Source organism: Globicephala melas, chromosome 4 (genome assembly GCF_963455315.2).
Source record: "Globicephala melas chromosome 4, mGloMel1.2, whole genome shotgun sequence".
In the NCBI taxonomy this organism is placed as follows: Eukaryota; Metazoa; Chordata; class Mammalia; order Artiodactyla; family Delphinidae; genus Globicephala; species Globicephala melas.
In genome coordinates, this window is record NC_083317.1 from 74,620,642 (window position 1) to 74,908,999 (window position 288,358).

The 288,358-nt window shown below is 40.2% G+C and overlaps 3 protein-coding genes across 9 annotated transcripts in view; all 3 read left to right on the forward strand.

Moving 5' to 3' along the window:
* Positions 1 to 22,406: 22,406 nt before the first annotated feature.
* ATP13A4 (ATPase 13A4) lies at positions 22,407 to 178,572 on the forward strand. Of its 7 annotated transcripts, XM_060298280.2 has the most exons (32): positions 22,407 to 22,713; positions 68,173 to 68,346; positions 92,240 to 92,386; positions 101,455 to 101,525; positions 101,616 to 101,696; positions 103,172 to 103,241; positions 104,746 to 104,880; positions 108,678 to 108,747; positions 115,864 to 115,998; positions 118,347 to 118,517; positions 119,372 to 119,529; positions 120,139 to 120,327; positions 123,341 to 123,402; positions 128,235 to 128,385; positions 129,948 to 130,034; positions 130,263 to 130,416; positions 131,556 to 131,667; positions 138,431 to 138,555; positions 143,031 to 143,194; positions 144,010 to 144,132; positions 145,392 to 145,471; positions 146,893 to 146,935; positions 147,323 to 147,432; positions 149,310 to 149,406; positions 151,134 to 151,206; positions 158,335 to 158,506; positions 159,221 to 159,414; positions 160,850 to 160,938; positions 162,996 to 163,076; positions 167,597 to 176,468; positions 176,597 to 176,716; positions 178,133 to 178,571. In XM_060298280.2, exons 1-30 carry the CDS (start codon positions 22,651 to 22,653, stop codon positions 167,807 to 167,809), a joined length of 3,594 nt encoding a protein of 1,197 aa, XP_060154263.1. In that variant the 5' UTR covers positions 22,407 to 22,650; the 3' UTR covers positions 167,810 to 176,468; positions 176,597 to 176,716; positions 178,133 to 178,571. The 7 variants fall into 7 exon arrangements, with proteins under 7 accessions (XP_060154263.1, XP_060154261.1, XP_060154262.1 ...); XM_060298278.1 differs by having other exon boundaries at positions 167,597 to 176,859; positions 178,133 to 178,572; XM_060298279.1 differs by having other exon boundaries at positions 167,597 to 176,795; positions 178,133 to 178,572.
* On the forward strand, positions 88,989 to 89,483 carry LOC115855386 (developmental pluripotency-associated protein 3). Its single transcript, XM_030860597.2, has one exon. The coding sequence runs from the start codon at positions 88,989 to 88,991 to the stop codon at positions 89,481 to 89,483; it is 495 nt and encodes a 164-aa protein (XP_030716457.2).
* An 18,004-nt stretch (positions 178,573 to 196,576) lies between the features above and the next one.
* The window catches only part of LOC115857451 (probable cation-transporting ATPase 13A5), a 101,502-nt gene continuing 9,720 nt past the window's right edge, over positions 196,577 to 288,358 (forward strand). The window contains 30 exon segments of the mRNA XM_030864412.2: positions 196,577 to 196,639; positions 212,147 to 212,320; positions 212,998 to 213,149; positions 213,354 to 213,419; positions 213,524 to 213,604; positions 219,235 to 219,304; positions 221,876 to 221,964; positions 221,966 to 222,005; positions 231,226 to 231,299; positions 232,259 to 232,386; positions 237,365 to 237,432; positions 238,752 to 238,943; positions 243,417 to 243,478; positions 245,154 to 245,304; positions 248,120 to 248,201; positions 249,037 to 249,057; positions 255,928 to 255,993; positions 255,996 to 256,070; positions 259,986 to 260,105; positions 260,108 to 260,131; positions 260,933 to 261,093; positions 262,681 to 262,806; positions 263,918 to 263,997; positions 266,606 to 266,648; positions 268,538 to 268,647; positions 273,595 to 273,629; positions 273,632 to 273,681; positions 275,694 to 275,766; positions 286,869 to 286,898; positions 286,901 to 287,042. Coding sequence (XP_030720272.2) covers positions 196,577 to 196,639; positions 212,147 to 212,320; positions 212,998 to 213,149; positions 213,354 to 213,419; positions 213,524 to 213,604; positions 219,235 to 219,304; positions 221,876 to 221,964; positions 221,966 to 222,005; positions 231,226 to 231,299; positions 232,259 to 232,386; positions 237,365 to 237,432; positions 238,752 to 238,943; positions 243,417 to 243,478; positions 245,154 to 245,304; positions 248,120 to 248,201; positions 249,037 to 249,057; positions 255,928 to 255,993; positions 255,996 to 256,070; positions 259,986 to 260,105; positions 260,108 to 260,131; positions 260,933 to 261,093; positions 262,681 to 262,806; positions 263,918 to 263,997; positions 266,606 to 266,648; positions 268,538 to 268,647; positions 273,595 to 273,629; positions 273,632 to 273,681; positions 275,694 to 275,766; positions 286,869 to 286,898; positions 286,901 to 287,042 — 2,648 coding nt within the window.

Sequence of the window (288,358 nt, forward strand, 5' to 3'; positions counted from 1 at the left end):
CCCGTCTCTGTGGTCCGCGCTTTTAGCCGCGGCTCGCGCCCGTCGCTGGAGCTCCTTTAAGCAGTGCTGTTAATCCGCTCTCCTCGCGCACCAGGAAACAAAGAGGGAAGAAAAAGTCTCTTGCCTCTTTGGCAGGTCCAGACTTTTCCCCGACTCCCTCCCGACTAGCCGTGGTGCACTAACCCCCTGCAGGCTGTGTTCACACCGCCAACCCCAGTCCTCTCCCGGCGCTCCGACCGAAGCTCGAGCCTCAGCTCCCAGCCCCGCCCGCCCTGGCGGGTGAGCAGACAAGCCTCTTGGCCTGGTGAGTGTCGGTCGGCCGTGATCCTCTGTGCGGGAATCTCTCCGCTTTGCCCTCCGCACCCTTGTTGCTATGCTCTCCTCGCGGCCCCGAAGCTTTCACCCCTCCGCCACCCGCAGTCTCTGCTGGCGAAGGGTCTTCCTAGTGTGTGGAAACTTTCCTCCTTCACAGCTCCCTCCCACTGGTGCAGGTCCTGTCCCTTTCCTTTTGTCTCTGTTTATTTTTTCTTTTGCCCTACCCAGGTACGTGGGGGGTTTCTTGCCTTTTGGGAGGTCTGAGGTCTTCTGCCAGCGTTCAGTAGGTGTTCTGTAGGGGTTGTTCCTCGTGTAGATGTATTTCTGGTGTATCTGTGGGGAGGAAGGTGATCTCCGCGTCTTACTCTTCTGCCATCTTCCCGGAAGCCCCTGAAACATTTTTTTTTTTAACAGTTTAAATCTTTTCCTATAACTTTAATTACTTTTGGGGGAACAATTTCCAAAAGTGAAATTACTGGGTAAAGGTATATAAATATTTTTAATCTTCCTATTCACATCGTCCAACAGCCCTCCCGCCTAGCCATACCATTTACATTCCCATCAGCTGAATCGTTCATGTGGATGTCCCTTTTTTCAGAGACCACTCAGGAGGGTAAAGTTCTATGTATATGAACAAAGTGGGGTACGGTCCAACAGGTTAAGGGCTCTGAGTATAGTGTGACTCTTATCTAGGCTTTGAAACGTCAAACTTGGAGAGTGAAGGCTTTCCTTTGACACAAAATATAGATTAAATATTAATCCACTAGAGGGCAGAGCTATCCCACTAAACCAGGGTTTTTCGGGAAAATCCAAGCCAGTTTACACCATCAATTTAGATCTAAATCCTGACATTGTCATCAAGGTGGCTTCAATTATTTTAACGAGGTGATAAAGGCTGGGCTGATATATATTTAAAATAAGCAGCCTCCAGTTAGTCTAACAAACACATTGTATTCACACTGCTTTTTTAAGAATGAACTTTTAATTTTAGAATAGTTTTAGATTTGCAGGAAAACTGTGAAAATCCTATAGAGTTCCCATATGTCCCAAACCTAGCTTCCCCTATTGTTAACATCTGGCATTAGTATGGTACATTTGTCACAACTAATGAACCAGTATTGACACATTATTAGTAACTAAAGTCTGTAATTTATTCAAGTTTTCTTAGTTTTAACCAAATGTTCTTTATTTGCTCCAGGAATACCACATTACACATAGTTGTCATGTCTCCTTAGGCTCCTCTTGGCTGTGACAGTTTCTCAAACTTTCTTTGTTTTGATGACCTGGGTAGTTTTGAGGAGTACCGGTCAGGTATTTCGTACATTATCCGTCTATGGGGATCTGGCTAACTTTTTTTTCCTCATTATTAGACTGGTATTATGAGTTTGAGAGAAGAATATCACAGAGGTAACGTGCCATTCTTATCTCATCATTAAGGGTACGTACTAGCACCATGATTTAGGACTGTTGATGTTGACCTTGATCCCCCGGCCGGGCTTCTCCAGTGTTGGTCAGGCTTCTCCAGTGCGAAGTTACTCTTTCGACCCCTTCCCATGCGGTGCTTTGTGGAAGGCAGTCCCTGTGAGCAGCCCACCCTTAAGGAGTGGGGAGTTATGTAACCCTCCTGGAGGGGGCAGTATCTACATACATTATTTGGATTCTTCTGCTTAGGACGTTTGTCTCTTCTCCCCCAGTTATTTATTGACTCGATCCTTTGTTTATATCAGTGTGGACTCATGGATAGTTATTTTATACTTTGGGTTATAATCCAAATCCCATTTTAAAATTTTGTTGCTCAGACTTTTTTGGCCCTTGAGAACTCTTTCATTTTCTCCAGTGCCCTTTTGATATACCCCCATGACTGTTCTTTTTGTCTTTGTTTTTGTGAACACTTCCTACCTTTCTGGCTCTAAAAGAGGCTCCAAGCTCATCTTTCATATTTGCTGCCCTAGTCCTGGAATCAGCCTTTTTTTTTTTTTTTTTAATTTCCCAAGGAGCCCTGGTCCCTTTTGTCGGAGAATGGTATTAGAAACCAAGATCAGGGTGCTAGCTCTGTGTTCACTTAGCTGTACATTTTGTATAATTTTATTCTTCCAACTGCCCTGTAAAGTTATTAGTCCTATTTTGTGGATGAGCTTTCTTCAGAGCCATGAAAAATCTCCCCCAGCTGGTAGTAGACCCTGGCCTCACGTCCAGATTTGATGTCACTACAGGTTCACGTTCCTTTCAATATGCCCAGAGATCAAGGCTAAAGTGGAAGAGGAGTATACATTATTCCCTGCAATTGGATGAAAGAGTTTGCCTTTACTTTTGCTTCCCCCCAGAGAAAGAATTTGTCTTGGAGTCAATTGTTTGCTGAAGCTCTCTGGCAGTCAAAGGAAAGTGGTGATCCTTCTGGCGCCCCTAATTTACTGAGGGAGCACCATGGACCCAGAACCCCAGATGGGCTGTCCTGACCTGGCTCACAAGATTAGAGGGAGGGGAGCCTTCCTGGAGGACCCTGGGCAGGCTTTGAACAGGACCGGAGAGGCAGGGGCTGGTGGGGAGGAAAGAAACAAAGAACATCACTGAGATGAAAAATACTGGAAGAAGGAAATATTCTGGCGGGAAAGAGAAGGCCTAATGCATGGTAGCTAAATTTCCATTTCTCTGGGCAGTTCAGGAGCTTCGGTAGCTCCTTAATGAGGATAAATTTCCTGCCACCACGTGAGGCGCACAGGTTTTTTATTTGGATATCTTCTGTGTAAATGGAATAAACTTGCATTACATTTCCAGTTCCTTATCTTTGGTAATATGAACTGCTAGCAGATGGGCCCCATCAAAGAGGTTGACACTGTAAAGTTCTCACTGGGGGCAAGCAGGAGACTTGGACTCTAGTAGCAGTTAACTAGAACTTGAAGAAATTATGCTATAGCCAAAAATATTTTTAATAACATTGACTTTTTCTGATTATGACATTAAAGCATGTTTACTGTGGAAAATTAGACGATACAGACAAGCAAATAAAGGAACGAATTCTCCAACTTAGAGATATTTACTCTTAGATTTTTGTTGTATTTCTCCTTTATTTTCTCTTGTCTCCGCATCCATGGATAACATCAGGCTCATGTTGCGTGTAAAAATTTACATCTTGTTTTTCACTTAATATTTGATTACCTGTTTCATCTTATTAAGTATTCCTGAAAAATCTGATAGCTCATGGATATATAATATTACCTCGTATTAGATATATTCAGTTTGAAATATACTGTGATAAATTTTTGTATATGTACATTTTGAATATAGGCAAGATTATTCTCTTAGAAAAAATTTCTGGAATTGGAATAAAGTGGTGATAATAAAAGTATGTGTTCCTTAGAGCTGATGTCAGGAAAATGAGATCGGATGAATGAAACCACTCACAACGGTGTTTGGTACATGGCAAGCATTCAATGAATGTTGTATGATTGTTGAAAATATATTCTACTCGATAAATATGAACAAATAATCTTCCAGAAGACTGCTTTCCATTCTTAACATAAGCAGGTCATTAAATATTTTAATAGTAATTGAAAATATTGTGAACCACAACTCTAAGCTTTGTGATGACATCTGGGGTAAGAGATGGGGTTTTGGCATAAGGGACTTGAAAAAATTAGCAATAGGCCTTCCAAAGAGTGGGTTAAAGGCGTGAGAAATACCATGGAAAGAAATGGTGAGGCAGATGTCACCATTGCATCTGATGGAAGTGTGGCCAGGGCTCACGCTGCGATAGTGTGTGTGTGTGCGTGCATGTGTGTGTATATGCGTGTGTGACATTGTGGGGCTAGAGAGAAAGAGATGCAAGGCTCTTGTGATGCCTAATGTCTTCCTGGGGCTGGGGTCCCCAGCAGATCAAGTGTGGGGCTGTGGACCCAGGAGCAGTCACAGATTATTGAGGGCAGAATACAGGCTGAGTGGGGTCACCAGTGCCTTGAGGAAGGAGGCAGGCCAGCTGCTGTCCAGATTGGGATGGAATATTCTGTTGTGGAGAAGGTATAAACTGGAGACCATCTATTCTATCACAGGGGTTAAAAAGATCAAACCAAAGAAAATCCTGGCAAGATCATCTGACTCTGAATTCCGTTCATTTAAAAAGCTGGGGTTGGGACTTCCCTGGTGGTCCAGGGGTTGACTCTGCACTCCCAAAGCAGGAGGTGCAGGTTTGATCCCTGGCCAGGAAACTAGATCCCACATGCCATATGGCCAAAAAAAAAAAAAAAAAGCTGGGGTTGCCCACTTTATGCAGTGAGGCTGACAAAAGTCAGTTGGGCTTTCCCCTCTCTGCAGTGCTCTCTGATGGCCTTTCCAAAGTCCCTGAAAACCCACCACCCTGAATCTGCCCTCCTAGGCCTGGCAGAAGGCCTTCTGTGAAGTCACTAGGGGGTTCCTACGCAAATTTTTGCCACATTGACTCTGTGTTAAGCACTTTATATGCATTATCTCACCTGACTTCTTATCAACTACAAGAGATTTATTAGAGGTTAAGGAATTTTTTTTTAACATCTTTATTGGAGTATAATTGCTTTACATGGTGTGTTAGTTTCTGCTGTATAGCAAAGTGAATCAGCTATATGTATACATATATCCCCATATCCTCTCCTTCTTGCATCTCCGTCCACCCTCTCTATCCCAACCCTCTAAGGTGGACACAAAGCACCGAGCTGATCTCCCTGTGCTATGTGGCTGCTTCCCACTAGCTATCTATTTTACGTTTGGTAGTATATATATGTCCATGCCACTCTCTCACTTCGTCCCAGCTTACCCTTCCCCCTCCTCTTGTCCTCAAGTCCATTCACTACGACTGTGTCTTTATTCCTGTCCTGCCCCTAGGTTCTTCAGAACAATTTTTTTTTGTTTTTCTAGATTCCATATATATGTGTTAGCATACAGTATTTGTCTTTCTCTTTCTGACTTACTTCACCCTATATGACAGACCCTAGGTCCATCCACCTCACTACAAATAACTCAATTTCATTTCCTTTAATGGCTGAGTAATATTCCATTATATGTATGTGCCACATCTTAAACCATTCATCTGTCGATGGACATTTAGGTTGCTTCCATGTCCTGGCTATTGTAAATAGAGCTGCAATGAACATTGTGGTACATGACTCTTTTTGAATTATGGTTTTCTCAGGGTATATGCCCAGTAGTGGGATTGCTGGGTCATATGGTAGTTCTATTTTTAGTTTTTTAAGGAACCTCCATACTGTTCTCCAGAGTGGCTGTATCAATTTACATTCTCACCAACAGTGCAAGAGGGTTCCCTTTTCTCCACACCCTCTCCAACATTTATTGTTTGTAGATTTTTTGATGATGGCCATTCTGACTGGTGTGAGGTGATACCTCATTGTAGTTTTGATTTGCATTTCTCAAATGATTAGTGATGTTGAGCATCCTTTCACGTGTTTGTTGGCAATCTGTATATCTTCTTTTGAGAAATGTCTATTTAGGTCTTCTGGCCATTTTTGGATTGGGTTTTTTTTTTTTTTTGATATTGAGCTGCATGAGCTGCTTGTATATTTTGGAGATTAACCCTTTGTCAGTTGCTTTGTTTGCAAATATTTTCTCCCATTCTGAAGGTTGTCTTTTCGTCTTGTTTATGGTTTCCTTTGCTCTGCAAAAGCTTTTAAGTTTCATTAGGTCCCATTTGTTTATTTTTGTTTTTATTTCCATTTCTCTAGGAGGTGGGTCAAAAAGGATTTTGCTGTGATTTGTGTCATAGAGTGTTCTGCCTATGTTTTCCTCTAAGAGTTTTATAGCGTCTGGCCTTATGTTTAGGTCTTTAATCCATTTTGAGTTTATTTTTGTGTATGGTGTTAGGGAGTGTTCTAATTTCATTCTTTTACATGTAGCTGTCCAGCTTTTCCAGCACTACTTACTGAAGAGGCTGTCTTTTCTCCATTGTATATTCTTGCCTCCTTTATCAAAGATAAGGTAACCATATATGCGTAGGTTTATCTCTGGGCTTTCTATCCTGTTCCATTGATCTATATTTCTGTTTCTGTGCCAGTACCATACTATCTTGCTTACTGTAGCTTTGTAGTATAGTCTGAAGCCAGGGAGCCTGATTGCTCCAGCTCCCTTTTTCTTTCTCAAGATTGCTTTGGCTATTTGGGGTCTTTTGTATTTCCATACAATTTGTGAAATTTTTTGTTCTAGTTCTGTGAAAAATGCCATTGATAATTTGATAGGGATTGCATTGAATCTGTAGATTGCTTTGGGTAGTATAGTCATTTTCACAATGTTGATTCTTCCAATCCAAGAACATGGTATTTCTCTACATCTGTTTGTATAACCTTAATTTCTTTCATGAGTGTCTCTCAGTTTTCTGAGTACAGGTCTTTTGTCTCCTTAGGTAGGTTTATTCCTACCTATTTTATTCTTTTTGTTGCAATGGTAAATGGGTAAATGGGAGTGTTTCCTTAATTTCTCTTTCTGATCTTTCGTTTTTAGTGTATAGGAATGCAAGAGATTTATGTGCAGTAATTTTGTATCCTGATACATTATCAAATTCGTTGATTAGCTCTAGTAGTTTTCTGGTAGCATTTTTAGGATTCTCTATGTATAGTATCATGTCATCTGCAAACAGTGACAGTTTTACTTCTTTTCCGATTTAGATCCCTTTTATTTCTTTTTCTTCTCTGATTGCAGTGGCTAAGATTTCCAAAACTATGTGGAATAATAGTGGTGAGAGTGGACAACCTTGTCTTGTTCCTGATCTTAAAGGAAATGACTTCAGTTTTTCACCATTGAGAATGATGTTGGCTGTGGGTTTTCCTTTATTATGTTGAGGTAAGTTCCCTCTATGCCTACTTTCTGGAGGGTTTTTTTTTATCATAAATGGCTGTTGAATTTTGTTGAAAGCTTTTTCTGCATCTATTGAGATTATCATATGGTTTTTCTCCTTCAATTTGTTAATATGGCATAACACATTGATTGATTTATGTATATTGAAGAATCCTTGCATTCCTGGGATAAACCCCACTTGATCATGGTGTATGATCCTTTTATTGTGCTGTTGGATTCTTTTTGCTAGTATTTTGTTGAGGATTTTTGCATTTATGTTCATCAGTGACATTGGCCTGTAGTTTTCTTTTTTTGTGACATCTTTGTCTGGTTTTGGTATCAGGGTGATGGTGGCCTTGTAGAATGAGGTTGGGAGTGTTCCTCCCTCTGCTATATTTTGGAAGAGTTTGAGAAGGATAGGTGTTAGCTCTTCTCTAAATGTTTTGATAGAATTCACCTGTGAAGCCATCTGGTCCTGGGCTTTTGTTTGTTGGAAAATTTCTTTTTTTTTAAGTCAGATTTATTGAAGTATAATTTATATACAGTAAATTCACCTTTTTATTTTTTTGGCTGTGTTGAGTTTTTGTTGCTGTGTGTGGAGTTTCTCCTGTTGCAGCTAGTGGGGGCTACTCTTCCTTGTGGTGCTCAGGCTTCACATTCTGGTGGCCTCTCTTGTTGCGGTGCATGGGCTCTAGGCACGTGGGTTTCAGTAGTTGTGGCTTGTGGACTCTAGAGCACAGGCTCAGTAGTTGTGGTGCATGGGCTCAGTTGCTCCATGGCATGTGGGGTCCTCCCGGACCATGGCTTGAACCCGTGTCCCCTGCATTGGCAGGCGTGTTCTTAACAACTGAGCCACCAGAGAAGCCCATGTTGGAAGATTTTTAATCACAGTTCTATTTCAGTGCTGTGATTGGTCGCTTATATTTTCTATTTCTTCCTGGTTCAGTCTCAGAAGGTTGTGCTTTTCTAAGAATTTGTTTCTTCCAAGTTGTCCATTTTATTGGCATATAGTTTCTTGTAGTAATCTCTCATGATCCTTTGTATTTTGCAGTGCCAGTTGTTACTTCTCCTTTTTTATTTCTTATTCTGTTGATTTGAGTCTTATCCCTTTTTTTCTTGATGAGTCTGGCTAATGATTTATCAATTTTGTTTATCTTCTCAAATAACCAGCTTTTTATTTTATTAATCTTTGCTACTGTTTCCTCCATTTCTTTTTCATTTATTTCTGATCTGATCTTTATGATTTCTTTCCTTCTGCTAACTCTGGGGTTTTTTGGTTCTTCTTTCTCTAATTGCTTTAGGTGTAAAGTTAGGTTGTTTATTTGAGCTGTTTCTTGTTTCTTGAGGTAGGATTGTATTGCTATAAACTTCCCTCTTGGAATTGCTCTTGCTGCATCCCATAGGTTTTGGGTCGTTGTGTTTTCATTGTCATTTGTTTCTCAGTATTTTTTATTTCTTCTTTGATTTCTTCAGTGATCTCTTGGTTATTTAGTAGTGTATTGTTTAGCCTCCATTTGTTTGTAATTTTTACACTTTTTTCCCTGTCATTGATATCTAGTCTCATAGCATTGTGGTCAGAAAAGATACTTGATGTGATTTCACTTTTCTTAAATTTACCAAGGCTTGATTTGTGACCCAAGATGTGATCTATCCTGGAGAAAGTTCCATGAGCACTTGAGAAGAAAGCGTATTCTGTTGTTTTTGGATGGAATGTCCTATAAATATCAATTAAGTCCATCTTGTCTAATGTGTCATTTAAAGCTTGTGTTTCCTTGCTTATTTTCATTTTGGATGATCTGTCCATTGGTGAAAGTGGGGTGTTTAAGTCCCGTACTATTATTTTGTTCCTGTCGATTTCCCCTTTTATGGCTGTTAGCGTTTGCCTTATGTATTGAAGTACTCTATGTTGGGTGCATAAATATTTACAATTGTTATAGCTTCTCCTTGGATTGATCCCATGATCATTATGTAGTGTCCTTCTTTGCCTGCTGTAAAAGTCCTTATTTTAAAGTCTATTTTGTCAGATATGAGAATTGCTACTCCAGCTTTCTTTCTTTTTTTTTTTTGCGGTACCTGGGCCTCTCACTGTTGTGGCCTCTCCCGTTGTGGAGCACAGGCTCTGGACGCACAGGCTCAGCGGCCATGGCTCACGGGCCCAGCCGCTCCACGGCGTGTGGGATTTTCCCGGACCGGGGCACGAACCTGCGTCTGCTGCGTCGGGAGGCAGACTCTCAACCACTGCACCACCAGGGAAGCCCCCCCATCCTCTTTTAACCATAACTTTGTTTTCTTTGTCTGTGAGTCTATTTCTATATTGTAAATAAATTCATTTGTATCATTTTACAGATTCCACATACAAGTGATATCTTGATATTTGTCTTTCTCTGACTTCACTTAGTATGATAATCTCTAGGTCCATCCATGTTGCTGCAAATGGCATTATTTCATTCTTTTAATGGCTGAGTAATATTCCATCGTATATATGTACCATCTCTTAATCCATTCATCTGTCGATGAACAATTAGCACTTTCATATCTTGGTTATTGTAAATAGTGTTGCCATGAACATTGGGGTGCAGGTATCTTTTGAGTTAGAGTTTTCTCTGGGTATATGCCCAGAGGTGGGATTGCTGGATCATATGGTACCTCTATGTTTAGTGTTTTTTTTTTTTTTTTTGTGGTACGTGGGCCTCTCACTGTTGTGGCCTCTCCTGTTGTGGAGCACAGGCTCCAGATGCGCAGACTCAGCGGCCATGGCTCACAGGCCCAGCCACTCCGCGGCATGTGGGATCTTCCCGGACCGGGGCACAAACCCATGTCCCCTGCATTGGCAGGTGGACTCTCAACCACTGCGCCACCAGGGAAGCCCTCCAGCTTTCTTTTGATTTCCATTTGCATGGAATATCTTTTTCCATCCCCTCAGTTTCAGTCTGTACGTGTCCCTAGCTCTGAAGTGGGTCTCTTGTAGACAGCATATATACGGGTCTTGTTTTTGTATCCATTCAGTCAGTCTATGTCTTTTAGTTGGAGCATTTAATCCATTTAAGGTAATTGTCGATATGTATGTTCCTATTATCATTTTCTTAATTGTTTTTGGTTTGTGTTTGTAGGTCTTTTCCTTCTCTTGTGTTTCCTGCTTAGAGAAGTTGCTTTAGCATTTGTTGTAAAGCTGGTTTGGTGGTGCTGAATTCTCTTAGCTTTTGCTTGTCTTGTGAAGGTTTTAATTTCTCTGTCAAATATGAATGAGATCCTTGTTTGGTAGAGTAATCTTGGTTGTAGGTTTTCCCCTTTCATCACTTTAAATATGTCCTGCCACTCCCTTCTGGCTTTCAGAGTTTCTGTTGAAAGATCAGCTGTTAACCTTGCGGATTCCCTTGTATGTTAATTGTTGCTTTTGCCTTGCTGCTTTTAATATTTTTTCTTTGCATTTAATTTTTGATAGTTTGATTAATATGAGTCTTGGTGTGTTTCTCCTTGGATTTATCCTGTATTGGACTCTTTGTCCTTCCTGGACTTGACTATTTCCCTTCCCGTGTTAGGGTAGTTTTCAACTGTAATCTCTTCAAAGATCTTCTCAGAGCCTTTCTTTTTCTTTTATTCTTCTGGGACCCCTATAATTCAAATGTTGGTGCGTTTAGTGCTGTCCTAGAGGTGTCTGAGACTGGTTTGGTCTGGTGGGTGTTTACTTTGTTCATTCATCAGCTGCATATTTCTCTGTCTTCTTGTTTTGTTTAAGTTACTGTGTTTGGGGTCTCCTTTTTGCAGGCTGCAGGTTTGTAGTTCCCGTTGTTTTTGGTGTCTGCCCCCAGTGGCTGAGGTTGGTTCAGTGGCTTGTGTCGGCTTCCTGGTGGAGGGGACTGGTGCCTGTGTTCTGGTGGGTGGGGCTGGATCTTGTTTTTCTGGTGGGCAGTGCTGCGTCTTGTGGTGTGTTTTGGGGTGTCTGTGGACTTAGTAGGATTTTAGGCAGCTTCTCTGCTAATGGGTGGGGTTGTGTTCCTGTCTTGCTAGTTGTTTGGCATCGGGCGTCCAGCACCAGAGCTTGCTGGCCATTGGGTTGAGCTGGGTTTTAGCGCTGAGACAGAGATCTTTGGGAGAGCTCTTGTCGACTGTTATTATGTGGGGCTGGGAGGTTTCTGGTGGTCCAATGTCCTGAATTCAGCTCTCCAACCTCAGACTTTCAGGCCTGAACCAGGCCAGAGCACCAAGACCCTGTCAGCGACATGGCTCAGAAGAAAACGGAGGAAAAAAGAAAGGAAAAAAAATTACAAAAATAATGAATAAAAAAATTATTAAAATAATAAGTTAAAAAATAATAATAATAAAAAAAGAAGAGAGCAACCAAACCAATAAACAAATCCACCAATGATAACAAGCGCTGAAAATGAAACTAAGATAAACATAAAAATCAGAAACAAATCAGTCGCAGGCAAAAAAATCCCAAGTCTACAGTTGCTCTCAAAGTCCACTGCCTAAATTTTGGGATGACTCGTTGTCTATTCAGGTATTCCACAGATGCAGGGTACCTGAAGTTGTTTGTGAAGATTTAATCCGCTGCTCCTGAGGCTGCACAAATAAATTTCCCTTTCTTTTCTTTGTTCTCACAGCTCCTGGGGTTCAGCTTTGGATTTGGCCCCGCCTCTGCGTGTAGGTCTCCCTCAGGCATCTGTTCCTGCCCAGACAGGAGGGGGTTACAGCAGTGGCTGACCATGGGGCTCTTGCTCACTCAGGTCACAGGAAGGGAGGGGTATGGTAGTCATAATTGGAATGCAGGGTGAGCCTGTGGCAGCAGAGGCTGGTGTGAGGTTGCAACAGCCTGAGGCGTGCCGTGTGTTCTTCCGGGGAAGTTGTCCCTGGATCACGGGACCCTGGCAGTGGCGGGCTGCACAGGCTCACAGGGAGGGGGTGGTGTAGATAGTGACCTGTGCTCGCACACAGGATTCTTGGTGGCTGCAGCAGCAGTGTTAGCGTTTCACGCCCGTCTCTGAGGTCTGAGCTGATAGCCATGGCTTGCGCCCGTCTTTGGAGCTGGTTTAGGCAGTGCTCTGCCTTCTGTGGGCAAATGGGGAAGGAATCCCCTCTCCTCACATACTCCAAAACAATGGTCTCTTGCCTCTTCAGCAGCTCCAGACTTTTTCCCAGACTCCCTCCCGGCTAGCCGTGTCACACTAGCCCCCTTCAGGCTGTGTTCACGCTGCCAACTCCAGTCCTCTCCCTGGGATCCGACCTCCAAAGCCTGAGCCTCAGCTCCCGGCCCCCACCTGCCCTGGTGGATGAGCAGACAAGCCTCTTAGGCTGGTGAGTGCTGGTTGGCACCGATCCGCTGTGCAGGAATCTCTCCGCTTTGCCTTCTGCACCCCTGTTGCTGTGCTCTCCTCCGCGGCTCCGAAGCTTCCTCCTGCCCACCCCCTGTCCCCGCCAGTGAAGGGGCTTCCTAGTGTGTGGAAACCTTTCCTCCTTCACAGCTCCCTCCCAGAGATTCAGGTCCTGTCCCTAGTCTTTCGTCTCTGTTTTTTCTTTTGCCCTACCCACGTATGTGGGGATTTTCTTGCCTTTTGGGAAGTTTGAGGTCTTCTGCCAGCATTCAGTAGGTGTTCTGTAGGAGTTGTTTCACATGTAGATGTATTTTTGTTGTATTTGTGGGGAGGAAGGTGATCCCCACGTCTTACTCCTCTGCCATCTTGAAGGTCCTGAGGTTAAGGAATTTGTTTTAGATCACACTGATAGTAAGTGGCAAGGCAATAATTGGAGCCGAGCCACTGGACGTAAAGGATCATATGCTTTTTACTTTATTGATGTATAATTGGATTACGATAAACTGAGCACATATAAATTATAAAATATGTCAAGTGTATACCTGTGAAACCATCACCACAATCAAGGGGACTGAAGCCCTAACTCGTAACCACTAGGCAGCAGCTTCTCCCTGTTAATACTAGTCCTTCCCTTGGCTTCACTAGATCAGTGTCATTCTCATCCTGTATGCCAAGCAGTCAGATATTTGAAGATGACCCACTTGTGCTTCCTCAAGCACCGCTATGAGTTTCTGCAAATGCATTTCATGGGACATAGCTGAGTTTCTCTTATCAGCTTGTTAACCCTCCCATATGTATTTTGCCCAGGTAATTGGATATTTGGATGATTCTTCAATCTGCCAAAAGCCATGCAGCTATTGTCACAGAGTACACAGTCTGGGACCAGGCCTGTAGGTGACAGGTAGCAGTGCCCACAGCAAGGCCCAGGTAGGCAGGTCCAGTGGCCAGGGTTCAGATGTCTCTGTCTTAGCCTGGCCTGCTCTGAATGCTCTCGTCCTAATAGACTGATAGCCTTCAACCAACCAATTTGTTTGTGTTTATTTTAGAAAGATTAATAAAATTATTTTATTTTATTATTTTTTTATCCTTATTGAAGTATGGTTGATTTACAATATTATATTAGTTTCAGCTGTCTAGCATAGTGGTTCTGTATTTTTATAGATTATATTCCACTTAAAGTTATTACAGAATAATGGCTGTATTTTCCTCTGCTGTGCAACATATCCTTGTTGCTTATCTACTTTATACATTGCAGTTTGTATCTCTTAATCCTGTACCCCGTCTTGCCCTTCCCCGCTAAAATAAAATTATTCAATTGTCTTTTTTTCAATTTTATGTATGTATATGGAATAAATATACAAGTACTATTTATAAATATGTTTTGTATTTATATATACATGTATTCCATATAAAAATTGTTTTAGGGAAGAAAAATTTCCCAAGTACAGTTATCTTCAACTTCCACTAATTTTTCCTTTAAAAATATTCTTATAATTTGTCTGACACTAGACTGGGCATGTATACTTTATCTTATTTATCCTTACAAGCACCCTGTAGAACAGAGTAGTAGTAGCATTCTATTTCACAGATGAAAAACTGAAGCTTAAGGTCATTCAGTAACTTGTCAAATTTTCCATCGCTATTACAGGGTAGACTCATGATATAAGTTGTCTGATTCTATGGCTGGAACTAATTTCGGTGCATTAAGGATTTGGCAGGTGAGTGGCTGAGGAGAACAGGAAACAGTGGCTAAAATCCCAGGTGCAAGGATTTCTTTGACTAAATACCTTCGAATACGTCACATCACACACACAAATATATATATTTTCTGCTTTTACAAAAACAGGATTAAGTTCCACATAGTGTTCTATAACTTAACTTGGCAGTTTATGTATCATAGACAGCTTGCCATGACAATAGGTCTACCTTATTTTTTATTTTCCGTTTTTAAAAAAACTAGTACAAGCCCAACATAACCCTACTTGCCAAAAGTGTAGATGCTTCCACTCCCAGAGACTCTGATTCAGTAGGTCTGGGCTGGGAGGCTGCAGGGAGTCTAGAAGAGTTCCCAGGTAAACAACAGGCACCCCTGGTAAAGAACTTCTGCTCTTGTAGGTGCCCCCTGTAGGATGAATGGGATATAAACAAACATAGCAACAACAAAGCAGGCAGCCAATGACAAGTGTCCTGGGGCCAGAGAAAGACTAAAGGGAGAAAAAGCCACTCAGTTCCCTTTGTGAGGAGAGGTTCAGGGACGTTCCTGTGGCAGACGTGGGAAGAAAGTGGTGTTTCACGGGGCATTGCACAGGAGGGCAGCGACAAGACAGTGACAGCCCCCAAACACCTGTATTAGAACAGAGATCGAGCTGGAAGCTGGGCGACTTATTTTAAAGTTGCATTTGCATAGAAAACTCACTTTTTCCTCAGATAGTTAATTTGAGATGCTTGGGCGGTGTTAGTGGAGGGTTTGGGAGAGATAAAGACCTCAGCGAGCCTCCTTTGATGCCATGCTATGGAGGGGCGGGTCTGAGTACTGGGAGTGCATCCATTCCAATTTCCGCTCATGTTCCCATCAGGAAATAACACTTTCCATCACCGATTTGCTTAGTGCATTGGAAGACATATGTAAGATGAACAAATAAAAGCTCTGAACTTCATGAGGCATTCATTTCAGTCTCTTCTCCCTCCCCACATATCACTGGTTGATCCACTTGAGAGTGTCCTCCCGTCTGTGCAGGGTCTTTGTTGCTGATGAATGACGAAAGTGATAACTAGCACAAGTCATCCTAAAGTGGACATAAGGGAGGATGGTAAACAGGGAGCCCTAATAGCCAGTCCCAGTTTTGCCTCTCTGTCTCCATCTCCAGCAAGGACCTCTTCTTGATTCCCACTAGGAGGCTCAGCCCTGTTCCTGGGTCATCCCATGGCAGGGGTACCAAACCCAGCCCAGCCTCACTCTCCACCACTCAGCCCGAAGTCACACTCCCCACCAGCCTGACTGGAGGCAGTGTCCTGATTCTGCAAATTGGGCTTCTGCCTAATTCCCAAACATAAGATCCCCTGTGGGTACTACTGTTCCCAAGTTCCTGTCTGGCAGCCTGCCTCGACCCCCAGGTCCTTCCTAGTAGTAAGGACTAGCCTTTCTCTTGCCAGGCTCCTACCCGGAATTGGAACACTGCCCCAGGCCCAAAGTCTCTGGCTGGGCTTGGCCACTAGAGGACAGACTCCAGAGCCAGGTTCCTGTTTGGATTTCCAAATATCACCTGCCCCATATTCCTCAAGGCTGGACTTAACTGCTTGTTGGAAATGTTTCCACTTCTGTCTTTTCTTCTTTTTTTTTTTTGGCAGTGCCACGCGGCATGTGGGATCTTAGTTCCCTGACCAGAGATCGAACCCAAGCCCCCTGCATTGGAAGCACAGAGTCCCTTCCACTTCTGTCTTATGGCCTCCCTTCTCTTGGCCAATTGCTCTCCTGAGCTGTAAGCAAAGATTGTCATAAACTTCAACTGCTAGATTGAACTTACTTTGTTAGCACCTGTAATTCCATCAGTTCCCCAAGTACAGATATTTACTCCATTGGGTGTGTCCACATCCTCTCTATTTTGCCTAAGTAGTTGGATACACCCTACAATTCAGTGATATGGCTATGACTTTATGCAATTAGTGGATTCTGCAAACATTCTATTTAAATCGAACATTCCAAATGAAATCCTCTTTTAAATATGCTAGAGAGACTGTTCAAAGAATCCTATTCTGATTCCTTTACAAAAAGTGGGTAGAAATATGGTGTAGTGTAAAGTACCTTATATAAGACAAGTTCTGTATTTGAGGCCCACCTCTCATAGACTGTGACCTCGGAAAATCATTATACAGTCTTCCTGGAACTTCTTCTTCACCTGAGAAACAGTGAAGGTAATTTAGTAATTTCTTAGGTCCAGTCTAGCTGTAACAGTCTGTGATTCGTAATAGTTATACCTTAACATGCATCGTTTTGTACATTCAAAATTTCAGGTTAGGGGACTCCCTGGCAGTCCAGTGGCTAAGACTCCACACTTCCAATGCAGGGGATGTGTGTTCGATCCCTGGTCAGGGAGCTAAGATCCCACATGTACTGCGGTGCTGCAAAAAAAAAAAAAAAAAAAAATCAGGTTAGAAGTTCTCAAAATTAAGTACACTGGCATGAAGTTTCTGCCTCAGAATTTACTCTTTGGCTTTTGTTTTTGTAGACTGTCCTTAGTGATCTGGGATTGTCATAATAGTTGCTGAATAAAATACGCTTCACAGAAGGGAAGCTGCTTTACCTCCAGAAAGGAGCTTTTTAATTTTTATTTTTGTAAATAACAGAAAGCTATTTACAAAAAGCTTTTTTTTTTTTTACAAAAGGGGGGCTCTTCTGAAGGTGGACCAATGGGCCCCCCAAAGCCACCCTAAAGAAGGTCAGAACCCAGTGCCAAGCAGGGATAGTTGAGAGCAATGCTTCTGAGCAATAGAGACAGTGTTAACCTGCTCTTTTCTTCTGTAATTAATGGGGAGGCCCTGTATCTTTATATTAGACCCTTTCATCCAGGGGTTGCTGAATGTTTCACACATGTTAATTAATTCAATGAAACTTCACATCGCCACCCTGAGGCAGGTAATTCCTCTTCCACACAACACACCTTTGCTTGCTCCAGTGTCATCCACAGATTATGCATTAATGCAGATTAGGATAATTAATAATAAAACCTTGAGTTTAGATAAAGCTCTGGAACTAAAGATCTCAAGCACTTGGCAAATAGCCAGATTTGAGGAAGGAGGACTGAAGAGGAAGTTTGAGGCAGCTCATTGCCCATGATGACAAGCAGAAACATTGTGCTCATTTCGGGTTCCACTCCATGTTGAGGACACATGACCTTGAACAGGTCTTTGTGACCCCTTTGTGACTCAGTTCCTACAGCTCTCAAGTGGGGGCAATAATACTACTCATCTTCATACTTCATAGAAATGTTTCAAGGAATAGTATTTGTCATATGCTGTGGAGTTCTCAGATGAAAGGTGGAAATTAACATATGATGAAACATTATCACCACTTATCTTCACACTATCTAAATGGGTTAGGTATGTGAAGTAACCACATCCCCACAGTCCCAGCAGAAACCAGAAATGCCATTATTTCCATTTAGCACTTATTATATACACCCAAAGAGGTTGAGAGGTGCTCAGGGCAGGAGAGATGCTCCTGGGATAAATGAAAGCAAGTTGAGATACCAGATCAGAAAAGAGGTAGCTAATTTTTAGTTTTCTTCTTTCTTTTTCTTTTCCATTCTTATTTGAGATGGAATGTTTGAGAGGGAGTGGCTGAAGCAACATTTCCTCTTGGGCATTCCTCTCAATTCTAAGTTATCAATATAGGTATATTATTCAGATTCCCAAGAATGGGCTCACTTGCAGGTACTCCCCTGGGCCTTTGTTTTCAGTCTTCTTTGTTAGTAACATTTCCTCTATCCATCTCCATTTATCTAGGCTGGTATAGAACTCCCCACATCCATAGAGTCTTCCTGGCCTAACTTCCTACCTGAACTTCCTCTGCCACTCCTTTGTGATTAGCACGTGTTTTGGAATTCATATTTTGGTGTTTGTCTTGCTTCTTAATAGACTTAGCTCTTCCAGGGTATATTTTATTAATTTACATTCTTCATCTAGTACAAGTCTTGGCACACTGAAGTTAATTAAATAAGTGTTAAATAAATGAATGAATGGTCTCTCTCAGCAAAATGTCAAGGTTCGAATTTATACCACACCAAATCCACATCTGCTACTCTCACCATGTCGTATCACACCCTGTGAGGCACACATAGGGTAGAATAGAAATTTTGGACAGGCAAAATTAAGGGAACGAGAGACTGATTTAAATAATAAACTTTCAACTCCTTTGGGTAAATTCCAAGGAATTTCAACTCCTTTGGGTAAATTCCAAGGATCACTGAATCATATGGTAAGAGGTTTAATCTTGTGAAATATTCCCAACCTGTCTTTCAAAGTGACTGTACCATTTTGCATTCTTATCAGTAATGAGAATTCCTGTTGCTCCACACCCTTGCTGGTATTTGGTGTTGTCAGTGTTCCAGATTTTGATCATTTTAATACGTGTGTAGTGATTGCTCATTGTTATTTTAATTTGCAATTCCCTGATGACATAATCAAATGAGTTGATTATAAATAACAAACCCGAAAGATATTTACCTAAATTGTTTTCTTGGTTAATTGCTTTAGCCCTGACTATTAAATGTTGTTCCTAAACATTTGTCCACACAAAAACCTGCACGTGAATGTTTATAGCAGCCTTTTTCATAGTGCCCAAAACTTGGAAGCAACCAACATGTCTTTCAGTAGGTGAATGGATAAATAAACTGTGGTGCATCTAGACAATGGAGAATTATTCAACTCTAAAAAGAAATGAGCTATTAAACAAGGAAAAGACAAGAAGAAACTTAAGTGCATATTACTAAGCGAAAGAAGTCAATCTGAAAAGGCAACATACTGTATGACTCCAACTACATGACATTCTAAAAGCCAACAATATATGGAGACAGTAAAAGAATCAGTGACTGCCATGGGTCATGGGAGAGTTAGGGATGGATGGGGGAGCAGAGAGAATTTTTAGGGCAGTGAAACTGCCCTATACGATACTACAGTGGTTGAAACCCACAGAATGGACAGCACGAACAGTGAACTCCAATGTAAACTGTGGACTTTGAGTAAAAATGACGTGTCAATCAATGTAGGTTCAATTGTTAACAAATATACCATTCTGGCGGGGGATGCCGATGGGGTAGGAAGGATGTGTGTTTTTAAAGAGTATATGGAAAATCTCTGTACCTTCTGCTCAATTTTGGTGTGAACCTAAAAGTGCTCTAAAAAAAAGTCTATTGAAATTTATTTAATATTAACATTTACTTAATAAATAATAATTAACTTTCAAACAATGCTCTAAAGGGAAGTAGAAGATTTAACTTAGAGGGTTCAAAGAAACCGTCTATATACACATAATATTGTTTAGAAAGACTGGGTTACTTTAGAACTTGTTTGTGCAATGATCTGTATAATATTTAAGCACATCCTGATCCGTAAAAAGATGCACATTTATATCAGTTTGTCTTCACTGACATCATCGCTTATTGTATTAAGCCCAGACTCAGGCCTCAAATTCAAGACTTCCGTGTAATGATCTTGATCTCTATTTCCTGCCATATCTCACTCCCTTATTTCTTCACACACACCCTGGCTGCAGCAAAGGTGATGGACTTATTCTGGACCAGCCCGTGTGTTCCTCCTTCTGATGGCTCCCTTGCTTTAGATGCTCTTTCCTATGGCCCACTTCCAGTGTAGGCCCCAGCACTCCACCTACTGAAGTCTTCTCTGTCTGTTTTCAAGGCCCTTCTCAAATGCTCCCTTCACAAAGAGGCTCTCCTGGTCATATAGATGTAACATCCCTCACAGCACTTTGATTATGCCAAATGAACCTACAGTAGCCGTGTTAGCCTAGTAACTAGGATCACGGACTGGGAGAGATGCATTGCCATGGCCAAATGCTCACTCTTCACTAATTATTTTCTGTGCTGGTGTTTCCATGTCTGCTAAGTGGGGAGGATAATAATACTACTGACTACAGAAGCCATTGTAAGGATTGTGAATGTGTGTGTAAAATGCTCAGAATAGTGCCTGGTATATGCACATGTTCTGTAAATGTTTCCTTTTCCGTGGAATCTAGCTCTGTTTCTGGGTACACTCATGCTTGCGGACTCACAGTGCTGAACGAGGAAGGAGACTGCCCAGAAGCCGTGTGGCTGTAGAGGCACTTGGACATTTTACCATTAGAACTTTTGGAGAGAGGTGAGGAAACACTGTTCCAAAGTCCTCATTCTCCTGGACCATGCTGTTGAAATGATTTTCTATTGGTTCCTAGTTTTCATAAACATTTTTTACGTTCCTGGGGACTGATTTTGCTATTCAAGTTTGGCTTAAATACTGTTATGGCGTAACCAGATCTGTTTAATGAGGTGAGTTCATGTGCGGTTTTCCCTGAGATTCTTAATAAATTACACACTCATCTTAACCCCACAGTGGTGCAGGAATTGCCAAGTTTATTCAGGAACCCAGCCAGAAGGAAACAATGCGGGAATTACCAGTTATAGACAATAGAATGAAACGCTTCTTTCTCACTTGCCGACTAGCACTGGTATAGTTTTACCACTTCACATACGAACATTCCTCAATCCCCATAAGTTGAGATAAAGTTTAAAATCTTCTTATTTCGCTATTTTCTCTGCTAAATATTTAAATGATTCTTGTTAGAGCTCTAAAATGTTACTTTTTTTGAGACATAATTTTTTATTGAGATATAATTCACATTCATAAAATCTACCCTTTTAAAAAGTATACAATTCAGTGAGTTTTAGTATATTCACAAAGTTTGGCTGCCATAACCACTATCTAATTCCAGAACATTTTCATCCCCCTAAAAAGAGACCTCATACTCCTCATATTTTGATCTTGTGATAAAATGGTTATTTACGTGGCTAAGTGTGCTGATAAGTTTTAGAAATTCAGAGAACCGCATGTATGTATAATATAGTAATTAATATTACAGTAGGTTACTTTTTAATGTTTATCTTAGTTATACTTTACCATTTGCTCAATGTTTTACACACACACACACACACACACACACACACACACACTTACTTTAGTCTTGGTCTTGTTAGGGTTTTTCATATCAGGTTGGGAATATCAGTGCCAACATTTGTGCATAGCTTGAAGGAGAGGGAGTGGACACAGTGAAGGTATAACTCTCCTTTATTGAATACACGCTGTTTCCCGGGCACTATCCCTCATATAACAGTTTTAGGAGGTAAGTTCTATTATCATCTTTATTTTACATGTGAGCAGATGGAGACTTCTAGAGCTTATGAAACTTGTTATCACCAGGTGGCATAACTAGGAAAGTCCAAATCTGAACCCAGTCCCTCCAAATTCAGAGCACATGCCCTTAAAAACTGTGCTCCACTGACTGCTGTTAAATTGGATGCTTAGTTTAATTATAACAACAGCCCTTGATCAGAGCTGTACGATACATTTCCCCAAGCCCTCATTCAATTCCTCCAATTACTGGATGAGAAGAGCCAGTTCTTGCAGGTTAAATGATCACATGGCGAGGCCAGCGCAGATAAGCAGCTGGATTTTTTTTTTTTTTCCCAGAGCGGATATGGATGTGTGTTCCCCTCCACCATTCTGGGACTTCTGACAGTTATCTTAGACGTCTGTTCCAGCTCTCATAATAACTAACCGCATTTTATCACACTTGTTTGCATATCTGAATCTCTACATCAGTCTGAGGGTGGCAAATATGACTTGATTTATATATGTAGTCCCTGTGCTCAAATAATGTGACTTGAATGAATGTGTGAAAAAATTAAAAAATGAGTCTAGACTCCTTAAGAGTTTAACCACCAGTATTTAGTGAGAGGAGACTACACAGAATAGCTTGGTTACACTTTTGTCTTTTTTCTGCAAGTTTCTCAAAAAAATAAACAATTCCACATACACATTAAGTGGAATGTGTTTTGCACACAGAGGAATGCGATTTCAAATACCTTTTGAAGAGGATTAGTCACAATTTGTACCTTTGGTAAGCAAAATGAATGAGGATCCTATTAAAAGCCGATGGATTAGGGCTTTCATTAATCAAATAAATTCTGCAGCTCTGTTAGCCTCCTTCCCACCCCAGTTCCTTGTGAATAAATCTGGGAGTCCTTGTGCCTGCTCCCCACTCCTCGGAGAGGTCCTGCCAACTCTGCATTGTCCTGCTGGATTTGCAGTCAGATGTCTTCTGCTGGCAGGCACTGTGCAGGCAATGAGTTCTTTCCCTGTATGTTGGGCACAAAGAGATCAGCATGGGAGCAGCAGCCTCCTTTGGGACAGCTGCTCAGAGAGAATGCAGTTAGCCAGGAGCCTGCAGAAATTCCTCCAAGCAGAGGGTGGCTCGTAGGAGGAGTTCAGTTTGCTAAGTAAGTACTGTCATTTGCTGAAAGAAGGTGTGTGCTCCAGAGGGAGTTTTAACCTGGAGGATCATTAAGTCTTTCAGTCAGCTGGTGAGCGGCAGTGGCTGGGCAAGTTCAGTTCGTCCTGGACGCATCTGCTCCAGAAGGTCAGGGAGGAGTGGAATCACTTTTCCATGGGGGACCACTTTGAGAAGGGCCAGCAAGCTTTGCTCAATGAAGGAGAAGAGAATGAGATGGTAAGATTCTAGCCACATTCCCCCTCTTTCCATTCCCACTCCCCAGCCTCCAATACTCACACGCACACACACACACACACTCATACACACGCACACGCGCACACTCATACATACACACACTCATACACACACTTTTCTCTGCGATTTGATTCTGGCATTATGTGAGAAAAGGTAATGTTCAAGAAATCTTTCTTTCTCATAAATGTAACCTCTGACAGCAGAAATTTGCTAGGATGGAAAATATTGTATTCGTTTTATCAAGAATGTTTTGAAGTAAAATTGAAAGGGAGAGAAGTACAATGCCCCTTCATGATATGTTTTTGAGACTTATCAGTATAGCAAGTTCTGTTCAAAACGTCTAATAATTTCAGCAAATCCCTAATGTTGGGAGCAGCGTATTCCCTGATAGGAAGAAGTAGCAAATCTACAGCGAAGTAGGAGGGGAGCTGGGGTTCTGACCTTCTTCTCTGCTCACATATCTGTGTTCACAAAGACTGTTGGACAGGGAAAACATATACAATATTAACAGTTATCAGCCTACATGCATTTCTCTTTACTTCTAGAATTTTACTTGTAGCTCCCTACATACAGATTGGTTTCAGAAAAATTTCTGGAGTTCACTGTCTCTTTTAATTTAGATGTGTTCCCATCTGAGAAACTGTCGGAAAAATCAAAGATGATTCTTATGCTCTTGCTGAAATTAAAGCTGTATTTCTCAATTACAATATAATCAAGAGAGAGTTAGGAATGTGTACTTCTGTTAATAAGACTGTTCTGCTAATTGTGTAAGCGTAGACTTTTATGCCAGTAATGGTGTAATTAAAATGTTAAAATGTGAAGCTCTCATTCTACAGTAACATTTTTATCTTCCTGGAATTAATATATAAATAACAAACCCAAAAGATATTTACTTAAAATGTTTTCTTGGTTAGTTGCTTTAGCCCTGGCTATTAAATTCTTTGTTTCTGAACTGGTCTTTCAAGTCTAATCTGCTTACCTGTTCCTATAGCAACAACATTTTTTTGGACCTTCAAGAGTAGATGCCTTCTGCTATCAAAGCTGAAAAAATTATAAAGGAATCAAAGTCACCCAAGTTTATGTGACTTTCTTAACCATCTCCTTACTTCTTTTGGGTTTGACCACCAAATGACAGTTGCCTTTAGGCCCTACACAGATGTCACCAGAAATGACCTTCTGACCCACGTTGGATATCATCCTTATTTCTCCAGAGTGTTTTCTCTATATGAAGAGAATTAAGAGAATTCTCTATATTAAGTTGAAAATTTGATCCTCATCTTGAATATTCTTCACCAGAAGGCAGAGTCTCCTTCTCTCTACTGGTTTTTTAAATTCTCCCTCAAATCCTCAGATGGAAACACACCTACTCTTTTCCTCCACACTCATTTCTTCTCTTCCACAATTTGTCATTCAAGAGTCATGAAGAATCATCTACTTTCTGTCAAGGCTTTCCTAGTTCAAGGGAAACTACTACCCCTGCTTTAGCCTACGTATCCTAGTGAAGCAGTGGTTAATAATTCATCTTCATAATAGCATCACCCAGTCAATGCATCAGAGTGTCAGCTTAGTATTGCATGCAGCTGAAAGCCCAGTTAGGAGAGGGCCTTTGACAAGGAAAGGACGCTGTGTTTTCTGGAGATGAGTCATCTGGCCGGTAGTCTCGGTTGAGGTGCAGCAATTAGTATGCACTCTTGAGCTCTCCATCCTGCTCTGCCTGGAGAAACCTGGCCACCTGCCTGTTGCTGTGTCTGACACTTTGTCCCTTTTAAACTCGTTACTCCATTCCCTTCTCCCAGAGCAGTAACCTTCAAAAATTAGCAGGATATCTTAAATGTATGCCACGTATATTTAGAAATTTTTAGTTTACCGATAGTTTCTTGCCTACTAGCTAACTTGGTTTTCACTACACCCTGTGAGGCAGGTGATATGCTTCCCACCTGAAAGAGGAGAAAACTGATACACTGAGAATTTGCTCATCTAAGGTTACATCAACCATGAAGACCAGGAGCCGAGACGCCACATAGGTTAAGTTGGTAGACCTGAACATAGCCTCCTGTTGCCTTCTTCAGCTTTTGCAGAGGATATAGCACTCTTAATAGGAGAACACACTTCCTCCCTGATAAAACAAAGCTTAGATCCATCTCATCCGCTTAGATTTCCCAGGATCTCTTGTTGTACATGATTTGTATTTCCTGAGTCAGTCTATCTTGTTTGGCCTCAACGTTAATCCCTTTTAGCAAATCAAGATTGTCTAGAAATGTGTCACACCAAAGTGTTTACAGTTTCTTGCTTTCTAATATATACTCTTTGGACCTTTGCAGAAGTCATTCCTCCGATGATAGAAATGACTGCAAGTTTCAAGAGAAAACAGCATTCTAGGGTTTAGCCCTCATGTCAAATAAAGAACAGAATATTTCCGTGCCTAATGATGCCTGGGACTATCTTCCACTCTAAAACTAATAAAACAGGAACGAAAGAGACACTCTAGGTGACCTGAAAGTAATATCCTTAAGTGCAAAATGAGATAGGAGCCAATGGAAGAAAGAACTTGTTAGGAGGACAAGGCAGGAAAGAGGAGAAAGTGACCGTCTGAGAAGGTTCACCCAGATGACTGCCTCTGAAAGGCCTCAAAGAGGAGACCGTCTCCCAGACAGCACCATAATGGGACCAGAGAGCAGGCTCTCACTAGCTTTAGGCTAGCCACTTGCCTGCTCTAGCCTCAGTTTTTGTAGCTGTAAAATGGGAGTTGTCCTCCTTACTTTACCTGTCTCACAGGGCTCTTATGAGGATCAACTAAGACAGTCTATGTGCAATTGTCTGAAGAAGTATAAAATTCTGGAGAAGCATAAGCTGAGGTCTATGCAAAGATAGGAGTGAGGGCTTCAGCAATTACAAATGAACGAATACTACGCTGCCCACCCATCCCCCATGAGGTTATCTCTTCTCATTAAATAACGATAAGTGAGGAATATATACTTTTATTCACAAGCTATAGAGACCATTTATAAATGGAGAGGAGCTGAGTTACTTTATAACCTGCTTTGTAGTGCTTACTGTGGAAAACACCTACCAGTCATAGGACTCAGTGTCCTTATTTGTAGAGGGAGAGTGTAAGATGGGCTGGGAGCGCAAATTCCTTTGTATTCAGATGTTGCATATTTATATTTTGAAAGGCCTTAGAAACACTGAGTGCTCATCTCCTTATACCATGACTGAATAAAGGTATGATTTAATTGATTCAAATTTTACTCACCATTATCTTTAGTTATACTCTAATGAAATCAGACTCCTTTTCGGGGAAGTGTTTTGTTACAGCCAGACTTATTTTAAAAGTTGTGTTCTCTGATTTCTTTCTTTCCTAGATTTTAGCAAATAAGAAAGAAAAAAAAAAACCTTGAAAATTTTTTCTGATTATAAAGGTAACATATGTTTACTATAAAAATATTGAAATGACATATAAAGGTCTAAAGAATGAAGTAAATATGATTCATGAACTTTCCACCCAGACATGATCAATATCATTAGATTGGTGACTCTCCTTCCAGACTTATAAAAAATGCATATACAAAACATCACCTTCTAATATTTTACTGCATTTTAATATTATCTATACTCACGATTATTTGTATCTGTTGTATCCATATCATGGAAATACTACATAATGGTATGTTACTGTACATCTCTTCCCAACTCTGCATTCAGTGATGTCACATTAGTAGCTTGAAATGAATAATGTTGGGAGTATTTATGCCACAGAAATCGGTAAGTGCTACAGAGAACTTCTACCTGCCCCACCTGAAGGCTTGCTGTTAAATACCTACCAGCACACCACAGCACATATTATTTCTTCAAGACTTCCCTTTTTACCCCCATCCATGTCTGAATAGAAGAAGAATATTGTGTTTGGGTATCACCCATTTATTTGCGCTATGCACCAGGCCAAAACAAAAGACAGTCAATCACAATCTATTCTTAAAAGAATGTGCATTCTTAAAAGAATGTGTACGTATTTTTTTTTAAACAAAAAATGGAGTCATTCCATTTATACTCTTTTTTAAAGCTGGCTTTTCATTACACTTAAAATATATTAGGGACATATTTTCCTTTTGACATTTACAGCTCCACATAACCATTTTAATATTTAAATTGTGTTTGGATGGACTGTGCTATCCTAAGCAAATCTCTCATGTTACTCACTTACGTCATTTCTAAATTTTTTTGGCCGTGATGGACAACTTTGTGCATGTGTTTTAAAATATTTATCAGATCATTTCCTTAGGATAGAGTCCTAGAAAAAGCACTGCTGCAGTAAAGGGGATGTGTGTTTTAAATTTTGATTGATACATTGCCCTACATTGCCCAACTTGCCCTCCCTAAGATTGCGGTTGTACAAAAATATACTCTGACTGGCAGTCTGTTTTTGAGAATACTTGATTTCTCTACCATACTTGCCCATGTTGAGCATTATCAGTATTTTTGACTTTGGCTCATCTGGAATGTGAAAATGATATTTTACGGCGGAATTATTTTTCATTTCCTTAATTTGAAATTGATCACATCGCTATATGTTTCTTAACATTTTTTCTTTACTAGAATATATGAATGCTACCACTGATGTTATATCAACCAGTAGACTGGGTAACTAAAAACTAGTGAATGTGGAAAAGCAAGAGAAACTCTTTTTGAACTTCCAAGTCATTTGTGGGAACAGCAAGAAGTTAGTGCCACGGGCACATAATATAGCAGCAGGGTGGTGTGTGGCCTTTGCCACATGGGAAGTCCTGTTGCGCCTTCAGCGTGAGCTAGGGGCATCTGTCCCCTGAAATTATTTGGCTCACTTTGATAGCTGGTGTTGGCCTTTTCTTCCCTAACACCAGGGAGCGAAAGCACCTCCCCCACCTCAATAGCTACTTATTTATTATGCTCCATGAGCACCTCCGAGTTGGTTGCCAATGTTAACTAGTGAACCCACAGATCTCATAGTGGAGGAATTGTGTTCGGACTGAGACATTTTGTCAGTTGAAATGTTCAGGAAGCTGGGCCACTGGCCAAGTCTAGGGTCTTTATTCTTGATTCATTGCTGCAGAACTCCCATGAAGTCAACTCATCTTTGATTGAAACTCTTGAAAAGTACGATTTAATGGCTTCTTGAGAAGAGGGACCCTGCTTGTTTCACCTTTCTATGGCCTCCTTCTCCCCTTTCCCGCTCCCCCCCAGAATTTAGCACAGTTCTTGGCACAGACACTCAGGGCATATCCGATGGCACAACTGCAAGCCCCATTAACCTGCAATTTTGCATTCTGAGAAGAACAAGGAGGTAGCAAGGCTCAAAGGCTGCAACAGTTTGAGAAATTTAAAGAGAAACCTAGGAAATTTTATGTTATTTATTGGGGATTGTCAGTCATCTTATGAATTTATCAATTGACTGCTCTCTCCCTCAGGCATAAACAAAGCTTATTCTTCAGAGTTAATTAGCCATGCTACACTATTTTTCTGTGAGATACCTTATTCTACCTTTTCATCTGTTAACGTATAAACTCAACAAATATTTACCAAACCCTTTCTCTGTGCCAGGAGTCCTCTGTGCTAACCAAAGAGGGTTTCGAGTGAATAGCAAACAGTTTCTGTTTTCAAGGATTTCACAGTAGAGTCGGCAGGACCGAGTATGTAATTTGTGGGGTCCAGTGCAAAATGAAAATGAGGTGTCCCTGGTTCAAGAATTATTAAGAACTTCAAGATCACTATAGCAGAGCATCCTTCCAAAAGCAGGGCCTTGTGTGACTGCACAAGCCACACGCTCATGAAGCTGTCCTACAATTGGGGGGACCAGGGATGCAAATGTAATGAAAGTGTGCTGAAATAGGTATCATTGTGGGACTTATGCATACAGAGCTGTGGGAGCACAGAAGAAGTAGCAACTCTGTCAAAGAACACTCCAAGGGGGAAGATGACATTTAATTTCCCTGGAGGGGTAGGTGAAGGCCAGCCTTTGAAGGACTGTGTGAGACATCCTAATGAGTACACATTTTATCTTTTCCAATGATTCCCAAGCATTGGTCCATGAAAAAACCGTACCAGAATCAAGTTGGGGAGTACAATAAAATAGATTCCTAGGCCCCCATTCCAGGCCTACTAAATTAGAATCTTTGACTGTTGAGTTGGACTTGGTCAGAAAGATGTAATGCCAACCTGATGGACGCAATGGGGAAGCTACTGAAAAATTTGAAACAGGGAATGATATGGTAGGATTTGCCTTTCCAAAGGATGTTACATCAGGGGATGAGGAAGTTTGGTTGGAGGAGGCAAGACAAGGAAGGAGTGTTTGAAAGAGTCCAGGTGAGAGATTCAGGATGCTGAGTGGAGACTGGATATAAGAGATATTTAAAAATTAGAATTAAAAAGACTTCATGATCCGTAGACTGTGGTATAAGAGAGAAGGGGTGAGCAGGATGAGTAATTATTAAGGAAGTCTTTAAGGTTCCTACTTTGTCCGATGGGAGAGGATGATGCTACCACTTAATCCCATAGGGAAAAGTAGGAACAGGTTGGGAGCGGGGATGGCAATAGTCACAGCAAATACTCATATGGCGGTTGATCTGGACTAAGAACTTTACATATAGTAACTTTTTTAACCCTCTCAACAATTCTAGGAGGGATGAGCATCTCTCTTCTACAAATGAGGCAACTGAGGCACAGAGAGATTAAATGACATGCACAGGTTCATCTGGCTAAGTAAATGGAAGGCTGTAGCCTAAGTTTGTGCTTTAAACATGATAACTTACTGCCTCTTGGTTTTGCTTAATTTTGGATGCACTACTTTAGTTGTTGATGGTTGCAAAACAGCAGGGCATAATCGAAAAAACCACAGCATTAAGAGTCTGGAGACCAGCACTGTGGTGTTGACTCTGCCATTATTAAAGTAGATCGTGGTCACCTCTCTTTGATTTCACCTCATTTACAAGATGGAGATAATAATACCTTACTGGTTTGAGCCAGAGACCAATGCAGATGGTTTCTTGGTGTACTCTCCAGTACATATACAAAATATGGTTTAAAAAGTTTTAAAACAGGTGGATACAATCTCTGTGAAACATCTTACGAAATTTAAGTGATACTCTTGATTTTTTCAAAGTGCTGTGAGATTTTTTTAGTCATGGAAAGGCGAACATATCTGGAGACATTACGTTAAGTGGGAGATGGAAATTGATGGCAGTTGCTGTATGAATTACTCAATGAATAAAGGAATAAGGAGTAAATCTATTCATAAATAATTAACCGTGCTAAACCCTACAGCTCCCTCAGGCCCACAGAAGACACAGAGCACAGGAACTTAGCCTTCAAAAGAATTGGTGATTTGGTGATATGTCCAGAGGAAATTCATTCCTGGGCACCAGTTTCAAGACTCTGTGACTACGTCAAAGCCTCTTGAAGACTAGCCAGAGTGAGACCATCTATCTAAATGGGCTACAGCTATTTCTAGATGCCCATCATGTAAACCTTGGTGAGTTGCCTGAAACCACAGCTGGGTAGAGTTGGAAGGCAGCTCAGAACATCGCCTCCTCAAATCCGTCCTCAACCTGAGGCTACTTTTATGTACAATGAGCACAGTTATGCCCTAGATGCCCCCTCAGAAAAAGAACAGGAGGAGGCCCAAATGTATTGGGTGATTTCCAGAGAAATATTATGTCCCTCAGGCCAGAACACTTTCTGATTTTAGTGGTTGCACACACAGGGCTCTGGCTGAGACTATAATCACCTTAGCATTTCCAGAATCTTCTTGGGGGAACCATGGCTGCAGGATTTTGAATCTCTGGTACTCCAGTCTCAGGATCAGTACAAAGAAAGGTGAGGAAAGGTCAATTTTTGAGGCCAGGTCAAAAACAAAAGCATCCAAGAATGCAGTTTGGGTAGATAAGTGGTTCCTTCTACTTGCTTTTAATGAAAGAATAAGGTTGAATTTTATGGCATACATTTACCTTCAAGTTTTCTCTCCTTCAGCTTGGAATCACCAAGCATGGTAAGGATCTTTCAGCTTGGAGGCCACGTCACCCTGTGCAGGTCGTTCCTTTAGTCAATTCCAAGAGACAATTTTTTACTTTCCATTTTCTTTTATCACCAAAATGTGGTCTTCTTGCTCTTCCCAGAATATATTATATACTTTCTCTGTCAGGGTGGTATCTTCACCCTAATATCTGGCCATCAGAGCCCTGCCCCTCCATCAGAACTCATCTCAAATCTGACTTCCTTCTTTAAGCCATCTGGGAGCCCCTGGGTCACACTTGGTCCCTTCCTTGTCTAGAGTGGATTTGAATGCCTACTATAGCAATTTTCACTGGGTTCTGTAGTAGAGTCATGTGTTCATCTTTCTCCCCCAACAGATTGCGAGTTGGTAGGGGCGGGTACTGCATCTTATTTCATGTCTATATCTCACACATAACACTGAAGTTACTTAATATATTTCTGATAAGATAGATTGAAGATTTTATGCAAATATTACAAGAGTTTTCCTCTTCTTTCCTGACTCAATTGAGTTGTTAATCTGAATTTTACAAAAACAAGTACTGAGAAATTATATAATCTGTCCAGATCTGAAAGCTAAGAAGCAGCAAAAACAGATCTTGAACCTTGGCAGGTTGATTCCAAATCTCCTGCTCTAACTCCAATAGTTTCCTGGCTACTATTACTGCTACCACCCCTACTAATACCACTATCTCTACTACTACTATCATTACCCACGACTATCACCACTACTACCACCACCACTACTACAGCTACAAAATAAGCCCAACACAGTGTGTATTAGTTTAGCAGCTATGTTATACTTAGGGCTCATTTTGAGTTTGTGAGAAGCAAAACCTCTGGGTCTCTTTTGTAAAAGTCATAGCTTTCTGATCTTTGGGGCATTAAAGTGAACAAGGGCACAGGTACTGGAATCAGGTCACCCGGATTCCCCTTCAGTTTTCAGCCATCCGTGCCTGCCTGCATTACAGAAGTGGCCTCTCTTCATGTTCTTGTCCCTCCACCAGTGTGTCCTCCTTGGCTTGTTACTCAGTGCTAGGCTTCTAGTAGGGGCAGAGAAGGTAATCCTAGCCAGTCCTTTTGTGTTTGGACTTCAGGGAGTGGTGCCTTGTCAATACTCCTGTTCATCCTCTCCGTGGTAGCCACCTCTGTCTTCTATCTGTCAGTGGTCTGAGATGGGAGTTTCCTGCCCCTCCGATCACAGTTTCTTGAGCATGATTTTGTAGAATCCTGGTTTCAGGATGGTAAGTGGTAGAGGATTTTTGCTTCCGTTCTTCATCCAGCACCAATGGAGTTTTGCTTGCATCAGAGAGGATTTCCTACTTGGAAGTAACTGAGCAGTGTCAAATTGGTCATATGGTACTGGTTTTAGTCCCAAACTTCACATGCAGCCTTCTGATAACTCCAGGATTACATATCCCCAGATACTAAGCCAGTGGAAGAAACAATTTGTCTTTCTTTCAATAGTCTCAGTAAAATAGATGAGCAAAACAGACTCATCTTTTCTCACTGGCTCTGATTGGATCATCTCCCGTTTTCAAATTTATTAGTGTGGACAGGAGAATGCCATGGTCTTAGTCACATGCCCGGTCCTAGAGGTGGGGTCAGAGTCAACTCTGCATAAAGCACATCAGCAGAGGGTGGTGAAGGGAGTGGTTTGACAGAAGAAAATTGGGGTATTGGATGCTATTACCTGGAGTGAAATAAATGGGGATTTGGTGGTCTAGACAAAAAAATACAAACGGACAAACAGAATTTCCAATCTGATAGTCAATAAATAATAGGTTAGCTGAACGGAACAAATAATGTTTAAAGTGGTTGGGTACCCCTGTGATTTTTTTTGCCTCAGAGAATATAAAATATAGAGCTTTGCTGAAGGTATTTTAGATATCTGTGAAGAGGTAGAAAAGAGCTTTTAAAAATACATGTTCATTTTCATTTTTAAAAATTATTTAAATTGAAGTATAGTTGATTTACAATACAGTATTAGTCTCAGGTGTACAGCAAATTAATTCGGTTCTCTCTCTCTCTCTCTCTCTCTCTCTCTGTATATATATCTTTTTTCCCCAATTCTTTCCTTTATAGGTTGTTACAATATATTGAATACAGTTCCCTGTACTATACAGTAAATCCTTGCTGTTTATTTTATATATGGTAGTGTGTATCTGTTAATCCCATACTCCTGATTTATCTCCCTTTCCCCTTTGGTAATTATGTTTGTTTTCTATGTCCGTGATTCTGTTTCTGTTTTGTAAATAAGTTCATTTTTATTATTTTTTAGATTCCACGTATGAGTGATATCATATAATATTTGTCTTTGTTTGACTTACTTCAATTAGTATGATAATCTCTAGGTCCATCCATGTTGCTGTTTTTCTGATTTTAAAAGTTCATTGAATCGTATTTACTTATTACAAAACAGAAACAGACTCACAGACGTAGAGAACGAACTTATGGTTCCCAGGGGGAAGGGTGAGGGGAAGAGAGAGATTGGGAGTTTGGGATTGACATGTACACACTGCTATATTTAAAAGAGATAACTAGCATGGACCTACTGTATAGCGCACGGAACTGTGCTCAATATTTTGTAATAACCTACATGGGAAAAGAATTTGAAAAAGAATAGGTACATGTATATGTATAACTGAATCACTTTGCTGTACACCTGAAACTAACAACATTGTTAATCAACTATGCCCCAGTGTAAAATAAAAAATAAAATAATTTTGGTTATTAAAAAAGTTCATTTAATCATATTCAATGATTAAAATATGCACAATATAGAAGTAAAAGAAGAATCACAATGATGTCATCACCCAAGGCAAATACCATGAGTATTTTATTTTATACATTTATATTTCAGTCACTTATGGTTTGTGCTTCACCTTTTTTTCAATTAAATTTGAAATCATACTGCATAATTTTATGTTGTTTCCCTTCACTTAATATTAGTACATACACATTTTCCCCATGTTATTAAAAATACTTAAACATTAATTTAATGGCTATATAATATTATTTAATGATTACCAGATTCTTATATACATAGGTAGCTTTCTATTACTACTAGTAATATTGTAGTGAATATCTACAATATTAATATAAACCTTGCATATAAATGCATACAAATCTTGTCTGTGTTTTGTATAAGTTAGAGGGATATTTTTAAAGACAGTCTTTCCTAGTTGCTAAAATCATACCCTTCAGGGGGGTCTGTGCATTTGTAAAGCCAGACTGGCTTTCAAAACACCTCTCAGGAGGAGAGATCTAGACTCATGTGGAACTGCAAGAAGGGATATGATTTTGATGCTCAGAAATGCCATGTTTCCCATTCTCCATCCCAGAAAACTATGAAGAGGAAGTGTGTAATAGAAAGTTGTGAAGCTTCTATTTATTTAAAGGCTTTTCAGGCAAAAGGCATCATGTGCATATAAAGGATCAGTTCTGACCACAGCAGTCCCATGTTGCAGAGGTGAATGGGGCTATAGCAATAGACTAGGGAGGCTTCATATTTCATTTCAGGAAAGTTTTCTATGTAGCTTCCCCCTGCTGTTTCTACCCTAGGAGTAATAAATAAAAGATAGAATTCCTATTATTTTGGTATCAAATTCTATCCCCTGTGGTCACAGCTATAGTATCTGTTCTTTAATAAAGGCCTGATTATGGGGCTTTCACACTATAGGGAGAAAAGCCCAATCATCTTCTTTCTGAACTTTTACACAAGATCACAGAGCAGGAAAAAAATTATTTTTGAGTTTTACATCATTGAAATAATTGCCTACAAAGGGTTCCTATATAAATTAATTGACCAATTGAAAATAGCAAAAGATATGCAAATAGAGGTAGAATATTTTATTATCCCAAGGAAGATATACTTTTCTACTTAATATTTCATAGCTTATTGATCAACTATTCACTGCTATATCTCCAATGCTTAGAAAAATGCCTGGCACAAAGTAAGTGCACAATATATATTTTTGGACTAAATAAATGAATGAATGATGGATGAATGTAGCTAGTTACAGTTACATTCCAAAATTATATGAAACAGCATACAAATTGAAAGGTAAATAAGGATTAGAATTGAGAGAAATAGATGCCTAGTTTACGACACTTCATTTCACCTCAGATTCATTCCATAGAATCAGAGTCTCAGGCCAAAAGCTTCTTCAAAGTTTATCTGACCTTCTCCTGCCCCTTACCTCACCCATCTAACCTTTCCTTAAATGCCCTCAGAGAAGGAAACTCAGCATAAGATAAATCATTTCCTTGTAAGACAGAGCAGACAATTTAAAAAATTCTACTTTATGTTGAACTGAAATATAGTTCTATTAACCTGAATTCATTAGTCTTACTTCTTTTGCCTTTTGGGGCTACCTGTCAAAAATCAGCTTCCAGTTCTACAAGTCAGGCATTTAAAAATTGTTCTTGTATGTCCTTCAACCCTACCCCTCCAGGTATCTCTTCTCCAATCTAAAGAGTTCCTTCAGTCACTCTTCATGTGTCATAGTTCTTTGAGATTTACTTTAGAAAATCTTGGAATGATAATTTAAAGAAGCTACCTTCTCTTAGTGTAATTCTCACTTTGAAATCCACAGAGATTCTGGGATAAAGGGGCATCTACCAGGAGGAACACAGAAGTGCCACTTACTGTGTCACCAAGGTTGTTGACAATAGGAGCTCAGACCTTTCTGTTCAGAGCCAGAAGGTATTAGATCAGTCTGATTCTGTTACCAAACTCAGGTTTGGCCGCTCACCGTTTGAAAAATCAACACTCAAGAGACAATTGTTGGTTGGAAAGGAAAGGTTGCTTTAATCAGGACTGGCAACCAGGGGAGAAGGTGGACTCATGCCCCAAAACCAACTCTGAAGATTCTGCTAGGCCATGAAAAGCGTTAAAGGGAAAAGGGGGAAATAATCTCAGTTAACCATTAATGGAGGGGGTGAGATTCTTTGTCATGTTTCCATTCCATGCAGATTTGCTGACCTCTCCTGATCTTCCTTTGGATGCTATCTTGCCCGCTTAGTCCACCTGCAAATTTGCTAAGGGGTATGCTGGGGGTAAAGAGTCAGTCATTCTTTAACTACTTAATTCTTCATTCTTCCTCCTTTTAATCCGGGAAAGAAATCAACAAGTTAGACAAGACATTGTGTACATTCAGTAGAGCATAAGCCAGGAGTTAGGTTAAATGTTACCTAGTGATCTCATAATAAGGTCTGAGGGAAACAGAGATGGACAAACAGAAAAGGGGCAAAAGAGCTGCTTACAATTCTTGCCTAATAATTGTAATAGTCTTAGTTATTGACTACTTACTAGGACCTATGTCCTTTGATAAGCACTTTTCATGTGCTTCTTCATTTTAAATTTATAATAACCCCATTAGGTAGGTACTGTCACTACAGGTGCAAACATTAAATGCTTCTGTTGTTCTTCTGTGGCGGATGTCTGCATACTACAGATTGTGGGTGAAATCTGGCCCACTGATTGCTTTGTAAATAAAGTTTTGTTGGAAAACACATCCTTCATTTGTTTACAGATTGTCTCTGGTTGCTTCTGCACTACAACAGCAGAACTGAATAGTTGTGAGAGAGGCTGTATAGCCTACAAAGCTGAAAATGTTTTCTATCTGGTACTTTACAGAAAACATCGACTTGTTCTTTTCTTTTCCTTTCTGGCCTCATTCTTTTTAAAAAAACTTTTGCTTTATTGCCATAGTAAAATGTTACTTGTTAAGATTGTCCACATTTTCTTTATCCACCAGTGCTCATTTAGTAGAGCTCTGAAAGGACTGGGGCTGGGTGGTGTTTAACAGTTTGGACAGGCTGTCAGTGAGGGCAGTAGATATTTACAAACTGCCGTGGTGGAAAGGGCCTGTTTAGAAGCCTGGGCTCTTTCGAGCATGAATTATTCCATTAACCATTCATTTTGTGTGAGGAATTTCCTTTGTCAGGCCTCTGTTTCTTCCATCTCTAAATAGATATAGATCTGTAGGATCTGTCCGATTTAGTTTCATCCCTGTCCTCATTTTGAGGTTGCCCAGATCTGTAAGAAGCTTTGCCTGCTAGACATAGTACAGCCATTTATCACCAAGAGCCAGATGGATCCTTAGACCCCTCAAATCATGGAATTTCAGGTATAGAAAGTCACTCAGAAATAATCTAGTCCAACACATTCATTTTTTTGTCTTTTTTTGTTTTTGTAAAGATAATTGTAGATTCACATGCAGTTGTAAGAAATAATACAGATTCTGTGTCCCCATTGGTAACATCTTGTAAAACTCTAGTACAATCTCACAATCAGGAAATTGACATGGATACGATCAAGGTACAGAACATTTCCATTACCACAAGGATACTTCATTTGCCTTTTCATAGCCACATCCATTTCCTTCTTATCTGCACTCCCTCCTTAAGTTCTGGCAATCGCTACTCTGTTCTCTATTTCAATGATTTCATCATTTCAAGACTGTTATATAAATGTAGTCATACAGTATGTAAACTTTGAGATTGACTTTTTTATTCAGTGTAATTTCCTGAGATTGATCCAGGTTGTTGTGTGTATCAAGAATTCATTCTTTTTTATTGCTGAGTAGTGTTCCATGGTATTCCATGACACCATGTTTTATTTAACCATTCATCCATGAAAGGTCATCTGAGTTGTTTCCAGTATTTAGCTATCATGAATAAAGCTGCTATAAACATTTGTGTATAGGTTTTTGTGTGAATGTAACTTTTCATTTCTTGGGAGTAAATGTTCAGGAGAGCAATCACTGGGTTGTATGGAAGTTACATGTTTAGTTTTTAAAGAAAGTACCAAATTGTTCTCCAGAGTGGCTGCACCATTTTACATTCCCATCAGCAATGTCTGAATGATTCAGTTTCTTTACATTGTCACCAGCATTTACCATTGTCACTATTTTTAATTTTAACCATTCTGATAGGTATGTAGTGATATTTCACTCTGGTTTTAGTTTGCATTTCCCTAATGGCTATTGATTTTGAACATCTTTTTGTGTGCTTGTTAGCCATCTGCATCTTCATGTCTTTTGTCAATTGTCTAGTTGAATTGTTTTTTTTTTTTACTGTTGAGTTTTGAAAGTTCTTTATACATTCCGGCTACCAGTTCTTTGTCAGATGTGTGGCTTGCAAATATTTTCTCTCAGTCAATAGATTTTCTTTCCTCCTCTTAAAAGGCAAAAATTTTCACAAAGCGAATGTTTAAAGAATTCCAATTTATCATTTTTTCCTTTTACGGACTGTGCTTTTGAAGTCAAGTCTAAGAACTCTTTGTGCAGCCATAGGCCCCAATATTTTTTCCTGCTTTTGGTCTTAAAGTTTTATGTTTTATATTTAAGTGTGCAATCCATTGAGAGTTAATTTTTGTATAAGGTATGAGACTTAGATTGAGGGTCATTTTTTGCCTATGGATGTGCAACTGCTCCTGTACCATTTGTTTAAAAGGCTATTTTTTTCTCCATTAAATCACTTGTGCACATTTGTCAGAAATCAGCTGGGCCTATTTTTATAGGTCTATTTCTTGGTTTCTATTCTGTTCTGCTGAGCTATGTGTCAACGCTACACAGTCTTGATTAAGGCAGCTATATAATAAGTCTTGAAATCAGGTAGACTTGTTGCCTCCTTCATTTGTATTTTTCAAAATTGTTTTAGCTATTATAGTTCATTTGCTTTTCCATATTCCAAATTTTATAATAATCTTGTTTATATCTACAAAAAAATCTTACTGACATTTTCATAGGAATTATATTAAACCCATATATTAATTTGTAGAGAATTAAAATTTTCACTCTGTTGAGTTTTCCAAACCATCAACATGGTGTGTCTCTCCATCTATTTAGATCTTCTTTAGTTTATTTCGTTAGCATTTTGTAGCTTTCAATATATGAGTCCTGTACATATTTTGTTATATTTACATCTAAGTATTTCATTTTTTGAGTGACGGTAAATCATCTTGTATTATTAGTTTTGGTATTCACATGTTCATTATTGGGATACAGAAATACAATTGATTTCTGTATGTTTATCTTGTACATTGTGACTGCGGTGAACTCAGTTATTAGTTCCAAGAGTCTAAGAGGTTTTCTGTTTGTAGATTTCTTGGAATTTTCTGTAATAGAAATCATGCCATATGCAAGTAGAAACAATTTTATTTCTGTATGCTGTTTGTTTATTTTTTCTTGTCTAGCTACAACTCCAGTAATGTGTTTGAATAAGAGTCGTGAGAATAGACACCTTGTCTTGTTCCTGATCTTATGGGGAAAACATTCAGTCTGTCATCATTAAATATAATGTTAACTGTATGTTTTTAAAGATGTTCTTTGTCAAGTTGAGGAAGTTCCCTTTTATTCCTATTTCTCTAAGAATTTTCAACATGAATAGCTGTGAAATTTTGTCAGATGTATTTTCTGTATTGATTGATATGATTGTGTTTTTGTTTTGTTTTGTTTTTTTGGTTTTTTTACTCTGCTAACATGATGGATTACACTGATCAATTTATGAACGTTGAAGTAGTCTGGTATCCCTTGAATACACCACTTGATAATGGTGCATAATTCTTTTAGCATATTGCAGAATTCTCTTTGTTAGTATTTCATTTAGGACTTCTGCTTCTATACTCCTAAGGGATATTGGTCTACAGTTTGATTGCTTTCTTTTTCCTTTCTTCCTTTCTTTTTTTAATACTGTCTAGTTTTGTGTCAGGGTAAAATTAACTTCATAAAATGAATTAGGGAATGTTTCATCCTTTTTTATTTTCTGGAAGCAATGGTGAAGAATTGATATTAATTCTTCTTTAAATGTTTAGTGAATTTTTCAGTGAAACCACCTGGACTTAAGGATTTCTTTCTTTGGCTGCACCATGAGACTTGCTGGATCTTCCCCAACCAGGGACTGAACCCAGGCCAGGGCAGTGAAAGCCCAGAATTCTAATGATTAGGCAACCAGGGAACTCCCAGGGATTTCTTTTTAGAAATTTCAACAGTATAGATTCAATTTTCTTGATAGTTCCAGGGTTATTCAAGTTATCTATTATCCTTCTAATGAAATGAATAATAAGATCTTTTTTAATAGTTTCACTGGTTTTATTTTTTAAAGACTATTTTCTCTTTGTAGTTCAGTTTGGGCAATTTTTATTATTCTATCTTTCATTTCACTGATTATTTCTTTTCCCTTCATTCTACCGTTGAGTCCATTCATTGAAGGTTTTTTTTTTTTTTTTAATTTCAGGCACTGTATTATTCAGTTCTAAAGTTTCCACTTGGTTCTACTTTGATCTTCTATTTCTTGTTGAGATATTCTCTTTTTTTCATTTTTTTGGTGTGACTGTAGTTGCTCCTCCAAGTATTTTTACAATGGCTGATTTAAAATCTTTATGAGATCATTCTAACATGTCTGTTATCTTGGCATTGTCATCTGTTGATTCTGTTTCTTCATTCAGTTTGAGATCTTCTTTTTGGTATGACTTTAAGAAAATTAAACACTGGACATTTCAGGTATTATGCTACGAGACTCTGGATCTTATTTAAAACTTATATCTTAGTCGGCTTCTGTTGCCACTGCTCCAGCAGAGGAAGAGTAGGGCACCACCTCATTACTGCCAGTTGGTGGGGAAAGACCGGGTAACCTACTCAATCGACATTGATACTTGAGGAGGGGGAAGCTCCTCATTATTGTTGGTTGAGGGTGGAAGTTTCAGCACCACTAGGCTTCCAGTGATAACTCTCTGGCTTGGAGAATTAGAAGTGCCTCACTGCTCCTCCTCACATGACCTCCACTGATGCCGCGGGAGGGGGTTTACTACTGCTAGGTGGTAGTAAAAAAATCGTGCTCTCCTTGGGCTTCCTCTGGCAACACCCTAGCATGGAGGAGGAGGAGGAGGAGAGGAGCTTTGTTACTGCTGGTTGGGAGTGGTGGTCTAGGCTCCACATAGTTTCCACTGATACCACAGGGAAAAGGGTGCTTGCTATTACTTGATGGGAATGAAAGTCTTGGCTCCTTATGCAGCCTTATCTAACATCATTCCCGCCGGGGTTGAGGTTCCTCTTTACAGTATGTGGAGAAGAGCAGTCTAGACTCCCCACTTGGCCTTTGCTGGTGTAGGTGGGGTGGGGCCACAGTTTTTTTGTGTGTGAACTTTGGATCCTTTCCTGGTCATTTGGCTAGAGAGATCAGGCTTTTGGTGTGTGCATGTGTGTGCATGTGTGTGCGTGTGTGTGTGTGTGTGTGTGTCTTCTCCCATTGCCAGCTTCTTTTGCTCCAAGTCATAGAAGAGGCAAAGAGAAAACCCAGGGAACTCACTACTGTCTCATTGGTTCCTTGGTTCCCAAGTTCTGTAGTCAATCTGCCTTCTCTCCACCATTCAACCTTCTTATGTTTGTTTTCTATATAACGTTCATGGATTTTAGTTGAACTTATTGGGAGGAATAGGAAAAAGTAAGTCTACTCCATGTTTCCAGAAGTAAAAGTCTCAGTTACTTTTCAAGATAATATTACTTTCTGACTTTACTTTAAAATATATTTTATTCTACTTTATAAAATTTTGAAAGCACAGAAAAATATAAGGAAATACGACAAACATCACCATGGTTCTATCATTGTTAATATTTGATATATTTTCGGCTAGCTTTTTTTTCTATAAATTTTCTTCAACATTATTGGACTCAACCCATAAATGCTTTTGTTCAGTTAACACATGATAGATTTTCCCTATGTCATGAAAAATTTATTGTAAATTTCAATTTGATGACTGAATAACATTCTATTTTGTGGAGGTGTCATACTTACGTAACTGTTCTCCAAATGTCAGACAGTTAAGTTCTTTCTACTGCATGTGCATGTTTTACTCTTGTGTATAAAAATGTAGAATTTTACCTTTTCATTTCAGATTATTTCCTTATGATGAATTCCTAGAAATAATAATTATATTATTGCAACAAAAATTAGGAACACTTTTAAGACTCGATAAATTTGCTGAATCGCTTTTTAGAAAGGTTGTGCCACTTTATGAAGGATCCTACCAACTTTATAAAAAAATGCCCTTGTAACTCTCTTGGGTCAGTTTTCAGCACTTGCCAAAGATCTTGGCCAATTATAGTAAAGATGGCATTTTGTTTTAAATTTTCCCTCCAACCTTATTCAAGACCAAAGTTCAATGTAACTCAATTTGTTGGGGGCCGATTATCTGTAGGTTCATATGTTGGATGCCAAAATGTCAAGGTCAGTACAAGGATGAAAAAGGCATGTTCTTTCACCAAGGAACTCAAAGTCTAGGAGCAGTACTGGCTAATACATACTGAGCACTTGCCTTGTGTTAGGCATTGTGTAAATACTTTATAGGCAACATATTTTTTAATTGTCACATCAACCCTATTAGGTAGTTACCATTATAATAGTCATTTGAGAGAAGAAATGTTACTTGGTCTAAATGGCAGAGTCTCCTTCACTGTATCGATCAGCTTTTCCCAGATGCCATGTGCATAAGAATCAGCGGAGATACTGAGCTGGAAATGCCCTGGTCCTCTGGCCCTACCCTACGAAATTTAGGGTCGTGGTCCAGGAATTTGCATTTTTAAAAAACGTCCATGTGATTCTGATGCATATGGTTGGCAGTCCCACATTTAGACACTCTGGTATAAATATTTACTTATGGCTTTGAAATAGGGGCTATATGAAAACTGAGCAAGGAATCATTTTCTCTCAATAGGCAGAGAAGCTAGTTAAGGGTAGAGCTGTTTCAGCTGTTTCCAGTGCCTGGTTTAGTTGGGAGATTCCAATTCTCCACTCTCCTATCTGTTTAGCAATAAAGAGATTTCCCCTTAAGAGAAATGGTTGTTGCAAATGTAAATCCATGGCAGTCACATACAGGGAAGGGATAGCACTCAATTTATACCTTTAGACTACATGTATACATCCCTGCAGTTCCTCTTGACATGTCCCCCAGCAAAGACCTTCATGTCACCATCTTTTCTCAGCCTTAGACTATAGATAAACCATATCAGTTGAACAAATGTAATGAGTCTCTGCAGTGTGGATACTGTGGAGATAGATATAGCCCTCAATGACCTAATGCTTTAATGGAAGAAGCAAACATTTTATTCAACTAACCCAAATATAAGTTCTACACGGAAGGCAAAGTGATCTAAGGACATACCTTTCCTTCTTTCCTTCCTTCCTTCCTTCCTTCCTCTCTCCCTCCTTCCCTCCCTCCCTCTCTTCCTTCCTTCCTTCCTTTCTTCCTTCTTGAGCACTTTCTGTGTATGAGTCCCTGTGCTTGGTATTAGGGATACAAAGAAAAGTCCTAGGGCCAAATATCTGGTGGAGGATAGAGTTCAGTGGGCTAGTGTTATGACAGCAGTATATCCAAGGTGCTGTGGGGACAGAGAGGAAGCTACAGCCCATTCCTGGATGACCTCAGTGAAAAAGTGCCAACTGAAAATAATCTAGATGGACGAATAGGAGTTAACCAGCAAGCCCAGATAAGACAAAGAACATTCTGAATCAAGGAGACACAATGTACAAAGGAACTGAGATGTAAAGAGACAGAGCACATTCCATTCGGAGAACTGAATGTAGCTTGGCAAAGTTGGTATGCAGGGTGTATGTGTGTGTGGTGGAGTGGGACGGGAAGAACAGAGAGAAGAGGCTCAGAAGATAGTGTGGAGAAGGTTAGGAAGAGCTTTGCCTGCCATTGTATAAAGTGATTGAAGGGTGTATCTAAGGAAACCATCCTGGTTTACCTGGACCTTCTGGCCTTTAGCACTGAAAGCCCACATCCCAAAAAATCCCTCAATCCTAGACAAATCGGGTTGGTTGGTTACTCTAGTAAGGAACTGAAAGCAGGTGTTTGGGAAGGTAACTCTGTAGCAGTATGGACAACAGTGCAGGTGCTCGTGGAACTGAAACGGGGGCTCTTGCAGTGATTCTAGTAAGCCTAGAGGTTGAACTAATAGGAGAGAAGTATCAATGATGAAGCAGAGGAGACCAATTTGAGAAAAATCTAGGAGATACAATCCATAGACCTTGGGCTTCCCTGGTGTTGCAGTGGTTGAGAGTCCGCCTGCCAATGCAGGGGACGCGGGTTCGTGCCCTGGTCCGGGAAGATCCCACATGCCGCAGAGCGGCTGGGCCCGTGAGCCATGGCCGCTGAGCCTGCGCGTCTGGACGCTGTGCTCTGCAATGGGAGAGGCCACAACAGTGAGAGGCCCGCGTACCGCAAAAAACAAAACAATCCATAGACCTTGAGCTAATTAGATGCTGAGGGAGGAGGGGGAGAATATTAAAGGGAATCCCTAGATTTCTGAGTCACATAACTGGCTGTGTGGTGGTAGTGGTGATTCAGAGAGAGAAGAGGGTGTGGGTAATGAGTTTAGTTTTAAACTTGTGATGAATTCTGACTGAGGAAGATTCATAGAGCAAGTTTAATTTGAATAAAAGTAAAGATTGCTAGGATTTTTTTTTCCTAGGTGAAGGAACAACAAGGTAGGGACAGACATTTGCAAAATAGAAACAAACAAAAACCTGCTTGAATAAACACATATTGGTAGGTAAGAGGGTATTTCTAAGAATGATGTGTAGTTATAGGACATACTCATTTTAAGTACAACTTTGCCTGTTACGACTCTGATTAGACTGAGGGAAGTAAGAGAAAAGAAGGTGTTCTTTTACTATAAATATAGGGTAAGACAAGGCTACCCAGTTGGTATATCATGGGTGGCGCTGGGGGTGCTACAGATGGATTATAGGGGTTCGTATAGGAATGTTGAGATATTGATCCCCTCCAGCTTCAAGCAGCCTCATCTACTTATCTGATCTGCACTGTGTATAAAAAAGATTTGGAAGCACTGTGCTAAGGAAATCCCTTTTTTGTTTTTTAAACGTCTTTATTGGAGTATAATTGCTTTACAATGGTGTGTTACTTTCTGCTTTATAACAAAGTGAATCAGTTATACATATACATATGTTCCCATATCTCTTCCCGCTTGCGTCTCGCAAGAGGAAATCCCTTTTTTGGTTTGGTTTATAGTCATACTTAAATTGGCATAAAATCACACCTCTATTTTTATTAGAATGCAAAATAACAAAACAAAAATTAAGTTCTTTTTCTTCTTTCTTGCTCATAGACTTTTTATTTTTTCCCCCAGCATTATCGGTACATAATTACATATAACATTGTATAAGTTTAAGGTGTACAATATGATGATTTGGTATACATATATATTTTGAAATGATTAAATTCTTTATAAACAAAAACTTCGGATTTTTTTTAACTATTGCTTTGTGGGATAGATGTTATTATTTCTAAAATAAAACCCATTAAAGTAAAAGCAGCTGAAGATTAGGTCATTTATTTGTTGTCTTTGTGCAAAATCTGAAATCATTGGGAACGTAGCTATTAACATTTGAACTCTTGCAGAAGTACTGGCTGTTCCATAAGTCATTATCATGAAATAGGGAAAGATCTAGATTAAAAGAACCAGGAAAATTACGATGTTAATCACATAGGAGTGTGTGACATTTCCCCTTTTTTTTTAATTGTGAAATATTATATAATACCTATATTAAAGCACAAGAAACATTTTTGTACAACTTAATAGATAATTATAAGGTGAAAATTTATTAATTATCTTCGAGGTTAAGAAATAGAGTAGTGCCACACCAGTTTGGAAAAACCAGTTGTAGTGGAACTTAGTGTGTCCATTGAAAAATTTGAATATAATTTGGGTTTTAGTTGAGATAAAATCTCACTGACATGGACAAATGGAGGCCAGTGAATGAAAAAGCAGATCAGAAAAGAGCATTTATAGTATGGTTTCATTTTGGTGAAAGAAACAACATATATGCAGCATGTTGTTAACTGCGGGAATCTCTGAGTTGTGGGAATGTAAAGTTTTTTGTTGTATGTTCCTTTTCTAATCTTTAAAATGTGCATGTATTGCTTCTGTAATAATAAAAGCATAAAAGGAATACCTGAGATTATATCATAACTATCTGGCCCAGCACTGTGTCTTGAATTATCCTCTAGTTGGGTGTGACATCCCAGAATATTTTGAAAAGAGAGAAATTCTGGTCTCCCTTTTGCCCCACTACTCTCCCAAACAATTTTCCATTTTTATTGGGTCTTTCATTTCCTTATCACCTATCCTAACTTCATCATCTACCACTTAGATCCATTTGCTTGAAATTCTCCAGCAGATTCTGAGGCCTCTTTTCTGTCAGTTAAAACCAGAATCAAGCATCATGGCTTGGTGGTGCCGTCTTACAGAATTGCAAGAAACCTTCCCCAAGGCGGTGCTTAGGTCTTAATACCAGTTGTGGAAATGAATCATGTAGTCTTTTCACGTTGGGGAATTCCGATGCTCAGTTGATGAATATGGCCAGGAAGTCACACAATTTCACAATGGGAGTGGCATGCCAGCTCCCATCCTCAGGGCCCGGGAAGGGGCTCCCTGCATGTGGCATGCTCCCTCTTCTGGAGGGCTGTCTGATGGTCTCAAGCAGGTTGTCTGCACAATACGTTGGCAACAATTTGTACAAATGGTGCAATAGAGACCACCCTCTATTTTTCCTTAAAGGAATGTTAAAGCTTGAGTGAAGGCCACATGGGCAGCTTTGAAGTGGAGGCAGGCATCTCCATGGAAGGGATTTATGACCTTTGATGTGCACCTATGAGGGGACTGCAAGCTGGTCACATAGGTGATATTCGTGAGGTTCCTATTGTTATAAGAACTACAGACATCAAAATTTAGAGGGACTCAAGAGATCATATAATTCCACCCTCTCTGTTACAGAGGGTGAAATTGAGGCCCAGAGAGGGGAAAGGGATTATTTAATAAAACCAAAGTTCAGACTAGAGCCCAGCCTTGCCCATCTCCAACCCAATGCTCTTTCCCCTCTACATCAGTGTTTGCAAACCTGTCGGCTACGACTCTCAAGAGTTATCGCTACGGGTCCAAGGACCTGTATGTCCAACATGTATTGACAGCCTCCAAGCATTGACAGTTCTCCAGAAGTAGAACTCAATCATTTGAGAGTGTGCAGCATTTTAAAAACTGTCAAGTAAATGTGCAAAAAATATATACAACCAATTTAATAATAAATCGAAACTCATATGGTCATTGCCTGGATCAGAAGGTAGAACACTGCAAGCATTCAAGATGTTTTCCTGGGTCCCTCCTTAATCATAACCCATCTCTGTCTCCCTCCCCCAATGGAGAAGTAACCTCTTACTTGTCTTCTGTAATTCTTATTTTCTTGCCTTAAAAAATATTTTTTCGGGCTTCCCTGGTGGCACAGTGGTTGAGTCCACCTGCCGATGCAGGGGACATGGGTTCGTGCCCCGGTCCGGGAAGATCCCACATGCCGCGGAGCGGCTGGGCCCGTGAGCCATGGCCGCTGAGCCTGTGCGTCCAGAGCCTGTGCTCCGCAACGGGAGAGGCCACAACAGTGAGAGGCCCGCGTACCAAAAAAAAAAAAAAAAAAAAATTTCTAACCATTCCATAACAATATTTTTGAAGCTTATACAATTCAAATCACATCGATTATATTCTTTTGTGTTTTGCTTCTTCTGTGATGTATCCATATTATTGCATAAAATTAGAGCTTATTCATTTTCATTGTGTCAGAATAGATCATGGTAGGACTATACTAAAAAAATATCAGTTTCGTTGTTGATGGACTTTTGGATTGTTTCAACCTTCGAGTTTTTCTTGTTCATGTCCCCTGGTACACATGTGCATACATTTCTGTAGAGGAGACACTTACCAGTGGAATTGCTGGATCACACAGCATGCATATCTTTAGCCTTGCTATAGAATGCCAAACTACTTTCCAAAGCAGTTTTAACAATTTCTCTCTCACCAGCAATGTTAAGAAAGGGCTTCTCCTTCTAAAAAGGTGGTAACAGTTGTTCTAGGCATACTTTCCACCCACTTCTACTATATGGAAAAGATTTCAGGCCATCTCAGCAAGAGAGCTTGGTAATAAATACAATGATTTTCAAAATGATTTTTATATACAGAAGCCCTTGTTTAGGCATAAATTTGTAATGGAAGATCAATATATTTATACTGACTTTATACTGTTTGGACAGATAGAAATGGAGTTGTTCTGGTTGAGAGGGAATTGTTTGAGCTCAGAGTACCACCTTCTGGGCGTCAGCCCAGTGTCTGGTACATGGTGTAGTTATTAGTAAGGTTGTCTGAAAATGAAACAGACTTCCCCAGGAAGTAGAGTTTGCGTCACTGGAGGTGTGGGTGTTTCATATTGTGAAAGAAATGTAGGATCGGATCTCTGACCCTTCCCTCTTTCAGAGTTCAGATAGCATACTTCCCCCTCTTTCACTTTCTAAAATCCTAAGGTAAGTGACAAATAATCATACCTGGGGATAAAGGCCAATAAGAATCCTTGAGGATACAGTCAATTGTCAAGATAAATGCTCCGTTGATCAAAGAGTGGAAGTCTGACTTTGGAAGGAGATCACTGCTTTTTCCTATGCTTTCTCTCTTTCTGTGTGCCCTTGTTTGAGAATTCTCCTAAGATCTCAGACTTCTCCTCTTGAAAAATGATGTTTGACTGGATATTTGCTAAGATTCGTCACATGCTAACAGTGTGGAATTGTCATTCTTGGCCTCCCTGTTTAGGAGTCTAGTAATATTCAGCAATGTAATTGGAGTCATTTGTTCAATCAAAAAATATGAGTGGGCCTCCTGTGTCCCAGGAAGTGTTCTGCTATGTGCAGGGATCCAGCAGTGAACAAGACAGACTGAAGCTCTGCGCTTGTGAAACTTACATTCTAGGAACCAATCATAAAAAAATAAACAAATAAGAAAAATATCAGATAAAGATAAGGGCTTGTAGAGATTTAAAAAGGATGATGGGAAGAGAGTGATTGGGTATCTTCTTTAGGCTGTGTGGTCAGGGAAGCTGAGATCTGAGAAGGGGGTGGAAGCAGCCATGTCAGGGCATCCATGAGGGTTTATCAATTAACTTTAACTGTCTTCATAATAAGAACAACTTCTATTTGAATCATGCTTTCACCACTGTTGTCCCATTTTATTGTCAATAACAGCTTTGTGAGGTAGGCATTAGTGCAATTATTATTTTCTAGGTGGAGTAGGGACTTCCAGATGCTATAATTAGTAAGTGGCAGAAACAGGTCTTGAACGTTTCCCCTTTCTCTGCCTTGTCTTGGGTCTTTCTCCTGTGCACTGAGGAGGCTGCCCAGACCAGATGGTGTCCCAGATACCGATCTGAGTTCTACCTGTCTTACACTACTCAGACATCACCAGCAAGAGAAGTTTTCATTTCAGCATCACATGGGAATCTGGAAAATGTATCTTGCCCAAGATTACCAGACCAGAAAATTAAGATGTTGCTTGCAGAAACCACCTTCTGGTTGCTGGGTGGAGTCCTTTTCTCCTATTTCCTCTCTCTCTGCAGTTTGAAGCTTATGAAAACCTCTTTAAGGGGAACCTAAGAACCTGTCTGTGCAATGCATCCATTAGCTCAAATGTGAACAATCAGCAAGAGTTCAAGCACTGTCCCTGGTGACACCTGCCAAATGACACTATCAGAGAGCAGGGGAGGGAGTGTCTGCACGAGAGGCAGCCCTATTGGTGGAAAGAGTTTTCTCTGTGACCTACTAGCTGGGTGACTCTGAGGGCCTTCCTTAACCTCCTTGAAACTTACCTTTCTCAGTCTCACCCCCAGGTGATATTACCTTCCTTGTAGGGTTATGAGGATTAAAACAGAATATGGAAAAAAGATATTTAGGGTGACTGGGACATAATAACAAGTTATTATTCACAAACTGTGTGTTTCATGAGCTTCTGCCAAGTTTGGGTGCACAGTTATCCACAGGGCAGGGGAGCACCACCCTGCCTGCCACTGACGGGTGGGACATGTTGCTTTTCTGCCAGCCCACTGATGTGACAAGGAGAAGTTTCCATAGCCCAGGCTGGGAGCCTCCTGGGCTGAGAAGGGTAACCCTGATTAGGTCAAAGGACACTGAAGCCCCAAACGCATCTTCCTGCTTCCATAACCAGACTGCTGCCCAGCTGGAATAGGCAGAGGCCATAGGCAGAGGCCTCTCTGTCCCTGACTTTGCCCAAGGACCCCAGCTTTATGAAAGTTGCAAGAGGTCTGCTTGCTGGTTGTGGAGGGGGAGAGATGTAGGTGTAGTTTTTTGTTTTTTGTTTTTGCGGTGCGCAGGCCTCTCACTGTTGTGGCCTCTCCCGTTGCGGAGCACAGGCTCCAGACGCGCAGGCTCCGCGGCCATGGCTCACGGGCCCAGCTGCTCCGCGGCATGTGGTATCTTCCCGGACCGGGGCACGAACCTGTGTCCCCTGCATTGGCAGGTGGACTCTCAACCACTGCGCCACCAGGGAAGCCCAGGTGTAGTTTTTAAGGGTTCGGCAAGCTCTCTTTTGATCAATGGCTAGCTGGAGTACAGGACATGTCTTAGAATCCCAGAGTCTCACCCAAAGTTGCATTCTCTGGCCATATAGGATGGGGTTAATTGGAACACCACCATATACGGACCTGTGCTACCTGAAATCACATTTTGTTCTTTGGTACACTCTGTTTCCAGATGCTGTCCCTTTGCTCGAGGCTTGTTCCTCCTACCCTCCTTTCCCAACTACTGAAGTTCTAACAATTCTCCCCAAGTTCACCTCAAGTCACAATCCTCCTGGCAAGCTTTTTCTAATTATCATCTCAGTTGGGTATCATCATCATTTTAAACTAATAGCATTTTTCTGTCTGTGCTTTTCACATGACACTTCATATTTTCTGCCCTGAATTGTATTTTTTAATCCATCACCTCTCCTGTCAGCTCTTTGAGGGTGGGAAATTTATCTCTAACAGACCTACCTTACCCATGGCCTTAGACACAGTAGACAATATAAATTGAACAGAAGCAAAAATGCCTTGAAGACTTTACACTGGGGATGCAGCACCTAAACATTTTCATGTGGAGTTCCTTTGTTCTGGGGCCGGACAGAGTCATTCCACTCTTTCCCATAGCAATCTCGGGAGGTAACACTGAACAAGCAAACTGGGAGTCAATGGCCGGAGAGGGGGCACTCCAAAGCTAGGAATAAGAGAGAAGTGAAATCCCAGACCTGAGAATGAAATTGAGCTTAATGATATTCTAACTTTCTGCCACAGGACAGTGAATGGCAGCCAGGTCGCTAGACTCCCAAGGATCCCCTCCCTCAAGGCTCACACTTGCACCATTCAATGGATGACAACACTGTTAATGGAAAATGGGACTCAGTGGTTAAGTAGTTATTGTTGCAGAGTATTTCTTTATATATTTTATTTTTATTTTTATTTTTTTTGCGGTACGCGGGCCTCTCACTGTTGCGGCCTCTCCAGTGTTGCAGAGCACAGGTTCCGGACGTGCAGGCTCAGCGGCCATGGCTCACGGGCCCAGCCGCTCAGCAGCATGTGGGATCTTCCCGGACCGGGGCACGAACCTGGCAGGCGGACTCTCAACCACTGCGCCACCAGGGAAGCCCTCTTTATATATTTTAAAAATCATTTTACTGTAAAGTAATTTCCAAGACCAGGAAATTAGCACAGCTCACCCAAAGGTAATTGTGAACTCACCTTTGGTCCAGAGCAGGAGCCTGGGTGGCAGATGTCTGAATCAGTTTGCCCCTTCCAGCCCAGGCACTTGGCTTGTCTCTGTTGAAGGTGAGGAGCTTGGGAAACTCAGCCTTACCTTTGGCATCTTTTCAACTCCTGGAGACAGATAAGGAGGAAGAAAAAGAAAAATTAAAGCACTTGTTCAAGAAACCTAGCCTTAGAGATTAAGTGTGATGTAAATGATGAGACTAGTTAACATTTCCTAATGGCCCAAGGCACAGAACAGTGTCTGGGGATTGCTTATGCCTCCTTTTTTCTTTGACCTCCAGTACATTGATTTAATTTTTAGAATGCCCCAAAATAGGATATAGTTAAACTTCTTGGGATAGAACAAGGAAAGTAGGGTTTATTAATTTTCATTTCCTCTTTCTCTTAATCCTTCCCTCCTTCTTCCTTCCTTCCCTCTTTCCCTCAGTACAATAACTCATTTATTTATTCATTCATTCAGTGCCGACCACGTGCAGATCATATACTAGGTGCCGGGTAAACAGTATTGGAGGAAACAAACTTGACTGGATCCCAAACTGACAGAACTTAAAGCCTTGTGGGGACAGAAAGGAAGAACAGTTAGAAAAGCAAGCAAAAAAAATACAAATTTCCAGTTGGGAAAATGCCAGAAAAGTATTATAAAGGGTGTATGAGATCAGGGGCTTATAATTATATAGGAGATTGGCTAAGGCTTCTCTGAGAAGGAAACATTTGAAGGAGACTTAAAAGGATGAGAAGTCTGAGTAATATTCCATTGTATATATGTGCCACATCTTCTTTATCCATTCATCCGATGATGGGCACTTAGGTTGTTTCCATCTCCGGGCTATTGTAAATAGAGCTGCAATGAACATTTTGGTACATGACTCTTTTTGAATTATGGTTTTCTCAGGGTATATTACTCAGCCATAAAATGAAATGAAATTGAGCTATTTGTAATGAGGTGGATAGGCCTAGAGTCTGTCATACAGAGTGAAGTACGTCAGAAAGAGAAAGACAAATACCGTATGCTAACACATATATATGGAATTTAAGGAAAAAAATGTCATGAAGAACCTAGGGGTAAGACAGGAATAAAGACACAGACCTTCTTGAGAATGGACTTGAGGATATGGGGAGGGGGAAGGGTGAGCTGTGACAAAGCGAGAGAGCGAGGCATGGACATATATACACTACCAAATGTAAGGTGGATAGCTAGTGGGAAGCAGCCGCATAGCACAGGGAGATCAGCTCGGTGCTTTGTGACCGCCTGGAGGGGTGGGATAGGGAGGGTGGGAGGGAGGGAGACGCAAGAGGGAAGAGATATGGGAACATATGTATATGTATAACTGATCCACTTTGTTATAAAGCAGAAACTAACACACCATTGTAAAGCAATTATACAATAAAGATGTTTAAAAAAAAAAAAGGATGAGAAGTCGCCAGGCAATGGAAGATCCTGAGGCAGGATAGGGCTCCATGAGTTTAAGGAAACGTCCTTGTGGCTGGGGCAGAGTGAGATAGAGGGGTAGTTCTTTTCGGGGAGGGAAGCGGGTGTAGTCCATAGGGGCAGCTGGCTTTCTCTCTTAGGTCCTGTTTCCTCGTCTGCAAAATGACTTCCTATGACCACTACTGACCTTAGGGTCATTTGGCATTAAGTGCTTATCCTTGTTTACTGTAGATTTCAAACTCAAAAATGTCTAGTTCTCCTCCGGGTGCTGAGGATGACGTTCTAGGCACTAGGACCTAGAGGCCTGCCTCGGTGGGGCAAATGCCTATAGCAGGCTTCTCAAGCTCTACAGTTTTGGGCCACATAATGTGTTTTTTTTTTTTTTGTGGAGCTTTGGGGGCAGCTGTCCTCTGCATTGTAGGATGTTTAACAGCATTCCTGGCCTCTACCCATCAGATGTCTGTAGCACCTCTTACCCAGGTGAGAGTGACTTCCAGCCATTGCCAAATGTCCTCAGGGGGACAAGATAACTCCTGGTTGAGAACCACTGGCCTACAGAGAGAAGTTGTATCTCCAGTGAACAGGCCCAGGATGAGATGAGAAACAGAAGCTGACATGGAGCCTCAGTGTTGGGGAAAAGAGAAAGCATGGCAGAGACCATGGGAAATGGGGAGCACCTGCTCGTTTAAAGGGGGGCATCTCTCACTTGCTCTGGCTGATTCTTCCTTTTTTCCTTAAGGCTTCAGGTGCTCACAATTAGTTGTCCATAATCTTTGGTGCATGACACACTCGTTCTTTGCCCATGCTGTATTGCATTAATTTAGTCATTTAATTAACTCCTTATAATAATGTGATGATCCCACCACTCAAACAAAATCTAGAATTTTGACAATGACCTACATTTGACGATGTGTCCCTTCTCTCCCTGCCTCATCCCGATATAAGTAACCATTGTCCTGTACCATGCGGTCATCATTCCCTTGCCTTCCTTTCTATATAGTTTTATTTAAGCGTATCCTTAAAATATTCTTAAAATTTTAGTCGTTTTTAACTTTATAAAAAGATTATCATGGGCCTCCCTGGTGGCGCAGTGGTTGAGAGTCCGCCTGCCAATGCAGGGGACACGGGTTCGTGCCCCGGTCTGGGAAGATCCCACATGCCGAGGAGCGGCTGGGCCCATGAGCCATGGCCGCTGAGCCTGTGCGTCCGGAGCCTGTGCTCAGCAACGGGAGAGGCCACAACAGTGAGAGGCCCACGTACCGCAAAAAAAAAAAAAAAAAAAAAGATTGTCATGCTGACCTAAGCCTTTGCACTGACTGTTTTCACTTACTATTGTATTACTAAGAGTCATCCCTACTCTTGGGTGTTGCTGGGAGCTGATTTGTTTGAAGTGTTGTATCAGATCTTGTAGTGTGAACACATCACAGTGCATCATCCCCTGTCTCATTGGGTGGTGGTGGGTTAGTTCCTGGGCTATTTTGTACATGTCTCTTGGTGCTCCCCAGAGGATTATTTTTAAAATTTTTTATTTATTTATTTTTATTGAAGTATAGTTGATTTACTGTTGTGTTATTTTCAGGTGTCCAGCAAAGAGACTCAGTTATTCATGTATATATCTATACTTTTTCAGATTCTTTTCCCATATAGGTTATTACAAAATATTGAGTATAGTTCTCTGTGCTATAGAGTAGGTCCTTGTTGTTTATTTTATATATAGTAGTGTGTATATGTTCCTCCCAAATTCGTAATTTATCCTCCCCCCACCTTTCCCCTTTGGTAACCATAAGGTTGTTTTCTGTGTCTGTTTCTGTTTTGTAAATAAGTTCATTTGTATCATTTTTTTAGTCCCCAGTTGATTCTTACAGTGCAAGAATGTGAATACAGTAAGGTCACAATTTCTGATTAATTTTAAAGAAAAGGTAGAGCTTTTATGTGAAAATAATTGGGCCAATTTAAAGTTTTAAGAAATACTTATCAGGCCAACAAGAAACCTGTCTGCAGGCCATTCTTTCTGAGCCTCCAGTTTAAGATTAGATCATTCAGGTTGAGAATTTCTCAGCTGGATGGAGAAGTTAACTTAGGACACTTAGGAAATGTTCTTTAGCACAAAAGAGTGGGAAACAGGAAATGATCCAGACAGAAATTTAAATAGAGTGTGTGGTGAAGATCGGCAGTAACATAAACTGCATTCCAGTAGCACAACTTGTTGTACCGCGTGGAAATTGTAGCAAAACATTCTCTTCACTCCCAACATTTGGAAATAAGGGAAAAGAGCTTATCTTTAGGGAAGTAAACTTTTAAAAAATGAATCACTTAAACTTTTCAATGTTTAATGAAGCCAGTAGAGAAATGCAAAATTGTCTTAAAGAGAATAAATGGCTCTCAGGCCAACAGGATCTGACTGTAATTGATTGAATATATTAAAAGAAGACATGTCAGTCAGGGTGAGAGAATTCGTCAGAGAAGATTCCAGAGCCCAGTTTAGGCACTGTGCTTGATTACAGCTCCATCGGCAGGACAATCACAACTGTGGAAATGGTGCCGCTGGGAAGAGAACAAACTCTTAATACCTGAGCATGTATTTATCTGGTCCGTGTGACAGGCACATACATCTCCCTCTCTCATGACACCCCGGTTTCTGAGACCTGGCTGATGTGAGTATTCTCTGGGAGAGGTGTTCTCCTGGCAGCCTCTGGGACTAGAAGGCCGGGAACCATTCTCAGGACTTGGTGGCTCCCAGGTGATAATACCACCGATGGAGCTTTTTGGAGTCAGTCACTGCTCTGCTTTTGTTGTCACCCTCTCACTCTCCCCTGCATTTCCGTGAGTTCCTGTCTTCACACTTCTGCATTCACTAAGTGCTTACCTAGTGCCAGACCCCAGGTTCACATAAAGAGTGTAAACTCTGAAAGATCAGCCTTGATTTAGCCTTATGAACCCTCTAGGGCAGGGTCTTTTCTAGATTCTGGGAACCCCCTGAATCTCTATGGAGAACTTTATGTGTGTGTGTTTCTAGGGAGAGGATCTGTAGACTCTTAAGAGGTTCTGTTGGCTGAGGTAGTTTAGATCATTGCTCCGGGGAGCCTAGTTTGACTTCTTGAGGGTAGGGAAGAAGGGAGAAGGCCTGTACACCTGGAAGACAGACTTTAAGCCCTTAGGGGTGCAAAGGATGTAGATGCCCTGGGACAGAGGGAGGAGGAGAATCTGTGGGTTGGAGGGGATGATGAAAGTGATAGCACGCTATTCCGTAATGCATGTAGACTGTCATGAGGGTAATATTCTTTGGACATTTCCCCAACATGTTTTTTTTTTTTTTTTTCTTGACTGATTGACTCCTTTTTGTGGGAGGAAGGGTGGGTGGAGTGCACGGTAGCAGGGACAGTTCTCCCAAGCATTTTTGGAGACATGGAAGGTACTTTGTAATGCGGGAAGGAAATTGCTATGGGGTGATAAGAAACAGCACTGGGCTAAGTTTTGCAATTTTAAACCCAGTATCTATGAATAGTCCCTGCAATGTAATTCACTTCAAGTCAGTACAGTTCAGCTCATTTCAACAAGCAATAACTGAACACTCCTTGTCCACATTATTCCAGCTTTTCTACTGAAAATTTGGCAATGGGTTATGGGTCATGAGCTACTAACTGGTGTTGTGTCCACAGGCTGACAGCAAGCAGGCTTTTAGGGTACCACTCTGGTATGACTAGGGGGTGTTCATCTGGCTTTCCTGGGATACTTCTGGTCTACCTGTGTTGTTATTAATAGCACCCAATTCAGACGACAATTTATATAGTCACCTCTCTCTATAACACTTGTATTGCTCTAAACTTGTTTAATCTGTTTATGTGCCTCTGGAGCTTCCCATTAAACTAAATGAGCTTCTTGATGCTGGAAGCACTGTCTCATTTATCTCTGTGTCTAGCACATGCCTGCTATTCTCTGGACACTTAAAAAAAATATTTCTTCAATTGAACTGACATTAAAAACAGAATGAAGAACGGCCTTAGAGTAGAAATGGTCAGCTCACATTGTCTTCCGTGTGCTGCCGAGGCCTGGACTGGAGGCCCAGCTCTGAGTCACTTACGAGCATCGTACATTGGGAAACTTTAGTCTTTTTCAACAAAAGGGAAGTGTGTATAAAGTGCTTGGTGAAAGGCGTTTCAGTGCTCCACCAATGTTAGCTGCCGTCATTGTTTTCAAATTATTAGTTGTTAATAATAACTATTACTATAATCACTTTAAGTTTATTTTTAGTTGTGTTGGGTCTTCGTTGCTGTGCATGGGCTTTCTCTAGTTGCGGCGAACCGGGATTACTCTTCGTTGCGGTGCGCGGGCCTCTCATTGCGGTGGCTTCTCTTGTTGCGGAGCACGGGCTCTAGGCGCAGGGGCTTTAGTAGTTGCGGCACGTGAGCTCAGTAGGTGTGGCTCACGGGCTCTAGAGTGCAGGCTCAGTAGTTGTGGTGCACGGGTTAGTTGCTCTGTGGCATGTAGGATCTTCCTGGACGCGCGCTCAAACCCGTGTCCGCTGCATTGGCAGGAGGATTCTTTTTTTTTTTTAATGTAAATATGTTCTTTTTTTTACTCTTTTCCATTATAGTTTATTACAAGGTATTGAATATAGTTCCCTATATATATTCATATATTTCATATATGGTAGTGTGCATCTGTTAATCCCATACTCCCAATTTATCCCTCCCCCGGCTTCTGCTTTGGTAACCATAACTTTGTTTTCTATGTCTGTGAGTCTGTTTCTGTTTTGTAAATAAGTTAATTTGTACTGTTTTTTAGATTCCACATAGAAGTGATATTATATTTGTCTTTCTCTGTCTGACTTTGCTTAGTATAATAATCTCTAGATCCATGCATGTTGCTGCAAATGGCATTATTTCACTCTTTTTTATGGCTGAGTAATATTTCTCTTACTCATTTAAATATTGAAATACTTATTTTTATATTATAAGCCTGATATTTTCCATTCTGGAGTCTTGTTTTTTGTGTGGCTCTCTTTTTGTACCTTCTTTTCTTGTGAGTTTTGAGATTTTTCCATTTGAGCTACTGTTTAGTGGAACTCTATCTAAATTGCTGCTATGGGGTGTTCTTGAAGGTATGTTCATCTAGAGGATTTGCTTCTGCCAAAAGCCCAGAGCTAACAATAATTCAGGACAAATTTAACATATATCTTGATTTAAGGTCTTTGGGATTATCCTGAAAATATGGCTGGCTCATGATTAAGAATTCACAAAGAAAACTTTCATTTCACCCAGAGCCAAGGCTGAAAATGAAAATATTTCTTGTCTTTTTCCCTATAAGGACCTTAATTTATTTCTGGTCTACTGCTACACCGTGGGTATAGCCCTTTGGGATAACTCCTTCTGTGTAGCTATGTCTTACTAGAACTCCCATCTTGAGCTGGTCCTACAGTTTGTCTCTTGTTCCCAGCACTCAACTTACACATTCATCAAAACAGACTCTCAATGTGCTCAGGATTGAGTATATGTCCTCAGTGTGTAAATTGCTTTGATTTCTTTTTTATTTTATTTTATTTTTTTGTTAGTTTCTGCTTTATAATAAAGTGAATCAGTTATACATATACATATGTTCCCATCTCTCTTCCCTCTTGCGTCTCCCTCCCTCCCACCCTCCCTATCCCACCCCTCCAGGCGGTCACAAAGCACCGAGCTGATCTCCCTGTGCCATGCGGCTGCTTCCCACTAGCTATCTACCTTACGTTTGGTAGTGTATATATGTCCATGCCTCTCTCTCGCTTTGTCACAGCTTCCCCTTCCCCTTCCCCATATCCTAAAGTCCATTCTCTAGTAGTTCTGTGTCATTATTCCTGTCTTAACCCTAGGTTCTTCATGACATTTTTGTTTTTCTTAAATTCCATATATATGTGTTAGCATACGGTATTTGTCTTTTCTCTTTCTGACTTACTTCACTGTGTATGACAGACTCTAGGTCTATCCACCTGATTACAAATAGCTCAATTTTGTTTCTTTTTATGGCTGAGTAATATTCCATTGTATATATGTGCCACATCTTCTTTATCCATTCATCCGATGATGGACACTTAGGATGTTTCCATCTCTGGGCGATTGTAAATAGAGCTGCAATGAACATTTTGGTACATGACTCTTTTTGAATTATGGTTTTCTCAGGGAATATGCCCAGTAGTGGGATTGCTGGGTCATATGGTAGTTCTATTTGTAGTTTTTTAAGGAACCTCCATACCATACTCCACAGTGGCTGTATCAATTTACATTCCCACCAACAGTGCAAGAGGGTTCCCTTTTCTCCACACCCTCTCCAGCATTTATTGTTTCTAGATTTTTTGATGATGGCCATTCTGACTGCTGTGAGATGATATCTCATTGTAGTTTTGATTTTCATTTCTCTAATGATTAATGAAGTTGAGCATTCTTTCATGTGTTTGTTGGCAGTCTGTATACCTTCTTTGGAGAAATGTCTATTTAGGTCTTCTGCCCATTTTTGGATTAGGTTGTTTGTTTTTTTGTTATTGAGCTGCATGAGCTGCGTATAAATTTTGGAGATTAATCCTTTGTCAGTTGCTTCATTTGCAAATATTTTCTCCCATTCTGAGGGTTGTCTTTTGGTCTTGTTTATGGTTTCCTTTGCTGTGCAAAAGCTTTGATGTTTCATTAGGTCCCATTTGTTTATTTTTGTTTTTATTTCCATTTCTCTAGGAGGTGGGTCAAAAAGGATCTTGCTGTGATTTATGTCATAGAGTGTTCTGCCTATGTTTTCCTCTAAGGGATTGATAGTTTCTGGCCTTACACTTAGGTCTTTAACCCATTTTGAGCTTATTTTTGTGTATGGTGTTAGGGAGTGATCTAATCTCATACTTTTATATGTAGCTGTCCAGTTTCCCCAGCACCACTTATTGAAGAGGTTGTCCTTTCTCCACTGTACTTCCTGTCTCCTTTATCAAAGATAAGGTGACCATATGTGCGTGGGTTTATCTCTGGGCTTTCTATCCTGTTCCATTGATCTATATTTCTGTTTTTGTGCCAGTACCATACTGCCTTGATTACTGTAGCTTTGTAGTATAGTTTGAAGTCAGGGATCCTGATTCCTACACCTCCGTTTCTCGTTCTTAAGATTGCTTTGGCTATTCGGGGTCTTTTGTGTTTCCGTACAAACTGTGAATTTTTTTGTTCTACTTCTGTGAAGAATGTCATTGGTAGTTGGATAGGGATTGCATTGAATCTGTAGATTGTTTTGGGGAGTAAGAGTCATTTTCACAATGTTGATTCTTCCAATCCAAGAACATGGTATATCTCTCCATCTATTTGTATCATCTTTAATTTCTTTCATCAGTGTCTTATAATTTTCTGCACACAGGTCTTTCGTCTCCTTAGGTAGGTTTATTCCTAGATATTTTATTCTTTTTGTTGCAATGGTAAATGGGAGTGTTTTCTTGGTTTCACTTTCAGATTTTTCATCATTAGTGTATAGGAATGCCAGAGATTTCTGTGCATTAATTTTGTACCCTGCTACTTTACCAAATTCATTGATTAGCTCTAGTAGTTTTCTGGTAGCATCTTTAGGATTCTCTATGTATAGTATCATGTCATCTGCAGTCAGTGACAGCTTTACTTCTTCTTTTCCGATTTGAATTCCTTTTATTTCCTTTTCTTCTCTGATTGCTGTGGCTAAAACTTCCAAAACTATGTTGAATAAGAGTGGTGAGAGTGGGCAACCTTGTCTTGTTCCTGATCTTAGTGGAAATGTTTTCAGTTTTTCACCATTGAGGATGATGCTTGCTGTGGGTTTGTCATATATGGCCTTTATTATGTTGAGGAAAGTTCCCCCTATGCCTACTTTCTGCAGGATTTTTATCATAAATGGGTGTTGAATTTTGTTGAAAACTTTCTCTGCATCTGTTGAGATGATCATATGGTTTTTCTCCTTCAATTTCTTAATATGGTTTATCACATTGATTGTTTTGCGTATACTGAAGAATCCTTGCATTCCTGGGATAAACCCCACTTGATCATGGTGTATGATCCTTTTAATGTGCTGTTGGATTCTGTTTGCTAGTATTTTGTTGCGGATTTTTGCATCTATGTTCATCAGTGATATTGGCCTGTAGTTTTCTTTCTTTGTGACATCCTTGTCTGGTTTTGGTATCAGGGTGATGGTGGCCTCGTAGAATGAGTTTGGGAGTGTTCCTCCCTCTGCTATATTTTGGAAGAGTTTGAGAAGGATAGGTGTTAGCTCTTCCCTAAATGTTTGATAGAATTCGCCTGTGAAGCCATCTGGTCCTCGGCTTTTGTTTGTTGGACGATTTTTAATCACAGTTTCAATTTCAGTGCTTGTGATTGGTCTGTTCATATTTTCTATTTCTTCCTCATTCAGTCTTGGCAGGTTGTGCATTTCTAAGAATTTGTCCATTTCTTCTGGGTTGTCCATTTTATTGGCATAGAGTTGCTTGTAGTAATCTCTCATGATCTTTTGTATTTCTGCAGTGTCAGTTGTTACTTCTCCTTTTGCATTTCTAATTCTATTGATTTGAGTCTTCTCCCTTATTTTCTTGATGATTCTGGCAAATGGTTTATCAATTTTGTTTATCTTCTCAAAGAACCAGCTTTTAGTTTTATTGATCTCTGCTATCATTTGCTTCATTTCTTTTTCATTTATTTCTGATCTGATTTTTATGATTTCTTTCCTTCTGCTAACTTTGGGGTTTGTTTGTTCTTCTTTCTCTAATTGCTTTATGTGCAAGGTTATGTTGTTTATTCGAGATGTTTCCTGTTTCTTAAGGTAGGATTGTATTGCTATAAACTTCCCTCTTAGAACTGCTTTTTCTGCATTCCATAGATTTTGGGTCATCGTGTCTCCATTGTCATTTGTTTCTAGGTATTTTTTTTATTTTCTCTTCGATTTCTTCAGTGATCACTTCGTTATTAAGTAATGTATTGTTTAGCCTCCATGTGTTTGTATTTTTTACAGATCTTTTCCTGTAATTGATATCTAGTCTCATAGCATTGTGATCGGAAAAGATACTTGAAACAGTTTCAGTTTTCTTAAATTTACCAAGGCTTGACTTGTGACCCAAGATATGATCTATCCTGGAGAATGTTCCATGAGCACTTGAGAAGAATGTGTATTCTGTTGTTTTTGGATGGAATGTCCTATAAATATCAATTAAGTCCATCTTGTTTAATGTATCATTTCAAGCTTGTGTTTCCTTGTTTATTTTCATTTTGGGTGATCTGTCCATTGGTGCAAGTGGGGTGTTAAAGTTCCCTACTATGAATGTGTTACTGTCGATTTCTCCTTTTATGGCTGTTAGTATTTGCCTTATGTATTGAGGTGCTCCTATGTTGGGTGCATCAATATTTACAATTGTTATATCTTCTTCTTGGATCGATCCCTTGATCATTATGTAGTGTCCTTCTTTGTCTCTTCTAATAGTCTTTACTTTAAAGTCTATTTTGTCTGACATGAGAATTGTTACTCCAGCTTTCTTTTGATTTCCATTTGCATGAAATATCTTTTTCCATCCCCTAACTTTCAGTCTGTATGTGTCTCTAGGTCTGAAGTGGGTCTCTTGTAGACAGCAAATATATGGGTCTTGTTTTTGTATCCATTCAGCCAATCTGTGTCTTTTGGTGGGAGCATTTAGTCCATTTATGTTTAAGGTAATTATCGATATGTATATTCCTATTCCCATTTTCCTAATTGTTTTGGGTTCGTTATTGTAGGTCTTTTCCTTCTCTTGTGTTTCTTGCCTAGAGAAGTTCCTTTAGCAGTTGTTGTAAAGCTGGTTTGGTGGTGCTGAACTCTCTCAGCTTTTGCTTGTCTGTAAAGGTTTTAATTTCTCCATCAAATCTGAATGAGATCCTTGCTGGGTAGAGTAATCTTGGTTGCAGGGTTTTCTCCTTTATCACTTCAAATACGTCCTGCCAGTCCCTTGTGGCTTGCAGTTTCTGCTGAAATATCAGCTGTTAACCTTATGGGGAGTCCCTTGTGTGTTATTTGTTGTTTTTCCCTTGCTGCTTTTAATATGTTTTCTTTGTATTTAATTTTTGACAGTTTGATTCATATGTGTCTTTGTGTATTTATCCTTGGATTTATCCTGTATGGGACTCACTGTGCTTCCTGGACTTGATTAACTATTTCCTTTCCCGTATTAGGGAAGTTTTCAACTCTAATCTCTTCAGATATTTTCTCAGTCACTTTATTTTTCTCTTCTTCTTCTGGAACGCCTATAATTTGAATGTTGGTGCATTTAATGTTGTCCCAGAGGTCTCTGAGAGTGTCCTCAGTTCTTTTCATTCTTTTTTCTTTATTCTGCTCTGCAGTAGTTATTTCCACTATTTTATCTTCCAGGTCACTTACCCGTTCTTCTGCCTCAGTTATTCTGCTATTGATCCCATCTAGAGTATTTTTTTTTTTTTTTTTTTTTTTTTTTTGCGGTACGCAGGCCTCTCACCGCTGTGGCCTCTCCCGTTTGGGAGCACAGGCTCCAGACGCGCAGGCTCAGCGGCCATGGCTCACGGGCCCAGCCACTCCGCGGCATGTGGGATCTTCCCGGACCGGGACACGAACCCGTGTCCCCTGCATTGGCAGGCGGACTCTCAACCACTGCGCCACCAGGGAAGCCCCCATCTAGAGTATTTTTAATTTCATTTATTGTGTTGTTCATCGTTGTTTGTTTCATCTTTCGTTCTTCTAGGTCCTTGTTAAATGTTTCTTGCATTTTGTCCATTCTATTTCCAAGATTTTAGATCATCTTTACTATCATTATTCTGAATTCTTTTTCAGGTAGACTGCCTATTTGCTCTTCATTTGTTAGGTCTGGTGAGTTTTTATCTTGCTCCTTCATCTGCTGTGTGTTTTTCTGTCTTCTCATTTTGCTTATCTTATTGTGTTTGGGGTCTCCTTTTTGCAGGCTGCAGGTTTGTAGTTCCCATTGTTTTTGGTGTCTGTCCCCAGTGGCTAAGGTTGGTTCAGTGGGTTGTGTAGGCTTCATAGAGGAGGGGACTAGTGCCTGTGTTCTGGTGGATGAGGCTGGATCTTGTCTTTTTGGTGGGCAGTTCCACGTCTGGAGGTGTGTTTTGGGGTGTCTGTGGACTTATTATGATTTTAGGCAGCCTGTCTGCTAATGGGTGGGGTTGTGTTCCTGTCTTGTTAGTTGTTTGGCATAGGGTGTCCAGCAATGTAGCTTGCTGGTTGTTGAGTGAAGCTGGCTGCTGGTGTTGAGGTGGAGATCTCTGGGAGATTTTTGCCGTTTGATATTATGTGGAGCTGGGAGGTCTCTTGTGGACCAGTGTCCTGAAGTTGGCTCTTCCACCTCAGAGGCACAGCACTGACTCCTGGCTGCAGCACCAAGAGCCTTTCATTCACACGGCTCAGAATAAAAGGGAGAAAAAGTAGAAAGAAAGAATTAGTAGAAGTAGAAAGAAAGAAAGGAGGGAAGGAAGGGAGGGAGGGATGGAGGAAGGAAGGAGGGAAGGAAGGAATAAAAGGAAGAAAGATAGAAGATAAAGTAAAATAAAGATAAAATATAATAAAGTTATTAAAATAAAAAAATAATTATTAAAAAAATTTAAAAAAACAACAACAAGAAAAAGGACAGATAGAACCCTAGGACAAATGGTGGAAGCAAAGCTATACAGAGAAAATCTCACACAGAAGCAGACACATACAAACTCACAAAAAGAGGAAAAGGGGAAAAATCATAAATCTTGCTCTCAAAGTCCACCTCCTCAATTTGGGATGATTCGTTGTCTAAATCAGGGAAGGAAGGAAAGAAAGAAAGAAGATAAAGTAAAATAAAGTTATTAATATACAATTAATTGTTAAGAAAAAAAATTAAAAAAAAAAAGGAAGGATAGAACCCTAGGACAAATGGTGGAAGCAAAGCTATACAGACAAAAATCTCACACAGAAGCATATACATACACACTCACAAAAAGAGGAAAAGGGGAAAAAAATCATAAATCTTGCTCTCAAAGTCCACCTCCTCAATTTGGGATGGTTCGTTGTCTATTCAGGTATTCCACAGATGCAGCGTACATCAGGTTGATTGTGGAGCTTTAATCCGCTGCTTCTGAGCCTGCTGGGAGAGATTTCCCTTTCTCTTCTTTGTTCTCACAGCTCCCGGGGCTCAGCTTTGGATTTGGCCCCGTCTCTGTGTGTAGGTCGCTGGAGGGCGTCTGTTCTTCGCTCAGACAGGACGGGGTTAAAGGAGCCGCTGATTCGGCGGCTCTGGCGCACTCAGGCGGGGCGGAGGGAGGGGCACGGAGTGCGGGGCGGGCCTGCGGCGGCAGAGGCCGGCGTGACGTTGCACCAGCCTGAGGCGCGCCGTGCATTTTCCTGGGGAAGTTGTTCCTGGATCCCGGGACCCTGGCAGTGGCGGGCTGCACAGGCTCCCCGGGAGAGGGGTGTGAATAGTGACCTGTGCTCGCACACAGGCTTGTTGGTGGCGGCAGCAGCAGCCTTAGCGTCTCCCGCCCGTCTCTGGGGTCCGCGCTTTTAGCCGCGGCTCGCGCCCGTCTCTGGAGCTCCTTTAAGCAGCGCTCTTAATTCCCTCTCCTCGCGCACCAGGAAACAAAGAGGGAAGAAAAAGTCTCCTGCCTCTTCGGTAGGTCCAGACTTTTCCCGGACTCCCTCCCGGCTAGCCGTGGCGCACTAACCCCCTGCAGGCTGTGTTCACACCACCAACCCCAGTCCTCTCCCTGCGCTCCGACCGAAGCCCGAGCCTCAACTCGCAGCCCCGCCCGCCCCGGCGGGTGAGCAGACAAGGCTCTCGGCCTGGTGAGTGCCAGTCGGCCCTGAACCTCTGTGCGGGAATCTCTCCGCTTTTCCCTCCGCACCCCTGTTGCTGCGCTCTCCTCCGCGGCTCCGAAGCTTTGCCCCTCCGCCACCCGCAGCCTCCGCCCGCGAATAGTGTGTGGAAAAGTGTCCTTCCTAGTGTGTGGAAAGCTTTCCTCCTTCACAGCTCCTTCCCACTGGTGCAGGTCCCGTCCCTATCCTTTTGTCTCTGTTTATTCTTTTTTCTTTTGCCCTACCCAGGTACGTGTGGAGGGGTGGGTTTCTTGTCTTTTGGGAGGTCTGAGGTCTTCTGCCCGCGTTCAGTAGGTGTTCTGTAGGAGTTGTTCCATGTGTAGATGTATTTCTGGTGTATCTGTGGGGAGGAAGGTGATCTCCACGTCTTACTCTTCCGCCATCTTCCCGGAAGCCCCCCGGCAGGAGGATTCTTAACCACTGCGCCACCAGGGAAGTCCTATAATTACTTTAAATTTTTCAGTTTTCCAGTTTTCTTAGCTGGAAATGGAAGGTCATCATTCCTGCTTTACTTTGATAATGAACATGAAGACACTTTGGAAACTACACAGAGCTCTCATTGCATAGCCTGTAAAAGAATGCACATTGACAGGGAGGTTTGTGCTTATAGAACTGGCATAACTTCGTTATATTGTATGAGGAGCTAGATTGAATGGCAAGATAAGCAACCTTTTAAATATAATATTTTAAAAAGATGAAAAAATGGACAGATGGGGAGGGCGGATAGAAGTTGATCTGTTCCAAAGTGTAGGAATATAATAAAAGCATGTGGGAAAAGACAGTGGGATGGACTCAGACAGGTGTCTGGAATTTAGAATTGGGACCCTGCTTGGTATGAAACCAACAAAGCATTGTTTCTAGCGTGGTGAGGGGACAGAGCATCTCAGGCTTGGCATCTGGGGAGCAATAGCTTGAGTGTGGGACAGAAGAATATTTATGTCAGGATAGACATTCTACTTTGCAAAATGAGTCAAGAGCTTGTATTTCTGAGGCGAGGTAAGCGTTTTATCAAAGGCATGCCAGATGTGGACACTACCTAAGGAAGCCGTTTGGCACCTGCGTGCACTGCTAATAAGAGAAAGGGACCTAGTAACTACACATGAAAGCAGCTTTCCGTCAAGGATCACAGAAACTTTTCTGATAATATATCTTTACCAAGTGAGACAGAGAAGTCGGTGGATTTAAAGATGCATGTTCCAGCTCCCTTATTATCCTAACAGGCAATTCTAACAAAAGCAGAACTATTGATACTAATTCTTAGCTCTAAATGCCAGTAAACTCAGGGGTCGAATTTCAGGTCTATGTTAGGGGAAATAGTAAAATCGTAGCAGCAGCAGTAAATGTTTACATAGCACTTATACACAGTAACACACAGCAGCCCTGGGACGGGGGTACTATCAGCACCCCCATTTTATAGATGACAAACTGAGGAATAAAGAGGTTAACTAACTTGTTCAAGGTCACAGCCAGTAAGGGGCACACTAGGCTTTGAACTCAAAGTGTTTTGGTCCAGAGAATGTGCTTTTAACTCGGACCCTCTCCTTCCTCTCAACTGTAGCCATTATAACCTGTATAAAGTACACCTATGACTTTGTGGGATATAGCTGTGGGACCTAGGCCATAAGCTTCAGGTGTGGTTTTCCATTCTGTCCCAGGCTTTCCTTGGAAGGAAGAAGTTTGTCCAGATTATACATTTATTAGAGGTCGGTCTCTTATCTTTTTGTTATTTGTACCCTCATGGCACATAGCAGCTGCTCAATAGTTGAAATAAACTAAATTGTCTCTGCGGTGTTTTCCCCTTGATGTAAAATTCTTTTTGTTATTAAACAAGAGAGGAGGCTAGGAAGGCATAGCTCCCTGTACTGCAAACCCTTAAAGGCAAGCTGGGATTTAGTTGTTCATCCTCTTTTGGTCAAACACTTTCACCAAATCCTGACTCCAAACTCAAGGCCTTTTCTAGCCCCTCTTGCCCATGGTGGTTCCCTGGTTCCAGCCAAGGGAATCATTCATTGCTGCCGTCACCCAGTCCTTCTGTCACATGGCTCATGATCACGTCTGTGGGTTGAGTTCAAGACCTGAAGGCTGACAGATCTGGGTTTGAATCAGGGCAGCAGAACTTGCCAGCTGTGTGGCCTTGGACAAGTCATTACATTCAGCCTTTCTGAGCTAAGCCTCATCATTTATGGAGTGAGGGTCATATTACCCTATTCAGGAGATGCTTGAGAGACTGAAACCATATAGCATATCATGTAGTATAGTGTTTGGCATGGGGTAGCCACGTGCTGAAATTGTAGAAACTGAATTTCCCAGTTAGATTACAACTTCTTGGAGGGCTGGGATCATGTTTAAGGAAGGATCTTTGTCAGGGATTCTTCACTTCCTCAACCCCTCACTCTGTCCTCCCCTTACCTTCCTCAGCTTCTTCACTCTCTGCCCCTCCCACCAGTTTCATCACCAAAATTCCAATTTGTTCATTTGTTGTTTGTTGTGCTTAATCAATGTTTGGGGTCATTTTGGTTCTGTCCCAGGAGATATTTGGCTACCGGACTCAGAGCTGCCGGAAAACCCTCTGCCTTGCTGGATCTATCTTCTCCTTTGGGATCCTCCCCTTGGTGTTTTACTGGAGACCCGCTTGGCACGTGTGGGCAAATTGCATCCCGTGTTCCTTGCAAGAAGCAGACGTCGTGTTGCTGAGGACAACAGTAAGTGTGTACCTGGTTCTGTACCTGGTGGCCCTTTTTCCTGGACACCTTGTTATGGGATGGTTGTGGGGAGATGAACACAAGGCAGGCGGCAGCTGGATGTCCAGCCGCAGGCTCCATCACAGCCTTACATTTACTTACCAAGAATTCAATAATTTGTGTATGATTGGATTTCATTAAGAAGACCTAATTCATAGGGTATTCCTTTTAAATTGTGATTTTTAGTGAATGTCGGAATAGGGAATAACCATGTTAACAGTTAAAAATAATAGTGTGAAGTAGTTATGTCAGGCTATAGGTTATAACGTTCATACTCATCCTTCTCCCCACCCCCATCCTGACATATCAATGCCTATCCCAGCTCCCCTCCACTGGGGTATCCCTGGGGGAAGGGAAGGTGGGGAGGAGGTGGGAAGTACCCCTCTGAGGAGGATCCTGTCTTCCCCTGCTCCTCTGAGAGAGCCATGGTTATTGATAGGAGTCTGTTGCATCCTGTAGATATGCTAGGGTTTAAAAGTGTGGCCATCTTGTCCCTGAGTAGATTGCCGCTTTCTGCTAATACAAGGTCCTGGTGTTAGGGGAGTTCCCCTGTATTGGCTCTGATAACACTTCCTTCTAGCACTCATTACACTTAGGTGAAGTGCCTTGTTCCTGCTGGACTGTTAGCTCCACAGAAGAAGGGACTATCTCTAACTTGTTAACTGCATCCCTAGTTCCGGCACATGGTAGGGATTCCATACATATGTGGTGGCTGACAGGCTAAAGTGGACATTCCTCTTGATAGAAGTCAAAGTGCAGTCTCACAGAGGACCCTTTTCGGGCTAACTTTTACTGAGTGTGTCTAACAATGTGTCAGCCCAAATGACCCAGAATGACAACCAAATTCTTGATAAATCAAACTCTACTAGGCTGTTAGCTTCTTTTTTTATGTAGCGACCTCTCTAGATAAACATTCTATTCATTTCAGTGAGAGAAGAGGATAGCAGCAAGTCTTATAACTGGCCCCCAATTTTTTTTACATATTTCACTCTGAGTTGGAGCTAGACCTCAATGAAACTGGCAGTTGGATGAAGTTTGTCTTTGTTGACCTGCCCTCCCTGGGCTCAGCCCCATCCCTTATTTCTGGCTCCTGGTCACTTCAAGAGCCACCCGTCCTATGTCCCGGCTTAGCTGACACGTGGACCATATTACAGATGAGAGCTGAGGCAGCTCCACCCAAGTTCAACTATAATTTAACTCAAGATTCTTGGAGAATAGCCTTCAAGACATTAAGAAGGCAAGATGATAGTGGAGTCAGAGCATCTCATGCTGATGATGTTGGGCTGGGAGCCCTGCTCCACTGCTGCCTCAAACCATACTTCATGAAGGCTCACAGAATATGCATGAGAGAAGAGTGCCTGGCGCTCACCAAGGAAGATCTCGTCATTTGATTGGGGGAGGAAATGGGGTCTGGAGAGGGTGCAGATTTTAGCCACACTCCTTGATGAGTTAGGGGCCTCACCAGGAAGAAGTACCATATATCCCAGTTCCTAGTTCAGGGTTGTCCCCACACAACTGCACGTAGATTCCAAACACCAACCAGCATTAGAATCATCTGGAGGGCTATGAACAGATTGCTGGGCCCCCCTCCCAGGGCTTCTAATTCTTTAGATTTGCATTGGGGCTCCAGAGTTTGCATTTTTAACAAGTTCTCAGATGATGCTAATGCTTCTGGTAAGGGACCATACTTTGAGCAAAACTGCTGCAGATAGTCACCACTCCCACTGGCGAGCTTACTTGGTCCTTGGGAGAGGAACAGGGGCCTGGACATTTGCTTTATGGCTCAGCCAATATATATTTATATGGTCTCAAAGGGACTTATCCAGATTTAGCAAAGTATTGTAAGTGGTCCTGCTGTATACAGCCCTAGTGTCTTGCTGGAGCAGGGGTAGAGAGAGGTTTATTTTCAGGGGCTCAGGGTAGGGATGTAAGGACTTATGGAAGACCACATCTTTGGGATACTTTCATAGTTCAACCTGTTCCATGTGAACTTAAGGACCTATGAGATTCTTCTTTTTTGTCATGAAAGGAGGATTTGGAAAAGTACTTCACTCTACCCTGCAGGTGCTTTCATTTCGCGCAGCTAGTTCTCAGGGGGCAATGCTTTTGTTGCAGCAGAAACAACCTCAGAAACAGAAAAGCTTTCTGTCTTTCAGAATGTATCACCAGACTCTTCAGATCTGAGAGCATGTGGTTGGCTGAGCTATAAGTTCCGAGGTTGCTGGCAGAGTCAAGGCACAGAGAGGAGCAAGAGGAAATGAACAAGGAAATGGCAAGGAAGGGAGCAAAATGAAAGAAAAGGAGAGGGAAATAGGTAACAGAAAAATAAAGAGGGAGAAAAGAGAAAGATCTAGTAAGATACAAGCTACTATGCATGACATAAACTACTATGATATACAACAAGAATGTATTATACAGCACAGGGAATTATAGCCATTATCTTGTGATGACTTTTAATGGAGTATAATCTGTAAAAATACTGAATCACTATGCTGTACATCTGAAGCTAATATAATATTGTAAATGGACTATACTTCAATAATAGAACCTAAAATTTACAAAGAAAGAAAAGAAGATCTGGTAAGAGTGAAAGAAATAAAAAAAATATCAACCAACACGGAGCTGGTCCATTATGGGATTCGGAGTCAAAAGTTTTGACTTCTAGTCCCAGCACCTTAGGTACACGACACCTTAGGTTTGTTACTTAATGTTTCAGGACCTCAGTTTCTCTATCTGTAAAATGGGCCTAGTAAAAGCACTTGTTCTTTCTTGGGTTGGTGTGAGGATGAAGTGAGATTACATATGTAAAAACCATTTACAAACTGTAAAGTGCATCATCAAAGACAATTTTGATCGTGTATGTGTTTTTGATATAGCAACTTCACAAGCTTGCTGTACGAAAGCGCTTGCTATAGCCTCGATGCACCCATGTATAATGGCCCTGCTCATCTGGACGCTGTGTCCTTCCCTTATTATCCAGGAGGCCTGGCACTTCCTTCCAGGACAGGAGACATGGGGAAGATGCCCTATAACTAGAAATCCCCAACACTCATATGTGCTCAAGCAGGTCACCTCTCCTAGTTGCCTGTGATCAGCTTTGAACTGGACATACAGCAGAAAGATTCAAAAAGGCATCAGTGCCTCAGGGAGCTGCATTCCATCACCCTGCCCCTTTCTTTGGCTCTTTGAAAGTGTATTAAGCCTTTCTCCCATTACACTGCCCTCTGCAACTCATCAGAGCTATTGAAACCAGCTTCAATCTTGTCTTTTTCATCTTGATTTCAACCTTAATTTTTAATTACCTGCTCTTGTGCCTCATTTTAAATGGATTTGCTATGCCAGAGACTCTCCAAATAAATGAGGTGCTAAATTAGTCTTTATGTAATTAGATAACCCGATTATTTCAAACACTTTTACTATGTGAGCCTTAGATAAAAATAAGCTTTGAGAATCAATAGATTAAAAGTCTGCTGTAAGGTTATTTGCATTAAAATGATACCTTAAGAAAGATATTATTTGAATTATATTATAATAGCTGTTCAGTAAAGATTTCCCAGTAAGAAAGACTGGATGACTCTTACCTGAAAATATGTTGCATATCTGTTTTTCATGTTATTAAAAAATCAGTACTTGATATTTATCATCAGTCTTACACTGGTAAGATTACAGATCATTATCCCAGATACTGATTAGGTAGTCATTTTTTAACATTAAAAAAATAGTAACGTGATGTGTACTGACTGAAAATCTTCAGCACCTAGTTTATTTTCTGTTCCCCTCCTCTTATTAAGCACCTCTAAGAGTGAGATTTTTCCAAAAGATAAGAGTAATTACATTTCTATTTTATAATTTAAAAGTGGCATTTTATTCATTATTCATCTACTTCTGACTTTTAACCAATATCTGTGGCGATGCCACATTTCTATGCAAATAACGTGATTTATATTCATTGGTGTTTTGAATTCAGATGCTCCTGATGATTTTCATAGTTTTTATCTTTATTATAATTACATATACATTTTTCCTTCGCTGTCACTGTATGTCACATGTTGCCAAAGACTCACAATGTTCAGAGAAGAACTTTGTGTTGATTGGCTATTAGGCCTGACTCTGGGCATTTCACTTCAATGTTTTAGTGGGGAACATTTCCCCTTCAGTTTCACCGAAAGATGTCAGTGGTAGGGGCTTTAGTTTAAAAACTTAGAAATCCCCCAAATCAGCCATGCAAATGGCATCTTGGGTCCACCAGCCCACCAGGATGCTCATCAGATACCAGCATTTGTGTTCATGTTTCCTGGATCCCTTACTTCCTCCCCTCCCTCCTCTTCTGCAGCCTGGTCTCTCCAAGCCCAGGCTCCACACATTGGCACCACTTTCTAAGGGAATCAGACAGTTTGTTTTGTCTATGCTTTTACTCATAAAATTTCTTCTGATATTCCCTATCTCCCCCATCCATTCATTCACTTATTCATTCAACAAGTATTTATTGAGTACCAGTCAAGTACCAGACATTGTTATAGGCACTGGGAATACAGCTATGAACAAAACAGACGGAAATCCTTGCAGAGGGACATTCTGGAGAGGACTCAACTGATAGACACTTGTACACACTCATACACACATTCTCTATACAGTAAATATAGACAGTAGGTGTTCTATCTCTACTTATTAAAACCTACTCATTCTTCAGCCATATACCACCTTTTCTATTAAATCTTAGTTGATCCATTCTCTGTCCCAATACCAGAGGGAATTAATTGCCTGTCCTTCCTTCTCTCCTAGCTCTGTATTTGTTAGCTCTGACTGCTGTAGTGCTTTCTGCAGTCTGCCTTCAATTAAAATGCTATTTGCTCTACATTTTATAAAACAGCATCTCATTGATTATATTATTTAATTCTCATAACAACCATAGGAAATGGCATTATCATTTTTATTTTACTGATGAGGATACAGAGAGGACAATAACTTTGCAACCTGGTAAATGTCAGCCAGGATTTCCCTCTCCCTTCCTCCTTCCTTCATAAATTTGATGAGCACAGGTTGTATGCCAGCCACAGTGCTATCTCATGGACAGCGCAGGGGGCAGGGAGTATAACAGTAAAATCAGGGTTCTTGACTCCATGGAGTTCGTCAAATCAACTACACAAATAAATGCAAAAATCCAACTGTTATAAGTGGTACTTAGGAAAGCTTCGTGGTTATTGTAAGATTATAGACCAGGGATTTGATCAAGTCAAGAAAACCAGGAAAGGCTTTCCTGAGCCATCAGGATGATTAGAGAACAGATGTGTGGACACAGCAGGGAGGTGGGGGGAGTTGGGGGGTGTGGGCAGGGAGGGGGTGTGGGATGAATTGGGAAATTGGGATTGACGTATGTGCACTGCCATGTGTAAAAGAGATAGCTAGTGGGAACCTGCTGTATAGCCCAGGGAGTTCAGCTTGGTGCTCTGTGGTGACCTAGATGGGTGGAATGGGGGGGAGTGGGGTGGGAGGGAGGTCCAAGAGGGAGGGGATATATGTATACACATAGCTGATTCACTTTATTGTACAGCAGAAAGTAATGCAACATTATAAAGCAACTAGACCCCAATATAAAAAAAAAAAAGGTGATGGTGGCTGGTGGGGAGGAGCGTATGGGGAATGGTCCAGGTAAAGGGGGTAGTGTGGACAAAGAACTTGAACCTGTCTTTTGAGTCTCTAAGCCCAGCGCTTTCCCCCACTATACTACATTCCTTTTTTTTTTTTTTTTTTTTTGCCGTACGCGGGCCTCTCACTGTTGTGGCCTCTCCCGTTGCGGAGCACAGGCTCCGGAAGCGCAGGCTCAGCGGCCATGGCTCACGGGCCCAGCCGCTCCGCGGCATGTGGGATCTTCCCGGACCGGGGCACGAACCCATGTCCCCTGCATCGGCAGGAGGACTCTCAACCACTGCGCCACCAGGGAAGCCCTATGCTGCATTCCTTTTTATAGCTTTTTCTCCTATTACACTAGAAGCTTTTTGGAGACAGTTGTCGTGGCTTTTCATTCCCCACAACACTTAGCACGTGTCCACAGTGGGTGTTCAATAATTATTTAATTCAATTACATAAATGAATTAAATCTGTAATAAATGGTCTCATGGTTTCTACCAACACTTTATCACAAAGACCCTAAGGTGAAAAGTCACGGATGAGAATGTAAGAGAAGATGGTATGATTCTTTTAGGTACTCATTCCTTCTTCTGAATCCTATTCCCCCATCCCCCCATTTTTTTTAAATACGTTTATTTATTTATGTATTTATTTATTTTTGGCTGTGTTGCGTCTTCGTTGCTGTGCATGGGCTTTCTGTAGTTGTGGTGAGCCGGGGTTACTCTTGGTTGGGCTCTGCGGGCTTCTCACTGCGGTGGCTTCTTTTGTTGGGGAGCACGGGCTCTAGGCCCGTTGGCTTCAGTAGTTGTGGCACATGAGCTCAGTAGTTGTGGCTCGTGGGCTCTAGAGTGAAGGCTCAGTAGTTGTGGTGCACAGGCTTAGTTGCTCCGCGACATGTGGGATCTTCCTAGACCAGGGATTGAACCCATGTCCCCTGCATTGGCAGGCGGATTCTTATCCACTGCACCAACACAGAAGTCCCCCCCATCCCCTATTTTAAACCATTTTTTTGTTAGGCATTCAGTCAGAAATCCCTGAGATTCTATGGGCTGGCTTCTCACAGATGATTTTTTTTTTAAAGACAAATAGTTCTGAGGCCGTTATCTATTATAAAACAGGGCTATTTCTATTGTGATTTATAGCTTGCAAAGCTTTTGCATATATGTTGTCTCATTTGGTCCTTACTAGTAGAGATTATTTCTTAGCTATTTTACATTGGAGACATAAAGAAGTGAAAAGAAATGCTCGTGGTGTTACAGCTGTAAGCAGTGAAAACAAAATTTATGCTGAATTGTTCAGCATTTTTTTTCTTTTTTTTTTAAACATCTTTATTGGAGTATAATTGCTTTACAATGTTGTGTTAGTTTCTGCTGTATAACAAAGCAAGTCAGGTACATGTATCCCCATATCAGCTCCCTCTTGCTTCTCCCTCCCACCCTCCCTATCCCACCACTCTAGGTGGTCACAAAGCACCGAGCTCTTCTCCCTGTGCTATGCGGCTGCTTCCCACTAGTTATCTATTTTACATTTGGTAGTGTATATATGTACATGCCACTCTCTCACTTTGTCCCAGCTTACCCTTCCCCCTCACCGTGTCCTCAAGTCCATTCTCTACCTCTGCGTCTTTATTCCTGTCCTGCCCCTAGGTTCTTCAGAACCATTTTTTTTTCTTGTTTTAGATTCCATGTATATGTGTTAGCATATGGTATTTGTCTTTCTCTTTCTGACTTACTTCACTATGTATGACAGACCCTAGGTCCATCCATCTCACTACAAATAACTCAATTTCGTTTCTTTTTATGGCTGAGTAATATTCCATTGTATATATGTGCCACATATTCTTTATCCATTCATCTGTCGATGGACACTAAGGTTGCTTCCATGTCCTGGCTATTGTAAATAGAGCTGCAATGAACATTTTGGTACATGACTCTTTTTGAATTATGGTTTTTTCAGGGCATATGCCCAGTAATGGGATTACTGGGTTGTATGGTAGTTCTATTTTTAGTTTTTTGACGAACCTCCATACTTTTTTCCATAGTGGTTGTATCAATTTACATTCCCACCAACAGTGCAAGAGGGTTCCCTTTTCTCCACACCCTCTCTAGCATTTATTGTTTGTAGATTTTTTGATGATGGCCATTCTGACTGGTGTGAGATGATACCTCATTGTAGTTTTGATTTGCATTTCTCTAATGATTAGTAGCATCCTTTCATGTGTTTTTTAACAATCTGTGTATCTTCTTTAGAGAAATGTCTATTTACGTCTTCTGGCCAATTTTGGATTGGGTTATTTTGTTATTTGTTATTGAGCTGCATGAGCTGCTTGTATATTTTGGAGATTAGTCCTTTGTCAGTTGCTTCGTTTGAAAATATTTTCTCCCATTCTGAGGGTTGTCTTTTTGTCTTGTTTATGGTTTCCTTTGCTGTGAAAAAGCTTTAAAGTTTCATTAGGGCCCATTTGTTTATTTTTGTTTTATTTCCATTTCTCTAGGAGGTGGGTCAAAAAGGATCTTGCTGTGATTTGTATCATGAAGTGTTCTGCCTATGTTTTCCTCTAAGAGTTTTATAGTGTCTGACCTTACATTTAAGTCTTTAATTCATTTTGACTTTATTTTTTGTGTATGGCATTAGGAAATGTTCTAATTTCATTCTTTTACATGTAGCTGTCCAATTTTCCCAGTGCCACTTATTGAAGAGGCTGTCTTTTCTCCATTGTATATTCTTGTCTCCTTTATCAAAGATAAGGTGACCAAATGTGCATGGGTTTACCTCTGGGCTTTCTATCCTGTTCCATTGATCTTTATTTCTATTTTTGTGCCAGTACCATATTGTCTTGATTACTGTAGCTTGTAGTATAGTCTGAAGCCAGGGAGCCTGATTCCTCAACCTCCATTTTTCTTTCTCAAGATAACTTTGGCTATTCGGGGTCTTTTGTGTTTCCATACAATTTGTGAAATTTTTTGTTATAGTTCTGTGAAAAATGCCATTGGTAGTTTGATAGGGGTTGCATTGAATCTGTAGATTGCTTTGGGTAGTATAGTCATTTTCATGATGTTGATCCTTCCAATCCAAGAACATGGCATGTCTCTTCATCTGTTTGTATAGTCTTTAATTTCTTTCATCAGTGTCTTATAGTTTTCTGCATACAGGTCTTTTGTCTCCTTAGGTAGGTTTATTCCTAAGTATTCTATTCTTTTTGTTACAATGGTAAATGGGAGTGTTTCCTTAATTTCTCTTTCAGATTTTTCATCATTAGTGTATAGGAATGCCAGAGATTTCTGTGCATTAATTTTGTATCCTGCTACTTTACCAAATTCATTGATTAGCTCTAGTAGTTTTCTGGTAGCATCTTTAGGATTCTCTATATATAGTATCATGTCATCGGCAAACAGTGACAGCTTTACTTCTTTTTCGATTTGGATTCCTTTTATTTCTTTTTCTTCTCTGATTTCTGTGGCTAAAACTTCCCAAACTATGTGGAATAATAGTGGCAAGAGTGGACATCCTTGTCTTGTTCCTGATCTTAGAGGAAATGATTTCAGTTTTTCACCATTGAGAATGATGTTGGCTGTGGGTTTGTCATATGTGGCCTTTATTATGTTGAGGTAGGTCCCCTCTCTGCCTACTCTCTGGAGGGTTTTTATCATTAATGGGTGTTGAATTTTGTCAAATGCTTTTTCTGCATCTAGTGAGATTATCATATGGTTTTTATCCTTCAGTTCTTTAATAGGGTTTATCACATTGATTGATTTGCATATACTGAAGAATCCTTGCATTCCTGGGATAAACCCCACTTGATCATGGTGTATGATCCTTTTAATGTGCTGTTGGATTCTGTTTTCTAGTATTTTGTTGAGGATTTTTCCATCTGATATTGGTCTGTAGTTTTCTTTTTTTGTGACATCTTTGTCTGGTTTTGTTATCAGGGTGATGGTGGGCTCATAGAATGAGTTTGGGAGTGTTCCTACCTCTGCTATATATTGGAAGAGTTTGAGAAGGATAGGTGTTAGCTCTTCTCTAAATGTTTGATAGAATTCGCCTGTGAAGCCATCTAGTCCTGGGCTTTTGTTTGTTAGAAGATTTTAAATCACAGTTTCAATTTCAGTGCTTGTGATTAGGCTGTTTATATTTTGTATTTCTTCCTGGTTTAGTCTCAGAACATTGTGCTTTTCTAAGAATTTGTCCATTTCTTCTAGATTGTCCATTTTATTGGCGTATAGTTGCTTGTAGTAATCCCTCATGATCCTTTGTATTTCTGCAGTGTCAGTTGTTACTTCTCCTTTTTCATTTCTAATTCTGTTGATTTGAGTCTTCTCCTTTTTTTCTTGATGAGTCTGGCTAATGGTTTATCAATTTTGTTTATCTTCTCAAAGAACCAGCTTTTAGTTTTATTGATCTTTGCTCTCATTTCCTTCATTTCTTTTTCATTTAGTTCAGATCTGATCTTTATTGTTTCTCTCCTTCTGCCAACTTTGGTTTTTTTTTTTTTTCTGTACTTCTTTCTCTAATTGCTTTAGGTGTAAGGTTAGGTTGTTTAATTGAGATGTTTCTTATTTCTTGAGGTAGGATTGTATTGCTATAAACTTCCCTCTTAGAACTGCTTTTGCTGCATCCCATAGGTTTTGGGTGGTCGTGTTTTCATTGTCATTTATTTTTAGGTATTGTTTGATTTTCTCTTTGATTTCTTCAGTGATCTCTTGGTTATTTAGTAGTGTATTGTTTAGCCTCCATGTGTTTGTATTTTTTACAGATTTTTTCCTGTAATTGATATCTAGGCTCATACCTGTGTGGCTGGAAAAGATACTTGATACTATTTCAATTTCCTTAAATTTACCAGGGCTTGATTTGTGACGCAAGATACGATCTATCCTGGACAATGTTCCATGAGCATTTGAGAAGAATGTGTATTCTGTTGTTTTTGGATGGAATGTCCTATAAATATCAATTAAGTCCATCTTGTTGAATGTGTCATTTAAAGCTTGTGTTTCCTTATTTATTTTCATTTTGGATGATCTGTCCATTGGTGAAAGGAGTGTTAAAGTCCCCTACTATTATTGTGTTACTGTCAAGTTCCCCTTTTTTGGCTGTTAGCATTTGCCTTATGTATTGAGGTGCTCCTATGTTGGGTGCATAAATATTTACAATTGTTATAGCTTCTTCTTGGATTGGTCCCTTGATCATTATGTAGTGTCCTTCTTTGTCTCTTGTAATAGTCCTTATTTTAAAGTCTATTTTGTCTGATATGAGAACTGCTACTCCAGACTTCTTTTGATTTCCATTTGCATGGAATATGTTTTTCCATCCCCTCACTTTCAGTCTGTATCTGTCCCTAGGTCTGAACTGGGCCTCTTGTAGACAGAATATATACAGTTCCTGTTTTTGTATCCATTCAGCCAGTGTATGTCTTTTGGTTGGAGCATTTAATTCATTTACATTTAAGGTAATTATTGATATGTATGTTCTTATTACCATTTTCTTAATTTTTTTGGGTTTGTACTCTGTAATGGCCTATATGGGAAAAGAATCTACCAAAGAGTGGATATATGTTTACATATAACTGATTCACTTTGCTCTACACCTGAAACTTACACAACATTGTAATCAACTATACTGCAATAAAAATTTAAAAGAAAAGAATAACAACTGATCATAGAGGCTTTTCAATCTGCTTTTCTGGAACTTTTTAAAAGGAATATCAGATTGAACTTTTCAAAGGCCTCTCAAGCCAGGAAAGTCAAATAAGGACTTGCCATCAGACTCTGACTGCAGTATGTACAGATTTGGGTAAATTCCTCTCTTCTTGAGGTCTCCAAACTATCTTGAGGTTCCTGCACTTGCCAGGGACTGACCTTCCTTACTCACCTGGTAAGACTTCTGGAAACCCTGTATGCATGGTACTAGGTAAATATTTCCAAGAGTCATTATTGGCTCCATAAAGTCAATCTTAGTACTTTAAAGCTGTCTTGTCATATCTGAGTCAATGATGCCTCTGTCAAATATGACATTTCAGTCAGTGCCTTGATAATATAACCAATGTTTCCAATTGTGTCCTGTTATAAGGAGAACAGATTCTTATTGAACTTACGCAAGTAACTATATTGCCATGAAAATAAGAATACTCACTAAGAGTTTCCAAATTCTGGAGGGATCAGGTAGGGAGAAAAAGAGAAATGTTCTATCTTTGTTTACAAAGTTATCATTTATCAAATTGCTGCAAGTCATAGATAGCTTGAGAGAAAAGTTTTCCTTAAATCTGGAAAAGCAAAACATAAAAGAACCAGCAATGTTTTAAACAAAAATTATAATCATCCTGTACAGTTCATTCAGTCCTGTGGAATTAATTCTTGATCTTTTCTTAGCACTTTTTTGAAGCCATCTGTTTCTTCATTAGAGTTCTGTAAATTCTTACCCAATTCAGTAGTATGATCTGAGAATTTATCAGAAAACTGTACTCTAGACAAAGTATCAGAGGCCTTTCTGAATCTCTGTAAGGATGAAACATATTTGTAAAAGCATCACAGTAAAACAATAACTGTCTATAAATGACAAAAGAATTAAAATGTAAAATAGATAGCTAGTGGGAAGCAGACACATAGCACAGGGAGATCAGCTCGGTGATTTATGACCACCTAGAGGGGTGGGATATGGAGGGTGGGAGGGAGACACAAGAGGGAGGGGATATGAGGGTATATGTATACATATAGCTGATTCACTTTGTTATACAGCAGAAACTAACACACCATTGTAAAGCAATTATACTCCAATAAAGATGTTAAAAAGAAAAATGCATGGTTAAAGTGCTGATTACAGTGCAATTGACAAGGAAATTAAGTTATCTCTGTGACATACACCATTTTAAGATAATAACTAGGATTATGATTGATAACATTATGCCAGGACAATCAGAATTCCAGAAATTTCATAGTTTCTATAACACTTATATACCTATACAGACACAACATAAAGCAGGCTTAGTATTACTTCTTTTTTTGACAATGCCTCCCATGTGATTTAACATGTCAAATAAGCGTAATTAGTTTAACATCTCCCTTTTTATAAGGAGAAAGTACAAATGTCTGAGATATTTCAGGGGCCTTCTGAAACATCTCATATCTCAAAGTTAGATCTAAGTTAAAAGACTTCGTTTAGAATTTGATTTTGGGAAGTTTGTCAAAAATATCAAATTTTTGTTTTTAAACACTTGGTCAAATAGGATCATAAGTCACTGTGAAATAATGCTTAGTTATTCATTTAAACAAAATAAGAATTAAATACTTCATAGGTAAATATAAATGTTATATAGTTGTAAATCGTCTTAGCTACAAAGTATAGAATCTTTGTTTTTCTAGACAGATTACATTAAGGTAAAGAAATCTTTGTTTACAATTTTTCATTAAGACCAGACCATTAATCTCAAAACACTTTGTCCTTTTAACAGAAAACCAAATTTTGTACCAGCTTACTTTTGAAATTGAAATTTATTCATTCTAACCTTAGCCAGTCCTGATGGCACATAAAATTCCTCTCTAAAGACTCTTCTTTTTTTTTTCTTTTTTGCGGTACGCGGGCCTCTCACTGCTGCGGCCTCTCCCGTTGCGGAGCACAGGCTCTAGATGCACAGGCTTAGCGGCCATGGCTCACGGGCCCAGCCGCTCCGCGGCATGTGGGATCTTCCCGGACCGGGGCACGAAACCGTGTCCCCTGCATCGGCAGGCGGACTCTCAACCACTGTGCCACCAGGGAAGCCCCTAAAGACTCTTTTTTCCCACAAATTTTCTACAGCTTTCTATGTCTGTTTTAATTTCCCCCTTTTTTTCTTTCTCATTTAGAACTAACCAGCTTTAGGACAAAATTACTTTCTTTTCCCTTAACAAAATGTATTTCAGTTTTCTGTACCTTTAAAATTTTTTTTCCTTGAATATGAAAATGTTTTCCTTATTAATGTTAATAGTTTAAATTACGTATATTAATTAGAATTTTTAAGCTTTAGAAACCTTAATTTTTAGTAAAAACTAAGAAATAAGCAATTATGAACTGTCTTTTCCAGTAGTATTCTGTAGACTGGCAAATTTATAATTACTTTTTATAATTTTTAAAAACTTGTGCTTTCTTATAGAAAATATTTCAGTGTGGCACCAAAAGTATTTGCTAATAGTCCCAAATATCTTATGTTTCTCTGTAAAAGGAAGCCTATATTCAGTAATTAATGTTTCAGTACCTTATTTTGTTTGGAAATGATTTAGATATTTAATAAATTTCCATCATTTAACTTAATCTAGCAAAACTTTAAAGTTTCCAAAAAGGTTTGGGGGAACTATTTTGAGATAGACACATCATAAAACATAACTATTCTTAAAGAGTTTACCTAAAAACTCTTACTCATTTACATTTATTTAATGTATGTATGAAAATATCATACTGAATTATTTTTATTGCTGACAAATTTTGTAACAGAGATAACAAACTTATTTGACTTTTAGTAAACTTAGGTACAATAAAAGTATTATACTTAATGTTGATGACTAAAGGCATGTCTGCATTAATTAAATCAATGAACTTTAACTTTAATACTGAATATTTCCCAGCTCTCTTGAACCTGCAATTCATTTGGGTTACTACTATATTTCTGAGAATTTATTTTATTTAAGAGCTTAATTTTTTTAAGGCAATTAAATAGAGCTCTTTTACAAATTAATTTTGACAATACCATTCAAAAGTAGAAGCATACTACATCTGTAAGGTACATACATGGACATACATACATCCAGATAGGCACAGACAGAGCCTCATAGTTTTAGTTTTAAAGCTTTAGTCATGAATCAGGTACAGTAAAAAAACTCACGGGCTTCCGTGGTGGCGCAGTGGTTGAGAGTCCGCCTTCCGATGCAGGGGACACGGGTTCGTGCCCCGGTCCGGGAAGATCCCACATGCCGCGGAGCGGCTAAGCCCGTGAGCCGTGGCCGCTGAGCCTGCGCGTCCGGAGCCTGTGGTCCGCAGTGGGAGAGGCCGCAACAGTGAGAGGCCCGCGTACCGCAAAAAAAACACAAAAACTCACTAGTTTATAAATAACAGTTGGAATGAATTACATCTGCCAGCTCAGATGGCTAAAGTCTTTTATTATGTGTGGAGAAGATATCAGCTTTGCATTTGCCCTTGACAAGTAATTTTAAGGAGGTTATTTGGGCAAGAGAGTCCTTCTAGCAATTTGAATTAAAAGGCCTCTTCTTTTTTGTTTTTTCTTTTTCAGTCTTAGGAATTGGAGATGGTCTAGATAAGGGTTCCCTGAGAAGATGAGGTAAAACATTGATATTTCAAAGGTAGAGGGAGAGAAATGCAAGCTCCTCCTAGAAGGACTTTTGTCCCCTTAGGGTCAGAATTTTTTTTCAAAAAAAATTTTTTTTTCAAAAAATTTTTTTTCAAAATGGTCATAATAATCATAGACATTTTCATCAGGCCCTTGGAATTGTTGTTGCCTTCTGTGGGGATCAATCTTGCTGTTATAAAAAGAAAGCTCAGGGCTTCCCTGGTGGCGCAGCAGTTGAGAGTCCGCCTGCTAATGCAGGGGACACGGGTTCGTGCCCCGGTCCGGGAAGATCCCACATGCCGCGGAGCGGCTGGGCCCGTGAGCCATGGCCGCTGAGCCTGCGTGTCCGGAACCTGTGCTCCGCAACGGGAGAGACCACAACAGTGAGAGGCCCATGTACCGCAAAAAAAAAAAAAAAAAAAAAAGAAAGCTCAGAAAGAGATGGATAGCAAGGAGGAGAACATTCAGAGGAGAAGGAAGGAGCAGAGGGAGAGAGAGAGAGAGTGAGAGGGTGTAAGAGTAAAAGAGACAGAGGGAGAGAACTCTCAGAAGCCTCAGAGGAATTTCCAGTTCTGAAATCCTTTGAGATAATTGTGAGTTAGTTTCTCTGAGGGAAGCAATAGTGGATTCATTGTTATGTTTTTCTGAGTCCTCAAAAATACCAGTTGAGATATGCTTCTATTCTTGCCTTACATCCTTTTCTTAATTGACTGCCCAAACTAATTTAGGAGTTTCAAAGGAGCCCCATGTTGGCCAATTTTATTGTAAGTCATCCCAGGTAATTTTAGTCCAGCAAGACAAATACTTGCAGGACTACGGCCCATAGTTCTTTTTTTTCTTTTTTTTGTTTTGCTGTACGCAGGCCTCTCACTGTTGTGGCCTCTCCCGTTGCGGAGCACAGGCTCCGGACATGCAGGCTCAGTGGCCATGGCTCAAGGGCCCAGCCGCTCCGCGGCATGTGGGATCTTCCCAGACCGGGGCACGAACCCGTGTCCCCTGCATCGGCAGGCAGACTCTCAACCACTGCGCCACCAGGGAAGCCCAGGCCCATAGTTCTTATACATAAAACCAGGAGAAGTTTAACGAAGAAAGAGGCTGCCCTTAGAGAGTGAACTTCTCATATTCCAAAAGTAATTATTTACCAGGAAGAAAAAGAAAAAAGGAAAACAAAATCCCAAGAACAGAAGCTGGCAGCCCAAACAAAAGAGGAAGTGAAATCCTGAAGGCCACTTGAACAAAGCAGAGAAGATGGGGAGTGAGATCCTGGAGGACAGTAGCTGGTAACAGAGGACACCCTGTCTCCTACCAAGGTGGGAGGTTTCAGTACAGAGGACTTCCAACCAAATTCTGGGACCACTAAGGAGACAATAGAGCTCGACTCTTGCAGGTACCTTACTCAGATCCAAGACAATGTATCCATCCGCAATGTATCCATCACCCAAAAAGGAAATTTCTTTTTTCTTTTTCCTAATCAGTGTTAGGAAAATACTGATTTCCTAATACCTCTTTGGAACTTCACAATGGGTTACATTTTCTTTTTAAGGCAAGCTCAGAAGTACTACATGTTGTGGAATGAACTCCTACATAAGAGTCAGTGACTTCCCTGGAGGTCCAGTGGTTAAGACTCCTTGCTTCCACTGAAGGAGGCACGGGTTTGATTTCTACAGGGAACTAAGATCCTGCTGGTAGTGTGGCAAAAAGGATAAAAAGGGGTAGAGGATAAGTCATAGAATTGGCCTCAGACTGCTTTTAAATTTCAAGAGATGAGGCGCTTATAGCAAGGTTGGAAGAAGATAAGCAAGGTCACTCACTTCATTCAATATAAGAGTTAGTCTGGCATTTTCAGGTTCAGAAAGTCCAAGTCCACAGGAAATAAAAAATGCCCAGGTTTGCTTCTTTATTTTTCTGTCCAGGTCAAACCTAAGTCTTCTGTATACATTCCATTCTTTGAAATCCACTCTTGAGTTATTTTAAATCCTACTCTTTTAGAGTTCAAGGACTGGTCTGGTTAATTCTCTTGGTAAAGAGGAGGTAAAGAGGAGACTTGAGGTGTTAAAGTGTCTAGATTTGCTGGGCAAACAATTTGGACTATCTGCATGACAAAGCAGTTATTTAACATGGTAGGTTTTCTGGTGCATTTAAGTATTTTATAGATCATTAACTGCTTGAGAGAGCTGGGAAACAGACTGAAGTGGAAATAGCTGTTTCTAGGTAAATATACTTCTTTCCCAGAAAGGAAAAATAGACTCCTAGAGATTCTAAAGTTTCCTTAAAGAGAAAAGAAGTTCCTAGTTATAGAAAAATCTCAGGAGAAACATACTGTGGAAATGAGGTACAGAGCTACACCCAACCAATATTTGTCACACCCAGCTACGGGCCAGACCTCGGACCAGGTCACGCACATTATGCATTTAATTCTTCAAGCATCCATGAAACGTGTAGCATCATCCCCACTTCCTGGATAAAGAAAATTAGGTTCAGAGAGTTGCAGTGATTTTTCAATTTGGTTTGGAGCTGAGATTTGAACTCACAAAGGAGCCCATGTTCTTTCCATACTGGACAACACCAAGCTGCAAATGGAGAGAAGTTGATGAGGTCACCCACAGTGACCACTTCACAGTGACACATTTTCCCTCCCTTTCTTTTTTTTAAAAAATTTATTTATTGGTTTATTTATTTATTTTTGACTGCATTGGGTCTTCGCTGCTGCACGCAGGCTTCTCATTGCGGTGGCTTCTCTTGTTGCAGAGTACAGGGTCTAGGCACGTGGGCTTCAGTAGTTGTGGCACATGGGCTCAGTAGTTGTGGCTTACAGGCTTAGTTGCTCCACGGCAACTAATGTGGGATCTTCCCAGACCAGGGATCAAACCCACGTCCCCTGTATTGGCAGGCGTATTCTTAACCATTGCCCCACCAGGGAAGTCCCTCCTTCCCTCTCTTTGCCTTCTTTTCCCCCTTAAAAAGTTGGATGAATTTCTTTTTTTTAATTAAAAAAATTTTAAATTATATAATTTTTAAAGGTTACTTTTCATTTATAGTTATTAAAATATGCATGATTTTACAGAGTCCTTAACAGAGTAGTAAACAAGAGAAAAGCCAGTGATACTACCTTATTCTAAGAAAAATGTCTCACTGTGGCATATTTATTTAACCTATACATTATACAGTATAAGTATAAATAAATGTATAAGTAAAATGTATAAGTAAATAAATGTATAAGTATAAATAAATGTATAAGTAGGTTATACATTAACCTACTTTACATTATACAGAATTACGAGTTAAAAGACCCCAGAGGTAAAAGTGATGACAGGAATGGAGCTTACAGGCGAATATATCCAAGCACCTTCAATTTAGCGATGCTACAGACTGTGATAAGATGAATTCCAGTCTCGCCTAGACTAAAGCATGCAGTTGGTGCATTGGATTAACACTGGTCTGTGGGAGCTGGGAAGTTTCAATGGTCCAATTTGCTTTTCTCTTTTTAGGGATTACAGTCTAGAGGTCTGTTTGCTTTCACACTGGGCTAAAGGGTGACAGCTTGATTTGGGGAATCAGATGTTCTGTTGCTAAGAGATAGAAATTCTGAGCAACTGGACGCTATTTGTTACAGAGTGTAGAATTCAAGGTGATATTTATCTATTTATTAACATTTTATTTATTTATTTATTTAATTTTATTTTTGGCTGTGCTGTGTGTTAGTTGCAGCATGCAGGACCTTCGTTGAGGCATGCAGCATCTTTCCTTGCAGTGTGCGGCTCTGTGCTGCAGAGCACAGGCTTCTCTCTAGTTGTGGCATGCGGGTTTTCTCTCTCTAGTTGTGGCTCGTGCACTCCAGGGCATGTGGGCTCTGTAGTTTTGCAGCACGTGGCTCTCTCGTTGAGGTGTGCAAGCTCAGTATTTGTGGCGTGGGCTTAGTTGCCCCGTGGCATGCGGGATCTTAGTTCCCCAACCAGGGATTGAACCCGTGTCCCCTGTATTGGAAGGCAGATTCTTTACCACTGGACCACCAGGGAAGTCCCTCAAAGTGATTTTTATACATGAGTCACAAACACCGTGGGGACGACTTGTTGAAACAAAGAGGAAGGAGCCAAGGTATAGCGTGGGAAAACCTGACCTCAGGTCTCTGTTCCCTCCTGCTCCCCATACCAGACTGGCTTGGGCAATTCTAAGCCTTGTTGATGAAGAGTTTCTCATCTGCAAAATGGATACCATAGTTTTGCCTTTGGAGAATTGTGAGCCTAAAATAGGAAAACTGACACAAAAAGTGTTTATAAACTGCAAAGCGATCATTTGAAAATTAGTAGTTGGTATTATTTTGCTTCATTTAAGAGGACCAAGAGGAGCTTATCTTCCTTATTGTTCTCACTTGGTGGCCTGAGGTCTCTGGTCCTGATGCCATTTTTATAATTGTGTTCCTATTTACCTACAAATTATGTGTTTTCTTATGAAGTTTTTCATTGAAACTTTGTTCTTTGGCAATCCTAGTTCAGGCTGGATATAAAAGTGTCAGTCCAGTCAAATTGTATTGTTGAACAATGAATGTAGAATAGAGCAGACGGTAAGATGGGACTCTGGAAGGGCTGGGGGATGAGGGCGTCAAACCCCTGCTCTAATGTTTACCAACCGCGACTTAGTTTCCTCACTTGTAGAATGGGGTTGGTAATGAACAGTAACTACCTCATAGGGTTTTTAAACTTTAAATGAAAGAACACACATGTGGCATTATGTGCCTAGAACATAGTAAGTGCTAAACAAATATTGTTTTTATTAATGTTATTATTAGAAACTCAAAATTGTTCTCAGAACAGAGACCACATGATCTTTTGATGTGGTCAAAGGCAAAGCTGTATAATGCTGAGCTATGTCAAGGTGTGATCTAGGGAGTTGTTGGCACATTCCACAGTATCTAGAACATGTCCACAAGTTCAGTGGCTTAGTCATTGGAAATGTAGCCATCTTTGGTCATTCTTAGGCTTTGAAGGTAACTCCATACAAATTTGATTTGATTTAATTTAGTCATCTTTTCAAAAAATGCGGTAATAGCCAATTTTACTGGTTTTTAAAATTAACTTCCAAATTTCTACTAAGGTTTTTTTCCCCTCCCCTCCTCGCTCTCCCACCCCTCTTTTCCTCTCTTTTTCTTTTCTTTCCATAACCTCCTTCACTTTCCCTCCTTTCCTCTCCTTTTCCCTCCCCTCCCTACTTCCTTTGCTTTGCTTTTCCCTCTCCTCTCCCTTTTCTCACTGCACTCTCCCTCTCCCTCTCTCTCTCTCAGAATCTGTGCCAGGCCTGGCTGGAGCACAGGCATCCAACAAACATGATCCCTACCCACAGTCCAAGAGGAGTGATAAGGTGAGGGGGCAAAGGGCAATGCCATGAGGTAGAATGTGGTGAGAATCTCAAATACCCTGATGGTTTAGAGGACAGATCACCCAGAGAAATTAGGGAGGTTCCCATGACATGAACTTTGAGCCAGACCCTGAAGGATGGTTAAGATCTAGCCCCATGAGGTTGGATTTCCACGGTGTGTCAGCTTGGATTTTTCTCCCTCTTTCTTAGCTCTATAGTTCTTCCAGGCTACTTTGTAGCAATTTGAGTCTAAAGCATCACCTGCCAGTGGAACCCAAAGGTCTAGGAGGAGCTTCAAGCTGTGACAAGACTCCCAATGGATTCATCTGAGGTTAACCCAGCCTGGACCCTGGAGTCTCCTCAAACATCCATCGATGAAAATTCCCAGGCAATTCCAGTTGCCTCTCAGCCTATGTCTGAAGTGTTAATAAAGAACCTCAGTAACCTGACGCCCAACCCTAGTATCAAATTGCCATTCGTTCTACCAGAATGTCTACGTCAACCAACTGGTCGGTTACTTGGTGAAACCATACCCTATAGGAGAGGGGTGAGGACCATGTTAACTGATCGGAGAGATAAGATAGAACGTCTGATTCAATCTGTTAAAAAATGCTACAGCAAAGGAGTTCCTCGGTCTGACTCTCAAAGAGAACCATGGCAGAATGATGTTGAGACTCAGTCAAGAGGGCGAAGGTTTAGAAGTAGCTGTCGTTTTTGCTGGTTTCATAGAGATCCTTCTGAGGATAATTATGAGAATTATTACAACAATAAGTATTACAGTAATTATGACATGGAGTCGAAGGAGCCATAAACCTTATTCTTGTACTATTTTTTATTCCTGGTAATTTTAGGATCATTATGAACCTTGGGAAAGATTGTGCACCAATATTTTGATAACCTATATTACAAGTTCCGTGATGTCCATTTTTCTTGCATCTCTTTACTACCTTAATACAATAACTTATAAGGAATCTATGTAGCTTGCATTTGAATGACTTGAATATATTTTAGTTCCACTTTGTGAAACAAATTAACTTGTGTGGAAGGAAAGTGAAGAAAACGTTGGGTGGCTTGACCACAGCATTGTTAGAACAGCATGTTGAATTGTAATAAAAATTTTTGACGTGCTGTTTCAATTTTCAGTAGCAAATAAATGTGTTTATAGGGGATCTTATTAAAATTTGAGACTTATTTGAGTACCTTAAAAAAAATTCTTGTTATTTTAGACTTGTTTTTTCTTTTTTTTTTCCTATGGTACGTGGGCCTCTCACTGCTGTGGCCTCTCCCGTTGCGGAGCACAGGCTCCGGACGCGCAGGCTCAGCGGTCATGGCTCATGAGCCCAGCCGCTCTGCAGCATGTGGGATCTTCCCAGACCGGGGCATGAACCCGTGTCCCCTGCATCGGCAGGCGGACTCTCAACCACTGCGCCACCAGGGAAGCCCTAGACTTGTTTTTGCTGGCTATGTATTAACTGAATAATACTTATCCCCATCATATTCCCAGGATGTAAATATCCAGCATTCTAATATTTTGTGATATTGTCCTGTTGGGAAGGAAGTTTATACATTTGGGTAAGGTTAGAAAACAAGGTCACAGACATTTGCACATATTAACCTCTTGGAAGAAGTTATCAGTTGATCTTGGTTGGAGGGAATTGAAAGAATGATAGTGGTATATAATACTAAGGGAAGATGCAGCGCCAATGGTGTTTTAGTTCAGTTATTTTCTTTCATAACCTAAGTGTACACAGACCTGGATTTCTTTGTGGGATAAAAGAGATACATAAAACTCATCTTCTGCCGTCCAACTATCTTTTGTTCACTTTAAAAATATATTAAAGAATTGGGTACATGGGACTTCCCTGGCGGTCCAGTGGTTAGGACTCCTGCTCTTTCACTGCCCAGGGCCTGGGTTCGATCCCTGATTGGGGAACTAAGATCCCACAAGCTGTGTGGTGTGGCCAAAAAAAAGAAGATCCAAAAAAAAAGAAGATCCAGTTGCAAAGCAACTAGAGACCTGGTGGTATTCAGAATGAAGCAGAAATAGCCCAAACCTGGACGACTGTGCAAACAAATGGCAAAGAAGTTCAACAGTGATGTTAAAAAGGGATATTAAATATTAATACCCATCAAAGTAGGTCTTCAGAGGTTGTCCTACTTAGAACTACTCAAACCATCATGGTCTACAGCATGGGTGAATGTGGGTGGTCTTGAGGTTTTGTTAAACTTGCAAGCTGTTCCTAGAGGCAAGGCCGTCTTGACTGCTGTATGCATTTGAAAATCATTGACTAGTGAAAAAACTTATTTGTTGTAATCATGTTAAATTTATTAAAAAAAAAAAGATCTAGCCCCATGAAGACTTAAAGAGAGGAGAGAAGGATGCGCATTCCAGGCTGAGGAAGCAGCAGGAGCAAAGGCATGGAGGTGGGCCTCTCCTGAGGAAAATCAATGTAAGAGATTAGCTACAACTACTAACCCTTCTCCCTGCCTTTTGCAGAGTCAGCTCAGACACTCTTCATGGCAAAAGTGGGTGTGGTGGAGACAATCCCTTGTTCTGACCTACATTCCCACGCATCAAATTGTTTCCCAGGCTTGACTTCCCTGGCCATTCTTCCTAGCTCCCAAGGTTTACCAGACATCCAAGTGGAAGTTATGTGTGGCATTTACCCATTCAGATAGTAAACTGTTATCACATCAGTCTCTAAGGGACCATTGTGGTACCTGTTACTCAATCCTGCACTGCTCCCTCTAGTTTTATTCTGTGTTGGAGTCATCAGTGAACTGCAAAGGGAAGCAGCTTCAATTAGGGTCACACATGAAGATACCTTCCTCAATGCTACCTGTGCTAACATCTTAACAATTATCCTTGGGCATGCTCAGTTCATATTTTCAGTATTTTTCCCATCCATTCATCAAACTTTCACTGAGCAGATCAAAATTCCCCACGTGGATGGGATATAAGGGACGGTAAAACATGGTCCTTACCTTCAAGATAGTCTAGAAGAACTAAGAGAATGCAAGGCAGAAGGTAATTGGGAGCACAAGAGAAGGACAGTGAAAATCTTTTAGAATTACTATAGTGACAGTCCCCCAAACCACACCCCCGCAACCGAAGAACGTGTTAAAGAGGTTGTTCTGGAAGAGGTGGAATTGTTAAGCCTCAAAACATGGGAATGGTTCTGTTGACCTGGCCTCCTAAACCTTGAGACATACAGAAACACTTTGGAATGCTTGCTTGTTTTTTTTTTCCCCTGTGAAATTTGTATCTGGCCGTAGCCCCATGGTTGGAGGGTAATAGGGAAAACTAGCTCTTACCTGAGCATCTGCCTCATGACTCTTGAGCGTTGTTGTGTGTGCCAGTATTCACATCCTGATTCCTCAGTAAGTGATGGCAAGACTTTTCCCCTCAAGGCTCTAGATCTACCAGATTTCAAAGGCATAGGACCCTGTCAAGAATGTTTAACTCTGTAAACATACAGAATTATATTCAAATAATGTTTTTCAGGTTGAATTCTAGACTGATGACCTCTCTTAACTTCACGGAGGTTTTGGTGTTTATTTCCTCAGGATGAATTCCAAACTTACTCTTGGAAAAAGGTAGTGTGGATCTGCCTGTCAGCATTGAACAGTGCATTTCGGCTCATTCCTGATCACCCTCTCATCACAGATGAGGAATATATCATAAATAGAGCCATAAGAAAGCCAGACCTAAAGGTAAGTACACTTATGGCTCCTGCAGGTGCTAAAGAAATTTAATCATTTTTCCCTCCAAGTGCAAGATTAAATTTATATATAGCCAAAACTTTAGAATAACAATAAATAGAATATAACCTTTAAAAATTGTGAATCACTATATTGTATACCTGTAATTATATAATATTGTACAGCTACTATACTTCAATACAAAAATATTAAATTCAGATCCTCCACTGTGCCAATCTTCTTTTTTTCTACTTGTAAGCTCTTTTTTAAATTTGAATTTTATTTATTTACTTTTTATATAGCAGGTTCTTATTAGTTATCTATTTTATACATATTAGTGTATATATGTCAATCCCAATCTCCCAATTCATCCCCCCCCCACAACTTTCCCCCCTTGGTGTCCATACATTTGTTCTCTACATCTGTGTCTCTATTTCTGCCTTGCAAACTGGTTCATCTGTACCATTTTTCTAGATTCCACATATATGAGTTAATATACAGTATTTGTTTTTCTCTTTCTGACTTACTTCATTCTGTATGACAGTCTCTAGATCCATCCACATCTCTACAAACGACCCAATTTCATTCCTTTTTAGGCCTGAGTAATATTCCACTGTATATATGTACCACATCTTTATCCATTCTGTCGATGGGCATTTAGGTTGCTTCCATGACCTGGCTATTGTAAATAGTGCTGCAATAAACATTGGGCTGCATATGACTTTTTGAATTATGGCTTTCTCTGGGTATATGCCCAGTAGTGGGATTGCTGGATCATATGGTAATTTTACTTTTAGTTTTTTAAGGAACCTCCATACTGTTCTCCATAGTAGCTGTATCAATTTACATTTCCACCAACAGTGCAAGAGGGTTCCCTTTTCTCTACAGCCTCTGCAGCGTTTGTTGTTTGTAGATTTTCTGATGATGCCCATTCTAACTGCTGTGAGGTGATTCCTCATTGTAGTTTTGATTTGCATTTCTCTCATAATTAGTGATGTTGAGCAGCTTTTCATGTGCCTCTTGGCCATCTGTATGTCTTCTTTGGAGAGATGTCTCTTTAGATCATCTGCCCATTTTTTGATTGGGTTGTTTGTTTTTTTAATATTGAGCTGCATGAACTGTTTATATATTTTGGAGATTAATCCTTTGTCCATTGATTCATTTGCAAATATTTTCTCCCTTTCTGAGGGTTGTCTTTTTGTCTTGTTTACAGTTTCCTTTGTTGTGCAAAACCTTTTAAATTTCATTAGGTCCAATTTGTTTATTTTTGTTTTTGTTTCCATTACTCTAGGAGGGGGGTCAAAAAAGATCTTGCTGGGCTTCCCTGGTGGCACAGTGGTTGAGTCCGCCTGCCGATGCAGGGGACATAGGTTCGTGCCCCGGTCCGGGAAGATCCCACATGCTGCGGAGTGGCTGGGCCCGTGAGCCATGGCCACTGAACCTGCACATCCGGAGCCTGTGCTCCCCAGTGGGAGAGGCCACAACAGTGAGAGGCCCATGTACCACAAAAAAAAAAAAAAAAAAAAGATCTTGCTGTGATTTATGTCAAAGAGTGTTCTTCTTATGTTTTCCTGTAAGAGTTTTATAGTGCCTGGCCTTACATTTAGGTCTTCAATCCATTTTCAGTTTATTTTTGTGTATGATGTTAGGGAGTGTTCTAATTTCATTCTTTTACATGTAACTGTCCAGTTTTCCCAGCACCACTTACTGAAGAGAATGTCTTTTCTCTATTGTATATCCTTGACTCCTTTATCATAGATTAGTTGACCATATATACGTGGGTTTATCTCTGGGCTTTCTGTCCTGTTCCATTGATCTATATTTCTGTTTTTGTGCCAGTACCATATTGTCTTGCTCACTGTAGCTTTGGAGTATAGTCTGAAGTCAGGGAGTCTGATTCCTCCAGCTCTGTTTTTTTCCCTTAAGATTGCTTTGGCTATTCGGGGTCTTTTGTGTCTCCATATAAATTTTAAGATATTTTGTTCTAGTTCTGTAAAAAATACCATTGGTAATTTGATAGGGATTGCATAGAATCTGTAGATTGCTTTGGGTAGTATAGTCATTTTCACAATATTGATTCTTCCATTCTGAGAACATGGTATATCTCTCCATCTGTTTCTGTCATCTTTGATTGCTTTCATCATTGTCTTATAGTTTTCTGAGTACAGGTCTTTTACCTCCTTAGGTAGGTTTATTCCCAGGTATTTTATTCTTTTTGTTGCAGTGGTGAATGGGATTATTTCCTTAATTTCTCTTTCTTATCATTCGTTGTTAGCGTATAGAAATGCAAGGGATTTCTGTGCATTAACTTTGTATCCTGCAACTTTACCAAATTCATTGATTAGCTCTAGTAGTTTTCTGGTGACATCTTTAGGATTATCTATGTATAGTATCATGTCATCTGCGAACAGTGACAGTTTTACTTCTTCTTTTCCATATGTATTCCTTTTATTTCTTTTTCTTCTCTGATTGCCACGGCTAGGACTTCCAAAACTATGTGAATATGAGTGGTGAGAATGGACATCCTTGTCTTGTTCCTGATCTTAGAGGAAATGCTTTCAGTTTTTCACCACTGAGAATGACGTTTGCTGTGGGTTTGTTGTATATGGCCTTTATTATGTTGAGGCAGGTTCCCTCTATGACTACTTTCTGGAGAGTTTTTATCATAAATGGGTGTTAAATTTTGTCAAAAGCTTTTTCTGCATCTATTGAGATGATCATATGGTTTTTATTCTTCAATTTGTTAATATGGTGTATCACATTGATTGATTTGCATATATTGAAGAATCCTTGCATCCCTGGGGTAAATCCCACTTGATCATGTTGTATGATCCTTTTAATGTGTTGTTGGATTCTGATTGCTAGTATTTTGTTGAGGATTTTTGTATCTATATTCATCAGTGATATTGGTCTGTAATTTTCTTTTTTTGTAGTATCTTTGTCTGTTTTGGTATCAGGGTGATGGTGGCCTCATAGAATGAGTTTGGGAGTGTTCCTTCCTCTGCAATTTTTTGCAAGAGTTTTGAGAAGGATGGGTTTTAGCTCTTCTCTAAATGTTTGATAGAATTCAACTGTGGAGCCATCTGGTCCTGGGCTTTTGTTTGGTGGAAGATTTTTAATCACAGTTTCAATTTCATTACTTGTGATTGGTCTGTTCATATTTTCTATTTCTTCTAGGTTCAGTCTTGGAAGCTTATACCTTTCTAAGATTTGTCCATTTCTTCCAGGTTGTCCATTTTATTGGCATAAAGTTGCTTGTAGTAGTCTCTTAGGATGCTTTGTATTTCTGCGGTGTCTGTTGTAACTTCTCCTTTTTCATTTTTAATTTTACTGATTTGAGTCCTCTCCCTCTTTTTCTTGATGCATCTGGATAAAGGTTTATCAATTTTGTTTATCTTCTCAAAGAACCAGCTTTAGTTTTAATGATCTTTGCTCTTGTTTTCTTGTTTTTATTTCATTTATTTCTACTCTCATGTTTACTATTTCTTTCCTTCTACTAACTTTGGGTTTTGTTTGTTCTTCTTTCTCTAGTTCCTTTAGGTGTGACTTTAGGATGTTTGTTTGAGATTTTTCTTGTTTCTTGAGGTAAGATTGTATTGCTATAAACTTCCCTCTTAGAACTGCTTTTGCTCCATTGCATAGGTTTTGGTTTGTCATGTTTTCATTGTCATTTGTCTCTAGGTATTGTTTGATTTTCCCTTTGATTTCTTCAGTGATCTCTTGGTTGTTTAGTAACATATTTTTTAGCCTCCATGTATTTGTGTTTTTTACATTTTTTTCCCTGTAATTTATTTCTAATCTCTTAGCATTGTGGTCAGAAAAAATGCTTGATATAATTTCAATTTTCTTAAATTTACCGAGGCTTGATTTGTGACCTAAGGTGTGATCTATCCTGGAGAATGTGCCTTGTGCACTTGAGAAGAAAGTATAATCTGCTGTTTTTGGATGGAATGTCCTGTAAATATCAATGAAATCTATCTGGTCTATTGTGTCATTTAAAGCTTTTGTTTCCTTATTAATTTTCTGTCTGGATGATCTGTCCATTGGTGTAAGTGAAGTGTTGAAGTCCCCCACTATTTTTGTGTCACTATCAATTTCCTCTTTTATAGCTGTTAACCTTTTCCTTATGTATTGAGGTGCTCCTATGTTGGGTGCATATATATTTATAATTGTTATATCTTCTTCTTCGATTGATCCTCCACTGTGACAATATTTAACTGACAGTATAGGACATTATAAAGAACATGGATTTTGGAGCCAGACAGAGCTCAATTCAGATATCAGCTTCATCCCTCAAAACTGTGCAGCCTTGGGTCAGTTACTAAACTCTGCTGAGCCTCAATTTTCTCATGTATAAAATGATGATATTGCCTACCTCTAATATTAGTTGATAAAATTCAGTAAATTAAGAAATACAAAAATCAGTATGGTGGCAGGTATATAGTAGATGCTCAGTGCATATTAACTGTTAGTAGCGTCATGCCCTATATTATAATCTATGCAGCAGGGCTTGTCTTACGGTAAAAGTAACCCCCCCCCAAATGTTCTAGGTAGTTTATGTTTGTAAAATGATATTATCATTCAAATGTATTTGGTTTACTCCTTTCCCATCATATTAAATTAGTATTACTTGGATTATGACTAGTTAACATTCATATTAAAAACATATTTTATAACACAGACTGCTTTCTCTTCAATCTATATATGTGTAGACAACTGTTTAAATTGGTTTTATGAGCTCAAGGTCAATTATTATTTTTTTTTTGGCGGTACGCGGGCCTCTCACTGTTGTGGCCTCTCCCGTTGCGGAGCACAGGCTCCGGACGCGCAGGCTCAGTGGCCATGGCTCATGGGCCTAGCTGCTCCATGGCATGTGGGATCCTCCCGGACCGGGTCACAAACCCGTGTCCCCTGCATCGGCAGGTGGACTCTCAACCACTGTGCCACCAGGGAAGCTCAAGGTCAACTTTTTAAAATAATAAAAGTCAATTGCTGAGCAGTTTCTTTTCTGTCCATTGTTATCACCCAGTTGTCTTAACTGCCAAAATAAACAAAATCAAAAGAGATGAAGCACCCAACCAACAGATTGCTTAATTTTTTTAGACGGCATTCACCTGAGGATAGACAACGCAAATCAGCCTATGGACATGGCCTCAGAATATTATTGACCTCCACCATCTTTAATTGCATCAAACAAATAAGTGGACAGACAAATGGAGAAATGTTCAAATAAACAAACAAAATGTGAGGAAAGGGCAGAGGTCTTGAAATGGAAAGTTCTGGCACCCAGGCTTGATATCTTTGTTTACCAGCATACAGCATAGGGAGTTTGGTTGGTTACTGCCTCCCTGGGCCTTGAGTTTCTTATTTATAAAACAAGAGTAGTAATGCCTTCTCTGCCTGTTTCTCAGGGCTGTCATGAAACTAAAATGAAAAGCAGAATAATAAGGTGATTTGTGAGTGATAATGAGCTGTATTCATATAAAGGACTGAAACTTTTATTAAAATTGGAAGATATGTCACAGGCTTAGCCACAGCAACAATGATGACAATGACAGCAATAACACAATACCAAAATGATAACCGTTCAGGACCACATAGGGGGAGTTTGGAGACTGCAGCAAATGTAGGCTAAGAGGAGACTCCAAGGGCTATTTTGTAGGATTACATGCAAAAGTGAAATCCATGGCTTAACCTGTTAAACAGAAGTGAAGAGTGGGATGCCTGAGGATTGGAACAATTTCTGGTTCTGAGCAGAAAGATGAAAATCACCCCACAGCTGATCCCTGATTTCCTAATTACTGTTTCCTGGTCTGAAGTTCCAGGCAATGGGCAAATAAACTTCACCCTTTGCAAATATTATGCTTAACATCTTCTTATCAGCTTTCAGAGCCTCTGGACATGACGAGGGAAGCTGAGAAACTCCAGGCAGAGGTGTTTCCTGTTTGGGGAATCTCAAAGATATTTAAAAGGCGTATGATGGAGTCATTCTTCTCACTCTGTGAAGAATAGCTTCAGAAATTGTCAGGAGATAATGGGATTTTCCATTTTCTGGCCTGACATAAAACTTATCAGTAACCTCTTTATTCCTCATTATTGCTGCCTTCATCTGCTGTTTGTATCTATTATGTTATATAACTTTCTCACAGCCTATTGATCTAGGTTCTCTAACTGAGCAGGGGTCTCACATTCTACCATCGTTTGTCTTTTACATTTTTTCTAACTTGAATTTCTGAACTTACAGAATTAATAAAGTAAGCAACCCTCACTTTATACAATTTGAATACTGGAAGTTATGGGATTTTCAGACCGTCTTCTGAGACTAGCTTGACTATTAGATCCTTCAGAGACTAGACTTGGGGGCTAGAGGGGCTCAAGTTCAATTTCCAGCCCTGTTTCTTTTTTTTTTTTAATTAATTTATTTTATTTTTTGGCTGTGTTGGGTTTTCGTTGCTGCGCATGTGCTTTCTCTAGTTGCGGTGAGCAGGGGCTACTCTTTGTTTTGATGAGTGGGCTTCTTATTGCAGGGGCTTCTCTTGTTGCGGAGCACGGGCTGTAGGTTTGTGGGCTTCAGTAGTTGCAGCACACAGGCTCAGTAGTAGTGGGGCATGGGCTTAGTTGCTCCGCGGCACACGGGATCTTTCTGGACCAGGGCTCGAACCTGTGTCCCCTGCATTGGAAGGCAGATTCTTAACCACTGTACCAGCAGGGAAGTCCCAGCCCTGTTTCTTAATAGATGTGGTCTTGGGCAAGTTACTTAATCAAAATGAACTTAAGCGGCAAAGTAGAAATGAAGATAATATCTGTCCTACCACAGGGTGATTAAAAAGACAAGAACCCCACCCCCCAAGTACTCAGTAAACAGTAGCTGTGATCACAGTCTAGCTCTGTTTGTAAAATTGTAGAGACTACTGGAAAGGAAAGGAAAATGTGAGGCAAAAAACTCGAGACTCCAAGATGGGCCATGACAGCTAACACACCCCAAGCTGGTCATGTTTCCTCACCTTAACTTGTAACTTGTGAAGGAAGAATTGTTCCCAGTGGCAATTCACTCCAATTTTATACTGAAAGTCAATTGGAAGATAGGATTTCTTTTAATATTATTTTGAAGCCAACACACTGAAGTAAATCCATTCTGTAAAATAAAAAATACAGTATTTAATACGCTCACTCGGTAACTATGAATGTGTGCACACATACACATATATTTTTTTTCTTCTAGTTTTATTGAGATATAATTGACACACAGCACTGAGCACTGTATGAGTTTAAGATGTACAGTATAATGATTTGATTTACATACATCATTAAATGACTACCACAGTAAGTTTACATACATATATTTATTGGACAAGGTTAAAAGTCATTTGAAGTAACCCAGGTCTTGGAGCTTAGGGATTTAAACTCTATTTCTATTGTGGTTGCCAAGGGGTCAGGGATGGAGTCAGAGTTTGGGGTTAACAGATGCAAACTAGCATATATAGAATGGATAAACAACAAGGTCCTACGGTATAGTACAGGGAACTAAATTCAATATCCTGTGATAAACCATAATGGAAAAGAATATTAAAAAGAAAGTATATACAGTATAATTGAATCAATTTGCTGTACAGCAGAAATTAACACAACATTGTAAATTAACTATACTTCAATTTATAAAAAAGAAAAATAATTCTATTTCTAGTTGACATGTGGTTGTGAAAAGCACTCATTTATTTATTTAATAAAAAATGTGTTGAGCACTTGTTATGTACCAACTATATGCTCTTCCAAGTTTTAGATTTTATCTAATGTTTATACTGACTATAATACTTATAGGTATAGAACATATTCAGAGGAGTTGCAGTGGAACTTAGAAATAATCTGGCCAATTGCCTTAATTTATTCATGGGAAAATTGAGGTGCAGAGAAATTTCATTGAATTTCTCAAGGACACAATGATAAGAGTAGCTATAGAAGGAAGTCTTGGACACTGTTTCTCAACTTTGGCTGCACATTAGAATCACCTGAGGAAGTTTAAAACTATTTATGCCCAGGCTGTACCCCAGACAAAGGAAATCAGAATCTCTCTGGGAGTGGGACCCAGTCATCAGTATTCTTTAAAACTCCCCAGTTGATTCCAATGGGCAAAATGAGGTTATAACCATTGCTCCATAACAATATGACAGTCTTACCATTTCTCTTTGTACTTAATTAGGTCACCTGTTAATGGAAATTCAGATTTATATGTAAAGTTGCTTAAAGAAATCAAAAACAAGAAGGCATTACGTCATAAGCATTAACCTTTCTTTCCATTGCCAACACCCTCAGATGTTGTAGAGTTCATTTTCTTGCAATAGCCATCTCACTGTCTTCTAGAACCTGCTGCCAGTCTAATCTTTTAGACTGTGTCTTCGGTGTCTCTTCCATAGGTTACTTTGCAAATCCATTGCTTCCAAAAGAAAAGTTCTAAATACTCACGCTAGCATTTAAGGATGCATCATCTGGTCGTTATTTATCCTTCCAGCCTCATTCTCCATTCTGCTCTCAAATAGGCTCCCTTCACTTACCCCTCCCTCACAACTAAATTGTGTATAATCTCTTGGAAATGCCACCTTCCCTTCTCACCTGAGCAAAATTCTTCCAATCCTTTAAGGATGCAGCTCAGATTCTTCTTCTCCATGATACCTTCTGTCATCTACCCTCTCTGTATTTCTACGGCATTTCAATACTATAATTTTTTCTTTATTATGTTTTCATTTCTTTGACACATGCATAATTTGACTGTATGGTATAGTTTTCCCTTTCATAACCTATTTTCTTCCCTTGTTTGGTTATCAAGTAGTGGAACACAGAGGGTGAGTTTTACTTATATACTTATCCGTGTAGTAGGCCCATGATACACGTTGCTTGCATGATGATTTCTAATAAAGAATGCCATTTGTGTAGTAGCCAAGGATAGGATTCGTTAGGAAAGGATAAATCTTAAATAAGTATACTAGGGCTCTATCTTTGCTTCTTCCACGAATGCTTCTTTAGTCACTGAAGTTTGTATTTGCTGATCCTTAAACTGGAGATTTCTTAGTACTTTTCCTTTGCAGGTGAGATGCATAAAAGTGCAGAAAATAAGATATGTTTGGAACAACTTAGAAGGACAGTTCCAGAAAATTGGGTAAGTTGTTTGAGCAATTGCATCTGAAAAGAAAAATATTATTTCAAAAATATTTTGCTCAGTATGTCTTTCTCATTGTTATTATTTTAGCTCTTTGGAAGACTGGCTCAGTTCTGCCAAGATACATGTAAAGTTTGGATCAGGTCTAACAACAGAAGAACAAGAGATTAGGTACCACGTATACTTTTATCTACACCAGCTCAGAACGACTGTCACCAGTTAGTGAAAAAGAGAGCCCAGGAAACGGTTATCTTAACTGGTCAACATCAAAATATGTTGTAATGCTCTATTTAGTATTATTAAATTAAATGGTTTTGTATGCATTATCTCACTTCAACAGAGCAACCTTGTGGGGAAGTTAGAACAGACATCCTCATCATCTCAGTATAACAGATGAGAAATCTGAGACTCAGAGAGGTTTAGTGGCCTGAACTAGGTCACACAGATGGAAGTGATAGAGGAAGAAGTACATCTCTGACTATAGGCTTAGTTGTCTTTCTACTCTGCATAATGTTCCTCAAGGTTACTATAATAATAAGGTTGAACCAGTTTTGACTGTGATCAGGAAATATGTGTTATACTATGACAGCGTAGTTAAATAATAATTGTAGAGCAGCAGAAGAATATCATGCAAGACTTGTAGCTCCACAATTCTAAATAAGCTACTGGGCAGAGGAGCGAGGTTTGGGAAGGGCATTGGGTTGAATGCCAAGAGTCTGTCACTAATTCACTGTGTGGCTTTGAGCAAATGGCTTCTCCTTTATGGGCTTCAGTTTCCTAACTGTTAAAAAGGGGAGGAGAACTCTATAAACACCTTGCTAGTTCTAAGTTTCTATGATTACTGCATTCCCCTCCACCCCATTTTGGGGTGGAGCTTTGGTGGTACTTTGAATGGACTCAGAGTGCACCATCACCATGGGTGCTTGTTAGAAATGCAGAATCTCAGGTCACATCTCATCCTTATTGAATCAGAACCTTCCCATTCGCAAGACCACAAGGCTGTCTGTATAAACATTAAAGTTTGAGAAGCACTGCTGTAGTATTTACATTCTGTTAAGCTCCTTGGTCTGAGCATCTACGTAGAAGGCACAGAGAAAGTGTTTAGCATTCCCAACAGCAAAATAACTCATAGAGTGTCGTTGCTCTGTGTAATCAAAGAAACACATCTCTGAGTTTTCAGTTAAAGGGCGTTATAACTGTGGAGCTATTTTTGAGAGTTCAGCACCTTTTCACTCACATTAAAACAAATTCTGCAGCTTCCCAGCACTGAATAGGAGGAGGAAAAGTAGGCCCAGTATTCCTTATCAGTAAAACTGTTCCCCTGTAATGAGCCCTCCGTCTCACATCCATGGAGCCAAGAGTTGGGGAGAGACAGAGTTGAGAGAGTGCTAATCCTGAAACTACTGGAATGGAAAAATGACTAAAATTAAATACCCAAATTACCATCAGGGAAATATTTAATTCAATAAATGATCATGCTTATTGGTTTTGCACTTGAAAACCCTCCCCCTCTCCAGTTATTTTGAGAAAGATGGTGATGTTGTGTAATAAGGGAGGCATATGTTGATCCCACAAGTGAGAAAGTGAACATGGAATAGTCTTTTTTTTGAATGGGTAACCGAGTAGGCTGTGATCTCTCCCTATAGGAGGTTAATATGTGGGCCAAATACGATCGATGTTGAAATCACACCCATCTGGAAACTGCTCATCAAGGAGGTAATCAGTATTTTCTCTTGATGCTGGCTAGAAAATAAAAAGGTTAGATTTTAGTCAAATGATCAAGAATGCTACTTGTTAATAGTAACTGTAATTTGGGCTATTTTAAAGGAATGCAAAGCATATTCACATCTCTGTTGTTTCTTGTGGTCCATTTTTGCACACACATTTCCTGTTACAGCATAAGATGTGATGTTCGTTTGTCTATTTATCCTTTAATGACTAGATGAACACAGGGTTTCCTTTCTTTCTTTCGTTCTTAATCCTATACTTTTTATCCCGTCTCATCTTTGTGAACCTAAAATAATAATTAAAACTTAAACAACTCAATCCCTTTCTTATGGGCAACATATACAATTGCCTTAGCATCCAAAACTGTAGGAAGAAAACATCTGTTCAGCCTTATTAGTTCTACTGATCTCAGTGTGTGTGTGGGAGGGAAAGAAAGATTTGACCATAATTTACTACACTGAATTTTTTCTGTTTGACTCTCTCACTGGGCTCATTTTTCATTTTACCGTGATTATTATGATACCTACAACCTTACAGCTGTACTCTGGGTCCTCTCCTGCATGGTACCTCCACTCCTCCTTGACTTAAAAAAGACTTACTAAACTCCAGCTACTTTCTCAATATTTCTAGCAAGTTTTAAGTCACGAAACAGAGCAGAAGAAGCTGATAAGAAAAGTTTCTGTGGGCTTGTTCCCTAACCAGAGGCAAAGATAACTGTTCCTATTTTAGAAAGATGGGAATCAACTAGAGGGAATTTGAGTAAGGGCACAAAATGTTTTTATCCCAGGCAGGATTACAACTGTTGGAGTTAATCTCTGCTTTCTCCCCTAGTGTTCTAGATGCTCAATTATCTAGATTATTCCTTTCAGCTTGGCTCTCTATTTATGAGAAAATTTAGTCTTCAACTCGTACATTAATCTAAAGTACTTTAATGGCTTCAGATATAGCAATGTTGTGTCATAGAGAAGAACAACTAGAAAGCATTTTAACTTTGTAAACCTGACCAGTAGGTCAGGTTCCGAAGGCCACTCAATGTAAACTGGACGTGATAATATCTACTCCTCACACAACTGTTGTGATGGTCAACATGGTGATACCTGAGACAATACTTTGTAAATTATAAGGTGCAGTGGTGATTAAAAGTAAGGGCACTGGGGCCAGATTGCCTGGGTTCAAGTCCTGGTCAGTAACAGTTGTGGCTCTGTGACCTTGGGCAAGTTTCTCAAGATATAAGGCCCAGTTTCTTCATCTTTACAATGGAGATAACTAATAACTTCTGGATAATAAGATAATTATGGGAATTAAATGAGTAAATTCAGGTAAAGTTGCTTAGTGCAGTATCTGGTACATGGTAATTGCTGCATAAATATAATAAGAATATTGGGTGGGACGATTTGTCATGGAGACGATTATGATAACAAACAAGTCAATGAATAGCTAAGTATAAAACCTAAATATCTCCCTTGTCTTCCTGTTTTTATGCTGCCAACAGGTTTTAAATCCATTTTACATATTTCAGCTCTTCAGTGTCTGTCTGTGGTTTAGTGAAGACTATAAGGAGTATGCTTTTGCTATCGTAATCATGTCTATCATTTCCATCGCTTTGACCGTATATGATCTCAGAGAGGTGAGTTTTTCCACCAGTCGTATGGTCTGAGAAAGAAAGAGGTGTGACTTTGTTGAAATTTTGTTTGAAAAGCATATAATCGGAAAATAGTCATTGCCCAGTCCATAACAAATGAGACCACGTTTGTAAATATCTAGCACAATAGCTGATGCTCAACAAATTCTAGTTCTTTCCTTTCCTTTCCATCCCAATCCCTAACCTTTCAAGTTATTTTTTTCCCTCTCTTTAGCTTACTAAGGCTGATTATTGAGAAGAAAATGCAAATATTTATGAATTGTGAATAAGTGAAAAAATATGTGTAGAGACTACTGATGGGTCTTGAAGATGGTGGAAAAGGGGTGAAGGTGGAGGAGTCTTTAATATTTAATAAGGAGTGTTTAATATCTTTGTCCTTTATGTTTGGTTGGTAATCATTTGTCAAAACCCCAGTCCAACTCTTGGCTTTCTTTATGCCTACACAAGGGGATCTAGGCGCTGCCAGGAAAAAAATCACACGGTACACGTTGGTTGATTGTGCTATAAATCCATGAATACCGACCTCATCTGCACAAGCTTTCTATATGTCTCTGGTCAATGTGCTCTCCCATTCTCTGGAATTAAGTTCTCAAACCAAATCTTCCTTCAAGTTTCTGAGATGCCTAACTGCCCACATTCCACTTTTCCTCTAATTCAGCTGATAATCTATCTCATTGCTTTTTTTTTTCCCACAAAGATAGAAATCATAAGATAGGAATTTGCTCAGTTCCGCACCCTCCTACTGCCAGATGACTTTTGTCTCCACCTCCCTCCTGACCTGATCTCTCATTACAGAGGAGACGGTACCCTCTGCTTGTGCTTTTGATAGCATCCTTTTCACCGTCTCAGCATGCTTATGGGGTCGGTGAATGACTCTTTTCCTCATTCCCTCTCCCTGACAGCCTTCCTATCAGCATTTAAACATGCTCAAGTTTCTCCCAACTTAAAAACAAAACAAAACAAAACAGAAACAAATGAAAAAAATCCCTTCTTTTGACCATGCTTCAAACTTCAGCTACTATTCTACCTCTTTTCTCCCTTTGACGGCAGAACTTCTCAAGCTCATTATGCATCTCTCTTCATTTACTCCTCTCCCTCTCATTTCTCATCTATATGGAGCTGGCTTCCTCTCTTATGACTCCATTCAAAGAGCTCTTGCTAAGGTCACCACTATAATCCTAAGGCTCATAGATAGTTGTTGTTTTTTTTTGCGGTACTTGGGCCTCTCACTGTTGTGGCCTCTCCCATCGCGGAGCACAGGCTCTGGAGGCGCAGGCTCAGCGACCATGGCTCACGGGCCCAGGCGCTCCGCGGCATGTGGGATCCTCCCGGACCGGGGCACAAACCCGTGTCCCCTGCATCGGCAGGCAGACTCCCAACCACTGCGCCACCAGGGAAGCCCTCATAGATAGTTTTAAAATAAAAAAACAGTACTTTTTAAAACTAGCTAGTCTTTTTTCTTAATAGAAGGAGTAATATATGGACATAATAAAAAAAGTTCACAAGAACAAAATAGTGTAAATGAGTAGTAAATACTCCTCCCACCTTAGTTCTTTCAGTGTCTGGGTCTCCTTTTAAGAGGCATCCACTGGGACCAGATGTTCTGTATACTTTTAGCACTGTTAAACACATATGCGTTTATTTGTTTTATACAAATGGAAGTATACTATTATATACACTGTTACGCACTTGCATTTTTCACCTATGTATCTTAAATATCTTTCTGTATCTGCACAAATATATTTTCTCTAAATGTACCATGATTTTAAAACCAGTCTTATACTGATGGATATTTAGGCTGTTTCTAGTCTTTTGCTATTAAAACAATGCTGCATTGAGGATATTTGCGTATATATCTTTTCATACATCCACATATATGTGTTTGCAAATATGTATAAATCACAAGTATATATAATTTATATTACATGTAAATGTGTGTATAACATATCTGTATTGATAAAGAGATATAAATTTTCTGTATTTGAAATTGCTTAATCATAAGCTAAATATATTTTTTTACTAGACATTGTCAAATGCCTCTTAAACAAGTAATGCCAATATACACTCCTCCCAAGAGTGTTTATTTATTTTCCTTATTTTTGCCAATATAAATGAAAATAGAATTTCATAACTATAATAGCATGTTTTCCATTGTGAGTTGAGCACTTGCTCGTGTTTTAAGCTATTTGTATTTCTTTTACTGTGAACCGTATTCATGTCCCTCATTAATTTTTATTGAGTGGTTGGTCTTTTGCTTGCTGATTTCATGATTCCCCTCCCACAGTGTATACTTTCTTCCACAGCGTAGATTTCACTAAACCTCTCAGTTGCATTTGGCATTGTTAACTCCTCCGGAGCTTTCCCTTTGGCTTCAGTGACAACACACTCTCCACCTCTCTAGCTGCTCTTCCATTCTCTTTTTATAGTTCATCCTCCTCTACCTGGCTTTTTAAAAAATGGATGTCTCATATCAAAACAATATGAAAATGTTCACCACATAAAGGCTCCCTCTTCCTCCACCCCTCCACTTATGCAACCAGTTTTTAGTTTCTTGGGCATTCTTCCAAAAATGTTTTTGGAATATACATCTTTCCTTTCTTATGTAAGAGGGAGCATAATCACACTATTTCCTACCTAGCTTTACTATTATTATTAATAATACTGTCTTGATGGTCTTTTCATGTGAGTACATTGAGTCTTCATTATTCTTATACTGCATATACTAATGACTTCTAAAGGCATATGCTAATGACTTTCAAATTTATATATGTATTTTAAGTCCAAATATCTCTTTTGAGTTGAGACACATAGATTCAACAACCTATTTGATTCAATGTCACTTCTTCAGGGAAGATTTCTATTGGTTCATTAGCTATATATGCTCCCAAAACACCTTATTGTTTTCATTTTATTGTTGATTGCAGTGATATATTTATGTGTGTGATTATTTGATTAAATGTATTTACCCAGTAGGTTGTAAATTCCTGATGCTAAGAATCATATCTGTTTTGTTGACCATTCCACCCCAACCTCTCAGCATAAAGGTTGTTCAATAAATGTTGAGTGAATGTATGAATGAATAAAAGAATAAGTTAATAGCAGAACACTCTTTTGCCTTATATGATTCTGTTCATCATTCTTAGGACATATTAATCAGATTTGTAAATGATTTGAAGCTAGGAGATTAAGGGAGAGTCTTAAATGACAAAATCAGAATAAAAAAATGAAAACACTAAATGATTGGGAATTTGTAATCCCCAGGACCATGTAAAAGGTCTTTCACACAATAATTTCTTAATAAATGTGAAATCAAATATAATTGTATTATTATTTTTGTCTCCTCTTATTTATTCACTCTCAATGTCCCGTATATTTCACATATTAAAGCAGCAAATACTATGAGGGAATAACAGGAACAATCAAACTCCTTATGAAGTTAGGTTAGGAACTCTGATATGGGATAACCCCAAACTGAAATAATGCTTGGTTCTTGAAACTATTTAGGTATAAACGTAAATGTTGAATGATCAAAGTTCTTTTGAGTGGACAGAGCATGCTGGGAACTTCCTTTCTATTAAACAACACGTACTTCTTATCACTGGCTGAAGAGCACCACAAGTTGGATGCTTTTTCAATTGAGTAGGAGGCTACTCAGTCTTGTTTTTAAACAGTACATTCAGTTGGCTCCATCTTTAAAGAAGGCTAACACTTTACTGAATAATATCTGGGACCTATCCTCAAATAGAAAAGGCTTTTTAAAATTTTCTATTCTTCTTTTTCAGCAATCTGTAAAGCTCCACCATTTAGTTGAATCACATAATAGCATTACAGTCTCTGTATGTGAGAAAAAGGGTAAGTCACTTCATTTTAGATCTGTGTGTTGTCCATATGAAATGAGAAAAGGATTTAAATTTGTATTCCTGATTGTTCCTACTACTCTCATCTTCATATGTATCTTTTCCTGTGCATTTACTTAAAGGGGTGGGGAAGTGGAGATGTTTTTCACCTTTTAAAAAAACGTTGAGGTAAAACTGACATACAATAAGCTGAATTCAAGTGTACAATTTGATAGGTTTTGACATGTGTACCTACTTATGAAACTATCACCACAATAAAGGTGATTGTCCATCCCCCCTAAAAGTTGCCTTGTGCCTGTTTGTAATCTTCCCTTTCAATTTCTCACAATTTCATCCCCATCCTCAGGCAACCACTTTGCATGTTTAGAATATTTTATAAATGGTATTGTATAGTATGCATTTTTTTGTCTTTTATAGTATATTTTGGGTTAAGTTTTTGGGGATCGAAGTTCATAATAATTTTGAAGTTCATCCATTTTGTTAAGAACATCAATAGTTTATTTCTTTTTATTTCTGAGTGAATTCCATTGTCCAGATAGACCAGTTTGTTCATTCATTCATTTGTTGATGGAAATTTGGGTTATTTCCAGTTAGGGGCTATTACAAATAATGCCACTTGAACATTTGGGTTCAAGTCTTTCTACGGACATACACTTTCATTTCTTATTTTCTAGGGAAAATACCTAACTGTGGAATGGCTGGATCATATGATAAGTAAATATTTAACTTCTAAAGAAACTGTTTTCCAAAGTGGTTGTGCTCTCTTACATTCCCACCAGCAGTGTGTAAGAGCTCCAGTTGCTCCACATTCTTGCCACTGCGTGGTATGGTCAGTCTTTTTAATTTTAGCCATTTTAATAGCTGAGGGGTAGTATCTCATTGTTGTTTTAATTTGCATTTTCCTGATGACTAATGGCATTGAGCATCTTTTCAAGTGCTTCTTTGCTACTTGTATATCTTCTTTGGTGAGGTATCTGTTTAAATCTTTTCCATATTAGACTGTTTGCTTATTATTAAATTTTGAGTGTTCTTTCTACATTCTGGATACAAGTCCTTTTTCCAATATGATTTGCAAATATTTTATCCCAGTCTGTAACTTATAATGTCTTTTCATTCCCTTCATAGTGTCTTTAAAAGGGCCGGTGTTTTTACTTTTGTTAAAGTCCAGTTTATCAGTTTTTTCTTTTGTGGATCATGTTTTTTGTCATATCTAAGACATCTTTGCCTAATCCAAGGTCATCAAGATTTTCTACGTTGTCTTCTAGAGGTGTTATAGTTTTAAGTTTTACATTTTCGTCTCTGTTGTATTTTGAAGTTTTTTTTCTTTTTCTTTTTTTTGGATTGAAGTTCATTTTTTGCAAGCAGATATCCAAATGTCCCAATACCATATGTTGAAAAGACTGTCCTCTCTCCACTAAATTGTCTTCGCATCTTTGCCAAAAATCAGTTTCCTGTACATGGGTGGATCTATTTCTGGACTCCTTATCCTATTCATCCTATTCTACTGTTCTATTTGCCTGTCTTTATATCAATGCCACATAATGTAGCTTTATAATAAGTCTTGAACTAGAATAATGTTAGTCCTCCAGCTTTGTTCTCTTTCAGAATTATTTTAGCAATATTGGGCTCTTTGCATTTCCATATGACTTTCAGAATCAGCCTGTCAATTTCTAGCAAAAGAACATGCTGAAATTTTGATTGGGATTGTGTTGAATCTATAGATCAATTTGTGGAAAACTGACCTGTTAACAATTTTGGGTCTTGTGACCTGCAGACATGGTGTATCTGTATTTATTTGTCTTTGATTTCTCTCAGCAGTGTTTTGTAGTTTTCACTGTACAGTTTTTCACTCTTTCTCAGATTTATTTTTAAATATTTCATATTTTGATGCTATTTAAATGATATTTTAAATGTAAATGTCCCATTGTTCATTTGCTAGTAGTTCCCTCATATGCATGTGCTGATTACTAGTCTGCTGAATACTAAAAGGGGACCTCGGTGGGCCTTTGGGGCTCTCCCTCCGGGCAATTACTTTCTCTCCAGTATTCTGTTCTGTGAACTCAAGATGCCTTAATCTCCATAGACTTTTATCTCTGTTCCAAACTAAGAGTCTTCTGGACTTTGTCTGGGTTCCGCCTCCTTCATAGTGGCCTGGAAACCCTCTACAGGCAGTAAGCTGCAGGTCATCTTCATTTGTTTCCCATTTCTTTTGTTGCTTATATTTAGTGTCTAAAACCATTGTTTCATACATTTTGTATGACTTTTGGTTGTTTCATGTGGGAAGATAAATTTGCTCCTTTTTGCTATATCTTTGCTAGAAGTGAATTTTTACCTTTTAAAAATGTCCTGAAATGTAAAGTTACATAAAAATGTAACTTTTTATGATGAAACATTTTACATATAATATTGGAGAGAATACAATAATGAAACCCTATGTACCTATCACCCAGACTCAATTATTATCAAGTCACTGAATGTGTTTTCATCAGTTCTACTTCCTCCCTCACCCTGGATTATTTTTAAACTATTTCAGATATCATATAATTTCATTTGAAAACATTTCAGTATAGGTCTAAAATATAAGGACTCCTTTTTAATTCCTTTATCACAGCTTTAAAAAAAACATAAGAGTGAGGGCAGTGAAGTAGGAGGAACAAGAGAGATTTCTGAAATGGTGTTTAAAAAAAACAAAAACATAATTTAAAAAATCATCAGTTCTACAGGCAGTATTCAAATTTCCACCAATTGAATCACAAGTGTGTGTATATACTTATGATATATATGATATACAATATATATTTATTATATATAATATATATTTTCAAATCAGGATCCAAATAAAGTCCATATACTGCAATTGGTTAAGTTTCAAGTTTATTTTAATCCACACTTTCCCTCCTCCACATCCTATTTTTTTCCTTGAAAATTTTTTGTTGAAGAAAGTAAGTGGCTCATCCTCTGGTTTCCACGGTTTTGAGTGTATTGATTGCATACTCATGGAATAATTTAACATGATTTTCTACTCCTTGTACTTCCTATAAATTGGTGGTTAGATCTGAGGCTTGAGTTTTTGGCAAGAGTACTTCATAATTGGTATTGTGTATTTCTAATAGGAGGTACATAATATTTGTCTTTTTCTTGTGATATTAACAGACATAAATCTTCATGACCCAGATTTATTATTTCATTGAGTTTAGAATATATTCCATCTTCATACATTAAGTGGAATATTTCCATAAAGAGAGACACGCTTCTTCAACCATTTCATTGCCCTGAGATTCAGTTTGTTTCAGGATAAATATATGACTATTTCTCCTTATTTACCAGCTTTCAAAATAATGGGTTGATCTTTTAGCATTTTCCAAAGGCTTTAAAAAAAATTTTAGTGTCATTATACATGTATAATTTTAACATGGTTGGGATATTTTCATCCGCTGCAGGTTTTATTCTTGTTGTTCAAGATGCCCATCTTTGGCCTTTCAGACTTTTTCATGCTGACTCTCGAATTCATTTGACATGACCCCAGTAATCTTTGAAAATTGTATTGCTTTCTGGTATGATAAGCTATTCCAAGTTCATCTTGGACAATTCCTGCTCCAAACCTGGACACATCCAATTTTCCAAAGACCTCTTACATATGGTACTTAGAGACATCAGTCAGAGTGTTAGGAATGCTCATTTCTGTGGTGTTAGTCATTGTTTCCAGGCCTTTTCAGAAGACATACCTAGAAAATAATATTCTAAAGATAAATGTGAATTGTGAGCTCATACTGACATTTCCAGATTAAGTTTAGAACTAAGGGTTTTTAACTTAACTTTGTTGATTGTCCTTCTAGTTCTCCTTTCTCCATACCAAAAGTCCTGATTCTCAATTACAGCAACAAATTACTCATTTGCTTTATCCCATTACACATAGTAATCTCAGAGTAACAAACCAACACACCCAGCAACAATATGATTCCTAAAAACAATTTAAGAATTTTCTTAAAGTTCTTTTTTTCTCCTGTTTGTGATACACCATGAGGAAGGTACAAATTATACTTGAAAATATATGTTTTAAAGTCACTCAAAATAATTCTTCTCTGTATGGTTATGCCAACAACAGTTATGTTCACAACTAGGTGAACAGCAGGTTCACCTCATTTATTCTGTTTTAGCCTTTTAATGTTAGCTTTTCAAATTTATTTTTGTGTTAGTTTGTGTAGTTACTATATAAAATATCTATATGATTTGAAAGTTAAATCCATAAAACAAAAGACATTCAGGGGAGTCAATTTCCTAACCTTCCTTCTGCACCTGTGTACTCATACTCTCAATAGTAATCATTTAAAAAATTTTTACATTCAAAAATACAAATTATAGATAATATTCATAGTGACATAGTATATATGCAGAATAGGATATGTACATATACTGCTGCTTTTTAGCTTGCAGGGGTGTATCCTACACATTTAACTTATATTTCCTGGTGTGTAGGCTACATACTTAATGATGTTTCCCAGGGACCCTTTCAGAGCAGTATATATAGATATTCTTCATTCATGTTTCAGCTGCGTAATACTCTCTTGTATGGAGGAACCATTGTTTATTCAGTAAGTTCTCTGTTGAAGGATTCTTTCCCAGCCTTTTACTATAACGAATAATGCTGTAATAAAAAGCCTTGTGCCTTTATCTTTCCATATTTTTCCAGTCTACCTCTGACATAGATTTTGAGAAGTAAAATTGCTGAGTTAAATAATAAATGCATATGTATTTTTGATGGAGAGATATTGCCAAATTTCTTTCCATAGACAAGGTACCAGTTTTCATTCGTACCAGAAATGTGTGAAAGTACCTGTTTCCTCATAATCTTGCCAACAGAATATACTGACAAACGTTTAGATTTTTCTAATCAGATAGGTGAGCAATGCTATTTCATGTATGGTTCTCTCTGTCTTTTTCTTTCTTTCTTTTCTTTTTCCCTATGAAGTAATTTACAACATACAGAAAAGCCACAAGAGTAGATCAAATAACTTTTTTCTTGAACCATTTGAGAATAAGTGGCTCCATGACTCCCACATGCTTTAGTGTATATTTCTCAAAGATACGAGCATTCTTCTATGTAACAACAATTCAAACATTAATATCAGATGATTAATATTGATATTAGTACCAAAGAATGCTCAGTCCCATTCCAATTTTGTAATTGTCTTAATAATGTTCTTTATAAGAAAGGACCCAAGATCACTGAATACTGTTGTTTGCCATATCTCTTTAATCTTTCCTTGACTTTCACGACCTTGACTCTTCCCACTTTGTTATTTTGTAGAATGTCCCTCAACGTGGATTTGCCTGATATTTCCTTACAGTTAAATTCAGCTTACGCTATTTTGGCTGGAATATTACAAAAGTGATGCCATGTTCTCTTAGGTGGTACATAATTTAAACTTGTCCTATTACTGGTGATGTTAACTTGGACTACTTAATTAAATGGTGTCTGTCAGGTTTCTCTATTGTACAGTTACTTTTTTCTCTTTCTAATTAATAGTTATTTTGTTGACATATACTTTGAGACTTTATAAATAAACAACCCTCATCAAATTTTCACCCCCTAGTTTTAGTATCCATTGATGTTTCTTGGCTAGATTAATTATTGCCTTGGTAATGGCCAAATGGTGATTTTCTTTCCTTCTATGATAATTAATTGTCAATTTACTGTAAGAAAAAGCTATCTTTTCTCCTCACTTATTTATTCATTTACTTATGTCATTATGGACTAATGAACTCCTGTTTTATTTGATGGGTTATTGTTCATTATTATTATTCATTACTTTGATGCTCAAATTATTACAGATTTAGGCAGCGAAAGCTCTGTAAGTTGGCTTTGATATCTTCTTGATCTGACCCCATTGCTCTCTGAGCAATTCCGTACTTAGTGGCATAGCGGGACATTCTACCTTATATTATTTGTACTTTTCTTGGCCCAGCGTTGTAATCAGCCATTTCTTTAAAGAACCCTAGTTCTTTTTTGAAGGGAAATGAAATTTAGACACCAAAATTTGGGCACTAGGTGTGCACATCATTAGTGGGTTTTCACTGCTCTCAGCCCTCTCAGAGAACAGAATTAGAGCATGTACATATAAAAAAAGACAAGCAAATACATATGCATGTATTCTTATATACATACACATTCACATCTATATTATTTCTCTATTGAAAACCATCAGTTTACAGTCTTGTCTCCAATTCTAGTCCAATACCACAGAGTTCATTCTGCTTTTATTTCTATTTCTATTTGTAACTTCCTTTCTTCAGTGAGAAACCTGGCTCTCATTAGCCTCATTATATCTAGTTATTGTATCAATCCTGCCTTTCTCACCCTGCTTGGACTCCAATATCTCACACCAGGCCACTGCCACCATGGGGGTCCTGTCTCCCTCTGACACTCTGCACCAGGCCATGTAATCACCCATTCATCCATTTTAGGCTCCACCATGTGGTAGGTGCTGTCACCCCCATCCCCACTTCACCCAGCCCCCTGCATGGATGTCTGTCTTGCTTAACCCCCTATAGCTTTGGGCTTTGGGAATGAATAAGGAAGATAAGAAGTGAAGGAAGACTGGAAAGAAGGACAGAAGGCAGAAAGGAAGGACAGATTTTTCAATTTTCTTATTATGAGTAAGAATGAATATCTTTTCAAATGTTTAACACCTGTCACTTGTAGTGTGTGTGTGTGTGTGTGTGTGTGTGTGTGTGTGTGAACTATATGTTAACATCTCCAGCAATTTTGCTATACAGTCATTTGCTATAGTCTCTTTTTTCTCAAACTCTTTGTTTATTAGGAATATTAATCTTTTGTCTGTAAAGTAAGTTTCAAACATGTTCTCTGAATTTGTCATTAGTTTTTTCTCTGCCTATTTATTTTTTTTGCCACACAAAGGTTTTTATTTTATGTAATATAATGTATTACTCTTTTTTCTTACAGTTTGCAAATTTCCAATCAATGTTGAGGAATGGCTTCCTTTTTATATATGCCCTGGTTGCTTTTTCATTGATTTCCAATTTAGGTAGATGTTGAACTGTGTTTTTGTGGGAAAAAACCTGACTCAACTCTGTCTCCTCACACTTTCAGCTGGAGTCCAGGAGCTGGAATCACGCTTCCTGGTACCTGGAGATCTATTAATTTTGACGGGGAACAAAGTGCAAATGCCGTGTGATGCCATCCTGATAGATGGAAGCTGTGTGGTAGATGAAGGCATGCTGACAGGTATGGTTCTACCTCCTAGCTTACAGCCTCTGCTGGTTCTCCCAGGTTTTTGCTGAATGATAATGGCAAAGCATGGAGTTGCTATGGGACCTTCCTATCCCCACAAATCTTATTAACAGTCCTGCACTGGATGGATCTGAGAGTTCAAATTAAAGCTGCTTTCTAGTACTAGGTTAGATATTACAACCCTGTCATTTTACCTTTAAAGACTTTAGAGGTCATTAGCTGTTTCAGAATCATCTGTGACTTTTATGTTTAGTATTTTTCTATAAAATACATCTTCAGAAAAACACGGAGGGTTTGAAAACCATTAATGAAATCCTGAAACACCTCCCCCACAACCCTGCCCCACCCTGGTCAAGGCCAGGCTCTTCCTAGCTTGGTTTGAAAATGTTGAAAAGTGGTTGAGGCAGGATTTGCCAAATCTGCTAACTTCAGAATACACACTGGATATTTTGGACTAACTGTGTTTCATTTTTAAATCGCATGCTGGAGCTGGGAGGGACGTCGTATCATGGGTATGGAAGCTGAGGTTCAGAGAGAAGTGACTTCTCAAGGTCACGGTGCTTTGAGTTCTTACTCACATATGCACTTATGAGAAGATGCTGTGCCTACCTTTCTGTAAGCTAAAGAATCATAAAGCCTTTTTCAGAGATGGAACTGGAGGCTATAAATACATATTGATGTACAGTACTGTGGTTCCCATTAAAGTCCAAATCGAGTCTATTTCTCCTGGCAGACCAGGAAGGCATTAAATGCAGACAAGAGCACACAGCTCCCTCCTATGTGAACTTACAAAACAAAACAAAACAAAACATGTGTGACAGGTCAGGTTCCTTTCTCTAGGGAATCCATAGACTGATAAAAATCCTTTCGTGCTGGGACTTTTACAAAGCCAAGTGCAATTTTCCTGATGAAAGTGGCCCTAGTATACTGGAACATATCCCTGATCTTATACTGTCCTTTCTACAAATGGAGGTGGAGGGCTTCAATAAGCTTTATTCTCTAAGCTTTATTCTGTATTTGGTTACTTTCACAACTCATTCACCACCTTGTGTTGCCACTTAACCCACTGAAATCTGCCCCTCCCAGTGTGCTGGCAAGGGTCACAAATGTCCCAATTGGCAAATCCAATGGATTCTTTAAATTTCACATCTTATTGGCCTATCTGCTGCATTTAACCATTCTGACCATCTCTTCCTTCTGAAAACACTCTTCTAACTTTCCAAGTCAGTGCTGACTCTCCAAGTTCTTCTACCACTGACAATACCATTCAGCTTCCTACACTTCTCCTCTTCCTCCACCTCTTTGATTTTTGATGTTGTTCAGGGGTCCTGGACCTTTCCTTTTCTAACCTTTCACTCGAACCCTAAGTAATCTTGTCTTTTCCTGTGGCTTTAATTATTGTTTATAAGGTGATGACCTGTGACTAAATATCTCTGGTCAAGGCCTCTCCCCTGAGCTCCAGACCCAAATAAATATCTAACTGCCTACAAAGCGTCTCGACATGGTCATTCCACAAGGCATCTCCAAATCAGGGACCGAAAGGCAATTCCTTCCTCCTTCCTCCTATAATCCCTGTGTTGATGATTAATGCTACCCTCTGCTCTTTCTTCCAAGTCAAAAACCAGGAAGCCATTTAGAATTCCTCTGTCCCTATGATCTGCCAATATAAAAATCTCCCCAAGTTTTGTAGCTGCTCAATTTCTTATTTCTCAAAACCAGTGCCACTTTTCTACTCCTACTGCCAGTTGCCATAGTTCAGACCTTGTCCTCTTTAAGCAGGACTCTTGTGATTTTTTTCTCAACTGGATATCCAGCCTCCAGTCTCATCAGACTTCAATTCATTCCCGTACTGCAGACAGAGTACACTCTCTTTGTACGTAAATGTCATAGTACTCTCCTGAATCAAACAGCTAAATATCTCCCTATTTCCCTCCTGCCACCAATGCCTATAGAAAAACATTTAAACACTTAAGTATGTGCATGCAGGGCCTTCCACGCTTTGGCTCCTACATAGCTCTCATGGCCTCTCATTCCCTAGACCCCACAACTTGCTATTCCCTAAATCTTTATTTCCAGTCTATTTCAGCATCTCTGTTTCATTTTACAATACTCACAGTATTTATAATATGACATTATACTTATTTGTTTCCATGGCTGTCTCCCCCTCTGGACTACAAACCTCTTAACAAGAACTATGCTTCTCCTTGTATCCCCTATACCAAGGGTTGTTCCTGCCACGTGGCAGCCTCCAAAAAATGCCTGCTGTGTGATGAGTTAGTATTTGCATGTTTAAGTGACTGAAGGCCTCCCACCTCACAAAATGAGATGCTTGTTTTCTGTAGGAGAAAGTATTCCGGTCACTAAAACTCCATTACCTAAGATGGATAGCTCTGTGCCCTGGAAAACGCAGAGTGAAGCGGATTACAAACGGCATGTCCTCTTCTGTGGAACAGAGGTTATCCAGGCCAGGGGGGCTTGCTCTGGCGCCGTGAAAGCAGTAGTCCTGCAGACAGGTTAGTTAGCATCTCCTTCATTTTATTATTTTGATGAAATATTTTTGCTCAGTTTGTCTAGTGCCTTAAATGAATTAGGTAAGGAGCAGTCTTTAGATGACAAACCCCATATATGTAAATATAGATATTTAAAATGTGAATTGAGCTATGGCCTATACCTTTTAGTAAAAATAATAACATTGATGACAGCAATTATTATTCATATGCTTTGTAATTTATAAACTATTTCCACATATCAAATTATCAGAACAAAGATGCCTGTCCTCATTTTGTACATGAATAGGCTGGGGCCTGCACAGTTCAAGTGAAGTTTAAAAAGAATCACACAGCCACTCACTGACAGAGCTGGACCTAGAGCTTAGGTATTCTAACCCAGAGAACGAATCTCAACTTCTTTCCAGGCAGGACTAGAAACTGAAAACTTGATGATGAAAAGTATTAGAAATTGAATCCATCTGTATTTACTGGGCCATTTAATTTAAATTTGGGTGTTCTGTGCGTGTGTGTGTGTGTGTGTGTGTGTGCACGTCCATGCACACTTACAAATCCTTTCCTTAAAATGAAGCTGTATTTGGAAAAGCTGTGCTCTGCCCCCATACGGTGCTTTCCTATCTCTGGGATGCATTGAAATTAAAAGTATAAGGAAGGAAAGCCGGAGAGGAATAGGCTCTGAAAGAGCTAAGGTATATCCATTCTAGCACTTAGGTATTTGGCCAATTATCCTTGAATTGCATTTGGGCTTAAGCACTGTTTAAGTATCTCTAGAGAAAACAAAAGCTGTGTTGAGGATTAGAAGAGCACTAACAGTAGTATTTGTCATCCTGAGAGTATGAGGTGTGTGTTTGCTGCTTCAGGATTCAACACTGCAAAGGGGGACCTCGTGAGATCTATTCTGTACCCGAAGCCGATGAATTTTAAGCTCTACAGGGATGCCATCAGGTTCCTCCTGTGCCTCGTAGGGACAGCCACCATCGGGATGATCTATACTTTGTGCGTCTATGTGCTCAGTGGGGTAAACAGCTTTTGTTCTTTTACTACATGCACACGTACACTCATCTATAATTTACACTCTCCATGTTGACCTTAATATAAGTCGCAGTTTTCAAACCTGGGAAAGCGAAGCCAAACACTGAAACCTGCTTATATACTCCCAGATGCCCAATATAAGCAATTGATCACCAAGTTCCGTAATAGCCATCAGATCTAGTGCGATAAAACAGTTTGTTTATTGAGATATCAACATGCCTCTACTCTTGGACTTCTCCTTACACTATTTTTTCATCTTCAATCTGAGGATGTTTATTCCAATAGTGTAGTATTTTATAGCTGTTAAACGAGGAATTTAAAATAAAACCCAGTGTTGGTGAGATCATGGCAAACTGGTACATTGTTCTCCGCTGGTAGTAGTATGAACTGTTACAAGCTTTTTCATTGCACTTTGGCAAAATCTATTGAGAGCCCTAAACATGTTCATACCCTTTAAACCACGTTTGGCCCACTCACATCATTTCTAGGAATTTGACCTAAAGAAGTAAACAAAAAGGAAGAAAAAAGTCATATGTATAAAAGTGTTCACGGTTGATTTATCTGTAATAGCTAAAGAGGGACTTTATCTTCCCAGGAACCTCCGGAGGAGGTGGTGAAGAAAGCCCTTGATGTCATCACAATTGCGGTTCCTCCCGCTCTACCTGCTGCCCTGACCACAGGCATTATCTATGCCCAGCGGAGGCTGAAGAAGAGAGGCATCTTTTGTATTAGCCCCCAGAGGATTAATGTATGTGGACAATTAAACCTTGTCTGCTTTGACAAGGTATGTGTGTTTCATTCTTATCCTCAGTGACATTTTTATTATCATTGTCATCATGCACAGGTACTTTACACTCTTGTGAGGCAGGAAACATTAGATGTGGGTACTGGGTACCTGACTTCCTTTTGTCTCTGGTTGGATGTGTGATCTAGGACAGATACATCTCTTGAGCTCTCAGATTCTAGGGTTTAGAGAAGGAAGAGTAGAGACGGAATAGGTGAATATTTTAAGGTTCTTCCACCTCTAATATTCTATGAAACACAATGAATTAAAATAGCATTCCGTCCCTCTGTAGTCAATACCCTCATGCAAAGAACAAAATTTAAGACTTTTATTACCGTTACTACTGTATCCCTAATGCTAGGACTGTTACCTGGCACACAGTCAGTGCTCAGTAAATATTCATTGAATTAATGAATGAATAAAAAAGGAAGAGTTTATTTAGCTGTGTCTTACTATGAGACTTGGTTAAAATAAATCCCCAGTCAATCCCTTACTGTATTTTCCCATCTGCAGTGTATTGCTTAAAATAATCCTTGATCCCATGCCAGTTACTCCCAATCAGCCTCTTATTCTACCTTCTCCTGAATATATTCTTTTTGTCTATATACACGTGTGCTGGCGTGAAGGTGAGAGCTGTAAGAGGGTAAGATGGAAATGAAGGGCTGTTTTGTGCCTGGGTCTTAATTTATAAAGGTGACTAAGTGACCACAGGCAGAGGTCGATGCCATTGAAAGAAAAGTTTAATGTTACTCACAGTTCCCCCAGACAGAAGAGTCTCACCAGGCAAGGCCCCAGGAGGAATGCCAGATTTTGATCAGGAAGCAAAGCAGGAGTGAGGGGAGTGCTTGGGTTATGGCCTTTATAGGAGTTTCTGCAGGAAGGGCAAGACAGAGCAGGGTACACCGCTGGCAATTGGCTAGTGTGAATGATTTTGGTGGGCTTTGGGCTACAGGAATGGTCTTCAGTTGTCTTGCAGCTGGCGCTGGGTTGATTAAGTCAGAGAGACTGTTTCCTGGGGAATCTGGGCAGATGGAGAAGGTATGACTCCTTTACTGGTTAGTTTGCATATCAAAGACATGCCGTTGGCCGAGACCCTGGTTATCTCTAAGAACTGGCTAGCCCCAAGGAGGCAGTCTGTCCGTCAGAAAGGTTTCTCAAGTTAAACTTTTGGTGGTGGGCACACTGTATGGCATACAGAAGTAGAACTCTAAGGCTGTGCACACAGGACTTATATAATTTTAGTTATAACATAATGTAAACCACCGTTTTCACAATTAAAAATAGATTTAAAAGAGAGAGAGATTTTGTAACATGTCAAATATCATAATATACAGAAAATTCCAAAAGATATAAAACCCGAGGACATTGTAGGCAGGCGAATGTGGGCAAGGAGTCAGGAGAGCAATAGAGTGTGATTTTGATCAGAGCAGAACATTAGTAACAGGAGAGGGTGTTGTAGACTTCAAATGTATGGCTAAGAAATTTTTACATACTCTTTAGGCAGTGGGGAGCCATTGAAGGTGTTTTCTCTTCTTTTTTTTATTGTTGCCTTCCATTTTCTTAATTTATTTTTTATTGTGGCAAAAGATGCGTAACATAAAATTTACCGTTTTAACCATTTTTCTGTGGCTTTAAGTGTTTTCACATTTCTGTGCAACCATCACCACTATCCATCTCCAGAGCTTCTTCCCTCTTCCCAAACGGAAACTCAGTACCCATTAAACGGTACAGTGAAGGTTTTTGAAAGCAGAGAATTAATGGGATCAGAGCTGTATTTTATAATTACTTGTAATTACTTTATAATTACTTGTATTTTGTAATTACTTGAATATCAGAGAGATCTACCAAGAACAGAAGGTTAATATGGCTGTTGCCACCATCTCAGTGTTATTTCGTGATCAAACTAGCATCATAAGAAAAGATGTTCTGGTTCTAGGATCACGTTATCCTTGGACTTGGAAAACGAAACAGGGGGTGGGAAAGATAATTGTGATATGAATTTGAATAAAAAATTAAGTAATAATTATGAGCAATTATCATTATTCTCAGCTCTTACTCTATGCCAGACATTAAGTTAGGCACTTTGTAGTATCTCATTTAATTTTTAAAACAACCCTATATGATTATGACCATGTTACTGATAAGGGCTCTGATGTTTAGGGGGATTAAATAATTGGCCCAGGTCACACAGCTGGTGTTTTAGCCCAGTCCAAGCTCTTCATCACCGCGCTGAGAGAAATACCAACAAACCCCTTTTTACCAAATAGATGTCAAATAGCAAACTATCATATTTCTTTAGAACAGTGAAAAATTCTACTTCCATTACTTGTTTCTGATGACATACTTTTAACTTTTGCTATAAGTGCTGGGACTCACCCATTTTTAAAAAATTGTATTGAAGTATAGTTGTGTTTAGTTTCTGCTGCACAGCAAAGTGACTCAGCTATACATATATACATTCTTTTCCTTATTCTTTTCCATTATGGTTTATCACAGGATACTGAATATATTTCCCTGTGCTATACAGTAGGACCCTGTTTTTTATCCATCCTATATATAATAGTTTGCATCTGTTAATCCCAAACTCCCAATCCATCCCTCCGTCACTGCCCCCATCCTTGGCAACCACGAGGCTGTTCTCTTTATCTGTGGAGACTCACCCATTTTATAGCTCTTAAAAGCAGGCTTACCAAGGACTCTCCCATCCATTCAGTCTTCTGTTAAGTTCTCGAAACAAGCCTCTGAAATATGTAAGGCAGGTACCGTTTTCTTCCCTTTATTGCTGAGAACACTAAAGTTCAAAGAGATTAAGTGCCAGCTTGTCACACAACTGCTGTGAGTTCATCAAATCTTCCACCCAGGACTCCAGATACCCACCTTATTGTGTCCTTCCTTGAAGAGCTGATCTTAATCATGTGTTGTGACATATATTTTCCTGTTAAAACATAGCTTATCAGTGTCACTGTGGGGCTGCTGCATCTTCAGAGTCAACCGAGCTCTTGTTTCTGTTTAGACAGGTACCTTAACAAGGGATGGCTTGGATCTCTGGGGAGTCGTGCCCTGTGATAGGAGTGGGTGAGTACTTGGGACCAAATGCATTGTCATTTCTCTTTTCCCAGAACTCTTTGTTTTTCTTCCTGAATACTAATAATGGAAAGATTTTGGCACTGGCTTTGGTGAGCAGTAGTTGCCAGAGTATCTTCATTTAATTTCTCTTCTTGACTACTTCCAAAGCTCACTAAAACGTGCTATTTCCTCCACCCCAGTCCCAGCCCCGGGACACTCACAGAACCAAGGAGATGAAGGGCAAGTTTTGACACTGCATTTAAATCTTTGCTAAAATGTGATTTGCTGTCAGCATATTAGTTCAGGGCCAGTGTGTGTCATTTGGACAGTACCAAGACACTGTCCTTCAAGGAGGTAACATTTCTTGTACAAAATGAAGCTTTTCCATGTGCTAGGAGGAACACTGCCCTGACTTGTAGACACTGAATTTCAGAACGAGGAACATCTGTGGAACCACAGCTAGTGTACTTCATTTTCCTTGGTATTCTAGTTCTGGCAACACTACTTTCTGGCTGCCAGAAGCTCCTCTTTTCTGGCCAGAATGGACTCCGTTTTGGCAGTTTACAACTTAACGTGGTAAAGATTTCCATGTCCCTCTGCTGGGGCTCTCTTGTTTGAGTTTGCTTCTCTGCCTGCTTTTTCTCCCCACTGCAACTTCCAGCCTTATCAGAACACGAACATATGACAAGTTCAGGTTTTGAGGGTTTTTTTTTTTAAATTGAGGTATAGGTGATTTCAGGTTTTTTTAAATCAATTTTTTTGTCTTTTTTTTTTTGCTTTTGAATTTCATTTTATTTATTTTTTTATACAGCAGGTCCTTATTAGTCATCCATTTTATACACATCAGTATATGCATGTCAATCCCAATCGCCCAATTCATCACGCCACCACCCCACCCCCTGCCACTTTCCCCCCTTGGTGTCCATAACGTTTGTTCTCTGCATCTGTGTCTCAATTTCTGCCTTGCAAACCAGTTCATCTGTACCATATTTCTAGGTTCCACATATATGCGTTAACATACAATATTTGTTTTTTTCTTTCTGACTTACTTCACTCTGTATGACAGTCTCTAGATCCATCCACATCCCTACAAATGACCCAATTTTGTTCCTTTTTATGGCTGAATAATATTCCATTGTATATATGTACCACTTCTTCTTTATCCATTCATCTGTCGATGGGCATTTAGGTTGCTTCCATGACCTGGCTATTGCAAATAGTGCTGCAATGAACATTGGGGTGCATGTGTCTTTTCGAATTATGGTTTTCTCCAGATATATGCCCAGGAATGGGATTGCTGGATTATATGGTAGCTCTATTTTTAGTTTTTTAAGGAATCTCCAGACTGTTCTCCGTAGTGACTGTATCAATTTACATCCCCAGCAACAGGGTAGGAGAGTTCCATTTTCTCCACACCTTCTCCAGCATTTATTGTCTGTAGATTTTTTGATGATGGCCATTCTAACCGGTGTGAGGTGATACCTCATTGTAGCTTTGATTTGCATTTCTCTAATAATTAGTGATGTTGAGCGTCTTTTCATGTGCCACTTAGCCATCTGTACGTCTTTTTTGGAGAAATGTCTGCTTAGATCTTCCTCCCATTTTTTGGTGGGGTTGTTTGTTTTTTAGATATTGAGCTGCATGAGCTCAGGTTTTGTTTTTTGTTTTTTTTGAGGCAAAGGAATACGACTTTATTCGGAAAGCCAGCAGGTTTTGTTTTTTTAATGAAAATATTTCCCTCTCATACTTGCAACCTAAATCACAAAGCATCTTATACATAAAAGGTACCTCATGATTCTTCTGCATTATGCAAATGACATATGATTTATCCATAAAATGTTTTAATTATATATGTTTAACACATTTTCATATTAATGTATTATTTATAAACAAGTCCATTTCTGGAGTTGAAAAATTAATCCTGGTGCTTCTAACCATTTTAGTCTATAGAAGGAGGCTGTTACAAGTGGTAACTTTCTAAAGTTCTTTTCATTTTCTCTTGAAAATAGATTTGGATATATACCTGGTCTTCTTGTTTTTAGTATTTTCCTGTTTCAGTGTCTATAAAAAATATATGCATTTATTCAAATATGTGAGCATTCAGAGAGCAGTCTTTTTCTTATTTATATTTGTGTCCCTAATGCCATATAGCACTATAGGAGGCACACATAGTAGATTCACAATAAATGTTTGTTTATTTAAAGTGAACTTAATATGTTCCATCTTTTGAATGCTCTTCTCCTTATTGAATTGACATCCTCTTATTCACAAAACTTTTAAAACTTTCTGTTTCTAAAAGTGACTTGTCAAATTTAAATAAAAATAATTGATATACTATTTAGATTATTGATAGATTAATCCAAGCTGTCACTCTCCTACCCCCTCCCTCCTTTCCCTCCTTCAAAAAGGTTAAAGTTGGCTCTAAATGACTAAAAGAGCAATTAAACCTTTTTAAAAAATTTTTTTTAAGTATTTATTTATTTATTTGGCTGCATCAGGTCTAGTCACGGCACATGGGCTCTTCATTGTGATGTGCAGGCTTCTCTCTAACTGTGGTGCGCAGGCTCAGTAGTTCCAGCATGTGGGCTCTCTAGTTGTGGCACATGGGCTCTAGCGCTCACGGGCTCAGTAGTTGCGGCACTCAGTCTTAGCTGCCCCACGGCATGTGGGATCTTAGTTCCCTGACCAGGGATTGAACCCACGTCCCTTGCATTGGAAGGCGGATTTTTAACCACTGGACCACCAGGGAATTCCCCCAAAGTTTTTTTAATTGACAAATTTAACTGATAGAATAAGAGAAAACAGATTAAATTCTAAACAAGAAGTCAGCACCTGACTTAGTCGCTGTTAAATATCTTATTGTAAACTGTAAGCTCATTTCTAATAATTCTTATCTTTTCCAAAGAGGGCCTGCCTAATGTGCCAGGTACTTCAAAGTCATTGGAAGTCTACCTGAGCTACCTGGTCTTGATAAGTCATAAACATTCAAATAATAGTTCAAGGTCAGGGATGACAGAGGGTTCTATTTATTTTTGTGCAAACCAGGGTCTGGCCCGATCCTCCCAAACTCAGAACTGTGTATTCAGAATTACATACGGAAGACAGTTTGTGTGCCATCTTAAAGATAAGATTCTTTTTTCCTGATCTGTGTTTGCTTTACAGCGTGAGCTTGAGAATCTGTGTTCATCACTGATGGTGACTGCTTCCTTTTAGATGTTTACTAAAATACCAGAGACATATTGTAACCACTGAGATAACTTGATCTTTCAATATATAATGATATGATCAACAGGCTCCGTGGAGAGGTTTTTGAGCTCTTAAGGAAGCTTGAATGGGGAAACCAGGAAGAAATGTGGCTGAATTACGAGTTAACATTCTGATGTACATGCTTTCAGGAACAAAACGCTAGAGCAACCGAAGGAAAGGCAGGGTCCATATCATGAGAGATAATAGTCTGATCCTGGAGACTGTGTTTTAAGACAAACTATGGTAAATAGTAAAAATTACAAACAGTAACTAGGAAGGTCAGAGGTCTGGAAACTGCACATTGGAAGCACAGCTAGAGGTTCCTGTGTAATCCCAGAGGAAGGGAGTATTAAAGGGGGTACAGCCAAGCTGGCCACAGATCTGAAGGAAGTTGACATGTGGAGGAGGAGGAACAAGTAGATTCTGACTGGCTCCAAGAATCAGATTTGGCCTTAATCCAGGAAGCACCTTCAGCCGCTCAGGGTCCACCAAATAGTATGGCCTGCCTTGTGAACCACTTACTGTGCTAAACATGTAAGAAGGGACTGACCAATAAGGTCCAGAGGACATCCTTTTGTAGGCCCAGTGCCAAACTTGATGACTTCAACTCTGAGTTAGTAAAAGAACCCTGCATATGATGTTTGAGTTGTATCTCGGTAGATTTTAGATTTTAGATACAACTCTCGGTTAGAGTTGTATCTCGGGACTTTCTACAGAAAGCAATGGTGATGATGGCTGCAATATAGATCCTAGATGCCGGGGTGGAAGAGGAGAATGCCGTGTCCTTTTCAAAATGTCTTTTAAAAATTTCATTTCTTGGGGCTTCCCTGGTGGCTCAGCGGTTGAGAGTCCGCCTGCCAATGCAGGGGACATGGGTTCGTGCCCCAGTCCGGGAAGATCCCACATGCCGCAGAGCGGCTGGGCCCGTGAGCCATGGCCACTGAGCCTGCACGTCCGGAGCCTGTGCTCAGCAACGGGAGAGGCCACGACAGTGAGAGGCCTGCGTACCGCAAAAAAAAAAAAAAAAAAAAAATTCATTTCTTTACCATTATGGTCTTTCAGATTTCCAGTAACCAACTCATTCATTTATTTGCTCTTAAATTTGTTGACTGTCTGCTGTGGGCCAAACATCAGATATGTTGGAGAGAGAGATATGGAAGAGACAGCCCTGCCCTGAAGAATAGATTGAAGGAGATACACAGATATACACAAGTAGCTATAGTATGAGCTAGCCTGTTCTGTCTCACAGCATAAGAGATAAAGTGGTCTGGAAGCTCAGGTGGGAGTGGACGCACTTAGAACTAAGGGTGATACTGCTAGCTCTTTCTATACCTCTGGATTTAAATCAGTGCCAGAGAGACGTTAAGGAAAAGAGGGAAGAAAGAGCTTGAGAGAACCTCAGGACTTTTTCTCATACTCATTGAACTTATGTAAGGATGATGGATGAATGAAGCAGTATTCATTTGGGGAGATTAGAGTGTAGATATGTAATGTAACAAAGTATATCAACTTATTTTTTAAAAGGATGGTCACCTCCAGAAGCTCCATTCTGGCCTGCAGGAATAGACTAAAGCCCTTTCCCTTTTCTCCTTTAGCTTCCAGGAAGTCCACAGCTTTGCCTCGGGCAAGGCTCTGCCATGGAGCCCACTGTACGCAGCCATGGCCAGCTGCCATTCTCTGATCCTCCTGGATGGGACCATCCATGGAGACCCACTGGACCTCAAAATGTTTGAAGCTACTACCTGGGTAAGCTTCTGTTCTGCAAAGATTCTAAGAAGCTTCTTCAATGCCAGACCAAGCCAGGTGTTATCATAGCTATTCAATACTCATAAAAATGTGAGGTCTCCAATATGGAGTACATATGGCAGTGAGGGGCAAACTCATCCGAGCCCCAGTTTTCTCCTCTGTACAGTGTATTTCCATATTAGGGTTATTGCGAGGATTAAGTGGAAGGACGCATTAAAAAAATCCCTGGTGCTGTGCCTGGAATACATTACCAGCTCAATAGTATTAGTATAATTATTATATAATTATTTTCTAACCCTTTCCAGCTGTAGTATGAGCCATGTCTGGTTTCAGAGTTATCTAGAACATGGGGATTAGGAAACATCACTATCCCCAGTGCTTAGGATAATTTGTTGTTACCAGGAGTTTTATTCCTACTACTTTAGTATTAATTTTGTCTCTAAGACTAGACAATGAAAAGGAAAACCAGGAGGGATTTTGTTGAGACTCTGAAGTAGATTTCAGATCAAATGGCCTTGTTCAGGAGGAGGAATCCGGCTCTCCCGGTTCTAGTCTTGACTCTGTTCTGATTGACTCCTTCACCTCGTGAGGTCATCTCTCCTGTTGGGGTTTGCCATAACTTTAAAATGAGGGGATTGAATTAGACCAGCAGTGTTCACCTAAAAGAAAACAAAAAAGCGGGAATCTTTTCTTAAAAGGAAATTTTATTCAAAAGCATCCTACACGAAACAAATCGTTGGAGTTACTCTGGTTGAGATAGCAAAATGGGGAGTAAAAGCACAGCTTAGGGAACACACATCCCCACCTACTTAGCTACAAGCCCGCCTCCACCCCGTATAGCCTGGTTCAGCTCCAGGCCCCTGTGATACATGTGTGAGCCCCACTGAAGGAGACAATCTTTAGGGTCCCTTCCATCGCTAATAGGGCATGGTTCTGTAGCAGTCTGATGTAACTTTCTCCATCCTTCTTGGGTTACTGTTTCTGTACCTTTAAGTAGGGATTATAATTTCTTCTCTGAGATTTTTTTCTGCCACTCAGTGAGATGATTATAAAGCATTTTGGCATCTTTGAGTAAAAGGTTCCTCTGACTATAATTTAGGGTCTTTATTATAGCAATTCCCGAGTGTTTACTGAACATTAACCACATACATCACAGTCCCTGCCCTGCTGTACCGTGGGCATCATCAATCCAAATTAGACAGAGAGCGAAGAGCAGGAGAGTGAACCAGGAGAAAAAAGGCAGAAAGGTGCGAGCTATTCACGCTCAGTGTTTTCAAGTTAAGCCCTTCAGAAATGGAGAATGAGCCTTTATGCAGCACCTTCCAGCAGAGAAAGCAGGAGAAATTGCATGAATAATTCAGAAGTGTCTGCCCTTCAAGTTCCTAGCATTTCCAATGCATTATTTTTGTGTGTGGCGAATTAAGTCTGGTTCACCTCCGTGTAGCTGAGGGAGGAGAAAATATTGAGACGGCTTGAGATTTTCTCAAGGGAAGGGTTTGAGCACAGTATTAGTGGATGAACAAGAAAGAAATCTCTACAATGAAACATCCTGTTTGAAATAGGAAATGGTGGTTTCCGGGCATGATTTCCACATCAAGGGAGCGCCAGCATGCGCCATGGTTGTTAAGCCCTGCAAAACAGCCAGCCAGGTAAGCCTTGCCTGCTCTCCACTCCACAAAACCCAACTCAGAAGGAAAGTCCTGGCAGGCCCACAATTTTGAAAGCTCAGAGATGTGTCTCTTTGAATTCCACATGTGAAAATTGGTGAGACCTTGTTTCCCTTATTTGCTAAGCTAAGGATTGGAAAAGGAGTAATTAATTTCCAATAGCTAGAAGCCATGTGGTGTGTCCCTCTCCATTCCCCATCCCTCACCCAGGTCCCAGTGGAAGGAATCGCAATCCTGCATCAGTTCCCATTCTCATCAGCGCTGCAGAGGATGACAGTCATTGTCCAAGAGATGGGGGGTGACTGGCTGGCGTTCATGAAAGGTGCACCAGAGAGGGTGGCCAGCTTTTGCCAACCTGAGACAGGTAAGTGGACAGACTTATATTACAATGGGCAAATCTGTATTTCCAACCCACATATGTCCCCTCAGCATTTGATCAATGAATCCAGTTGCCTACTGGCCATCACCAATTGGATGACTCACTGGCATCTCAAACTCGGTACCAAAACCAAGCTTATCTTTCTCACTCTCTCTATTTCCCATCTTAGTGAATGAAGGTACTACTCCCCCATCCCAGTTTAGGATTCTTCCTGGATTTCTCTCTCTCCCTCAGTGCCTCTGTCTTGTCAATTGCTAATCCATGGCCCTGTCACTCCATCACCTCAGGCCCTCATCATCCCTCCACTGGATCACTTCATAATTGGTGAATTTGTTCCCTGCCCCACAGTGTCCCCTACTCTTCACACTGTGACCGGATTGTTTTTTCTGTCACACAGTATAATTATGTTAGCACATTCCTGCTTTCATTCTTGGATTGCTTCTCATAGACTCCAGGATAATCTCCTTTAGGATCATATCTAAGGCCTTCATAATCTGACTCCTATCAAACTTCCCAGAGTTTCCTTACCACTCCTATCTTCACATCCTGTGCTCCGCCTGAGATGAACTATCAAGGTTTGCTGTCTCATGGCCCTGTGCCTGAGCACATGATGCTCCCTCAGCCAAAATGCCCTTTCCCTTCTCCATCTAATCGCATCCTCGCTGTCTGATAGATGCACCAACTGTTTCCATAGCGTGCTGTAACTGCCTGGGTCATAGCAAGGATCTCATTCGATTGTATTGTTAGTCTACTGGCTGTTACCCTACTAGACAAAGATCCTCAGAGTGGCAATTGCAGTGCAATCTCTGCATAGCTAATTCCTGACCCATAGTAGACTCAATAAATATTTGATGGTTAAACTGGAGAAAAAAAGAATCATACACTTTTCCCATTCTTCTTCTTCTTTTTGTTTTTTGAGTGCTTCCTTTTCATTTCTGCTTCACTGGATCCCAAGAGGTCAATCGTGACAATGTAGTAATATTTAACATTCCCACTGACTTGTTTGTGTACATTTTTAGAGGTGTGTTTTCTTGGGCAAGAGTTGGATCTCTTTGTAAAGAATTTCTCTCCCAGTTCTAGCTGAGTTCATATTGCATACTAATCTTGTGTTATTTTCTGAACAGTACCAACTAGTTTTGTTAGTGAACTTCAGATTTACACGACACAGGGCTTCCGGGTCATAGGACTGGCCTACAAAAAGCTGGAAATGGACCATCATACCACTGCCTTGATGAGGTAAATGGGGTGGGGGGAATTTTGATAAAGCAGAATGGTTTCATGGGAAGACGCAGCAGACTGGGCAGTGGACCCAGCAACACAGCTTACTGAATTTGTGTGCCTGAAATGCCTCTGAACTTAGTAAATGGGGATATAGTCATCCCTGCCCTGCCTAAATCACAAAGCTGATGTGAACACTGACTGGGAGAACTGATGAGAAATAGCTGTATAAATGGTAAAGTATGATGTGATTGTACAGCTTTGTGAAGACAGATATACGAATACAGCCCATGTTTCAGAGGGTTTGAAATTGTGGTCATGCCCCCATTTTGAACCAAATATAAGTTTGGTTTTAAATTATTTTTGATAATTAATTAGCTATTTTGGGATTTTATTATTTTTTATTTTTTTTTAACATCTTTATTGGGGTATAATTGCTTTACAATGGTGTGTTAATTTCTGCTTTATAACAAAGTGAATCAGTTACACATATACATATGTTCCCATATCTCTTCCCTCTTGCATCTCCCTCCCTCCCACCCTCCCCATCCCACCCCTCCAGGCGGTCACAAAGCACCGAGCTGATCTCCCTGTGCTATGCGGCTGCTTCCCACTAGCTATCTACCTTACGTTTGGGAGCGTATATGTGTCCATGCCTCTCTCTTGCTTTGTCACAGCTCACCCTTCCCCCTCCCCATATCCACAAGTCCATTCTCTAGTAGGTCTGTGTCTTTATTCCTGTCTTACCCCTAGGTTCTTCATGACATTTTTTTTTCTTAAATTCCATATATATGTGTTAGCATACGGTATTTGCCTTTCTCTTTCTGACTTACTTCACTCTGTATGACAGACTCTAGGTCTGTCCACCTCATTACAAATGGCTCAATTTCGTTTCTTTTTATGGCTGAGTAATATTCCATTGTATATATGTGCCACATCTTCTTTATCCATTCATCTGTCGATGGACACTTAGGTTGCTTCCATGTCCTGGCTATCGTAAATAGTGCTGCAATGAACTTTGTGGTACATGACTCTTTTTGAATTATGGTTTTCTCAGGGTATATGCCCAGTAATGGGATTACTGGGTCATATGGTAGTTCTATTTTTAGTTTTTTGACGAACCTCCATACTGTTCTCCATAGTGGCTGTATCAATTTACATTCCCACCAAGAGTGCAAGAGGGTTTCCTTTTCTCCACACCCTCTCCAGCATTTATTGTTTGTAGATTTTTTGATGATGGCCATTCTGACCAGTGTGAGGTGATACCTCATTGTAGTTTTGATTTGCATTTCTCTAATGATTAGCGATGTTGAGCATCCTTTTGTGTGTTTGCTGGCAATCTCTATATATTCTTTGGAGAAAAGTCTATTTAGGTCTTCTGCCCATTTTTGGATTGGGTTGTTTTTTTTTTTTTTTTGATATTGAGCTGCATGAGCTGCTTGTATATTTTGGAGATTAATCCTTTGTCAGTTGCATCATTTGAAAATATTTTCTCTGATTCTGACGGTTGTCTTTTCATCTAGTTTATGGTTTCCTTTGCTGTGCAAAAGCTTTTAAGTTTCACTATGTCCCTTTGTTTATTTTTGTTTTTATTTCCATTTCTCTAGGAGGTGGGTCCAAAAGGATCTTGCTGTGTTTTATGTCATGGAGTGTTCTGCCTCTAAGTGTTCTCCTCTAGAGTGTTTTCCTCTAATTATAGAGTCTGGCCTTACGTTTAGGCCTTTAATCCATTTTCAGTTTATTTTTGTGTATGGTGTTAGGAAGTGTTCTAATTTCATTCTTTTACATGTAGCTGTCCAGTTTTCCCAGCACCACTTATTGAAGAGGCTGTCATTTCTCCATGTATATTCTTGCCTCCTTTATCAAAGATAAGGTGACCAAATGTGCATGGATTTATCTCTGAGCTTTCTATCCTGTTCCATTGATCTATATTTCTGTTTTTGTGCCAGTACCATACTGCCTTGATTATTGTAGCTTTGTAGTACAGTGTGAAATCAGGGAGCCTGATTCCTCCAGCTCCTTTTTTCTTTCTCAAGATTGCTTTGGCTATTCGGGGTCTGTTGTGATTCCATACAAATTGTGAAATGTTTTGTTCTAGTTCTGTGAAAAATGCTATTGGTAGTTTGATAGGGATTGCATTGATTCTGTAGATTGCTTTGGGTAGTATAGTCATTTTCACAATGTTCATTCTTCCAATCCAAGAACATGGTATATCTCGCCATCTGTTTGTGTCATCTTTAATTTCTTTCATCAGTGTCTTATAGTTTTCGGCATACAGGTCTTTTGTCTCTTTAGGTAGGTTTATACCTAGGTATTTTTTTCTTTTTGTTGCAGGGGTAAATGGGAGTGTTTCCTTAATTTCTCTTTCAGATATTTCATCATTAGTGTATAGGAATGCAAGAGATTTCTGTGCATTAGTTTTTTGTTTGTTTTTTTTTTGCGGTACATGGGCCTCTCACTGTCGTGGCCTCTCCCGTTGCGGAGCACAGGCTCTGGACGCGCAGGCTCAGCAGCCATGGCTCACGGGCCCAGCCGCTCTGCGACACGTGGGATCTTCCCAGACCGAGGCATGAACCCGTTTCCCCTGCATTGGCAGGCAGACTCTCAACCACTGCGCCACCAGGGAAGTCTGTGCGTCAGTTTTGTATCCTGCTACTTTACCAGATTCATTGATTAGCTCTAGTAGTTTTCTGGTAGCATCTTTCGGATTCTCTATGTATAGTATCATGTCACCTGAAAACAGTCACAGTTTTACTTCTTTTCTGATTTGGATTCCTTTTATTTCTTTTTCTTCTCTAACTGCTGTGCCTAAAACTTCCAAAACTATGTTGAATAATAGTGGTGAGAATGAGCAACCTTGTCTTGTTCCTGATCTTAGTGGAAATGGTTTCAATTTTTCACCATCGAGAACGACGTTGGCTGTGGTTTGTCATATATGGCCTTTATTATTTTGAGGTAAGTTCCCTCTGTGCCTACTTTCTGAGGGGTTTTATCATAAATTGGTTTTGAAATTTTTCAAAAGTTTTTCTGTATCTATTGAGATGATCAAGGTTTTCCTCCTTCAATTTGTTAATATGGTGTATCACATTGATTGATTTGTATATTTTGAAGTATCCTTGCATTCCTGTGATAAACCCCACTTGATCATGGTGTATGATCCTTTTAGTGTGCTGTTGGATTCTGTTTGCTAGTATTTTGTTGATGATTTTTGCATGTATGTTCATCAGTGATATTAGCCTGTAGTTTTCTTTCTTTGTGACATCTTTGGTTTTGGTATCTGGGTGATGGTGCCCTCGTTGAATGAGTTTGGGAGTGTTCCTCCTTCTGATATATTTTGGAAGAGTTTGAGAAGGATAGGTGTTAGCTCTTCTCTAAATGTTTGATAGAATTCGCCTGTGATGCCATCTGGTCCTGGCCTTTTGTTTGTTAGAAGATTTTTAATCACAGTCTCAATTTCAGTGTTTGTGATTGGTCTGTTTATATTTTCTCTTTCTGCCTGATTCAGTCTTGGAAGGTTGTGCTTTTCTAAGAATTTGTACATTTCTTCCAAGCTGTGCATTTTATTGGCATACAGTTGCTTGTAGTAATCTCTCATGAGCCTTTGTATTTCTGCATGTCAGTTGTTACTTCTCCTTTTTAATTTCTAATTCTGTTGATTAGAGTCTTGTCCCTTTTTTTCTTGATGAGTCTGGCTCATGGTTTATCAATTTTGTTTATCTTCTCAAAGAACCAGCTTTTAGTTTTATTGATCTTTGCTACTGTTTCCTTCATTTCTTTTTCATTTATTTCTGATCTGATCTTTATGATTTCTTTCCTTCTGCTAACTTTGGGGTTTTTTTGTTTTTCTTTCTCTAATTGCTTTAGCTGTAGGGTTAGGTTGTTTAGTTGAGATGTTTCTTGTTTCTTTAGGTAGGATTGTATTGCCATAAACTTCCCTCTTACAACTGTTTTTGCTGCATCCCATAGGTTTTGAGTCATCCTGTCTTAATTGTCATTTGCTTCTAGGTATTTTTTGATTTCCTCTTTGATTTCTTCAGTGATCTCTTGGTTATTTAGTAGTGTATTGTTTAACCTCCATGTGTTTGTATTTTTTACAGATTTTTTTCCTGTACTTGGTATCTAGTCTCATAGCGTTGTGGTCAGAAAAGATACTTGATATGATTTCAATTTCCTTAAATTTACCAAGGCTTGATTTGTGACTGAAGATAGGATCTATCCTGGAGAATGTTCCATGAGCACTTGAGAAGAAAGTGTATTCTGTTGTTTTTGCATGGAATGTCCTATAAATATCAATTTGTCCACCTCATCTAATGTGTCGTTTAAAGCTTGTGTTTCCTTATTTATTTTAATTTTGGATGATCTGTCCAATGGTGAAAGTGGGGTGTTTAAGTCCCCTACTATGATTTTGTTACTGTCGATTTCCCCTTTTATGGCTGTTAGCATTTGTGTTATGTATTGAGGTTCTCCTATGTTGGGTGCATACATATTTACAATTGTTATATCTTCTTCTTGGATCGATCCCTTGATCATTATATAGTGTCCTTCTTTGTCTCTTGTAATAGTCTTTATTTTAAAGCCTATTTGTCTGATATGAGAATTGCTACTCCAGCTTTCTTTTGATTTCCATTTGCATGGAATACCTTTTTCCATCTCCTCACTTTCAGTCTGTATGTGTCGCTAGGTCTGAAGCCAGTCTCTTGTAGACAGCATATGTACGGGTCTTGTTTTTGTATCCATTCAGCCAGTCTATGTCTTTTGGTTGGAGCATTTAATCCATTTACATTTAAAGTAGTTATCGATATGTATTTTCCTGTTACCACTTTCTTAATTGTTTTGGGTTTGTTATTTTAAGTCTTTTCCTTATTTTGTGTTTCTGCCTAGAGAAGTTTTTTAGCACTTGTTGTAAAGCTGGTTTGGTGGTGCTGAATTCTCAGCTTTTGATTATCTGTAAAGATTTTATTTTCTCCCTCAAATCTGAATGATATCATTGCTGTGTAGAATAATCTTGTCTGTAGGTTTTTCCCTTTCATCACTTTAAATATGTCCTGCCACCCCCTTCTGGCTTGCAGAGTTTCTGCTAAAAGATCAGCTGTTAACCTTATGGGGATTTTCTTGTATGTTAATTGTTGCCTTTCTCTTGCTGCTTTTAATATTTTTTCTTTGTATTTAATTTTTGATAGTCTGATTAATATGTATCATGGCATGTTTCTCCTTGGATTTATCCTGTATGGGACTCCCTGCCCTTCCTGGACTTGATTGACTATTTCCTTACCCATATTGGGGAAGTTTTCAACTATAATCTCTTCAAATATTTTCTCCATCCCTTTCTTTTTCTCTTCTTCTTCTGGGACCCCTATAATTAGAATGTTGGTGTGTTTAATGTTGTCGAAGTGGTCTCTGAGATTGTCCTCAATTCTTTTCATTCTTTTTTCTTTATTCTGCTCTGTGTTATTTCCACTATTTTATCTTCCAGGTCACTTATCGTTCTTCTGCCTCAGTTATTCTGCTATCCATTCCTTCTAGATAATTTTTTATTTCATTTATTGTGTTGTTCATCATTGTTTATTTGCTCTTTAGTTCTAGGTCCTTGTTAAACGTTTCTTGTATTTTCTCCATTCTATTTCTAAGATTTGGAATCAACTTTACTATCATTACTCTGAATTATTTTTCAGGTAGACTGCCTATTTCCTCTTCATTTGTTTTGTCTGGTGGGTTTTTGCCTTGCTCCTCCATCTGCTGTGTGTTTCTCTGTCTTCTCATTTTGCTTAACTGACTGTGTTTGGGGTCTCCTTCTTTCAGGCTGTAGGTTCATAGTTCCCGTTGTTTTTGGTGTCTGCCCCCAGTGGCTAAGGTTGGTTCAGTGGGTTGTGTAGGCTTTATGGTGGAGGGGACTAGTGCCTGTGTTCTGGTGGATGAGGCTGGATCTTGTCATTCTGGTGGGCAGGACCATGTCTGGTGGTGTGTTTTGTGGTGTCTGTGAACTTATTATGATTTTAGGCAGCTTCTCTGCTAATGGGTGGGGTTGTGTTCCTGTCTTGCTAGTTGTTTGGCTTAGGGTGTCCATCACTGTACCTTGCTGGTCGTTGAGATGGAGATCTCTGGGAGAGCTTTCACCGTTTGATATTACATGGGGCCAGGAGGTCTCTGGTGGACCAATGTCCTGAACTCGGCTCTCCAACCTTAGAGGCCTGATACCCGGCCAGAGCACCAAGACCCTGTCAGCCACATGGCCATGTACGTGGGGAGTTTCTTGCTTTTGGGATGTCTGAGGTCTTCTGCCAGCGTTCAGTAGGTGTTCTGTAGTAGATGTTCTACATGTAGATGTATTTCTGATTTATTTGTGGGGTGGAAGTTGTTCTCCACATCTTACTCCTCCGCCATCTTGAAGGCGCCTCACCTCACTTATTTTTAATGGTGTTTTCTACCAGAGCTAGAACTCTCTGGTGGCTGTTAACAGGTATGGTGATGAAAATCACCACAGAAGATGGAAGACAGCTTTGTGGTCATTTAATTCATTCTCTACAAAGATTAAAGTTAATCTCATCCTTAATAAGCATCCTCTCTTCATTTCAGTTCTGTCAGAACAGAAGTCTATATCCTTGTGCCCCCTCCTGTTTTCTTTCTGGATAGTTTCTGCACACATTCAGTGTCCCAGGAATGGTGCGTGAACGAGTGAGTGGGGACCACTCTGAGAGGAAGATATCTGACTTTGTTTTTGTTTTGCTTCCTGTAAGAAAGACTGTAATGTGTGATTTCTGTTCCATCATCCATATACTTCCAGGGACCAGGTAGAATCAGACCTGATATTTCTGGGATTGCTGATCTTGGAGAATCGACTGAAGGAAGAGACAAAACCTGCCCTGGAAGAGCTCATCTCAGCCCGGATAAGGACTGTAATGATCACAGGTATAGAACAAAGTGTGTGTGAAAACAGGAAGAATTTGATGTGGAAATAGACAGAGATTCACTCATTTAGCCAATCTTGTTGACTTGCTACTATGGGCCAGACACTGTTCTAGACACTGGACGTGGACAACAAAATAGGCAAAGTTATTACTCTGAGCATCCTTTTACATGGGTTAAGATAGAAAATCAATCATTCAATTGAATAAACAGCTACCAATAAGTGTTATGAGATACATAAAACGGGTGATGTGGTAAAGTGTGTCTGACCAGCTACTTTAGATGAGGTGTCCTTTCTGAGAGGGAACGTTTGAAATAACACCTGAATAAGAAGACATAAGCCATGCAAAGATGTTGATATTTATTATTAAATGTTCGGAGAAGAAGAATGCTTAGTCAGCATGGTCTGTAAAATACACTGAAGGCCCATCAATGAGAGCTACAATTCTGGAGATTAAAAAATGCTGTCCCTTCTACTCCCACTCCCAAACTCCAAATCACAAACAAGGGAGCAGTGAGAAAAGATTGTGCAAGAGAAATGTGAGAAATTTCTTAATGAATGCTTCCGAGTAGAGAGTCAGTGATTTCCTAATGCATTCATGATTTTTGAGTGTGTATTGCCTTCCCTTTCTCTGCTCTCGAAGTCAGATGCATTTAACTCTATGAATTCTGGCATCAGGATACAGTCTTGCCCCACCAAAGCAGTCTCTCCCTATCCCACTGTCCTTGAACCCAATTTGATGTTGGAAACTCGAGAATACATTCACCTCCCCTTTGGAGCTTCTCCACCCCCCTCCACTACCACACCCTCCAGTCCAAGAGACTTTTGGATCACTTTTTCCCTCTCCCTTCTTAGCCCCTCTGCCCAACTTCTAGGTGCTGCTGAGTTAGTTTACTACTTATTAGAATTCCCCTTACATTATGACCCTTCTGTTTCAAAATTTTTATTTAGCACTTATTTTACACAGTCTCAGAATCTATCCTTTACCAGTTAGATTTATGTAGAAGTAAGAGCTCATCGCTCACAACACTCCCTCTTCACTTCTTTCATATTGAAATTTCTGTTCTGTTTCTTTCCTTGCTTGGTTGTAATTTTTCTGAAGAATTGTCCTTGGATGGGTTGGAAGGGTGATATGCTCTCTGATCTTTTATATACCCTGAATTATCTTTCTTTGCTCTGATAGGTGAATGATGTCTTGCCTGGGTATAGTATGTTTGGGTTAGAGTACTTTTTAAAAAAAATTTTATTGGAGTATAGTTGATTTATAATGTTATGTTAGTTTCAGCAAAGTGAATCAGTTATCATATATCCACTCTTCTTTAGGTTCTTTTCCCACATAGGTCATTACAGAGACCTATATTACACTACTAATGTAGAGAACTCTACATTACAGAGTAGAGTTCCCTGTGCTATACAGTAGGTCCTTATTAGTTATCTATTTTATATATAGAGTCCTTTTTTATTAATGGTCTGTAGGTTTTATTCTTTTGTCTTCCAGTTTTTGGTATTGCATATCACAAGGCCAGTGGAGTCCACTGTAGGTAACTTGTTCTGTTTACATATAATCCTTTTCCTTTAACTTTGGAGTTTAGAAATGTTACCAATGTGTGCCTATATGTTTGTCTTTTTTCATTAATTTAGTCTGGAACATTGTGAGCATTTTTAATCTGTCTTCTTCTTCTCAGGAAAATTTCTTCTATTGTTAATTAGGGCTTTTGTTCTCTCTCTTTCCTTCTTCCCTTCTGGAATTTCCATTATTCACATGACAGGCTTCTTGGATCTATCCTCTCAGTCTCTTATGTTTTTTTCTTGTAACTCATATTTTAAAATTTTTCATATAATTTTTAAAGGCTATATTCCATTTACAGTTGCTACAAAATATTGGCTATATTTCCCATGTTGTACATAGATCCTTTTAGTCTATCTTATGTAACTCTCATATTTTTATAATTTTTCTCTGAGCTTTAAGGGTTCTTTTTTTGCACCGAATTTTTTCAAACTGCAAACTCGGGTATCAAAAATGAGGATGATCTCCTTCAAATCACCTCTTGAATTGTGAAGTTCTTAAATTGTGTTTTGGAGTAGGAGTGACTTTAGAAAACCATGTTTTACCTGTGCTCCATTTGAGTTTCCTAAGTGCTCTCATTATTTTTAATGCAGTTTTCTTCTGTCTCCAGCAGCTAGCCTGCTTTACCAGTCATGTTCTGGTTGTTCTGCCTTATATTTCCTTATCTAGCTTCCAGAATTTCTTAAGTAGGTTTTTATCTTTTTTTGTCAGATGGTTGAGGATCAGGCCTGGGCTGCATGTCCTAAACAACAGACCTCTCACAGGTGACAGATGGCAAAACGGTCTGTGTTGCAAAGCAGATGGCTGTTGTCGCCCTGCTGAGGCATGTGGAAGAGCCTCTCACTCTCAGGGCTCCCTGTACTCTTCTGATCTCAGGCTAGAGCATCTCCCTCCCCACAGTTAGCTCTTCTGAGGATTCTCAAAGTATTTTGGTAGAAACCTGGGAGAAACCATGTTAGGGATAGCCAGCCGGTTGTTACATTATTTATTTTTAGTGGTTGCTCTACGAATCACTATATCTGTACCTACCCTTTCAAGAAGGCTTATCATCATAAACATCCCCTATTTTCTCTCCTCTGTTATTGTTGTGTATATATGTGTATGACATACAATGAAACCCCACCAGACAACGTTAGAGTTCTAAATTTCAACAGGCAAGAGTTGGAGAACATAAGTGAAGAAAAATCGACTTTATATTTATACAGCTCTTTATTATTTCTGTTCCTAAATGTTTGTGTCTTATGTTGCAAGTTTCCCTCTGGTATCATTTCCCTTCAGCCTAAAGAACTTCTTTAAGCATTTCTTTTTGAGCATATCTGCTGGCACAAATTATCTTAGATTCCCTTATCTAAGAATGTCTTCATTCCCGAGAATATTTTCATTAGCTATAGGAGTCTGAGTTGACAATTTTTTTCTTTCAGCACTTTAAAGATGTTCCACTGTTATCTTGCCTTCATGGTTTTTGATGAGAAATCTGTGATAATTTGAATTGTTTCCCTATATGTAATTTATTGTTTTCCCTAGCTGCTCCTAAGATATTTGATTTATCTTCGGTTTTTTAGCAGCTTGATTATGTGTCTGGGTATGGTTTTCACTGAATTTATCTTGTTTGGGATTCACTGAGCTTCTTGAATCTGTACATTTAAATCTTTTACCATATTTGGGAAGTTTTCTGCTATTATGTCTTCAAAACATTTTTTTCCTGTTCCAATCTTTCTCCTCTCCTTCTTGGGCTCTAATGACATGAATGTGAGTTCTTTTGATATTCTTCAATCTTTGTTCTTTGTTTTTTCAGTTGAGAACTTCTATCTTGTCATTTATTTCAAGAGTATTAACCTTCACCACATGGAGGAGGATTACAATAGCTGCTTTAAAAGCATTGTCTGATAATTCCAACATCTGGGTCATCTTGAGACAGGCAACTATTGAATTGTTTTTTCTTGAGAATTGGCCAGATTTTCCAGGTTTTTCACATGTTGAGAATCCTGAACATTTTGAATATTATGTTGGGATACTTTGGATCCTGTTAAAATCCTCTAGAGAAGGTTGAGTTTGTTGTTTTAGCAAGCAAAACTCTGGAATATGGGAGGTGACTAATATCATAGTTCAATTCTTGAAGCTTTTGCTATCCTTCTTCAGGTTTGCTCCGCACGTGCACAGCTCTGGGTTGAGCTTGGGGCTTACATAGTTCATACACTGAATTACTCTCCTTGTCTAGCTCTCTTCTTTCTAGGATTTCCCTCACAACTCTTCAGGCCTCCAGTGCCCCTTTCCTGGTTCCTTTGGCCAGAAAAAAGTAGGTTTTTCTTGGAGTTTTAGCTATCTGCATAGCTCTGGGACTGGGGCTCACACTCAGGTCAAATTACATGAGAGGAAAGAGAAAAAAAGCTGAGAATCTCTCCACCTTGTAGATTATTTCTCCAAATTTGACTCCCTTTCACATTATGCCATTTGTGTTTACTTTTCAAAGTCCTCAGGTAGGTTTTTTTAATGGTATTTTTTCCAGAGTTTTCCATTGTAATCAGTGGGAGAGATAGATTCTAGTGAGCTTACTCCATATTAGCTGGAAGTGGAACCATGAGATGTCATATTAAACCAGTAGAGTTTTGCTAAACATTTACTAAGCTGTTGACAAATAACAGAAATATATTTGAACTTTTCCTTTTTAATTTTACTTCCCAATCCCTGGCAAAAATATACTAGTAGGTCATAAAGTAACCAGATGAAAAGCAGCAATAATAAGAAAAGGGATCACAGAATCATGGAAGGTCAGGGCTGAGAGAGAACTTAGAGACTAGTTCTTCTCGCACCAAAAATAAGGTCTGAACTCCTTACCCTAGCTTTCTAGGTTCTACGTGAATTGGTTCTGTCTCTTCAATCTCATCTTGGGATACTTTTCCTTTCTTCTAGGTGACAATCTTCAGACTGCAATAACAGTGGCCAGAAAGTCTGGAATGGTTTCTGAAAGCCAGAAAGTCATTCTCATTGAAGCAAATGAAACTACTGAGTCCTCATCAGCATCTATATCTTGGCAGTTAGTCGAAGAGAAGAAACATATTGCTTATAGGAATCAGGTATACCCAAAAGCAGACCTTCTGCCATATTATCTGACTCATCACACAGTGTTGACTACTGAGCAGCTTTGACTGGCAGAGGTGTACAGGTGACCTAGGGTCAACATACTTCTCCAAATGTCTAACATGTATACAGTTCAGAGAACTCAATTATATCATTTTCCCATACCATTCCTACTGAGCTTTAAGGTATGGTGCTTTCCTGGGTGCTGGAAATAATCCATTCTTTTAAACTTAAAAAAGTCTTTAGAAAGAATATAGTAAGTGGGGCTGCAAGTCTAATTTTCCATTTTTTCCCTTGCTTGCCAGCCATCCCACTGGGTTCAAAGGGGATTTAGTCCCTAAGAGAGACACTGCTGTGTGCATTGGAAAATCAGACTATATCTTCAGGGTGGGAAGAAGTTTTATTCATTTATCTCCAATCTTGTCAGTATCCTATGTCTATTATGTCCTTGTGAAACAATATTAATTCTGTAAAAAAAAAAAAAGGAAAGTTCTCACCTCAGGGAGGGATTTGTTAAGCTGCAATGCTTTTGTATTTTACACTTGAAATGTGTGAAATGTGCTTTTTTCTGGGACTCACTGAGATCAAATCAGGATGAGAACAGGACGAGAGTAAGTGTTACCCCCCTGTTCACTAGAGGCTGTTGATGTGCAAAGATGATCCAGCAAAGAGAAAGTGCTTCTCTGAGGAATCAGGGCCGGAGTGTGACTTTTATAGAGAGATCCCAGACTGTCATTGTTGCCTTCGCTCAGATATGCTTGTGGTCCTAACCACTCTATCAAGTCTAAAATTACTGCGTCTTGCCTTGCAGGACAATTACATTAACATCAGGGAAGAAGTCTCTGATAACAGCAGAGAGGGAAGTTACCATTTTGCCCTAAGTGGAAAATCCTTCCAGGTTATAAGTCAGCATTTCAGCAGCCTACTGCCAAAGGTAAGTTCTAAGAGGGTACCAGTCTCCTAGTAAAGATGCTAACAATGTCACGGAGCATGATCGTAAGTAATTTCAAACCTCTAACTAGGTTAGACATACCTATTGAATGTATCATAAGGGAAGCAGATAGTTTTGCAGAGGTCACTGCTGTTTCATTTCCTGCTAGATTTAAAATAAGTAAATTTGATTAACTAATTATCCATCATCTATAGGATTAAAATATTAGTGACTTCTCAAGTGATAAGGTTGCTTTGGGGGAGCTGTCACTATATTGCCATGGTTAGGGGGTCTCACAGTATAGTGTAAATCCAGCAATTATACAGGAAGGCAGGCCCAAAATAGAGGAATTCCATTAGGTTTTTGATAGAGGACATCTGTACAAAAGAGGGTCAAACTTAAAACTTTTCTGATGAAGAACAAACCCACAATGAGGGCAGGTAAGGTATATACATAAGAAAACATGTGAACAAACTAGAAAAAGATTGTGTCCAGTGTAAAGCAAAGATAATTTATTTGTATTCAATTGCTCATTATCTTAAGTACTGTCTAAGAAAAAAAGAATGAAGACTTTAAAGCTGAGTGAACAATAAGCTGAGTTTACAGCCAAGAAGAGCAGGGAGCACACAGCTGTAACACAGAAGAATTTAGACTCTGTAGGATGGGGTTCAGGTGGATGGAGCTGGTACAGGTTTTTATACAACAATCCATTAATGTGACAATCCATTAATGTTTCAGAGCCCAAATTAGGCTGGAGATATCAACTGAGTTTCACAGTTGGTCAAGCCCAGATGGTATGGTTAAGTCAAAGACCACAGATAGTCACCCTCTCATCTCTAGGCTATTTTTCTGCTAGATCTGAACAATTTTCTGAGAAGCAGTTGCCTCCTTTCCTTCTCCTGGGATCCTGACCTCTTGTTATCTTGCAATTTCTCATACTTTACTGGTTTAAGGTTCCATCAAGCTCAGGGTTTTTCAGGACGACCTCCTTCATGGCCCCTGAGCTAAATGCCTGTAGGTCATCATTTTCATCAATTATGTCTATTAAGTAGTCATTTTTACTGATTTTGGTCTTCCTGATCACTTATCTGATGACCAAAGTCTCAACATCTGTCTTAAAATCCAAAGAAGGACTTCTTGGAAACAAATATTTTTCTCACTCATGGATATCATTACCCAGTCAGTGTTCTGAATGTTATCAATTACTTCATGTATGACCAGCTGACATAATAAAAAAATTTTCCCTTTTGCGTTCTTTACAGATATTGATCAATGGGACCATCTTTGCAAGAATGTCTCCAGGGCAGAAATCCAGTCTGGTGGAAGAATTTCAGAAACTAGAGTAGGTCTTTACCAATTCAGATGGTGTGAAGTGCATGGAGGCATGACAGGGGGAGAGTAAGGAAGTCACTCAGTTTGGTTAGGGCAGTGGTTCTTAACGTAGCTACACATGACAGTCACCTTGGGAGCTTTGAAAAATTAGCAATACCAGGACACCACCATTCAGAGATTCTGATTCAATTGCTCGTGTGGGCACTTGGACATCAGTATTTTTTAAAAGTTCCTTTCATAAGTCAATTATGCATCCAGAATTGAGAACCCCGCTGAACTAGAACATAAGGGGGACAAGAAATAACTCTGGAAAGGTCATCTGAACTTGGCTTCTAAAGGTACAATGAAAATTTAGACTTCACTTTTACAAATTATTTTCACGGTTATGATACAGGGAGGTCCCTATGACAAGAGATTCACATAACCCTAAAAATATTAAAACATTCTTATGCCAAAGCATCCTCTCCATCCTAAATCAGAAAACTATTCTTAACACAAAGGGTCTCCATTGTCAGAATCCCATCATTGGGGATCCTTTATTTCCTGTTAATGGAAGCCCATGGAGTCTCAGAGGCACCTCTGGTGCTGGACCACACTCACACAGCTCCAACTCCTACCCATCCCTCCCTAGTCCACCCTCATCCTCATTGACTCAGTCACTAGGCAAAAGATCTATATTCAAAAAGCCCTATCTTCTCAATATGGCTAAAAACCTCCACAGTAAACTCGTTGCCTTAGGTAGCAGTGTGGAAGAGAAGTACAGCAAATTCTGCAAACACTGTCAGAGTGCTCCTACCTTAAAAAGCAGACTGTCTTCGTCAACAATTCAAGAGAGCGGTATTCATCCGGCCTCAGAAAGCTATCCTGAAATGGGGGTATATTTTCTTTCTTCAACTTCTGGTCCTGGCACCACATTTTTGAGTTGAGTGACAGCTGACACGGTGGATTTCCTCTCCAGTTACTATTAATGTCACCAACAATAATTCTTATTTATCATTTTAGAATACATCACTTCACTGAATACTCATAATGCTTGTAGGGGAGAAAAATGATAGTCAAAATGGGGAAGTGATCAGGTCAGAGATCCAGATCTTCTGGCTTCAAATTCTGTGCCTTCCCCACCATGCCATGCTGTCATATAATCGTGAGCATCCTGTTTTACAGCTGACAGAGCTGCCTCCTAGACAGAGAAGTGCGGGGTCTCCTTGAATCGCTTGGAGTCAGGAAGCCTGTATGGGATTTCTTAATCCATTGTAGGAACTGCTGAGTCATACTTTATTTTAGTCAAACCAGACTGTTAGGGAAACTACCTTAAAATAAATAATAAGTTTGAGCCTTAAGTAATGAAGCTCATTTTATCTTTTTAATTAGAGCAATTAGAAGGTAAGATTGCTTTGATCTCCTCTGCAATTGACACGGTTCCCCTTTTAGTTACTTTGTAGGTATGTGTGGTGACGGAGCCAATGACTGTGGGGTAAGTAGCTGTCAGTGTGTCAATTGTACTTGCTTCAAGCCCTGTAAGAGATAGTATCCCCTGGGATATATACCACCTCCATTCCTCTTGAAGGAGAAGCTGATGTGGGCGGTTTGGAAAGGTTTTAACCAAAGCCACACAATGACTCAGTGGTCAGTACAGACTAAATGGGGAAGAACTTGGTTCTGCATTCCCCACTTCTTTAGCTAGGTGTCCCAGTGCCATCTCATTCTTATGTGGCAGGCAGAGCAAAATTTGATCATCTCCTGGCCACTGCTTGGGCCCACAAGCCACTTCGTGGGCAGCTTAACTAGCCTTTCTCGTGTGGCCTCAGGAGAGATGTGTGTGACTGTGCATCTATACAGTAAGCTGACTCTTTGCTTTCAGGCTTTGAAAATGGCTCACGTGGGCATCTCTTTATCAGAGCAGGAGGCATCTGTGGCCTCACCTTTCACTTCCAAAACTCCAAACATTGAATGTGTACCTCACCTTATCAAGTAAGTAGGTACTTTTCCCCAGCATTGTTTTAATGTCTCTTGACTTTTAGGTGCAGACCCCTTTGTTTTGCCAGGCAAAGACCAGTGGAAATGTGTGTGCCTGGGCAGGGAGGGTGCTTTGTGGGAGAAAGCAGTCAAACATTCTACTCTGGAGTGGACTTACCTCCTGGGAAAACAGTGGCATTTCTAATGAAAATCACTGAATAGATTATTTTTAGAAGATTAGAATCTGGAACTTGTTGCTGCTTTGAAAATGTCAATCATACTCTTCTTCTTATTATTTTAAATGAATCTCCTTAGATACTTTCTTAATGGAGAATTGACAGAAACTTTCTCTTCCCTACTTGCTTTCCTTTCCTCTTGCCTCTTTATGCTTCCTTGGAATATCCTTCCTATCCCCAGTTTTCAGAATATTTATTCATCTTTGCTGCTTCTGCTACAATTTCCCTTGGTGCTTTGTTCCCCTCCCCCAACCCCAGAATATGTACTTCTGCTGCATTTTGTTTGAATGATGGTGATGGTTAGCATTGTGGCTGCTTTTGGTTATTATAACTAGTATGTGTTTACAGTTTATAAAGTGCTTTAATGCCTAGTATCTTATACATCAAAACAGCCTGGAATTGTAGGGATGGTCACTATTTCTTTTACAAAGAAATTGAGGCTCAGAGAACTTGATGTATCGAAGCTCACAGCCATATAGGATTGAAGATTGCATTCGAATTAATTTTGTTTCAATGTGTTTTATATACAAATATCATATTCCTTCCACCACATTAAAATAATGATTTGACTAGGTGCTCCCCATTTAAAAAATGTATTCATGCATCTGACAAATATTTATAAAGTAGGGACTTAGGGCCAGGAACAGTTGGAGGCACTGGGGACCCAGAAGCAAATAAATCGAGCGTCCCTTGATCTCACGAAGCTTTCTTCCCGTGGAGAAGCTGGGCAATAAACACACACAGAAAAATCAGGGGTAGCGTGAAAAGTTGGAAGATGGCTTGGGCAGTAGAATCGGCTGCTTCAGATGCGGTGGTGTGGGGAAGCCTTTCTAAGGAGGTGTGGAGGAGAAACCACCTTCTAGGCGGAATAAACAGCAGCAGCAAAGCCCTGATACAGGAAAAAGTCTAGTTTGAGGATCAGGTTTTGGAATCCCAGGAAACCATTCTGACCAGAATTAAATTTAAACTCTATTTTTTCCCAAATGAATGAGATAAAAGTGGCATTTCATAAGTACTCTATTTTACACTCTAAATATATACTATTCATTCAAAGTCAATCAACAGTAATACAAATGAACAGGCTTATTGATTCCAGTCTCTTTAAATTTGATGTGTGCCTAATTTGAGCGTGCCTATTGACTTAGTTCCGTTTTAGAAAAAGTTGGGACTGCCAAATGAAATTTGAATGAGATGTTTGCAAACTCCTGAAGCACCTGAAGCATGAAAATAGCCCCCAAAACCTGCAATCTTATTTAAATTCCTCAGTTCACAGATGAAGAAACTGTGACCAAGAGAGGGAAAATGACCTTTCAAATCACATTAGTGAGTAGATCGGAGATCTGGGACCAGTTCCCAGGTCTCCTGACTCAGAGCTGAAATAATGCCTGCAGACAGGACAAGAGTAACTCTACATTCGGGCTCCAAAGCTCCATTAAAGGCCTGTGGACCTTGGCCTGGATTTAGTCTTCCTTGAACATCTAGCACACTGACTGCCGGCTCCCACTGGCTCAAGACTGTCCAGTCTGTCAGACAAACAATCGAATTATCAGGCTTTGATTTTTTTCTTCTGAGCTCAGCTGAACAGCACAGAATAACGGACCTCGTTTCTTTTTGTGACTTTCATTTCATTACTCTTTCATTTCTTTTCTCACACAGGGAAGGACGTGCAGCTCTCGTTACCTCATTTTGCATGTTTAAGTACATGGCTCTGTACAGCATGATTCAGTATGTTGGTGTTCTGCTGCTCTACTGGGTATGACTTGAGACCTAGCCTCTTGATTAGTGAGAGCTAAAACAAATAGCAGTCACTGGCAATTTGCAAAGCCTCTTAAAGAAAGAGTGCACATGGGATATGTCGAGTACCAACAGCCTCTCTAAAACTATCTTTAACGTTTTTGAAAGTAAATCAGAAATAGACAAGGATACAAAGGAAAAGTCGTTGGTGTCAGTTCTCTGACTCTCTGACAGAAGTTTCTCATCTGGTTGTAGCTGAGGTTCAGAACTGAAGGTAAACTTTCTCTCTCACTGTCGTTTTGGCTTGCCTGGACCAGGTCTCTTACCTTCCCAGTTCCAGTGTGGCTCCACCCTAGCATAACATTCGCTAGAGAGGTGCTTCTCTAATTGGGGTTCTGGTAAATGTTTCATAACTGGCTCTCCCTGGAAACACAAGCCCCGATTATTAATGTTTACCAATTTCAGTGGCATAACTACTCCCACCATGGCTGATTTCAAGCTATCTACCTGACGTCACTGAACATGGAGTTGGGAAGAGATGTATTATACAGTAGCATACCATTCTATAGTACTTGCACCATATAGATACAAGAGTTGTAAATAACCTTAAGACCATTGATAATATTTAAATGTAGGAAAATGATTAGAGAGTGATGAGTTTGGGCTATTACCTGTGTTTTTAGTGTAATTTATTTAATGGTAAATTTGTATAATTTAAGTTTTTATATTGGCTGTGTTTAAAAACCAGCTCACAGAATTCCTGAAGCTTTAGCAGTTGACTTTCATGAGTTAGTACAAAGCAGCATATCACTGATTCCCTGAATACAGGGACTTGAAAATTGGCATATCATGCCCCCCAAAGCACATAGGTCTTGTGATGGTTTTTACTATTTAACAAAATATGAAAGGAGAAAAGACATATCTAGTATTTGTGAGCTCAACACTTGGGCTTATTCTGTTAAGTAACACTGAGAAAGTGAATTCCATTTGTGCTGAAGGTATCTAGATTCATCTCTATGTCTTGCCCCCTTGCTCCTGGTATGAGGGTTTTTACTTCTGTTATTTTCAGATTATATAAGTCCTTTTCCTCTCACTGATGAATGGGCTGGAAAAGGAGAGGCTGTTTATAGAAATCTGTCCCTAGTTTGGAATTCCAATAACTCATTATGCTCAAAAGTAGAGTTAAACATGGGTCATCATTATCTCCTTTCCACGAAGGGGGTGGGGGGGGGAAGGAAGCGAGTTTCTTGAAATCAGTAAGACATGAACTTTTTTTTCAAGAATATCAAGTTGCTTTATCAGGACTTTCTAACAACACCCAAGAATGCAATTAGTGGGTTTAGTTATTCTCATTTTCCATTGGTGAAATTTAGGTAAGATCACCACACATTTGTCACTGACCATTGGGAATGTGTCATTTTGTTGTGTCAGACCAAACCCCAAACTTTCTGCTAACAAGTAGAAAAGAGACTAGAGATGAATCAGAGTGAGATGTTCCCCTCAACAGGGGTGACACTGATGCTCAAAGGAGCAGCCCAGAAAGCACACTGCAGTGGCCCTCCTGGCTAGAAAGGAGTTTGCAGGCTTGTCTTTGGTACCCCTGCCGACATGACCAGGCCCCTGATACCATCTCCTTGGTAATTGACTTGAAAATCCTATGTTGCAGTGAGAAAATGAGTGCAATTGATGTCACATTTCTTCCAGAAGGTTATAACTTTTTTGAGCCACTTTCCTTTTTATTTTCAGGAGACAAACAGCCTTTCAAATTACCAGTTTCTGTTCCAGGATCTGGCCATTACAACTCTTATTGGTGTAACAAGTAAGATGTCTTTTAAATTTTCTTCTCAGAGATACTCCCCTCCACTTGCTTCCCTCTGCCCCTGCAGGGTTAGTTCACCATTGAGGGGTAGCAGCTATAGCCGCAGTGATGAGTGACTTATTCCCAAAGGGCTATGGTATGCAGAGAGAGAAAGAGGAAATAGAATCTTCATTTTTAAGTGTTGAAAGTGTTAGCAGAGGAAAAGCTGGCTCGTTGTTTTGCTGTTTTCCACAAAATATAGAGCTTCTATAAATGGTCACTAAACCTTTAAAATGAAAAAAAGCACCTTGAAAACTGACTTCAGTGTGCTTTTAGGTATAGTTATGGTCCAAATGTGCCCAATTTATAGAAGTTAAATGGCTTTTATGTTTCCCACTTCCAATCCTAACCTCTGAGGATTTAGAACAGAGATTAAATGTAATCTTGCCGTTATGCCACTCTCACCCACCACCTCCTAACTGATACATGAATTGTCTCCCCAGTTTCCCCGCTATGGGATTTTTCCCCAGCCTGACCACTATCCATCATCTTTACCATATTCTCTGCTTTTCTCTCTTATATATGAATGCCACCAGCTTCACTTGTACTTTAGATCCTACCTGCTCCTACCGCCTCAAGGATTTTGTTCCTGGAATGATCTTTTTCTCTATCACCAACTTTTCTCTGGTCTACTGGATCATTCCAATCAGCAGATAAATATATTTTTGTATCTTCTTTCTTTAAAACCTCTTCTATGACCCCAAATCTACCATTAGCTACTGTCCCCTTTATTCTCAAACTTTCCAACCTACCATTAGCTATTGTCCCCTTTATTCTCAAACTTCCCAAACAGTTGAGTAGACCCACTTTGTCCACTTGCCATCTCTAATTCTATTGTCATTTCATTTCAATCAGCCGGATTCTAACGTTCACGGGCATGAATTTGGATTCTGGGCCTGTGCAGTTGTTTGGTGGAAGGCAGTGGTTTCCTGGCACATATGTAACAGCCAGCTCTCCAAACAATTGTAGATATGCGTGTATATGCATATGCATAGAAGCTTATTATAAGTTTTACTAAAAAGAAAAATGTGTAGTGAGCAATTATCAAATAACAATAAAGTATACATTACTCTTTCTTGCAATTTCCATTTAGCCAGTGGATTCTCACAGAATGCTTTAATTGAGTTTCATCAAAGTCTTGTATACGTAGTCAATATATTGTTGTGATTGATGACTGAAATAGTTCTGATGTGAATGAATGTTTGTTGACGTTTTTCTTTACCTGAGTGAGCAAAACAACACAGGCTTATGCTGAAACTTTAATCATTCATCAGTCATGTGAGCAACTTATTTGCTAATTTGGATAATAGTTCTTGAAATCTGGAAGAATATTTCCTCAGTTAAAAAACAATTGTTCATGATGTAATGGCTACAGACGTGACACACGTTTAAGTTCAATCTCCATTATTAACTTTAAGAACAGAGATAATGCTAAACTGTAGTAAAATCATTAGGACGTGATCAGTTCTGAGTATTCATTATCTTGGTTTTTTTTTGCGGTACGCGGGCCTCTCACTGTTGTGGCCTCTCCCATTGCGGAGCACAGGCTCCGGACGCGCAGGCTCAGCGGCCATGGCTCACGGGCCCAGCCACTCCGCGGCATGTGGGATCCTCCCGGACCGGGTCACGAACCCGCGTCCCCTGCATCGGCAGGCGGACCCTCAACCACTGCGCCACCAGGGAAGCCCCCATTATCTTTGTTTTTAAGATAATATTTATTTAATTGCAACTTTATATAGTATTCTTCTAATAATGGCCATATTTAATAATTGGCTTACAAACTTAGTGGCAGTTGGCTCTTGTGAGCTCGTATGAGCCAACTCCAGACACCGCTGGCTGGGAGGGTCCACATTACTGATACATTCAAAAATACCAGCATATACACACTACTGTATATAAAGTAGGAAAACAACAAAGACCTACTGTGTAAAACAGGGAACTATACTCAATATCTTGTAATAATCTGTAACGGAAAAGAATCTGAAAAAGAATATATGTGTGTGTGTGTGTGTGTGTGTGTGTGTGTGTGTGTATAACTGAATCACTTTGTTGTACTAACACAACATTGTAAATTAACTATACTTCGATACAAAAAAAAAGTACCAATCTTAGATTGCCTCTTCCACATGCCTCCTGGTCTTGCTTTCACACTGTTTCCACTGTTTCATCTTATACCTTGTCGTCATAATCTTAACAGCTATCACGCCAACTTATGGTTTAAAAAACTTGCTCAAAAGCTTTGCTTTCAGAGAACATATGCAAGGAGAGTAAGTACTATGCACACTTCGCTGTCTCTTCCCCCACACTGCTCTTGTCAAGTCCACCAATGACTTCCTTGCGGTCAACAGTACTGATCACTTCTCTTTCCTCATTGTACTTGGATCTCTCAACAGCACTCTTATCCTTCAAAAGGTTTCTTCTCTTGACTTTTGTGATGCCACACCCTGCTGAATTATCTATTGCCTTAATGAATACAGCTTCCTCATGTCTTTTGCTGGTCTCTGCTCCTTTACCTGTGCTCTAACTTTTAGAATGTTCCAAGGCTTGCTTGTTCTTAGGTTCTCTTGTCTTTTCAGTCTACACAATCTCCCTAAGTGATTTCAACCAATGCTATGGCTTTAATGTTATCTGTATACTGATGAATCCCAAATTTATGTCTCTAGGCTTGATGTCTATCCTAAATTCTGGAAATGCAGCTGCTAAGCATCTAATCTTGGATATTTAACAGGACGGAGAATTAATGTGCCCAAACAAAATGCTTTATTCTATCAGATCTGATATTCAACAAAATTATTAAATATTTACTGAGTGTCTGGTTTGTTCTACTTACTGTAATAGGCACTTGATATACATCAGTAGAAAAAACCATAGAAATTCGTTTCCTCATGGAGCTTGTATTCTATTGAAATAGTACCACAATCTACCAAGTTGTTCACATCGAAGACCCGGAGTCATCCTTAATTCCCCTCTTTTCTTCACCTTTACATATAATATCTATATATATATATATACAATTCCTATTGGCTCTACCTCCGAAACACATCCTACATAGCTTCTCTCCATCCCTATTGTAGCCACTGTCACAAAGCCATGTCACCTCCCCTGTGGATTACTGAGATACCTTCACAACTGACCTTGCTTCTGCTCTTGCTGACTTCTCCTCACCCCAATTTACCTTTCACACGGTAGTAAGACTGTTGTTTTTTAAATGTAAATTTTATCGTCATCCTTCCCGTTTCCACTAAATCCAAAGTCTTGCATGATCCAGCTCTGGCCTACTTCTCCAGCGTCACCTCTAACCATATTGCTACCCACTTACTTGTTCCAGGCACCCTGGTCTTTCTGTCTTGTGAGCATTGCCAAGCTTGTGGGCACCTCAGCACCTTTGTTTTTGCTATTTTCTTTGCCTAAAATACTCTCCCTGTAGATCTTCCTATGGTTCTAGTCAGAAAAATGTCACCACTTCAGAAAGGTCACTTTAAATAGTGACCAAACCAGTTATTCTCTATCACCACACGTTCTGCTTTGTTTTTTTCACACTACTTTTCACAATCCAAAATTATGATATTTACCTAAGCTTTTATTTGTTTTTGCCTGCCTTCCCTCACTCAGTGTGTGTACTTCGTGAGAACAGCACCTTGTCTATCCTGATCACTGCTGTATTCCCAATACTTCTAACAGTGCCGGACATATCAAAGGAGCTCATTAAATATTTGTTAAATCTACTGTAAGAACATCCTTGGGCAGTCCTTACTGTTAACAGAGTAATCCTTTACATCAAGCCAGATCTACCTCTGTGTAACTTTCACGCATCTCAGACTTCAGTTCTGCCATTTGGGGTGGCAGAGAATAGTCTGATTTTTCTCTCCAGAACAGTTCTTCAGATATTTGAAAACAGCTCTCATTTCTTCTGTGATTATTCTCTTTCCCATAACAAGCATCTCCAGATTTTTCTCTATTTTTTAATATAATTCATTGTGAAAAGAAGATGGAAAACATTGCAAGAGATAACAAAGAGAAAAACCACCTATATCCTCCTGTATCCTGCTATCCAGAGATGACAAATTAAAGCATTTTGATGTATTCCCTTCCATTATACACACACACATACACACACACACACACACACACACACGTATAGATAAAGAAATTTGAATTATGTTTTCTATATAATAGTTGTGCATCCTGGTTTTTTTAGTTTAACTTTATGACCACTTCTTTATGTGTACATATTTTCATTCTTTTTTTATTGTGGTAAATTATGCATAACATAATATTTGCCATTTTCACCATTTTTAAGTGTACAATTCAGGGGCATTAATTACATTCACAACATTGTGCAACCATCACCACTGTCTATTTCTAATTTTTTTCATCACCCCAAACAGAAACTCTTTACCTATTAAGGAATAACTCCCATTGCCCCTCCACCTAGCCTCTGATAACCGCTAAACTATTTTTTGTCTCTATGAATTTGCCAGTTCAAGATGTTTCAAATAAGTTGAACCATACAATGTTTGTCCCTTTATTTCTGGCATATCTTATTAGCATAATACTTTCATGATACATCTATGTTGTAGCATGTGTCAGAACTTCATTCTTTTTTATGGGTGAATAATATTCCATTATATATATATACCACATTTTAATGTTGATGTGTTGAAACTCAACTGATTCTTATGTGTTGATCTTGTATCCTGCAACATAGCTGAATTCATTTATCAACTCTAGCAGTTTTCTTGAGGATTCTTTGGGATTTCCAATATTTGGTATCATGTCACTTGTGAATAGAGATAGTTTTACTTCTTTCCTCCAACTTGAATGACTTTTATTTCTTTTTCTTCTCTAATTGCTCTAGATAAAACTTCCAATGCAATGCTGAATAACAGTGGTGAAAGTAGGCATCCTTGTTTTGTTCCTGATTTTAGGGGGGAAAGCTTTCAATCTTTCACCCTTGAGTGTGATGTTAACTGTAGGTTTTTTATTACATAATATATAATTATGAGGATTACATGTAATATGCTAAATGTGTAACAATCTAGTTTGAATAGGTACCTTAACTTTAGTAGCATATAAAAACTCTGCTACTTTACAGGTCTGTCTCCTCCTTTTATGCTATTGTTGTCAAATTACGTCTTTATCCACTCTGTGCCCAGTAACATACATATATAATTGTTTTTTTATGCATTTGTCTTTTAAATCATGTCGGAATAAAAAGCTGAGTTAAAAAACACAAATACAATAATATAGGATTTTATATTTGCCCAAATAATTACCTTTACTGGGAAAAATGAGTACGCCAGTAAAGAGATAGACATTATAAAAGAGGATTCTTTAAAAAGAATGTCTTTGGGCTTCATTTTAAAATTTCTATCTCTTTAATACTCTCCTTTTGTTCACATTATTTCCCTGGTTTCCTTCAGTTCTTTGAGCATGTTAAAAACAGTTGTATTAAAGTCTTTTCCCAGTAAGTCCAACGTCTGGGCTTCCTCAGAAATAATTTCTGTCAATTTATTTTATTCCATTAAATATTATAATGTTGTAACTCTGGAAATCAGATTCTTTCCCCTCCCCAGGGCTTGATGTTTTTTGTTTTGCTGCTTTTTGAATACTGTAGTAGTCCATTTATTTAGTGACTTTTCTAAACTATTTTTGGAAAGATTAGATCAGTTGTCATGTGTGGTCACTAAAATCTCTATTGCTTTAGCTTTTGTTCAGCTAGTGTTTTGACAGAGATATCCATAAGTTGAATTCCATGAGTTTAACAACATGAACAAAGAAATACCTCTCCCAGTCTTTGCAGACTAGTTCTGTGCTGGGGCACTTCAACACTTAACTAAGCTTGTGCTGAGTCTAGTGATTATTCAGGGCTGAAAGCTTAGGGTCTTTTCTGGTCTTTTCTGAGCATACATCTTTGGCAGGCACATGGCTTTCTATATTCCCCAACTTGCACAGGTACTTTTGAATACCATAATTTTCCAAATAAATGCTCCTTAACTTTTCTTTCTAGGCTTCAGGTTGTTATTTTATGTCTCAACTGTAATCCTTTGCTCCCCATGACTATGGGTAGCTTGTTAGCCTTACAGTGTTTTTAAGGAGTGTATGCTGCTTTTCCGCCCTGACTGAGTTTTTTATTAGGCAAAACAGAGATGAACACCTTGCATCAGTTCTCCAGGTAGCTTCCAGACAGGTTAGAACAGACATACACAATAATTTGTGGATAAAGTCTGCTTTTCCCCTTTTGTAACCAGGATCCCCCGCTGGGAATGCAGACAACCATGTTCAAGACTGCCATTGAGCTAAGGAGGGAGGGGGGCAAGGGAAAGTAAAAATGGGCAAGGGCAAGTAAAAAAAAGCTTTCTTCCCATTTTTAAGTTGTCTTTTTCTTGACTCAGCATTTGCTTGTTTGCTGTAACTTCCATCTGTTTTTCAGAGTTCTGACAAAGTTACTTCTGACAGTTTCCTTTTGTTTTTCAATGTTTCTGTAGAGGGATGGGATGTTGGAGTTGCTAATCTGCCATTTGGTTGATGTCACTCCTCATTTTGTTATTAAATATTTGAAAACATTACTTCTTAGTGACTGTATGTTGTTTCATTATAGAGATGTACCATAATTTATTGTAAATGATGCTGTGATGAACATCTTCCTACATCTCTGATTTTTTAGCTTAGGATAAACTTCCAGAAATGGAATAGCTATGTCAAAGGTTATGAACATTTTTCAATCTCTTCATATTTATTGCCAGATTGCCCTGCAGAAGGTATTTTTGTGTCAATATACGTTTCCACAAGCAGTGTATGAGAGTGCTCACTTCATCACTTCCTCATCTATAATGTAATAGTCTTTGCTTATTTAATAGGGGGGAAAAGGGCATCTTGTTGTTATTCTGTCTTCTCTTTCAAGAATTCCTCATATGACTTGAGTTTGAATTCATTCACTGTTTTATTCCCTTACTTTGTGATGTATCAATATTTCAATTTGTCAATTTCCTCAGCTATATGGGCCCAAGAAGTTACACCATTCTTCTGATGAAGAATACAAAATTTTCCTGCTCTCATATACATATAAAACTTGAATTTATTTTGTAGTGAATTTGAATGGTGCCTATCCCAAGCTGGTGCCTTTCAGACCTGCAGGACGGCTGATCTCCCCGCCTCTGCTGCTCTCTGTGATTCTCAACATTCTTCTCAGCCTGGCCATGCACATTGTGGGCTTCATTCTGGTTCAGAGGCAGCCTTGGTATTCCGTGGGGATGCACAGGTATGATCACAGCCTTAGATTGTCACATTCTAATTTCTGTCAAACATCATCTGGCCCATATGTTGGGAGGCAGATGGGTCTTCATTCTACTAAAGCTTTGGCTTCCTTAAGGCCCTTGGCAGTTTTCCAGTGATCTCTTCTTTGTAGCACAGTTTGGTGGCATCATTCATTAGCACTTATCTTTGCTCATCTTGAATGATAGTGAACTCTGACCATCTTTTATATCTAGGGTGACCATGCATTATAGTTTGGCTAGGCAGCCCTATTTTAAGCCTGATATCCCAAAGAAATGATTATATTTTTTCCTTTCACATTCAAATCTGTGCCTGTTGGATGATAAATTGTATACTCACACTACTTGTAAATGTTCAGAAATCTGAAGCAAATAGAGGGAAGTGTCATGACTTACTCATATCTTTTTCTCTCACATAGTCTTACTACATTATTGGTGCCCAACTTATTGAATAAATAACTTGTTGGATCTGTTATCTATCTATCTATCTATTTATATCTATCATCTATCTATCAATCGTCTATCCATCTACCCAAAATATAGATCTATACATGCTGGTTTCTTTCTCCTTACTTTTCAGTATATTCTTTCCCAAAGTGTAGGCAATTATAGAAGCATTGAGGACATGTAGTTGTGTAGATACATATGCTTCGTAAGGACTTGTCATCTCACTTCATTAGCTTCTTTGGTTTCCTTTTTAGTACCTGCACAGTGCAAAATGAGACCATCTCAAAGTTAACCATTTCTCCAACTGCTCCAGATAAGATCGGAAGTAATGGTGTCTTCACAAGTTTTGAGAACACTACTGTATGGTTCTTGGGAACAATCAACTGTATCATTGTGGCTCTTGTCTTCTCTAAAGGAAAACCATTTAGGCAGCCCACATACACAAACTGTGAGTAGAACTGTACCATATCAGAGGTGAGAGGTCATCAGAGAGGAGAACAGATACTCCTGGGTCACTCAAGGAGCAATTGCAGAGTTGGCACTCATCTAGGGTCTTCTGACTTCCACTCCAGGGCTCTGTAAACACATGCAGCCTTATTTCCTGGTCCTTTGCTACCTCCCTCAAAGCTGTGTTAAATACTAGAGTTTCTTAATCCACCACTTCCTTTCCCTATAAATTTGTCTCTAGGTATCTTTTCATGGGTTCATTCCAAATTGGGAAGACACGTTTAATTCTCTGCTTGTCAGTACTTGTCAGAATTCATCTCAGAGGAGGTGGGGAGAAGGGTCACAGCGCTCAGTTGGAAGTGTCTCCTGCCATGAATACAATGGTCGGGATGACACTGTGTGATTGGCAGTTCTGGGAGCGGGTCCAGCCTGGAGGAGCCTGACTATAGAAAGTTGTTGAGATTCTTGGCCAAAGTACCTCTCACCTCCTTACAGTCCGGGCTGAGGGTGGGGGTGAGTGTTAGGAGAAGTAGGTGACCTGTTTAGCTTTTGGGACATGTATTTGCATAGCATCACTACCCCTCTAACTGGGAAAATTTAGAAGCACAAGTTGAAGAATCAATATCCTCAGAAAAATCTGTTCGGAGAAAGTTATTTTGCTCTTCTTCTTGGGATGAGGAAGCAATCGAATGCTGACCTCCGCATGATTGCAATTCAAACATTTGTTTATTTACAGTCCTCCTTTTTCCCAGAAAAGGATTTGAGGCAGATGATTTTTTTTGGGGTTTTTTTTTTTTTTTTGAGGTACGGGGGCCTCTCACTGCTGTGGCCTCTCCCGTTGTGTAGCACAGGCTCCGGACGCGCAGGCTCAGCGGCCATGGCTCACGGGCCCAGCCGCTCCGCGGCATGTGGGATCTTCCCGGACCGGGGCACGAACCCGTGTCCCCTGCATTGGCAGGCGGACTCTCAACCACTGCACCACCAGGGAAGCCCAGATGATTTTTTTTAACATCTTTATTGGAGTATAATTGCTTTACAACGGTGTATTAGTTTCTGCTTTATAACAAAGTGAATCAGCTGTACACATACATGTGAGGTGGATGATTTGCATTAAAGAGACTCAGATACTTGGATATCTCCAAGGCATTTATTGAAAACGTTATTTTATCAGTATTACCCTATATGTATGTCCCATTTTTATTAATTGAAACATATAACATGCATGTGAAATTTTCCACTTACCTCAAGGACATACATAGAAATCGTAGAGGTGAGACCCATTGCATAGAAGTGAGTACTTTTCATCTATTTTGCTGAGTTTGGATGTAGAAATCAAGTAAATCTAATCGGTGTTAATCTAGAATATGTGGATCAATGGATGTGATACTCTGGACTCAGATTTCTCTAAACGATAGCTTGTGTTCTTATTTCCTCAGATATATTTGTCCTTGTGCTGGTCATACAGCTGAGTGTGTGTCTATTCATTCTATTTGCCGATATTCCAGAATTATATAGGCGTCTGGATGTAAGTCTTACCTCTGGGATATGATGATATTTTATAGTTATATAACACCCCGACTTCAAAAAGCAGGCCACAATTGCAGTTGACATGGATTCTTGACACATATATTATTCTTTTGAGATGGTAGGGTTAAAATGAATGCTGAATTTATTCATATTTTTTATTTAAGCTGGTCGGGAAATAAAATTCTGTCTAGCCTTGATTTCAAGTATTTCAAAAGCATTGAACATTTTTCCTTTAAAAGATCTCTGTAAGATTGGAAATTCTATTTATACATTTTCTCTTAAAGAGAATTTTCTCGTAAATGGTTTTGCTTTGAAGCTGTTTAAAACAGTTTTGCCTATAACACTTTTGGGGTTAATTCTCAAATCTGTATTTACATTTTTTTTAAAACTCTTTAAAAACTTGTTTTTCTGTATTACATACTTAATGTCTGCAAAACCTACGTTCGAAGATCTATATCTTACCTCAAGTACTCTCTTACAGTTTTGTAATTTTGAGACAACTGTGAAACTCTAGAAGAGACAGAAATTTTACATATTCAAGCAAGGGAAAATGTATATTTTGATTCCTCTAATCTATTCTTCTTTTGAATTAGAAGTTAATCATTAATAAAAGTCCTTTAGACCAATAAATAGGATACAGAAGAGATGATAAAAGAACCTGAGCTTTTAGTTCTTTGTAAAATTGCCTGTCTGCTTCTCCCTCTCAAAGATAAGTTTCATGAGGGCCAAGATCCTATCTTATTCATTCTTGTATTACCAGTGCCTGGCATAGTGAATGGCACATAATGGCAATGACTGACTGACTGATCATTGCAGATCAGGTTCCTAAATGTAGACAAGCATTTGGAGTACATAGTGCATTCCAAACCAGCAACACCGTCACAAACCCATGGTGACATTTGACATATAAACTAATATCTACATTCAGCTTTTCATTTTTATAATTGTATTACTGTGGTTAACAGTATAATTGTATTCATGAATTAGATTAGGTACTCATGGAGATAAATAGTCCTTGCCTACTAGTCTTCTAAATGAGTTAAAATTCCTTAATCCTGCCGAAGTTAAGGTTAAAACATGTTGGATTTAGTTACACTCTTAAGTTAGTGAAGACTGTTTCAGAGGGGCTGGGACCTCTTGTAACAAAATAAGGAATGTATTTGGTTTGGAGGGAACCTGTGCAGAGTCATTGCCAGCATGACTTCAAAAGATTCTGCAAAGGATTATTGCTCACCTTAAAAATAATTATTTTTCTTATTACATAAAATTATGGGTGCATTTTAAAAAATGTAACTATGCAGGTAAGGAAAATTATAACATTATTAACTATAGCCTTCCATCTTTAAAATTCATATGTTATAAATGTGTGTTTGATTTATGAAGTTTATTTTATTTTAAATGGAATCGTGCTGCTTTGTAACCTAATTATTGCTCATTTTTTTTTAATTCATATTTTTTTAAAATAGAGAAAACATTCCCATGGTTTAAAATTCAAAAGTTTAGAGAAGTTATGTGGTGAAAGCCTCCCTCCCATCCTTGTTCCCCGACTACCAGTTCCTCTCTCTGGAGACAACTGATAGCACCAGTTTATTTTACATACTTTCAGATATGTATTATACACGTGTACATATACATTTCTTATATGTATATTCTACCACGTTTACACAAATAGTAACAAACTGTTACATTTGTCCAAGTCTTCTGAGATGGAGATATCCAGGTGAGGTGAGATGTGTAAGAAAGTTATTGGAAGAATTACCTATGAAGGAAAAAAAAAAAAAAAGATTAGGAAGCCAGTGGAGGTGGGGAGGATGCCACACAATGATGTGGGTCTGACCCCTGCGAAGGACAGAGGGAAGGAACGCGAGCTGGATGAGTTGAGTTTCAGACTGCAGCGAGATTCCAAGGAAGTCAAGCCAAAGTTGCCCATCAGAGGTGTCTAGCGTCTCACAAAAATGAGTGTGGTTAGAAGCCTGCATGTACACTGTGAACAGCATGAAGTTTTTGCAGCATAATTAGTCCTCAGACTGACTTTGCTTTTTCATCTCCCACCAGCTGCTCTGCACTCCTGTCCTGTGGAGGGTCTACATTGTCATTATGCTCGGCTCCAATTTCATCGTGTCCCTTGCCGTGGAGGTAAGTGGCCTCAGGCTGCTCATTGCTAGTTGGAGTGGCGGAGGCATCTCTGGGAGTCTGAAAAAGGAACAGCTTTAGCTGACAGGGCTCAACAGTGCAAGGGTCTCCCTTCCTTGCCAACATGAGCAATGATGCTTCCCTCTGATGAATTCCAAACAAGGTATTCATTTGCCTATCTGTAAAGTGGCGCTGGGGAGGATGAGAGAAGGTCCTATCCATTTCTAAAATTCACAAATAGAGACCCAACTCAATTCATTCAAATTTCTTCAAAAGAAACTGATATATGAGTCACATACTATAAGATTTACCTTTTTAAGTGTACGATTCAGTGGTTTTTAATATGTTCACTGAGTTGTGCAACCTCCAACACTGTCTAATTCTAGAACATTCTCATCACCCTGAAAGAAATCCCACACCCATTAGCAATCACTCCTTATTTCCCCTTCTTCTTCCTTCACCCCCTGGCAACCACTAAACTACCTTCTGTCTCTGTGGATTTGCCTGTTCTGGACGTTTCATATAAAGGGGATCATACAGTATGTGGCCTTTTGTGTCTGGCTTCTTTCACTAAACAACTTCTATCATTTTTACTTTACAGATGGGAAATGAGATTCAGAGTGAGCTTTTCCCAGCTTTTATTCTTTATGCTCCATTTCCCCAGGAAAATGAGCTTCCGCTCCCCCTTCGCCTTGCTACGCGCTTTACTCTCTCCTCCTTCAGTGCTGTTAGACACAATCCCCATTTCTTAAAGCCCACCCTTGGAGGGGGCGCCCCAGAAAAGGCATCCATTCTGTAGGAGGGATGAGCTTTAAGACTCCATCTGTCCCCATTCCTGCTTTCACTTACAAACCCAGACTGGTTCCAGTGAGGGGGGATTCGTGGTGGGCTGGCGCACCTGGGGCCTGATGGCCCTGCAGTATTTTGTATGCAGGAGCTCCGGAGCCTTCATTGCTAAGCAGGGTAAAGGCTGCGCAGGAGCTGGTGGCAGAACAGGACATAGAATTAGGATAAGGAGCATCTATCTCTTTGCTAAACTAGGACTTCTCAAACTTGAGTGGGCATCAGAATTCCCTGGAGGGCTTGTTAAAACACAGATTGTCCGGCACTGCCCCAGCATTTCTGATTTGGTAGGTCTGAAGTAGGTACAAGCTTTTGTTTCTAATAAGTTGATGCAGCTGACTCAGGAATCACACTGAGGAGTACTGTGCTAAACCATATGGTCCCCAAAGCCACTGAATTAATAAAAGAGCATTGCCATGAGAGTCCTCTTATGGAGTTGCAGAAAGATGGTCCTTGTCCTTTAAGGGATAATCTTATGTGTATATCGTATTCCTGTCCATGATTGTGTTATTTCTTCTGTCTAGTACATCTTTCCCCACTTCTGCATATTGAAATAACATTCCGTCCTCTGTGGCGCAGCTAGAGTATTAGCCTGTTCATGAATTTTTCCTGATTCCTGGATCAGTTAGGCAAGTAACAAGGCTCAGCAGCACTGGCTTAAACAATAAAGATATTTATTGACTCGCTTAACAAGAAGATTGGAAGCCAGTGGCTTCAGGGCTAGTTTAGTGTCTCTGTGGCATCACTGGGGCTCTGCATTCTTCCACCTTTCTGTCTCACCATCCTTAGATGTTGGCCTTCATGGTTGTGCTTGTTGCTTACGGGGCCCAGCTAGCTCCCATGTAGCTAGGCTTTATGTCTTTTTTCAGTGCAGGAAAAAAATGGAAGAAGAGGTACCAGCAAGCTTTTATTCCCACAAGTATGAACCTTTTATCAGGAAGCAAAAAATGTCCTGCAGCCCACCAGAAGGCTTCCTCTTATGCCTCATTGCTTAGAACTCTGTCTCATAGTCAGCTTTAGTAGAAAAGGACTCTGGGAAAGTGGATCTATGCCAAAAAGTTAGACAAATTGGCTTAGACTAGTTGTGATTTTTTTTAAGGTGGGCAGGGAAGAGCCAGGAGGAATGGGCTGTAGGGTAATCAAGCAACAAAGTCTGCCATAATCCCCCAGCAGGAAGCCGTTCTCCTTCAGTATATTTGCAGCTAAGAATATAGCTGCAGAGTAGTCTACCTGGGTTTGAATCCTGGCTCCACCCTTTCTTGTTGTCTGACTTTGGTCAAGTCACTACACTTCTCTGTGTCTCTGTTTCCTCATCTGCAAAATGATGATAATAATGGTACCTTATCTCATAGGGTTACTGTGAGCATGAAATGTAAACAGTGAAAAGCACACAGTAAGCGCTTAGTAAATATAAGCTCTTATTATTATGCTATCTCTTGTGGTACTTACCATTCCTTACTTTGTGTCTAGCAATCATTTATTCATTCACTCTTTCCACAAGCATTTGTTGAACCTGTGCCATGTACTAGGGCATGATGTGAAAGGGGTAATAATAGCAGAGGGGTAGAGCTCACAGTCTACAGGGAGAAAGAAGACAAGCGTTATGGTTATCTGGGTATAAATTTCTTTTTTTGCTTGCCATTAAACTATGGCAAGAAGTCATCTTACTAGCTATAACAACTGCTTTATTCTATTAGGAGCTGGGTAAAGGTTTATTCAATTCTTAAATGTAAGAAGTAAGCCTGCCCACCCCCAGCAGATGGAGACAGTAATTTGATACTCACGAAACAAGTTTGAGTGAGACCTTATCCTTACTTGCTGGGTCTCATGATCTAACCTCCTGCTAACAGGCAGAGGAGCTAATGTGGATAGGTTTAACACACTCCCTTTTATTACTTATGCATTGTGTGAATGCGTGTGTGTGTGTATATGTATGTGTGTGTGTATATATATATATATATATATATGAATTATTTGAATGTCTGTCAGAAGAGCTCATGTGATGAAGTTTTGTTTTTTTCTTTAAGAAATGGTATATCATCAAGGCTTTCCTTTTGTTTCCCATTCTACATCTAATTTACAATGTACAGTGACAGGACGGATTATTTCTCTGCTTTCTTTGATTCCCTTTTCAGGGCATCAAAGTAATACAAGTCATCACATTTGTAGAATTGTAACAAAGCTCAAGATATTGTGTAGAGCACTAATGTGTGTGTGTGTGTGTGTGTGTGTGTGTGTGTGTGTGTGTGTTCATTTGTTTTGTACGAAGCCTGCTAAGATGTCCTGGACATAAGTTAGATTTTGAAACCTTTAATTGAATACCTATGATCCCGCCTTATCTCAACTCTAAGGAGAACTACTGTTCTCTTGTTAATTAAAGAGGACAAAAAACCTTGGTCTGGGAAAGTAAAGGAACAGGTTTGGCTAGGTGATCCCTGAGGTTTGCAAGATGCTGATAAGATGGCTGTGTGGGTGTTTAACAGCCTGTCGGCCGATGATCAGTTTTTGGAGGAATGTTCAGACTAGCTGTTCTCTATGATTTCCCTGGGCAGTGGACTCAGATGCCAAAGATGGGTGGATTTTAGGAAACCACTATCTCTAGCAAAGTTCCTCGTAGAATCCTACAGAATTAACTCTTTCAGTTTCGCAAAGATACCACTGACAGACACCAAAACCAGTTCTAATTCTGTGGGACAGCTTGGGTCCTCATATTTTCCTCTTTGTTTCTTTCATGGTAACTTATAAGATGGTCAATCTTTGTGACCACATAGGATGAAAAAAATGAATTTAACATAATCCCTCATGTGCTATGTATTATAAGTTATAACTTGGGCTCTGTTCAAGGCTCAGTCTAACTCATGAAGTAAAATGCCAGTCCAAAATGTTTTCAAAGGACATATCTTTTGTCATCTTATAGAACGCATTGCAATGAAATATTTGTAGGTGAAGTTTGGAGGCTTATGTGAATAAGGCTGCAATGCACAGCCGTTTGTTAGATGAATAGTTCAGGAGAATGGTAAAGGGAAGTAGCTGTGCCATGCCATGCTCTGCATTGTAAGGGGAGTTATATAATCCTAATGACAGATATAAGAGGAAGGAATTATTATTTCTAATCACTGAGGCTCAGATGCGGTAATTAACTTGCCCATAGTAGGCGTCAGAGCTGGGATTCAAATCCAGATCTGTCCAGCTCCAAAACTGTGGCCCACATCCCAAATTTTACCTGTGTTCGTGACTATGCAGTGACGTGCCAGGGTACACCCAAGTCACATCATAAGCATGGCCTATCTTTCTATAAGGTCAGTACCGTTTGGTAGTAGATAATTTTAAGTGTCATTTGTAGTAAATCACATACGGATGTGATATGGAGTGAACTGCAGAATTTGGATGCTTTTACATTTAATTTACGTATGAAATCCTTGAGGTGAACTACTTCAAGCTATGTTTCTGGATTCTTGAAACTGTCTCTCTCTCTTCTTCCAGAAGAGTTTCTTAAGTGGAAAAGTTTGAGAGACCATGACCTATCACATGAAATCACCTTGGATTTGTCAGAAGCTCAAGTTGTTTGTCAAACTAGATTGAAGCAGTCAGTGCGCTAGTGCCTTATGAGGGTCTATGGAAGGCTGTATTCTGGAAACACCTAACCTCTGATTGTAAACAGTAACTCTTTTATTTTGCAGGAGGCCATCATTGAAAATAGAGCCCTGTGGATGATAATCAAAAGATGTTTTGGCTATCAATCAAAAAGCCAGTATCGGATATGGCAGAGGGCCTTGGCAAATGACCCCAGTTGGCCCCCCATAAACCAGACCTCCTACTCTGACATGCCGGCGTGTGGCAGGGGAGTGTCTTATAGCAACCCGGTGTTTGAGAGCAACGAGGAGCAACTTTGAAGGCAATGTGATATCCGAGTTTATATAACATAGTAACGATGACAAAAGGGGCCAGTTTCAGTGATTTGTTTTTAAGCAGTGAGACTCTTACAATATCAGCTAGAGTTTTTGGAATCAAAAACCCCCTGCCCAATCATGGTGACAAATTAAAGTCTTTTTGATAAAATACTTTCTACAGAGCAGAACACTGCCCTAGGAGAGTGTTTTTCTCTTGGCTTCTGAAAGTATTAGAGATGTTCAGTGATTCAAGAATGGTCCACGGATGGCCATGGGCCAAGAGATTGAGAGGCTAAAGGAGAAGGAGAGTACGTAGTCTTTCTTCTTAGATAATATATTTTTTAAATAAGTTGAGGGAAGGTAGCATAGAATTGTAAACATGTTAAAGATCATTTTTGAATTCTTATTTCATTGATGGAAAAACAAATGCATGAGAACCATCACACCACTCTTCACTGTCTGGTTTCCTTTCCTTTCTGGTACTTTTCAGATTTGAGATGTTTCCTTCCATTTCTGGCCTTCCCCTAAGTATTAGTAAGGATAGGCTTAGCCGAGGCTGCAATAACAAACAGCTCCGGTATCTCAGTGTCTTAACACTCAAGAGCTTCTGTCTTGAGCCGGGTGGCCCTTTAGAATAGCCCTCCTCGGAGTGGCGACTGCTCCAATCTGATGGCTCCACCGACTCAACACAAGGACGCCAGGTATATTGCAATGGGGAAGGAGGATGGGAGCTCTTCACTGTGTCAAAGTGGTACACATCTCTCCCATCACTCACACCACACTAACCAGGGATTTGGCAAAGAAACTGGGAAGCACAGTCTCCTGTATTTAGGGCTGGCTTCATGGGCATACAATCTGGCAGTCGCATAGGGCCTCATGCTCAGAAAGGTCCCATTGTTGGTTTAATACTCTGCTATTGGCATCTTGAAAGTGCTTATTTTTAATAAGCGTCCCCCAAATTACATAGTTGGTCTGGCTTATGTTCCTGGAAAAGAAAGGAAAGTAGCACAAATCAAAGAGCACTAGAACTGTCCCCTAACCTCTGGCTCCTGACTCTGTGGACGTCTGTGTTTTAGGAACCCCGCGTCTCGTGTGCCCAATTCCAGGAATTTTTCCTCCTCTGCTCCATTATTTTTGAGAAAAGTTAATCTTGTGCTACAACATTATATGTTATCATTAACATAAGTCCTCATACAACGTCCGCATTTCTTAAGCCTGAGGCTTTAGATTTCAGAAAACAAAAATTTCCCTTATTTTATCCTTAGTACAGTTTGGTTATATTGAGCTCAGCAGACAACACTGAGTTCTAGGTAAACTTCCACAAATAGTATTTGAAAGCAAAAGCAACATGTTCATGACAAACATCAAATCCTAAGTGAATGTTCCGGGCAGGGAGTGAGTCCCTGGCTGGTTGGCTACTTAAGAGCATCTGCAAGCATTCCCTTACCCGGCTTAACTCCTGAGCGTGGTTCTGGAACACGGTGCAGATAATTCTGGAACATGGTGTTTCTCAGCCACAAAGTTACCTTGTCGTTTCTGGTTTTAAAATAGGGTGTGAAGAATCATTAGAGCAGGCTGCAGGATCTTTGTCTTAGTACAGAAAGAAATGTTTCCTTTGACAAAGTCAGCCTTGGCAGTGATATGGAAGCTCTGAATGTCTTTTTCTAAAACTGATAGTTGTTCTCATTTTTCGAAAGTTGTGGGCAGGGGCAAGCTGGAGATAGTCTGCAGCGTAGTGACAAGCGAGTGTGGGGTGCACCGTTCAGACTCTGAAAATCCGCTCACCAAGTGCTGTCACCTCCACTAGCCATCTGAATTACACAATCCTCCTGGAACTCAGACAAGGAAGGGCTTCCCATCAGCATTTTACAGATGAGAAAGCTGAGATTCAGGGTGAGGAGAGCACACCCAGACCTTGGACACAAATCTTCAGCGAACCTGATGTTACCTCCAAATACCTCCTAATTACTAAGCTCCAACAGGGCAGGGGTGCGTGGTGTGATCTCACAGTCAAACAAAGAGTGAATTTCTTCTTTGCCAGGTGCAAGGAGGCAAGCCTTTGCTAATACCAGGGCCTTCTGTTCAAATGAATGCAAGGCATCCTGCCAGCCTTAGACTAGAGGTGTGTTAAAAACAAAACCAACCCCCAAACCACAGGTGTCTGTTTTTCTGCAATTCTGAGCTGCTTTTATCTTGATCTGAAGTGATTCCATCCTCAGCAGAGGGAACAGGGACGGAGGACTCTAGCTCCTCACCAGCCAAACAGCCATAAAACCTTGGCCAAAAGGGACTCATTCTAAAGATCGTTCCTGAGATGAACTACATCTTAGAGGCAGTGAGTGAAAGACCAGGAAGTGCTTAGCCTGGAAAAATGGGTATTCAGGGGACGCCAGAATGGTAGTCAAACACTTGAAGGAGTTCCCGTGAGAGAGAAAGCTCTGACCTGGATCCGGTGTCACCACCAGTGGGTGAAGAGCACGATGGGAGTGGCTTCAGGCTGACACGAAGACCACTACCCTAACAGTCAGCACTGCCAGAGGTGGAAGTTGGTGACCTCTGTGTGCACTCCGTGACATTGGTGGTTGCAGCAGATATTTAAAGACCAATTCGCAAGGGAAGTCAAGTATCAGATGAAACTCAATTACCTGCAGGATTCCTTTCAGGCTTGATACACCCAGTGTCTCAGTGTCACGCTGGGATGCGAACCTTTTATGACTGCTGCCCACACAGAATATCAGACTGACCTTGTGGGGGGCTAGGCTGGGGAGGTCCCATGGTGAGGATGCACAGACTGATTGCTCTGTACCTTGGAAGGTGGCTTCTGATGGGACAGGAACCTAGACAAAAGTTGCACAGAGCGGGGCCCTGACTGCCAAATTGACAACTGGGGGATACTTCTGATGTGAGTATTTTCTCAGAAAGAGGTCTTTGAAAATTTTGAGAAAAAGAACATGGGACAGTGCCCCAAACCCAAGGGCAGTGCTACCTGTGCCCGATATGCTTTCCTGACCAGGCCTTGGAGGAGAAAAGGACATAGTCACCTGGTCCAAACCACTTGGGAGTGTCCCTTGTATGTTTACTCCAAGGTATACGGCTCTTACCCATAGAGAAGAACCCTGACTCCAGGCTCGCCTTGCTAAATATGGAATGATGGAAATAGAGAATGGAAGTACGGCTGTGCCTTGTACGTCCTTATGTGCTCACAGAAGTGTGCGTTACACACTTGCAGATGCGATGACTGGAAAAAGGGATTATATATTCAGAGGCTTTTATGTTGTTTATGCGATAATAATTTATTCTGTACGAAGGAGGCAAGTAAAATCTATCATCCTGTTGTTCTAAAATCAGTCTCTCTTTCTCCGCAGTGAAGTCTTTCATTCTGGATAATAAAATGGTGTGGTCTCCTCCAGTAATGCTGAGTCAAAGCAACATCTTTACAAAGTCCCAGGCATTTCTAACACTGCAGATGCTATTATTCCCTGCTTTGTTACAGGACGTTACAGTCTCCAAAACACCTGTACACTCGTGCTTTCATTTAAGCCACATAACAGTCTTAGGAGGAAGGCAGGGCAAGGACTACTATCCTCCTTCTTTTCATGAGGTACCATACCCTCCAAAGGCTTAGTAACTTGTCCGAGGACACACAGCTCGAGAGTGGAGGGACCGGAGCTGCATTCAGACATGGGACCTCTCTGCCTGCGAAGTCTCTGCTGTGTCACTCTTCCATGTTGTTTTCCCCAGGATGTTTGCAGCACCAACAATCAAGGAGGCAAGCAAGGCAGCTGTACAATGGATTGCCATCATGAGTATGAATTCCTCCAGAAAGAGTTGTTAGTTTTCCTAGAAGTTCTCTTGGACCTAACCATCAATCACAGAAGAGGTCAACTCCCACAGCTGAGGGAGTAAAATCATAAAACCAGAGATCTGTGAGCCTATGTCATGAGATCACATAAAGCTCTGGTTTTTGCCTTCAGTCTCCAGAAGCAGAAACCTGTATCTCTGCCTGAACTTTGCTCAGCCCCTACTTCGTTTTTTTGTTTTTTGCGGTACGCGGGCCTCTCACTGCTGTGGCCTCTCCCGCCGCGGAGCACAGGCTCTGGACGCGCAGACCCAGCGGCCATGGCCCACGGGCCCAGCCGCTCTGCGGCACGCGGGATCCTCCCGGACTGGGGCGCGAACCCACGACCCCTGCATCGGCAGGTGGACTTCCAACCACTGCGCCACCAGGGAAGCCCTCAGCCCCTACTTTGTACAGCTTTTTTTAGGGTTATATGAATTCTCTTGTGGCTTGGTACTATGCTCACTTCTTTATGCTTAAGAAAAAACCCTTGAAAATTGCTGCCACACAACATTGGCTGTCCTTTGGGTTCCATTAGACTTGTTAAAAGAACCCTCTAAACTTTATCAACGAAATGACTTTCCTCAAAATTGAAAAACATACAAATAAAAACAACAATGACAAAACACACCTCTCCTAGAGATGTTGACAGAGCCTTAGGGGTGAGTCACCCTGGCATTCCCAAACATGTCAAGCTTGTTCCTTCCCTGGGAAGACTGCATTTGCCATCCTTTCTGCCTTGAATGCCGCCCCCACTCCCACCAACCCCTACCCTCCTGGCTGACTCCCTTCTCCTTCAGGTTTCAGCTCACTGGTCACTTCTTCAAAAAAGTCTGCCCTGACCCGACCACTTTATCCAAGGGTTTCCTCACCCCACTACCTCGGTTTGTTTTCTACATAATACTTGAGCAACCCTTTAGGAGACTGAGGTTGAAAAAATCCCAATTGTTTGAGATCACGCACTTAGGAAATGGGTGACCTGAGTCTAAAATCCTAGTCTATAGGTTTCCAAATGAAGGTCCTTTATGTTTTTCACTCCTAGCCAGATTCTGCTAATCAAATCATCTAATCCACTAGGGAAAAGAATGTAACATGTTGTAGAGCATCCATGTTTGAATGTAGAGTACTCAAAGGGCTATCCAGAATCTCCCAGCTCTACTTCCTTGCCATCTCCTTTCGATTCTCTCTCCTTAGTGTTTCAGCTTCATGAAGAATCTGATAAAGCCCTGGCCTGTGATAAAGGCTGCACACATGTTGACTATGGAAACTCTTGAGTTTGAAGTTGTGGCTAAGGGTGACAGTACTGCCGGAAGGTCTCACATAACGTTGCATGTATTATGCACGGCACAACTCAAGGGGGCGCCATTCACATTGTATCACAAGCCAAAAGTGGTGGTTCTGTGTGATATCAGGAAGGCTTTGTGGGTAAGTGAGGACTTTTCCTTGTGTAACCACAAACATGGGCATGCAATGAAGAGTCCCACCTGTCCCCCTCCAATCAGTTCTTAAATCCCTGCACGCTCTCTTGGCTGTATCTCTTGAGTAGAACTTCCTCTCCTCCAAGACGCTGGCCACCACCTGCCTGAATATAAGAATCTCTTATCTGGTCTGCCCAACTGAAGTCTCTCTTCTGGTTTTGCTTCCCAAGGTCCCTATGAATTTTATCGCCCAACTTGATCATGCCACGTCCATGGTCAGAAACCTTTCACAGTCTAAATTATCTACCAAATAAAATACACATTGTTTAGTAAGGAATTTAAGACTCTTTGCACTGGCCACATCTGGCCTCATCTCAGACATTTCTCATCCTTGTACTCTATAATGCAGCCAACTGTCATTTCCACACTCAGTAACTCACTTATTATTCCCAGCACTCTGTAATTCACTTATTCGCAGCATACAACAACCCCTTTCTCACCACAATACCTTTTCCCATGCTGTTTTCTCTATAATTGTTACTCTTATCTTCATACACCCAAATCCCACCTATTTCTCAAGATCCAGTTATAATGCCACCGGATCTGCCAAAACAAATGGGAGACCTCTTTTATCTGCTCTACATACCCATCCTTTGGGTAGCAGACAGTTCTTTCTACCTTGTATTATCGTCCAGTAGTGTTTTAATTTCTTCCAGTGCCTCCACAACCCCATTTAACTAGGAGCACATTCTCTGAGGGTAGGGGCCAAGCCTGATTCATTTCATTTTCCCACGCTATACGCAGCACAGGGCCATGGTTGAGTCTCCACAAGCAGCTGTGGCATGATTGAATAAAAAATATAATCACTGGGACATTTTGTTGATTTATTTCTCCTTCTTTGTCTGTGAACATCTGTTTTCCATTCAATACAAAGAAGCTTAACTAAAACATTAGGGCTATGAATAAAAACAACCAAAAGTATAAAAGTATAGTGATTCCAGTGTTGTGCTTAATGAGTTTGGCGCATAGGTATATACATATATATATACATGGTTCGTATAGCGGGTGGGGGAGGTGCGCTGTGGACTTAGAAGAGCTAGGTATATGCTACAAAGACCATCTTTATATGTAGAGGACACTAGAGGTTTATTTGTGAGTGAAAAGGCTCTCCTAGAAAGGTACTCAACCCGAGGGAAGAGAGAATTGAGGCAAGCAAACTTTTTCGAAAACCAAACAATGGATATTAGGGAACGGGGGGAGAATTTCAGTATAATTGGCTCTGTATTTTCCGATTTGTTCTCTGGTTTCACCCTATCTTTACCAACTTTTGCAGGGGCCCAAGGAACAGAAAGCTGTGATGAAAAGAGAGAGAAAGAGATAAAAAATAGAGATAGGGATAGAGATAAAGATGGAGAAAGAGATAGGGATAGAGACAGAGATAGGGGTAGGGGTAGAGATAGAGATAGGGGGAGGGATGGAGATAGGGGCCCACTCTGTGGTCGGTGTGTCAGAGTGTGATAAAAGCACAGTGGAGGGAATCCACCTGTGGCCTCTGTCACTTTGCAGTGTTGCGACTGTGTGAGCACCAGAGGAAGATGCATTTTGCTACTGGCTGAGGGTGTCACACAGAGACCTATAAGTATTATAAACAGTCTGAGCATGTCTCCAAATGGCTAAGGGAGGTAGAAAGTGGCGAAAGAAGATGAAAAATGGGGAGGTGTGACTAGAGTGGCGTGCAATTTGGGGTCCCCTGCAACCAACCTCCAGGTCAGATAAAGCCCACAGAAGCTTCATGGAAGCAGCAGAGATCATCTTGGAGTGGTGCTCTGTGTGTCTGTGTGGGACAGAAGAGCGTCCTGTCACCAGGAGCCCTACTGCAGTATTCCGTGGATCTTCTCAGTGATTCAGGAGAGACTTCAGCGTGGCACTGCTTCTGTGATCCTGTTTGTGACTACGATAGGGAAACATAGGTTAGAAAGATAGGAGAGAGACCTATCCAGGAGGTGAAGGTGCATTTCATGGAAGCATATGCAGGAACATTTAGGGGTAAAGCACTCTGAGAAAACAGCTCAGAGCCCCAAGGCCACGCCATGTTCCTGGTCTGCTCAGGAACTAGGCAAAGTACAAGATAAAGTGGCTCCACAGCTGGCTGGATGCTTTTTCCTGAAAGCTGAGTCCGTTCTCTCTTGACCCAGCTCAAGGTTAGCCTTGAGAATTGGATAAGGGCTTCTTAAATAGCCTCAAGAATTCAGCCACAATCTATGACTAATTAGAAACTGGTTTGATCTGGGGACAATGTTATAGGTTCAGATCCTCCCTAGAGGGATCCTGTAACCTATTTGGTCTGGATGCCAAGAGTCATACTTGACAAAGGCCAAATATTTGTGTCTGCCCTCACCTAACCCTAGCACAGTGGGTGTCCCAGGGCAAACTGGGTAGCTCAGGCCTGCACCTGGAGCCTGTGCAGGTAGGCAGAGCTGGCTTTTGGGGGCGTAGGAACAGCGATGCTAGCTGAGGTCATGTGCTCACGACAAGTACCCCATGTCTGACCTCATCATGCGGGCCACACAGCGCTCAGATAGATAAAGTCAATCTCAAAAGTGTCGCTTTCGGGCAATGGCATATGGCAGCTAAGAGTATAAGCTTAGGAGTCAGGCAGGTCTGAGCTCTAACCCAGAATTCTCTGATTTGTGATTTTGAACAAATTAGTTACTATGTCTGCATCTTAGTTTCCCTGACTATTGGCATGAGCATATAATTCATTACCTCATTCATAACTGCAAAAATCAAAAGAGATTAAATGTGGCACATAATTTTTCCCCTACATCTCTCAAATCTTTTTTTTTTTTGATAAAAGAACATTTCAAAATTTATTTTGGCATAGAGTAGATATTTACAAGGTTCTTAGCAAGGCAGGTGGGTAGCGTCCTCTGATCTGACCTTAAGACGTGACATCTGGTTTTAAGTGGTCAGAGAATTAAAGCTTCCAAATCTGCCGAGTTAGCAACTCTAGAAAAATCTGTAGGGATGGTGACTTAAGACGATGAATAATCAGTGAAGAAAAGGGAAGGTAATTCTTAGATAACAGAATCTTCAACAGTGAAGGCTTTAAAATGAAAAGAATTTTGTGTCCTCAATTTTGTTCTGTGTCTTGTTCCGTGGAGGCACAACATTATTATGGTATGTAAGGCTTGCAGTGGTTTATGCCTTACTGAGTTTCTTTACTCACTATAGCCTTGTATGGCAAGGAGTCCCTCAGGCTCACACACACACAAAAGTCTGTGTTGTCATGAGAAACCCGAGTCCCTCCAAAAGATGCCCCACTGATTCAAAAGCCAGACACTTCTTTGTCAACAAAGACATCTGGGGCGAAAAGTCTGGAGGGCAATCTGCACTTGGCTCATTGGTAAGTCTTAATCACAGTCCCTGTTTATTTGGTTCTTACTGACATTAATGTGAAACATCAGCAATTTTGCTTCCAAGACAGAATCCATTGACTTAATTTTCTCACTTCTTTTTCATTTGTGCAATCAGAAATTCATTCATATGAGGAAGAGGCAGTTACTACCTATGGAAGAACGCCAGAGAAAGCAGTGGTCGGACTGATTGCTTTTTGGCAAAGTCTGAACTCAAGATTTACCAAGGGAAGCCCATGTAAGTGTGACCTGAGGGGAAGTTACAAGTGCCAGAGCATTGCTGAGCCTGGAAACTGGAATTTCAGTTACCTTGTAAGGTATTTCAGAGAAAATTATACATATGCAAACGCAAGGATGATGTATCACCATTTTGCTAAAACGGTGATTTCTTTTTTCTTCTTTTTCTTTTAGGGTTTACTCTTTTTTTTTAATAGATCTTTTATTTTATTCCAATAGTATAATTAAAAAAATTTTAATAGATCTTTATTGGAGTATAATTGCTTTGCAATACTGTGTTAGTTTCTGTTGTACACCAAAGAGAATCAGCCACACGCATACACATGTCCCCATATCCCCTCCCTCTTGAGCCTCCCTCCCATTCTCCCTATCCCACCCCTCTAGGTCATCGCAAAACACCGAGCTGATCTCCCTGTGCTATGCTGCTGCTTCCCACTAGCTATCTATTTTACATTCAGTAGTGTATATATGTCCATGCCACTCTCTCACTTCACCCCAGCTTCCCCCTTCCACCACATGTCCTCAGGTCCATTCTCTATGTCTACATCTTTATTCCTGTCCTGCCACTAGGTTCATCAGTACCTCCTTTTTTTTTTTTTTTAGATTCCATATATATGCATTAGCATATGGTATTTGTTTTTCTCTTTCTGACTTACTTCATGCTGTATGACAGACTCTAGGTCCATCCACCTCACTACACATAACTCAGTTTTGTTTCTTTTTATGGCTGAATACTACTCCATTGTATATATGTGCCACATCTTCTTTATCCATTCATCTGTCGATGGACCCTTAGCTTGCTTCCATATCCTGACTATTGTAAATAGAGCTGCAATGAACATTGTGGTACATGACTCTTTTTGAATTATGCTTTTCTCAGGGTATATGCCCAGTAGTGGGATTCCTGGGTCATATGGTAGTTCTATTTTTAGCTTTTTAAGGAGCCTCAATACTGTTCCCCATAGTGGTTGTATCAATTTACATTCCCACCAACAGTGCAGTAGTGTTCCTTTCTCACCACACCCTTTCCAGCATTTACAGTTTCTAGATTTTTTAACGATGGCCATTCTGACTGGTGTGAGGTGATACCTCATTGTAGTTTTGATTTGCATTGCTCTAATAATTAGTGATGTTGAGCATCTTTTCATGTGCCTCTTGGCCATCTGTACGTCCTCTTTGGTGAAATGTCTATTTCTTCTGCCCATTTTTAAATCGGATTGTTTGTTTTTTTGATATTGAGCTCCATGAGCTGTTTGTATATTTTGGAGATTAATCCTCTGTCCATTGTTTCATTTGGAAATATTTTCTATATTCTGAGGGTTGTCTTTCCATCTTGTTTATGGTTTCCTTTGCTGTGAAAAAGCTTTTAAGTTTAATGAGGTCCCATTTGTTTTCATTTTTATTTTCATTACTCTAGGAGGTGAGTCAAAAAAGATCTTGCTGTGGACTTTCCTGGTGGTGCAGTGGTTAAGAATCCTCCTGCCAGTGCAGGGGATATGGGTTCAAGCCCTGGTCTGGGAAGATCCCACATGCTGTGGAGCAACTAAGCCCATGTGCCACAACTACTGAGCCTGCACTCTACAGCCCACGAGCCACACTACTGAGCCCGTGTGCCACAACTGCTGAAGCCCATGTGGTCTAGAGCCAGTGAGCCACAACTACTGAGCCCGCGTGCTGCAACTACTGAAGCCCATACACCTAGAAACCTGTGCTCTGCAACAAGAGAAGCCACCACAGTGAGAAGCCCACGCATCGCAATGAAGAGTAGCCCCCACTCACCATAACTAGAGAAAGCCCAGGTGCAGCAATGAAGACAGAACACAGACAATAAATAAATAAATAGATAGATAGATAAATAAATATGTAAATAAAAACAAAACAGTAAACTGATTAAAAAATAAAGATCTTGCTGTGGTTTATGTCAAAGAGTGTTTTTCCTGTGTTTTCCTCTAAGAGTTTTATAGTGTCTGGTCTCACATTTCAGTCTTTAATCCATTTAGAGTTTATTTTTGTGTATGGTGTTAGGGAGTGTTCTAATTTCATTCTTTAACATGTAGCTGTCCAATTTTCCCAGCACCACTTATTGAAGAGGCTGTCTTTTCTCCACTGTATGTTAGCTCTTCTCCAAATGTTTGATAGAATTCACCTGTGAAGCCATTCTTGGCTCCTTTGTCATAAATTAGGTGACTATATGTGCATGGGTTTATCTCTGGGCTTTCTATGCTGTTCCATTGATCTATGTTTCTGTTTTTGTGCCAGTACCATACTGTCTTGATTACTGTAGCTTTGTAGTATAGTCTGAAGTCAGGGACCCTGATTCCTCCAGTTCTTTTTTTTTTTTTTTCTTATGATTGCTTTGGTTATTTGGGGTCTTTTCTGTTTCCATATGAATTGTAAAATTTTTTGTTCTAATTCTGTGAAGAATGCCATTGGTAGTTTGATAGGGATTGCATTGAATCTGTAGATTGCTTTGGGTAGTATAGTCATTTTCACAATATTGATTCTTCTAATCCAAGAACATGGTATATTTCTCCATCTGTTTATGTCATCTTTGATTTCTTTCATCAGTTTTTTATAATTTTCTGAGTGCAAGTCTTTCGCCTCCTTCAATAGTTTTATTCCTAAGTATTTTATTCTTTTTGTTGCGGTGGTAAACGGGATTGTTCCCTTAATTTCTCTTTCGGATTTTTTATTGTTAGTGTATAAGAATGCCAGAGATTTCTGTGCATTAATTTTGTATCTTGCAACCTTACCAAATTCATTGATTAGCTCTAGTAGTTTTCTGGTGGCATCTTTAGGATTTTCTATGTACAGTATCATGTTATCTGCAAACAGTGACAGTTTTACTTCTTCTTTTCCAATTTGTATTCCTTTTATTTCTTTTTCTTCTCTGATTGCCATGGCTAAGACTTCCAAAACTATGTTGAATAAGAGTGGTGAGAGTGGACATCCTTGTCTTATTCCTGCTCTGAGTGGAAATGTTTTCAGTTTTTCACCACTGTGTATGATGTTTGCTGTGGGTTTGTTATATATGACCTTTACTTTGTTGAGGTAGGTTTCCTCTATGCCCACTTTCTGGCGAGTTTTTATCATAAATCGGTGTTGAATTTTGTCAAAAGCTTTTTCTGCATCTATTGAGATGATCATATGGTTTTTATTCTTCAATTTGTTAATATGGTGTATCACACTGATTGATTTGTGTATATTGAAGAATCCTTGCATCCCTAGGATAAATCCCATTTGATCCTGGTGTATGATCCCTTTAATGTGTTGTTGGATTGTTTGCTTGTATTTTGTTGAGGACTTTTGCATCTATATTCATCAATGATATTGGTCTGTAATTTTCTTTTTTTTTTAATTTATTTTTAAAGAGGATGTTGGGGGTAGGAGCTTTTTTAATTAATTTATTTATTTTTGCTGTGTTGGGTCTTTGTTTCTGTGCGAGGGCTTTCTCTAGTTGTGGCAAGCGGGGGCCCTCTTCATCGTGGTGCACGGGCCTCTCACTGTCGCGGCCTTTCTTGTTGTGGAGCACAGGCTCCAGACGCACAGGCTCAGTAGTTGTGGCTCACGGGCCTAGTTGCTCCACGGCATGTGGGATCTTCCCAGACCAGGGCTCGAACCCGTGTCCCCTGCATTGGCAGGCAGATTCTCAACCACTGAGCCACCAGGGAAGCCCTGTAATTTTCTTATTTTGTAGTATATTTGTCTGGTTTTGGTATCCAGGTGGTGGTGGCCTCATAGAATGAGTTTGAGCGTATTCCTTCCTGTGCAGTTTTTTGGGGGAGTTTGAGAAGGATGGGTGTTAGCTCTTCTCTAAATGTTTGATAGAATTCACCTGTGAAGCCATCTGGTCCTGGACTTTTGTTTGTTGAAAGATTTTTAATTACAGTTTCAACTTCATTACTTGTTATAGGTCTGTTTATATTTTCTAACTCTTCCTGGTTCAGTCCTGGAAAATTGTACCTTTCCAAGAATTTGTCCATTTCTTCATGGTTGTCCATTTTATTGGCATATAGTTGTTTGTAGTAGTCTCTTATGATGCTTTGTATTTCTGTGGTGTCAGTTGTGATTTCTCCTTTTTCATTTTTAATTTTATTGATTTGGATCCTTTCCCTTTTTTTCTTGATGAGCCTGGCTAATGGTTTATCAATTTTGTTTATCTTCTCAAAGAATGAGCTTTTAGTTTTATTGATCTTTGTTATTGTTTTCTTTGTTTCTATTTCATTTATTTCTGCTCTGATCTTTATGATTTCTTTCTACTGACTTTGGGTTTTCTTTGTTCTTCTTTCTCTAGTTGCTTTAGGTGTAGGGTTAGATTGTTTATTTGAGGTATTTCTTGTTTCTTGAAGTGAGATTGTATTGCTATAAACTTCCTTCTCAGAACTGCTTTTGCTGTATCCCATTGGTTTTGGGTCATTCCGTTTTCATTGTCATTTGTTTCTATGTATTTTTTTATTTCTTCTCTGATTTCTTCAGTGATCTCTTGGTTATTTAGTAGCACACTGTTTAGCCTCCATGTTTTTGTGTATTTTACAGTTGTTGTTTTTTTTTTCCTGTAATTGCTTTCCAATCTCATAGCATTGTGGTCAGAAAAGATGTTTGATACGATTTCAACTTTCTTAAATTTTCTGAGACTTGATTTGTGCCCCAAGATGTGATCTCTCCTGGAGAATGTTCCATGTGCACTTGAGAAGAAAGTGTATTCTGCTAATTTTGGGTGGAATGTTCTATAAATATCAGTTAAATCTATCTGGTCTATTGTGTCATTAAAACTTGTGTTTTCTTGTTTATTTTCTGTTTGGATTATCTGTGCATCAGTGTAAGTGGGGGTATTAAAGTCCCTTATTATTACTGTGTTTCTGTCAATTTCCCCTTTCATGGTTGTTAACGTTCGCCTTATGTATTGAGGTGCTCCTATGTTGGGTGCATAAACATTTATAATTGTTATATCTTCTTCTTGGATTGATCCATTGATCATTATGTAGTGTCCCTCCTTATCTCTTGTAACAGTCTTTATTTTAAGGTCTATTTTATGTGATACAAGTATTGCTACTCCAGCTTTCTTTTGATTTCCATTTGCATGGAATATCTTTTTTCATCCCTTCACTTTCATTCTGTATGTGTCCCTAGGTCTGAAGTGGGTCTCTTGTACATAGCATATATATGGGTCTTGTTTTTGTATCCATTCAGCCAGTCTGTGTCTCTGGTTGGGGCATTCAATCCATTTACATTCAAGGTTATTGTCAATATGTGTGTCCCTATTACCATTTTCTTAATTGTTTTGGGTTTGTTTTTGTGGGTCTTTTTCTTCTATTGTATCTCCTGCCTAGAGAAATTCCTTTAGCATTTGTTGTAAAGCTGGTTTGGTGGTGCTGAATTCTCTTAGCTTTTGCTTGTCTGAAAAGCTTTTGATTCCTCCATCAAATGTGATCCTTGCTGGGTAGAGTAATCTTGGTTGTAGGTTTTTCTCTTTCATCACTTTAAATAAATCCTGCCACTCCCTTCCGGCCTGCAGAGTTTCTGCTGAATGTAACCTTAAGGGGATTCCTTTGTATGTTATTTTTTTTTTCCCTTGCTGCTTTTAATACATTTTCTTTAAATTTAATTTTTGTTAGTTTGATTAATATGTGTCTTGTTGTGTTTCTCCTAGGGTGTACCATGTATGGGACTCTCTGGGTTTCTTGGACTTGTGTGATTATTTCCTTTCCCAAGTTAGGGAAGTTTTCCACTATGATCTCTTCAAATATTTTCTCAGACCCTTTCCTTTTTCTCTTCTTCTCCTGGGACATCTTTAATTCGAATGTTGGTACATTTAGTGTTGTCCCAGAGGTCTCTTAGATTGTCTTCAATTCTTTTCATTCTGTTTTCTTTATTCTGCTCCTCAGCAGTTATTTCCACCATTTTTTCTTCCAGCTCACTTATTTGTTCTTCTGGCTCAGTTATTCTATTATTGATTCCTTCTAGTGTATTTTTTCATTTCAGTTATTGTGTTGTTCATCTCTGTTTGTGTGTTCTTTAGTTCTTCTAGGTCTTTGTTAAACATTTCTTGTATTTTCTCATACCATGCCTCCATTCTATTTCTGAGATTCTGGATCATCTTTACTATCATTACTCTGAATTATTTTTCAGGTAGATTGTCTATTTCCTCTTCCTTTATTTGGTCTTGTAGGTTTTTACCTTGCTCCTTCATCAGTGACATATTATTTTGTGCTCTCTTTTTTTTTTTTTTTTGATGAGTGGGATTGTGTCCCCTGTCTTATTGGTTGTTTGGCCTGAGGCTTCCAACACCGGAGTTTGTAGGCTGTTGGGTAGAGCTGGGTCTTGGTGCTGAGATGAGGACCTCTGGGAGACCTCACTCCAATGAATATTCCCTGGGGTCTGAGGTTCTCTGTTAGTCCAGTGGTTTGGACTTGGAGCTCCCACTACAGAAGCCTCAGCCCGACCCCTGGCTCATGAACCAAGATCCTGCAAGCTGTGCAGGGTGGCAAAAAAAAGGGAACAATAACAAAGTAAAAAGTAAAATTAGACTAGGAAACTAACAGATATGTTAGAAAGAATATAAAAATAAAAATATAGATGAAACAGCTGGAAGGTAAAACAGAACCACAATAGTAAAAAAGAGGAGGAGAAAATAAAAATGGTGGAAAAGGCCTTGGCTGTGGAGGGCAGGGCATAGCGGGGGTGGGGGGTGGGGGTTGTTGGGTGGTAGGCGGGGCCTATGCTTAGGACCCACAGAGCTGGAAAAGGCCCTAGGGTGTGTGTGTGGGGGGGTGGGGCTTAGGCTCAACAGAACAGAAGGGGCCCAGGCGTGTCTCCTGTGTCTGGTCTCAGAGGGTGGGAGACCCCACCTGGGAGCCCAGCTGGTTTCCCAGGCTCGAGTGGGCAGGACCAATGCCCTCCACTCCTCTCCTGCTCCTCCAGTTCTGGAGGGCCCCTCCCACCTGCCTCTCCTGTTCTCCCCCAGCCTCCCTCCTACGCTCTCAGGACCAACATGACCCAGAGGGGGCCTCTGAGGGTGTAAGATCTGGCCCAAGAGCCGGGCAGACTTCCCCGGCCGATTGGGCAGAGGAAACCCTGGGCGTGCTCTTCCCTGATCCAAGGCCCCTGAGGGTGCCTCCAGGTGTGGGAACCCCTCTGCCCTCTCAGCCAGCCCTCAGGGGCACTGGTCCTGTCCGGCCTCCACTTCTCCTCCCCCTTCAGTCCCCCCATGTCCTACCAGTTTGCTTGGGGGTTTATCCCATCTCCTTGGGTGTCAAGGTCCCCCACCAGTATCTGGCAGGTGTCCTATTTGGGGAGAGATGGGAACTCTGCATCTTCCCACACTGCCATCTTGACTCCACCCCCTTAAGGAGGAATTTAAAGTCTTGGCCTTGCACACAGTATAGCTTTTTAATGTGTTGTGTGAATCAGTGAAGGAGTAAATAAAAGAATGCATAAGTGGAGAATGAATAACTGATGAATACACTATAAACTTCTAGGAATTGAATGAATATAATTCTACTTTAATTAAAATGTTATTTTCTATGATAATATTATCTATTTACTAATTGTTTAAAATTATTCTTTTTAAATCTCCTTATTTATTTAAAATGAGATACAGAGTGTCTTACAGCTAGCCTTTGTTTACAGAATCAATTACTTGCCCTTCAAGAGTCAACTTTCTTTTCAGACTTCATTTTGGAGCCCTTCTTGTCCCATTATCTGACCACCCTGAAGGACTGCTTTTTTAAATTGGCCCTTCTTGGATGACTTCCAAGTCTGCAGAATCTCCCATGAGATGCAAAGAACTGTACTGAATAGTCCAGATCCAGACATATTGGTAGGTAGTGTTTAGTTGGTCTTTTTGCCCACTCTCTCCAGGGAATTGTCTACAGCACTTCATAGGTTTCTTTTTGGAACATGGTTCTCAAATTTGACCCATCATGAAAATCCCCAAGGAGCTTATTATAGAAATACAGTCCTGGGCCCAAGCTCAGACACACTCTGAATCCCTGGAATGGCTCCTGGGGAGCTGTATCTTTATCAAGCCCACCAGGTGATTCTGATGATGAATCAGATTTATGAACTGTAATCCTAAAAGAATAACTTAGATTATTTTCCCCTAAATGTGCTCTCTTGCATTTGTCCTCATAGAGACTCATATACAATTTTTTCTGCCAACTCCCGCAGTGTTGAGAGAATATTTTGTGGTATAGTTCCTCTGGAAATACTGTTTGTCACTGTCACATTCTCAACTCTGTCATAAAAGCAGTCCCTGGTGGGAAGAAAGCCTGTTGACAGACCTCTCCATTCGAGGTGAGCCCATTTATCCCTGCTGTTTGTTAGAGTACTAAGTACTCCATTCTTAACAAGACAATCACCTGCTGGCTAAGTTCAGTGGGAAAGCATTACCACTAGCCAAAGGCAAAAAGGTAGAATGGTGTTTAACACCTTGTATTCTTGAAGCTATAGTAGAAAATGTATGTAAAGCCTATGTTCCTTAAGGTGTTCAATCTAATCCATCCTTCAGATGAGGGAGAAAAAGAACAACTCATCCTGGACCATTATCTCAAAAGGTCTGATTATCTCAAAAGAATTCTCATCTTTCCAACCAGGTTAGATCATCTAGAATTGGTTAGTAAGAAATCAATTTGTTTCAGGACATCAATTTAGAGGGTTATATTCTCCTTAGGATAGATCTTGGGGTCCAGCTCACTCTGGAATCCCTAAGTCCATTCCCCATCTTTGTAACCATCCCATCTTATCCCAGCTGTTTTCTTTCTAGGGAAGCCGCTTAGACTGACAAATGTTACTGAACTTCTGTCCTTTGAGCAGAGACAACACCAGTTTCAGAAATGCCACTGTTCTTCTGTTCAGTATCCTTCATTTGTCTCAATGGTCAATAGCATTTTAAGCAGTGAGGGGAGCAGAGATGTGAGTTTAGTGTTCACAAAGGTATTGATCTTGAAACCAGACTTCTTGGATGGGACTCAAACCCAGCCGCACCTCAGACTGGGACTTGAATCCATGATCCCTGACTTAGGAGGGGACTTGAACCCACTGTCTTTTATTTTTAATACGTCTTCTTTGGAGTATAATTGCTTCACAATGTTGTGTTAGATTCTGCCATACAACAGAGTGAATCAGCTATATGCACACACGTATCCCCATATCTCCTCCCTCTTGAGCCTCTCTCCCACCCTCCCTATCCCACCCCTCTAGGTGGTCACAAAGCACCGAGCTGATCTCCCTGTGCTATGCAGCAGCTTCCCACCAGCCAGTCATTTAATTAAAACTGCTCACCTGGTGTCAGGACTTACTGAGGCTCAGGTTCTTTTGTCTCAGTGTAGAAAGAATTTAGCGGGAGGCAAAGTGATAGGTAAGAAGTGGATTTAATAGTATAGGACACTCGTGAGAGATACAAATGGGCAGGCAAGGGAGTACCGCCCTGAGAACTTAGTGGGCTCCAGTTTCATAATCAAAGGAAAAATGGGGAGGGGGAGAAGACCATCTTCTTCCTCATTCTTGAGTAGACATTAAACTTCCATCATCAGCTCCTCCTCCACTTCCAGCGGGGGAGTTTTCTGTTCCTACATGGTTAACCTGGGACTGTCATGGAGCTATTCAAATCAGCAGAAAGGGGGTAACACATGCTAAAATATGGTAAGTCATCTCAGGTTTCAGCATAATGAGGGTCTTCTACTTTGGAATGTCACCCTTCCCCTATGTTTTTATTTTTAGTATGCACAGAGGAGCATGTCCTAGGAATCATTAACTTACTGACCTCACTAGGCGGGATGTGAGTCTCATTGACCTGATGTATAGCTTTGTTGTTAGTTTTGTTGTTAGTTTCGTTGTTAAGCAAGCCTGCTTGGTTTCGTTGCTAAGCAAACCTGCTTTCTTGAGTGATCATTAACTTTTAGGGGTCTCCCATAATTTTCTCTCTACTTACAATCCCCTAGTGGGATTAACTATTCAATCACATATTCTGTCCCTTTACTCTGTCCCTATCAATCTGACAGCACTGGGGCATCTTTTTGGCCACTTGTCAGACTCTGGTAGGTGACTTACCTGACAAACACAGTTAACACTTGACAATCATTCTCACTGGCATTTCCAGTACTCAGTTGACAAGCCATGCAATTGGCAGTCTGTATAGATTTGTTCTACGCTTTGGCAAGCCTAAAGTCCTTGACAAGAGTCAATACATTTCCAGCAGCTTAAAATGAACTATTGAATTCTCCTGGAACAATCTTAATACCTTAGGCAGAAAGAGTGGTTAGACCAAACTCAGAGAAGTTGAATGGAAAACTTTAAATTAGGGAGAGAAGAAACTGGAGACTTTGAAGTGAGGGACCTTTGTAAGAGCCAGGTGAGAGAAATAAAAGATGAAATCTGCATATACAGTAAGTAGTTCCCCATCCCCCCAAAAAAGAAATGAGTGCCACCATAGATCCAGAATGGGGGTTACAAATATTACAAATCCTTAGTTCTTTTCTGACGTTGGATTCCCCAGAAGCAGACCCTAAGCCATGGAGTCATATGCAAATATTTATTAAGGAAGTATTCCTAGGAGAAACTGGTAAGGGAGTAGAAGAAAAGACAAGGGAGAATGTTATTTTGGGCAAAGTCTTAACCTCAGCTCGATGCTACCAGGGAGACTTGGAACATAAACTTCATCTCTATGTTCCAACTCTTGACAAAGGAGAAGAGCTTCAGACCTCAGTCTTAGTCATTGGCTCCGGGCTGCTGGGGTGGGGTGGGGATGGGGAGTAAACTCCAGGGACTTTCGGTTTTTTGCTAGGACAGGCAAAACAGTTCAAGGACAATCCTCTACAGACGGTTGCAGGTACATTAGAAGAAAACACATAAATGCCTGTGGCGGCATCAAAGACATCCAAGGGGATCTGAACAGACCACAGACAATGTCTGCTATAGTTTTATTTTCCACTCTGCCACTGACCACCCTAAAGGAAAAACACTGAAAGCATCCACATAATCTGAAAAATGGAATAGTGAGAAGCAGATTCCTTAGGCGGGAAAGAGTGATTTACTCATCTACACAATATTTGTTGAACACCCGCCATATCCGCCACTCCCTGAGCTAAGTACTTGGATTTGAAGATGAATGGTTCTTTCCCTTGTGGGTGATAAGAGCCATTATTGAGTTATATATAAAATACTATGGGAATAGTCCCCAAAGCAAAGTTGGTGTACCCAAGGGCAGTGAGGGTCACTAAGCCTGGGACACATAAAGCATTAGTAAAATGGAATTGACTCCATAATAAATAAATTAATATTTAATAACTGAAGAGACATTAAAAAAAAAGTCTCAAACAGGAGCTTCAGTGGCCCACACCAAATCACAATATCTGCACCACGTGAAGTAAATTTTACAATAAAGACAACGTAGAGCCTAGGATTTGATCCAAGTTCTTGTACTTGACTCCCATGAGGGTCATGGAAGAACTAGGCCAGCTACCTAACTTGTGTCTCTGCCCCTACGGAGAGCAGATGGAGGGGCAGTCATGCCTAGAATAGGAACAGAAATGAGAACCCCAGAGAAAAGCCATCAGCAGAAGAGGGGTAGCCTTTTCCTAATCGACCAGGTCACAGCAGTAAGTGGGCAAGGTGGAATATTTCTTTCCCCTTGATTCACATACTCTAATCCGAAGTCCCTGGGCTGCCTTGTTCTGCTACAAGTTCAGATATGCCAACAATCAGTCACTTTCAAAAGTCATAACTTCTGCCAATAGATTCTGAACCACCCAGTTTCTATAGGAGGAAGATAACTCAAAGGCTCCAGCTAAGCAATGAATGGTTTACACATCAGTGACAAGCTAAACTTGAGCCTGTCCATGAGAGATGAGCTTTTCGACGCCCTTCTGGGATATTGGTCTTAAGAACAGCTAGAGGGAAGTAGAGAATACAGAACAATTCAATTCCACAGCATGGCTCCAATAGATTGAGCTCAAGGGCAGGGTTCCAGCCTCATTCATCACTAGATTCTCATCTTAGGGCCTAGAACAGTGCTTTGCATATGTCACCTTTTCATACGTGTGGGCAGAAATGAATTGAGAATCTGACAAAAAACTGATATCCGGGACATCTCATAAATAGTTGATGGGAAAGGTCTGGCGGTTTCTTAAAACAACTAAATATACACCTATCCTACAACCCAAACATTTCACTTCAAGGTATCTACCAAAAAGAAATGAAAACATATGTCCACAAAAAGATTTGTGTAACAATGTTCGTAGAAGCATAACAACTCCAAACTGCAAACAACCCAAATGCCAATTAAGAAAATGGATGAATAAACTGTTGTTTATATAAAGGACACTATTCAACAATAAAAAGGAACAGACTACTGACACGACATGGATAAATATCAGAAACACTATGCTGAGTGAAAGAAGCCTAACACAAACAAGTTTATGCTGTATGATTCCATTTCTGTGAAGTTCTAGAACTGGCAAATCCAATCTATTTTAGGGGAAAAATAAAACCCAGCAAAGAGATTGCCTCTTTGCAGGGGGTGGGGATGGGATAGGGCTAGGATTAGCAGGGAAGGAGAATAAGGGAACTTTCTGGAGTGACTGTAATGTTCTATATCTTGATAGGGGTTTGGATTACACAGGTATATGCCATTGTCAAAATTTGACAAATGTACACTTGAGATTTTTGCCATTCATTGTAATATAAATTTTATGTAGAAAGTAAAAAAAATACTGTAACCAAATATTGAACTCTAGCTGATAATATACATGCTGAAGTATTTAGGGAGAAGTGGATAGATGTCTATGATATATATATATATATATATATATATATTTTTTTTTTTTTTTTTTTTTTTTTTTTTTTTTTTGCGGTATGCGGGCCTCTCACTGTTGTGGCCTCTCCCGTTGCGGAGCACAGGCTCCGGACGCGCAGGCTCAGCGGCCATGGCTCACGGGCCCAGCCGCTCCGTGCCTTGTGGGATCTTCCCGGACCGGGGCATGAACCCGTGTCTCCTGCATTGGCAGGCGGACTCTCAACCACTGTGCCACCAGGGAAGCCCTATGATATATTTTGCAATACATTAAAAAATTAGAAGGGATTGATAGGATAGAGTAATAATGGGAGATTCTAGGTGGGCGTTTACTGTAAAATTCTTCCAGTTTTTCTGTATGTTTGAAAATTTTGTTATAATAAAATTTGGGGAGATATAAAAAAAAAGAAATGAATTGAGAAAAGCTGATGTGGTTGATGAGCTACGATTACAACTCCAAGGGACGCCTTTTGCCAACCATGTAAAATCTAACTTGTAGCTAGAGAATTCAGATTTCCATTTTCTGGCTTTCATTTACTTATCTAGTTTTTTCTTCCTAGGTTCTTCTTCAAAAAGAGTAAAACAAAGTGCACATTGCAAATTGAAATACTTGTGTTTGGTAAGTGCAAATTTTAGTTCATACTTGAAATGTTTTACTGAATTTGAATAATATCTTCAAAATCAAAATTTATTTTTCTTTTCAAAGTTTCAATTGTTTGTTTTAAAATTAAAGAATGGGTCAAATAGCTAGCTAGTGGGAAGCAGCCACATAGCACAGGGAGATCAGCTCGGTGCTTTGTGTCCACCTAGAGGGGTGGGATAGGGAGGGTAGGAGGGAGACGCAAGCGGGAGGAGTTATGGGGATACGTGTATATGTATAGCTGATTCACTTTGTTATACAGCAGAAACTAACACACCATTGTAAAGCAATTATACTCCAATAAAGATGTTAAAAAAAAAAGAATGGGTCAAGAAAATAAAATTTTACATCACATACAACAATTTGATAATTGCCCAAATTTTACCTTCTGCAGGAGTTTTCATTTTATTAAAATTCATGTATTGGTTACCACAATATTACTATTAATTACAATGTATAAATTTTTTTCTTTTGGAAAAATAATAAAAATTTAAATTATTAATCCATTACTTCTTTCCTCATGCACTGTAATATTTATTTTTTATTTATTTTATTATTATTTTTTATTTGCGGTACACGGGCCTCTCACTGTTGTGGCCTCTCCCGTTGCGGAGCACAGGCTCCAGACGCACAGGCTCAGCGGCCATGGCTCACGGGCCCAGCCGCTCCACGGCATGTGGGATCTCCCCGGACCAGGGCACAAACCCGCGTCCCCTGCATTGGCAGGTGGACTCTCAACCACTGCGCCACCAGGGAAGCCCTATGTTTTATTTTTAAAAACTCTTTACTGATGTAATTATACATACAAAATCCAATAAAAGATCATTTTGGCATCTATGTTTATTTTCTATTTGCTGTTCTCATTTCACTTCACAAATTGAAAATCATTCATCATATAGAAGAGGAGGCATAAAGAACGATCTGCTGGACAGGGAAAGACAAATACCGTATGATAACACTTACATGTGGAATCTAAAAAAATGTAACAAACCAGTGAATAAGACCGAGAAGAAACAGACTCACAGATATAGAGAACAAACTAGTGGTTACCAGTGGGGAGAGGGAAGTGGGGAAGTGGGAGGTACAAACTATTACATATAAAAGAAGCTACAAGGATATACTGTACAACATGAGGAACAGAGTATTTTATAATAACTATAAATGGAGTATAACCTTTAAAAATTGTGAATCACTATATTGTACACCTATAACATATAATATTGTACAGCAACTATACTTCAATTAAAAAAAACTATCGGGCTTCCCTGGTGGTGCAGTGGTTGAGAGTCCGCCTGCCGATGCAGGGGACAATGGGTTCCTGCCTTGGTCCGGGAAGATCCCACATGCCGCAGAGCGGCTGGACCTGTAAGCCATGGCCGCTGAGCCTGCGTGTCCGGAGCCTGTGCTCCGCAACGGGAGAGGCCACAACAGTGAAAGGCCCGCGTACCGCAAAAAACAAAACAAAATAAAACAAAACAAAAAAACCTATCTGCTCTAGGTGCCAAATACGCCAGGCACCCAGCACTGCCTCTCTACTTCCAGTCCTGTGGTTTGCCCCTTGCATACACAGGTTTGGGCACACTGACTTCCTTCCTGCCCCCCAACTTCAACATTTGGACACCTGATATTCCCTTTACCCAGAACCCTCTTGGCCTAGATAGCCATTAAGCCTTAACTCTAATACTACCTTGTCAGTAGTACCTTCCCTGCCCAATTTATTTAAAATGCAACTTCACATCTCCTTCTGTTTCTCACCCCCTCACTCCAGACCCCCACTGACATTGCCTAGTCCTATTTCTAACCTTATTTCTCTCCACAGCAACTGTGAATTTTATTTGTTTACTTGTGTTGTCAGTCTATTTCGTGGAGGATTAATAGGGTGTGGAGTGGCCTATGATATAATATAATAATAATAGGGCCTCTCACATATGCTCCTCCTTAATCTGCAATAACCCAGGCCACCCTCACTTCTTCCTTGTATTTCAGTCACCTCTGCATGGTTTTGCCTCTTTCATCAGAGTCTTCTGAGGAAAAGGATCCGATCTGATCTACCCCTTTGCCCCTCACTGGGATCATCACAGGTTCTGTGTGGGAGAGACTGCTAGATACCACCCAGTTTATTTCCTCTTCCTGGCATACAGGCGGACCACATTTCCTAATCAACTTGGCAGTTAGGTGTGGTCATCTGACCGAGTTCCAGCCAATCTTTTGGCACAGGTACAGAGTACCTCTTCCAGGACTAGTCCATAGAAACCTTCATTAACTCTCCCCATACACTCCCCCTTTCATACAATCATAGCAGCCTTGGATGCCTCTTGCTGAAGGTGGTAGAGACACAAAATGGAAGGACTCAGGCTTCTGAATCCCTGTTTGGAGGAGACAACCCCCACCCCCATCGCTCCACCAATGCCCTCCCACCACCACAAACTTAGACCCATGCTTCTGCTGTGTTAAACCTCTGAAAATTGTTATAGTTCACTGTTGTTATAGCAGTCAGCTTACCTTAACTAAACAGTCTTGCCCATAGGACATTCTTTCCCAGAAGACTCCTGTCCCCAGCTCTTTCCTGTGTAGATTTTCAACAATGTATGTGAGACGGGATGCTTCTGTAAGGCTCCAGTGGTCAGTAGAGGAATCTAGATAAGGCATCCCAATCCGCACTAGCTTTCCCTCTAGGTCATGAGGAATTGGGAAGAGGGAATCTTGACCCTGCCACATAGGAGTGTGACACATGGTTCTAATACACTCCACTATGCCTGTTGCTTCTTCATTTCTAAGTCTCATGGACTAGAGGTGGAGACATCTCACCTCCCCTAATCCATGTACTCCCCCATGTTCTTCACCTCTCCAGGATCAGAGCAGAGTTTTAGAGAAAATACAATAGGAAAGGAGGAAGTATTTCCTGATTGAAATAAACTGGACTGGAACCAAGAGACCTGGCTCTGTGTTCTGGATCCGCCAGTATTGTGCTGTGTTGCTTTGAGCAAACCTCTTTTCATATCTGTGTTCTTTTTTGTTTTCTGGAAATTGTATTTTGAGTCAGGGATTGTCCGGGGAGATACCCTCTCAGTCATTTACCTCCTCTGGCTTCACTCTGGATAGAAAGATCTTTCAAAGAGCTAAGACTTGGCTTCTGGGTATTATTGGTTCTTCAGTTCCTTGTGTGAAGTGAGAATTTTACTCTATTTTCCTTTCATGTTTTTCATCTGGCTCCTCCCTTCCTGTCTCTGGAGGACCCTACCTTATGGCATATGATGGTGACAACTTCTAATTAGTAGGGTGTTTGCCTTTGGGGTTCACCAGGATGCACTATGTTCTGCTTCCGGTCACAGGCAGCCAGGAATCTGGCCTCTTCAGATGGAAAAGATTGGCAGAGTGTCAACTTAAGTTACAACCTCCTGAGCTCTATGGCTAAGCAGCTTCTAGGAAGTCCCTTTCACCAAGGCTGAGTCTGCTTCCCCACCATTCCCACCCCAACACTCCTATCCACCACCCCTCACTACATAAACACAGTAGATGGCTCTTCCTCTCCTGGGCCTTCAAGGGGCTGGCTAAGCCATTGAGGTGTGACTAGCTCTCTCTTGCTTATGGGCATCTGTTAGTAGATTCTTTAATCTTTAATATCTGTTACAGATCCTCCAGGAGGTTGGGTTTAAAGCAGACATGATTATTTTCTACACTGAGCATGTCCTCTGGTGGCTGAAGCAAGTGCTCAGTACTTATAGAACTTCAAGATCAACCAGTTCGATTCTGTTTACAAGCTCTTCATGGTGGGTACACCTCTGTTTACATTACATGCTCATTGCCCAACACTCCCCATCATTCCCTCTGTTCTCAAGCCTTACTTTGATATCTCTTGATACCCCAAATAAGCTATATTTTCTCACCTCTCTTGAACCTTTTCACACATTCTGTTCTCTGGTCTAGAATGTGTTCACCATCCACCACTATCCCCTATTCCTTCCATGTGGTTAGCATGTGCTCATCTTTGAGATGTCAGCATACGTGTCATTTCCTTTGGAAAGCTGTTATTATCCCATTAAATCTAAGTTTGATGTCTTTCCTATTTAAGAGGCTGCTTACTTGCCTGTCTCTCCCAAGCAACTATAAACTCCTTCAGGGTGGTGGCTCTCTCCTTTTCATCACTGACTCCCAAGGGCTCAGCACAATGTCTGGAATATCTGTTGTTTAACGCATAATTGCTGAATAAAAGCTGAATGGAGTTGCTATGAGTGTTATATTTTGTATCTTTGGGCTGTAACAGAAAACACAAACAACAGTGGCTTTATTAAGAACATTTAATTGTATGTTTAACAAGGTGTCTAGAGCTAGGTGGTTCCAGGTTAGTCATGTGGCTCATCAGGATCTAAGCCCTTTTATCCTTTACTCCACCATCATTAGCATGGTGATTTTCATCTTCCTCATGATCTAAATATGGCTGTCATGCTCTAAGCATTGCATCTTCACATATTTGTAAAGGAAGAAAAAGTTCTCTCTCTTTTGTCAATAGGGCATTCTTTCCCAGAAGACTCCTGTCCCCAGCTCTTTCCCATGTATTTTACTGTTGAGAACTGGGTCACATGCCCACTCTAAGACACATCATGACTCATCCTTGGGGCTTTTATCTGAAGTCATGCTGCCCAGACAAAGTAGGGCTTCTTCTAGCAAAAAAAAATGAGTGAATAGCTGATCAGTAAGAAGTGAATGATGACTGCCCCTCAAGTCTTTCACTAGGTTTTACTAAAATCGAGGACTCTTCTCCATATCTGAGCTCTACTTTAGATTGGTGCAAATGCAACATTTGTGATGTCATGTTCTTCTATCATGTGGGCACCTCATGCCACTCTGGCATGAAAAGCTGTAATTGTCGGTTTATTCTCATCAGTCACTTTCTCCTGAGCCAGAGAGCATGTTGACTTCTCCTGAACTTCAAGGTGGGCACTCGTTTCCCCTCAAGGCAACCAACAACTATTTCAGGCAGTGGAAAGAGTCAAGCATCATCCTCCAGTAGTATTCATTCTCAGTGAATTTTCTTCCATGGCCAAAGCTGCAAGAGTTTTGTTCAGTTATTGTGTCCTGATGTTACCACATCAGGACTAGATGCAATAAAAAGGCAATAATAATATCATAAAAGTTTTTATCGTGAACAAACTAACCAACTCCTGAATGGATCATAGTGCACCTATTTTTTGATAAAAATATCAAACTCAGTGGTGGTTATACAACTGTTGGAATCTAGATGACATCCCCAATATTTAGCCTTCCTAGCTCTTCCTCCCTCCATCTACTTGACTTACCTGAAAACTTTTTAAACTAAAAAGGGAAAGTGAAAGGAATCAAATTATTATCATTATACTTTACCTTTGAAAAGCTTGTTTCTTCTTGGTTAATGTGAAGATGATGATCTCTTACTGAGTGTGCCACATGTTATAGTTGGGCTTTTCCAAACATCATCTTAGATCCTCATATCAACTCTATGCTCATTGTTGACGTGTTATATACTAGCAGCCTAAGTTTCAGATTTTAAGTGATTTGTCCAGAGTCATCAGTAGAACAGGGATTAGAATTCAGATTTTCCCAATTCCAAAGTGATCCCTACATTCCCCGTCATGAACCAAAACCTCTTCCTTTAATTTTCATTGTCACTCCCAGTATGCTCACTACTTTTCCAAAGTTCGTAAGGTTTTCAGTCATCTCTCGCTGGTTAACCCTTCTGTCTCAGGTTTTTGGCAAAGTGGCCAATCCCATTCATTGGCTGAGATATTTATGGACAGACATGCAATTATTTATCTTCCTAGTTCAACAACTTAAGTCTGGAGGCACTTGCATCTAGCTCAGCAAATAAATACTAAGAATTAAAAAAAACAAAAGGATAAGGCCTCCCTGGTGGCACAGTGGTTAAGAATCCGCCTGCCAATGCAGGGGACATGGGGGCGAGCCCTGGTCCAGGAAGATCCCACATGCCGCAGAGCAACTAAGCCCGTGCGCCACAACTACTGAGCCCATGTGCCACAACTACTGAAACCCGCATGCCTAGAAGCCCATGCTCCACAACAAGAGAAGCCACCGCAATGAGAAGCCCCCGCACACAGCAACAAAGAGTAGCCCCCGCTTGCCACAACCAGAGAGAAGCCTGCGCACAGCAATGAAGACCCAACGCAGCCAAAAATAAAATAAAATATATAAATTAAAAAGAAATAGCATCATTGCCTGCTAAAAAAAAAAAAAAAAAGGATAAGTTAACAGACCAATCCTGTGACTGAGGAAAGTATTTCCTCTCTTTCCTTTGTAAGCCTAATAGGTAAGGCATGTGCTAAGAGATTTTAAAAGCTCCTGAGAACAGCAACGACAAGTAGTGATTGTTCTGAGTTCACAGAAGCCCCGGTGGTTTTGACATTTCCCCAAGGAATTAGCCGGGAGGTCCAGTTCAGATGGAGGAGGAAAGTAGGAAGGACCATCGGGCTTTGCTCAACCCAGGAGGAGAGAATGAACTGGTGAGTCTTCCCTTCTTTTTATTATAGTTTCTCAAAGTGCCTGAGCCTGTGGGCTACTTGGGGTGATGCTGGCTTTAGGAACTGGAGAGGTTTAAGTCTGGTAAGTCTCCTGGAGATCCACGAGGCACACCTTTATAGTGGGGGACCTGCAGGGGCGAGAAAGTTGTGTCTTCTAGATGATGGCATTCTTGCCAGCCTCATGTGCATTGATTGGACCAGAGAAGCTCCCCTCAGCTATTTTGCAGAGTCATCGGTGTATACTCCCACAGGGTACTCACTGAGGTGTTCATCCTCATTATCTGACACTCCATATAATTAGACAAATTCAGGCAAAAACTGAAACACTTTTTAAAAAAAAATTCTTTTATCTTTAGTATATCTGAATAACTTGGTCTCAGAGCGCTTTGGGCTGAAATCATGCCTTACAAGAGCCAGGAGAGATTTTAAGCACCAAGTACTGAAGAAGGAATAGAGCGTGACCTGGGATTGAGCACACGTTAAAAAAAAAAGTTCTCATTTCTCCGATTCTTTTTTCACACTGCCCCTACCACTTAACACAGATAAATCTTGAAAAATAATCATGAAAAACTTGAAAACTCCTGCAGTAGCTCTTTGGTGCTGAGGAGTTTAGATTTATTATTTTATTTGATCCTCAGAACTCACGGAAGGAATTAATCCTATTTCATAGACAAGAAATCTGAGACTTGGGAGGTTAAGTAACTTGCCCAAAGTCCTCAGCCTCCAAGGGCCAGGCTGGGAAACCAGTTCACTCCTTCCCCCTCCACACCCCGTGCTGTTCACACTCTAGCTAGGCAATGAGAAAGGGAGATGAAGAAAAAGGGGGTATGGAAGAGAGAGGGCGCACTGGAGAGTGGAAAGGAACCCAGAGGACGTGGTTCATATGTCAGAAAGGTATCAGTTACTTGACTGGTTTTTCTGGTTCCCCATGAGATCCATGGGAAATCCATACCCACTCTCTCCCCACCTACCCGCCTTTGTGAACCTACAGAAAATAAGTGACTTCATGTATACCTGCACTGTCCAATAAGGCAACCACTGGCCACGTGTGGTTTTAGAGAAGTAGCTGGTTCCAGTGGAAATGTGCTCTAGTGTTAAATACAGAGGCTTTTGAAGACTTAATCAAAGCAATGTGTAAAATATCTCATTAATAATTTTCACATTGATTATACATTGAAATGACAATGTTTTGGATAGCTTGGGTAAAATAAAACATATTGTGAAAATTAACTTCACTCACTTTTTTTTACTTCTTTAAAGTGGCTGCTGGGAAATTGAAATGACAAAAGGGGCTCACATCGGTGGCGTACACTATTGTAACCCACTGACCTTGACAGTGGGACAGTGTTCTAAGATCCTTGGACTGAAGGGATGCAAAGACTTAAACCTACTCACCTGTGTTTCCTACCGAACAACTCTGTGCCGGATCTAATTTTTTTTTCAGCATGTCGACGAGCGTTCATGAAAGTCTCTGGTTGCTCTTAATTCTTCTCTAACTAGGTGTTGCTTTGGTGAAGTTTAGAGCCTCGTGTTTTCCGTCTCTTAACCATAGAAAGGGCGTGAGTATCAAAGGATTCAATAACAGATGAGGAGCCGCTTTTCTTCTTTTTTGTTGGTGATCAAATAGTTCTAGAGAAATCCACCAAAACAACGTTGTTAGGACTCCCAGCTAGGCTTACCTCATTGTCAGGGCATCCTGGTGAGGGGGACAGGCTATCGACCTCTCCATAAATCTTACTCAAGAGCTTAGGCAGAGAGCACAGATGCAAAACCTACTCGGGTGGATCAGGAAACTTGGTGAGGCAGGTAGGCTACAGGGGGTGACCCAGGTGCACAGCTGAGAGGATTTGCCACCTGCCTCGGGGCACTTGCTGTCCTATAAGTCACAGGCCCAGTGCTGTCGGATCTTTCAAGTTTGAAAAGGAAGCCAGAAATCTGTATGCTTATGTAAAATAGCCTTATTATAAACTTTGGAAAAAAATTCTTTTCTTTTCTTTTTTTTTTTTAAGATAATCAGTGGGCCAAAGTCAAATTGGGCCTAGTCTAGTCCCAGCCTTTGGAAGCCTGTCAGTCCGTGGTTTTACGACCTCTCCTCACTTGCTCTTCCTTTCCTGAAGGTTCCCCATGGTCCCATCTGACTTCTTGCAGTCGTCAGTTCAAGGGAACAAGCACTGTGATGTGCGAGAGGGCGTGAGGTAGAAACCGTCTCCACGGGCGGTGAGGGTCTGCGAGATGAGCCATGCGCAGGCTTGGGTCATTTTGCTGAGCTCAGCACAGCAGAAGGCATGGCAGGAGCCTCCGCAGTTGAACCTTGCTGTATCAGCTTCTGTCCTCTGCCACCCCCAGCTCCTCCTGGCGGGGAGCGGCTTATACCTCCTGTGTCGGCACCGTGCTCAGTGCTTGACAAGCAATATTTCATGTCACCCTCACAACAGCCAATGTGACAGATGCCCTCACTGTACAGGCCTTGACTGTCCTTCCCAACCTCTCCCACCCTCCCACTCCCATCTGGCTCCAGGGGTCTCTTTTTCCTTCACGTGGCTTTTTCCTAAAAGTGTCTCCGTTCTCCTGCCCCGCGTTTCATCAACCCCTCCATTCACAGTCAGCTTTTCTTGTCTCCTCCTGTGGTCCTCTCAGGACCCACAGACTCACTAACAGCCCACAGCATCCTTCACAGTCCCAGACCCTCAATGAGCCTGGAGCCTTCGGACTGTATAGCTCCTACCTAATGGAATGAAATTTGTTCTCTGGCAGGCCTGGGTTTAAATTCTGGTCCTGTTGGGTAAGTTATTTAACATCTCTGAGTTATTCGTAAAATGAGGATAGTAATACCTACCATTCAGAATTGTGGTGCGGATTAAATGAGGTAAGACACACTTTCCAAAAACATCTTCTGTTGTGCAATATCATAATAGGTATTTACTGTATAAAAAGTCTGCTTTTCCCCCTAGCACTTAGGTTTGAGAAATACTAGGTGAAACAGGCAAGCCAATAAGAGCAGGGCCTCTCAGAGCCTGTAGTGTACTGTGGTGCTTTGTGAATCTCCAAAAGGGGCATTACAGTGTGCTCTATTTCACACGTATGTATGTATCCATGGAATCCTTCCTGTGTGTGTTGGGCAGGGCGTACAGATACCCTCAAGACTACTGTTCCATGGAACCACCTCAGGAAAGGCTGGGATGTTTTCCATGAACGATTGGTAACATTTTAGCATTATTATTACTCTCCTCTATGAAAAAGGCATTATATCTCCCCGCAGCCAGGCATGTCGGGAGGCACAGAATGTGCACAGCATCCTCTCTTTCGGAGTCCCCTCTGGCCATGCTTGCTGCATTTACTTTCCAGAGATCGTCTTGATTCTGCTCCTGAGACAGAAGTGCTGCGTGATTCGTATCGGTTGCCAATCCCAACCGTTCCATCGGGGCTCCCCTCTGCACAGATGCCCACCACACTAGTGTCAAAATCACAGGTGGGAGCAGCCCCAGAAGGCAAAAAGACAGCAGATCTTAGTCAAGGTTCCACTGCTGACTGGGTGGCTGCGGACACCTTTTGGGACCTTGTTAGTTGCCTAAGAATGACATCAATTACCCCTTCTGATTCACAGGGTTTGCGAGGGTCACATAGGAAGGATGGAAAATGCTATGAAAGTATGAAGGGTAGATTTACATGCAAGGAGTCAGGAGTTGTCCTGTGGCTTTAAAAATTACAGAAATACAAATAAGTGAAATTGATGCTGAGAATACTTCCCCTGCCTCTGATTAAACTTGGGGAATGATAATTGTTTGAGGTCTACCATTTCAAAAACAGTATGTGAAGAGTTGTTAAGAAAAATCAGGAGTTTTGAACATCTGAATTATTTTAAACACTGTCACATTCTCCTCATCTTCCATTCAAGGAAAAACAAAACAAAACTCAAGGGACTAAAACTGAAAATTAAAAAGTGAGCTTGATTGTCTCTTTCCTCTGTTTAGTCACCATTTATAGTAACAGATTGGGTGACAGCAAGTTTATCTCAACTTCAACTGACACCTCACTACGAGGGAGAGAGAACACTATAGATGACAGAATCAAGATTCAAAAAGTTCTCTAGGGACTTTCTTGGTGGTCCAGTGGTTAGGACTCCATGCTTTCACTGCAGGGGGCATGGGTCTGATCCCTTGTTGGGGAATTAAGATGCCGCGTGCCGCGCGGTGCGGACAAACAAAAAAGTTCTCTAGGCTGGATTGTAGGGGAGAAGTTGGCAAGATGCAGTGCAACAGGCCTCATTATTGAGTTTTTGTCTTAAGTTATTATAAAAATACAAGGTGAGGGGATCAATGACTTGGGCTTAGCTATGCATGGAAAAGTACTTTATTTGGTTATGCCTGGATTTTAGTTGCCAATATGATATAACTATAAAAAAAGTCCTTGGATATCTTGTTGGAGTTTGTTCTGCAGAATAGAGGACATAAATCCTGCTATAATTTATGTAAGAACTGTTTAAAAGACATTGGAAATAGTTCCCCAAAGAACTATCACAGTGGTTGTCTTCCAATAGTTAAGTGGCTGTTGTGGAGAACAGAGTAGAGGTTGGTAGAGTCCAGCCTGATCTATTTTCCTTATGGAAGAACTTCCTAATCACCTGTGGTGGCAGAATCTTAACATGACACCCCTCCAATGAGCTTTGCCTTTGTATTATCCCCTCTGGTTGAGTGTGGGTGGCACCCAAAAGTATGATGAGCTCTAATTCCTGTGATTATGTTATGTTGTATGGCAAAAAGGGATTTACAAATAATAAATGCTGGAGAAGGTATACAGAAAAGGAAACCCTCTTAAACTGTTGGTGAAAATGTAAACTGGTATAGTCACTGTGGAAAACAGTATGGAGGTTCCTTAAAAAATGAAAAATAGAGTTACCATATGATCCAGCAATACCATTCCTGGGCATATACCTGGAAAAGATGAAAACCCTAATTAAAAAAAATACATGCGCCCCAATGTTCACAGCAGCAGTATTTACAATCACCAAGATATGGAAACAACCCAAGTGCCTCTCAACAGATGACTGGCTTAGGAAGATATGGGATATATATATATATATATATATATATATATACACACACAATGCAGTATTCCTCAGCCATGAAAAAGAATGAAACATTGCCACTTGCAGCAACATGGATGGACCTAGAGAATATACTAAATGAAATGTCAGACAGAGGAATACAAATATTATATGATATCACTTATGTGTGGAATCCTAAAAAAAATAATAGAAATGAATCTATATATAAAACAGATACAGACATAGAAAATAAGCGTATGGTTACCAAAGGGGAGAAGGAGGGAGGGAAGGACAAGTTAGGAGTATGGGATTAACAAGATACTATACATAAAACAGATAAGCAACAAGGATTTACTGTATAACACAGGGAATTATATTCAGTATCTTGTAATAACTTAAATATAATCTGAAAACAAATAACTGAATCACTTTTCTGTATACCTGAAACTAACACAATCTTGTAAATCAACTAAATTTCAATTTAAAAAAAAGAGAGAGAGAATCTGGATGGGCCTGACCTAATCAGGAGAGCCGAGAAAAGAAACTGGGCCCTTCCTGAAGTCAGAGAGATTTAAAGCATGAGAGGGATTTGATGCAAGGGAGGTTTTCCATTGTATCTTTGAAGATGGAAGGTTCAGTGTAGCAAGGAGCTCTGAGTGTTCTCTAAGAACTGAGAACTGAGAGTAACTTCTGGCTGACAACCAGCAAGAGAATGGAGGCCTCTGTAGAACAGAGGTCTCTCACTGCCACAGCAGTGAGAGGCCCGCATACCGCCAAAAAAAAAAAAACAAAAAACGATTACATGGTTTAAAGATTTAAAAAAAAAAAAAAAGATTACATGGTTTAAAGATGTTTTTTAAAAAAAAAGATTACATGGCTGTCGTCAGGATTCAGTGGCTTGTAGCTTAATAAATGAAAGTGTTGTCTGGACTGTGCTCCTTCTGGAGATCAAGGACTTCCTTCAAGATGACATGGTTTAGGGGCTTCCCTGGTGACGCAGTGGTTGAGAGTCCTCCTGCCGATGCAGGGTACACGGGTTCATGCCCCGGTCCGGGAAGATCCCACATGCCGTGGAGCGGCTGGGCCCGTAAGCCATGGCCGCTGAGCCTGCACGTCCGGAGCCTGTGCTCCCCAACAGGAGAGGCCACAGCAGTGAGAGGCCTGCGTATCGCAAAAAAAAAAAAAAAAAAACAGACAATAGGTGTTCATCTGTGAAAGATGGTGTACAGCTATTTTTTTCCAAAAGATAAATTTGAACCAAATAATTCCTGAGACATTCCTCCTGTTTAGTGATGCTCTTGCTCCACAAATAACTTTTAACAGAACATGCCATGTTGCCCCATCCATGCCTTTGACGTAGGGCGAATTTTGGTTCTAGAAATTGTCCCTGCTAGCCAGCCCATGTGCCTCATTCCCTTTTGATGTACTTTCAGCGCTCTGTCGCCATTAGCCTCATCAAAGGTCCTCAGCTGCACTTTTACTTCCAGGAACACGACGTGATAGCACTTTTGCTATAGTAGTCCTGGCTGACTTTATGAGCGTGGCTACAGCTGTACATGTAATGTAGCGTGGCTACATTATGTACATCTCTTTGGCACTGGATTTTGATTCACACTTCTAAAGACGGAATGGCTTCATTTACTCCAGAAAGAGCTAACACACCATTGTAAAGCAATTGTACTCCAATAAAGATGTTTTTAAAAAAAAACATAAGGGGGATATTTAAGAGATTAAGCTATTTCAGTACTTATTTTAAACTTTTTTTTAAACAAAACATTTTTTTTAATTTATTCATTTATTTTTGGCTGTGTTGGGTCTTCATTGCTGTGCGCAGGCTTTCTCTAGTTGCGGCGAGCGGGAGGCCAGCGGAGGCTACTCTTCGCTGCAGTGCACAGGCTTCTCATTGTGGCTTGCGAAGCATGGGCTTTAGGCACGCGGGCTTCTGTAGTGTGGTACGTGGGCTCAGTAGTTGTGGCTCGTGGGGTCTAGAGCGCAGGCTCAGTAGTGTGGCACACGGGCTTAGTTGCTCCGCGGCATGTGGGATCTTTCCAGGCCAGGGCTCAAACCTGTGTCCCTTGCATTGGCAGGCGGATACTTATCCACTGCGCCACCAGGACAGTCCCTATTTTAAATTTCTTCAAGGCTCAGTGTCTTTTTTATTTTTCTAGTTTGTCAACATGTCTACATTTTATTTTATTTTATTTTGGGGGGTGTTGGCAAAGATTTTTATTATTTATTTATTTATTGAAGGGAAGTTGATTTACAAAGTTGTGTTAGGTTCAGGTGTACAGCAAGGTGATTCATTTATACATATATATCTATTCTTTTTCAGATTCTTTTCCCTTATATGTTATTACAAAATATTTATTTAGTTCCCTTGTTGGTTATCTATTTTATAAATAGTAGTGTGTGTATGTTAATCCCAAACTCCTAACTTATCCACCCCCCCGCCAAGACTCAGTTTCTTTGATATACAAATAATAACTTACAAATATTATTAATAATAATAACTATTTCAATACATGATAATGTCTATTTCATAGGATTCTTGGGAAGATTAAATGACACCTAAGCAAATGTCCAGAAAGGTTAGTTCTTATTGCCAAATGCAGACAAAAGTGAAAGTGCTCGTGACATTTTATCCTTACTCAAAAGGCACTTCATGGCATGAATGCAGGGAAAATACAGGAAACTATAATTAACAACATTTGGCAAGTAGTGATAACTAACACAAATTACTACATGTGACTAAACCAGTAATAGAAGGTTGAGGAACAATACCACACTAACATGATTCATTACCTAGAGACAATATTATCCTAACATTAAAGAAAAGAACTTTAAAACATGGCAGAGTTAGAGATAAGAGAGCATTTTAAGAATATCCTCCCATTTAACACATAAAAGAACACAATTTGGCATGTCTAGATAAAGACAGCAAAGGGTAGATTGTGAATAATAAATAGAAACTCGGTGCTGTGATTGTTGTTTTAAAAAAAGAAGATAAAACATGATGAATTCTAGCATCATACAAGGACTCAGAGATATTATCTCCTTGGCCATGATTCAAAGGACTAAAAGTTTGAGGATTATACAGAAAGAGATAACTTACTCTAAGACTATTGGAACATTCTCACTCATGGAAAAGCCTAACATGTCACAGCAAAACGCTGGCATTGCCATCCACAGGAGAAAATTGAAGTACTGAGAGTTATTTATGTGATATCTTGGTTGAGTAAATCAATTTACAACTTTGAGCTGTAAGATTCTGGTTTGAGGAAGTGAAAGTGTTATGAAAGTAACCCAAAATACCCATTCCAAAAAATTTGAATCACTACTGTGTCTTTGCTTGGTGGGTATGCAACAGATATTTCAGATGGATAAACACGTGAATGGTGAACATAAGAATAAGATGATTTACAAAAGCTGAAAAAGACCTGTTTACAAGACCAGTGGTTCATAAATGGTACTGCTCCAGATGCAATAAAAATTCCAGAACAAAGACAGGAGGAGACCCTAGGAGGTGATTCCATAAGACTAAGAGGATCCCACCAAAAGGGAATTTGGTGAGGAAACCATGCTTAGATGAAACTGGGCCCTGTAATTCTCCTTTCCTGAAGAATATGACCAATCCTAGCTCTGTCTCTGATTGCAGCTGTGAGAACTACCTATAAAGAAAAGAAAGAAAAAACATGTTTTTTTAAATGCCCTTTCTGTGCTAGTACTTCGTGTATGTTCTCATTGAATCCCTATGAGCTAGTTACTCAGATATCAATTTTACAGCTGAGGAAACTGAGGCTCAGCTAAGTAAACGTATAAAAGGTCACATTACGTAAGCATCAGAGGATGCTCTGTCACACTGTTTACCTCCTATGCAAGTGAAGGATGGCTGTACTGGTGTGTGTGTGTGCTTGGGTGTGCTCGTGTATATAGTTACTACATCTGTTAATCATTTAATTCGTTTGGTGTTTATCTCAAAGCCTTTTTCCTAGTTTCACGTATTACAAAGGTGAGCAGTTTTCTTTTGGGCCTGCATTTGACTTCAGTTTTGACAATTTGTGCTCAGTGGGAAAAGCAAAAATTCCATTTAAGCCACTGGATCAATCACTTTCAGAAACACAACTTATGGTTTTGGCAAATAATATTTAGCTCTAAATATTGCCTGTGGTCAAATCATTTCACAGTGAGTCCAATGGGACTAGCCACTTTTAATCCACTGAAATTTTGTTGTAAATTAACCAAGCTAATATTTACTCTCAACATATACTGAGTGTTCAAAATGTTTCAGGAACTGTGTTAAATGCTTTGCATGCATTATCACATTAGTTTCTCACAACAACCCTAGAAAAATAGTTAATGCTCTTATTTCCATTTATGAAGGAGGAAATTGAGTCAACAGAAGTAAAGTGGATTACCCAAGGTCAGATATCTGGTTAAGTGGTAGAGGCATGATTTGAACTTGGTTTTCTCACGCCATATCCCAAGCTTTTAACTGTGACGTCAGACTACTTCCACTGTGTTTTACAACCAGCCACTTTTTTCACATGAGGAATCTAAAGTTCAGTGAATGAAATCATTTACCCAGATCACATTAACTGGCAAGTGATGGAGCAAGAAATAGAAGTGAGAGCTTCTAGAAGGCAATGGGGTGGGCTATAAAGAACAGAGGCTCTGCTGACAGACCTGGATAGGGCTCTAAATTGTGACCTTAGGGAATAACCTCTGTCAAAAGGCATGTGCAAATTTCAGTTACTCCTAATCCAAGCTGCTTCCTCCGTATTCTGGTCCTAGAAAAAGACAATTAAGGCTGTGTTACCTCTCCTGTTATCTGGAATACAGAATTCTAGTGGGGAACAAAAAAGCGAGGGAACATTACTGCTTAGAGAGAATACAATTCAAGTCTATGTGAAGATGGGCACAACCTCTGTGCTATTCAACTCCACTAATAGGTGGCAGATCTGGGGTCCTCACCCTGTGGAACACAGCCCGTTTCCATTACCATCCTTGACTCAGTGTATTGCAACTCAAAACTGAAGGAGTCACCTCTCTCCTCCTTTGGATGAACCTATTATCAGACCACTGCTAACCGTGACAGAGCACTTCCTTTGTGCTCAACATCTTACACTTCTTGTTTAATCTTCACAACTATTCTTCCAGGTGTGTGTTATTAATATCCCCTAAGTACAGAGATGGAAACTGAGACTTAGAGAAGTTAAGTCCTGAGGTCACATAGCTAATAGGTGGCAAAACTCACTTTATTGCAACGAGCCACGTATAATGGGGTTGAGATTCTGATGCTCTCACTCCTGTTCCCAGTATCTTTACATTTACAAGACCTCTGGATTCTACTTATCTTCCTCTCATGGCACACATATTGTTCCTGGCTCTCTCCTCTACCCTGCTTTTCTTAATGGATTTTACCAGAGGTAAATCAATATTTAGGAGAAATCTGAATGACTCTTACTGCATCAGAAGACTAATCATCTAGAACAATCAAATTATACTTGAGATTAATCGGTCAAATGGAAACATGATAAACTCGAATCACATAAACATTGGCAAGCCAATTGGGAGTAGATTGAAAGAGTACCAAATAAAGTAGTGATTCTTTTATCTTAAACCTCAAGTCCCATATCTAGCCACATAAACTCTGGGAAAACTGAGAAATGATAGAAAGGAATTTTACCAAGATTTATGAGGCCAGTTTATCAAAGAAGCAAAAACATTGCTTCTACTCATCTTTGCTCAAGGAGCTACTTATTTCTGAAAGTTACTCTGACATTAACAAGGTCTTTTATATCTATCTATCATCTATCTATCTATCTATCTATCTACTTATCTACTATCTGCTATCTAGGTTTACTATCTACTTACTTATTTTTTAACAGATAGGGAAAAAAAAACTGTTGATATTTTGATTGAGGTGTCCCCGGCCATAAGCGATGTCTGTCACAGAAATTTATCTTGGTTACAGGGATGTGATTTTATCTCTGCTTCTATGTATGTCAGCACTTCCCAATCAACCACACCAGGAGGCAGCTACTGTATTCCCAGGTCACCAAACCTCCTATTTCCAATAGAAATCCCCTTCTCTGGTCTTTTTCTTTTTTCAATCACTTTTCAAATTTTCCTGCCATTTTCTCTTTCTCAATCCAATCTCACTGAAGTAATTAAAGTAACTTCCACCTGCTTGGAACAATATCTAATAACAAACTCCACTTTTATTTTATTTTTATTGACATATATAATACAGTGGTGTCAATAAAGTACACTGATTTCAAGTGTACAGTTCTATGACCTCTATCAACACTTGGTTAAATGGGATTGCTAATGGTTAGTCCTCAAACTTAATATATCTCTCCATTTATTTAGATATTGGCTCTCAGCAATAATATGTAGTTTTTAATTTAGAGGTCCTGTACAACTTTGTTAGAACTATTACAAGATAATTGATTTTTTCCCTTGATAGTATTGCAAATGATATTTAACTTTATTTTCAAATTGTTTGTTACTAGTATATACAAATACAATTAGTTTTTCTGTATTGGCTCAATATCCAGCGACCTTGATAAATTCACTTATTAACTCTAATAATTTGTTTGTACATTCTTTTCATTTCTTCATGTACATAATCACATTATATACTCATAAAAAGAGTTTTACTTCTTTTTTCCCCAAGGTTATTGAGATATAATTGACATATAACAATTTGTAAGTTTAAAGTATACAACGTGTTGATTAGATACACTTAAATATTGTGAAATGATTACCACCATAGCGTTAGCAAACACCTCCATCACCTCACACAGTAACCACTTCTTTTTTGTAGTGAGAACTTTAAGACTTATTGTCTTAGCAACTTTCAAGTATATAATACAGTATTGTTACTTTTCATTTTCCAATTATTGTAAACATTATTTCTTTTTCTTGCCTTACTGCACTGGTTAAGTCTTCCAATACTATACTGGATATTAGTGGTGATTGTTGATAACCTTATTTTGCTTGTGATCTCAGGAGAGGCCTATATTTTATCATTAAGCATGATGTTAGCTGAAAGATGTTCCTATCTCTTGTTAGGTTGCTGAGAGGTTTCTTTCTGTTTTTTCTTAATGTATTGGTGTTGAATTTTATGAAAGTTTCTCTGTATCTATTGAGATCACCTTATAATTTTCCTCCTGAAAGTTAACATACCAAATACAGTGATTTTCAAGTCCTTGTAATCCTAGAATAAATTCCATTTGGTAATGATGTATCACCTTTTTAATATATCACTGAGTTAGTTAGATGATATATTTCAGGATTATTTCATCCATGTTTCTGACAGATCTTAGCTTGTAATTTTCCTTTCTTGTAACATACCTATCAGATTTTGGTATCTGAGTATGCTCGCCTCATAAAATGACTTGGGAGCATTCCCACCTCTATTTATGAAAGAGTTTGTGAAAGATTGGTATCATTTTTACCTTAAATATTTGAAAGGATGCACAACCCATCTGGGCTTGAAGTTTGTTTTTTAGTTTTTTTCTCTTTTTTTTTGGTAGAAAGGCTTTTAGCTACACATTCATTTTCTTTTATAACCTTAAAAATACTCAGATTTATTTGAGTTTATCAATTTGATTAACCTCACAAAGTATAAATTTGGCATTATTGTCTCTATTGTATGTCTGCTTTCTATTTTATTCATTTCTCTTCTTATCTTTATTTCCTTCCTTATGTGTTAAAATCTTCAATGATGAGAGCGAATTTAAGTTCTATCAATTATGCTTTATAAGTTTTGAAACTATGCTTACAAGTACACAAAAATTTAAGATTGTTATGTCTCTCTGTTGAATGGATCTTTGTCCTTCTTTTTCTCATAATATTTCTTTTCTTAGAGTCTATTTTGTCTGATATTAATATAGCTATACTGATTTTCTTTTGTTAGTCTTTGCATGATACATTTCTCCCTTCTTTATCCTTATAATCTATCTGCTTCTTTATATTTAAAGTGTGTCTCTTGTAAACAGCATATAGTAGATCTTCTTTTATTATGTAGTCTGACAATCTTTGCTTTCAGTCATAGAATTAAGGCCATTTACATTTAATGGAATTACTGGTATAGTTGGGTTAAAGTTCATAATGTTGCTATTTGTTTTCCATCTACTTTATCTGTTCTATGTTCTTTCCTTCACTTAGCATTATATCATATAATGTCCCATAACTCTACATTGAGTTCATATATTTTGTTTTTAATGGCCCCACAATAGCCCATTGTTTTGACCCACATCTTATTGAATGATTAGCTATCATTTATTTCTTCTAATAATTTTGCTATTACAGATAATGCTGTGCTGAACATCTTTATATACATCACTTTCCACTTTCTGTATTATTTCCTTTGGGTATATTTTTTAGTGCAGAATTACTGATTCAAGGGATAGAAACATCTTTATAATTCTTAGTACAATTTGTCACCTTGCTTTCCCTAAAGAATTACTCCAGTTTATAAGGTTGTTAGCAGTGTGTATCTATAGTGATTTCATTGCAGTCTTGATAGCATTGTGAGTTCCTTTTTGAATAAAAAAAAAAGTATGGAAAAGACCTGAAGGGGAATCAGAATTATGATTACCAATGCCACTGCTGTGTGTAAGTAAACAGAAAAAAGGAAAGCCATTTTCCTGAAATGTGTTCATTTCAGCTACAAGCTGGACTAAAATTCCAACTGTTCTGCTTCTATTTTGCACACACCTTGGCTTTGGCAATAGCCCATGTAAATAACTTTGTAAAAGAATGCATATTTATGACATAATATGTGAACTGGCATATACTTTTTATTTGAGTCTAATAAACCTATAATTCACAAATAAAACCAAAACAGGTTTACAGAATCAGAGGAAAGAGAGGAGAGAGAAAGGAGATCCAACTGAAAATATGCTTAAAAGCACAGTGAACACATGTTTCTAAGTTACATTTAAATCTTATCATGAATAATCTCCAAATAGAGTGGCAGCATCACTAAACTTAACGGTCATTGTTTCCCCAGGTAGGTGATTGTGTTGAGGAGTAGTGGAAAGGAACTCTTAACATTTTAATTACTTTGCAGAACACTTAAGGTGACATTATCTCATTTGAGCACAAGTACCCTGTAAGGCACATATTTCTAATTGTTTTGTAGAAGAGGAAATTGGGATTCCCTAGAGGTGAAATGATTTACCTAAGTTCACATAGTTGAAAACTAGCAGAGTGGTGACTCAAACTTATGTCTTAGCTTCTTAAGCCTGTGACCTTTTCAATATGTCTAAGTGTTACTTTCAACAACTGTTATTGAAATGTTAATCTACCACAGAGTTCTTTATTAGAAAATATTAATGAAAATGACCATAGTGAAGATGAAAACTTTTCCAAAGAATTAAGACAAGAGATTTATTATAGCATGATCTAAACTGGCATAAAATTCAGGAGATTCCATCACTGAAAGTGCTATAGAAACTCAGTAAAATCCTATCTTCTTGACATTATAGCCCTATGATCTGGACCCGGGATTTCAGTCTTAGAACACACACACACACACACACACACACACACACACACACACACACACACTCACACACACACACAAAATAACACCAGAAAGTAAAATAATGGTAGAGTAACAATGTCATTCATACTCAGGAGCCCTCTGGGTCTTCACACTAAATATCTAGTTTTTGAAATTTAAAAAACAATGCTGTGAAACTTCATTGTAGGAGATGGAAACTAAAAATTACCTTTGATTAAGCAAATCTATTGTTTTTGGCTAGTTATCTTCCCCTAAAACCACATCTCAAGTCTTTACTCAATTCATGACAAACATTAACTAGCCTATTATTAAAAATAGAAATATTTCAGCATGTTACTCTCAGGGTAAATACCTATAAGCTGTCTTTTGAAAGTTTTTCATGTCCACAAATAATCTCATAATTTATATTGCCCTACTGTTTTAGAAATCAGTACACTTATGCACACTCTCAATCCTTCTTAATCATATTATTATAAAACAAATCTGAATCTGAATAAAGCAAGATATATAAGTATGGATCACATTGGTCATAATTTTATCATCTTCCTCCAGTAACTTCACATTAATAATTTTTTTAAAAACCTTATATCTAAAAGAAGTAAATATGATCCAAAACATGAAGTATTTTATAAATCTGAGGTGACTCTTATAAGTATTTAGAACCAAATAAGTCTGTCCATTCCTTGCTCCTAATGTTTTAGTTCCATGTGCCAAGGTAGCAAAATGAGTCCTTCCTGGAATTTTTTAAATTATATCAGCTGACAGCTGTATGCAATCAATCTGATTCAACCAGCCAAAACTAGATTTCTTTCTCAACCAACCCCTGAATGTAACGTTTGTGTGTCTTGGAACAGAATGAGTTTTTATGTGGGAAAAAAATAGAGTAAATCTTTTATTTACTCTCCAGGAGGTATTTGGTTACCAGACCCAGAATCTACGCAGAGCTCTCTGCCTCATAACATCCGTGCTGACCTGTGGGGTCCTTCTCCTGTTATTCTACTGGAAGCCGCAGTGGAGGGTATGGGCCAACTGTATCCCATGCTCCTTGCAAGAAGCAGACACTATTTTGCTAAGGACAACGGTGCATGTCCTTCTGTGTTGCATCTATTGCACAGCCTGTGATGGCCAGCATTCCAGAGTGGATCCTCCTCTATTTAAGTTTCCCTGTCCACAAATAGGAGATGGCAAAACTATCTCTGCTGTCTCTTTGCTGTGTCTTATTTTGACTCAGGAATGAAGGGCATTTCCTCCACATCAGCCTGGAGAAATTTCTACCATGTCAGGCTCATTGTGAGAGCCCTTAGCCATTACATGAGCAGTGGCTGTCCATGTTATAACTCTTAAAGACATAACATGGGAATGATTGTTCAGTTTTTCAGAAATATGTATTTTGAGGAAGTTATACATTTTACACATCAAGGTGTGATTTTAAGATAGCTGGAAACTATTTTCTAGATATAAAGTTTCTTGCAAAGTGTATCTTTCTCTTTTTTCCCTAGCACAGTGGTTCTTAAATTTTAGTCCAAATCAGAATTACCTGGAAGGATCTTTAAAACAGAGACTGCTGAATATTGGATCCAGTAGGTTTGGGGTGAGGCTGAGAACCTGCATTTGTAGCAGGTTCCAAGATAATGCTGATGCTCTTATCTGCAGCTCAAACTTTGGGAACAACTGGTCTACCACTTGGTAGGTATTTGGTTGATTGAGTGCTTTATTGAACAACATTGGAGAATTTATGGGCTGGATTTTCTTCTCTAGGATGAATTTCAAAGACATATGAGGAAGAAGGTAATCTGCCTCTACTTATCCACACTGAAGTTTCCTGTAAGCAAGAACCCAGAAGAACCCCTGCTGGCTGACTACCACTCTGTCATAAACCAAGCCATACTGAAGCCAGAATTAAAAGTAAGTGATTTTAAGAGTACAATGTTATGGCATGTTTTTGTTACAAGAAAATAATGTATTTATTGGATGAAAGTTCTGAAAATCACACTGCTGGGCTGGGAATTACAGCTACGTATCAAGGAAAGTGAGAGCTGCATGTAATAGACAACCGTCACCTCCCCTGATGGGTGAATGACAACTTTTCTATTACATTTGTAATTGCATTTGCAATGTATCCAAGTGCAGAAAATCAGGTATGTTTGGAACCACTTGGAGAAGAGGTTTCAGAAAGTTGGGTAAGTCCGAATTTTCCTCAGCACTCATCAGGATCTACGGGAAGAACACTGATTTGTTAAGTACCATGAACTGAAGTACGGTTCCTGTCCTGACCACACCCTAGGTTGCTGGAAGATAACAGCACCTGCTACAACATCCATCATACGTTTGGACTGGGTCTGACCGGTGGAGAACAAGAGGTCAGGTGGGGTTTGTGGTACTCCTGGAGTAAACTCTGCCAGCAGAAATGGAGATACCACATCGCTTATGATCAGTGAATTGTTGGCATAATGTTTCATCAGCTTCATATAACCCCAGCTCATTTACTGGCATCAGAGAGATGTCGTAACTTATTCTCATCTTAGGCACACTAATTAAAAAGAAAAGACCGAAAGAATAGTACAAGCAAATAACATTTGATCTTTTCTCTCAGGATTATAGAACAGTATTCTCTGTGTTGTCTTTTCTTTCCTCAAAAAATCTTGAGTCATTTCATAAACATCAGCATCTTAATCCTCCAAATCCTCTGAGAGACAGAAAGACAATATGATGATTGCATTTTACTATGGAGAACCAGCCCTGGAGAGAAGGATTTTTTTGCTCAGTTAATTGTGTCATTCACCACTGTTATTTACAGAACCTAGAACAGTGCCTGATTCATGGTAGAAGCTCAATAGATATGTGTGGAAGGAATGAATAAGTAAATGCATTCATTGATCCGTGAACTAAACTCTAATATGCCAGGCGTTTCGCAAGGCACAAGGGACCTAAGGATAAATAAGACTTAGTCATCGTCTCAGAGACATTAACTGACTGGAAGGAAAGAGAGACAAAGAATAGTGGTACAATTATGAGAATGAGATCTATAGATGCCAATAGATTAGAAAATCATAGTATAATAGTAGCACAGGAAATTCTTAGGCTCCTTGTTAACTCACAGTGACCTAGAGTCCCTGCTTCCCTCATCTGTAATTTGAAATGGCGAATCCTGGTGACTGAAAGTAAACCATTGCAAGCCTTCCCAGGAATCTTAATAATCACCTTCATTTCTTGCCCAGTTTTAGGGACAAGAAGAAGGATGTGCCTGACCATCTTCACAGTTAGTCAGAAACAAAAATTCTCAAGCTAAGAAGTAATCTTGTACTTAAAATACAGGTTCTTGGGTTCTCCTCCATAATTCTGATTTAGTAGGTAGAAGCTGGGGTGGTGGTAAGAAAAGAAACTGCATTTTTAGCAAACACCCCCATAATTTGTATTCACACCAAGCCTGCGAGCTACTGATCTGTTATTGTTTTCAAGTCTTCCCTCTGACTGAACGCTATGCAAAATGAACCAGGCATCTAGATTATGACAATATTACAAAGTGCCTTAGAGATGGTATCATTATATAAGATTTCAGATACAATGCTTAAAACACTGAAATACAAGAAGTTTTCAAAGTCATTAAAAACATATTGCTTTAATAGCATTAAGCACAGGACATTTAAAGGATTGATCCATTTAGGAAATCTAGTTGATAAATATAGATATACTCTGCCTAGGAAACCGTTTCCACAGGAAAGATTTCCCATCGTGTAGCTACCTCATGTTTGTCCTTATTTATCAAGTGCCAATCTTTAGTAAACATCATACATAATTAAATTTAAATCTGGTCCACACAGTAAAGAACTTGACAATCTAATAAGCAAGACACAGAATATAGTTTCCCAAATATGAAGACTAGAGGAGACAATCTACTTAGAATCATAGAGCCACATTTTATTTTGTGGGTTTTTCTCTTTGGAGAGTAAAGAAAGCAAGTAGAATATGGAGCATTCCCCCGCTCCCCCACCAGTTTTCCCTTTTATATTTTAGTGTAAGACTAAATGCTTTTTTCAAAAATTTATTGTGATTGATTAGTTGGTTGAATGACAGCTTATCAATTTCCTAAATCAATTCGAGCTTGCTTGCAGGAAAAGCAAGGACTCAGTAAAAGAAATAAAGGAAGAGGGATACACAGAAATCTCTGATCATAAAAAGCCACAAAATCTAAACACAACTTCCTCTTTCAGGCTTCATAGCAGCAAGGCAAAGAGAAAATGCACAGATGTTCATAGTCTCACTTTCCTGTAGCAAAAAGCAAATCAAGACATCAGCTGTGATAATTTTACTCTGGAGAGAAATTGCCAGAGGGCATCAGGAAGAAAGCAGGAAAATTATTCCAGGAGGTTCCCTGCCCCTACCTTCATTCATTCATGAACCGAACACAACTTCGCATCTTAGTGCCTGTCCCAGACAAGTCCATAGACACTTGGGGTAATTCTCTTACCGCAGGGACACAGGGCCCTATGGAAAATACACACTTACCTCATCCCTCATTCATCCAAGCTGTCTTCCTATTAGGACAGTTTTTAAGTTGAGTGATCCTTCATCTTTTCACTTAGCCCACCTTTATTTAGCTTATTTACCTTTGCCTCCTTTATTTAGCCTCCTGAAGGAGAACTTTCTGGCAGTAGAGATCTAGGCACGTCCTAATCAGGGGTTAGCTCCAGACCAATTGCCTTGTTGGTAACCCAGAACTCCAGAAGAAAAAAATTTTGGTGGCTAAGGTTTGCTAATGTCTCTAATGGGAATACTCCAACCATGGCTGATTTCAGTGTGACATTGCTGAATGTGGAGCTGTGAAAGTGATACTCATAATTGGCTTGGTGATTCTGCAGGACCAAACTTAATTCTCAACACTTGTCACACCACTGAGAAAAAAGGCATGCCTGTTAGTACCAGAGGAAAGAAATCTGAGTGACAGCAGCAAAAGAGGGTGGATTTGCCATCAACGCTTCAGCTCCAAGCTGGTGGAAGCTGTTCCAGGAGAAGAGAGAGAGAAAAGAAGCAAGAGGAAGGCGGGGGAGAGAGAAAGAGATTTAGGGCTGCTACGAAACCCTTTTCTCTTACTCCTCAGGTCTTGTGGGAAGCAAACGTCAGAAAAGAAATTGTGCCTATAGACCATGACCTTTTCCCCTTGGAAAGCTCCTTCCTTAGAATACAGCCCACATATAGATACTCACCCATCAGATCAGTTCTTTGAGAAAAGAACAAGCAAGGTTTGGTTGGAGTAGAAGAGACAGGCTTTACTCATTCTTCTGGAATCCAATGAGATTGTCTCAAATCTTAGCGTTTGGTTAGAAGTCAATAATTTATGTAAAAATATAACCCATGGTTCTATGGCTCTGAATCCACTCAAAGTATAAAATCACTTAACTCTAAGGCCTTGTTTCAGAGCAAAACCTTATGGCAGCGCGAGTAAGCCTTAGTCCTGGGTCTCTCTGGAGATCCTGGGATTTCTCCATCCCCACCTACCCCCAGATGCCCTCCTGGTCCTCTGCTTTCTGGATCTTCATGCCTGGGAATGCTCCAGGCACTTTCCCCAAAAGCTGATGAGAAGCATCTCACTTAGCTCACATATAGGGCTTGAAACCCTGCAAGAACTTGAGGTTATCTGAAAATGTGCTTTAGGAAATGAAATAGACAGGTCACAGATAAGAACTAATGTGAAAAAAGAAAATCATTTTGTCATTTGTAAAACGGATCCTCTCTGTACAAATTATAAAGTATAGAAGCAGGTTCAAGTACTGCTAAAATAGGGAATGTTTCCCCCGAAAGCAGTTTCTCAAAACATGCCTATCTTGTTATTATTATTATTTTTTAATGGGAAGGCTCTAAGACCAACATACGTGTTATACTCTACAACCATACCCAAATCCCAGAAATTGGGTACCGTTTCTATGCATCTGTGAATTTCTTAGCTCTCCCTTCCTTTAGAAAGTGGGTATGTTAGGGGAGTGAGGGATTAGCTAGCAAAATCACCTGGGAACTTTTTTCAAACCCTAATAAACCCGCTCCCTAAAAATTCCACAGTTCATAGAAACGGGTCATGCCAGAATCCTGAGGCTTAGTATTAACTGTTCGGAAAACTACAGGCCTCCCTCCCTGCCAAGAACTCTACTGGTGGCTTATCAGAATGGAAGCCGAGCGGTCACATGCAGTTTGAAGATGCTCACCAGTGATTCTGACATGCTCCTCCTGCCTCTTTGAGGACCCCCAGCCTAGTCTTCACCATGTGGAGCCTAAAGGGCCTAGCAAAAAACATATTCTCAACAATTATTTGGTGAATAAATTGATAAATGGATGAATGAATGAACAAATCATCACATTGAAAAGAGATAGAGACCATCGCCAAAGAAAATATTCCTAGTCATTCATGCTTGGTTTTTCAGAAATACCTTCCAGCAGGTTTACTAATATCTCATGGTGCTCCTTCAAGCACAGCTCCTAGCCAGTGCAGAGATGCCCTTCATCACTTCCCCTGTTAAGAAATCCTTCCATCTCTTTGGAGAGGGACCTTCTACGTCCGAAGCAATTATTCCCCTAATGAATGGTTCTGAATATTAGGCAAGTCTACTTAATTTCATTCTGACTATTTAGTTTTGTGAGGCCACCTGGAATAATTCTAGGGCTTCTTTTTCCCCTGCCAGCTCGTCAGATTTCTAAAGTCAGGGCATGTCCTCTCCTTTGTTCCTTGGAACTTTGTTCATGTGACCCAGCTTCAAACCTCATATTCCTTCCGGTTGCTCAGCCATTGGTCACTGTCCCTGAAAATTCTGCTTGGCTTGTGCTGAGATTGAGATGAGTACACAATTCCCTAAACATGCAATACTTTTTGGCAAGAGACAGTGGAATAGATGAAGTAGCAAGGGGCATGCCTGTCTGTGATTCAAACATGGCTGTCAACTGAAAAAACAACGCACAACCTAAAAGTTGAGAATTATGTTTATTTGGCGGACATTCTGAGGACTTCAAGCCAGTGAGACAGGACTCTCAGGTCTCATAGAGGTCCATCCATGTTGCTGCAAATGGCATTATTTCATTCTTTTTTAATGGCTGAGTAATATTCCATTGTATACATGTACCACATCTTTTGGACTATTGTGATGATCAAATGAGAGAATCTTTTGTAAGAACTTTGTAAATTGCTATGCAAACACAAAGACTTCTTTTTTTAAATTTTTATTTTATATTGGAGTATAGTTTATGTACAATGTTGTGTTAGTTTCAGGCATACAGCAAAGTGATTTAGTTATACATGTACATATATCTATTCTTTTTCAGATTCTTTTCCCATATAGGTTATTACAGAGTATTGAGTAGAGTTCCCTGTGCTATACAATAGATCCTCACTGATTTTCTATTTTATATATAATAGTGTGCATATGTTAATAGTGTGCATATGTTAATCCCAACCTCTTAATTTATCCCTCCCTGAGGGCTTCTTATTGTAATGTACATATGTGTGGATTTACAAGTTGTTAGCCGTGAGGACCATATACCATCTTGCACTTCATTGGCTCATTCCTTCATGTATTCATTGAGTTCATATGCTAAGGACCTGTCCTAGGTGTTGGAGATACCAAGGTAAGATAGACATGATCTCCAACATCAAGGGCAGTCTAGAATGCCTGAGAATTCTAGGAATATCTTCATATTTGTGTCTTTTTAGCTGCTCTTAGAATATAATCAAATTATTTTTTTAAAAAAACTCAAAATGCCTTTCTAATTTCATTTTGATTCTTGAGTTGTACTGTACTTAAGATATATTTTAACCAGAAAAACAACTTTGTCCATCATGTACTAACTTTCATTTAAAAATATATTAGTATTTTGAGATTGGCACGTTAATTTTTGATTGAAGACAAAAAGTCCCTAAAGGGTAGAGAAGGGACTCCTGCTTAGAGTGGTCTGTACTCACTTATTAATATGAGCATGTAGCTGTGACACTAATAGATGATCAATCTCCTACAGAAGATTAGTGTGGGGGTCAAATGCCATTGAGGTTGAACTCCAACCCACGTGGAAGCTGCTTGTTAAACAGGTAACTGTTTTCGTTTATTTTTGAAAATAAACTCCTGTTTTTTCCTTTTTCTTTCTAGTACTCAGAGAAATCGATGTAGACAAAAGTCTGTGTTTTGTGCAACTTTTTTTTATTATTCCCGGTGACTTTAGTTTATGTGTTTCCTGTCTATTGAGGTTTTCTTTTTTATTATTATTTCAATAAATATATATATTTTATACCAGGAATTCTAACTGGCCCTTTTCAATAACCACTTGTTTTAAATTCAAATCCCTTCCCAGTGTGAGGGACAGATTCCCGTTTCATACTTTCCTGTTTGTTCGTTTTGTTCTTTTCAGTGTTTTATGGTGGTTGTGATGGGTGGGGGGAGTGGGGAGGGTTGTTATTATTTCATGATCTCTTTGAGGATTGAGAAAGGATTATTTTGGTCTTTTTCATACTGTTCTATCACTCTATTATATCCATTTTCTTGAGAGTGACTTCTTCCTTGGTTGGTGTTTTTGTTTGTTTGTTTTAGAATATTTTCTCTGTATGCTTCGAAGTTATTGCTTTCGGTAAGCTCAGCTTGGGTGGGACTTTCCCTTCTTCCATTTCTCTTCCTCTCTGTGCTCACTCTCCCTTTTTGGTTGTTCTTATTAGTCCCCATGTGTCCCCAGTTCAGAACTAGGGCCTGTGTTGGAGGTTTGTGTTCTGTCCCTTGGGGATCTGTTCGATGCAGGCCCCGAGCTAGCTTGGGGCTTGGCCAAGTTCACAGCTGCATCACCAACTTGTCTCTCTTATTCCTCCCTCTGCTGGTGAATCCTTGCTGGTTGTGACTTTTCTCAGCCTCTGCTCTGGGGCAAGGCTGGTTTTGTCCCCTGCCACTTGTGGGACGCTTATTCCTCCTAGCATTGAGCTCCTAGTCATTGATCTCCAGTCCTTGTATGAAAACCAACAGACTGATCGATCAGTCCCCACTCAGTGCTGCATGTTTCTAGTCTATTTCTAATCCACAAAGATGGTCATTTGGGTTTTTAACGTGACCATTTTTTAAAACAAATTTTTCTTAGACTTTTTTTAGAGCAGTCTTAGGTTCACAGCAAAATTGATTGGAAGGCACTGAGATTTCCCCCATACCCCATGCCTCCACATATGCACGATCTCTCTTACTATTAAAAAAGCAGAATGCTTTTTAAACTTCTTATTCAAGTACATTTTCAAATTACCAAAGACTCTTTCAAGTGTCAATTTAGTCTATTTTGAAAAGAGTGTTAATATTTTCTGGCACTTATGAATTAGGCCTTTAGTAGAAAAAAAAAGTAAAACTATGTCTTCACATTTGGTTTCAAAAGAATATTGAATAAGGGAACTAAATTAAATGGTGTTGTTTCTTCTACAAGAAGTATTTAACCAATTTTCTACTGAGTTTATACAAACTCGAAATCATATTATCTCAAATGTGTAATATACAATTAAAGCATTTTATGCCAAGCAGACAGAAGAGCTATAATTTGTAAGAAAACATGTTGCAACGGAAATTATAAAAACATTAAGGAACACAAGCTTCTTTAATGTACAAAATATATCCAAGAGTTTAAGAAACTTTTAAGATATATCCTATTAACTTATTAACCAGATGTCAGTTCATTTTTAGGACTAAGGTAGAAGTTTATTTAATATATTAGAGAATTATAGAAAGTAGAAGTAAGAAAAAGCGGCAGTGGTTTTAGGTACTATTTCATCTAATTCATAATAATTATAAAGAGCACGTCATCAAGAAAAGAATCCTTGCTTTGCTCAGATGGACTCTTCATTCAAGCTGTGTGTAGGTCATGTGACCTTCTCTAGCTCCCTGGGGTTTGCCCTCTCTGCTATTATTATTAACAGTGAAGTCAGCAAGACCAAAATGGGGACAGTTGAGGGAATTTAAAAAGTTGAAGATCTTATTAAGAGACCAAAAATACCTACATGGATGACCATCTTTGGGGCTGGTGACAAATTCTACCCATGATTTTCACTGCATCTTTGGATAAGACGTTTCCCTTCCCTGGGTAAGACCTTCCCTCTTTGTTCAAGGGAAGGTCCATGCTGACTCGACTGACTCTCGGAGGATCTTACTAAGACCTGTGAGATGAGAGTATGTTATTTGTAAATGAATGACCTGGATAAAAGTGGAATCTTTAATTTTCATTGTACAACTTGACTACATTGGCCGCATGTGATTACATGAAAAAGAAACCTGCAATAAAAAGTTCAAAATTGAAGTTTGTTTTTAAAAGAGTCTGAATCATGTGTCTTCTCCATTGTGGGTACATCTGTTTAAAAAGGTAAAATGTTAGATTTTGTTATTGGTCAAATATTTTTGAAAATTCAAAATAAATAAGAATGATCAATTTGTGGGCATGGCTCTGAGTGCTTAAAATAAATTTGCTTCTACTATATCACATTTTATGTGCTTGACATTGTCTCTACTGAAATTAACGGAGTTCTAAGTGAATTCTATTGTTGTATGTTGTAAAAATGGAAGAAAAAATTCTATAAAGAAATGACATCATCTTGACTGCCGCTATGGTCCATGCAAGTGACCCAGATGCTCTTTTCATACCTTCATAGGTTTTAAATCTATACTACGTGTTTCAAGCCTTTACCCTCACTTTGTGGCTGTCTCAGGGTTACATCGAATACTCAGTGGCCATCATCATCTGTTCTCTCCATTGTCTTAAGTGTGTATGATTTGCGACAGGTAAGAACAGAAATCGTAGCTGGATTCTATTTAGCTTCTAGCTGCACAAGAAGCCAAACCTATGGCCTTTCCACTGAAAGCAAAGAGTTGCTTTGTTAAACATAAGTCATAACAAAAGAAAAAGCAAGGGCTTACTAAATACGGGACCTCAGGAGGAGGGCTTCAGGAATGCTAGGTAGATTTAAACATCTTTGCAAACTCTTATTATCAACTGATGGCTGCACTGAATACAATGTTTAGCAGGACTCTGAGGCTGTGTCTGAGCATGATGGGAAAGAAAACAGTGATGGATTAATGATGACAGCATAGTACCTGTCCGTCTCTCTTACTATCGCTGTTCATCTTACAGCTATTTAAAATCCTCCTTTTAAAGAAAATCAGTCTTATAAATGGTATAGCAACACATTCAGAAGTGGAATCTAGCTGAATATTACTTACCACAGCCCTTCTGAATCTCATTTTCCCACAGCATCTTTCTAGAAAATGTTCTACTACTTTGCTTAAGATGCATCAGGCTAGGGCTTCCCTGGTGGCACAGTGGTTGAGAATCTGCCTGCCAATGCAGGGGACACGGGTTCGAGCCCTGGTCTGGGAAGATCCCACATGCCGCGGAGCAACTAGGCCTGTGAGCCACAACTACTGAGCCTGCACGTCTGGAGCCTGTGCTCTGCAACAAGAAAGGCCGCGACAGCGAGAGGCCCGCGCACCGCGATAAAGAGTGGCCCCCGCTTGCCACAACTAGAGAAAGCCCTCGCACAGAAACGAAGACCCAACACAGCAAAAATAAATAAATTAATTAATAAACTCCTACCCCCAACATCTTCTTTAAAAAAAAAAAATGCATCAGGCTAAATTATGAGGCAACATCCAAAGGACGTCTCACTGTATTTGTTGTATATTTTTGAAAACTTGACTGTGAAATTGGCTTTTTAGACACAGGGAACAATGGTACCTGTATCCACCTGTCAACCCTATTGAACTGTTGAAATCACCTAGTTTTCTCAAACTTCATCCTTCATCTAGAGAAGAGGAAACTAAGATTTCCAGGGGAAACAAACAAGGCAGCTTGTTCAGGTCATAAAGTGGGTTTGTGACAGAGTCAGGGCTTCCGGCTCCTCATAAATGAAATTCTATTGCACGTGCAATATTTCCTTAGCAGAAAGCACTTTCCAAAGTAGCACATAGCTGGGGAAGAAAGTCAAACCTACGTGTGAGAGGAGAGATGAATTCTAGCCATCAGCAGAGTAAAGTCTGGGCCCATGTCAGTAAGGCAGACATGGAGGCTTTTAGACAAGCCCAGCTGAAAGAGATCTTTTATTTTTACTCTGTTTCAGTCACTCAGCAAATATTAGATCTAAGATTGGCTTTTTGTCTGGTTTTAGATGCTACAAATTTTGAGCTATGTAGTGTTTGATGAGAAATGAAAGAAACGCAATATATATTTAAAGAGTTAGAAAACAGGACCTAAAAATGAAAAGTTAAGTCAATGGAGACACTTTGAGCTAGAGAGTGAGGACTAGAAGCGCTTTGTTTTATTTATTTATTTGTTTTGTTTTTTTGACTTTTTCTTTCTTTTTTTTTTGTGGTACGCGGGCGTCTCACTGTTGTGGCCTCTCCCGTTGCAGAGCGCAGGCTCCGGACGCGCAGGCTCAGCGGCCATGGCTCACGGGCCCAGCCGCTCCGCGGCGTGTGGGATCTTCCCGGACCGGGGCACGAACCTGCGTCCCCTGCATCGGCAGGCGGTCTCCCAACCACTGCGCCACCAGGGAAGCCCCCTTGGCTTTTTCTTTTTTTAAAAAAATGAGTGCCTAGTGCGTTTCTTCATGAACAAATTTAAATCACAAAAATATTAACAGTGATCAGTAACCTGCCTCTGATGGTGGCAATTCCTTTCTGTCTGGCTGCCAAGTCAGGGGGCAGAGTGACTGTCCTTCTGGTGAACTCTGAGCATTTGAACAAAAGAAGGAAAATAAACACCAGGACAATAAAGGATCTGGCACTTTCTGCTCGGCCACAATAGGAAAGAAATTATCGTGTCCCAAACGTTTACCTTTGTCATTTGATAGAGGTATGTAACGTGAAGCCCCATATCAAATTTCTAGTTCCTGGGTTTTGAGAAATCTTTGTTTTAATGGAATATCTAATTTGATACCTACGAGCCACTCGTATGCTTTCTGGCTGATGTCAAACCTCAGTGAATACAGGTCTTCTCCCATGTGCTTCCCTCTATTGGGAATACATAGACACACAATCACCTGAGTATATCATCGCAAACCATCTCAGGGTTCTGAGGAAAAATACAGAATGCTCTGAGGACTTTGGCAGGGAGATCTTATCTAGTCAAGTTAAAATTCCCTGCTCACTACTCCTATTTGTGTTACTTGACGCTATTTGTTACTTGACACTTTAATGGTCACCTTCCTTATTTGTAAGATATGTGTGTTTGTGTTCAATGTTACGGTCAAGAAAAGTAAATGAAACAATGCATCTGAATTACTTGTGTTCCTGGTACCTAGTAGGCACTCATCAAATGTTACCTTTTGTTACTGTTACGGCTGTTGCTGTTTTTATTACTGTTCTTGGAGTGGGGAAAGTAGATTATGGAACGATGGAAGGAGGCACAGAGACTGAAGGGAGGAGGGATAACCTGAACAAGAAAGTAGCACAGGAACATCCCAGGACAGGGCTTCTAACCACCACTGACTCATTTATTGTGTGGCTCTGGGATCTCTTTTCTCCTCCCTGGACTCGCTTTCCTCAGCTGTAAATAGTGGAGGTTAAACTCTGTCTCTTTAGGTCCCACCTTTTTAGGGTTCTATCATTGTGCCAGGGCCACCAATAAGGCATGAAAAAAGGGCTCTTGGAAACTTTAAAACACTCATAAGAAACTTTCTGGCCACTGGGAACGTGGGAGCACGTTTTGGAGACTGGAGTCAATTCCTACAGGACCCTATTAATTTTGGACTAACTAGCCGCATAGACTACTCAGTCAGGATGTGGACAAATAATAGAAACCTGTTTAAACCCCCTTAATCACAACAGGCATATGGATTATAAATATGCACCAGTAGCTCACGAAACCCAAGAACATGAAGTACAGATGGACTTTACTGGGGGGCTGGACCCAGGAACTTGGGTTACTCTTCCCAGCCTCCTATTCTCAGACAAGTATGGAACGAAATACACAGATTCTGGGGCAGTGCTCCACCACTACTCCTCTCCTCTGAAAACTGGGTGTACCCAGAGCCCAGAGCTGACAGCCCACACCTGGTTTGTTCCATGTGGCTTTCTCCTTCCACTGGCACAGCTAGTTGGAACAGGGGGCACCCGACCAGTGGGAGCCAATCCAACAACAGGCGTGATGGCAACGTATCTTTTTGCCTGAGATCCTGGAATAAAGCCTTGAAGCTGCTGGTCATACTCTGTTAGGAAAATGATCTGAAAATTGACGTATAGCTAGGACCAGGGTGACCACTCTTGATCCCTGTGTATGGACAAGCAAAGAAAAAGAAAAACTTCTGCAGAGAAAGAGAGGAAAAGAGTGAACCAAATACACAGTGAGACACAGAGGTGAGCAATACACAGTCCAGCAGAGACAGAGTCACCTGTTCCTCACAGCGTTTTCTGTTCCTGTTCAGGAAACTTCCTTGGGACACTTGGCTGTACTTCCCACCCTTCGGTTCCTTCCTAAGACATCCCTGCATCCTCATATATTCTCATCCTCTGCTTACAGCAGCCTAACAAGTTTCTGTTACTTGCAGTCAATTTGGCCCAAGGAAATGTGGTGCTACTGTTTGATACATTATGCTCGCCTAGCATGTTTCCACCTATTTTCCCTGACTTAGATATTGTCTCTGTCCTACACAGTATCCATCTGTATCTTTATGACAAATTTCAGTCTCTCTTTTAAAATTCCTTTACAATGACCATGTCTTCACTTGGAACTCAGGTATACCTTTCTTTAAGGAAACCCCAAATAAATTTAGACATTCCTGTGGAGGAGTAGGGGAAGTGTTGTAGCAAAAGTTAGGTTTGATTCTATAGGCCAGAGGGCAATGTTTCAGTGAGAAAATTACTTGAGATTCCTGAGTTCCTAAACTCTTACCTATTAAATCAAAATATCTACAGAATAAGAGGAATTTACACTTTTTAACAGTTTCATAACAGGTGATTTTTATGCATTCTAAAGGCTTAATTAACAGCTGTTGTTACAGAGGAACACACCAAAGGCAAATTCAAGCACAAAGATCCCAAATATATCTATTTATTTATTTATTCATGTCATCACCAGCTGAACGTATTTTTCACTCTTTTTACTCTATCAGATGCACAGAAGTACAAGTTTATATGGAGATTTATTTAGGTATTTATTAATTTGTTTTATCAAAACAGAATTGTCCTATGTGTGTTTATCTGGAACTTGCATTTTTCACTTTACAATATATATAATGGCCATCCACCATTATAAACAAATAATTCTAAATCATGTTTCAAAATAATGATGTGATATTCCATAGTATACCATAATTTATTCAAATATTCTCCTCTTTATGGAAAATAAGGGCTTTCTTCTCCAATTTTTGCCACCACAAATATGTTGAATTAAACATAACTACAATATAGGGTAGCCTTACATATTAGTGTTTGCAACTCTTTTTTCAGCAAAACAATCAAAACCAGGTTGCTGAATCAAAAGATATGTATGTTTTGGATATTAATAAATACTGTAATATTATTTTCCCCAAATGAAATAATTCATTCTCCTATCAGCAACATATGAGAATATTCATTTTCCCAGATCCTCACCAGCATTAGGTGTTATAGCTCGACATTTAAAAATTTCAATCCAATACTTTTTTTTAATTGCATCTCATTGATGTTTTAATTTACATTTCCCTGACTGCTAGTGAGATTAGACACACACTTTCCTTTGTCTAAAAGAGATTTGCATTTTTATTTACTGTCTGTTTATATCCATCATATAGGTGAAAAAGTTTTATTTTTTAGTCTTTTTTCTCTTGACCTTGACTTTTGCTAACTTTATAAAATATGTCTAGTTAAATATGTTTCTTTCTCTTTATGGCTTCTGGGTTTCTTGTTTTGCTTATAAAGTTTTCCTCTTCCAAAACTGGATATTCTTTTTTTTCTATTTGTAATTTTCTTAATATTTATTTTAAAGTCCTTAATGGAATTTAAACATGCAGATTCTACACCTTAAAGAATCCCTGAATGTCTTTACTCAAAATAATGACTGGCACGAGAATTTCAGACTTGATGGCAATATTGCAAAAGGCTTCTTTGAAATGATGACACTAATTCCATTAGCAGTTAGCATTTGTTAATAAAACCTTATCTGACCCAACCTGCAAGGCATCTTGTAACACTATGCAAAATGGGCCAGTTTCCTGAAACTGTATCTTTGCAATTTAAACCAAAAGTCCTCAACAATTAATATCTGTTTAGCACTACAATTTGCAATGGACTCTGACATTTATAATGAATGTGCTTGTATGAAGCTTGGCGAGCTGTGAAATGATACACATATGATATATCCTCCCATCACCTGAGAGGGAGGGACAGGGCCAATCAGGGATGTAAAGTGACCTGCTCACACTCACCCAGGAACGGCAGCTGCAGACCTTAGTCCCAGGTTTCCTGACTCCAAGTCAAGTCGCTGTGCCATTGAGCAAAATCTCAACGTAACCTGTGAGCTTCCTGTGGCAGTAGATGAGGTTTCAATAATTTTATAACAAAAAGCAGATTTGGGGAGGAGGGCTGGCAGGAAGGGAAGAAAGAGCACCTACTGCCATCTCCAAATCATGCTAAATAAATACATGCTTTTGAGAACTGCAGGAGGGGAAGTGTTGGCAGAAGTGGGATAAGACATCTTATCCCACTTATCATGCGTCTACTCTAGCCCCAGTTCATGTCGCACAGAGAGGTTAACCTTGCCTAAGCCAAGAAGCACCCCGTTGCAGTGCAGTCCCTTTCTGCCACGTTTGGTGCAGGTATGAGTGCAAACCTTGGCGCTCAATTGCATTTCCATTGAACGGTACTGGCTCCACGGGCGGCTGCTGGCAATAGCGCGGAGAGTATCTGGCCTCATTCAGGACTGAGCTGGTCTCAAGAGACACCTGAGTTAATGCCCTCATTACTCATCTCTGGAGGAAATCCAGCCAGAGCAAACACAAGGACACACAGCAACAGATACCAAATAATAACAGTATGCAAATTAGCCTTGGAAACGGATCCTGGTCCCACCGAACAGGGACTGGAGAAAGCAGAGGGGCCTAATGAAAATCAGGCAGCGAGCTTCGAAATCATGGCAAGCATCACAGAGCTGGCTTTCTCCTAGCTGGTTGGTTGTCATAGAAACCTGTGTTTGTAGAGTTTCTGAGTACATTAGCTCAAAGAGGATGCTTATATTATCCTACTGTAGTGTTGCTGGGAGAAATAGAATAATTCAGTTCAGTTAAATAAATATTTGCTGAGGATCTGCTACGTGATACACCACAGGGGATACAGATAAATACATAGTCTCATCCTTGAAACTCCTGACTTAGAGGGGAGACCTGACAAGAAAACAGATAGCTCTGATGGAATGGGATCTATACACTAATACAGGTGGAAGCACAGTACAATTAATTCTTCCTGGGGGTGTTAAGGACTTATGGAGAGGAGATGACATTTGAGCAGGGCTTTATGTGAAGGATTAGAAAGAGTTGGCTAGTAGAAAACAGGGGTAAACATCCCAGGGAATAGCTCGAGTGAAGGCACAGAAGCATGGCAGTTTACGCAGAATGCTAAGTCTGATAAACAAATCCAGCTTTCTGCCATCATGAGTTTTGAGAATTACAGTCAAGCACTATTAACTCATACTTCACCACTTCCAAATGTGTTATCTTCCTTTTAAGCTAAGTTGAAATTGTATGACATTGACTAAGAGAGTTTGCTAAGCAAGAAAATAACTTAAAGAAATTTGTAAGGAAGGATGTTTATCTTCTTAAAGGGCAAAAGCTGCTTTCAAGCACTTTCAGAGAACATATTCATCAACAGAAAAGGCTTTAGAGTCAGATGAACCTGGTTTTATTTTGACTTTAATACTTAGTAAGAAAATGATTGTGGGCAAGTTACTTTAACATTTTCAAGCCCCTGTTTTTTTGTTTTTGTTTTGCTATATGTACTTTGGAGGTAATATAGCATTTTCATCATAGGATTATCTTGAGGATTAAAAAAAAATCAAGCCATACATTCCAAGTGCCTAAAATAGCACCTGGCACATGGTGACTGAATAAAGTTCTAAACTGTTTAAAAATAATAATTTGAGTCATCTGTTATACTCTGGGTATTTCTTCTATGAAGCCTTGGGGGTTTTGAATAAATCTCTGATATGCAAAATAAATCATGTCATTTTAGAGCTTGAAGGGAAGTTGAGAATAATCCAGTTCAATGTTGTCTGTTTACAAAGGAAACGGCTAACTTATAAGGTGAAATGTCTTATGTATGGGTATCTGGCTAGTTAGTGGGTAAGCCTGACCCACCACACAGGAATCCTGACTGAATCCAGTGCTGTTGCTACCAAACCCCTTTCTCACTGTCACCCACCATTTAAATGAATGCCCCAACAGGCGAGCCTCAAGGAGTCAAGTTAGGGCGATGAATACGTGCCCAATATCACTTCTTCCACTCAGCTGGTCCAAATAGTTGATGTTTAGCTTTTCATGCAAAACTGAAGTAAATAATAAATAGTTCTATATAAATATTAACACTGAACTCATTGTGTTCTCTCGAGAGGAAGATGCGTAACTGTGTGGAATGCTTGTCTAAGCCTGGTGAGATGTATAACATTAGACATCACCAACAAAACAGATAAAAATAATTTAACATCTAAAAAGAAGTTTTACATTTGAATTGTGTTAAGCTGTGTCTAACCATGTTGACAGTATTCAGACCTCTTCTACTTAGAATTATCTGAGTAACTGACATCCATGCAGAGAGGGGCAGTGCTTTCCAGGGATGCCTCGGCTGGTCCAGCACTGTACTCCCTCTGGCTCGTGGCGCCCCTGACAGTCAGTTTAGAGAACTCTGTGGACCACATCCCTTCTCACCTCTGTTTTCCTGTCCCCTAAATCATTCTAGCAGATGCTTCCTCCACCTCTCCAGGGTGCTTCCATTTCCTCTGCTTTGTCAGGGTCCTATCTCAGTGAATTCCACCTCAAGTGAATTTTTCCAGCTGATGTACTCAGACAACTGTTTTGTTTTGTTTTTTAACAACAACTTTCTCATTAATCATCGACACTCACTGAGCTCTTACTATAGTAATGAATACTATCCAAAGGGTTAAGTAAAATAAGATAAGCCTTAAGTAACTTAAAACAACCGTACAAAATAGATACTGCTGGGGCTTCCCTGGTGGTGCAGTGGTTGAGAGTCCGCCTGCCGATGCAGGGGACACGGGCTCGTGCCCTGGTCCGGGAAGATCCCACATGCCATGGAGCGGCTGGGCCCGTGAGCCATGGCCGCTGAGCCTGTGCGTCCAGAGCCTGTGCTCTGCAATGGGAGAGGCCACAGCGGTGAGAGGCCCGCGTACCGCAAAAAAAAAAAAAAAAGATACTGCTATTATCTCCACCTTTGGATGAGGAAAAGGGAGTTATACAGGCTAAATAACTCATAAGTGGTAGCACCAGGATTCCAAACGGAGCAGCAATGACTCCAGGCTGCAGAATTATCCAATGTGAAAACCCACCAGTTCATAAAGGAGGCAATGGTTGTTCCACTTACGATCAAAATACAACCTAAATATTCACAGGCTCTTACAATGGAAAGCCACTTCCAGTTCATACTCAGCTTTGCTTTCTACGGACAGGGCAACAGAGGCACAGAGAACGGGAGTGGTCTCGTTGCTTTTCTTCCGTCTAATCATGCATCCTCAAGAAAGGAAGTCTCGGTTCCTTGGCTTGAGTCCATGTGGCAGTGACTGTGCATCATCTTTCTTGGGATTGAAATAGCATTAAACTAATGAGCATATTTGCTGCTGTAAGTAGGGAGTTGAGTGAAGTAAGCGTTGAGGCGGGGGAACAGGAGCATGGAAAGTAGACTTGAGTCTTTCCCCAGAGTCAGTTTGACTGTGACAGTAGGTTCAGCATTTACTGTATTCAGATCAGGTGGTTTTCCAGATATGGAAATATTAGATATTTAAACACTGACTTTGAATTTGTAGCAATCAGTTAAGCTGCACAACCTTGTGAAGGATCACAATGAAGTCCAGGTTACAATCATTGCAAAAAGGCAAAGGTAAGTGATGGGTTCTGCCATCGTCAGCATCCTGGTATTCAGAGTGGAGTCAGTCTCATTTGTTTTATTGGTCAAGGAGAAAAAGGGTTTTCTCATTAAACTGAGGACTGGAGCTAAGGTGAGGTAAACAAGGCATCATAGATGCAAACTTTAAGGAGGCAAGGTCATGAGAATGCTGGCCTGTACCTGCAGGAGCCGGAGTGAGCCCCTCGTTGAATTCTGTACCCTACGTACCTGGCATGCCTCACCCTGGTCCCAGCCCTGATTGAACCATTTCTGTCCAATGTCTGATTTATTTCAAATTCCTTCTGTCCTCCGTATGTCACTTACTGGAATGTTACTGGGTAAGCCTTCTTAAGGCTTTGTGATTTCCCCGACTAACAATCCCAAACAGACTTGCATCATATATTTCAATCTCTTATCTGGAGCCCAGGCCTGCATAAGGCTTATAGATGGCTGGCTGGACATTTGGCATTGGCTCTGAGTTAGCCTGGGCTGGGGTGGCCATGACTCTCAGCAAGGAGTAGCTGCACTCCTGGGCAGCAGAAGTTGGTCTGGGGTGTTTACATAGGCCCCAGTCCAAGAACAGATTGTGCTACGGGGTGTGGGGGGAGTGGGGAGGACGGTCAGGAACCCAACCACAGAGAGTAAAGGAGCAGCAAAGGGGCATTCCTTCATTGACCAATGCCACCGAGTGCCTTCGGTGGGCAGAGTGCTGTCTCAGGCACTGAGATCAAGATGGGACGCTTGTTGCTGAGCAAATCCTTCGCCATGGCCCGGGTATCAATTCCCTAATCCTGGTTCTCTGGGAATCCGCAGTTGAGTGGAAAGGGGCAGGAGCAGGTGAGCATGCAAGGGTAGTTCTTGGCCAGCAAGTTGATAAGAGTTCCAGTTGTTTTTATTGTTAAGTATAAACAGGAAAAGTTCAGCTAGTCATGTGAACTTTGCCATTGTATAAGTTTGCAGGAGCTAGAGTCCCGTCTCTTGGTTCCCGGAGACATTCTTATTCTTCCAGGAAAACTTTCATTGCCATGCGATGCTGCTCTGATTGATGGAAGCTGTGTGGTGCATGAAGGCATGCTCACAGGTAGGCAGTTGTCACGAAGCTTCCTCTTCCCTTCCAACAGCCAGGCCAGATGAGCAAAGTAGTTCAGTGTACACTTACCTGCTTTATACCAAGGCTAAGGTATTGAGAGATAGATGAGGAAGACACACCCAGACTATTCATGCAGATGGAAACCATATATGCAAACAGGAAATGTTTAAGGATATAGGAATCAAGACACACGAAACTAGAAGAAAAGACTTCTACAACATGGGATCAGTTAATTGCCTGATGAGTGGGATGAATAGGGTGCTCTGAGTTCAGAGGAGTGTCAGAACATCATACTGTTTGATGCACAGTCTCTTCATAAATATACGGATAATTTATACTCCTGTACAAACAAAACACAGCCTAAAACCATCACCTCACAATTGGCAGGAAGCAGAGATTTTATCCAGCCCTGTACTCTGTAGATGGAAAACCAAGCCCCAGCTTTCAGTGGGAAGGAGATTGAGTTGAACATTCCAGAAAGGCAATAAAATAGTTCTGTTCTCTAGAATCATGTTTCCAGTTGATCTCACTGAGCAGAAAACTGGTTTTCTAGTTACGGTTTGAACTATCCTTGTCCTCATTTATACTCTGTACAGTCCATTTGAATTTGGGTAATTAGTAAGGCACTATTTATAAAATATTCTTCAGGCGAAAAAGAAAATACACAGAGCATCTTAATGAGAGAAGGAGAAACTATATGACACCACAGAAATAGAAAGTATTGGCCTACTCTGCTTGCAGATTATTGCATTTTTCTATTTCCAAACGGTGTAAAGACAGGAAAAAAAAAAAACCCACACACGCACAAAACTTTTTTAACATCACCTGAACATAAAGAGAGGCATTCTCTATTCCTAAATTGTTCAACACAAGTAGATTTCACATGAAAAAATGGGTCTGCTTAAATTAAAATTGAGATAGGAAAATGTAGTAAACATAAGTATGTTCAGTATAATTACAAAATACCCCTTTAATGTGTTAAAATCTAACTGCCTTGTAATGGCAGTGATGAGAATTTGCATACTGATCATATCTTTCATCCAGAATGCTGCCATCGTACCCTAAGTATAAACCTCAAACCCGAGAAAACTGTGCTCTTCACTCAGAGGCAGCAATTGTCTCGTATTCCCAGCAGCCTGCCAACCAAGAACAGCACCCCTCACGGTGACACAGAGCATGGCAGTGAGAAAACAGGGGAGGACACACAGCAGGGTTTACTGCCCTGGGTCTGCTGACCTGGGCGACCGTTCTTGTCCTGATTCTCATGAAAACTCAGTGTCTCAGAGAAGTAGGAACGGTAAAAATACCACCTTTTAACAGATGTGCAAAGTTGACCTAAAATGACCTCAAATGGTCAGTGGTCTTTCTGAGGGTCTATTTCAGGAAACATAAAGTCACGAGCATTTATATATATGTAACCTAAGTACTGATCAAGTCAATTTTAGAAACAGACACATAAAATGGAAATACATCTATTTCTTTCTCTTTAACTTCTTGAAATAGATCTAAGTGCCAACATGCTCTGAATACTTTCTTACACATCCTGCCTAGATCCTCTCACTCACGTATGTATTTGTGGAAAGGATCCTGATTGAGCAATCAAGTTAGGGTTAGATTCCTGAAACTACAACTGTATTTCTGGGCATGTGTCCACAAATGTGACTCAGGTAGTTCCCCATGTGCAAAAATAGTCCTTTGCCTATACAGAAGTCTTTAGTTATGTAGGAAGAATAGCAAATACTCCTAACATCTCTATAGCAATTTATATTTTTAGAAGCAACTTTTATACCTCACTTCATTGTAACAGAAAACAAATTAGACTAGGAACTATTGTAATACCCCATTTACAGATAAGGAAACTGAGGTGAAAAGAGACCAGGGTTGCTCAGTTAGTGAGAAAAAAGTCAAGAGTTGGAGGTGACATTGGCTTTCAGACATGAGGGACCGTAGGCGTGAGGACGATGATTTGAGGGTGGGTTCAGCCACTGCCTTTGTGTCTCATCACCTTTTCCTCTCTCCTGGTTATTCCCATTCATGGCACATACCCAGTGTGGGATTTTTCCTCCTCACCTTCATAACCTCATCCTATTGTCATGAGCTCGGCTGTGCAAGAAACTATTTTACACTTCATTTTTATTTTGGCTCCAAATTTTGGCCACCCTTGAAAGTATGCGGTACGAAGTATCTGGTACAAGTCAGGTGTCCCCATCAATTAGCAGGACCTCCCGACTCTGGTCTGGCTACAGAAGTTGCATAAGGCACTGCGGAGGGGCATCTGGTCTGGGGCTCACTCCTCTTTCTGTTGCCTCACACCACGTGGCCCTTGGGAAGCATCCAGGGCCTATCTACCTGGAAAAGGAGGCAGACCCAGGTGAAGTTGCTCTCGGTTTCTACACACTTCTAGAATGTTTCCATATCCTAATTTCGTCTAGGCCCCTTCTCTCAAAGACACACGATATCTAAGTTTCCTTTAGGTTTTCTTCCAACTCCCAGTCCAGGGTTTTGTTTGGTTTGGTTTGGTTAGGAAAGTAGTAGAGGAAAGGCATGGTGAGCAGAAAAGCTTTGTTCTCACTCTCAGGTGGTCGCTAAATCCATTATCAAATTTATGAATGACTTTTGAAACTCAAAAGCTAGTCCTCTGTCCTTTATTTCTGCCTCCCGAGACAGTGATCCCCTTCAAGATTTAGCTCCTCACGGAGGGGTCAAGAGGCATAAGGGAATACCTTATTGCCTTACAGAGGGGCAATTTTGTCTTGGTAGCAATAGCTAACTTTTCTTAGTTCTCATATGTATATGTACGAGGCACTTTGCTAGCATTTTACATATGCTATTTCATTCAAGCTACAACTCTATAAAGTGGGAGAATCTGAGGTCCAGAGAGGGTAATTTATTTGCCTAAGGTCACACAGCTTAAAAGTGGTGGAGCTGAGATTTGAATTCATTTGTTTATTCATTCATTCAGTCAGTCGACAAATGTTTATTAGCCCCTACTATGGAGCAGACGCTCTACTAGGTGCTGGGGATACAACTGTGAACAAGGCAGATTTCTGCCCACATGGAGTTGACACGCTAGTGGGAGAATAGAAAACAGGAAAGTAGGTAAGTTTCCAACAGCTATAAGTTCTATGAAGAAAATAAAACACCTAAACCCAGGCATATTGTCCCCAGAGCCTATGCTTGAAACTACTGCTCCTCATTCTCTTGGGGAAAATTATGGGGGAGAGGGATAGCATTCACTCTGCCACAATCCCTCCCTTCTCCCTCTACTCATTAGAGTTAATGATCTATTTGAATAGTATGTACAGAAGTATGTAGTGATCTGAGTTGGACACACAGGAATTTCCCTAAGTGGTTATTTCACATTTATATCCTGTCAGACAAGCTTATAATCAGTGGATAGATCAGATCTTTTCCTCTCTTCCTTTTTCCCTTTCTTCCTCTCTCTCACTCACTTCTTTTTTTTTTTTTTTTTTTTGCAGTACGCGGGCCTCTCACTATTGTGCCCTCTCCCATCGCGGAGCACAGGCTCCGGACGCGCAGGATCAGCGGCCATGGCTCACGGGCCCAGCTGCTCCGCGGCATGTGGGATCTTCCCGGACCGGGGCACGAACCCGTGTCCCCTGCATCGGCAGGCGGACTCTCAACCACTGCGCCACCAGGGAAGCCCGGTAAGCCTTTTTAATAGCATAGCTTTCTCAAGGAGCTTAACCTAACTCAAAAGGGTTTCCTCTAAGTCCCATCATTCTGAATCAATGGCATCCAATAGAGCTTTTTAGGATGATGAAAATATTCTATATATCTACACTGTCCAACTTGGTAGTCCTTAACTATGCATTCACTGAGCACTTGAAGTGTGCTTGGTGTAATTGAGGAAATGAATTTTCAGTTTTATTTCTTTTTAATTAATTTAAATTTAAATAGCCACATGTGATTAGTGGAAATTATATTGAAAGGTGCAGCTATCAAAAGCTGCAAAGTTCACGGCTCCTTTCACCACTTGGATGGGAGAAAGAGGTTACTGCATGTGTGGCATTTGTGATATCCAAGGCCAAATAGCTTCAGAGAAAATACATGTTTCTCAAGCCTGATAGGATGGGGAATATTCAGTCGATCAGATCAGAAAGCAGGAAGAATATACTAATTTGAGTAAGCAAAATGCAAAGGAAGAAGAAGCACACAGGGTTTCTGGAACAAGAAAGCAATTTAAAGATAAGTCTAGCAAGTATGATTAGATCAGACTGCAGGGGATCTCGAATGCCATGCCTAGAAGTTTAGACTATTTGAGAGTGTTGAAGTATGTGAGTGTGTACATCGTCCAGGGAATACCCAACATAACCATACAGTCAATGAGTTGCCCTGTGTTCTTGTTAGGTTCTGAGATGAAATTAAATGTCTACTTTTACAGAGCTGTGTACTGAATGGATCTCCACTTCCCTCTTTAAGCTTCACGATGCCCGGTTTCATTTGGATGTCTCTCTGAAAAGTTGTCATGGCTGTAGAGGAAAGCGTTGTGATAAGTGACCTCTGAGGTCCTTTCTGGTGCTGAGATTCTGATTCTGTTATGAGCCGTGCGGTCTTTTCTGTAAGATATGCTGGGATCTTAGCACTGTGGGCTTATAGGGGAGACTAAAACATTGTGAATAAAAGGATCCAAACACAGGTATGAAACTGGAGTTGGGTGGCCTCCTTACGATGCTCAGCGATGGCATAGAAATGTTTGTGTGTTGAGTGGGGGAGAGGCAAAGACAGTCACAAGAATTTCTAGGCAATGTTCATGCTCAAACTTGAGCTCTGCACAGTCATTTCAATCTGAAATTAGCTCCAAGGGAGCATTTCTAGGGGAAGGGAGGGCAGAGGAGGCCAGGGAACGTTGGCAATGGGAGAATGGAGCTTGGAAAGAGGGAGGCAGAATGTCGAAGCCAGTGGGGCTGGAATTTGAGGCAGTGTGCCAGTTTCATCTGGAGAGCAGGAGAACCGAGCAGGAAAACCAGCAAAAAGCCCTCTCCTATGGACCAGGAAGCCCTGGCAGTGGATTGGGTATGAAGGTTTCTTGGGCAGGACTCAACATCCAATACACACCAAAGCAGTGTACTCATTGCACACCCCATCTTCTTGTAGGTCAGAACCTGTGGACCTGTTGGATGCCTCTATCTGCACTGGCTCAGCATAAGGCAGGGATGAGTCCTCAGGGTTAAAGCTCCTCTGTGGCTGGGATTGGGAAAATCAGGGAATGATGGATTTTGCAATAAACTAGAATTGGCCCAAAGATGTATCTAGTAGCCATTGCTACTGAACTTGAATCTGTGTTTCCGATACTGAAAAGAGAACTTTATGGCTAAAATTACAGTAATGTCATGAAAACCTAGGCAAGGTTGTAGAGGGAAAGCCCTTAATCGACAGAGCATGGGAACATTAAGTAACCTATGATTTGATCTTGGCCCCGCCGTTATTAATCCTGTGAGCCTCGGTAGATTTGCCTGGAATCCTGACTCCGTGAGACCTGGCTTGATAATATGACATGCCAGTCACACATGTGTGCTCTCGAGTTGAATAGACGAGGGTCTACATCCTCACCATTTAACCAGCATGCGGCCTTGGGAAAGCTGTTTAATTTTTTAAGTCTCCGTTGCCTCTACCATTAAATGGAGGAAATAACAGTATTTACGTCACAAGGTGGTTGTGAGAGGTAACTAAATAGTGTATGTACACAGTGCCTGTCCCAGCGTGTGTGTCCAGGGAGAACAAACTATTTTTATTATTGGCTTCCCCAGAGCAGTTGATATACGCTGAGAAGTTGGCAGAGTCTTGGTCTTAGTTTTCATCAGGTCACCACGCATTCAGTGTGTGTGCTGAGCACCTCCTCTGTGTCAGAACCGCGCTAGGCTCTGCATCTGGAGATGAGTAAGATGAATTCCAAGGTGACTTCAAGGATAAAGAAGGCACGGCTTCTGCGCCCAAGGAGTTTGTAGGCTAGTGGGGGAGGGAGATTCATAAGCCTACAGTCAAGCCATGTGTGACATGTTACAACTCAAGACTAGGCCCAGTGCCCAGAAGTCCAGAGGCTGTGAGGACATCTAATGAGCAGAGAAGGGGTGGCACTCTGGTCGGAGGGAAGGCTCAGTGGAGAGAAGCAGGGTCAAGGACAGTAAGACGTGAGGTGGTGATCCGGGGTCTCCTTTGTTTTGCGGTGGAAGACAATTAGTTGATTCTCAGGCACGGCCAAGAGAACCATCAGTCCCACCAAGACTGAAGCTTATTCTGAGCTTCTAGAACCCCAGTGGTGCAGCAGGAGATGGTGCCAGGAAGGGTTCTGGCCCTCTCTGCCAGGCCAACCTGTATGCCCCTCCCCTCCCCAGGTCTCTCCAAAAGATGCTGCCACCACGGCCCTGCCCCTCCTCTCCATGCTGGCCCTCCTGTGCTGCCAGCCGCCCTCCCTGACCACAGGCATCGTGTTTGCACAAAGGAAGCTGAAGAAAAAGAGAATCTTCTGGGTCTCCCCACAGAGAATCAATGTGTGTAGGCAAATCAGCCTCGTGTGCTTGGGCAAAGCAGGAGCTAAACTTTCCAGATTGGAGGTTAAAGATCTCTAGACACAGCCAAGCTGGGAAGCCTGTCTACGCCGGCACCCTCGTGGGGCAGATGGGAACACGGAGGTCATGAAGGTCACACAGGGAGCTAGTGTGAGATCACATTCTAGAAGCCCGCTTTCCTGAGTCCTGAGGAAGTGGTTTAGCCATCACATCATGAATTTCTTCCCTGTCAAATTTAATATTTTCGTGCCTGTTTTGGGATTCAAAACCGTCTCTTACTGTAATAACTTTTCTGATTGACTACATTTTTTCAGGCAAAACTTATGAGGAACATTTCTTTCTTTTCTTTTCTTTTTTTTTTTTTGCGGTACGCGGGCCTCTCACTGTCGTGGCCTCTCCCGTTGCGGAGCACAGGCTCCGGACGCACAGGCTCAGCGGCCATGGCTCACGGGCCCGGCCGCTCCGCGGCCTGTGGGACCGGGGCACGAACCCGTGTCCTCTGCATCAGCAGGGGGACTCTCAACCACTGCGCCACCAGGGAAGCCCGTGAGGAACATTTCTGTTCCCCGAAGTTCTTTGTCCAGAGCTTAAGCGAGCATATTCCTTTCTCCTCCGCTGCTTCTTTTTAGGAAAGGGAGGGAGGGAGCTGCCACCCGTGTTTACCCACTCCGGCCCCTCTTTTCTCCTTTGCTTCGCAGGGTGTCAAGACTCAGGACTGGGGCAGGTTGCCTGTGCTTAGAGCCTGGAAAGGTGGCAGAAGGGGAGTATGTCCAGAGGAGGGGACAGCTGTTATCGGACAGGCCCCAGGACCCCTCTCCATGGCTCTCCCACGGGGGACCTGGTGGGGCTGTAGCATCAGCCGCCTCAGCTCGGGTAGCAGGTTTACCCACTCGAAGGCAGGGCACCTGGCCTGGTCCCTCCGTGTCTTCGGTTCATTTGTATGAGAATAATTGATCAAGGCCTTGCCACTTTTTCGTTAACCCTCATTGGCAGAGAGTGCCGTTAATGAGATGAGCTCTTGAGAAGCTCATGTATAGCTCAGGAAGCAGGTAAAAGGGATAGACGTTGAAAATGCAGTGAAGTGCGTGCTGAGGAGGGTGTGAGCCAAGCATTGGTGGGCAGTTACCTGTCACGGGTGGGAGGTCACCTCTGAGCTGTGGCTTTGGTTGTCAGACAGAATGGGCCCCATGGTGAGCAGCCCAGCAGCACAGGGATGCCAGAGCTGCAGCAGGCGGAGGCAGGACCCTGGGTGGCGAGAACGTGGCTGTGTTGTGGGGATGCAGCTGGAGTGGAGGAACCCAATTGCTCAGGGCATGATGTGCTAAGCTAAGGAGTGGGGCCTGGTGGTGGAGGAGAATGGGAGCCCTTCTCATTTTTTAGGAAGATGGTGATATCTCTATAGGCATGTTTTATTTATTCCATATGGGGAATTGGTGAGAAAGGATGAAAGGGAGCTAAGACTGAGTCAGGAGGCTACCGTGGCACAATGGAAGAGATGGCTCCTCGTCCTAGACAAGGAGGGTGGGAATAGACAGCAGAATACAAGCTGGAGAGATGGTCCCCAGGAAGTGGCATAGCTCTTCCATTAGTTCAGTTCTCTTCTTTTCTAGTTTCCTTTGACAAAGAAGGTTCTGTAAGGTTAACTTAACAGTAGCTTCCTTTTAGATGCAGGGCCAAAGAACAGCCCCCAATAGGGATTCCTGTTACTTACCCAGCAGCCTCCCCAGTGTCTGAATATAGGAGGGAGATTTAGAAAATGCGTTCATTACTTATCTCTTTCTAACACGAATTTTTTCAGAGGTGTTTCCATCCCGTAGAAAGCTTTTCCCTCCACAACCTCATGTGCTCCTTTGCTAGGCTGTCTTAGGGATGCTCAACAGAAGATGTGTCCAAACTCCGTATGTCATCTTATTGTGCAAAGGACTCTTGGTTGGGAATGGGCAAAATGAGAAACTAATCCTGAATTTGATACTAAGTTTCCATGTGACTTTTTAAGATAAGAAGGTTGAACTATAATGATCTCTGTTTCTTTCTAGCTTTAATATTATAAAACTCTACCAACATGATGGTGAAATAAAGCCCTCCACAATTAATTGAATTTCCATCTAGTGTTATTTCAATTTAGAAGATATTCACCACTGGGCTTCTGAGTACATTTTTTCCCATATATTTCTAGTTTACGTTGGTTTGTTATACGTTCCTTAAAGCAAGTTCTCGCTTCCTTTTCTTTTTTTTTTTTCTTTTTTTTTTTTGTGGTACGCGGGCCTCTCACTGTTGTGGCCTCTCCCGTTGCGGAGCACAGGCTCCGGAAGCGCAGGCTCCGGACGCGCAGGCTCAGCGGCCATGGCTCATGGGCCCAGCCGCTCCGCGGCATATGGGATCTTCCCAGACCGGGGCACGAACCCGTGTCCCCTGCATCGGCAGGTGGACCCTCAACCACTGCGCCACCAGGGAAGCCCCTCTCTTCCTTTTCTATTCAATTCAGCCCAAGCCTGGGCTAGTATGTATGCTAAGTTTTCTTTTTCTATCTTATTCCCTTTAAAACAGCAACTATACTTTAGATTTTTTTTTCCATTTATGGCTAGTTTTATTGTATAAGGGTCATTTTCACATAGAGAAATAACATGGTCCCATATCTGTTTTGCTGCAGTATCATCTCTGTGTTCATGTTCAAGATATTGATGTTTAAAACATAATCTAATCATCAGAAAAACATTTCAGTTTGAATTAAGTTGCTAACTGTTTTTGAAATGGAACCACTCAAGAACATTTGGAATCTAAACACACATGTTGGGGGTCCTTATAAAATACAGGAGGGAAATGAAGCAGATAGTGTTTTATTTGTTTTTTTGTTTTGTTTTGTTTTGCGGTTTTTGTTCTTAAAGGAATAACTTACACAAAGGCATGTTAGCTCTCCATGAAGTCCAAATGAATTAATGAAACAAACATTCCTTACTTCTTTAATCAAGAAGCCCAGTACGGACTTTGTCTCTCCACATGCTTTGCAGAATTCATTTAACATTTGTCATCTGGTGGAAGTCTCCAGATGGGCTGGATTCCGGTTCTTTCTCTCCAACCTACGGGCCCCTAGACCCTGGGGCTGCTCATTTCACCCCTAAGCTGAGAATGTCTCTACCCTATTTACTCAGTTGTAAGAAGTGAAAACATTGTAAGCACTTCACTGTAAAGCATGACGCTAATGCTATATGCTGTAATGATAAAAGATACCATTTGATAGAAAACTAGAAACTCCAGTGTCTTATACTGAGATGACCTTCAAGAAAAATAGTGTAAGAGACCTGGGTGTCAGTGTTGAAGAGGATATTCCCTAGTGCTTGGCAGTGCTCCGCTTGGCCTTGACCGTGCTGAGGCAGCGGTAACCACTTCCTTACTCTGACTGGGTGTTGAGCAGGCCTAATGCAATTGGCCTACTGAGTAAAGACACTGGGGTTTGTAATTAATAACTGACTGTGAAGCAATGAGCAAATTAAAAGTGCTGTGATAGTACTCAGTTCCATTTTGCTTTCTCTGTTACATTATCTGTCAAATACTTTCACATAGTCCAGCAAATCAACTCTCTCAACCATTTTCCTCTTGAGCCAACAGTAAAACCCATTCCTGGGCATTAATTAATATTTATTATTAGCACTTTACTTCCCTCTGTAGCCTTAAAGCCCTTTATCAACATTTCATTATCAATCTGGACAGTCACCGTGTCTCCCATATTTTTAGGAAGATAGCTGTGAACCAGATGGCAGACTGGGAACTAAATAGTCTTGCAAAGAAAGAAAAAAATTCTGAGCTCTGGTTTAGAAAGACAGCAGGTGCCAACTGAAAAGTCAAACTCAAGCTGGTTCTTGTTGGATTTCTATCCACTAAACCTCTCTCATTCAGCAACAGCAACGGTCACAACAATAAACAAACAAAAACGAAACACTTGCGTTTTGTACTATTTAATGACTAGACTCACCTAATTTTCAACACCGTCTTTTGGGAATCATTTGTCACATGCTGAATCTTTCTTTCAGGTGCTCTTCTCTGACTTAAAATTTGATGTTTACCAATAAGGGCTTGGCCAATATTTTATAATTAGTATAAACGGAGTATAACCTTTAAAAATTATGAATTACTATATTATACATATGTAACTTATAGAATATTTTACATCAGCTATACTTCAATAAAAATAAAATATAAAAAATATAAAATTTAATTTAAAAAGGAATCTTTGAACAAATGGAGAATACAAATTTTTAAAAATCCGTCTTGGAAGAAAAAAAGAAAGCTAATGGAAAACTGAGTATCACATTTACTATGGATAAACACAATAATGAAAAAAATTTTAATCAAATAAACACATTTAATGTTAAATAAAAGGGCTTGGGACAACTAAATATACTGTAATTTCTTAGGAGCTTGAGTTTTGTGTAAATCATGATATAATTAAAAGCTCTAAATCTTCTGCTAAAACCCATTCTAATTATCTTGTAGACTGGCACTCTTACAGAAGATGGACTGGACCTCTGGGGGACTGTTCCTACTACTGACAACTGGTAGGCCCTTTAGCGAAGATGGAGTGTGTGATTGGTGGGGCTACCCAGGTGACACTTCGATTCATCCTTCTTGTGTTGAGGGATGAATCTCACATAAAAATATACATAGTGATTGGCTGGTACCAGCTCCCCATTAGTCTAACGTGCTAAATTAAATGAGTTCTAAGTTCAGAATCGACGGGGAAAGTAGGTCTTCAAACTCCACATGAAAACTGGAATAGAATAAAGTGGATGATTAGGTAGTTGAATGAATAAAACAAAAAAACGAAGAGTGAAATCAGGACTATGCTTAATCAAAAACCACACAGACTTCCTGGGCGGCTTGTGAGGTAGGACATCCAGAAAGGAAAACCTCCATCTCCCCCCATCATGCAGCTCACACTCTAGTTGGATAAAAGTTGCAAATGCACCCACCTGCAATGTACTACACAGGCCAGGAAAAGAATTATGATTAAGGTACAGACATCACGATACAGAAGAAGACATAATAAAGATTGCTTGATAAAAAAGACAAAAAACCACATTTCTGATTTTTATAATAACATAGTGGATAAAAGGTAGGATTCATTTTGAAAATGAATGGATCAAGGAATACCACCTGGAGGAGACAGCATTTGAGATAGGTTTTGAAGGGGGAATGGCTAGAATTTTTACAGACATGGTTTAAAAACTGGCACGAGGGAGCGGAGAGGGCAATCACTTAGACACTACCCTAGAACAGAGCTAGAGACAGGAGAGACTGCCCATCTTCACAGAGTGCCCCCGAGCTCCGTTTCTTGCAGGGCTGGGACCTGCCTTCTCAGTCAGAGTGGAGATACCTCTGCTCTTAAGCTCTGGGTACCCCACCTGGGCTCCAAACTCTGGCTGAGGCTCCTGTTATTGAAGGAGTCATGCAAGCGTTCTCCAGGATGGTGACGGGACTGGGTTCAGCACTGGCACAAGAGAACAGCAGTCAGGCAGTGTGACGTTGCAGAAGATACCTGGGTTCTAGCCCTATTCATGTGTCTCTGCTTCTGGCTGCTCCGATGCCCAGGCCAGGCCTTTGTCCAGACAGGTAGGGCCTCTACTGGCCAGAGCAGTGAAAGGGGAAAGGGATGTTTGCAGTTTCCACCCCTTCTCTCCCTCCCTTGCCACTGGTACTCTGAAAGTTTGGGGGAAGTAGAAACCACTAGAAACAATTATTATTCAGCTCTAAGATGGGAGGAGAGAAGGTAAGGCAAGCCAGTCTGCTGTCAAATACAGGCGAAGGCCAAAGGGCCAATTAGTGAGAATATTTGAGCCCATGCCTGCTTTTACTTGAAGAAGAAAGGAGCCAGCAGGCAGGCTTCCTTTCCATCCCTGCTACCCCATTGGCCTGCAGACTTCTTGCCTGGGTTGGGTGGCTTTACAGAAGCAACTTTGCAGTTCACAGATGTCAGCTCTGAGCCTTCCCACAATGTGCCTTCCTACAACACTGCCACCTTGTGGGCTGGTGGCAGGCAACCTGACAAAAGCCCCTGTGATTATACCCAAGTACTCTACTCGGAATTTATCGTACAGGGCATGGGGAGCTATTGAAGCTTTTGAGCATAGGGGTTAGGTATTATTGAAGCTTATGTTAATAAGATTTTAAGGGGCAGGGTGTGCAAAATGATTTTGTTGAAGATCTTAACTCACTAATGATCTTCTCTACCAGTTTCCAGGAAGTCCACAGCTTTGCCTCTGGCAAAGCTCTGCCCTGGGGCCCACTGTGTGTGGCCATGGCCAGCTGCCACTCTCTGATCCTTCTCGACAGGACCATCCAGGGAGATCCACTGGACCTCAAAATGTTTGAGGTCACAGCTTGAGTAAGGTGATTATTTCTTGGCTCTACTGAATGAGGAAAACTGGAAGAAATACTTACCAGGAGCTCCAAGGCATTTCTAACTTTGGTTGAAACCCAGAGAAGATTCATAACAATATGTGAATGAGGGTCTGATCCTACCTGAATTTCCCAGTCCCTGCTCCAAGACTCTATTAACTAGTGCAACATGAGCTAGGGTTCCATGATCAAATAAATTTGAGAACTGCTGTTCAAACAAAGTTAAGTTGATTTCTTTAGGATTTCTTTAATATAGTGTGGTGCATTGTGAATATTCAAGAGGGAATATAATACGCAACATTTACTAAACCTATTTCACCACAGAAAACCTTGACAGGCCAAAACATGGTACAAAACACTCTTGGAAAAACACTAGTCTAAAGCAGTACCGCTAAGGCAGTAGCCACTAGCCATGCTGGCTATTGAACACATGAACTGTGGGTATGCATCTAAGGAGCTGGATTTTAAATTTTATTTATTTTAACTAATTTAAATTTAAATAGCCACAAGTGGCTCGTAGCTACTGTACTAGACAGTATAGGTCTCAAAACCAGAATGGAGGTCCCTCAATCCAATGGGTTCGGTTTCCTGAGGTGAATGTAGGTGACAGCTGAAGGTTATAAGACTCCCCCCTGGTGACTGTCATGACACAGTGGGAAAACCTCTTGATTCCGCCACTCTCTAGATGCAAGACCCCAAATCCAGAACAAGCTTCTGAGTCATGACCTCATCTGCGCATTTGGATAATAATGCCTCAGTCAGGAGCACGTTGAGACTGTGAGCCTGAAGGGGCGGCATGCATTGTAAAGTGCCCAAACCATGGAGAGTATTCATTCATTCATTAGTTAGGTAATTAACTACATTGTTCTGCCCTCCAAAAAAATGTTCTAAAGCTACTTATAGTGACACACAAAATACAGGACAGCATTTAAACAGAGTTGTAAAGGAATGAAAACAGATGACTGTACAGACATGGAGAACACCTCACAAAGAGGCTAACTCAAAGATTTATTGTAGGAAAATTGTAGCTTTCTAGAGGCCAAAGTAATAAAAGGCCAAACCTGGTAAACAGGGAAATTTCTGGTATCAGTAAATTCAAAAGAGAGCATTTGCTGTGGAGAAATGCTTGATATTGTCGACTGAAAAAAAATTCACAACCTAAAAGTCGAGAGTTATATTTTATGTGGCAGACAAAACTGAGGACTTAAGCCCAGGGCACAGCATCTCAGATAATTCTGACGGACTACAAGAGGCAAGTTGGGCGGCGAGGGGGAGCCAGGATACGTAGGAGTTTTTGCAACAAAGACCAGGTAGTCAAATCAAAAGATTACTGTTAATTAAAGGCAACAAGATATCTCAAGTTAAGGAATTCAGCACTTTTCTATGTATGGGAAAATGCAAGAGTCTGGGCTCACTGAAATCATTCCTTTGATATGCACCTCAGCTCTCTGGGGCCAGCATCCTGTGTTTTCTCATCCTGAGTCTCCTCAGGGTGCACTGTCAGGGGTGCCTGCAGAGGCTGAATGCTAGATGGCAGGCATCCTATTTCTATCCCGAGTTCCCTGAGGGCTCACCAGCTAGGCAGCTGTAATGTGCTGGCTTGATGGTTCCAATGTCCTTTGTTTGCTGATATGGCAGGAAATATTTTTATTCACAATATAAGGGCAAGACTAAAATCACTTTTCTGGATCTTAATGGAGAGGAATCAGGGTAATTTTTATAAGCAAGGTCCTTACCAGCATCATTGGTGCTGACACAGTGAGGAGTTGCACATGGTCATTATTGCTGTATGTGACTTTGATCCTGGTTCTAACAGTGCCCCCTTCTCCAATGGAGGAGGCTTGATCTCTTTGTACAAATGACATACAAGTTGGGGTCTTATGTGAGGACATAAATCTATAGTATTAGCTCTGTAAGTACTGTCTTTAAGACCAGTTATATCCACCCCAAGCAAAGAAAGTGCAAATTGTTCATTGAGTTTAAAGCTGGATGAGAAAGAGTCTCTAGTTAAATATCTTTTGGTAGTTCCTTTCACTAAGCATAACGGGGAGGGAAAATGTCCTTACAGACTCTAAGAATATTAGCACTAGAAGGGATGTCATGATATTTTCCGGAAGAAATTGAGATCTGCAGAAATGAAGTGATACCCCCAAGGTTGAACAAGTAAGTGATAGAGAGGAAACCAGATGTTGTCTCCTATTTTCTGACTTGTGCTATTTATATATCTGACTGCCTTTACCATATTTTAGCTTAATATTGGTTTCTCAGATGGTATAACTTATACTGTTGTAACACCCAAAGAATACAAATTATTTTCAAATATGCTTTCTAATTTGCTAGCAGCTAACTTGTAACTCTCTAGCTAACGAATTAAGCTAGTAGCATAGATAAAGCATAAGAAATAGTATTGTGTTTATCTCAAGACTCAACCCTCTGTCATCTGAGAGCTAGTGTGCTCAGGTATATTGGAGAGTAGATCTCCACTTCAACCCTCATCCATTTACAAGACATGCCTTTTAGGAAGAGCCAATGGGCTGTAGTTAGCACTTCCTCCACCAATTACTACTTAAAATGTAGTCACAATAATTCTGGCTTTTTGACATTTTACAATAAGTTCCTTAATATAAGTCAACACAACAGAAATTTGACAATGATGGTATTAAGATAATTGGCCTACAAGAGAAAATACATGAAAATGGTTTTGAAGAGATTAAAGTGCTATTTAGATATTTATTAGAGAGATATTTCTTTCTTATTATTTTTCTCTAAGGAATCTTATGAATGTTTTCATTTTAAAACAGATAACGGAAGATTGCAATGTAGACTACTGCAAATTTGGGATATCAGTTTCCAACATGGTAATAAAACCAGGACCAAAAGCCAGTTGGGTATGATTTGCTTTTTTTAAATTATATAAATATTCCCCCTTAAAACTGGTGAAATTCCCCTGTCTTTTACATATTTTTATATTCCTATTATTTTGCCTTATCCTAACAGTATCCATGGTCAGTTTGCTCATTCCTTCATTCCTGAATTTATCCATTAATTTATTCAACAAACACTCATGAGGTACCTATGTATGCTCGAGCACTGTGCTAAGTGCTAAGTCATAAAGTGACTTCAAAACTAGACATGCTGGGAGGGACCTTCAAGATGGCGGAGAAGTAAGACATGGAGATCACCTTCTTCCCCACAAATACATCAAAAATATATCTACATGTGGAACAACTCCTACAGAACATCTACTGAATGCTGGCAGAAGACCTCAGATTTCCCAAAAGGCAAGAAATTCCCCACGTACCTGGGTAGGGCAAAAGAAAAAAACAGAGACAAAAGAATAGGGATGGGAGCTGCATCTCTGGGAGGGAGCTGTGAAGGAGGAAAAGTTTCCATACACTAGGAAGCCCCTTCACTGGCGGGGACAGGGGATGGCCGCGGGGAAGCTTCGGAGCCATGGAAGAGAGCGCAGCAACAAGGGTGCAGAGGGCAAAGTGGAGAGATTCCCGCACAGAGGATCAGGGCCGACCGGCACTCACCAGCCCGAGAGGCTTGTCTGCTCACCCGCTGGGACCAGCGAGGCTGCGAGCTGAGGCTCGGGCTTCGGAGGTCAGATCCCAGGGAGAGGACTGGGGTTGGCGGCGTGAACACAGCCTGAAGGGGGCTAGTGCGCCACAGCTAGCTGGGAGGGAGTCCGGGAGAGTCTGGACCTGCCTAAGAGGCAAGAGACCATTGTTTCAGGGTGCGCAAGGAGAGGGGATTCAGAGCACTGCCAAAACCAACTCCAGAGAAGGGCACGAGCCGTGGCTATCAGCGTGGACACCAGAGACAGGCATTAAACGCTAAGGCTGCTGCTGCCGCCACCAAAAAGCCTGTGTGCAAGCGCATGTCACTATCCACACACACCCTCCCCAACCTGGGAGGCTGTGCAGCCCGCCACTGCCAGGGTCCCGTGATCCAGGGACAACTTCCCAGGGAGAGCACGCGGCACGCCTCAGGCTGTTGCAACATCATGCTGGCCTCTGCTGACACAGGCTCACCCTGCATTCCAATTATAACTACCGTTCCCTTCCCTCCCCTCTGGCCTGAGTAAGCCAGAGCCCCCTAATCAGCCGCTGCTTTAACCCCAGCCTGTCTGGGTGGGAACAGATGCCTGAGGGCGACCTACACGAAGAGGCGGGGCCAAAACCAAAGTTGAACTCCAGGAGCTGTGCGGACAAAGCAGACAAAGGGAAATCTCTCCCAGCAGCCCCAGAAGCAGTGGATTAAATCCCCACAATCAACTTGATGTACCCTGCATCTGTGGAATACCTGAATAGACAACGAATCATCCCAAAATTGAGGTGGTGGATTTTGGGAGCAGCTGTAGACTTAAGGTTTGCAGTCTGCAACTGACCTGTTCCTGATTTTTATGTTTATCTTAGTATAGTTTTTAGCACTTGTAATCATTGGTGGTTTTGTTTATTGGTTTGGTGGCTCTCTTCTTTTAATTAAATATTATTACTTTTTAATTTTTTTATTTTAATAATTTTATTTTTTTTAATTTATTTTTTTTTTAAATTTTTTTCTCCTTTTTCTTTGGAGCCATGTGACTGATAGGCTCTTGGTGCTCTGGCCTGGTGTCAGGCCTGAGCCTCTGAGGTGGGAGAGCCGAGTTCAGAATCTGGACTACCAGAGACATCCCGGCCCCATGTAATATCAATTGGCGAAAGCTCTCCCTGAGATCTCCGTCTCAACGCTAAGACCCAGCTCCACCCAACGGCCAGCAACCTCCAGTGCTAGACGCCCCAAGCCAAACAACTAGCAAGACAGGAACACAACCCCACCCATTAGCAGAGAGGCTACCTAAGGTATTACTAACTTCACAGATACCCCAAAACACACCACCGGACACAGTCCTGCCCATGAGAAAGACAAGATCCAGCCTCATCCACCAGAACACAGGCACCAGTCCCCTCCACCAGGAAGCCTACACAACCCACTGAACCAACCTTACCCACTGGGGGCACACACCAAAAACAATGGGAACTATGAACCTGCAGCCTGTGAAAAGGAGACCCAAACACAGTAAGCTAAGCAAAATGAGAAGACAGAGAAATATGCAGCAGATGAGGGAGCAAGGTAAAAACCCACCAGACCAAACAAATAAAGAGGACATAGGCAGTCTACCTGAAAAGAATTCAGAGAAATGATAGTAAAGATGATCCAAAATCTTGGAAATAGAATGGAGAAAATAAAAGAAACGTTTAACAAGGACCTAGAAGAAATAAAGAGCACACAAACAATGATGAACACCACAATAAATGAAATTAAAAATTCTCTAAAAGGAATCAATAGCAGAATAAATGAAGCAGAAGAACAGATAAGTGACCTGGAAGATAAATAGTGGAAATAATTACCACACAGCAGAATGAAGAAAAAAGAATAAAAAGAATTGAGGACAGTCTCAGAGACCTCTGGGACAACACTAAACACACCAACATTCAAATTATAGGGGTCCCAGAAGAAGAAGAGAAAAAGAAAGGGTCTGAAAAAATATTTGAAGAGATTATAGTTGAAAACTTCCCTAACATGGAAAAAGAAATAGTCAAGTCCAGGAAGCACAGAGGGTCCCATACAGGTTAAATCCAAGGAGAAACACTCCAAGACACATATTAATCAAACTATCAAAAATTAGATACAAAGAAAAAATATTAAAAGCAGCAAGGGAAAAACAACAAATAACACACAAGAGAATCCCCATGAGGTTAACAGCTGATCTTTTAGCAGAAACTCTGCAAGCCAGAAGGGAGTGGCAGGACATATTTAGAGTCACGAAAGGGAAAAACCTACAACCAAGATTACTCTACCAAGCAAGGACCTCATTCAGATTTGATGGAGAAATTAAAACCTTTACAGACAAGCAAAAGCTAAGAGAATTCAGCACCACCAAACGAGTTTTACAACAAATGCTAAAGGAACTTCTCTAGGCAGGAAACGCAAGAGAAGGAAAAGACCTACAAAAAGAAACTCAAAACAATTAAGAAAATGGTAATAGGAACATACATATCGACAATTACCTTAAATGTAAATGGATTAAATGCTCCAACCAAAAGACAGACTGGCTGAATGGATACAAAAACATGACCCCGTATATATGCTGTCTACAAGAGACCCACTTCAGACCTAGGGACACATACAGACTGAAAGTAAGGGGATGGAAAAAGATATTCCATGCAAATGGAAATCAAAAGAAAGCTGGAGTAGCAATTCTCATATCAGAAAAAAAGAGACTTTAAAATAAAGACTATTACAAGAGACAAAGAAGGACACTACATAATGATCATGGGATCAATCCAAGAAGAAGATATAACAATTTTAAATATTTATGCACCCAACATAGGGAACCTCAATACATAAGGCAAATGCTAACAGCCATAAAAGGGGAAGTTGACAGTAACAGAATAACAATAGGGGACTTTAACAACCACTTTCGGCAATGTACAGGTCATCCAAAATGAAAATAAATAAGGAAACACAAGCTTTAAATGACACATTAAACCAGATGGACTTGATATATACAGGACAGTCCATCCATAACAACAGAATACACTTTCTTCTCAAGTGCTCATGGAACATTCTCCAGGGTGGGTCATATCTTGGGTCACAAATCAAGCCTTGGTAAATTTAAGAAAATTGGAATCGTACCAAGTACCTTTTCCAACCACAAAACTATGAGACTAGTTATCAATGATAAGAAAAGAAAAACTGTAAAAAGTACAAACACATGGAGGCTAAACAGTATGTTACTAAATAACCAAGAGATCCCTGAAGAAATAAAACAGGAAATAAAAAAATATCTAGAAACAAATGACAATGAAAACACGATGACGCAAAACCTATGGGATTCAGCAAAAGCAGTTCTAAGAGGGAAGTTTATAACAATACAATCCTACTTCAAGAAACAACAAACATCTCAAATAAACAACCTAACCTTGCACCTAAAGCAATTAGAGAAAGAAGAACAAAAAAACCCCCAAAGTTAGCAGAAGGAAAGAAATCATAAAGATCAGATCAGAAATAAATGAAAAAGAAATGAAGGAAACAATAGCAAAAATCTATAAAACTAAAAGCTGGGACAGACACCAAAAACAATGGGAACTTGTTCTTTGAGAAGATAAACAAAATTGATAAACCATTAGCCAGACTCATCAAGTAAAAAAAGGAGAAGGCTCAAATCAACAGAATTAGAAATGAAAAAGGAGAAGTAACAACTGACACTGCAGATATACAAAGGTTCATGAGAGATTACTACAAGCAACTATATGCCAAAAAAATGGACAACCTGGAAGAAATGGACAAATTCTTAAAAAACACAACCTTCTGAGGCTGAACCAGGAAGAAATAGAAAATATAAACAGACCAATCACAAGCACTGAAATTGACACTGTGATTAAAAATCTTCCAACAAACAAAAGCCCAGGAGCAGTTGGCTTCACAGGCAAATTCTATCAAACAAAGCTCTTAGAGAAGAGCTAACACCTATCCTTCTCAAACTCTTCCAAAATATAGCAGAGGGAGGAACACTCCCAAACTCATTCTATGAGCCCACCATCACCCTAATACCAAAACCAGACAAAGATACCACATAAAAAGAAAACTACAGGCCAATATCACTGATGAACATAGATTCAAAAATCCTGAAGAAACTACTAGCAAACAGAATCCAACAGCACATTAAAAGGATCATACAATATGATCAAGCAGGGTTTATCCCAGGAATGCAAGGGTCTTCAATATACACAAATCAATCAATGTGATAAACCATATTAACAAACTGAAGGAGAAAAACATATGATAATCTCAATAGATGCAGAAAAATCTTTCAACAAAATTCAACACCAATTTATGACAAAAACTCTCCAGAAAGTAGGCATACAGGGAAGCTACCTCAACATAATAAAGTCCATAAATGACAAACCCACAGCCAACATCGTTCTCAATGGTGAAAAATGGAAACAATTTCCTCTAAGATCAGGAACAAGACAAGGTTGCCCACTCTCCCCATTATTATTCCACTTAGTTTTGGAACTTTTAGTCACAGCAGTCAGAGAAGAAAAAGAAGCAAAAGGAATCCAAATCAGAAAAGAAGAAGCAAAACTCTCACTGTTCGCAGATGACATGGTATTATACATAGAGAATCCAAAAGATGCTACCAGAAAACTACTAGAGCTAATCAATGAATCTGGTAAAGTAGTAGGATACAAAATTAATGCACAGAAATCTCTGACATTCCTATACACTAATGATGAAAAATATGAAAGAGAAATTAAGGAAACACTCTCATTTGCCATTGCAACAAAAAGAATAAAATACCTAAGAATAAACCTACCTAAGGAGACAAAAGACCTGTATGCAGAAAACTATGACACTGATGAAAGAAATTAAAGATGATACAAACAGATGGAGAGATTTACCATGTTCTTGGATTAGAAGAATCAACATCATGAAAATGACTATACTACCCAAAGCAATCTACAGATTCAATGCAATTCCTATCAAACTACCAATGGCATTTTTCACAGAACTAGAACAAAAAATTTCACAATTTGTATGGATACACAAAAGACCCCAAATAGCCAAAGCAATCCTGAGAAAGAAAAACGGAGCTGGAGGAATCAGGCTCCCTGACTTCAGACTATACTCAAAGCTACAGTAATCAAGACACTATGGTACTGGCACAAAAACAGAAATATAGATGAGTGGAACAGGATAGAAAGCCCAGAGAAAAACCCACACACATATGGTCACCTTATCTTTGATAAAGGAGGCAAGAATATACAATGGAGAAAGGACAGCCTCTTCAATAAGTGGTGCTGGGAAAACTGGACAGCTACATGTAAAATCATGAAATTACAACACTTCCTAACACCATACACAAAGATAAACTCAAAATGGATTAAAGACCTAATTATAAGATCGGACACTGTAAAAATCTTAGGGAAAACATAGGAAGAACACTCTTTGACATAAATCACAACAAGATCCTTTTTGACCCACCTCCTAGAGAAATGGAAATAAAAACAAAAATAATCAAATGGGACCTAATGAAACTTAAAAGCTTTTGCACAGCAAAGGAAACCATAAACAAAACAAAAAGCCAACCCTCAGAATGGGAGAAAATATTTGCAAATGAAGCAACTGACAACGGATTAATCTCCAAAATATACAAGCAGCTCATGCAGCTCAATATCAAAAAAAATAAACAACCTAATCCAAAAATGAGCAAAAGACGTAAATAGACATTTCTCCAAAGAAGATATACAGATTTCCAACAAACACATGAAAGGATGCTCAACATCACTAATCATTAGAGAAAGGTAAGTCAAAACTACAAGGAGGTATCACCTCACACTGCTCAGAATGACTATCATCAAAAAGTCGACAAACAATAAATGCTGGAGAGGGTGTGGAGAAAAGGGAACCCTCTTACACTGTTGGTAGCAATTTAAATTGATACAGCCACTGTGGAGAACAGTATGGAGGTTCCTTAAAAAACTAAAACTAGAACTACCATATGACCCAGTTATCCACTACTGGGCATATATCCTGAGAAAACCATAATTCAAAAAATGTTCATTGCAACACTCTTTACAATATCCAGGACATGGAAGCAACAATATCCAGGACATGGAAGCAACCTAAGTGTCCATCGACAGATGAATGGATACAGAAGATGTGGCATATATACACAATGGAATATTACTCAGCCATAAAAAGAAATGAAATTGAGTTATTTGTAGTGAAGTGGATGGACCTAGAGTCTGTCACTCAGAGTGCAGTAAGTCAGAAAGAGAAAAGCAAATACTGTATGCTAACACATATATATGGAATCTAAGAAAAGAAAAAAGGTTCTGATGAACCTAGGGACAGGACAGGAATAAAGATGCAGATGTAGAGAATGGATTTGAGTACACGTGGAGGGAGAAGGGTAAGCTGGGACGAAGTGAGAGAGTGGCATGGACATATATACACTACCAAATGTAAAATAGATTGCTAGTGGGAAGCAGCCGCATAGCACAGGGAGATCAGCTTGGTGCTTTGTGTCCACCTAGAGGGGTGGGATAGGGAGGGTGGGAGGAAGACACAAGAGGGAGGGGATCTGGTGATACATGCATACGTATAGCTGATTCACTTTGTTATACAGCAGAAACTAACACACCATTGTAAAGCAATTATACTCCAATAAAGATGTTTAAAAGAAAAAAAAGGAAAGAAAATAGAAAAAGAGAAATGCAAAAAAAAAGAAAGCTAGACATGTTGGGCTCTGTGCTGGAAGAATATGTGGACTGATAGAAAAATCAATATAGGTGCAAATAAATGCAGTATAATGTGCCAAGTGCTATAATAAAGGCTGAAGAAAGAACAGCGAGAGTCCAGAGGTGGGAGTAAATACTGTTTTTAGGAGAGAAGTACCACAGAGGTGGTGCCCTGCAAACTTGGTCTGGAAGATGACTCAGATTCCTCCAAGCAGCCAAGGGGAAGGGCCTTGCAGACCAGACAACTTGATGAGAGAATCACCTTAGACGCAGCTAGAAAAATATCAACGTTGTGACAACGTACGACTTGGAAGCCATTGTCATCTTTCAACAGTTTCCATTTTCCTGCAGCCTGCAGAGGATGCCTGTGGTCATTCAGCTGGAGGGGAGGATTATTTTTGTGTCTATATGAAAGGTGCCCCGGAGATGCTGGCTAGGTTCTGCAGATCTGAAACAGGTACTAACTGACACTTATCTCTTTCAGGATGCAAAAATATTTTAAAAGCTCAAACACACAGAGCAAACCAACCTAAATCAATGAATGTGGAGGTGGTTATTTTCTCGGTAAGTGGGAAGTGGGCTCAGTAGATCTGCTAAGGCAGAGGTGGTAACTTAAAAGCAGAGAAGCAGTGAGTAAATGTCAGCCAGAAAAGCTCAACCACAATGGGGCATCAGAGAGGGAGGTGTGAAGCAAGCCTCAGAAGCCAGAACAGGGAACTACAGCGGGGTCAGAGGACCAGGGAGGGTGAGAATGAGGAGTGTTAAAAGGAACCAAAGAGACAGGTCTGAACCCTAGATTAATTCTGCAGACAGGGATGCTCTGTCACCTCCTGGGGGCTGGCATCACTTACGGGGTCTTAGATCAATGAGAGGAGAATATAAAAAAGATAAATCTTTTAGGAAAAAAAAAAGTGATTAGAGTAAATTAGATGGTATTAGAGCAAGGTAATTGATCATTTTCACAGCAATTTCATCTTTCAGGGCCAGATTTTGAGCTGATTTGTATTGTTTCTTAGTCTTATAAACATATGCACTCTCTAAGCTGCAGCCCAGATTTGTAAGAATATTGTTGCATTCAAATGAGTTCATTTGGATAAAACTGGCCTTTTTACTCCTGATTTTCGTCTATATTCTCCTTACAATTGCTGATAGCCATCAACTTGTGCACAGAATTCTAAGATTTGACAAATGATTGCTTTAACTTCTCTCTCTACTTCGAGTCTTTTTTTAGAAGTCCCTCTTTTTTCTGATTTTGATCTTCCTCATAGCTCCCATTAACTCCATCCTTCACAGACTGATGGTCTGTTCTTGGCTGTTCATTTTTTTCAGGTGTCCTTTGCCACCCCTTATTCATCTGGTAGCCCTTCCAATTCTTATTGTCCTAAATTCTGATCCTTGACATATGCTAATATCATATTCATACAGTTGGCACTTTAAAAGACCTTCAGAATCCCTTAGATATGTCTTCTTTCAAGAATCAGTAGTACACCTCCTTCGAGTCTGGAGAGGTAGTGAGTGCAAATTGAGTTCCTTATATGAAGTAGAACTCAGTATTCTTAATTACGTTCAGGAGATACATTGTCCTCAGCAGAGGACAATCTGTAGATTATTTTTTCTTTCGAAGTTTCTCAGTTTTTAAAGTTTGTTTTTGAATTGTTTATGACAAAGGAGTAAAGAAATACTGTGGAAAATTGAATAACAGATCATCTGCATCACTTATCTTTGATTTTGTGTTGCTGGTAGAGAGATCCTCACTTACATACAATTATTAACCCCTCTGCACAAGATGTGGATATCCTCGGTTCCACATTACTATTTACAACCTAAGTCTATCTACTCTAATATAATCAGTAATCACCGTCCCTTCCTTACCCTGTGTCTATTTCCCCCAACTATAAAATGTGGGATTGGGTGATCTCTAAGAAGCCTTTCGCCATGACATTTTAATCTTCTAAATAGAATCACAAATCTATGCGGTTCACAAATATATGAACGGCACTCTCAGGTTTAACATTCAAGGTGTTAGCTATTCTTGAGGAAGCATAAAGACCCATAACACACAGGATTTTGTAATTTTTCAAGATACAAATTTTAATAATAAAAGTTAAGGTCATGTGTGAAGACAAGATTTATGTCGCTAGAAGTGGAATGTAGCTGCCACCCAGCTGTCACATACAAATTAAACAGTGATGTTCTCATTTAAAAGCACCAGTGAGAGAGACATTATTATAAATATGACAAAATTTAAAAATGAGGATAAATTGTGCTGGATTTCCAACTATCCCAGGTTTTCCCAGAGAATATCAGGAGCCTATTTATCATGCTTCCTAGAATATAGTTATCATTTTCAAACAGGGTTAAAGAATAGGGTTTTGATTTTTTTTTGAGTCAAATTATATTCAGCAAAAATTTCCAATTAGGAAAATCAAGATGTATAAAAAACTGACATCATAAAGGGGAAGTAGAAGAGTTTCCTGAGATGACTTAGGGGGAAAAAGAATCAGGAGCAATACCTTATCAAGATTCACCCTTTCATGAGTTTAGCCAATTTCTATTGAGCTTGACTATGTATTGGATGCCCCTCAAGGCACTGAGGATTCAGAAGTGAATAAAATCAAATCCTTGCCCTCACAAAGCTTATATCCTAATTGGGGGAAATAATTAATAAGTTAATCTATAAAATATTGTCAGGCAGTGATAAATGCCCTGAAAGAAGAAAAAAAGCAGGTTAAAAGGATTTTAAAAATGACAGAGAGCACCGTATTGCATGGGGAGATTAGGGAAGTCCTCTGAGGGGGTAACATTTGAACAGAGATCTGAGTAAAGTCAGGGAGCAAAGCATGCAAGTATCCAGGGACGGAGCACTGCAGGCAATAGGAATAGTGGAGGCAACAGGCCTCGACACAGGATTTTGCTAGAATGTTGTAGAATCCCGAGATACCCAAGTGCCTGAAGCAGTGAAAAAGGGAAGAGTCATAAAACAGAGACTCAAAGCAGAATACATTGGTGAGAAGATTTTGGAATTTTTCTTTTAGTTCTAGTTAATGAGAAAATATTAATCCAATTTATAATAGAAAGTCATGAAGTTAAATGATGAGAATTTAACAAATTCTATATTAAGGTGCATTTTCTTTTATAATATTCTCTAAGATCATGAGGTAGGATTCATATCTGATTATCTGAGTATTCACCAACGTGCCTAATATAGGATCTAAAATAAAGTAGTAATTTAGTAACTGGACTGTGGAATGAAGGATGTAGCTACTTATACTCTACTCCAGAGAGAAGTTTCTTCATTGTATTCTTATCCACGTTGAATTATTTCTCATCAAGAAATTCAACTCTGATTTTTTTCTTAAAGGAGTTTACTGACCACGTGATCATTTCCCTCCCAAGTCCTACTAACATGATAGAAAAGAAAGTTTCAGAGAAAACTAGAGAAGGAATAAGTGTAGATGAGAGATTTCTATATATTTCTGTAAGTCATAAAGTAAATGGAGGAGTGGTAGCTGAATCAGCAGGATAGAAGAAGCTATAGCTTATACCAAGACAGAGAGATTGCAGGAGGAAAGCTGGTTCACCCTGTAGAACCCCAGAGAGAACGAGACTCTGATATGCCATGTACTGTGGAAGGTGGAGATGAGACTGAGGACAGTGAACATAGGAGTGGACTGACAGCAGGCACAGAAGTTGGTTCCCTAGGTCTCCCTATCCTTCCCCTTCCTCTTCCTGAAATCTTAACTCCACTCTGGACAGAAAAAGGAAAAAATGAGGGATCAAGAAAGAGCTCTTGGCCCCCAAATTTACTTTTTAAGAAACACCTGAGATTTATTTTATTTTAGAGGAGAGGTCCCACTACCTAATGTAACCCAGTTAGACTCCAAGCCTCCCATTTCAAATTCTGAAAACTCTTCAAATCCTTGGCTGATGTCATGTATTTACTGGCTGTTACAGATGGAGGCTGAAATAAATGATTCCATATTCAACTATTACTATAGTATCCTGTAGGCAGTACGTACTAAATAAATGTCTACTAAACTAAAATGCTTACAAGCTTAAAAAGTTTTAAAAATATATGACTAACAAAAAATTTTAAAAACCAACAGAAGAGTTGGAAGATAAACACATTGTTTTAAAAAAAATGGAGTTGAAAAACTGGAAGAAGCAGCTAAAAGATATAAAAGTAGTTACCTCTGAGAAGGAGAAGGGGTGGGGTGCTGTGAAGACAGGAGCTATTGGTTTTCAGTACTATAAACTTTTGGGTTCTTTTTGATTTTTTAAACGTGTGCATGTATTACATTGATAAAACTTAGAAATTTCAAAACGAAGCAATAAATCCAACTGTTGAGATTATATGGATACACTTTAATAGTGACTTTCTTCCAAATCCAGAGAGAGAAGGTGGAGTCAGAGTTAACATTTCTGGGACTTCTCATAATGGAGAATCACTTGAAAAAGGAAACAAAACCAGTCTTGAAGGAACTGAGCTAGGCCCCATCAGGACTGCGATGATTACCGGTATGGGTTTCAGGAAGACTGTCAAATTACATGTATCCCAGGCATAAGCAAAATACCATGTGAGCTGAGTGAGTTCATGTAACTGAGGCGGAGAGAACAAAACTTGGCTGTCAAGTTTGTTACCCTCTGCTCCAGTTACCTGGGAACATGTGTAGCTCCCCCACCCCCAGCACGACCCTGAGCTTTGGAGACAAGGACCGTAGCTCATTCTCTTTGTCTGATGCCCTCTGTTCCTACCCAGGATCTGTGCAGAGCTAATAGGCTCACAACAAATGTTGAAAGAAGAGAATGGGATTCTCATCAAGAACCCCAGTGAGACCTCTGTGTGAAGGGGGCGAGACCCTGCTGGACTGTCCTTCAGGGCGGTGGGGTAGGCATGGCCTGTGATGATCAAATCCAACACGGCCAGCCCTAAGTGCTTTTTTTCTTTACTTAATTGGAATCCAGATGCCAAGAATAGTTTTATGTTATCAGACGAGGCCCATATAACTTTCACCACTGACAGCTGTCAGTCTTCTGAGGATTAGTCGTAAAGCACTTAAATATTTATTTATTCACTTGTGCATATTTTGGAAATATGCGATGATCTGGGACATGATGCGGTTATGGGAGGGAAATGCAGACGTAGTGTTTGGGCACCCATGACAGATAGTCCTGATAAACGGTTATGAAAAAAGCAGAAAGCGATAAATGCCCCCAAGAGCACCAACAATGTGGTACAGTCACTCGGAAGAGGGAGAGCTCAGTTCTGGATGCTGAGAGGTTTCTACACAAAGCAAGCCCACTTTCTTTGTCATCTAGGTGACAACCTTCAAACAGCCATTACTGTTGCAAAGAATTCTGAAATGATTCCTCGAGGGAGCCACGTGATCCTTGTTGAAGCCAATGAACCCGAAGAGTTTGTCCCTGCCTCCGTGACCTGGAAGCTGGTAGAGAACCAAGAGCGTGGGCCTGGAAAGAATGTGAGTGAATGTTGCAAAGTTCCTGCACGGGCTGGGGCAGATGGAATACAGCCCTAACCCTGGGCAGCTCTCTCTTGGCATTAGAAGTCACCACAGTAAAAAGCCCTCCCATCTGCCCAGAGTTTTACTGTTTGAAAAGCTTTTAGCATTTCCGCCAGCACTTCTCAGTCTTGGCCTCACGTAGAAACGACCTAGAAGAGTTTTTAAGCTTCCAAAGCCAAGACTACGGATTCAATCAGAATCTCTGGGCTGGGAACTGACATCAGTCCTTCCCCCGGTGATTCCAATGTGCAGATGTGGCTGAGAACCACATCTTGCTTGTACCTATATCCATTTTTAATAGAGATGGTATACTTTAAAATTTTTATTTTATTGAAGAATAGCTGATTTACAATGCTGTGTTAATTTCTGCTGTACAGCAAAGTGATTCAGTTATACATCTATATATTCTTTTTCATAGTCTTTTCCATTATGGTTTATTACAGGATACTGAATATAGATCCTCACTACTTTTTAATAAAGAGTCCACTTATGAGCTTAATGCCTCTCCTGAAGGTTTGTCATTGCAGGGAGAAGTCGCATCATAGTCTCAGGCTTTCCTGCTCCTCTCCGGCTCCCTCCCACCCCACTTTCTCTCCTCGACTTCCAAGAAAAGCACAGGGAATCCAGTCCCTGCCTCAAGTGAACACTTTACAACAAGTCTTTGGTTGGCGGTTTTACAATGGAGGTTGGAAGGGGAGGGGTGTATCACCTTGCCTCCCAGTCTAGTACATCAAAATATTTTTTCTTCCAAACACAGTGCTTCCCCCAGTGAATTCCTCTAATGAAGAAAAGGTTCTCATCTTTTATACTATCTGAATTTAGAGTCCTACCTAAATGTAAGACCCTCTGAAAAACGTTGCATCAACAGCCATTACCAGCTATTGACATGATGAATGCATACACAGTCATCAGATGCTTTCTCCTGGAGCTTAGCCAGCTGGGGCTAGAACCCAGTGATAGGGCTACGCTGACAGGTGAAAAACAGGACAGAGAGCGTTTCAGGAAAGGAGTAGTGCTGGTGCAGGGGTCACAGGATGTGGAAGAGGATCTGGGCACTGTGAGGGAATAGGTTACCTGTGGGGTGGGGAGAGGTCAGGTTAGGCTCTGAAGAAAGAGTCTACCTATTGTACAGGGAAGAAATTGGGGCATGATTTCTGAAGGAATGAATGGTAAGAGATCTTAGGAAACAAAAGGTTGAATGAAGAGGAGAAGGAAGAGAAGGGAAGAATGTTTCCTCTTCTTCCTTGGAATCACTCATTGGTACCTTGGAATGATTTCCTCAGTAGACTGACATCACACGTATTATTTCCCAGAATAGGATACAGAGCATCATGTTGCCGAAGTATTCTCTGCTCATGTAATTTGGGGGGGAGCATTTTGAGTATCTTCTTCATATGAGTCTAAGTTCTATGGGTAAATTCCATATTGTATATTTGCTGGTCCTCACCCTGTTGTGTAACATGAATACACTTCCTTCCATAAAATGTAGGAAAGCAACAACATTCCTTAAGAGCCAATGTAGAAATAATGCCCTTTTGAGTTTAGGAAACCTACATTAACATTGGAAACAGTTCAGTGCCTGATGGAGAAAGAGGGAGCTGTTACCATTTCGCAGTGAGTGGGAAATCATACCAAGTGATATTGCAGCATTTCAACAGCTTGCTTCCAAAAGTAAGTACTGGAGAAATGATGCGTTTTATTTTGCTCCTCATATTACTGAGATAAAAAAGGGTAAGAGAACAGTGAAGGGGACGATCAGCGAGGTTATCTCAGAGTTAGGAAATAAACACCCCCAAACAGGCACTGTGCTTTCAGGAGTTTCCCACCCCCCTAAACCTCCTGGTCCAGCACATGAGCATGGCCTCCTGTCCAGCTTTTGAGGCTGGTACTGCCCCTCGCCCCGCCCCTGGGGCCAGTCCAGCCCCTGCGTCCTTCCTTCCTCCCTCCCGAGCAGAGAGAACCTCCAGCTAGTTCCAAAGACGCTGCCTGTTTTTCGTGTCTGTTTCTCTCTGAAAGTCACCAACTCATGTCAGGCTGAACTCTATTCCCCTTCCTGCCTGGATTCTTAAATTACAGCAGAAGGAAACAAAGACTTCATGGTTTATTCTCAAAATCATTTGTTATCTTGTCGCTGTGTGTGTATTTTCAAATAGTGCCCTGCAGGGTTGTGCTGTCAGTGGGAAGGAGATAAGTGGAGAACCGAGCCCAGGGCAACAACCATCTGTTAGCAGTGTCTTGAAAGTCCTGTCGCCTTACCAGTCAAGGACCATAGAATCTAGACCCCCCAGGCTTCTAGAAAGCCGTTAGTGCAGTTCCTCATTGGAGAGACTGGAAAGCTGAGGCTCAGAGAGGTTGTCTCTTGCCTAAGGTTTGCACAATTTGGGGCAGAGCTAGGAATAGAACCCTGATTCTCAACTCATGATCTATTGCTCTTTCCTCTGCTTAGTCTTCAGTTACGGAGACAGTGTTTATTAAAAAGAACTGTATTTCCTTAAGCGTTTTAATCTTATATGCTCTTCTGCTTTTTAGTTACTTTTTATTCATTAGCGCTTACCCCATCTTGGAAAAATGACCTGGAACAAAGTAATAGACTTGTGATGGAAAACTGAAAGTGAAAGTTAAATATTTTTTCTCTTTTTTCCCTTTCCTGACATTTGGTCTAATGTCACACCACCCAATGCTATATTAAAACGGTGGTCAGGAGTCATTTTTCAGGACTGTTCTTTTATTTTAAAAGTGTTCAACTTTCTAATCTTCTTGAAATCGTTGTTTTTCTCTTTAGATTCTGGTGAATGGAACAATTTTTGCAAGAATGTTCCCTGGGCAGAAATCTAGCCTCATTGAAGAATTTCAGAAATTAAAGTAGTTGTTATTGCATGAAAAGAGTGTATTTGTTATTTATTGCTGTGTAACAAATTACCCCAAATCATAGTGGCTTAGAATAACATCATTTTTTTTTTTTACATTGCTGTGGGTCAGGAATCCAGGTGTGCTTAGCTGAGTCTTCTGGTTCTAGGTCTCTCACAGGTGTAATGAGGTGTTGGCCATGACTGTAGGCATCTTGCAGGGGAAGGATCTGCCACCAGCCTCACTCATGTGTTGTTGGCAGGATTCAGTTTCTTGTGGGCGGTTGGGCTAAAGAGTCTGTTTTTTACTGGCTGTTGGGCAGAAACCACCCTTGTTTCCTTGCCACGTGGGTCATTTCATAAGGAAGCTCACAGTGTGTCAGCTAGCTTCCATGAGAGAGAGCAAGTAAGAAGAGTCAGAGGGAGAGAGAAAGAGAGGGAGAGAGAGAGGTATGACCATTTTTTATATCTTCATCTTAGAAGTAACATCTTATCCCGTCACTTTATTCCTTTCATTAGAAGCAAGTTGCTAGGTCAAGTCCACACTCAAGGGAGGGCATTAGACGTCATGAATACTAGGAGGTGGGCCATTTCAGAAGCTGTCTACCCCGGACAGCATTCCTTCTGTGGCCCATAGGGCATATCTTAGAGGAAGATCCCCTGCTTGGATATAGAGTATAGAAACAACAGGGGTTTGTACAGCTCAGAGTGGAAAAAAGTGGAGAAGTGTGAGAGTTATCACCTGGAATTATTTGAGGTTGGTCCATCAGAAGCTGTGTGAATAATTTCAGGTCCTCCAGGAAGGAGATGAAATGGCATTTTCACTGTTTTGGGTATTGAGGCCAAAGTCAGAAAAAGAAAAAGTCCTTTCTTATCTCCTTCAAAAATACAGATGACCAAGTCACATCAGAGTGAAACGGTTCTTCTTGAGACCAGACCTATGTATTACTTGCTGGGACTGTTACAATTTCTGGACTGCAGATTTCTGGAAAGTGAAAAGGAATGGAGAGTAGTGAAACTTAGATAATTGCTGATAAGTAGTAAATAAAATCAAGAGACTGCCTTTGACTATTATTTTTTGTTGCCCAAGCATTCTTAGGGAAGTTTCCAAAACTGCTTATTAACTCCCATAATGCCTCGAGGCTGGGTTAGTAACAAGTGTTTAAAATGACTATTTTACTTACATGGTCATTGTATGATATTGGCTGAAGAAAGTAATTTTACCCTTCTCAAATACCTGAGAAGTGTTGCCAACTTAAATGCTTACTTTTGAAAAGCTGTATTCCCCTAAAGAAACATCAATTCAGGAGGATATATGCTGTCTCAGAATAAGTTATCCTCTCAATTTCCAGATCTTGATCTTCATTCAGAATTTATTCTTTATTCAGACAACACTAGAAGATGTAAGATTCCTCGTGTGATATAAAGACTAAATATGTACCTTACGCCTGAAGAAAGGAAGCCATTTTCAGCAAATGTGTATAGTCTTGATATGTACATGAACACAAACAAATGTTTATAGGGTGATTTTCATATATACTAGCCAAATAGTAGGTTAAACCGTATGAATCTGTTTACATGTGACAATTTTTTTTTTTTTTTTTTTTTTGCGGTACGCGGGCCTCTCACTGTTGTGGCCTCTCCCGTTGCGGAGCACAGGCTCCGGACGCGCAGGCTCAGTGGCCATGGCTCACGGGCCCAGCCGCTCTGCGGCATGTGGGATCTTCGCGGACCGGGGCATGAACCCGTGTCCCCTGCATCGGCAGGCGGACTCTCAACCACTGCGCCACCAGGGAAGCCCCACATGTGACAATTTTTGACCAATAAAGATGGCCGTTTCGTATGTGTCAACTAATAAGGAAATTCTCTGAGAACTTCATTTTTCCCTGTATTGTGTTATTTCATGTGTTTTTGGCAAGTTACCACTGAGCCTTTAATAGTATTGCCATTAATCAATACCTCCGATGTATTATTTACTTATAATAGAAGACAGTGTGTCTTGCATCAGAAACTCCTTTTCTTTAGTAGTAGCTTTAAATTTTACTCTTCCCTTTATACTGTTGTGTTTGTACACCAAACTGGTATAGGTGGGGCCATGTTATCTCATTTTCACTCCAAGATGCATCAGGAATATGTGTATATATCTCTAGTTATATCTATTAAACCATTTCCCAAATGTTTCTCTCCCTAGTGTCTACATGTTAAACTTTCAGCAGCAGTCAGCAACCAAAACACAGATGGACTAGGTTGTGATCTGTGCATTAGGGTGTGGAAAGTGCTGTGATTATGACAGCACACACTTCAGCTTGGTCTTGGTGGATATAATCCAACAGGACTTCTTTTGAAGTGTGTGATCATCTTTGTGGACATCCTTGGCAGTATCACCATCACTTCCATGTGATTGATTGATTGAAACAATTTAAATATACAAGGGCATTATCCCTCTGGGAATAGTTATCTCCAAGTCTTTTTCTTTCAGCCTGATTCCACATGTGTTCAGGGGACACACACACACACACACACACACACATCGCGTGTGATCTAGTTATGATGGAAATTACTCAAGTGAGGCATTAAGCTTAATTAAAATTAAGCATTAATTTTTCTTATCCTTTCCCCTGCAGTGATTATGTAGGCATGTGTGGAGATGGAGCTAATGACTGTGGGGTGAGTAGAAATTACTTCTTCTAATGCAGGGGGGGTCACTGATATCCCTTTTAAGGACCCCACATCTCCTGGGGTCTGACTCTTCACCCTTCTGCCAACAATCACATCACTTAATCATTCTGATGTTTGTATTCACTTCTACTGGAGTGTGGGTTGAACGTGGTTTAGAGTAAAGTGAGATGAGTCACTTCCGCTGTTTTCTAGCAACTCCTAGAATAATAAAGACAAGGGAAGGCTACATAGGCTCCCATATTTCAGACGCAAAAGGGACTTTTCAAGGCTAGCTGGTTTAAATCTCTCCTGTTATAAATAAGGAAATGAGACTCAGGGAGGTGAATACTTTTTTTTTTTTTCCTGAAGTCATGCAGCTGGTAAAGGCTTAATGAAGGAAGAATTTGAAACTGATGGTAAAGCTTTGACTTATGTGTAAATTGTGTTTATCCCTGCCAGATTTCTACACCAGGGTTACTTTTTACAAGTTGGCTATACCCCAAAATTCTTACACTCAGCAAAATCATAGACCAAATTATTTGGTCATTACATACAATAGCAAACCTAAATTACAAGATTCTCAGCAGATTACTTCTCTAACACAATAGAAGGCAGTGCCTATTTTATAATCTGAGTTTCGAAGATATGGTTGAAACAGTAGCTTACTTGAAGATTGTTGTACATAAGAAAATATTTTAGGAGCTAATTTGTGGAATGAGAAGTAAAGAGAATTGCTTTGTATTTCCAAAGTCTATTAGATACTTAAGGTCTAGGTATTTGTTTTACTTCCTTCTTAAATATTTTCTTTAAAGTTCTGTGAACAGCTATGTTCATAATTAGAGATCTGTTATGAATTTTTCTGCCTCATACTTCATGAGAAGAAGCTAGTTGTTAGTCTCCTCTTCCAAATCTAGAGTGAGTACCCATTCTCATTAATTATGTGGAATTTAGAACAAAACAAATAAACTGGATGTTATAAAGGACATAGTCTCTTCCTCCGAAGAGTTCATTATCTGATGGGGGAAAAAAATCATGCATAAAACTAACCCTAACATAAAGTAGATGGTCCTAAATTACATCACAGAGATATAAAATATTAAGGGAGAAAGGAGGAAGAAGGAAATATTCTAATATTAATTGAACATGAATTTAGTGTATACTGGCCATAGTAACCAGGTACTTTGCACTTTCTACAGAGCTACAGAAATACGAAATCTCATTTTATGTTCGTACAATTCTCATAGGATTAGGGGCTCACTGGACTGCTCGTTGGCCACTCTCTGCTCTGGGCATTCTCTGGACAGTTTCCAGTCTTGATGAGAAATGAATTAGCCCTTATATCAGTGAAACAACATATATTCTGGAACGATTCTCTGATGTGTGCATCTGGTCCTTTCCTCCAGTGAAGATGCTGTATGCCCCACACTTCGTCCCAGCAGTTAGCTGGTTGGCCGGATCAGGCAGCCGGCAGCCTAGGAAAAGGTGGGAATTAGTTTTTCCTATAGTTCATGAAGGTGGCCTGATAAGTGTAAGAACTGTGATTGTAAAGGCCCTCACAAAGTTCCATCCAAATTCTGTCATCTTTTTAATAGATTTCTGGAATGAGTCCTTCCATTTTCTTATCATGTCTACACCCCCTCAACCAATACACACACACACACACACACACACACACACACACACACACACCACTCTTCTACCACTGGGTCATTGTTTACTTGGTGCCTCTTTCATTGGTGACTGCGTGTATCCAGGTGGCAGAGCAGCATAAACAGAGATCCAGGGGTGGGAGAGTGCAATGTTATCAACTCTATAACGTGAAGAATAGCCTCGCGCTGTTTGAAGAGTTAGAGCTTGGCCTGAGGAGTCGTGGGTGTAACATGGCTTTATCATTCCAGGCTTTGAAAATGGCTCATGCAGGCATTTTGCTGTCAGAACAGGAGGCATCTATGGCCTGCCCTTTCACCTTGAAAACACCCAACATCGAGTGTGTGTCTTATCTCATCAAGTAGGCCACCTATCCCCTTTCTATCCCCTGACCAACAGGCTCACTGTCTGGCTCTGGACAGAATTCAACTATAATTGAAAGTGATAAGCAGAGGCTCGGGTAAAGTGCTACTGAGTATCATTTAAGGGGGCCATGAGTGTTGCTTGAGAATGCTGGTAAAAGCAACAAAAAGTGACTTATGCTGAGCTTTGAAGGACACATGGCTGTGTCATGTGGACAGTTGAAAACTAGAGTTGATATTTAAAAACCTATTGTATATCTTACTTCTCTCCTTTATTTTGTATGTTGGATGCTTGCTGGAACCTTTATCTCAGGAGTTGTGGATGCGGGGGAAAGAGAAAAGGAACCCTCCACCAGAAAGCTTCCCCCAGTAGTGTTATGTCTCCAAAATACAAGTTAGTGAATACCCAAAGTGATTGCACCAGAGACTTTTACAATGGATTGGCAATTGGATTAGGGAAGGGGAAGGAATTAAAAACTGTTTATTTTCCCAGTATAGCTCCCTTACATCCACTGCACTCTCATTTCTGATCTTGTTTCTACTCATATTTTTTTTGGTCTAATTATTATCAATTAAATAAAGGTTTTATTGGCTAAATAACTAACAAACAACCATAAACCCTATGATGTGATCCAGGCCAGTAGCTATATGTAGAGATTCATGAATTATTATTCTTAACCAGTGTTTTGATTGCAATATTAGACACTCAGTATTTGTGTGTACATTTGCTCTAAATTAACATTAAAACAAATAATGACATTTTTAGGGATTTCTGCTATGGCTCAAACTTCAGGCTGACAATGGAGAAGGACGATATAACATCCAAGTAGCACATAAAGATATAAAACAATAGAAGGCCTGGTTTCTATGAAAACTCCAAGTACTGGGCCTTGAGACTTCCCTGGTCGTCCAGTGGTTAAGACTCTGTGCTTCCACTGCAGAGGGGCACAGGTTCGATCCCTGGTTGGGGAACTAAGATTCCACATGCCACATGTCACAGCCAAAAAAAAAAAAAAAGAAATTTATTCATACAGTTAAGAATAAAACATCAAATTTTTTTTCATTTAACATACCCTTTTTATTGAAGTATAGTTGATTTGCAATGTTGTGTTAATTTCTGCTGTACAGCAAAATGACTCAGTTATACATACAATTACCTTTTTTTTAATGTTCTTTTCCATTATCACAGGATACTGAATATAGTTCCCTGTGCTATACAGGAAGATCTTCTTTATACATCCTGTATATAATAGTTTGCATCTGCTAATCCCAAACTCCCACTCCATCCCTCCCCCCCACCCCACCCCCCCTTGGTAACCACAAGTCTGTTATCTATGTCTGTGAATCTGCTTCTGTTTCATAGATAAGTTCATTTGTGTTGTATTTTAGATTCCACATATAAGTGATATCATGTGGAATTTTTCTTTCTGACTTACATCAGGTTTTATACTGTGTGCATAAATTTTTTCCCTCTGATTTTTCCTGTAATACTGCGGGGTAACTTCAGGCCATCTTCACGGCCGATGGTCTGGAGCACATCACAGAATGTTGAGGTTTATACAAAAAAAGACAACCATGAAGATCTCAGCAGGTACCTTGGTGCATCTGAATGTGCAGCGGCCGTTGGGAATTACCTAAATGTGCTAGCCTCTGAGTGGCTACAAAGCAGCAAGACAGCTTGACTCCTCTCCCTGAGTACTGGGTGCCTGTACCTGTGTCCTTCATGCCCTCAAACAACATCACCTCCCCTACCTTCAAAGCAGCTTCCCTTGCTAACTCCCATGTTTTCTGCTTCTGAGGACCATTTGGTCCTTAGAGTCCATCTTTGAGGCTCAGAACATCAGAGTGCTTTTAACTCTTTCCTCTTTCTCATCCCTGGCGAGCCAGGCATTATGTTTTAGTGGTGTGTCTTTTGGAGAGTCTCTCCAAGCCTTACCCTTAATATCTCTATTGCCTTAACCTGGTTTGTGTCATGGTGACTACATATCCAGAGTGTTTGGGACACTTGCCAGACTTCATGCTTCCCAGCATCAACACAACCCATGCAGGTCTTTTAAAATATTGTGCTTGAAAATGTGGTGGATTAAGAATGAGACAGAGCCTTGAGCTGGAGGGCTCACATTCCAGTAAAGGGTATAGATATATGCAGATGTAATTGCATAACACAGAATCTTCTGCCTGATAAGTAATAGGTGCTCAATAAATTAGCTTTAAATAAATGAACGTCCCAATAATATAGTCATCGTTCCAGTAGTTCAGGATGATAACTCAAGCCAAAAGGGAAGGTTTCAAAGGAAGGTTGCAATTTGAAGGATGGATAGGAAGTATGGAAATGCGAAGGAGGTGGGAGGGAATTCCAGGTGGGGGAATGGAGAGCCATGTTCAGAAATGGGGTTTTCATTGGAGGGTGCAGGGACCTGATAGCCAAACTGGGCTGGAAGGCTTCTCAGACGGGATCTGTGGAGGGGAAGCTGGAGTGCCAGGTGTGGAGGCCTTACATAGGGGGTTCAAACTCCAGGACGGTTGCACCAAGTGCCTACTTGATTCATCCAAAAGACAGTGGCACTTGAACTTTGGATGCCCTTTCTCATGCCCAGTGCATTTCTGGAGGCAATATACTGTTTTAAAATACAAGTCAGGGGGCTTCCCTGGTGGTGCAGTGGTTGAGAGTCCGCCTGCCGATGCAGGGGACGTGGGTTCGTGCCCCGGTCCGGGAGGATCCCACGTGCCGCGGAGCGGCTGGGCCCGTGAGCCATGGCCGCTGAGCCTGCGCGTCCGGGGCCTGTGCTCCGCAACGGGAGAGGCCACAGCAGTGAGAGGCCCGCGTACCGCAAAAAAAAAACAAACAAAAAAAACAAGTCAGGATGTTAAATTTCTCTAGCGGCAGATGGCTTAGTAAGACTTCAGGGTTAGGCTGGTTTTACCCTTGCTGTTCTTGATGCGTGCCTAGTCCTGAGAAAACATCCTCTAGAGGAGCAATGAGGTACAGTTTTAGGTACATGGGTCCAGATCCACAGGTTTCCATTTTTATTCTTTGAAACATGATTGACTTGTTATAGTTCAAGTCCTTTAGGACAAGGCCTATGCCTTATTCATTTCTCTGTTGCTGTGCCTACCACGGTACCTCAGAGCATTTGATGAACGTTTGTGGAATGCATTAAGTAAATGAGTGAGCCGCTTAAAATTCACAACCATTTGGAATAGCAGTCATTTTAGAGGCCCATGCCAGATGTGGAGGCCTCGCATAGGGGGTTCAAACATTCTTCATGCCTTACCATTCTAGATTTTTGCACTTTTTTGTTTTTTTAAATCCGGGTGTCAGTTTTCCTGGAAATGTACAACTGTAAGAAAAAAGGATGAAATCACAAAGTGCATGTCAGAAAACGATCCAGGCTTCACATGCTTGCCATTCTCAGCTGGTCTTCTGCTCCACCCTCTGCGCTGAAAACAAAAAGGCAGTACCTCGCAGCCTGGTAGAAAACATCCACCCAAAGCATCCTGGCTCATCTCCCACCAGAACCTTCTCATCTTGTCCAAGACAATGTGGTTGTTAGTTTGGCTCTTTGGGTTTTATTTCTCATGTCCCTGACCTGTTGACGATGTTTGAGCAGCGGTGTCCTTGTCACTGGGAACTGGAAACCAAGAGGATGTGGGCTGCCTCCCATGTGGATTTGCTTCTGCCTTGCTTGTCAAGAGGAGGCTGCAGGAGGGCTTGTTTGCCAAGTTCCCCACTCCTCTTACTTTGGCCTGTCATAATCCACCACCAACCAGACCCAGTTAAAGGAATAACAGTTCAAACAGAATTTTTTAAAGAGGGTAATATTTACTTTTTTATTCTTATGTATTTATTTATTTATTTATTGGCTGTGTTGGGTCTTCATAGCTGCGTGTGGGCTTTCTCTAGTTGCGACGAGCGGGGGCTACTCTTTGTTGAGGTGCGTAGGCTTATCATTGCAGTGGTTTCTCTTGTTGCGGAGCACAGGCTCCAGGCGCCCAGGCTTCAGTAGTTGTGGCACGTGGGTTCAGTAGTTGTGGTGCACGGGCTTAGTTGCTCCACGGAATGTGAGATCTTCCTGGACCAGGGATCGAACCCGTGTTCCCTGCATTGGTAGGTGGGTTCTTAACCACTGCACCACCAGGGGAATCCAGTAATATTTGCTTTTTTCTTTTTTATTGAAGTATAGTTGACATACAATATTATGTTAGTTTCAGATGTACAACATAGTGATTTGCCATTTATGTACATTATGAATTGATCACCTTGATAAGTCTAGTAACCATCTGTCACCATACAAAGTTATTATAATATTATTGACTAGGGACTATTTACTTGCTAAGTTGCAATTTTTACCATTGTCTTTATCTCTTTGGGTTCCCATACCAGCTCACATTATTACCCTGTGTTCTTCCTCGTGTATTGAAGCCAACAAACCCATTTCATCTCAAATATTGGCGCCACATCTACTCTCCCTATGATGTGAGAGCACCTGGCCCTTAGCTTTATGTCTCTAAGGGACTTTAAAACACACACGGGGAGCAAGTGTTGCTAGGATGGAATGAATCACAGGCAAGTCAGTACTTGACATTTTGCACCTTGTCACAATGTATTGTGTTTATAATGTTCATGTTAATCTTCTTAATTCATTGCAAGCTAGTTGAAAATAAGGACTGTGCCTGATTCATTTATATCCTCCATGACTCTGAGCACAATGCTGGCACCTTATAAGCCTTAAATAAATGTGAACTTATGAATCAGTGGGTGAGGTAATGATTGAAGGAAAGAATGAGTAAGTGAATGAGTGGTTAAATGAATAATTGAGAGGATGAATCAGTGATTAAGTGACTGTATATCAGCAGGCTATTAAAATGAGCTCCTTTTAAAATATAAAAGAGACTGGGAGATATGTGTCATATATAACCAGTTACTTTTATGTTTTCTTAAACAGAGAAAGCCTCGCTGCTCTCGTCTTATCCTTGGGGGTGAGATCATGTACGGTATAATCCACTTTATGGGTACATCACTGCTCTACTGGGTATGAACCAAAATAATTTCTTCCTAGTTCTAATTGCATTTATATCCCTTGTTTATTTGGGGGAGGTGGTGCAGCTCTTACACAGGATTTAATGTTTTATAAATAAATGACATTTCTCAAAATAGATGTCTACAAACTTGAGAACTTGATATAGCTGTGCATGAAACACAGAGCTAGAAATAAGTAGATGTGGCTCCGTTTCTAGGAGTGCTGTTCTTCTCTAGATAACCTGAGACACTTGACCTCCTCCAGCCTCTATTTCTTCACTTAGAGTATGGAGAGAGCATCAGGGGAGCCTAAATATAACTCAGCAGGAAATGCATCCGTCTCCAACTATGGAGTATTTTTGGCAGACTAAGAAGAGATAAAAAGAATGAAAAGTTGTTGAATTTGACTTTGAAGGGCTCAAAATCTGGAAAAATTCCCACACCGGAGCTTTAGTTCTGAACTTGCCCAGAACTTACACGTCATTAGTAAAGGATGAACAATTCTGTAAAAATGTTTTGAAAAGACTTTTGAAATGAAATGATAAAAATAATCATCTAAGAATTAATTAGCTATATGGAAGAAATACGTATAGGTTGAAAGTAATCTGCATCGGTTCAGCCATAACTTACTCTACAGCAAAATGATCCACCAGGCTCAGGGGACTCTGTGGGCAGGGAATCATTGTACTGCTTCCCTAAGACACTTGAGTGGTGAAAGCAGGGACCACAGGACTCCAGCCTCAGTGGGCTATTGATTGCAAGAAGCATACACAGAGGCTAAGGGCCAACTAGGTGGGTAGAAACAAGAAATGGATTGGGAGTCAGGAAACCTGGATTCAAGTTCTACCTCTATGACTAAAAACAAATTAGATCTTGCCCTTGGCCGAGCCTTTATCTGCCTCCAGGAACTCAGGCTGACTGATTTCCAAAGCCCTGGATAGTTCTCTGAAAACTGCTCCCAGAATAAAAAGTAAAGCTGTCTTTGAAAAGCCCTGTTCCATCTCAACCTGCTTATATATAATTTTACCATTCTGAGGGCAAAAGAATATGAGAAGGAAATGTAAAAAGACAGAGAAAGAATTGGAGGATGAGAGGAACACTGAGAAACTATTTGCGTTCTCTGAAAATTACAAAAGCAGAATTTCAGTTCCAAAGTCTCCATGGATAGAGTTGGAACCAGTCTACTCTGAAACCATTCACTCTGATGGTCTAGACCTAAGTAAGAGTGCCCTCCAAGGACCTTCACCTGGAAACATCTTGACCTTGAGTTCCCTCTCCAAGGGACCAGAAATATTTTCATTTGCGTCAATGTGGTCTGTAATATGCATAGAACCAGATTATGATTTAGTGCTCAGTCAATAGCTATGAAGCAGAGAAACAGACTTGGCAACAAAAGGTATTGCAAGGCAAGTTCCTGGAGAGTATCGAGCTGACTTTCATGTTTAAATACTTCAATTCCATAAATGTGAACTGAAAAGGAGTTCTATGTCTACACAAACCTTAGAAAGGCAGGTGGTATACCAGAATGAAGTCTGCAATGGGCTTTCTTGGGGTGGGGAACTTGTTCAGTTTGTGAAAGTAGACGGACTCCAAGAGAACGATGTTGTGAACTCAATCCATGGATGAGGATGGAGAGAAAAACGTGTTGAATGATTTGAAGCCTTGACTTCAAATTTTAAGTATGAAGTCCCAGAAGAACTTTCAGGCTTTAATATCTTATGTTGAGAGTTCAACTATCCAGGCTAAGTCTACAGCTGCAAGAATTACTATGGCCAATAAGGAGGGTGTTTCCCAACTGACTGACTCTCATTGCTAATATGGAATTAAGTTAAACACTGGGAAAATAGTGATTTGGTTTTATTCTATCCAATGAAATGCTAAAGATGTTAGGTAAGTTCCTTTCTTCCTAAAGTGGGGAGAAAAGTAACAGCTGCTTCCTGACTACTTTCGAGAACAGTGTTGGGAATGATAAAGACAATATGATGGCAGAAGCCTCACTTATGTTTACTTTTCTTTCCTTTTCAGCAACTACAGCTCTTCAGAATTTACCAGTATCTCATGCCAGATGTTGCTACTACCTTGATGGTCTGTTTAACAAGTAAGCTCTTTAGCAAAGTAAACCATATTAGTTGCATTTATCCATGAAATTCTAGAACTATTCATACAAATAAGAGGTTCTGACAATGACACATCTTAACTACCAAGACTTCATTACCTGTGAATTTTTTGAAAGTGGTGTTGGCAGTAAGTTGAGGCTTGAAGTCCTCAGACTTGGCGTTAATATGTCCTGATAGAAAATAGGTCTTAGCCTTACAAAATTGTCAATGCATTCTCAGTTCTTTGTAGGTTTGTGTCTTGTACAAAGAAAAATGTGCAAGAAATCCGGGAAGGGAAATCTTTGAAACCCAAAGGTCATTTTCCATTATTCAGCTATGCTTCACATTGACGTGAAACCAGACTTTTTCTAGGTCTTTGACGTTTGAGAACAAATGCTATCGCTTTACTGTAGTGGAATTCTCTCAAAAGCAAGGTGCGGCTCACAGCAGTTATTGCTTATTTCCTTCCTTTGAGATGACACTGATAAAGTATTTCCTACCAAGGAACTTAGAGCTTGATACTAACTCTTAGTAAGTGAGAAAGGTGACTGCCTCAACAGAGAGCAAAGAAAAAGAATGACAAACTCACCTCCTTTTCCTTGTTCAACAAATGAAGTGTTACGAAAAAAACCAGATAAAACATGCAGGAATGCAGGATATTAACAACCTTGAGAATTTCATGTAGCATCTTTTTTTTTTATAAGCAGATATTCATTTTTAATTATTATTTATTTATTTATTTGTTTTTGGCTGTGTTGGGTCTTCGTTTCTGTGTGAGGGCTTTCTCCAGTTGCAGCAAGCGGGGGCCCCTCTTCATCGCGGTGCGCGGGCCTCTCACTATCGTGGCCTCTCTTGTTGTGGAGCACAGGCTCCAGACACGCAGGCTCGGTAGCTGTGGCTCACGGGCCTAGTTGCTCCGCCTCATGTGGGATCTTCCCAGACCAGGGCTCGAACCTATGTCCCCTGCATCGGCAGGCAGATTCTCAACCACTGCACCACCAGGGAAGCCCCATGTAGCATCTTAGAAACATGAAAGTGATATTGAGGTCATATATTATATTAACCCAATGACAAAATTTACCAGTGTCAGGGATGTAAGTAATATCAATTTTGATTCTTAGGGTTGAAATGTCTATTTATAGCCCTCTAAAATATTTTCTATGTGTTATTAATATTCACGTGACTGGATAATTTTGAATCCTTGATATTGCTTCTAGAATGTTCGCTGTTTTTTAAAGGAATTTGCATGATTTACTTGTGAAGATGGACAATGATGTTAAAAAGAAAAAAAGAATACCAGGATGTTCCAAGAGCTACGCTAGCAGGCAGTAGCGTGAAAGTGAAGGCCACGGCCATCCTCTACCACGTCCTATCTCTGCAACCTTTGGGAAATTATTTACTAAATAAATAATTGACTCATATGAAAGGTCCTTATAAGGTTGTGAGGATCAGATAACATACCACATGTAAAGTGTATAGTACAGTGCATCACACCCTGTAAGCCCTCATTACAAGATGAATGATATTGTGCTACACCCATCCTTTTTGTCTTTTTTTTTTTGAGATGACTGACTAATTTGGTGAGCCCTTGAAAAGACTTAGCCTGTGTACAAGTAGACTGATGGGAAATTCAAAAACATGGGTGGTAGCCTTGCCACAGAATTGCCAGATGACCTTGAGCAAGTTGTTCTGAGCTTTTGCCTACTTAATTCCATGATGCTGGTTATGAATTTGACTCCCAAGGTAATGGGTATACTTTATGCTTTCCCATGGCAATAGCCTGCTGGCTCTCATGCCAGTTGGTCATTCTGTGAAACTTACCCTCTCATCTCAGAGCGAGTTTGGTGGGAGAGTTTGGATGACTCAGGGCAGGACCCCTGTTACCAGTGGGAGAGAAAAGTCTCAGAAGGGTGGTAGATCAGAAGCATAGTGTTCTATTTGAATGACAGCACTTTATCAATTATTATTCAACAAATGTGTAGCTGTCTAAGTAAATGGTGAAGGTGAAAAAAGAGGGTGGAAACTGCTATCTTTGTTTGTTTTTACCACCTACCTTCAAACACTATTGCTTTCCCATCCCTGCAAGTTCAGTCATCCTACAGGCAAATCATTTCCTGGTCAATTCTAGGTATTCAAATGACATCATCTTTAGATATAAGAAGTCCAGGTATTATAAATTAACATTTCATGTTTTCATCCAATGCAAAGTTTTCTTCCCCAGATGAAGCCTGACCTATGGCTTGGAGCAGGCAGTGGGAGAGAAGGCCATGGTCTCTATTTTCCTTTGTTTTCTACTTTCACCCCTGCTTCAGCAAATATAAGCGGCAGGACCCCAGGACTTTTTGCTTAAGTGGGGGTACTCTAGTTCTCTCCTGTCAAGTGCCCTCTAACAGGGTAAGCATCTAAACTCAGGCACTTTGCATGGGGCTCACTGGTGAGTTCTTGAGTTCTTCAGAGATTCCCAGTCCAGCGCTCTAGACTAGACCACGCCCTGACATGTGTGGCCCTCTCTCCTCTGACCCCTCAGGATTTCTTTCAGGATCTGCCTTCTAGTGGTACATATCACAAAGCCTTTTTCTTCTGCTGGGCCCTCTAGCCTCAGCTGAACAGTCCACTGGGCAGATTCCTTCCAAGATAGCTCTAGCCTGGCTAGTTTCCATCCCTTCTACTTGACGTACCAGATAGTAGATGTGTAGCTTGTTCTCACTGCTGCCCCTTCTCTCTTCCCTTTGATATTACAGGAAGGGGAATGAGAGCCATTCTCCACCCTGGCCACTTCAGGTCTCTCCTGGAGTGGTTTTTATGACCTCCTTTCATTTGTGTTGTGATGCTGGGAAGAAAACCACAGTTCTTGCTTCTCCTAACAATTCCCGTTAAAGAATCTCTTGATCATCTCCATGGTTTACTCTCATATAGTCTGTACATAGGTAACTGGGGGAGGGGGGATGGCATGCTTACAGTTGAAGGACCAGTGTGGATCCCTCTTGGTAGGTACTATGGAGATATGGTAGTCATCTTTCTTTACATTAAATTGGCACTTACCTCTCACTGTCCTCAAATATGAGGCTCAGCAAAATTCCCCAGACAAGAGGAAAATCTCCATTCAACCTCCTCTTAGAAGTGTTCATCTCCTACTATGTGTTACGCACATTAAGTACCTGGGCATTAAAAGGCTGATCACTGATGTATAGAGTTTAGTGGAGGATTCACATACATGAATGGATGAAATACAAGTCAAAAATAGTGAGTACCAGAAAACAGCAGATGCTTTTGGAGTTTGGAAAAAGGGGATATTGTTTCTGATGATCTGCAGTTAAGGAGGAGATGGCAATGTAGAAAAGAGAGATACTGGGATGGCTTCATGGAAGAAGTAGCATTTGCACCAAAATAGGAAGGGTGAAAAGATTTCAAATATCTTTTACCAAAAGAAGGGCATTTCAAGTAGAAGGAAGCAGCATGAGCAAGAGAGAGCTGATAAATATAGGGGGTGAGTTTTTCAATTTGACCACACTGTAGGGTATGTGGAAAAAAACAGCAGGAGATAAAATCTGACGAAGTAGGTTGGGTCAGATCACAGAATCTTGACTGACAGGCTGATAACTGTGGACATTTATCTGCAGACATTAAGAGTCATTGACGATTGGACGATCAATGTAAAATCACTCTCACCAAGGCATCTATATTTCCAGGTTCCCCAGTTAGGACTTTGAACCTAAGCCTGAATTAGTATGGGACAAAGAAAATGCCATAACATTAAGCTAAGTGAAATAAGCCAGAGAAAGATAAATACTGTCACTTATATGTGGAATCTAAAAAATATAACAAATTAGTGAACATAACAAAAAAGAAGCAGACTCAGATAGAGAGAACAAACTAGTGGTTACCAGTGGGGAGGGTGGGGATGGGCACTAAAGGGGTTGGGGTACAAACTATTGGGTGTAAGATAGACTACAAGGGTATATTGTACAGCATGGGGAATATAGCCAATATTTTGTAATGACTGTAAGTGGAGTGTAACCTTTAAAAATTGCATAAAGTTTTTAAAAAATTAATTTAAAAGACCATAATGAAATAAATCTACCTAGTACATTCTCTTAGAGAATGTTTAAAAAAAGACAATTCTATCACATTATTTATTTACTTGCTTATCTATCCACACCTTGCCTTGTTCCCACAAGATTTTATTTTATTTTATTTATTTTTTTAACATCTTTTTTGGAGTATAATTGCTTTACAGTGGTGTGATAGTTTCTGCTTTATAACAAAGTGAATCAGCCATACATATACATATATCCCCATATCCCCTCCCTCTGTGTCTCCCTCCCACCCTCCCTATCCCACCCCTCTAGGTGGTCACAAAGCACCGAGCTGATCTCCCTGTGCTATGCAGCTGCTTCCTGTTAGCTGTCTATTTTACATTTGGTAGTATTTATAAGTCCATGCCAGTCTCTCACTTCATCCCAGCTTACCCTTCGCCCTCCCCATGTCCTCAAGTCCATTTTCTACGTTTGAGTCTTTATTCCTGTCCTGCCCCTAGGTTCTTCAGAACCTTTTTTTTTTTTCTTTTTTAGATTCCATACATATGTGTTAGCATACGGTATTTGTTTTTGCCTTTCTGACTTACTTCACTCAGTATGACAGACTCTAGGTCCATCCACCTCACTACAAATAACAATTTCATTTCTTTTTATGGCTGAGTTATATTCCATTGTATATATGTGCCACATCTTCTTTATCCATTCATCCGATGATGGACACTTAGGTTGCTTCCATGTCCTGGCTATTGTAAATAGAACTGCAATGAACATTGTGGTACACAACTCTTTTTGAGTTATGGTTTTCTCAGGGTATATGTCCAGTAGTGGGATTGCTGGGTCATATGGTAGTTCTATTTGTAGTTTTTTAAGGAACCTCCATACTGTTCTCCATAGTGGCTGTATCAACTCACATTCCCACCAACAGTACATTAGGGTTCCCTTTTCTCCACACCCTCTCTAACATTTATTGTTTGTAGATGGCCATTCTGACTGGTGTGATGTGACACCTCATTGTACTTTTGATTTGCATTTCTCTAATGATTAGTGATGTTGAGCATTCTTCATGTGTTTGTTGGCAATCTGTATATCTTCTTTGGAGAAATGTCTTTTTAGGTCTTCTGCCCATTTTTGGATTAGGTTGTTTGATATTGAGCTTCATGAGCTGCTTGTAAATTTTGTAGGTTAATCCTTTGTCAGTTGTTTAATTTGCAAATATTTTCTCCCATTCTGAGGGTTGTCTTTCAGTCTTGTTCATGGTTTCCTTTGCTGTGCAAAAGCTTTTAAGTTTCACTAGGCCCCATTTGTTTATTTTTGGTTTTATTTCCATTTCTCTAGGAGGTGGGTCAATAAGGATCTTGCTGTGATTTATGTCATAGAGTGTTCTGCCTATGTTTTCCTCTAAGAGTTTGAAAGTGTCTGGCCTTACATTTAGGTCTTTAATCCATTTTGAGTTTATTCTTGTATTTGGTGTTAGGAAGTGTTCTAATTTCATTCTTTTACATGTAGCTGTCCAGTTTTCCCAGCACCACTTACTGAAGAGGCTGTCTTTTCTCCATTGTATATTCTTGTCTCCTTTATCAAAAATAAGGTGACCATATGTGTGTGGGTTTATCTCTGGGCTTTCTATCCTGTTCCATTGATCTATATTTCTGTTTTTGTGCCAATACCACACTGTCTTGATTACTGTAGCTTTGAGTATAGTCTGAAGTCAGGGAACCTGATTCCTCCAGCTCCATTTTTCTTTCTCAAGATTGCTTTGTCTATTCATGGTCTTTTGTGTTTCCATACAAATTGTGAAGTTTTTTGTTCTAGTTCTGTGAAATATGCCATTGGTAGTTTGATAGAGATTGCATTGAATCTGTAGATTGCTTTGGGTAGTAGAGTCATTTTCACAATGTTGATTCTTCCAATCCAAGAACAGGGTATATCTCTCCATCTGTTTGTATCATCTTTAATTTCTTTCATCAGTGTCTTATAATTTTCTGCATACAGGTCTTTTGTCTCCTTAGGTAGGTTTATTCTTAGGTATTTTATTCTTTTTGTTGCAGTGGTAAATGGGAGAGTTTCCTTAATTTCTCTTTCATATTTTTCATCATTAGTGTATAGGAATGTAAGAGATTTTTGTGTATTAATTTTGTATCCTGCTACTTTATCAAATTCATTGATTAGCTCTAGTAGTTTTCTGGTAGCATCTTTTGGATTCTCTATGTATAGTATCATGTCATCTGCAACAGTGACAGCTTACTTCTTCTTTTCCGATTTGGATTCCTTTTATATTTTTTTTTCTTCTCTGATTGCTGTGGCTAAAACTTCCAAAACTATGTTGAATAATAGTGGTGAGAGTGGACAGCCTTGTTTTGCTCCTGATCTTAGAGGAAATGGTTTTAGTTTTTCACCATTGAGAACAATGTTGGCTGTTGTTTTGTCATATATGGCCTTTATTATGTTGAGGTAAGTTCCCTCTATGCCTACTTTCTGGAGGGTTTTTTATCGTAAATTGGTGTTGAATTTTGTCAAAAGCTTTTTCTGCATCTGTTGAGATGATCATATGGTTTTTCTCCCTCAATTTGTTAATATGGATTATCACATTGATTGATTTGCATATCCACAAGATTTTAATGCAACATACAAAGGCCACTAATAAGACAAGATATAATATATGAAAGGAAAAATCTAGGACAAAAGCAAGATGAAGTCAGAAAAGTCAATTAAGAAAATGCATGTCTTGAAGTCCAATTTGACCTTCATAAGTTTAGAAGCCATTTTGAAAGGAACTTGTTGTAACTGCACCCCTGTTCTTTTCAGTAAGACCCACTCAAATTAGATGAAGAAAATTGAGGAAGGGACATGTTTAAGAACCTAATTCTCAAAAAAATTCTGAGAACAGAAAGTTGAAAGCATCAAGGCTTGAGGAGGGCTAGAGTCCTCTTTCTTTATTTCCAAGAGACTATCTTCTGTCTTTCTTCTTCTTTCTATCCTTCCTGTTTTCATCTGACTTCTACTCATTCACTTTGCAAATGACCCCAGATGGTGACTACTGTTGAGTTTCCATAACCTTTCTGCGTGTCCTACTACAGCCAAGTAGCTCAACCTCTCAGTGTCATTTGCAAATCGTTTGGAAAGAAAATTTATAAACTTCTCTTGGGTAAGATGCCCAGTCGAGGCCAATCATTTCTATGAGTGAAGTCATGTAATTCAGCTCCATTTGGGCCAATTGCGCCAGCATATTGGAGGAGGCACAGTGTACAGAGAAGAAGGCTGTAGGAGGGATTGTATCTGTTATAGAAATACCTCTCTTAAGTTCCATCAGTGCTTCAATGAGCCCTTTCTGGGTCTTGGTCCCCTTGGAGAATCTGATGGAAGATAGAAATCTTCTCACCTTAAAAATCTCCTGAGGCACAATCAAAATTTTGCATGTAGTTTAGATGAGTTCACAAGACTCCTGAAATTTGACTTATGTGACTTGAATTGTCCATAACACAAGTAAGCCAACTATTTAGGAGAAACATACCTCCATAATATCCAAATGATGACGAACAGTTAAAAACTATACTTTGAGAATAGAATTTAAAAGCTGCTAAGTCCTCCCATACAGCAGGCTCTGTGCTAGGTTCAGTAAGGAACAGAAAGTGGAATGAGACAGAATTTCTTCTCTTAGGGAGCGCACAGTCTGCTGAATACATATGTAAACAATTAAACTTAATGCCAGACATTCTGAACTATAGCAGCAATATGGGTAATGTGCTGAGGAAACTCTGAGGAGGTAATGATTAATTCTGAATAAAATATAACACTTCACAAGTTTTTATTCCTCTGCATGCAATGTGATATATGTATATCTCATCATTTTAAAGAAACCTAGACAATTCAGAAAAGTTCTTCTAGTTGCTGGTAAACTGTTCTGCTGCCTGAGCTTGTATTCCAGGGCTCCTCATTTTATTCTTTTCAATTCATGAGCTCCAAACCACTGCAATCTGCTGTAGAGCAGAGAACATGGGGCTTTACAGTCAGACAGACTTGAGTTTATATCACCACCATGTCACTCACTAACTATGGGTCTTTAAGCGAGGGATTCTAGTTCTCTGAACATCAGTTTCTTTACTGGTAAAGAAATATACCTATTTCGCATTGCTTCTTAAAGAAATAACGATGATGTTTATAAAACACTTAGCACAGCCTCTGGAACCTAGTAGGGACTCTAAAATGGTTGTTATTATTTTTATTTTTATTTATAGTCAAGTATACAGATTCCCTGTCAGAAAGTATTAAACATCTCTATTAGGGAAAAAGTGAGAATAATCTCTATGTAAGGATTCTGTATCAATTGCCACAGTAATTGCCATAGTAATGCTGCATAACAAACCACTCTCAAAACTCAGTGGCTTACAATAGCCACTCGTGGTTTTATAAGTTGACTACCCTTTAGTTGATCTAGGTGGGCTTACCTGAGCCACTCTGCTTAGGATGTAGATTAGTTGGTCTTGGTCCAGGCTTTGGGTTTAATTCAGGTTTGTTCCTCATTTTTCTTTCTGGGGCTGGACTGAATGGACAAACCTGAGCATGCTATGAGTACAGATCAAAGACAGCAGAGCCAGAGAGCAAGCCCAGCCATGCAAGCGTGCCTCAAAACTGCTAACATCTCTCTGGCCAGAGAAAATTACACAGTGAACACCATAATTAAGGGGAGATAAAGTACACTTTGCTACAATGAGGCCAATAATTCAATCTTCCACAGTCCCTGTGTAAAAGAAAAGGCAGAAACTACAATGAACATCTGAGAAAGAGAAGACCAAAGAGGTAGAAGCCAGATGCCCAGAGGTGCAATTACACGTCTTTTCACTACCCACAGCCTCTCTATGAACTCTGTGGCCACATTCTACCTTGGATACGGGACTGCAGAGAGAACTCCAAGCACTGCAGCCTCTGCTTTCTATGGCTGCAGAGCGGTCTCCTTGCACCCCTCCCCCAGTCTTGACCACAGTCCACATTGTGTACCTCTTCTCTGTGTGCCCATGCAATGACTTCTGACACCAACTACCTGGAGCTGGGCCAAACCTCACAGGTTAAGGGACAGCCTTCACAAGACTGCCTTCACTTTAGGTATCAGCTGTAAGTTTGGGGGTCCCAATGCCACTTACACTTCTGACGTGCTGGTTATAAATGTGGGCATTCTCACTAGTCCCTCAGGTTCAATCATTTGCAGCAACAACTCACAGAACTCAGGAAAGTGCTATCCATCTGATTACAGTTTTATTTTAACAAAAAGATATAAATCAGAACCAATCAAAGGGAGAGATATAAGGGCAAGGTCTGGGAGGATCTCAAACATGACTTTTCCATTGGCCTCTCCCTAGGGAGTCAGTCTGCCTTACTCTCCTGGCACGTGGATGTGTGACCATATGCAGAGTATTGCCAAACAGGGAAGCTCACATGAGCTTTGGTGTCTGGAGTTTTTATTGAGGTTTCATCATAGAAACATGATTGATTGAATCATTGGCCATGAGGTTGAGCTCAATCTCCAGCTCTCTTCTTCTCTGAAGGCCCCAGCTCTCTAATCATACAGTTGGTATTTTTGGCATGGCCAGCTCCCATCCTGAGTCAGCTCATTAGCACAAACTCTCTTTAGGCCCACTATGAACAGAAGGGATACTCCTATCAATCAGGAAATTCCAAGGGTTTAGAGGATATATCCCAAGAAGTGGGGACAAAGGCCAGTCAAACTTTTCACTCCAAGGGTCCACCTGAGACAAAGGCTAGCCACATTCTTTATTACACACCCCATCTGTGTTTTCCACTGGACTTCAAGCTCTTTAAAAGCAGAGGAGATGTCCTTCTCAACTCTGCATAACTCACAGCCGCTAGCCCAGCACCCTCCTGGGAAACACTGATTAAATTGATAAAGGTAAAAGCTTTAGACAATCAGAGAGATTTAGGATAAATGAGTTGGAAGAGCCTTTGGAGACCATTTAGACATTCCAACACATTCGTTCTATGCATGAGAAAATGAAGAACCAAAGAGTGTTTGTGATAACCCCAGAACACACATTGAGCAAACTAAAGACCTGCTTTAGAGTTCTATTATCTAAAACTGGACACTCAATCCCCGCCTCCCTGCCTTTACATGCATGAACACAGACCTGAGGATACATACCTCACTTTCTTATATCAAAGAAACCAGTCATAAGCTATGAAAAGGGGAGAAGTAACAGATGTAAAGAACTGAAACATCCCGACCTCTCCATGCTTCTTTCCTGCTCTGCCCTGAGAAGTAAAGTACATTCCATTTTCATCAGTTTGTTAGCATATAAGGCTTTTGAGATGGATGTAATCATCTTTTTTCTTTTTCTTTTTTTTTTTTTTTTTTTTTTTGTGGTTCTGTTTAATCCCTGCCCATTGCCAATCCCTTAAATGTTAAAAAATAAATCCTAGGACCAAAATATATTTTAACATCCCCATCTGGAGGGAAGATTTCTTTAAGTTCTTTTTCCTAACTAATTCTAATGTGCTCTAGCAGTCTTCCAATTACACACTTGTCCAGGAGGGAGCAGAACATACTTCTAGCATCTATCCTGGTACACTGAAGTGCTCAGAGAATGTTGGCTAAGTGAATAATAGAGTGAGTGTTTTTTAAAAAATTTCCCAGCATACGAAGATTAGTCCAATTAGATGCCTCCTTACTCTCTTCATCTTAACTCTCCACTTTTCCATCATCACTGAGAGATAACAGTACTGTTATCCATGTGGAAAGTCATCTTTCTCTTTTACATACCATTCCTAGCCAGTCTGGTTGTGGAGAAAATATTTGCACTATGCAATATGGTACATGTATTAATTATAGAACTTTTGAACCCATTAATTTTCATTTCAGAAGATGAAACCAAAGCATGGAAGAGGCAAAGGCTGGTAGCATTGGACGTGCAGCTAGGCAGTGTGCTTACCTAGATGTAAACCCTCAATTCACGTTTGCTGAGTCTGAACCCTAACACAAGACTCAGGGTAACATGCATCTCAATCTTTTATTCTCAATAATGAAATTGTAACATGGAAGAATGCATTTGTCTTTTCAGTGAGCTCAACTCATGCCTACCCAAAGCTGGCTCATACCAACCAGCAGGACAGCTCCTTTCTCCCCCTTTGCTATTGTCAGTCTTTTTAAACACCTGCTTCACCTGCATTGCGCAGGTCTGTGCATTTCTCTATGTGAAGCAGCAGCCCTGGTATTGTGAGGTCTACAGACACAGGTCAAGTTTGGTTTCTTAGCTTTCCTTTCTGAAGGTGGTACAATGAACACCCAATGACGCTGTTCAACTTGGTTTGAATATGTATTCTAAACTTTTAATTAACCAAAGTTGTTTCCAGACTGCAAAATACCAGTGATGGGATAGAACACAGAACAGTCAATGGGTGGAATGCTGGAGTGAGCCATGTGGAGTGGGTGGGGAAAGATCTTCACATTGGCTGTTGATGCATAGATGTAATGGCTGGTTGACTGAATGAATGTATTCATTTGCTGGTGGTTTGGACATCATATAGACCAGGGGTCAGCAAACATTTCTTGTAGATGGCCACGTAGTAAATATTTCGGGCCTTGGGGGCTCTGTGGTCTCTGTTGGAACTACTCAACTCTGCTGTTGTAGTGAAAAAGCAGTCAGAGACAACATGTAAACAAGTTAGTGTGACTGTGTTCCAATAAAACTTTATTGACAAAACCAGGTGGTGAATCGGATTTGGCCAATGGGCTATAGTTAACCAGCCACTGATATACAAGAGATTTGCTTAAATTAGTTTCAGTTTTTCAAATGAGTGTTAAAATGTTCATTGATGGTATCATTGTTCTGACTGAATCGAACAGTAGACTCAGGGCAAATCTCTTCACCTCCCAGGGCTTTAATTTCCTTAACTATAAATTAAGGGTAAAATGAGGTGAATTTAGATGTTCAAACATTTTTTTGACAAAGCCTGCCTGACTTCCAAAAGGAAAGGCAGAAAGAGCTGCTTTTTTTAAGGTGGGGCTTTTACAAACTCCCCCTCGCTCCACTGTCAACCTGAGGGCATCAGAGCCCCAGGGATCAGTGAAGGACAGATTGAAAACTACAAAACGATGTCTAAGACTATCATTTAGACCCCCAATGCAGCAATTCAAGCATTACTTAGAATATAGAATTGACTTTTGTTTCAAAACCAGACTTTTCCCCAAATTGGAGTGCACGTATTCAGAGAAGTGACCTTTTGATTGAATCTAGGAAACATGGTATAGCCAAAAGGGTGATGGATGGGTAGTCCTATCTCTGTCATTAACTAGCTATGTCATTCTAGCCTTCAACTGTTTTTTATATATAAATTTATTTATTTTATTTATTTATTTTTGGCTGTGTTGAGTCTTCGTTGCTGCGTGAGGGCTTACTCTAGCTGCGGTAAGTGGGGGCTACTCTTCGTTGCAGTGCGCAGACTTCTCATTGGGGTGGCTTCTCTTGTTGCAGAGCATATAGGCTGTAGGCATGCGGGCTTTAGTAGTTGTGGCTCGAGGGCTCTAGAGCACAGGCTCAGTAGTTGGGGC

Excerpts from the sequence above, each read along its gene's own strand:
- ATP13A4 (XM_060298278.1), top strand. The coding sequence starts at position 22,651 with ATGGGGGACCACTTTGAGAAGGGCCAGCAAGCTTTGCTCAATGAAGGA. Across the intron at positions 123,403-128,234 it reads GTGCCCTGTGATAGGAGTGG|CTTCCAGGAAGTCCACAGCT; the intron begins GTGAGTACTTGG and ends TTTCTCCTTTAG. Across the intron at positions 159,415-160,849 it reads GCAGCCCACATACACAAACT|ATATATTTGTCCTTGTGCTG; the intron begins GTGAGTAGAACT and ends TTATTTCCTCAG.
- LOC115855386 (XM_030860597.2), top strand. The coding sequence starts at position 88,989 with ATGGATTCATCTGAGGTTAACCCAGCCTGGACCCTGGAGTCTCCTCAA.